Below are 248,003 nucleotides of genomic sequence, written 5' to 3'. Positions count from 1 at the left end.
AAATTTAACCTAAAGATTGAAGTTTTTTTTTTTTTTTTTTACAAAGTCCAAAGTTTTTCCACTTTAATGTTACTTTTAAATTAGGCAAAAAGTGGTGATAATTAGTGGGAGAAAAATCTACTTTTGAGGTAATTAGTGTATATATTATTTTTTACGTTAAAATATCTTTCAAGTTTTTATATTTTTATTAAATTTTGTTATATTTTTCGTATATTTAAAATTAATTTTTTATTTCTTTTAATTTAAAAATTCAAGTTTAATTCTTAATATTATTAAATTTATTCTTAAAATTATTGATGGGTTATTTTAAAATATAAAAAAACTCACTTAGTAGTCATATAATCAACAAAATGACATTTTAAGAATTTAATAAAAGAATTTTATCAATGTTAATAATTAGACTCGAGTTTCTAAATCTGAAAAAAATGCGAGGACTAAATTATTAAAAATAAAAATAAGAGAACTAAATTCTAAATGTATGAAGAGCACAATGACTTAAAACATATTTTAATTTTTTTATTATTATAACTAAACCTATTTAAGGGCCAAACTACTACTGGTCCAAGTTCAAATTTAGGAAAATTTAAATAAAAACATTACACCTGAAAAATAAGTTTAAACATCGACAAAGCTCAAACTCTAATATTCATAAACATAACAATATAATTTCAAAATGTATGATTATATACGATAAAACCACACTTTAACCTCCAAAAAAATTAAAAAAAATTATTCCTTCAAAATTTTATATTTTTATTTTACCTAAAATTAAAAATTCACCTAATTTCAAAATTATTGGAAATTCCTTTTTCAAATTATTGTTTTGGTAGGAATTTATATTTGAAATTCAAATAGAAGTAATGATTAGAAGGGCATGTGCCACAGTCCACATGATTCAATAACAAAGGCTGGCTTAGTTTGAACAATAATGGCGTAGTCTTAAAAGAATACAAAGGTGAATTTCTTCATCTTGTTTTACCTCTCTGTCTCCTTGTTTGTCCCCCAAAAAATCTTGTTGTTGTTTTTTTTTATTATAAATTTAGTTTTTTTTAGTTTAATTTGATAATTAAAATTTTTTAAATAATCAAATTGTTTTTTTAATAAAAATATTGATTAAAATATTAATTTTTTTAGTGATTTCGGCGTGACAACTTGTGTGACAATCTACATGTGCTTCATGTTGACATGATTTTATTTGTCTTATATGTCACATTAACAAATAATTTAAAATAATTATAAAAATATTCAAATAAAATATAACAAAATAACTCAATGTTCTTTAAAAAAAGCATGAAATATATATGGATTGATATGTAGTCTGTCATGTTTAAAATTAAAAAAAAAAAATATTGATGATCAAATTCCATTTCATCTCATTAATATAATGTCTAGAATTATCCATAACTTCTCCTCATCCCTTAAATAGGAGGATAATGCGCTTCAGTCACTTAAGCCCACATCCTCTTAGACTGACAATAATACTAATGTCAATCGAACTAAGACTCAGTTGATATAATTTCGTAATATTAAAAATTGAAAAATCTTACTAAAGAAAACATGAGTGGCTTGGAGCAGTGTGAAGCAATTACGGATATAATTAATATCCATTTAAGGGCATAAGCAATGGCAAGCAGGGGCCTTGATGTCTCTAATTAAGTGAATTAATAATAATTTTAGTCCCTCTTAATTATTAAATATTCAATTTAAACTTTTTAAGATAAAATTTTTATTTTTACCCCTCTAAATTTTAAAGTTTTATTTCAGCTCCCTCAATACTGAATTCTTAGCTTCGCCCCTACATCCATCACCTCTTAACTCACCCTACTCTCCGTAGCTTTGATGCGTTAAGACAAACTTGTCGTTTCACATATGTCTTGGCTATGAAAAGAGGGTCTGTTTCCCACTACTGTATCTTTTGTCCCTTTTAGCAATGGTGTTGTAATAATATTTTAATTATCCATTATTGATGGCATCATAATATTATGCCAATTTATTACAATCAATCATTTGAACTCAAGAAAACATTATATCTTAATAAAATAAAAATTGTTATGCTTGATAAATCTAGTAGAATTAAATAATTGTATCCAGTTGGATTGAATTTGGAATTAAATTTATGTGTACTGTTAATATCATTTTTAATAATAGAAAAAGTTAAAGTGATGATAAATATTTTATTTATTTAATTTTGAATTTTAAAATATATATTAAAATTATTATTTGATACATAGATTTTATTTCTATTTTATTTTTTAAAAGTATAGTTGTTAAAACTGGATCAATCCATTAAAGAATTAACCGGTACATTGATATGGAGTAGAGGAGAGAAATTGGAAAAACATAGTTGTTGAAATTGGATCAATCGATCCAAAAATCTGCTAGTACACCAATATGGACTAAATGAGAGAATCAATTGAATTGTAAACTGATATGAATCAAGATAATAAATAAATAAATAACCCAGTTGAGCTTACATTTGAACCAATTTATATATATATTTAAAATTTTACTACTTTTTTAATAACTTAATTAGTTAAAATTGAATAGGTGATCAAATCAATCGAAACAAGAATCAATTACTTAACCAATTTGATCATCAATCCAATTCTAAAAACCGGAATTGTATTTGAATCAAATAATAATAAAAGTAGTAAACTAATGAATAAAATAAATGGTAAACTATGCCTAAGGTTACTAAACTATTAGTAAGTTTACGTTTTGTTCACTCAACTTAAAAAAGGTACAAAATGGTCACTGAATTATTTAAAAGTTTTCATTGAAGTCACTAGGTTATTAAAATCACTGTTGTATGGCTTTCTCTACTCGCACCATTTATACCAATTGAAAGTTCTCCTTCCCCTTCTCTTCTATAGTTCAATTTTCTTTTCATAAAACAACTTTGAACGCCACGAATCTGCGAACCAAAATCTAAACAACTTTTTTTCTCTAATCTTTGACAGTGATCATCAAACCAACTTGAATCTAAAGTATGTTCTTCTACTTGTCAATGGGTATCGATCCATCTTATTGATTATCAAATTATTGCTTGAAACCCGTTAGCCAGACTTTTTCTTTAAAAAAAATACTTAAAACCTAGTAACTTAGGTAAAAACTTTCGAATAACTTAGGGACTTAAATGAAAATTTTCAAATAATTCAGTATCTATTTTGTAACTTTTTTAAGTTAAATGACTAAAACATAAATTTACTAATAACTTAGATTTAATTTACCTTAAAATAGAAAAGAAAAGAGAAAGAAATAAACACAGAAAAAATTTAAAAAAGAAAGAAAGAAAGAAATAATATATCTAGCTTTGGCCCTTTCGTCTACTTCTTTAATAATGCTTAAAAAAAAGCTTCCAGTTTTGAATATATGCTCTCCAAGCTTAACATTTCGTCTTTTTGTGAACAATCTTTCTTCTTCTTTTGATTTTTTCACCCTAAAAAGAAAAATGAAGCCTTTTGTTCAATGCAAGCTCGCTTCGATTCTTTAATGGCGAATTTTCTCTTCATTGGGTCACTGCTTAATGGCCTTTTTTTCTTCTCTAAATCTGTAAGCTCTCTTCCTCTCTCATTTCCCATTCTTTTCTTTTTTCCTTTAAAAAAAGATGCATTTTTCTTTATGGGATTATTGATTAAAGTTCTGGGTTTAAATCTGTTTGATCTATTAACACTGTTAATATTTTTGTTTAATTTAATTTCTTTTTTTTCTCAACATTTTAGTAGATCTGAAGTGAAATTCCTTCTTTATATGCAATTGATTCTTTTTAATTATTATGTTGAAAAGATTAGTGTTTTTGTTCAATGAAATTGTAGAATGTAGGACTTGATAGTTAAATTTACTGCTACAAAAAAAGAGAGTTGCCATTTTTGTTTATATTATGGATCATGCTTTATTCGGTTTCTTTTTCTTTCTTTTTTTTTTTTCCCTTTTAGTTTCCCCTTAATCTCCATTATCTGTGTAGTTTCATATAAAATTTAGGGTTTAATTAGCTAGCAATGATGTTAGTATGATGGATTTTATTAGGTTAAAATGTGCCTATAATCATCTTTTCAAAATTAGAAATTTAGCATCTTTACTTATAGGATTTTAAAATTCAGGTGTAATTATTAAGTTGTTAACTTTTTTAACATATTGAAAAAAAATTCCTAAAATACAAGTACAAGGACTAAATTTCAAATTTTTGAAAAGTAGAGGGACTATAGGCATATGTTAACCATTTTATTATATATATTTTAGTTTGGTTTTGACTACTTAAATGATTGGAATTTAGGGTGGTTGGTGTTCATTATCTTTTAAGTTTGTATAAATATATATTGTAAAATTAATTCAATACGTTGATGATAAAGAATTAAAGATAGTTGCTAACCATTATGGAAGTCTAGCAAAATTAATCATTTTTTTATGTCATATTACTTGTTCAATTACTTCCTTGTAGAGCAAAATGGGTAAAATTGCCATGGAGACCCCTATATTAAGTGTCAGATTACCTTTTGGTCCCTCTACTTAAAAAATGGGCAAATTAATTATTATCTGTTAGATTAAAGAGTAAATTGGTCTTTTTTGTTAAAAGTTTCATCCATTTTTACTGTTGAAAAATGACATAGTTGACAAAATAATCAAACAGTGACAAGTGGTGTGCCATACGTACCTCATGCTAACGTACATAAACCAATTTTTAACAATTAAAATGGATGTAATTTTTAACAAGAAGATCAATTTACTCTTTAATTTAACGTACAATGACAAATTTGTCTTTTTTTTTTAGTAGAAGGAGCGAAATGCAATACGAACTCCTAGTATAAAGGCCTCCATGGTACTTTTACTAGCAAAATTCATACCTTCGGACTCTTGAAAGGATAAATAAACCCTTAGGCAATGAGCTTTTTTTCGGTGTTTCAAACCGGTTCCGATCCTTGATATTTGTTGTTGAATGAGGGATTTCATATGCAGCTTTTTTTTTTTTTTAAGGCTGAGAGTTTGAGACCTCCATTGTATTGTTATGGTGCATTAACTCAATGAGTTGTCTTAGGTAAAAAATTACTTTTTCGAAGATGGTAGTTGTTGCAAAACTTCATTACGAGGACGATGAACGTGTTCGAATGCCAACACGGAACGATTGTGGTTGCTATGTTTTTGGTGCCCATTGTTGTCTTGTTTTTGTTTCTGTGATGATTATGAGATAGTTTTACTTCGAATTATATAGCTAATATCGGGTAATTTACTCCAGGTTGTATAAGCATTAATCAGAGTCTGGTTTTATCTCTGAAGAACATATGGATTTCGAGAAAAAGAAGGGATGGAAACTGGTGGTGCCACGTATTTTGAAAAACAAATCAGCATCTCGTTGTTTTTTCCAAAAGGTGAAACCAACTAATTTTGACCCGGGCTGTGCACCAGTGTATCTCAACGTCTATGACTTAACCCCTATGAATGGCTACTTTTTTTGGGCAGGCCTCGGTATCTTTCATTCCGGTGTGGAAGGTAAGCTTTGTTTCTGTCCTTATCTCGTTTCCATCCAATGCAAGCTGGTTTAGCTTTCTCTGATATCCGAACCGGATTCTTATATAGTTCACGGTGTGGAGTATGCATTTGGAGCTCATGACTACCCAACAAGTGGTGTTTTCGAGGTTGAACCACGACAGTGCCCGGGTTTCCAGTTCCGAAAATCGATATTCATTGGGACAACATCGTTGGATCCTATCAAAGTACGGGAATTCATGGAGCGTAATTCGACAAGGTATCATGGAGATACATATCACTTGATCGTCAAGAACTGCAACCATTTCTGTAAGGATATTTGTCACAGGTTGACAGGGAAACACATCCCGAAATGGGTAAATCGGCTTGCAAGAATAGGTTCAATGTGCAGTTGCATTCTTCCCGAAGCCCTTAAGACTTCGGTCGTGCGGCACGATCCGAATTATCAACCTTTCGATAGTGAGAAAAGGAGGCTGAGATGCGCATTTAGTTGCCTATCTTCAGTTTCCATGCGGCAAAAGTCCTCATTACTCCTACAATCACCCTTAAGAGGCTGCTTCCCACCTTGGGATTCGAAGAAATCAAACAATGTATCATATTGAAACGGTAAGACAACCAATCGGGTTTAAACATTCACGGCAATTAGAGATTTTTTTTTCGGTGTTTGTCGTCTTAGCTTGTGGGATGTATGTTCTCATGTAACACTAATGTGTTGTTAAAATCTTGTTTCAAAGTGTTCTTTTGGTCTCTAAGACAATGTAATTGATTTAATTCGTTGATTCGAGCGGAAGATAAAAGGGGAAGGACGATATGTATCAGCTCGAATTGGTGGTCGGAAACTTGCAGAGCCATAGAATCAACAAAAGTGTTAAGCAATTAATGGATTTCTCTAATATGGTATTGGCAGGACAATGTTAATAATAATACAAACGTTTCTGATACATTGATCTCGTAGCATCATACCTACCTGAAAATCATACATGCAATGTTATATGTTGTGGATATAACGCCCAAAGACCAGAATAATACAGTTGACAGATGATTCAAACCGATGAAAGCCCCCATTGACTTATAAAATCTCAGCTCCTCGACTGCAAAGGCGATTAAATGGCGAAGCACTATAGCTTCCTCTACTGAACATAATTAACTCCCTGGATTTATAGCAGCTGAAAATGAATAGACATCAAAATTCAAAGACATGATTTAAAGAGATGCATGCATGCATACATGCATACATATTAAGACAAATGTAAAAAGAGTGGCATGCGTGTATACATATTAAGACAAAAATGTAAAAAAGTGGCATGCATGCATATATATATACACACACATACACATAGATACGTGAATATTAAGACAAAAATGTAAAAGAGTAGCATATATGAATTCAGTTCTATAAGCAAATTTGAATCTGTATTTATAATCTTTATCTAATGGCATCAAGTACCAAGAATAAAGTTTACAATATAACAGCAAATGGTGACGAGAAACAAGCCCTACGGTTTAGTCAGTGTGTTCATGGAAAATACCGGTGTAAACTAAGGAACTTAACTGAGACTCGATATTTGTTTGGGAGCAAGGCCAAGAAATTATCAATCGTCTTTCTGATGCAAAACACTAGGCAGGCGATTATTACCATTGAGAGCAGAATGATATATTCGCTTCTCGGCCAGTCCTATATCTGACATTATCAAATTACCCTGCAACCATAAAGTTAAACTGAGAGTTAAAGACTGGCATCAACATGATTGATGATTCGACTAATTGTGTGCCATGTTACCATAAGATTTTATGGTCATTTTACTGCATATTGGTGACTACAAGGCACAAGAAATATCAAATGTGGCTCAACGGACTTACATCTATCATTAGTTGGTTAAGATAGATATTTTCTCAAGGGCCAGTTTAGCTTTAATGGTAACTGTGCAGAGTGATGGTAAGAGAAGTATCTAAGAGGGCCTACAATCAATCAATATGACCAAATATTTGATGATCCGATCAGACGGGTCGATATATGCATACCTCGGTTGCCATCAATCTTCGGACATTATTAGCATATAGTTTCGGATCGTCCTTCTCTTGCTGTGAGGGGTAGTAGGTCGGTAAGTGCGTCACTTCCATGTGATTTACGAATTGGCATAGAAGAAAAACAACATGACGCACCTACGGAGAACCATACAGAACATTAGCAGCAGCACGGAAAAAACTGGTAAACTTATTCACTATGATTTCATTGTTTTCTTGCATGAAGAAATAAATCATGCTATATATTTTCCCTATAATCTTCCATCTTAATTACAATTTCAATGTATTACATAGCTACTTAATCAAAGGAACAAATAAATTTTGCTCTATTTATGAATTTCATCCCTCTATGAAAATTAAGAACTTGATCCTTGTATTTTGAGAAAACTGAGTAGTTCAATTGGATAACATCGTTAAACCTTCCCATTGAATCACTAAGTTGAAAATCAGCAGTTCAAAAATTTACATGCAAGGAATTAAAGCAGAGGGACTTAACTTATCAATTTTAGTGAAATAGAGGGATGAAATTCACAATTAGACCAATAGATTTATTATCAAAATTTATAAAATCTATATTGAATTTGCTTGAGAAATACTCACCCCTGTTATTGAATCCCAGGCTGGACTAAACCGTTGGTATGGATACCTTAATATAACAGGCACCACAGGTGCTCCGGCCAAAAATGCACCGGTCTTGAACGAGAGAAGGTAATCCCCATTGGTTGTAGTTCCTTCTGTTGTCAAAAGAAATACGAATCAAACAACTATGAAATATCACCTACGGGCATACATAAATACGTACATACATACAAATGTACATAGCAGATCAAAAACGACAGTTAACCTGGAAAGAGCAACATCATTGGAGCAGATCCATTATGATGAGCTTCACGAACTCTGTCAGTCACAACACCTGAAAGAAATACGGTTTATGAATTGTACTTTTGATCAATAGTATGTGACGAAGAGCACGTTTCGAAGTTGATATTTGTTCTACCTGCAACACCTTTGAAGTCTGAGGATTTTGACTCTCGCTGAACGTAGACACAACCAAGGCATTTGCTGTAACAAACAAGCCAAAATATCATTCACTATTCTAACAGAACCAAATAAATACGTAACCATAAAAAAAATTGCAAGAATGCAACTCTTTCCGAAACAAAGGCATGTATTCGGATAATAACCATAAAAGACTAAATTGTAACAGAGTTAACATTTAATCTCTGTACTATTAAAAATAATCAAATAAGGAGGGGATCAAATTAGTCCCTCTACTACTAAATGCATCAATTTAATCTCTATACTATTAAAAATAATCAAATAAGGCTAAATTGTAACAGAGTTAACAGTTATTGTTAAGAAATGAAATGAATTTTTTTTTTTTCCATTTGCAGTTCAACTCCAAACAAAAGATTCCATTTGTAAATCCATAAAAAAACTTTCAAAATATTAACTTTGTTAATAGCAAATGACATTTTTAAAACATTAAATAATATCTGTTGAAATCTGAACTTATTTGATTCTTTTTAATAGTATGGGACTAATTTGACCCGATCCCTATAATAGAGAGATCTGCCAGGTACATCAACCTAAGGTATTGTATTCACGATGTGTCTCTGCTCGGTTTTAGCCCTAAGATTTTGTTGAACGGGGTGACTCGCATGGTCACGCCAAGAGCTTAGCAAGTTCACATGACCATGCCGAGAACCAAAAGTAGCTCAAGTGGTACCTAGACACCACGAGAATATAATACCTGACATATTGAGAGGGTCTCCAACCTCTCATCAAGTTCAATAATGAAAAAAACTACAACCGAATCACAAACTCACCTGATGAGACCAACTAGAGGAATTTTAGCCACAGATCTCTTCAGAAATAAAATCCAAGGGTTCCAATTGAAAAACAAACAAATAAACCAGAAACATATCAGTTTAAAACAGCAAAATTTAAATTTGAACTTTTTATAACATAATCAAAACTATAAAAGAATGACTGATAAGTTAAACAAACCTTAGCAACAAAGCTTGGAAAAGAAGAGGACATATGATATAAGATATCTAAATATGAAACATGATTAGATACAATTGCCCCAGGTCTTTCTTGCTCTTCTAATTGATGGGTACCCTATAAAAAATCACACAAAAAATCATTAAAAATTTGAAGTTTTTTTCATTTAAATCCTCCTTAAAGCTATCAAATTGAACTTGGTATTACCTCAGTTTTTGAGTTTTCTTTGGTATTAGCTGAATCTTTATGAGTTTCAGTAATCCAATAAAATCCTACCACAAATAGCAAAGACCTAGAGAGAAACCGGCCCGACCGGACAATCACGGCCCGCCGCCACCCACCCAAGTGAGCATAACCCTCTTCTTCCTCCTCCTGGTTCGGGGCAGAGAACATAGTACAAATTCTACAAATCAAATAATATACAACCACAAGGGACATCCCAAAAACGATTCGAAGGGGAAGCAACGTAACGAGGGAGATCCCAAGCATGATTTTCTCCTTCAATGGGAGCTCTCCACGTCCCATGGTACCGTACACGTCGTTACGAACGTAAGCAGCGAATTTCTTCTCGAGCTCGTGGATGTTGGCGGCGGCGGCGGCGGTGGATGAGGAGTCGGCTTTGAGTAAGGGGCGGTCGTCTTTGGAGGAAGTGTCGTCATGTGTCGGATCGGGTTGTTGGATCTTCGCCGGTTTCGAATTCAAATCCTTGAGTTCGGATTCCATGCTGCTTTCAAAAAAAAAGGTACAAATTTGGATCAAATTTTGTGCAAGGAAATTTGGGTTTTGATTATTTGAAGATATAATCAATGGGTTGGATTTAGAATTTGAATTTGACTAGAGAAGTGAAGTGGATTAAAAGAGAGTTTATGAATGGAAAGGAAAGGTTTACTTGGATCTGAGGAAATCGCCATGGATTCTCTTTTTTTTTTTTTTTTTTCTAAACACTAAAATTTCGCTATATTCTATCCTAAACCAAGGTTTATGACTGCGGAAAATGGCGAATCAAATGCCCACAAAATAATGGATTTTTTTTTCTCAATATAAAAATATGAAAGAATTCGAGTTCATGAAGGTTCCCCATCTTGGGTTGGTGAGACTAGACAATGAGCCGGTTCATCGGTTCGATTAGGGTAAATTACAGCGAAACTAATTAAATTATTAGTAAATTTACGTTTTAATTATTTAATTTTAAAAAATTATAAAATGACTATTGAGCTGTTCAAAAATTTTCATATAAGTCATTGGGCTGCTAAAATCATCATTGTATCTCTTTCTCTATTTACATCGTCTACACTACTTAAAACCTTTTCTTTCCCTTCACTTCTACAACTTAAATTCTTTTCATAAAATAACTTTAAATATCATGAATTTATGAACCAAAATTTAAACAACTTTCTTTTTCGATCTCTAATATTAACTGTCAGATCAACTTTTATCAAAAGTATGTTCTTTCACTTGTTGACGAGTACTAATACACCAATCGAGCTTTTTCTTAAAAAAAAACTTAACAACCCAATTATTTAAATAAAAACTTACGAATAGTTCAACGATTTAAATCAAAACTTTTAAATAGTTCAATGATTATTTTGTAACTTTTTTAAATTGAATAATCAAAATGTGAACTTACTAATAATTTAGGGACCTTAATTATAGTTTACCAATTGAATTAATGGATAAAGCAACATTTAATCACTGAACTTGATAATTTTTTTTAATTTAGACCTAAATATTATTTTTCCAAATTAGTCCTATAAATTGATAATTTTTTCTCAATTTTGACAATAAGACGACATGGCACTTTGATGTTGTACAATCTCAATGTACCACGGTTTCGTACCATTGAGGTTTAGACTTTAACCTAGCAAATAGCGGGGCATTAGGCACTGGCTTCGTTTGTGCGTGGCCGGTGACAATCACATGAACCAATTCTAAAAAAATTTGTCAAATGTTCAGGGACCGAGTTTAAAATATTACCTTATCCCTTAAATTAGTTAAATTTAAAAATTTTCTTTTCTTTCCAATTTAAATATCACTCATAACTAGAAGTTGACCTATTTTCATTGCTTATCAAATTAAATTAATCATCATAATCAACTTTGATCAAATCTAGTGAATTGAAAATTAAAGAAATGGTTGGTCCGATTAAAAATAAAAATGAAGTTTTGATTAATATTACAATTTAACCCAAACCCTTTTTTTTCTATTGTTTCTCAAAGTACTAGAAATAAAGCACAAATAAAACTCAAATTAGATTGTGATTAAATTTTTATATATTATAAAAATTAAAAATAATGTATATATTAAAATTCGCTAAGTAGTATACTCCAACTTTATATAATTAACTTAACCAAATCGATTAAATAAAGTATTAAGAGTCAAATTACATTTTATCTCTCTATTTAAAATAGATAAATTAGTTCCTATATATTATATCAAAAACAAATTAGTTATTTTATTAAAAACTTTATCTATGATATAATGGGCCACATGTATATCGGTATGATGTACAAAGATTAATTTTAGCGAGAAGAACTAATTTTTATTTTGATTTAATGTACAATGATTAATTTGCTTATTTTTTAATAAATAGTTCAAAACATAATCTGGCTCCTACTACAGGAATTTTATGGTACTTTTACCACTAAATTAAATATATCATTGATTAAACCCGGTTCGAACCGAGTTTTAGGATGCAGCTATCAAGTAATTCGTTGAGACCAGTTTATAGGATTTGTTTTTTTGCGTATTATATTTTTATTGGATAATCCCAGTACTAAAACCGTCGACATTACGCCACGTACTTTTAATGAGCTGGCCCATTTGTCCGAATAAGACCCGGCTTGGAGCCGTAACTAATTCGGCTTCCATTTCACAGCATTTTATTTTAATTTTCCAAAAATTATCATATTTATCAAATAGTAAATCATATTAAGGATAATAAGTCGAAGTTATCAAAAATATTACGAAAGTTTTCAAAGTGATAAAATATGATAAAAAGTTTTATCTAGCGTATCAATTAACTACAAAAATCATTACAAAAGTCACCCAAATAATTAAAACTAGTGTGGTGATACACCCCTTATGCCGGGAAAAATAAAGAATAGAAAATATTATTTAAGTAATGATTTTTTAATTTTAATAATTAGTAAAAATGCAAACAATTTGATAAGAAAGAAAATAATACTAAATTCTAATACATTCACGATATGTTAAAATGATTAAAAATATATTTATAAAAAATTATGTAAAAATCAAATAATTTTTATTGAAATAATAAAATTGATGATTTAAGAAACTTGATGTCTTAAGTTCAAATGTGTGAATTTATTTTGAATTTAAATTATTTTTATAAATTTTATATAAAGTTATAATAAAAAAACATCATAATAATATTCATTATTTTTAAACAAAAAATATTTTTAATTATTTTCAATTAAATTTGTGTTGGTTAGCTTGTAAGCAATAGACTAATTATTGAACATACAAAATTTAAGATGGTGATTTTAAATTAAAATTTTTGGGTCAAGTATAGATAAAATTCATCATGTTCATTCTGCTAAAATATTCTTTTTAATTTTTAACTATTTATATACATTCTAAAACATAATTTTAAATAATATAAAACATATAATCTAATTTTAAAAATACTTTCTTTTATATATTTTATTATTTTTAAATTTCATAATATATATTTGGCTTAGATTTGTAGCAAAAGAAAATATATCAGGTAGGTTGAGACAAAATCAAAAGTATTATGTCAAGGTCAATTTCTTCCTATAATTAATCCATATATTTTAAATATAATCTACATTAAATCCGAATTGCCCAAACTAATGACTAAACTGTCAGAAAAACTTAATTAATCTGATATTAATGCTTCAAAGACAATTAAATCATGTTTTGAAATTTAAAAATCAATTTAGAATCTGTCAATAATTTGAGAATATCTAATGCAATTAATTCAAAAACTAAATTTACACGTGTTAGACATCATGCTTATATCCAACACTTGAATATCAGTAGCATATGCTTATCATAATTATGCCCCGGAATAAGGTATCTACATCTTAGTATAGTTTCAACTTCCATGCATTCCTATTTTATAATTATGCATCATCAGCCTTTTTTTTTTTTATGATGAGAACTAACAAATGTTCTACAAAGCTCACCTTGCAGACAAAGGACGATATCAAACAAGCTTGGAATGCTCTTTCCCACTGAAGAAAAACAAGAACTGCAAAACCAAATGAGTCTGGGAATAAAATCTCACTATCTTCTTGATTTTTTCTCGTACTCCTATCGAGAGTTTTGTCTTACCTAATTGCATCACATAAACGGAGGAGGACAAAATCTCAATGTCCATGGCCATAAATTCACACGAGACTCGAAGATGCAAAATGGATACCGGGTCTACCACCAAAAGGAGCTGATTTAGTTACCTGTGGCTCACCAAAAGATGCACACAACGTTAGAAAGAAGTACAATCTTCCTAAAATAATAAAAGTTGCAGTGGTTAGAACAAGAACTAGGAAGATTAGACAAAGGGGACAACTTCAGGGCAAAGTTTGTACTATATGCATTGAGAATAGGGGTCTAAATGAGACAATGGTACTCACAAGCTACTCGAGTTCACTCGAAAAAACTTCAAGCTCGATTCAATAATAGCCGAGCCAAGCTCGAGCTATCAATCAAGCCAAATTTCAGCATAGTAATAATCGACTCGAATACTAGCAAGCCTTATCGAGCTTTTCATATTTTTATATTATTATTTACATTATCACCCTTAATATATATTATTAACCCTAAGCTTAAGTATTGAACCGAGCTATAGCTCGAGTAGCTTGATTATATCTCGAGCCAAGCTCAAATTTAAAGTTCAATTGAGCTTGAGCTGAGTCTCAAACTCTGAACTTCAAGCTTGAGCTTGACAGTATTCAGGCTCGGCTCGACTCCATTACATCCCCTAATTGGAAAGATACTATCCCTGTTTTCCATCCGAGACCTTTCAAAACTAAAAGAGATGTACAGAGAGCAGTGGCTACTTATCAACTTCTCAATAAGTTAGATGTAAAAGATTGATTAAATGTTATCGTAAGCTTTATTAGATAGAAGAGATTAACATTGCATCAGCTTTACTTTCAGCCACATTATGTCTCTTTCTTTCGGTATAAACAACCATCACGTGATGTTGCAAAAAAAATATATCATACAAACTTCTCTAGTTTTTTCGGATGAGCCAAATTATAGAATCGAGAATCAGGGTGTAACCTTGCCATAGTGAAGACAATTCTGCAACTTACAAATAAACCACAAAATGTCATAAAACAGAAGTGAATTTAACTAACCAAATATACACAGAGCATGACTTACAGGATCATCGGCAATGCTTCTAATTCCGTGTAACCGTCCTGGAATATCACCGGCTATTCTTTAAAATTTTGTGTACTAGATACAGAAGCCCAAGGAATCTGCTGTTCCTTTCTTGCCTAACATAGTAAATCATAGCAGTCCAACTCAAAGCAAACTGGAGAGGAGAGCAATCACTATCTGCCCCTCAACCTTTTACAAGGCCCAATTAAATTCAGTGTCCCAATCGCCAACATGCCTCCGAAATCTGGATATAAAAAAATTCAAAGTTCTCTAATGACAACTAAAAGAAACATATGAGTTCCAGTTTCTGCTTCTTACAGCTTCTGTCTTCAATTGAAAGGCTCCATTTGCTCATTGTATCTGCCAACCTGTTAATAACAGCCATCCAAGCTAGAATAGTGAGCTTTGGGATTTGACATTAGAACCAAAGCAATCTATATGCCAGGTGACCTTAGTTTGTAGTTTCCAACAAGATGGCATTCCCCTGGAAAATCTATGTATTCACTGTCTCAAAATATCTCGAGTCCTGAAAGTGAAGTGGTTCATTTCCCCAAGAAACCCACCCACCTAACATTTCTCTAGCAAAGAGTTCAATACATCGAGCAGGTTTAACTCCAGGAACATGGTCCAACAGTAATTCTATAAAGGGAAAGAAAGAAAAGAGTTAATATGAGTGAGAATTCAAGCACTGAGTTGCATGTAAAAGTTGGTTATCATAATAACAGAGGCATTTACTTCATAAGCATAAAAAAAATGAATTAACTCCTTCTCAGATGATATATACGAAAGAAGAAAATAGGTAAAAGATCTCTTCAGTCCCTCTCAATTTCAATATTGAGCAAATTAATCCCTCTCAAAAAGGTCGAAGCAATTTAATCCCTATCAATTTTGAAAGTGAGCAATTAAGGACAATTAATCATAGTGTTAATTTCTTCCGTCAATTGTACATAATTTTGATTGATATAATAACAAATTTAGCCCTTAATGTTTACATATTTTGTCAATTTAGTTTTGGTTCTAAAAGTTTCAACAAATTTAGTCTCAAGTCTCAACATTTGCAAATTTACACAAATTTTGTGGGCTAATCAAAACCAAATTGAAAGAATGTGTAAACTTTGAGGGGTATATTTGATATTATGCCAATAAAAATAATATAAAATTGACATTAACGTAATTGTTAGTCTTTAGTTGCTCAATTTAGAAATTGACAGAGATTAAATTGCTCCACTTTTTTTTAGAGGGACTAATTTGCTCAATATCAATATATTGAGGGCCAGAAAAGATATATTTTACCAAGAAAATATTAAGAAAATAGTTCATTTTTGGTCAAGAAAATCTCCCATGGCATGGTGAAAGAATAAAAATGCTTGCAACCATATATTATGGCAACTATTTAAGTAGTCCATCAATAAAATAATACCTCCAATTAGGGGTTTCCTCGAGTAACCTCCAGGAATGCTTATGATAATATGTTCATCTTTTATCGACCTAAATACTGAAGGGCAATTTGAATCCATTTCCTGCAAAAGTTCCACAGTGTAAGCAACAAAAATAATCTAGTCAAGAGCAACCAGCAATTAAAAGCATGTATAATGCATAGCTTATGTTTATTACTTTTCCTTGACAGTATCCCAGGAGAAGACATTCATATGGCCGATGATGAAAGAGGTCAAGATCACTGATCAATGAACCGTCCCCTTTCACCTGAAAATCTCAAGCAAAACCCAATTTAAATGATAATTTGCAAATCAGCATTGTTTCAACTTCGTGCAAAACACACACAAAGACAAAAAAGGTGAGAGAGTAACCTTCAACCAGTAAAAAGTAGACACATATCTAACTCCCCATGCAGGGAATAGCTCTTTCTCAATGAAGGTACGCAATTTCTCTCTATTTGTCACCCATAAGGCCACAAGTGCACCCCCTCTGTGTGTAAGTTGCTTAATTGGAAGGGATAAGAAATACCGGTTTGGTAATGTTGGGTACCTGAAGCAATCGGGAAATAAAAACACAGGTGAAAATATATTGACAAGAAGAAACTCACAAAAATATGATCAGGAAGGTATAAACTGTCAAAAGCAGTAGTGATGTGTTTGATACATTGAAATATGTGATTACATACACTGATTTCTGACGAGCACTTCCGTTTTCCCATGGAGGATCAATAACTATAAGGTTGAAACCACTATCAGATTCAGCTGCATAAGCACAAAAAAAGGAAGTCGATGTTCATCTTAATTCTATGTGTCAGTGGTTCTTAGGGCAGCTAAAGAAAAATTTGGCAAATGTAAGGGTAAAAGTACCATAGAGACCCCTATACTAAGAGTCAAATTGTATTTTGCCCTCACTACTCAAAAAATGAGCAAATTAGTCCTTGTACATTAGACCAAAGAGCAAATTGGTCCTTCATGTTAAAAATTGCATCCATTTGTACTATTAAAATTAGCATGGTCGACAGAATAACTAGACAGTGACGTAAGCTGTGCCATATGTACCTCATTCTTATGTACAAGGACCAGTTTTAACAGCAGAAATGGATGAAATTTTTAACAAAAATATCATTTTGCTCTTTGATCTAAAGTACAAGGACTAATTTGCCTTTTTCTTAGTAGAAGCAAAATGCAATCTGACTCCTAATACAAAGGCCTCTATGTTACTTTTACCCAATAATGATGCATGATATCAAATAGAATAAAATATAAACGCAGAACCAGATAACATGTTGGAATCTCTCAACATGAATTAAAGCAATATGATACATATATATATATATATGTGTGTGTGTGTGTGTGTAAAGTTGCAGCCTAAAGAGAATGGACTTGATGTGCAATATTTACCGGGTATTATATTGCGAATCTGCCCCAAATCCGACTTCAACATGATCAAGGACACAACATATAAGAACATATCAGACATTATAAGAAAGAATCTGAGACAATTTGGAATATGAAATCTATTTTCAACAGAATCAAAACGATATAACAGTTAAACCATTCTCGTGAATTCTAAGTTTCAAATATCTTAATCTTAAGCATTTTAAGAAAGAAAATCAACACACCATGTAGAAACGACTCATGCTGGGTAATACATAACGCCTGTTCAGAAATTCAGCCTCCACTTCTTCTGGCGTGTCGTTAACCACTAAATTATTAAAAACTGGAAGCACTCTCCGTTCATTGATTCCATTTTCTGAAACAGATATGAAACTAATAACAAAAAAATTCATAAAAAATACAGAACGTTAATCACTAAACCAGTGAACAAGGACTTTTAAACAAACCTCCATTATCAGTCTCGCTTTTCAGTCTACTAAACTTAAAATCAAGAGTTATATCATACAGAGGAGCTTGCCAAACTCTTCCAAGCTCAACGAAAGAATGCTCTTCATCACCGCCGCTTAGCTCCGTTGAAGAACAAAAATCACTCCTTATTTTGCTCATAATCGCTGGAAAATCAGCTGATACGAGTAAAGATTCATGCGCCTTTAACAATAAAGGCCTCACCTCCTAAACCGATCATAAAACAAATTAACCGAATGGCAAAAAGAAATTAAAAACAAATTTTAAAAAATTTTACCTGGTGACGCTTATCTGCGGCTTGTTCTTTTTCATTGAGTGAATGAGTTTGTTTCTTCGGTTTTCGTTTTCGCTTCTTAGGATTGGAGGAGAGATTAGGTTCTTGAGCGGAGTGTTTGGATTCAAAGAAACGGGAATAATAGGACGAAGGAGATACGCGAAAACGAGTGTAGGATCGGTTAAGTATTCGAACCGGGTCGATGAAGACGGCATTGGAATTCGGTAGTTCATAAATGCCGGAATCTAAGAATCTGGATAGCTCGTCACTTGGTTTCGATTTGATCTCCATTTCCAGAGCTCTCAACTGAGTCAAGTCAGCTATATGCCTAGGCGCCTTTGTTTAGCTGCTTGCTCGTCGACTCACAGAAGTAGTTCATTGTGGTTAGTTGAGATTGGACTGGACCTGAATAATTGGCTGGTTCGCCATTTGTCGGCCTAGTCATACCCTAAATTCTTACCTGAATCTAATGTAAAAGTAACATAAAAAGGATTTATTCTGAACGTTACATTATATTTTGCTCTTTTGTTTAAAAATACGTAAATTAGGTCATGAATATTAGATAAAAATATACTGATTACTCTGTTAAAATTTTATCTTTTTATTATTAAAATTAGTCTTTATATGTTAGCATGAGATATAAATGACATATAATATTTAATTATTTGATTTTTGTCAGTTACGCCAGTTTTTAATAGTAGAGATGGATGAAAATTTTAATAGAAAATAACCAATTTTTTTTTATCTAACGTATGGGAACTAATTTACTCATTTAAGAAAATAGACAAATTATAATTTGACTCCCAGTATATGGGGCTTTCATGGTAATTTTAACATCTGATAATGGTAGTTGATATTGTATTAGTACTGTCCTTACTAGTTGGTATATATTGTTTTAGTCCTCAATCGATATCAATTAATTTAAGCTCCGTTTTTTGTCAAGATTCCAATGTGTTTCTCTCATTTTGGCATATACCAACATGTATCGGCCTATACGATTGGTAGGAGAGAGCAATCAATCGGTTTAATTGGTCAATTGTGTCATTTTTTTCAAACCAACTTTAATATGAGAAAATCAACTTGAATGACTTTAACTGAGAAAACCGACCAAACTAAAGCAATTTTGATTCAACTGGTTTTGTCAATTTTTTTCGATTTACTCTATCTTTGGTTTATGGTTATTAGGTTAAGTTTACGAGGTTGTATATCTATTATATTTTATAAAATAAAAATATTTTAAATAAAATTTAAATAATATAAAATAAGTTAAAATTTCCAGTCAGTTCGGTTTTGAGATTCAAAATATATTGATACCCGAAACGATACATCGAAACACGTCTATGTTGGTACATTCTAGACCCATTCACGAGTACGATTGTTCGTACAAAATTTAAAAAGATTTAGACAAAATATTAAACAAAAATAGGTTCGAGATAAACTTAAGTTATTTAAAATATGGATTAGAATTGGCTTCAATATTTAAGTTTCAAGTCACCTGAATTTTTAATTTAGTAATATATTATGTTAAATTATTTTTATATATTGTTTAATTTATAACATTAAAAAAAAGGCCCTACATACGTAAAACCATTAGGTGTAAAAGAAAAAATATATATTTTATGATTTTACCGTGAATGAAAAAATTGAAAGAAAGGGAAAGTAGCGTGGGGTTGAGAAAGATAAAAGGAAAGTTATAATTTAATCTCAACGACATATTTTTTTATATTTAAAATTTTAATAAATGAAAAAATATAAATTATTAAATATTAAGTTAGAAATAATATAAATAATTTTCAACAATATTATAAAAATAATATGAGTCTGTTTAAAATAGATTTGGGTTAACTATTTATAAATACGAGTAAATTTAGATAAAATTTTAAACCCATATTTCTAACCAAACAAAGCTTAGACAAGTATGAAATGTTTTAATGTCATATTTAAACTGAATTAATGGACAAATGAATACCTCTAATACATATCAATATCAATGAAAGAACGGGTAAAAGCACTATGAAGTTTATTGTACTATAAATTAGATTACATTTTACCTTCTATACTAAAAAAAAAGAATAAATCGGTTCTTTCTATTAAAAATTCTTTCATTTCATTGTTAAAAACTGTCGTGATCTATAAAATGTAATATCCTGATTTTGGGCTTAGTCGGAATAGTGGTTTCGTGACCATAAAATTCGAGATAGAAATAATTATTTTATTATTATTTTAAGGTCTATGATATGATTGCATGGTTGTGTGAAAATTTCGTGAAGAAATTTTATGCATAAAGTGCTTAAATTGAAATTATGGACTAAATCGAATAATTTGCAAAACTTGCATTCTAGAAGTTCTAGTATGAAATTGTTTTGAAATATTAATTAGGAGGGCTTAAATAGAAATTTTACCAATTTCTAAGTCTATGGACAAAAATTGGACATGGATGGAATTTTTGGAAAGTTTAGTAGTAAGGGCATTTTGGTCATTTAGGGGTAAAATGAATTAAAATACAAAATTAAAAGCCAATTTTGCTCATCTTCAACCCCATGGCCGAATATAGCAAGGAGAAACCATGGCTAGGGTTTTTCAAGCTTCCAAGCTCGATTTGTTGACAAGCCAGCTCGGAAATCGGGAACGGTCGAAGGCACGCTCACACTATCCGTATACCATCTTGGCATAATGGCTTGTATATTTTGAGTATGGCATGTATAGCATTATAACCATTTTGTATATATGGTCTTGTGATATGGTTATTGAGTAGTATGGAAATGCTTGGTAATGATTAGTCATTGGAATGGCTAATCATGATCATATTCGGTGTTATGTATGTCAAATTACTAGCTAATCCATGGAAACCATGAAATAGGTAAAATTTACCATAAAAATAGATTCAGACAGCAGTAGTGATGTGAATTTGAAAAATCACTAAAAATAGTAGAAATGGAATTAAATAATGAATAAGTTATGGAATCGAAGCTTGATGAGTCTATTTTCATATGGAAAAAGAGAAACAGGTATATGAGTTATATTTTATGAGATGTTTAAATTTTTGTGAAACAGGGCCAGAGCAATTTCTGGATCCCCTGTTCTGACTTTGGAAATTCACTATAAATTTTACAAAGATAATTAAAAGTCATGCTTTATATGTACAGATTCATTATTGAGTCTAGTTTTATTAGAGACAAACGGAATAGTCATTGAAGCTCTGTACAGGGAGATATCTGATTCGTAATACACAGAGGTCAGAGTAGTCAAACCCTGAAACAGGGGAGACTTTAACTAATAAACTGTACTAATTTGCCCGACCAAAAATTCTAGAAAAAAATTACTAGATAGATATATGAGTCTAGTTTCAGGAAAAATTTACGGAATTGGATTTCGAGTTTCGAACTCGAGATATGAATTTTTAAGCGACTGTGACGCAGATTGCTAGCTTGACTGGAAATTTTAAAAATAAATTGTTTGTGCTGTTTAAGTAATGAATTAAGTCTGTTAACACCTCGTGTTCGACTCCGGCGAGGGTCTCGGGTACGGGGCGTTACATAAAATAACCAAACAATTACATGTGATGTGCCACGTGCACCTTATGCGGACATTTAGGGACCAATTTTTAGCAGTAAAATAAATAAAACTTTTAATAGGATGACTAATTTGTTCTTTGGTCAAACGTATAATAACTAATTTATCTATTTTTTAAATAAAAATAAAATACAATTCGACTTTTAATACAAATTTTTCATAATACCTTTTATGGATAAAAATATTGGTTTAACTCAATTTAATATTAAAAACAATAACTTGTACCCGAATATGTTAATCGGCATTTTCGTTATAGAATCTCGAGTAATCATATAGTCGGTATATTGATTAATGATTAGAGACCGTATATTGCAAAAGATTACAAAATCGTGCAATGATTATGTCTTAATTTTAAAATTAAAGGGTAAAAATTAAAATTATATATTAATTTTGATTTAATATATAATTTGATACGTGAATTTTAATTTAATATAACTATTAAGGAAAATTTTGATTGTGACTAAAATTTATGCATGAAACTTTAATTTTGATTTAATCATACTCATTTAAAAAATAAATATATTAATTTATTTTTTATTGGATAAATATAATTATTCAGTATATACAATATATAAACATAAAATGTTACTATATCAATAATTATATTAATAATTTATGAGAATTGAATCAAATCAAATTTTTATGTATAAAATTACACATTAAATTAAAATTAATGTATAATTTTGATATTTATTCCTAAAATTAAAAAAGAAAAACTCGAGGGCAAATTACAACTAAGGTCACTAAATTATTAGTAAATTTACGTTTTGATCATTTAAGTTCAAAATATTACAATGTGGCCACTGAACTATTTGATTTTCAGTTATAACTCACTAAACTATTTGAAATTTTTATTTAAGTCACTAAACTATTAATTTTTTTTTTTATAAAAAGTTTAGCTGATGAGCTCCAAGCAACAATTCGACGCTTGGTAAGATGGATCAGTACCCATTGATGAGTAAAAGAACATACATTAGATCCAATTTGATTTGATGATTAGTGTCAAACATCGAAGAAGAAACCTATTTGAGTTTTAAGTCACAAATTCATGATGTTTAAAGTTATTTCATAAAAAAAAAATTGAACTATAAAAAAAGAAAGTAAATGAGAGCTTTCAGTTGGTGTAGATGATGCGAATATTGAATACCATACAATAATGATTTTAATAGCATGTGAATTTAAATTAAAACCTTTGGATAATTAAGTGACTATTTTGTATTTTTTTTAAATTGAGTGACTAAAATATAAATTTATTAATAGTTTAGTTAGTGAGGTGTAGGTTATAGATACATGTGCTCATTAAAGTCAGCTCAATCAGGTAAAATTGGAGATTGACGAAGTCAAAAAGACATTTAACGAAGAAGGAAGCTTCGAGGAAATTGATGGCCTAAGCTATTGGAATTTGTTGGGATAAAGTATCATTCAGTCCTTGAAATTGATAGTTTTCTCACATTAGTCATTGAATCTTTTTAGTCCACATTAACCAATTTCTCAATTTGAATTTTGAACTTAAATTTTGTTAAGGGTTTTTGATGTGGTGCTTTTATATTGCGCCATATCATCACTTAATCTTTAAATTTTTTAAAATTTTATGTACTTTTAGATTTTATATAAAACTTTTAAAATTATCAAATAATTATTTGATACAATTTTAAAATGTTACATCATTAGAACTTAATTGAATCTAATTTCATGATCAAATTTTCAAATTTTGTGAAGTTTCAGAGACACTTTAAAATTGTGCCACATCATCCTTGAATTTTTAAAAAAAAAAAATTCTTTTTAATATTTTTTGATATTAGATTTTATATAAAATTTTAATCATTTCCAAGTAATGATGTAATGCAATATCAAAATGCCACATTATCATACCTTAATGAAATCTAAGTTCAAGTACTAAATTGAGAAATTTTTCCAAGTTTCAAGACTAATGTGGAAAAAAAGTTTAGGGACCAAGTTAAAAATATTACCAAAGTTAGGGACTAAATGTTGCTATGTCCCTTTTTTTTCAGTAAAAATCCCTCTTCTTCTCTTGAGGCTTGCATGAGCAGGGCCAACGACCGACAGCCACGTCACATCTCCCGCTTAATTTTTCCTTTTATATAAAAATGATGACGATCATCCTTGTCAACTGTGGGCGGGGTAACTAGTAACCATGGTTAATTTACGGTTAAAAGCAGAGCCCCTCATCTATAAATTAACTCCCAAAGCTCCACTGTTTCCTCATGTCGTAGATCAAGCGAATTCTCAGATTCACTGAGTCAATCTCTTCTTTCTCCTGTTGTTTCAAGGTTAGAGATTCCCTCTTCTTCTTCCTTTTGTTTATTTCATCTGATTATAAATCTTACTTTAATTTGTTGAACACACTATTTTGATTCGTAAATATATTGTGATTCTTCTTTCTTTCTTTTTTTTTCAAGTAAATGACCGATCGATGATGAAAAACGTGAGCAAATTGTTGTTTCATTTACCTTTTTTTTGGAGTTTTTTTTCAGTGATGCAAATAAATTTAAGCTAATCCGTCATGATCTTAGATTAGAATTAGTTCTATGTTCTTCTTTGAGTCTGTTATATTTTATTTATCCTTTCATGCATTTCTTCAAGATAATGCTTAGTTAAGCTCTCCAAATTCTGCTCTGTGATTCTTATTTGTTTTCGTTTTTGAAGTTCGTCATTGACGAAACCAGCTTTAGTTTTTTTTTTTTTTTCAAGTAAATGACTGATCGGATTATAAGAAACGTGAAGAATTTGTTGTTTCGTTTACCTTTGTTTTTGCGTTTTCTTTCCGGTGATGCAAAAAAATTTAAACTAATCCGTCATGTTCTTAGATTAGAAATAGCTTTCTGTTCTTCTTTGAGCCTGTTATGTTTGATTTATCGTTTCATGCATTTTTCTCTTTGTGTTCGTCTTTGACGAAACCAGCTTTAGTTTTTCTTTCTTTTTTTTAAATGAATGACTGATCGGAAAACGTGAGCAAATTGTTATTTCTTTTACCTGTGTTTAAGGTTTTCTTTTTCGGTCATGCAAATTAATTTAAGCTAATCTGCCATGATCTTGGATTAGAAATAGTTTTGTAATCTGTTCTTCTTTGAGCTTGTTATATTTGATTTATCGTTTCATGCTTTTCTTGGAAACAAGACGAGATTTGTGCTTTCCTTTTAACTTGATTTTCGATTTTTTTGGGTTTTTGCCAAACAGATTGAATGCTGGAAAAAGCAGGCTTTTCTTCAAGGTAATAATATTTAATTAAGCTCTTGAAATTCAGCTCTGTTTTGCTCTTTGTTTTCGTTTTCGAATTTCGTTGTTGACGCAACCAGCTTTAGTTTTTTTTTTTTTCATTTTATTTTTCCTGTTTGGATCCTCTCTTTCAAAAGTGTTAATTTTGGTTACGGTGACACCCGCAACTCTCCTTGGTTGGTATCTGCCCTCGCGCAAAAGACGGTTGTTATTTAGAATTGGCTTAAATACAAAATTGGTCCTCAAAAATATTTATTTTTTAGTTAAGTACCTAACATTAAAAAAAAAACTGGTATCTAATATCTAAACTATTAATTCGGCCTTATTTTAGTGTGATAAATGTAAAAACTACATATGAACTTTAGTTTATTGTGCAATACTATATATGAACTTTGATTTTGTATAATTTTATACATGAAATTTTAATTTAATTTAATTTTCACAAATTACTAATATAATTATCGATATAGCATCATTTTAAGTATACATATAGCAATACAAAAATTATATATATTTAATATGGAAATATATTGATGTATTTATTCCTTTAAATATGTATAATTAAACCAAAATTAAATGGTTTTTTATACTTTTGATAAAAAAACTTTTAGGTACGTAAATGAAAAATGATAGTTTAAGGATCGATTTTATAAACCTTTAGAATTTGATAAGCTTAAATTTTAGGACAAATCTCAAAATTATACATAAAGATTGTTTCAATATGCAATTATACAAGTGAAATTTTATTTTGATTCAATCATGTACATTTAAAACAATACATCAATTTATTTTATATTAGATAAATATAAATATATGTGTATGTGTATGTAATATATAAATATAAAATGATGCTATATAATAATTGTGTTAATAATTTGAGGAATTAAATTAAATCAAAGTTTCATATCTACAATTACATATTAGACCAAACCAGAATTAATTTATAATTTATCTTTTAATATTTTATTTATAATTAGTAAAATTTCTCTGTCGTAATAAAACTTTTATTATTCTTGATGTAGTTGCCATTGGTTGTGGGTTGGATGTCCTTAACCAAATCAGAATTTTGGAATCCGGAAATCCTTCCCAATGCTTATGGCACCAAAATCCGTTTACTATTACACTCTTTGACCTCGGAGTTTTTTAATTTTGATTTAAAAAATCAGGTTTTTTCATTTATATTTTAAAATAAAATAAAATACATGACTGTTTCCCCAACGTTGATTATATTGTAACATTCCAACCACTTATATTATACTAAACTTGTCGGTCCAAATATGAATGTGAACAGAAATAAGATCTTACTATTTAATTAAATTTTAAAAAAGGATCTTACTATATAATTAGCGATCCCAAACAATCAAAGAACTACTTTTTTGGAATCAATAACCAAATTTTCATTTGGATGCCTTATGAGGTACGCTTTTATGATTGAACTCTTAAGTCTTAATCATAAAATTCAATACATTTAAACAAAGGCATAATTTTTATTCTATTGGGGTTATAAAATTTAAGTTGAGTTTCAAGCATAATAATCAATATTATTTAAAAATGATTATATGAAACAATTAAGTTAAAATTTGAGATTTGAAGAATAAAATTTGATAAAATAAGTATTAAATGTAATTATAAAATACATTACATTTTAAAAAGAAAATGCATCTTTAAATATATACCATAAAACTAAAGAAAAATTCAAAAATTAATCTATATTCTAAGGTTATCTAAGTATAAATTAAAATTAAGTATTTTTTGATGTGAATTAAAAATAATTATTTATTCATTATAAAAATTATTTATTTAGATGTGGTAAAAGACGTAAAGATGTACTTTATTGTTTTTTAATTAAAGATGTACTTTATTGTTATCATTCGTTAAATAATAATTGTCTTATATATTTATCAATAATAATAATTGTCTTCATACGGGGCAAAGAATCTTTTGTAGGATGAGCCATCGATACACGTAGATATGAAAATTAATCCAATCAAATTCACAAAACATGAAATTTAACCTTTTGAAGTAGAGTTAGAACCTAGTGGACTATTCTAGAATTTTTCAAGACTAAGGACTTGGTCTTTTGTAAACACTTTAATGACCCTTAATCTCACTTTCTGGGTGAAATAATGTTGTCAATTCCTTTTTCCCTTTGAAAAACAGACACAAGTAAAACCATAAAGCCAACTAGGATAAACCCATGGTTAGTTTCATCCAACAAGAACTTCCCACGTGCTGGCATGTTGTTGCTTAATGCTTAACTAGGGGTTTGTTCTGGTTTTTGCTTGTAAAAATTGAAGGATTTAACATCGTTGGATGGTGGGTGGATAGTAGCACTATTAGAAGAGAGTGGGTGATTAAGGAAACAAAGCCAAGCGGGCCGGCTCTCAACTCTCTCTTCCTGTTGCTTGTCTTAGAAGCTGGTATAAGGATTTTCCAATTTTCTTCTCCTTTCTTCATTATTGATCACTGATCAGTGTTTCAACTGAATATATAATTTGTACATGTAAAATCAGCTGAAATGATAAAAATGAGTTAGCTCTGTTTGGTTGGTCAGAAAAGGAAGGAAAAGAAAAGAAAGTGGAAGACTTTTCTTTTCAATATGTTCTGGGTGTTCTTTTTTTCAGTAGTGTACGTTAAGTCAACCAAAGTCGCTGAGTTATGGAACTCGGAAGCTAAAATATACTGATCTTTTTTTTCTCCCCCCTCCCCCTTCACTTTGTTGAAAAACCAAACAAAGTAATCAATCATAGCTTGCAGCTGATCAATTTTGTTCCTTTGATTTTTCTTTTAGCTGATTGAACGCAGGCATCCAGCCGCCCAACTCCTTCATACAGTGAGGTAAGTTTATGTCCTTGGTTCCCCTCCTTAATAAAGAGTTATATATGTGCAATTGTTTGATTGTGTTTATGCTGAAAAAAAATTTCCCCTCATTATTTTTGAGAAATAATTCTATCTGAATCAGAATATATCAAACGGGGGAAGAAAGAAGCTCCCCATGATTAAGATATATTGATTAAATCTAAAAGTTTTGCCTTAAAATAATTAGTCCATTTTTATCTTTTTCTTTGTCAATATTATCTGGATAAATTTTGGTGTTCCATTGCGCCCTTGTGAGTTAAAAGAAAAAATAATTTAATTGGTTGCTTGGTCTTGGTCTATTCAGAGATGTTTATTATCAATCAACAAAATGGATAGCTTTGAAGGATTCTACATGATTTTATATGTGCATATAATGTATCATCTACTAGTCCTTTTTGCGAATTTTCAGTTTAATGTTGATTAGTAGTACAAGCTTTGATATCCACTAGCTTCAAAAGCCTTCCTTTTTATAGTTGCACCCCATAGGCTATAAACTCCTTGGTGATGTGTTTTTTATTTTGTCTGAAATCAGAATCAGATCATCATGATCGCTTCAGCAGCTTCCCTATCTGCGTGTATTGCTATCACCAGCACCAATGAAGAGCTCTTTATCGGTCTCGACAAATTGACTAGTGGTTCTCCTCTACCGTGCAATGTTATCGAAGTAAATCCTTACAGCGTCGAGCCCCAATACTTACCAGGTAAGGACCATTGTTTTTGCCATAACTTACCAATAAATTTGCTATAATCTAACAAATTGCATCATTAGGAACAAATAAGCATTTCTCTTTCTGACCCTTTGTTTCAATTAATGTCTCTTTCGGAAAATGAATAAGGTTTTGTTTCTATTATGCCATCAGTGGACTATCACTTTGTCTGCCACTTGTAGATGTATGTTCAATATATGTGTTATGCATTAAACATATCCTCATGCATGCCAACTATGATGCAAGAGGATCAATCTCTGATCTTACTTAATTACTGTATGCAGATGGTATTTGGTTTTTGATTAGCTCAAATGATAAGACTGATATGGAACATGGCCTCTGGAAGGTCAAAGAGCAGGCCCGTGAAGTCTTCTCAAACTCTGATATTATCGGTTGGAGAACCACTTTTGTGTACGACAAGGATCAAGTCCCTCATGAACATAAAACTAACTGGGTAATGCAAGTTTTCAGCACAACTCAGAAGAGATTGTGCGACGAAAATGCAAACAAGGTACTTTTACTAAAACAGAATGTCCTACAAGCTTAAAGTTTAATACATTTGTCCTATTTCAGTTATCAACTCAACCTGCCAGTCATTAGCCGGTCTGGTTGGATAATATGCAGGAAACCATCTCTATGTGTAGAGTTTTTCTTGTTCCAAGTGATGAAATGCAGCAGAAAGTGTCTAGTGCTCGTATTGGCACTGAAAATCATTTACCACAACCTCCTATTCTGGATGCTAACTGCAGTACAGGAATAGGTTCCTCGAGCAACCGTCAGGTATCTCATTGTCTGCACACTTACTTTTCTTTGGTCAGTTTACACAAGTCTTTCAAGTTGACGGCTTATTCCACCAAACTATCAATTTGGACATTTTGCTTTAACGTTGAATATATCAAAATCACCAAAAACATCATGAAGGTGCCCCTAAGACATGAATTATTTATAGCTTCTTAAGTTGTGAATTGTTCATAGTCTGGCTGAAGTTCAACCGTGTTTGATTACAATGTAAATTTTTGTGTTAAGGTTAAAAAAACTGGACCGAATTACTTTCAGAAACTAAAAATCGAATAGTTTGAGTCTTAGGATGTCATCTAAGATCGATTAGATACCACTAGACAACTAAATGCATCTCGTCAACATCTTTGAATAATTAAGTTCTGTTGCTGTTCTGTTTGTCTATTTGAGGTGTAGCCATTACTTGTAGGTGAACAAGCATGATGAGAAAGAAGGATTGGCTGTTGCAGGGACAATTCCCGTTCCAGAGCATCAAGATGAAAATGATGTTGAAATGGATTGTTTCACAGAAGCTCATATTGATTCTTTTTCACGTGGTGACTTTCTGGAAATGAACGATCTCATCAACCATGTATCTTCTTCGAGTTCCGGTAATTCAAGCGCTCCGAGCATGTCGTCAGATGAATGTTTTGACTCAATGGCTTTCTTACAAGATCTAGATCAAGACCTAGTTTTGGAACAGAATGACATAGGCAAAAAGCTTGATGTCTCTGCATCCAACAGGTTGGACGAGGTGGTTTTGGTTCCGGCTACTTTAGGTATGTCAACTTTTCTGACTTCTTTCATTTCTTTTATCCATATTCATAGTTTAGTTCCGTAGAAAATATTTACTAATCCTAGCATGCCATTTTATGTCCTATTATATGCCTTTATCTGGTGAGATATGGTATCATGATATAGCCATGCATGAAAACTACTAGGGGAGGGCAAAGGTTTCGATGGTATAAAAGGAATTATTTCTTTAGATCCTTCAAATTTTATTTTGTATGATCGTATAGAGACCCCTTAAATTGCCTAGTTAAGACTAATAAATAGACCCTTAAATTTTATTTTTGGTCAGTTAATCTTCTATTGATTTGGGTGGTATTTATTTAAAGATCCCATTATACTGGGATCCCATATAAGGGCAAAGCCAGAAAATTACTTTAGGGGGCCAAAAATGAATAATAAACTTTTGGAGGTCAAAGTATAATTTTTTCATTATACAAACTTACGATTTGACAAAATTTAAAGGGCTTCTATAACAAATTTACCTTGGGGAGGCAAGGCAACTCCCTGCACTATCCTCGCCTCTGATACAATAGAATCCTTTTAAATCAACGGTTAAAATAGAAAGATAGAAAAAGAAAATCAATCCAGTGTTGATCATTCCAAGTACAATTTGCATTGGGATTGGGAAATGTGAGTTTATCTTCTAACCAATTCAACCAGTTTCAACGTTGATTTCCAAAGAAAAACAACTTTTGCTAACACAATTTTCTATTTTTTGACGGGACTTGATCAAACGGCTACAGTTTTCTTAGTTCTGTCTTATAACCACAGTCGTTGATTTAAAAAGGATCTCACAAGATCCCATTATAATAAGATCTCATCTTAGATGTTACCATCAATTTGAGTTATAAAAAATTACAGATTGTTGTCATTACAAGTCGAGATCATTTCGGGTTTTTAGTCACTTCAAACTTTGAATCATTTCGAGTTATTTGTTCAAGTAATTTCGAATTGCTTTTTCAGACCATTTGAAGCTGGTCAGTTAACTTGTGTATACGTTATTGGTTTCTTGCAGTATCTGTTGTTAGTATTGAAGGCAATGATTCGTCTAGTAATGAATTGTTAAAAACCACTAGCTCTGTACCTAATTCAGCTAATAACAATGAGATCTCAAAGCATGCTACGGGGAACCAAAGGGATGAAGGTCCATCATCATCATCATCATCATCATCTGTTAAACCGAAATCTAGTAGAAGGAAGAGAGATGCTTTGGGTAGAATGAAAGAGCTTCGAAAGAAGTACTTATGCTTTATGCCATTTTAGATCTCAGAGGTATGTGCTTTTTTTGTAAGATATCCAAATTATGAGTATCACAAAGTGTAGATTAAATTATAACTCTCACCTAGCTCTTAACAAGCTAAGCGAATTATTGCACTATTATCATATTCAGTGTGTAGATTTTTACTGTTATGTGTTAAAGCCTTATTCAATATCAGGGCCTAAACAAAAATGAATGAAACTTAGCATTGGTCCCCGTCTTCAATTATCTTATTACATTTTCTAGAGACCACTAGATTTTATATATTTACAGTTTACTCTCATAAACCTAGTTGGAGTGAATTACTGTTAACTCAGACATCACAGATCGGACTGCCTCGGTAATTTGAACCCCTAAAGTGAATGTTAGAATAAACACTTAGTAGTTAGTACCACTCAGCCAGTTGAGGTTCTCAGCATTCCTAAATTGACTCGATTGAGATTTTGACATGTTAAATAGAAGATCTTTGAATTTAAATATCATCATATGTGGGTTAAGTTTAGATTTATTTTGATGAGCTAATTTATAAGTTAATTATTCAATTTAATGTTTGTAAAATGTATTCTAATTGTAATTGATTTTTTAATGTGTTACTAAATATTAGTATAGTGAAATTGTATCATTTAAGAAATAAGTTGAACTAATATGCAATCTCCAAGAGCTTGCCATAGTTTTGATGTCAACTAAGATAGGTCCTCAGTTGGAGTCTCAATTATGATTCGAATTTGAAAATTAATCCACTAGTTTAAATACAAATCCTACTCAATTTGATTTTATAAAAAAATAACTTGAATTCATTTAATTTAAACTCAGAACAATTTGAACATAAAATAATTTGAATTTAAAGTGATCAAATTCAAAATAATTTCAATTCGTAATGGTTTAACTTGAAAATTTTGAACCTCAAATTTGAATATTTTGAACTTAAAAGAACTTAAATTTAAAATCGATATGAGTTAAAATTTAATTTTTCCTAATAATCATATAATTCACTTCATAATCAACATTCGTTGATGTTGAAATCCACGCATGATAACCGCACATGATTGGACTCGAAAATCTATGTATATAAGTGTGCATGGTAAGTTTTGAACTTGGGTATTGAAGACCTTTGGCCTTTGTCTTTAATAATTGAGCCAATACCTCATTGACTATTGTAATGATCTAAAAGATACAGGTTTAAACATATTTAAATACGTAATATCTTTCATTTTAAGGATTAAAGGTTATACCTTATAGTAATATAAAATATTAGTTTGAAAATATTTATCTTTTATATTTTAATATGTGTGTAATAATACATAGTCACGAAGAAGATGATAATATTTAAACTCGAGATAACATTATTTTCACTATCTTAACAAAAATCATATTTAATTTTTATATTAACCTTTTATAAATTTATTACATAATTTTTTCTTCTAAATTATAAATGTGTCATAATCTTTAATTAAAGAAAAGGCATAATAATAAATATAACCTTAAATATTTACATCTTTTATCAATTTAAATTATTATTTTTTTAGTTAAATTTGATCATCGAGATTTTAAAAAGAATTATATTTGACCATCAAACTTAAAAAAAAAGTCTAATTGTTGTTTTTAACAAAAATATTGATTAAAACATTAAATTTTCGAGCATGATAATTTACGTGTATTTTATAATATTTTATTAGAACTTTTTAATTTTATTTTATTTTTAAATATTTTTGTAACTTTTAAAATATTTATTGACGTGATATATAACATCGTTAATATTTTATTTTAAAAAATTAACATCAAATTTAATTCAAAAACAAAATAAAGATAAAATTAATTAAAATATATATTAAAGAATAAATTTTATTTTTATTTTAAAAACCCTCAATACCCAACAACCGCTTTAATTAAAAAAAATCTTTGCGCCTACTAAAGCTAGCTATTATGTTTTCAAAGCTTACCCAAAATAAAAATCCCCAATAAACAACAGCCTACCGACAAGAAAATACTAGCGAAGGCGAAGCTCATTTTATCTACTACGACCACATGTCTGCGTTCTCAATTTTTCCTTAATAATCGTAAAGTTTAAAACTAAATGCTCCCTCAATCCACGTCCATGTTGGGTCCACCTGCCAAAATTATTCTGAATTTTATACCTCTAAATCTCAACAAATATCAAATACCTATTCCCGTTTATATCCCTCAATTTTGACTTAATTTGCGAGTTCAGTTCCACCAATTTCAAATCATATTTATTCAAATCTTAAATTATTCAAATTTAAAATAATGAAAAAAAATATAACCACTTGAAATGATTAGAATAAATGAATTTGGAAATTATTTTTACACTGAGATTTGAATTTTTTTATCAAAGTCAAACCCAGAACTTTGTAATTATTTTTACATTGAGGTTTGAATTTTTTTCAAATTAATCTTTGATATTTCCTTCAAAATCTTAAAGTTCAGGAACAACTTGAAATGATCCGAATAAATGAACTTGGTAACTATTCTTATTTCGGGATCTAAATTTTTTTTATCCAAATTAGAACCTGAACTTTGCAATTATTTCTATGTTGAGGCTTAAATTTTTTTCCAAAATAATCTTTGATATTTCCTTCAAAATCTTAAAGTTTAGGGCTTAATATAGAAATAATTGTCAAGTTCAGGAACTAATTTAGACAGAAAAGTGTAAGCCTCGATTTGGGAACGAATACCTAGTTCAAGCCCCAACGTGAGAATAATTGTCAAGTTTAAGACTTAACTTAGATAATAATAAAAAATTCAGGCGTCAAATAATAATTTAACCCAATAAATAACCCCAAGTCGATATTAATTAAAATGATTCAAAAAATTTATGGCCTAAATTGAGTTGATCCAAATTAATCCCAACCTATATAAAAATAGAACTCTAATTTAAGGTCAATCATGACACTGGCTCGATGACAAAATTGTATGGATTTCAAATTGATTGTGATAAAATTTAAGATTCAATCTCTATATTTATAAACCTCTTTTCATTTTATTATTGTAATGTAATCGCTTACTTGTATAAAAAATCCGATTAAAGCATAAAAGAAAGAGATGATCCACATGAAAATAATCTGGGTTAGTGGGCAGAGTAGTGTTGTAGTAGTTACACAGTGTGGAGCCCCAATGTCCTGTCTGCTTTTCCTAGCATGCCTTGTCATTTGCGCTTTTGCTTCCATTTCACATTTTGCTTTGCTCTCCGCATTCATTCATATTAAACGTGAGATAATATCACGTTTGATATCTGTATTTTTATAGAATGTTCAATGTGGTACATAGACTATCAACATGTGCTTTGGAGTTAATTTCAACATACATCCCTGAAGTATGGCCGTCGTTTTATATTGGTTCCTAAACTTTAAAATGTTCTATTTGAATCCCCAAATTATAAATGTTATATCAATCAGGTTATTTCATCATTAAAGCTGTTGATTTAACTGTTAAATGACATGTCAAATATTATGTAGCTAAATTTAAAATGAAAAATTAAAAATAGAATGTTGTCGTATAACTTTTAAAAGTAAAAAAAAGTAAAATTGGAAAAAAAAGTGAATAATAAAGCATTAGTAAAAATTTGAAAACCTCAACACTAATATTTTTAAAGCATTCATTTTACAATACTCTTTTTTTTCTTACAATTTTCATTTTAAATTATGATAAATAATATTTGACATGTCATTTAATGATTAAATTAGCGGTTCTAGTAATGGAAGGACCTAATTGATATAGCCTCAATAGTTTGGGGATGTAATTAGATTGATTTGAAGTTTAGGGACTAATTTAGAATAAGGCTAATAGTTTGGGTGTTTGATGAAATTAACTCTTTGTTTTATTATGGTACTTGTATTTTTGTAAATTGTCCAATGTGATATATGTAATTTAAAAAAGTCCGATATAATACCTAAACTATTAATATGTGTTTTATAATATGGAAGAAGGAAAAGAGAAGATAACAAAAATAGAAAGGAAAGCGGACAAAGATCGGCAACAACCGGCACGAGGTCGGTCACACTATTTGTTGAAGGAGACTTAAGGTTTGAAAAGAGAAGAGAAAAAAGAGTTTTTTTGATAAATTTGATAACTATTTGAACTATTAACTATTACAAGTCCTAATGATCAATACCAGTCGTTTCTTGTATTTTTTTTTGGTTACTTATGCTTCATAAAAATTAAGATTTTCAAAATTAAATTGATGGTCAAATTGGTTAAGCCACTAATTCGTCAATCCAACTAGTTTATCTGGTTCAATTAAATAAATTATAAAAATAAAAATATTAAACATCGGATTCAATCGCGTGGTTCAATCAGTTTTTGTTTAGTTCATACCAATTTTCAAATTAATTGATTCCCAGCAATTCTTCAAACCGATATCTCGATCCAATCCAATTCAAACAACCCTGATGAAAACTCACCATCTTTTCTACATGCACTAAAAATGAAGACAAAAAAAAAAAAAAAAGAGGCAAAAAAAGTCCTTTGCCCGCACATAGCCATACCACTGTACTACAAAATTTGTGTTTAGTCAAAAAGATTATGCCACTGCTAATCTCTCCCGCCAAAAAAAAAAAAAAAAAAGCCTTTAGCTTTGTTTGATTAAACTCCATTATTATTAGGTCACTATTAATTTAATTAAATTTAGGTTAAACTATAAAAATAGTTACTTTTATTTGCCCTATATTACATTTTAGTCACTTTTGTTTGAAATGTTATATTTTAGTCACTTACGTTATCGTTTTACTACGAAGTAGTCACTCTACCGTTAAACCTCGTTACCTCCCTAGCGACAGTCAACTTGGATATCCAGTTGCAGGGATGAAAATAGGTTTTTAATTAAATAAATTTAATTCAAATTGCCATGTAGGACAGCCAAGTTGGCATTTAAAACCCATTTGGACTGCCACTATGACCGTTGTTAAGGAGGTAACAAAGCTTAATGGTAGAGTGACCACTTCGTAACAAAACGATAGCGTAAGTGATTAAAACGTAACATGTCAAACATAAGTGACTAAAATGTAATCGAAGGCAAACAAAAGTGACTATTTTTGTAGTTGACCCTTTAATTTAATATTTTTTTATTTATTCTTCACTTATTCGAACAATTCGGTGCTCCCATGCTTATAATAATCACTGTCGGATCAAATCCATACAATCAATTTCTTATCCAATTAATCAACGGCTCTCATAAATGCTCGAGGGCATATAATAATAATGGGTTAATTTCGTAAGACATCTCCTCGGACCAGATTCTAAAAATGCAAAATCAAATCTGTTCAAAACACAATAAACCGATAAGATAATTGGGTAAATTTGATAAAAAGACCTCTTTGTTTTTTTCTTAATTCTGATATTGAGCAAATTGATTTCCTTCTAAAAAAACCAGAGCAATTTACTCTCTATCAATTTCAAAAGCAAGCAACTAAAGACAATTAATCGCAAGATTAATGATTTTTCGTCAATTGTACATGTTTTTTTATTGGTATAATAATAAATTTGGCCCTTAACATTTATACATTCTATCAAATTGGTCTTGATTTAATGAATTTAACATGCAACATTTACGCATTCTGTCAACATTGACACAAAACATATAAATATCAATGGCTAAATTTGTTATTATACCATTACAAATTATTTATAGTTGAGGAAAAACATTAATGTCATGATTAATTGTCTTTATTTGCTCACTTTCGAGATTAATATGGATTAAATAGCTTTCATTTTCTTTTAGAGTGACTAATTTGCTTAATATCGAAATTGAAAGGGACTAAGGAGGTTTTTTACCAACAAAGTTCATACATGACATTTGTTCATGATGAAACTCAAACCTGGGTGTTTAAGCCTTAACTATCAATGCTAAGGCCTTACTAGTAATATTATAATTGAATATTCAAAGTACCAATATAATATAAATTATGTTTTTTTCGTCAATTTAGTCACTAGCTCTGGTATTAAGTGTTAGTTTAAATATAAACACACGTAATTAGATTTTAAATGGGTTTTTTAAAAATTACCTAAAATATTAACAATTCGGTCTATTTTTTAAAATGTCATATATAAATTTGTCCATATACTACGTAAACATGAGTTGCAATTCTTAAATATGTCATCTCTAGTGTTTAAACACAAAATTTTTCAGGATTAATATATACGAAGATATTGAACTTAATAATTTGTACTTACTCGATACCTAAACTTTTAATTTGACCCGATTGATACCTAAACTTGAAAATCATAATCAAATTTAATACTTTTCTTAAATATATATGAATAACACCATTAAACAAAGTGTAATCATCAGCATCTCCTTTCCCATTCTTCAATATTATAATGATAAAAAAATCATAGGCGAAAATGGATTGACGGTAGCTAGAGTCCCACGTCTCATGTGGAATGGACGGATGTGATCCACCCATTGTGGCGGGAAATAAAGTGAAAGAAGAAAGGTTTATTCAAACTAGCATTTTTTAATAAAAAATAATATACATATAATACAAATATCTTAAATATATTGAAACTTTGGATTAATTGTAATAAATATCCTCCGATTATGACTCATATTTTAAATTAATTATAAATTTCCAAATATTTTAATTGAATATTATATTATTCATTTAGGCGTTAAATATTAGCTCAAATTTAATGTCGACCATGCTTAAAACACAGAACCAATGATGCCATGGTGGTATTGGCAATATCAAGACCATGAGACTTTAATGGCCTATATTTGACTCCCACCTTGTGGAAATCATACATGGATTCTATTTAGATTTATCCCGGCTTCAATCATATCATGTATGGATCCTAAATTTGGGTTATTTAGTTCGTGTGCTTCTATCTATACGATATTTATACTTTAAAAACTTAATTAAAATATTTTTTTAAGTTTTGAGATCAATTTAGAATTTGAATGATGCTTCGGGGCTATATAATGAAATTGACCCTAAAAATGATTAATCACATCATTATTATTCTTATCCCATGCCCCAACAAAGACAAACGCTGACGGCAGGTAGCGCCTTCCACGGGAAGTGGGACCGGCCTCCGTTGTGAACTCCCGCTTTCCGTTACGTTTCTCTCTTGTCGTTACATGTATAGTCAATTTACCGAACGAACCGACATGAATTAAATTGGTCAATTTTTGCTTTTAAGTCTCTGTTTTTTTGTACATTTAAAGTTTAGTCCTTTTTATTTTAGGCATAATAATAAATTTAGCCTTTAACGTTTACATATTTTGTCAAATTGACTCCCATTCATTTTTTTAAAGCTAAATTTGGCCTCCAACCTTCCAAAAAAAGTCAATTTACTTTTTTTAATGAAAACGTTGACTAAAACATTACGTTTTTTTAACAATATTGGCATGACAACCTACACGACACTTCATGTTAACATGACACTATTTGTCCTATATACTACGTCAATAGGACAAAGCCAAAAGCTTATCTCTGGGAGGCCAAAAATTAAATTATAAAATTTTAAAGGGTTCAAAGTGCAATTTTATCTCTATATATACGTGTTATTTTAGAATTTTAAAGGGATTTTTTTTTCATCTTTAAGGGCAATAGTATATTTTTATCATTAAAATGGTTTATAACTTCAAAAACTTAAAGTGACTAGAATAATATTTTACTATTTTGGGGTAGGGGCAGAGCCCTTACCTGCCCCTTTGGATTTATCCCTACACGTCAACAAAAAATTTAAAATTTATAGAATTAAAAAATATATAAAAAGTTCATGAAATAAAAAAAAAAACATAGCATAAAGTACATGTTGGACTGCCATACGAGCTTTCATTTTAAAAGTTTAACATTTTAGTCTGTATTCCCTTTAAAAAAACAACTCGATTCTTTTAAAAATGTTTATGGTCAACTTTGACATTTTTTAAAAAGGTTGAGGATCGATTTTAGCTCAAAAAAATGAATAATAACAAAATTGACAAAAATGTAAATGTTAAGAGCTTTATTTGTCATTATGCCTTTATTTTATTTCCATATATTTATTTATTCTACTTTTCACATTTCAAAATTCAAATTCAATTGAACCCCGCATGATGATCTAATGGTCAAGGTGTTCATTGTTCCAAGTATGGTCTAGATTCGAGTCATGCTAGTCGCATTTTTTGATTCGGGCTTTACCATGTTCTTGTAATTCACCAAAGAAAAAAAAATCAAATTCAATTGTTTACATCATCAAAATTATTTCATTAAATTCACAAATGTAATAGTTTAAAATAATAATAAAAACTCATTTAAAAACATGAATAATTTGATAACGAACATAATAATTTGATTTGTATTTTTAACTTTAAAAATAAAAAGGATTAAATTGATTAAAATAAAAATAGTGATACTAAATTTCAAATATACCAATAATGCAAGGGTTTGAAGCATTTTTGATCAATAAAATTAAAATTAAAATTTTTTAAATCAAGCAATAATACAATCTGTCATAGTTTTACTTTAATAATGTTTCATGCTATTGCTAGCTTCTTTAATTTCTACAAAATTATTCACATTTTTCATTAAATGTGCTTTAATGCATTACTTAACATTTTGTTTGAACACTAAGAGAAGAGAATGAAAGAAAGATAAAAAAACTAAAGATAATTTGTTTTAAAGATTTCTTTAAAAATTATAAAACAAAAAAAATTATATGTTTATGTATTATTCAGAATTTGTAATTTAGTCTTTATACTTTTTATGAATTTAATCCTCTACTTTTCAAATTTCAAAATTTAGGTCTAATTGTTAAAAATGTTAAAATTTTTTATTAAATTCAAGTTCATTATAATGTCATTTTTAATTTCATTGCTACCAAATGAGTATTTTTTTATTCCAAATTGTCACACCTAACAAATTTAATAAAAAAATAACTGTGTTAATAATTGGACTTGAATTTTGAAATCTGAAAAGTAGAGGATTAGATTCTTAAAAATAAAAGTATAGGGACTAAGTTCTAAATTTGCAAAGAGCAAAAGGACCTAAGGCATATTTTAACCAATTATAAAGTAGTGTAATGATAAAATTTCCTTTTGACCATTCAACAGTTCATAAATCAATTATGACTCTCCTAATTTTTTCTACCTTCGTCCCCGACCGAAACGATAGCAGTTAAATCTATTTAGTTAAATTTTGCTATTATTTATGTACTAAGTATAAAGTTATAGATTTAGTCTATGCTCTCCAATTGGATCATTTTAAATTTTGAAATTTTAATTTTGACGCAAATAACAGCCTTTTAAATCTATTATTTGACTCTCTTTTTTTATGAGAAATATATGAAAATAACAAGCTAATATAACATTAACATGCGATAAAATGTTTGTGGAATCAGATTTTAGAAATAACATAATTTAATAATTTAACAATTATTATTTGTTTGAGACTGAAATTTTAAAATTCAAAAAGCACAAAAATTAAAAATAACCAAATTAAATTGTAAGGACTAAATTCGTAACTTATGTATAGTATAGAGACTGATAACCAATTTAACTAAAAAAAAGCAAATGTTTGAAATGTGAAAATAGGGGCAATAGCGTCGTTTCAAGAATCCCACAAACTCCGATCTTTTACAGCAAGTCAAACAGTCAACCCCCTTAAAAGACAAAACCGCTATCTAATCAAAAAGCAAACCGCTAGTGGTATTGGAAACCTGCTGCAAACAAACCGGCATCTTTTATCTAATTTTGAATTTCATCCTTATAGTTTACAAAATTAAGAAATGAAATCCTTTATTTTAATTTATTAAAATTTGATCCTCATATTTTATGCATAAATTTAGTAGAAATAAGCAATTTTATGCAATTAAATAAGGAATTTCATTATTCAAATAATGAATAAAAATTCAAATATCTAAATCCACCTTATAAATTTGATTTTATATATAAATAAAAAGAATTTTAGCATATTTGAATTTAAATTTTACATATTTAGAGATCCGAGAAATAATTAGAAAAGTTGACATCGGTTTTGCAAATTCGAATATCTGGGATAATATTATTTAATTTGAATTCATATTTGGATACTAATACTTGAATAGTTAACGAGTTCAAATTTCCAAGATGATTTGCATATTCAAATAACTCAGAAAATACAGATATACGACCAACTGTGGATCAAATTCTGACAAATTAAATAAAGAGATTAATTTCTTATTTTTTATAAATTATAGGGACGAATTTATAAATTATTCCTTTTATCTCCCATTCGTTTCCTTGATTAAGCAAACGAAAACACTGAAACGATTACGTGTCGTTCTCTTATTGTTCAATTTCATGTCGTCGGGATCAATAGCCAAAAAAATGAAACCAACCAATAATCAAGTACCAATATTCACACCCTCTCTCACATATTTGGTTTTTTTTTTCTCTCACTAAGGAAAAAAACACCTTATTTCTCTTTCAAAAGGACAGCTTTTTTTTCTTACACACACAACAAAATTCCAATAAATTCCCTTAATTTCTCTTAGTTTTTGCTTACGAAAATACTTTATACGTATTAACCAATGCATGATCTTTCGATCCAATGTAATTTCGACCCATAAAACACGCTTGATTTGACTCAGTGAGTTGGAGAAAAAATTATGATGGAAGCAATGGAGAGTTCCGTCGTCAATGGCGGTGGTTTCACTCAGTTACAACAGAGCTATGGAGATAGTAGTGAAGAAGAGCTATCGGTGTTGCCACGTCACACTAAAGTGGTTGTCACTGGGAATAACCGTACCAAATCGGTTCTTGTTGGTCTTCAAGGTGTGGTTAAGAAAGCTGTTGGACTTGGTGGATGGCATTGGCTGGTAAATTCTTTTTTGAATTCTTCATGGAAATGGGGGATTTTGGGTGTGTTTTTTTTTTTGGGGGGTTTATAATGTGAATTCAAATTTGAATTTGAATTTTGCATGTCCTGTTGTATAAGATTTATTTTGAATAGAATTGCAAATTTAGCTTTTTATTATCTAAATCTGCTTGAATTTTGAGGTTTTGGATTTGGGATTTTGATTGCATGTAAGTGTGCATCGATGGATCTGGTGTTTTTGAAGTGTTTATAGCTAATGTATGATGTTATCATTGCATTTGTACAATGAATCTTAAATTTTTTTTTTGGGGGGTTTGCTTTACTTTTTAATCTTCTTCAAAGCATTTCTATTTCATCTCTTTTTAAAAAAATTAAATTAAATTTTGAGGAATTTATTTTCATATTTACATTACTTTTTATTTTTCAATTGCATGTTTAGGGTATTATTGAGATCTTGTTGGAATTGATTTGGTAAATGTTTAAGAACCCCATATTTTATGTTCTTAATTCTGATCTTGGTTCTGCTTGGATATCAATCTCCCAAGGGCTGTATATGTGTGTGTTTGTGTGTGTGTGTGTGTGTGTATTTGCTTATCTTCAACCATTCAAACTTGCAATCCATGATACTGAGTGTAATTGCTGAATGTATCTGGTCCATTCGAAAACTTAAAGAATTTCCGAGCAACCTAGCTTGCAATCATTTCTAAACTTGACCTTTGTTAACTTAGTTTTCAAGAAAATCTGCCCCAAATTTTCTATCATAATCATACAATTTTCTATCTTATTTTGGTTTGGTAGTTTCCAAATGTTGATGTTTAATTGATTTGTTAATGGGACCATATTAGTATATTAATCATTTTACTTTATAGCTTAAAGTGATTAGTGATATTTGTTTATCTAATCAATAAAATCCCAGGTTCTTACAAATGGCATTGAAGTAAAGCTACAACGAAATGCCCTCAGCGTAATCGAAGCTCCCACCGGTAACGAAGAAGATGATGACCTTGAGTTTGGGAACATGCAATGGAACGGATCAGACTTGGGTGAGCCTTTTTTTTGCCTCTCTTTATGCCCTTTTGTCGTTTGAGTCTAAATTTACTTGTTTTTATGTTTTTTTTCGAGCATTATGCTATGTCTAATGATGCTTAACGTTGTGATATAAGATAACCAGTATTTTAGCACTTAAAAATGCTTTTTACATTGTGATTTTTGGATGATAATATTCTCTAGTGAAAAGTAGTTGAGGTTGGTGCATAGGATCCATTGTGTCTTTCACCTTTAACTTTCACTATTTTTTCAAAAAGCTCCATTGTCTCATTTCTTTATCTTCTTTTTATCGGCCCCACCATTCTTACCTTTTTTTTTTTTTTTGCTCTTATCTCTTGATTTCCAGCATCGGATGACACTCAAAAGTCCCATAGATCAAGACATAAGTCGCATAAATCGACGGGGTCTTCTCACAAAACTACGAGCAGGTCTCTTTCCTGTGACTCGCAGTCTAAGAGTTCTGTTTCGACACCCCAGGGGTCTATGGTATATATAATTTATAAAACTCGGTTTTTGGCTTTCTATCGGTTTTGCAAAAATATGTTAGTTATATATATATTTGCCTATAGAAAGTTGACCTCAGCAAACTAGAGATGGCTGCTTTATGGAGATATTGGCGACACTTCAATCTTGTAAGTCCGTCCTTCTTGTTTTTAACGGCACCGCCTTTTAGCTCTTGTATAATGAATCCTTTCTCTTTGCTATTTTCTAGGTGGATGCCATTCCCAATCCATCGAAAGAACAACTAGTCGATATTGTTCAAAGGCATTTCATGTCACAGGTAATTGAACTGTATTTTGGGATTTAACGGTTTTCGGGACAATGTTGGATTACCTAACAAAAATTTACTTTTTCTCGGTATAGCAAATGGATGAGCTGCAGGTGATTGTGGGATTCGTTCAGGCTGCTAAGAGGTTGAAGACCGTTTGCAAATGAACCTCAGACGATCCAATGCTAACAGATACTCAGTATCGTAATATCCTCTTCCCCCCCCCCGGGGGTACATTCGTTAGTGATATCTGTAACATATGTATTCGTGGATCATTTATCCTTCTCGTTCTTAATTAAGTAGGTTTAGTATTCGAGTTCAAGTTAATAGAGAGGTTCAGTTCCATTTTGGTAGAATGGTTTAATGTAGATATAATCCAAAACCTGTTTTACAGAGACCCTCTAAAGAAGTCTCCTTTGTGGCTTCTTTTCTAAAAGCTTTTGCTTGAATGTATCTCTGACTTGGGGAAGTGGATTTCTTGAATTGTATATATTCTTATTTATTATTCCTTTGTCTACTTCTTATATATTATATATATATACATATATTATATACACTTGGCCAGAGGGTCGGGTTGGTTTTGAATCGGATTAATTTGGGTCAATTACACTTAGGGTCTAACTTTACATTTTGGTCACTCATATTTAAATAAAAAATTAATAAAATGAGCAATGAATTTCTAAAATTAACTAATCAAAACATAAAATTTTCTAAGTAGTTAAGATATCAATATCAACTTGTGGCCCTGCCTTTGTCTTTTCTTATTTTTTCCCCTTTTGATAAAACTTTAGAGGGTTATGAGTAACAGTAATCAAAACACGGTATAAATGAACGAGAACAAGAAGTACTCGAGTAACACAAGAAGATTCAACAACAGTTAAGAGTTGAATTACATTTTGTCCTTTTTATTATATAAAATAAGCAAATCAGTCCTTTAAATTAGACTTAGGAGCAAACAGATTATTTTGTTAAAATTTCATCTATTTTTATTGTTTAAAATTGATTTATGTATGTCAACATGAGATGTACGTGTAATTATCTAATTATAAGCTTAATTTCCACTTTGAAGTAAAAGAGAATTCAAGCCAATACATTGATAGCCATACCATCAAAGTGAATAAAATCACCTTAATACGAAGAAATTTTTTTCAAGCCCTTGCTCTCGTAATGATGGAAACGTCATTATTAGCCTACAATAATAAAAATATTTTTAAAAAAAATTCTTTTAAATATAAAAATATCAAAATTCGTATTTCAGATAAATCAAAAATTTTAATTTTAATTATTTAGCTAATGATTTTTTAAAAAAAAGAAAATTCAATGCAATTAGGATTGTAGGAGGGTCCAACATATTTATCCATAGCCCTCAATTATAGTTGCCCCTTTTGGTTCATTACAGCTACCAATACAATAATTTTTTTTATAGCCTTTTCTCAAAGTCTAATAAAAGCACTCAATATGTAGCTATTATCAAGAGATGGCAATGGGACAGGATTGGACGATTTTTTATTTGATTCGAATTTGATTTAATTAGTATATTTTTAGTTTTGATTTGATTTCAAACTCGATTTTATTTTAAAACTAATTATAAGTTAATATAAGATATTTTGATAAATATTTCGAGATAATGCAGTGTAGGTTTGATTAAAATCGAATCAAAATAAAATCTGTCGTTATCAAATCAAGTCGAATTGGAACTCATCGAGTTCAATGCTCTAATCTATATTTACTAATCTCTAAAAAATATACTAAGAATTAAGAAGAAAAAAAAGAGTTTGGTATCTTTTTTTTCCATTTTGATCCACATTAGTTATAGAATTTGGCTGTTTTTTTTTTAATTTAGTCCCTAAATTTGAATTTCATTAAAATATTATATCGTGATACTCTAGTAATGTGCCCCGTTTTAAAATTTTCTTTATCATTACTTTGTATTTTTTAGATTCTATATAATTTTATTTTAGAAAAAAGGTAATGATGCGATATAATATCATGTTATCAATGGAATCAAAATTCAAGGACTAAATTGAAAAAAAAAGTTAAAACAAAGTCATGAAGTTTGAAAGTTGAGTGTCCCCACCACCACCAACAGTACATTTAAGGGCAAGAAAATTCAGACATTGTAATAAAGATGGGTGAATTTGTGCACTTGTAGGATAGTTGTGTGGCTGATAATTTGTCTACTTTTCCCTATTTGTAAACAAAAGGAAACTACTAACATTACTAAATGTACTAACCTTAATTTAAAATAATTAAATGGTCCCATGCCCCCATGTGCCAATCTACTTTTTATTCGAGCTGGACCCCGGACCCCGGTTGCCTCGTTCATTTTTGCTCGACAGTGATAAGTGATTATCTACTTACTTATTTTATAATTTTTTATTAAAATTTTATATTAAGTAAAAAATATATGATTATTAGACACATTTATAATATTAACATCAGAAATTTTCATTTTCAATGAAATAAAAATTCAATAGTTTATCAAACATATCCTTAGTATAAATAAAATATTTTAGGATAAATCTCAAAACTATACATGAACTTTGATTTTTTGCTATTTTATACATGTAATTTTTATTTGATTCAGTTCTCGTAAATTATTAATATAATTATTGATATAGCATCATTTTATGTTGATATACTGCATACACATATAATTATATTTATTCAACATAAAATTGATTTGATTTCTTGATTTATTTAAACATATAGAATCGAACTAAAGTTTCATGTGTCTAATTGTACTAAATCAAAATATATGCGTCAAATTATACATTAAATCGAAATTCATGTTTTAAGGGATAAAATAGTAATTTTATTACAATTGTCCCACTTTGTCACATAGATCCATTTAAAAAAAAAAAAAAAACCTCATCATTTAGATTGAATTAATACAAAATCACGAAAGCGATTCAGATTTTACCATCCAATAAGCTTGAATTGCTATAAATCGACAATGTGCCCACACAACAACAACCTGAAGACCCATTGCCCCAACTGAAAATTGAAAGCATTACCCCATTTTTACACAAAATTGGTCTATTTTTTTTTTAGCTTGTTTTGTTTTTGTTTTAATCCTTCAAACACTTTTAAAGATTTTCATAAATTATTGTGTTTTTTTAACTAAAAAAATTTGCTCCGAGTTTATATACTTTTCGTATTTCAAGATTCGAGTCTAATTGTGAACATTATTGTAATTATTTAGTTAAATTCACTATTGTAACATTTTGAAATGAAAAAAATACACACTTAGTAGCCATGTACCAAAAAAATGTTGTAATGAATCTGAATTTAACATAAGAATTTTAACGATGTTAAAAATTGGACTTGAATTTTTAAATCTTAAAAGTAGAGGGACTAAATTCTAAATATGCAAAGAGCACTTGAGCTTAGAGCATATTTTAACATAAAAAACTTAAATGCATCACTTTTACTGGGCTGTATAGCCCAATTATCCTGTAAAACTATTTTGGTCCAAAAGATGTATTTGGATATAGGATTATAATGAGAGTTAGATCAAAATAATTGGGCTCATTTATTTCATTAAATATAGTGGAGAGAGGGCTCAAAGTCCCTCTTCGGACTGGAATCTCGACTGATTCTCGATTCAATTAATATGATCGTCTGATTTACTCAAATTTTTGAAGTTTTTTGTTCTTTACAATTATATCAACAATCATAATCAAAACTAACATCAAAAGTACTTAGTTGATTTGAATTCAACTAAATTTAAAGGAAAATCCTCATATTTATAAGGGTAGGACTCGAAACTAAAATCTTGAAATTCCCATAACCTCGATTTTATCATTTTAGCCAATACTTTATCGACTAAAATTTCATTTTTTTTAAATAATTATTTGAATTGGATTAAATTTAAAATTAGGTATAATCATAAATTTTGTTATTAAAGGTTCTGGGAGCAAATCTAATACCCACTCCAGTTTCATTTGTATGTATATATATATATATATATATATATATATACAAAAATTAAAAAAATCCAAAAGCAAATATTATCCCACTAATTTGCCCAACAAAATTCCTAAATTTAGTAAACTTTATTAGTGGAGTATTAGAACAAAACATCAAAATAATTCCTCTATTTGCATGCTTTTTATTGATTTTTAATTATTTCTCAAAGTGGATTTTTCAGCCACATGTCACGACATTTTCAAACTTGAAAGTATTTTATCAATATAATTATTTGAGGGTTATCTTCTATTTTAAATTATTTTAATTACATCTCTATATCTTAGTTATATCAATTAGGTCTTTCTATTATTAAAATCGTTAATTCATCTCGTTAAATGACACATCAAATCATATTTTATTTTTAGCAATTAAATTAACGGTTTTAATAACGAAAGAACTTGTTTGATATAACATTAATAGTTTGAGAATATAATTAGAACATTTTAAATTTTGAAGGCTGATTTAAAATATGGATCATAGTTTAGGGATGCTTGGTGCAACCAACTCTTATTTGAGAGTTTTCAGTGTCTGATAGTTATAATAGATTTCGATTAAAGCTTTTTCAATGTTGTTTTTTTTCTATTCACAATACTTAAACTTAAAATCTTATTTAATCTAACAAATGTTCAATCAGTACCGATTTTGAAAATATTAATAATTATATATTTTTAACATTATTCATACATCAATCGATATAGAGACCAAAATTTTCACCAATATAAAAAATTTTGAAAAAAGGAAAAAGAAACAGATGTGAAACAGGCTAAATTATTTAATATCTCTTAATTATGCATAAAATAAATTTATTTGGATTCTTGTAACCTAATAATTTTGTTTTATTAACATCATTTCAACAGCCATTTATAACCATTGGATGATTTGACCACTTGATTAGATTATTCTAATCTAATGGCAGCTAGATGGCATCCATGTTCTCTTGTAATGTGAGAATTTCCACATTACAATATAATGAATTAACCTTTATTTTATTTATTTATTTTTTATGTAGGACCTGGAATCCAAATTGTCTATGTCTTGTATAGCCAAGAAAGAAAATTTTTTACATTTATAACAACACAAAAATGTAACTTTGCTGTAATAATGTCGGCAAAGAGCTTCTTTTTGTATTTTCTTTTATGTTTTTTCTTTTATCTTTTTTTTTTGTAAGAAATACCCATTTGGTTTCTGGGTTTAAAGCATTGTCTCCAATTATAAATCCAATTATAAATAGAAGATCGAGTATTTAGTATATTGATAGTGTATTTTTATTTTACTTAATAATTTTAAAAATTAATATTTATCTTTTAATTTTTAAATATATATTTTAAATATTTTATTATATTCCTATAAAATACGTGTAACTCTCTAATATTATTTGTGGAGTTTAAAATGTTACTAGTAGTGTACAAATAATTTCCATAAATAGATTCTTTGATTTTGTGTTTTTGAGTTACCCTTTTTTTAAATGAAATGTATTTGAATTTTTGGGTAAATTGTACCTAAGGTTACTAAATTATTAGTAAGTTACGTTTTAGTCACTTAATTTAAAAAGTTACAAAATAGTCACTAAACTATTCGAATATTTTAATTTAAGTCATTGGGTTGTTAAAATCATTATTGTATAGTTTTCTTTTTTCAGACCGCCTGCACTAATCGAAAGCTCTCCTCCTCCTCTTCTATAGTTTAGTTTTTTTTTTCATGAAATAGCTTTGAACGTCACAAATCTGCAAATCAAAATCCAAACACCTTTCTTCTCTAATCTCCAACATTGATCGTCAAATTGACTCGTATCTAAGGTATGTTCTTTTACTCGTTGGTGGGTACTGATTGTCTAATCATTGCTTGGAAATCGATAGCCAAATTAAAAATAAAAATAAAAACTCAATGACTTAAATAAAAAAACTTTTAAATAATTCAATGATTTAAATAAAAACTTTTAAATAGTTCAATGACCATTTTTTAACTTTTTAAAGTAAAATGACAAAAATGTAAACTGATTAATAATTTAGTTACCTTTTGAATTTCTTGCAAGGGATGAAAAAGGCTAATTTATGAGCCTAGTGGACCAAAAAAATACAGCATTAAACTCTTTTAAATCTGTAGGTTGCATGAATCGGCTTTATTTGGTAAAATAGGATATTGGCCATGCAAAGTTTGAAAGGATGCAATTACACTAATTTAATTTTGATATTCATGTAATTAAAGGAAATGGTTAAATTCACTATTAATCCTTGAATTATTGCTCAGATTTTAAATTGATCTAAAATTTCATTTGTTCATTAAAAACCGAATAGAGCGTCAAAGAAGTATTACAAGAGGGCTTTTCTATCAAGATGATAAGTACTATTTTAGTGGACATATTGTTTTTGTCTTGATATTGGTACATACCAGTACTGGCATGGTGAGAAGAAATTGGAGTAGTTCATGGTCCCATACTAGTGAAATATGTTTGATTAAGTCTTTCACAAGATTGGGTTTATTCTCCAAAGGTGGTTAAGAAGGGTGATTGTAGTCCCTTTATTAAAGGGACTAATCAAATCGGCCCATCTATTATTAAATAGATCGATTTAACTTTGTACTATAAAAAAAATTAAATATGACTAAATTGTAATAAAGTTAACATTTATTATTTAAAAATGACTTGAAAATTATTTTTTTCATTTCTCGTTCAATTTCAAATAAAAGATTTTATTTGCAAAATTATAAGAACTTTTAAAATATTAAACCTGTTAAACAATAAATGACATTTTTAAGCAATAGGAGATAAACTGTGCCAGAAGTAGGTCATTGGCCTTCCAAAATGGTTAAAAAAATTGTGGTTTAGTCCTTCTAGAAATCATAAAGTTATAAGTTAATGCCATGATAAATTTGCATCTAGCCCCCTTAAAAATTGTAGGGTAAATTACACCAAAGGTCACTAAATTATTAGTAAGTTTACATTTTGGCCACTCAAACTCAAAAAGTCACAAAATTGTCACTAATCTATTTGAAAGATTGCTTTTAAGTCACCAAGTTGTTAAAATCACTATTGTATGACCTTCTTTATTCGCACTGCCTACACCAATTGAAAGCTCTACTTCCCTTTCTCTTCTACAATTTAGTATTTTTTTTAATGAAATAGCTTTGAAAATCATGAATCTACAAACCAATATCGACTTGGATCAAAGGTATGCTCTTCTATTCATCAATTAGTATTGATCTATCGTATTAATCCATCGAATTATCGCTTAGAGCTCGCTAGTTTGACCTAAAAAAAAAACTTAACAGTCCAATGACTTAAAACAAAAACTTTCAAATAGTTCAGTGACCTAAATGAAAACTTTCGAATAGCTCAGTGATCATTTTGTAACTTTTTAAAATTGAGTGACCAAAACGTAAACTTATTAATAATCTAATGACCAATTTACCTAAAATTATAATTCAATATTGGCTCAAATTGAAAAGATATGAAAAATGACACTTGGGGTTGTCAAGAATTGCAAGAAAAAATGAAACGAATTTGGAAAAAGCTATCTCAAAAGTGAGAATTGTCATCCCATCACAATTGGGACCACCCGTTTTCCATGTGGGCCAAGACTAGAAATATATGGCAGCATCCAGGTTAGGTTAGACCCACTTGTATCCCTCTTAAGTTCACTAGCCAATGTGGTGCTGCTCCTTTGTAAAAATGGTGAGGTTTCATAAATGTTTGTGATTTATTTAGGTTAAAATATACTATAGGTCCCTGTTCTCTTCACAAATTTGGAATTTAATCTTTATATTTTTCAAATTCCAAAATTCAAGTCCAAGTGCTATCGCTGTTAAGTTTTTTTTTGTTAATGTGGTTGGTATGACCTTTTTTTTTTTAAAAAAAAAGCTCATTTAGTAACAATGTAATTTAAAAAAATAACCTTGTAATGAGCTTATATTTAAGAAAATAATTTTAACAGCGTTAACAGTTCGACTTGAATTCTAAAATATGAAAATTAGAGTAACTAAATTCCTAGAAATAAAAGTACAATGACTTAATTCCAAATTTACGACGAGTACAAGAATTTGTGGCATGTTTTAACCATTTTATTTTCTTTTTTTATTTGGGTTTGGTGGGGAATGTATATAAAACTTAAATAAGTATGGGGTACAGTAAGCGAGGTACATTGCATTTTAAGGGGAAAACACTTGAATTTAGATTATGGAGACAATATTATTAAAAGGAATGGTAACGAATCCTAGAAGGATTAATTTTCATAATCTGTAAAATTTTATGGACCAAAAAATAAATAGGAAACAATCAGGTACAGCACCATGTTGAATTTATTGGATGGCCCTATCTTGCTTTTAAATAATTTCATGCAGCTTTTTTTCGGTTTTAGTTTGGCTTGTAGCATTGTGGGTGTGGTACCCCATCCACCATTATCTATTTCTAAAGGCTCAATCCCAATCCCTCATAAAATTTTTCCTCGTATTAATAATATATAGGTTAAATTCTGTGATTAGTTCCTATACTTTACGTAAAGTCCGGATTTAGTCTCTATACTTAATTTTAGTCATTTTTAGTTTATATACTTTTTGAATTTTAAAATTTTAGTCCTGATCAAATGATTGTTGTTAAATTTTAGTCCCGAATCTCGTCATTTGTCAAATAAATAAAATAGAGAGGCAAAATAGGAGGACCTATGGGGGCAAAGGATTGAGAATCCGTATTTGACTAAACATTGATTATAACAGGGTTGCTTAACCCTTAAATAGATGTAGTCGAACTTCTCTTGTAGCGTGTGTTTTTCAACATAATGAATTTCTCCTCCTCTGCTCGTGGTTTTTTTCAATAAAGATTTTTCACATAAAATCTGTGTATTCTTATCTTTCTTTTTTGTTGCTTTGCGGTGATTCTACTGTCATTATCGACGTTTATTGTAACAATTGTTTTATGGTATTTCCAATTGTGTGTGTAATGCCAGGTCAACTTGCTTGAAAAAACCTATTAATTGATTCAATGGTTGTTATTTGTGTTGATATTGAAAATTTGAAATCTGAAAATCTTATTGGAGAACATGGACTAAATATACAACTGTATGCATATTGTCAGACTAATAGCAAAATTTAACCAAACAGATTTAACAATTACCGTTTGAATTAAGACTGAAATTTCATAACTCAAAAAGTACATTGACTGATTGACCAAATTAAAATACAAAGACTAAATTCACAACTTACGTAGACACAAAAACCAACAATAGGATTTGAATATATAATTAAAAGGTCAAATTCTACTATGAATTTTCCAATCTAATTTGGTCTTACTTTAATCCTTGTTAGAAAATTGAATTATGGAATTCTAAATATGGATCCTATGAACCAATTATGAAGCTATGTTTAGACCATTGGCTTTGCTATTTCACTTGTTAGCCGAAAAGATCCGTAGGCAAATCTCAAATGGTGATAGGTAACCTAACACATTCAAAGCTAAAAAGTACAAAGAAAAAAAGCACATTATCAAAGAGAAACTTAAAAAAAGGAGAAAAGCAGAGCATAAAAATGGCTCAAATCTGGGGAACTTTTTTGGCATGATACAACTTTTTTAAGGCATACCAAACATTTTAAAGGAAATGACAAATTGCAAGTGCTACCCATGGTAATCAAAGCAGCCCCATTTGAATAGAATTTCAATAGGGAAGATTGAAAAGAGATTTTTACATTTGCTTAATGTGATCTCTTGGGTAGTGAGTGAAGAAACGAGTACGATATTTTTTTAAGCAAAATTTCGAGTTTGAATTCTATGAGTAGAGAAAATATTGTTGAGAGAGTTTTGCTTAATGCTTAGGGGTTTGACCCAACTCGATTTTGAATTTAGTGGAACTCTAACTTAGTGGCGAAACGTGCCATTAAGTTTGGGATGGGGCCTACTTAAAAAATTTAAAAATATTAAGGGTTTAATTAAAATTTAAACTTTTTTGAGAATATTAATGAAGATTTTTAAAAAATTTGGAGGATCTAATTAACGTTTAAACCTTTTGAATGGCTTAATTAGAATTTCTAAAAATTTTGAGGGGTTTAATTAAAATTTTAATTTTTTCTAAAGCTTTGGGTGTTCCTTAGGCTCTATCTTGCCTATCATTGGGGTCTAACTTGCCTCGATTCTAAATTTAGTTAAATCATGAGCGCTATTAAATACCAAAATGTCTTTAAAATTAAAATATAATAATAAATTTAGCCTTTTAACTTTTGTCACTTTTACAGACCTTCAGAATTTAGTCAAATTTTTTTTTTTAGATGTAAGAGTTAATTGAACCATTAAAATTTTAACGCCGCTGACATGGCACTCGCGTGGCAATTTACATATATATCTTAAAAAATTAAATTGGTTACAATATTAAATTTTTTTAAAAAAAATCACAAAATCTATGTCATTAATAAAATACACGTAAATTGTCATATAGATTGCCACGTTAGTGCCATTAAAATTTTAATAATTTCAATTTTACGTTGAAAAAAGAGACAATTTAATTGGAATTTAAAATTGAAGGCTAAAGTAATAAAAAGGAATTGGGGCGAAAATAATAAATATATAAATATTAGGATTAAATATATATTGTTATTTAAAAAACAATATTCTTACTTTAATCAATTTTTTTAATTTATAACAAACCGAACCACAAAGATCTTGATTTCAATGCTTTTAGGCCTGATTTGCCTTTGTTAATAAAGCATGGGGTTGATGGATTATGACATATGATCATGTTAATGATATTTAATTTGCATCAAAAGCATAGTAAACTTTTATTTTTCAATATAAGGTTTATATTTATGAATTCTCGATGTATAATTTTATTCGACCCGTGTTAGCTTGATAGTTAGGATGTTCATTGCCCTAAATGTGGTTTGAGTTTGAGTTACTTTAGTCGTGTTACTGTGTAGGGGCAACAGCTAGAAAGTTTTGTTGGGGGATCGAAATTAAGTGATAAATTTTGATAAGGGTTAAAATACAATTTCACCATTGTATTAGCTAATTTCTTTTTAAATTTTTAAATGTCTAAATTAAGACCTTATCATTTTTGGGTGCCAAAGTACAATTTTACTTTTATTAATATATAACATTATACATATTTAAAGGGTAAAAAAGTAAATTTTTAATTTGAGCCCTCTCCCGCCTTTCCTCTTGATGTGTGACAACTCGCATGGGAGCCTATTCATATTTCAAAATTTTCAAAAAAAATTATAAAGTTCATAAATTAAAAGAATTTTAGTGTCAATAATAAAGTACACGCTTAAAGTTGGACTTACCTAATAGAACATGAAATATAATTGTTAGCCGATTAAGTTTTAGCTCGATTAGTATGAATATTGTTGTTAATGTAGAAAAGACGTGAGTTCAAGTGCGTTAAAGCGTATTATCGGCTCATCTATTTATTGAAGAGAGATTTAGATAATTACTAGGTAGCAAGTCAAAATTGAAATACCCCCAATAAAATATTATTTAAAAGAAACTATATTATTTTGTCAACACCGAAAGATGTTGACTTATATGTTTTGACCTTCAACAAACATGTTCTCCCTACCTATTTCATATTATAATTCAACTTGTTTGGTGTTCTTAAGGTAATAGAAGAAAAAAAAAAGTTTAAGGAATCATGATTACATTAATAAAATATTTGTATTTAAATTTTTAATTTAATTTTGGATATAAAAAAGTATAGTTATAAATTTAACCCTTAATATTTATTTATTTGGTCATTTTAACTCTTTTATGTTTAACCGTGACTCTCAACCTTTAAATTTTAGTTAATTTTTTTTTGGATAGAATAGCATAATGAAATGTTAAAGTTTTAACAATACTTATATGACTGTTTATGTGGTAATTCACGTGTACTTTATTACTTGATGATGATTGTTTTTATTATTATGATTTTTAAGGAATTTTAATAATTATATATTTGTAATTAATTTTTAATTAATATTGGGTTATGATTTTAATTTTGGGTAATCCTCTCTTGTTGTATAAAAGGAATAATCTAATTTAATTTTGAGTTTAAAAACATAAAATGTTAATTTTTTTATAATTTAAATTAGATTGGATCAATTTGGATTCAATTTTTTTAATTGCTTTGTTATAATAAACGTCGATAATGATGGTAAAATGATACAATAGGAGTTTCGACTACATTTATTTAAGGGTTAAAAATCTCTATTCTAATCAAAGTCAAATAGTAGAAGTACTGCCATTGACCTCTCACCCCTACAGATCCTTTTATTTTATTACAATATTTATTTCTTCAACAAATTACGAAATTTAGGTCAGGTAATCTCTATCATACTGAATAATTAAATGCCAATAAAGGTCAATCGTCCCCAGTTCAAAACTGCCTGTGAAGTTTGCATATTCAATAGTTTTTTACTTATGGGTTTTATCTATAAATTTCATTGTCGTTTGTTTGTAAGTTTGTAACTCAAATCATTTAATCAACAATTATTTTTCAAAATTGGGGTTTTTTTTTTAATGAATTAAACAACTGGACAGTTTCTTGAAGTTATAGTTAGGTTGATGACCAAATAAACAAAATTTAAAAGGTTGAATTTTTTAGAATTTTTTGTTATTCCAATCAAAATTTAAATAACAGAATCTTTTAGGATTATGATCAAATCGATAGAATGTGTAAATGTTGAGAGCTAAATTTATTATTATACAATCAAAAGTATGATAAATTGTTGGAAAAAACTTAGCTGCTCACTTTCGAAATTGATAGGGATTAATTTGCTCATTTGTTTTTTATACAAGTCGGGTTGGTTTTTAAGTTAGGTTTATTTGGATTATGTCAATTCGTGTTTTAAAATTTTCTAATCATTTTGGTTTGGGATATTCCGAGTTCGGAGTTGAGTCATTTCTCATTTATGTCAATTTGGGTTTTGGTTAATCTAAATTCGAGTTATCAATAAGGCCTTGGCACTGTTGGTAATGACTGAGGCCTCGAGGCCTTAATGTCCTATGTTCGACTCTCACTTTGCAAAAACCAAGTGTGAGTTATCATTCTCACTTTCCAAAATTTATTCTAATTTGGCTTTGGCTATATTTAATATGTATTAATTGAAGTTATAAACTAAAAAAAAACGAATTTAACATAACTTTTATAATAAAAATATTAAAATACACCACAAGTCTCTTTATTCTTTATAAATTTAGAATTGAGTTCCTCTACTTTTTAGATTTTAAATTTGAGTCCAATTATTAATACTGTTGAAATTATTTTGTTAATTTCAGATTCATTACAACGCCATTTTTTTAGTTACATAGCTACCAAGTGAGTATTTTTTATTTTAAAATATCACACCAACAAATTTAATTAAAAAAAACAATGTTAACTCCTAGACTTGGATTTTGAAATTTAAAACTAAGATTAAATTCTAAATTTGTAAAGAGTACAAGGACTTATTATATATTAAATCTAATAGAAAATGCGTCGGTTGAATTTAAGTCTAGATTTTTAATTAATTAATATAATTTTTACATTTTTTCTACATTAATTAATTGTCCATGTTATGGATATGGCCCAATTAGATTTTTTTAATTACAATTTCATCCCCAGCTCAAAACTGCCTGTGAAGTTCGCATATTCAAATAGTTTTTTAGACATGGGTTTGTATCTACAAATTTTAGTGTTATTTTTTATTAGTTTGTTACTCAATCATTTAATTAAAATTTGTTTTTCAAATTAGGGATTTTTTAATGAGACTGAAATAAAAAAAATTGGGCAATTTCTTAAACTTATAGTTAGGTAAATCACCAAATAAACAAAATTTAAAAGCTTAATTATTATTATTATTATTATTATTATTTGTTGATAAGGTGGATGAACTGTATTCTAACAAAAGTTGGTGAGCAAACACATTAGAAAAGACAATGATATGATTGATTTGAGAAATATTTTTTGGATATTTCTTACTACATCATTCATGATTTTTTAATTATTTAATAATATTTTAATAATTTTTTATGTCATTAACACATAATATTGATAATTTTTTATCTTAAACCCTGAACAGTGCAAGATTTAGGGTTCGAGTTCATAATTTAGGTTTGAGAAAAAACTAAAATTATGTGTGAAAGATATGAAAAATTACTAAAATGTTATTAAAGTGATAGAAAGGGTTAATAAAATAATTTCTCTATTGTTTTTATGTTGTAATAAACCCTAAACTAATAACTATTTTTTTTTAATTTCAATTTTTTAACAATTGGTTAGGGAAACACCGCAATCTAACGAACTTTTTTTTCATTAATTATCATATTATTGTGTCATCCAAATATTTATACTTGAGATATTTATTTGATAGATATTTGGATATAATTAAAAAATATGATTTTTAATATATAAAAGGAAAATTTACATTTTAGGTCTTTTAATTTAGCATCAACTTTCATGTCTTTAAATTATATCATTGAATTATTATTATTATTATTATTATTATTATCAATTAAGTCATTTGTGCTAGTAATTCTTAACAAGGTTGATATATATGGCCTCTTATGAAAAATTTAAAAAATATAAACTAATTTAATGATAAAATTATTTATTGGCCTCTTTGAAATTTTATAATTTAAATTTTGGTACTTAAATTTTTTCCTACCTTCACCCCTAGGCTATTGATTGCAAATACTTAAACGAAAGATGGCATAAGTAATTTTGTTCAGTGATAACAATAAAAGAAGTTCGATGATATAATTTAATAATAAAAAATAAAAAATTGGAATTTGTTCTACTCGAATTAGAAATTGACTCAAATCTGGAATGATTTGAATTAGAAATCAATATGATCCGAACAAGTTACGTGAAATATGACTCAAACCTAAAGTGACCAAAACCCAAAATGATACGAACCTTAATACCTAGACTTGAAAAAAAAAACTGACCCTGAAACCCAATTGACTCAAATCTAAAACAACTCAAAATCTAACATTACCCAAACCCGAATTTGATTTGAACTAGAGGCGAATTCAAATGGAGTAAGCAAGGGTCTTAGCACCTCGAAATGGAAAAATTACCTTTTAAACCCCTAGTAAATGAAATTTTTAAAAATTAATGTATGATAAAATTACATCTTGACCTCTAGAAAAATAAAAAGATTTAGTCCCTTAAAAAAATGAAATTATAAGTTAATACAAAATAAAATTAGACATTGACCTCACAAAAAAATTATAATTCAGTTTCACCCTTTTTAAACAAATTCCCCCCTTTACCGCTTTACTGGTAATTCGAACCAAAATGATCCAAAACCACTATATATCAATGATGTTTGAATTTGATCAAATTAACTGAGATATTGATCTGGAGAATGGCTTTGAACTAGTTAAATTGGGTCTTTTTATTTTTTAATAAATTTTTAATCGAATCGATCAGACCACTAAATCGGTGTCTTAATCAGTTCGACCACCTATTTGAATATATATATGCCTTAGTTTAGTATATCTTTGGGGGGAGATATTCTTGGATCTTTAGTCTTTTTTTTCTTGATTGAGATTTTGTTGGGGTTACCTTTTTGACAAACAAAAATAGGAATCGTTTTTGAAACCAAAATTGTAGTTCACGTAATGTCCAAACAAAACCTCTTAAAATCAAATTTGTTTCAATTTTATGTGACATGAGAACTAAGGTACTCAAAAAGTTGCCCTTTTCATTGTTGAAAACCAAATGAAACCTAAAATGTTTGCTTTGCTTTTGCTTCCTACTTAATTAATCATTCTTTCTTTTTTTTTAATGTTCAATTTCACTCCTCCAAGTTATCCCAAATCCTCCCTCATTTATAATCCATTTTGCCCAATCTTATATATGGGTTAAATATGCTTTAAGCCCCCCTACTTTTTGTTTATTTAAAATTTACTCCTCTTATTTTTTATTTCGAAGAATTTTGTCCATCTATTTTTTCGGATTAAAAAATATAAGTCCAATTGCTTTAAAATATACCATAAGTTCATGTACCTTTTGAAGATTTAGAATTTAGTTCATTTATGTTTTAAATTTCAAAATCCAGGTCCAACTGTTAAGGCAGTTAAATTTGTTGGTGTGCCATTTTAAAATATAAAAAAATACTCACTTGGTAATCATATAATTAAAATCAACGTTGTAATTAATTGGAATTTAATAAAAAGTTAACAATGCTAACAGTTGAACTGAACTTTAAAATCTAAAAAGTAGAAGGATTAAATTTTAAATTTTAGATGAGTATAGGGACTTATTATATATTTTAACCTTAAATTTATTATGTTAAATTTATGTTCACTACAAAATCAACTTTTTTTTGTTACATAGTTATCGAGTAAGTGTTTTTATTACAAAATGTCAACCCAATTAATTTAACAAAAAATTTTAACGATGTTAGTAATTAAATCTAAATTTTAAAATATGAAAAGTAAAGAGTATAATGCCTTTGAGCATATTTTAATCATATATATTATAAGGGAAAAAGGATAATGATTGTTTAAAAATCGATCCGAGACTTATATCAAATAAAAATATAATAAATCTTTTATCATAAATCTCTAAAACAACTCTCGATATAACACATTTTACGTTTACACATTATATATACTAATAATTATATTTATTCAATATAAAATAAATAAATAAATATTAAAATTTAAATTCCATTCATATAATTACATCAAATTAACCAAAATTTGTGTATCCGAATTACATATTTAATAAAAAGTTTATGTTAAATTTGACTTTAATCGTGGGACCAAAGTGTCCTATGAATAAGTGACATCGCAGTCGTTGATTACAGTAGGGTCCACTGACATTAATTTCGATCGGACCGTCTTATAAAATTCAATATAAATTAATAATGTTCAATTTAACGTTTTATCATTTATTAATATAAAAGCTATTATTATAAAAAGTAAAATTTTGAGGATTAAAGTGTAATTTTATCATTATTAATTTTTGCTCTTTTAAATAATTATTTGATATATTAATGATGATTTTTAAAATTTTATAAATGAATTTAAAAATGGCAACTTAATTGATATGTAAAAAAAGTAAAAATATTTGATTATTTTTAATTTTATTTGTGAAATTCAAATAAAAATTTTAAATTGTTTTGAAAGATTCCATGCAAGCTTTTGGATTTTAATAAAGATTTCTACTAACCTCTGTTTGACAATATATTTTTAATTATTGAATGAAAACGATTTTAATAATTTATCCTATTTGAATTTTTTAATGAAATAATATTTTGATTCTTTCTTTATGTTTGAATTTATACACTAGGAATAATGGAATATAGTTAATTTATTATTTTAATTTTAAAAATAACATTGATGAATTATTATTCATAAAATATATGTACCAAAAAATTCCATAAAATACAAATATATATATATATATGTTAAAACTCATCTTCAATTAATAAATAATTAAAACAAAGAATTAATTGTATTAGACATCTCCTAACTACGTTTTTCGTTCTAAACTGGTCATTGAACTTCAAAACATTTTAAGTACATCCTCAAAGTATCAACCTTGTATAAATCGAGTCCTTCTTAGGGGTGTAGTTGGGGGGCCTGACAGGGGTCCCACCCCTCCTTAAAATGAAAAAAAAATTATTTAAACCTTTTAAATTTTTTAAAAATTTAAGTTAATAAAGGTAAAATTACACTTTAACTCACTAAAAATAATAAATATTTTATCTAATCATTTAAAAATTATAAATATATAAGCTATTAAAATGGTGAAATTACATTTTCACTATCGTAAAAATTTCAATTTAATTTCGACCACTCTAAAAATTTTTTTTGACTTCGTCACTAGTCCTTCTGTTATTAAAATTATTAACTTAACCGTTAAATAACATGTCAAAAATTTAAAGAAAAATAAGTGTTGTAAATAATTTGGTTTTGAGATTTTCAAAGATTTTACATAAAATTTTCAAAAGTTACGTGACAATATTCTACTTTTATTTAAAATTTTCTTTTAAATTATGCCATCTAAAATCTGGCATGTCGTTTAGCAGTTAAATTAATGATTTTAGTGACAGAATGACTTGATTAATATATAACCTCGATAGTTTAGATATATAATTAGAAGGAGCGTTTCTATAAAATGCCTTACTCAAATCATGCACATCTAATTTAAAATTTTATTTAAAAGTTAAAAAATATTTCTTTATTTAAAAATTTTAATTTCTGTTAAAATTTATCAATTTAATATATTTAATTTTCTTCATATGTCATGTCAAAATTAATAAATTTTGACGAAATTTAAAATGCAAAAAAAAAGAAGACACATAACATATTCTTATAAAAATTAAATATATAGGATAAGGACCTTTGAAAAAAATAAATGTTGAATAGGGATCTAAAAAAAACTACAAATTGTACGTGATTCACATAAATTCATGTTATATAAATTAAAGTTGAATTAAATATATTGATATGTAAAATTATGGAATTAATTATTATATATTCCAATTGTAAGTGATCATCAATACAGATCTGAGGAGGAAGATTTTTTTAGGATTCACCTAAATCTAAAATTTATTTTATGTAAATAAAATTGTAGCATTTATTTTTATTTATTTTGCATTAATTTATAATATAGTACGATACAGATATAAATAAATAATTTAGTTTTTTTTAACTTTTAATTTAATATTAAAATATCATATACATATATATATGTTCAAATTTAATGAACAATACATTAATGGGATTTTAATTTTCAAACCAAAGAAATTAAGAGACTAAATTATGAAAAATTAAGGTTTAATATATTTTTGGTACTTTCGAGTTTGACATTTTTTAATGTGGTATTTGTGCTATTTTTGGTCTAATATGATACTTATATTTGATAAAAGTTATATATTTTGGTACCTAAAGGTAACGATGCTAACTTTTTAATATTAAATTTGGGTTTTAGGGTTGATTTGATGAAAGTTAATTGCTGATATTATAAAGTTTAAATTTTTCATGGTTTTTTAATTGAATAACTGAATGTGACTTAATTTTGTTTTTAGTTTTAATTCGATGAAAGTTAATTGTTAATATTATTAATTAATTATAAATTTTATCAAATTAACTCTAAAACCAGAATTTAACCCTAAAATGTACTAAAATATATAACTATTGTCAAATACAAGTACCATACCAAGGGCGTAGCTAGAAGGGCTGGCAGGGCCTCACCACTCTTGAAATGAAAAAAATTGATTTAATCATTTAAAAATTATAAAAATATAGACTATTAAAATGGTGAAATTATTTTTTTATTATTGTAAAAATTACAATTTAATTTTGGGCCCCTTAAAAAAAATTTCTGGCTTCGCCCCTGTACCATTCAGGATAAAAAAATAACATAGGTACCACACTAGAAAAATGTGTCAAACTCATATACCAAATTAAGCATTAAACCAAAATTTAAGTTAAAAACTACATTTCAATAAATATTAAAAGAACAGGGAGTAATAGTAGAATTAAACCATTTTTACCTCGATTATCACCTTCTTCTCTGGGAGAAAAAGTAAGCAATATATAATACATATATACATATTTAAATATTATATATATATATATAGTTTTACCCACCCCACCAGTCTTTGGATTTTATGTTGTTTATTATTATTATTAGTATTATTTTGCTATAATCTCCTCTGTATACCCATTTAATCTCTCTTTCAATTTTGTTCACTGTCACTGTTTCTCATCTCTCTCTTTGAGAAAACCCAGAAAAAAAAAAGATAAAAGGAAAAAGCTTTAGAAAATTTCGTCCTTTTTAGCAGTGGTAATTAATTTACTGTTTGAAGAAAAAAAACCCAATTTTCTATTTAGAAAAAACAAGCTTGAAGATATTTAGATCCCATTATATTTTCCCCCATATATATTTGCTTGGGCTTCTTCAAATCGAAAGAAGCTCTGCAAATTTTGGAATTTTTAAAAAAAAAGTCATTTTGGGCTTTTAATTTTGGGAGTAGAAATGTGGAGCAAAGAGCTGTTTTTCTGGATTTTAGAACCGATTGGAGAATCGAAAGAGATTTGATGGGAATTATTATTATGAGAGTTTAATGCTTTACTTTTTGAACGGTTCATGGAGGTTATAATCCGGTTTGGTTTAAGAACCATAACCAGATTTGATTTTAAGCTTCGATTTGCTGCTGTTTTATTACAGGTAAAGCTTCGATTCACTGTAAATTGTATAAAAATTGCTAGCATGATTTATGGGTTTTTAATTGTAAAAATAAAAACAAGTTGTGGAATTCTTGGGGTTACTGAGAAAATTAGAAATTTGCTGTTTTTTTAAAAAAAAATTTCATTTAAGGATGTGATTGATTGGGGGTTCTTTATAGTTCTGTTTATATTTATTGCTTTTTTTTATACTTTTTGTAACCTTTTTTTTGGGGGGATTTCTTTCCTTTTTGGAAGCTGTTCATTAAGGGTTTTCGTTTTGGACTTTTAGTCGAATTAGTATTTAGAAATTTGAAAATTATTGCTTTTGAATTATTTGAATTTGAAACTTTTTAGGGGGTGAAGGCCATGATTTGCAAAAATTTAATCAAAGTATTTGCTACTTTTAGTTTGGTTTTTATTAGATCCATTGTTGCATATAGTTTTCTTTCTTCTTTTGCCTTTTTGGTCTTAGTTTTACGGGGTTTCTTGTTTGAGCTTTATTTTAATCTGTACTGCAGATTTTATTGATATTGTTATGGTTCGAAGCTGCTACCGGTAAGCTTCGGGAGCGAAACGATCTGCAATGGGAAAGCCGAGGACGAGGAAGTAGTGAAAACATTGTTTCACATTCATGTATTCATGACCAGATAGTTGAAGAGAGGAGGCGACCGGGTCGAAAGGTTTATTCGGTTACCCCTCAAGTTTATGAGCACCCTGGTATTGGACATCACAAAGGAAGGTCTTTGCTTGGGATTCCTGAGTTGCTCAAGCATTCAAAGGATGTTAAACAACCGATAAGAATATTTTTAAATTACGATGCTGTTGGTCACTCGCAAGATAGAGATTGTCGAGGAGTTGGTGACATTGTGAAGGTCGGTGTTATTGTGTCCTTGTGATGTCTTTAGCATTGTAGTTATGGTTATGATTGTGGGTCTAATTTCGGGTTTTTTGTTGTTTACCAGCTTGGGGAGCCGCCTTTGAGTTCTCCAACTGGGACACCCTCATGTAATCCTCATGGTGATCCTCCAATCTATGGTGATTGTTGGTATAATTGTACTTTGGATGATATATCTGGGGAGGACAAACGTCGACGCCTTCGCAAGGTTTGAGTTTATACATTCTATAAATGAATTTGCTTTTTTTGTGTTAGGGTTGGGCTGAAGCTAACTTTCGAAAGAAATTTAATGAAGGCTTTAGGGCAGACAGCTGACTGGTTCAAGAGAGCCTTGGCTGTAGAGCCTGTGAGAGGGAACTTGAGATTGAGTGGATATTCTGCGTGTGGACAAGACGGGGGCGTACAGCTTCCTCGTGAATATGTTGAAGGTGTCTGTTTGCAGTTCCATAACTTGATATTAAGTTAAAAGTATCATGGAGGACTCTGTACTAGGAGTGAGATTGTATTTTGCCCTTTATACTCACAAAATGGGCAAATTAGTCCCTATATGTTAGATCAAAGATCAAACTGGTTATTTCTGTTAAAAATTTCATCCAATAACCAGATAGTTACACGTTCATTCTGACATACAGGACCAGTTTTTAATAGTGGAAACGGATGAAATTTTCAACAGAGAACTAGTTTGCTCTTTGATCTAATGTACAGTGACTAATTTGCCCATTTTTTAGTAGAGGGGGCAAAATGCAATTTGACTTCCATTACAAGGGCCTCTATGGTACTTTTACATGATATTGGCCTCCATGAGCATTTTCCTATCGGGTTCATTCTTTTGTTACTGTTATCTTTCCCTGCAGATGGTGTTGCCGGTGCAGACTTGGTCCTTCTTGTTACTACGAGACCTACCACTGGCAACACTTTAGCATGGGCTGTAGCATGTGAGCGTGACCAATGGGGCCGTGCAATTGCTGGTAATTTCTTGTTGGCCCTTCATATGTTGCTGTTGTGTGCAGTAGAAATCTAAAATCAAAAGCAATGGTGTACTTCTGTTTTGTAGGTCATGTGAATGTAGCTCCTCGACATTTAACAGCTGAAGCAGAGACTTTACTTTCAGCTACACTTATCCACGAGGTTTGATGGTGTTAAATTTATGAATTTGGAAGAGTATAGAAGGAAATTGTGTGTCCTAAACACCACGGTTGTTTTAATCCAGGTTATGCATGTTCTTGGCTTTGACCCGCATGCTTTTGCTCATTTTAGGGATGAGAGAAAACGGAGGCGAAGTCAGGTAATTGCATGGAATGTACTGTGAACTTGTTCATTGCCTTTGAAATCGGACTTCTGTAACACGCTTAGTATTTTGTAATTTGTATGTATACGTCATCTCTGTATTTTATGAAAAGTTTTAGAGCCTCACTATCACATGGTTATCTCTTTGTGCATTTGCAGGTTACTGTACAAACCATGGATGAAAAGCTTGGTAGGATGGTAACTCGTGTAGTGCTTCCACGTGTTGTCATGCATTCACGACATCACTATGGGGTATTGTTAACTTCTTTGTTGACCGGAGTTTCATGGCTTTAGATTATTGATAAAAGCACAACGAAAAAGATTGAACAAATAGTTGATGATAGTTTAATTGACAGGCATTCTCGGAAAATTTTACTGGCTTAGAGCTAGAAGATGGGGGAGGACGTGGCACATCAGGTATTTGATTCTGTCTCCGTTATTGTTGCCTCTCCCTTGTCTTTCAAGGCATTGGTCCGTAGTAGTTTGGTCCTTAATGTTTCGAGTGATGACTTGGCTGCAGGATCTCATTGGGAAAAAAGGCTTTTGATGAATGAGATAATGACAGGATCAGTGGATACAAGATCAGTAGTTTCAAAAATGACTCTGGCGTTGTTGGAGGATAGTGGATGGTATCAAGCTAACTATAGCATGGCGGATCGTCTCGATTGGGGTCGTAACCAAGGAACGGATTTCGTTACTTCTCCTTGCAATCTCTGGAAGGGAGCATATCATTGCAATACAACCAATTTATCTGGCTGTACATATAACCGGGAAGCCGAGGGTTACTGCCCTATTGTAAATTATAGTGGTGACCTACCTCAATGGGCTCGGTATTTTCCTCAAGCTAACAAGGGTATGTTCTTTGTTTGCAACTTGGATTCCTTATCTACAGGGATTGAAAAATTGGTGTATTTTCGGTTTTTCTGCATGCAACTTGTCCCTGTGAGTCCATGAACTTTGTTAGTGACTTTTGCAGGTGGTCAATCTTCGTTGGCTGATTATTGCACTTACTTTGTGGCTTATTCTGATGGATCTTGTACCGATACTAATAGTGCAAGGGCCCCTGATAGAATGTTAGGTGAAGTGAGAGGGAGTAACTCCAGGTGAGTTTTAACCCCAAAAAAGCTTAAGTGGGGGCTCCATTTAAACTTTTCCGTTTTATCTTCGATATAGTTAGAACTTTTGAAACAATGGCTGATGAGTATTCTTTTCGTGATTATGTAGGTGCATGGCTTCATCATTAGTACGTACTGGTTTTGTGCGGGGTTCCGTGACCCAAGGAAACGGTTGTTACCAGCACAGATGTGTAAATAACTCATTAGAGGTAAGTATTGGTGCTTGTGAAGCAAAGACTTCGATTTCTAACAGTAAAAGTTAAGGCTGGTGTTAATAAATTGTTCTTTTAGGTTGCTGTGGATGGTATTTGGAAAGTGTGTCCTAAATCAGGTGGACCAGTTCAGTTCCCTGGTTTTAATGGTAAATTCGATGATCCTACTTTTCAGTCAGTAGGATCTAATATATATACACTAATAATTTCGTTCGATGTTTCTATCTATAGGTGAACTGATTTGTCCTGCTTACCACGAACTCTGTAGCACTGGCACTGTTTCCATGTCCGGGCAATGTCCAAGTTCTTGTAACTTTAACGGTGACTGTGTCAACGGAAAATGTCATTGCTTTTTGGGGTTTCATGGTCATGATTGCAGTAAAAGTGAGCTCCACGATCCTTATTGGTTTTATTATTTGGTTATGTATAAGATAAAACACGGTATGTCCAATCTCTTCCAAGCTAATTCTTTTAAATAAACTGATGTTATTTTTCTGGTCTTTGTGTTATATAATATTCAGGGTCTTGCCCCAGCAATTGTAATGGGCGTGGAAAGTGCCTGCCAAATGGGGTATGCGAATGTGAAAACAGTCGTACTGGCATTGACTGCTCCACAGGTAATATGTTTACTTGTTTTGACTATAGATACTCGCCATTTTTCTTCTAGTTTCTTTGCACCGACTCCTTTTGAAGCATCTTTTCCCGCATACTTAAGCATGCATATATGAGATCTGTTCTTTCTATTATTTCCTCCTCTTTCAAGAAAAACGAAATGAAGCTTCGAGTGCTGTTTCAATATGCTTAAGACACTCATAGACTCCTCTCGAGGTTTTCATTTCATTATAAAAAATGTTGGGATAAATGCAGTTAATTAATGCCATATTTCCCTTTCATGTTTCCGTTTTCTTACCATTTTACTTTGGAATTATACACCAGCCGTTTGCAATGAACAATGCAGTCTCCACGGTGGTGTCTGTGACAATGGAGTTTGTGAGTTCCGCTGCTCTGACTACGCAGGCTACACGTGCCAGAACAGCTCGACTCTTCTCTCGAGTCTTTCGGTATGCAAAGATGTATTAGAGAGGGAGTTATCCGGGCAACATTGCGCCCCAAGCGAGGCAAGTATATTACAACAGCTAGAAGAAGTTGTTGTCATGCCTAATTACCACCGTTTATTCCCTAGCGGTGCTCGCAAGTTGTTTAATAATGTCTTTGGGAGCAGCTACTGCGATGCAGCTGCCAAGCGACTGGCCTGCTGGGTAAAGTAGCTCACCCCCTAGCTTTTCTATTTCCAAGCATTTGCTTTTTTCACTAGTTGTTATTGGTAAAAGTACCGTGGAGTCTCTTATACTAGAAATCAGATTGCATTTTGTTTCCTCTAGACAAATTAGCTCATATACGTTAGATCAAAAAACAAATTAATTTTTCTGTTAAAAATTTCATCTATTTTTATAAAAATTGGCTCTAATTTTTAATAGTGGAAATGGATGAAATTTTTAACAGAAACTAATTTGACCTAATTTTTTAGTAGAGGGAGCAAAATGCAATTTGACTTTTAATACGGAGGCCTACATGATACCTTTAGGATTGTTATCTTATCTCCATTTCAGTTTCAGGTTCTCATCTCTTATTTGTTTTCCTTAACCAGATCTCGATCCAAAAATGCGATAACGATTGGGACAACAGACTACGTGTATGCCATTCGGCATGTCAATCGTATAATTTAGCATGCGGAGCATCACTAGACTGCTCGGACCAAACTCTCTTTAGTAGCGAAGAGGAAGGTGACGGCCAATGTACCGGCTTCGGCGAGACCAAGGTTTCGTGGTATAATCGGTTTCGAACTAGTTTCTTTTCAAGAAATACGGGTTTGAAAGGATTGTCTGTAAAATATAAGCAGTTTTAGCATATCCAAAGCTACCCCTTTTTTTAGGGTTTTTCAGTGTAGGAAAAGTGGCACTTAATGGTATGTGCCCTAGGCATAGAATTTCATTGTGTTCGGCCCCAAATTCAATTAGAAAAATAGGGCTTGATTTGATGTAGAGAAAATTGAAAAATGTATTAGAAAGCACCAAAAAGAAAGGAAAAAAAAAATGCTCTGTTGAGCCAATGATCCATGTATGGCCGAAGGCCTTTGAAAGGAAATTAAAAAAAAAAATTCCCATATTTTTCTGTATATTTGTTCATGCTTTTATCTTATATATATATATATATATATATATATATATATATATATATATATCACTTGTTCATGTTTGTATGGTTTAAGATGGACGAGGTTTTTATAAATTTTCGTCTCTTGAAAACACGTGTTAGTAGATATTTGTAGCCATTTTACATAGTTCCTTGTCGTTTCGTTTTATTATTGTGTTGGATAAATATTCAAAAATTTCACAAATATCATTTTGGTAAATATAATTTATATTTTTTAATTTTTTGATATGTTGGTTTTACTACTAGTTGGATCGAAAACCGGTTAGAATATCGGTTAACAAAATGGAATTGGATTAAAAAAAAGATCATGTCAACATGTTACTTTCAAATATTATGAAAAAAATCATGTTACCATAGTTATGGATTTAACGACTACGGTTTAAGTCGGGATTTAAATTTTAAATTTGACAAATATAAAAATTGGAGAAAAAATTAAATTCATAGTATATCTATTAATATCAAAATTTAACTCAACATATTTAACTATTATTGTTTAAGTAGGATTGAAATTTTGAAATTCAAAAATATAAAGAATTAAAATTAACCAAATAAGAGAATAAGAACTAAATTTACATATAATACAAGGACTAATACTAAAATTAGACCAAAAACAACTAAACCAAAACATAAATTCAAGGCAATGCATTTATATTCAAACTTCAAAGGCAATTTTTTTTCTTTTTTTATTGTAACTTGCAATTAAAAATGTCTAGTAATAATCCCCCCCAAAAAATTAATCATCTTTTTTTCCCTTAACAAAAGGCAAAAATTCAAGAGGCATAGGGAAAATTTTACAACGAGTAATGTAAGCAAGATATAGACAAGCTAAGCTTACATATACCATACACAGCTTGTAAGAAAATGTTAGGTAAGTGAATATGGTTGTTAAGGCAATGATCACTGTAAAATTTAGCAAGGATTGCAATGTAGAGAGTTGTTCTTCGGGTTTTTGATCCGGGAATTGGCCCTGAGATTTGAAATCCGAGAGCAGTTCGTCTTTCACTTTGAACCTATTGGTTAACCACGCGGCGGCCTCGGCATCGGAGGTTGGGATGTTGTTGATGGGGATACGTTGTATGTGGATGTGAACCTCCGATGGATCGACGCCGAATACGTTGTCGAGGAAGAAGGGGCATTGGCGCTTGTATGCGATAGTCAAATCGTAAACTGCAAATCAATCAAGGGTATATCAAGATATATTATGTACAAACAAAGGCCAAAAATGTTTACTTGAGTTTTAAAATGATGTGGAAAAAAAATCCGAAATTCGGTATTTTTAAAACACGATAAGAACTAAATTGTTCGCTTTTATAAGGAATAATTTGCTTCAAAATTAAATGTACAAGGACTAATTTTCTAAGAAGCTTTATGTTGCTCGAGTTCTTCATTTTTCTTGAAGTACTCGTATCCAACACAGATATAAAAGGACATGACCTCCAAGGTTCTCTAAATACAGGAAAAAAAACTTTGAAAAGTCTAGCTATACCCATGTCAGATATAGAACTATGCCCGAAAAAAACGAATCCGAGTAACAGAGCCTAAAGTCTATAGTACAGGGACTAATTTGCTCCTAAGCATTATATTGCTCGAACTCTTCATTTTTCTTGAAGTACCCGTTTCTGACACATGGATATAAGGATATAACCTCCAAGGATCTCTAAATACAAGAAAAAACTTAGAAAAGTCTAACTATACCCGTGTCAGATATTTAACTACGCCCGGCAAAAAACAAATCCAGAATAACATAGCTTAAAGCCTATAGTAAAGGGACTGCCAGTAATTTAACCCATTAATCATACAACATACTAACCTGCATCAAAAGAGCCCCTAAGTGTTTCTAAGCAAAGGCAGAAACCCCTTGTTTTCGGTAGCAGCACATTTGTCAACACCGGCAATCCGACTTCAGCTGCAAATTTTTTACTCTTCTCGCATTTTTCTTCACTGCAACAAATGACAAAACGAAATGTTAGTACTTGTAGTAAAGAATTCGTTTCAAGAATCATATGCATGAACCGATGTAAGATGCAAGCAATGTTCTTCAGGCAAGTATTTGCAAACTTGGAACCTAAGAAATTAAAAAAGGAATGTACTGAGAAAGTTTACGTAAAATCAGTTCCTTCGGGGAAAAGAGCAAGCCATAAAGGATCTCGAGGATTCTTAAAAGTCGAAAGCATTTGATGGAGGATAGTTTCATCGGTTTCCCACTTCCTATCTACCGAAATGAACTCCAAGACATGAAATCCCCAACCAAGAACAGGTAGTTTCATCAAGCTGCTTTTAAGGATATACTTGATGTAGCCCAAGCAGCCTTTTCGCATCGCGAGATCCCATAGGTACATCCAATCAACTTCGGTTCTGTGATTAACGATGATTAGAATACGTTCCTTATGAGGAACATCGTCCCCAGAGAAAACCACTTTGGTGCCGTTTATTTTTTCGAAAAGAAAAGGCCACATGGATAGCCATAGGCCAAAGAAGAAGGATGTTGCTTTTCTAGAGTAGTGTATGCTGAGATATCGGAATAGGACGGCCCCGGGTCCTAAATATGCTAACAACATAAAGGCGGTAGAGAGGAACACCACTAAACATATCATACCCCTAAAAAACCGATATGGATTCAAAGGGCGGTGCTTTAATTTATCATCTGTTTTCAAAGGTCTGCATACTTCCATATCTTTGTTTTGGGCAGCTGTTCAAAGAATTCAACCCCGTCTCAGCTGCCTGCAGTAATGGTCTCGAGAGTCACTTAATGTCCCTAGAGTTTTAAGAGAAAAAAAAAATGAACAAATAGCAAGTGAATTTCGTATCCATAACAAGTCTAAACAACAAGAAAACCATCAACCAATCACTTATAGTACTCGATTCAGAGTGTCAAATACGGGTATGTGTGAAACAGGGGTAATGTTAGATCTTTCCAAATATTTCAAGGAACCTTGGAGGTTATATCGCTTTATTCATACGCCCGAAATGAGTGCAGAATATGATTATTTCAAGAAAAATGAAGAGTTTTAGCCCATCAAAGAGCAGAATCGAGGTAACTCACATCCTCAAAGGAATGAGTCAATGCTGCACAAGAGTTACAGCTCGGTACAGCTAATAGCGCTTCCATGGTTACAACCAGAAAGACAAAGTGTATCACTCAAATACCATAAAGGACTGACAAGAAAAGGAAACGAAAAACCAAATTCTTGAATAAATATATACGTACACATATTTTATATGCAAAAGATTTTCACCAGCAATAGTGTCAGGAGCAGTCATTGAAAGAAAAGGAGATCTACAATGAAATTGGAACTTTAAAACCTGGGTTTGTACTCAAAGTCATTGGCATTATATGCAAGAACCCTCATATTCCATCAATTCTATGGCAAATTATAAATAAGCAACAATGAGTCAACTAATCATTCATTGACATAACTGCAACATACATACATACATCCATGCATGTAAACATACAAATATATATAGTATTTACAGCATTTAGGTGCAAGCAATCTCATATTCTATCAATTGAAAGGCAAATCATACATAAGCAACTATGGGTCAACTAATTATTCATTGACATAACTGCAGTGTATACATATACGTCTAGTATTTACAGCATGTAGATGCAAAAAACCTCATATTTTATCAATTCTAAGGCAAATCATAAATCAGCAACTAGGGTCAACTTGTCATTCATTGGCATAACAGCAACATACATACATACAGATAGTATTTGCAGTATTTAGATGCAATAAAACTCATATTCTATCAATTCTGAGGCAAAAAATAAATAAGCATCTATGGGTCAATTAATCATTCAGTGACATAACTGCAATATACATATACATGCATACATATCTACATATCTACATCCATACATATAGTATTTACAGCATTTATATGCGAGAGAACTCATATTCTGTCAGTTCTAAGGCAAATCATAAAAAACCAACTATGGGTCAACTGGTCATTCATTAACATAATTGCAATATACATATACTATACATGCATACATACACATATATAGTATTTACAGCATTTAGATGCAAGAAATCTCATATTCTATCAATTCTAAGGCATATTATAAAGAAACCAACTATGGGTCAAATAATAATTGATTGACATAACCTACATACATACATACATACATACATACATACATACATACATACATACATACATACATATATATATACGGTATCCAAAGTATTTAGATGCAATAAAACTCATATTTTATCAATTCTAAGGCTAATTATTGAAAAACCAACTATGGGTCAAGTAACCAGCAACTGACATAACTACATATATAGAGAATCTACAGCATTTACACCCTGTCTTGGTACATTAATTATCATGTTCTTTTAATGTATTTATTACAAACTAGTCCATTTTCATAAAAAAATAAAATAAAAAACAAAGAAATTTTCAAGAATTGGAGAAATCAACACAGGCAAAGAACGACCCAAGATTAAAACATAACCAAAAAATAAAAATTCTCATCCAATAACTGGATTCAAAATAAAACATGGGAAATTGAGAACAAAGAAAAAGGAATTAAAAAAATCGCATTAATTCAATAGTACCTTGTGTAATTGAAAATGAAGAAACGAGACGATAAACGAAGGAGAGTTTCTTGTATTGATAATGGAATTAAAAAAAAGAAGAAGATAATTTATTGGATTTCGATTTCTTTTCTTTAAAGTCAATCAAAGATGGGATTTATGAATATGCAGAATTTTTTTTTATTTTTTTGGAGAAAACGACTACAAATCTTTTGAAAGGCAGACGAAGGGAAGAGGCATTGACTTTTTTAAGGCTTCTATTGGTTCTATTTTTAGTGGAAGAAGTTTGCCAGATTGGAACACCTTCAATTTGTGGCTTAATTCTTATTTTAGTCCCTCGACTATGTTAAATTTTAATATTTAATCATTTATTTTTAATTTGACACAATTTAATCTCAAGTGGTAAAGTGGTAAATTTATTATTGGTTGAACATGGTTGACCGATTTTTAAATCTTACTGTGTTATTAATTTAGACCTATCAATAACATTATAAAAGTAGAAAAATTAGATTACGAGACAGAAGTTGATCGATTTAGTTTTAAAAAATTGAAAAATTAATTTAATTATCAATCCTATACTTTAACCAACTTAACCATCGGCTTACATTTTAGTCAACCTAATCAAACCGACTTAACATTGGTTGGTCATTTGATCGATTAAGCCCATTCAAGTATGGGAAATAAAACAGAAATAGAAATTAATTTGGGTTTCGATTAAAATTTTATATATTATATACATTTATTGTATATTATAAATATATTTTAAAATTAAAAAATATACACACAATATAAATCAATTAAGTCAGCTAGTTCAATTATAAAAACACTCATAACCGATTTAACAAATTTTAATTACATATAAGCCGAATTAACGACCACATCCGACTTAATCAAAAGCTATCGATTAAGCCGGTCTAAACAGACTCACCCTTATGCATTGTGTCGGCTATATAGAGGGATGAATCTCAACTTTCAACATATTAGAGGGTGTTAAAGAGAAATAAACCTCAATTTATCTAAGTTGGTGGGCTTCCAGTGTTGAAAAATGATAAGATGCTTACTAAAGCCGCAAACATTCTCCTTGGAAAATAGAAAAAAAACATTTATAATTTGTGATCCGATGTGGACTGCTTTCCTTATTCTTAAAATCTTATTTATTAAGCCCATGCAAATTAAATATGTTCCTCCTGCCCTACTTCATTTAAAGCCCATTTCATTTTATAGGATAAATTATACTCAAAGTCATTAAATTATTAGTAAATTTATTTTTGGTTATTTAATTTCTAAAAGTTACAAGATGGTCACGAATTATTCGAAAGTTTTCATTTAAGTCATTGGATTGTTAAAATCATTGTTGTATGGCCTTTTGTGTTTGCATCACCTGCACCAATCGGAAGCTCTCATTCCTCTTCAATTCTATAGTTCAATTTTTTTCATGAAATAGCTTTGAATGTTATAAATCTGCGAATTAAAATCCAAATGGTTTTCTTTTCTGATCTTTGATATTGGCTTTCAGATCAACTTGGATATAAAGTATGTTTTTTTTTTTACTTTTTGATGGGCATTAATCCACTGTATTGATCGTTGAAAAAAAGAATTAACAGCCCAGTGACTTAAAATATAAACTTTCGAATAATTTAGTGACCATTTTGTAAAATTTTGAAGTCGAGTGATCAAAACATAAACTTACTAATAGTTTAGTGACTTTGAGTGTAGTTTGCCCATGCATATATTTATACAATGCCTAAACTATCTACAAATCCCCTACCCGTAAATCAGAGGGGAAAACACGTTTAAATGCTCTCGAACTTAAATTTTCATTGCTGTTGCAACAACAAGGATGTCGATTGAGCTAAAATTTAATTGATGTATCATATATATATACTATTGTTTAAAAGTTTGACTAAGTTAGTGTCACCTATTAACTGTATCTTAACTCAATTGTGAAATTATTAAAAACCCATTATTTTTATAAAGTAATAAATGTTATTTTTGTCTTTTATATATTTTTTATAAGATCTAGAAGAAATAAAAATCTACATAAGATTTGAACCTAAATCTCATTTAATAAAAGGGTATATTAGTCATTTTCTAATTAAGTTGGCACACGGATTAATCCATAACACCCATTCAGTATAAGATTGACCAATACTGGGATTGATACTAAGTAACTCGGTTGTTGTTTATAAGTAAAGTACTCAATATTGAATATATTAATCATTTTCTAATTAAATTAACACACAGATTAATCCGTAACTCTACAGAAAATAAAAAAGTTTCTTTAAAATTTAATTAGCACATTTGTTTTAAAAAATTGTTGTTGAATGGAAAAGAAAAAGCAATGGGTCAAGGTTGGCTATCTGTATAAGATTAACCTCTTAAATGGAGCATGGAAAACATGTGTGGGAAAAAAATAATTTGTGTTTAAAAATATATTTTTTGAAAAATATTATTATCAATGTATCAAATAATTATATTTATAATAATAGTTATACACGACAGTGTAATATCGCCAATAATCTTATAATAGTTAAATAATAATGTATAATTATGAACAACCTTTTGATCTAATCATAAAATTTTTATATTGGGTAAGTTGAGAGATTAAACTTTAATCATAATATATTAAAGTGTCTCGAATCTCTTCAATTCAATATTGTTAGGGTATCACGATTTTCAAGCTTTGATGTCACAATACCCCCCTTCTAGGCAATGTTTTCCTCACAATCGGGCTTCCGATAACTCCCTATAACACTCAATCAACCATTAGGTCATTGATGGCATATTTGGTCATTTCGAGTCTCAAAAGTAGTAAAAAGACGACATTTTATTTATTAAATCCAAAAACGAAAATTAAATAAAAACATGGCAAAAATATATAAATTGTTCAGAGACAAGCTCGTAAAGTATAATGAGAAGTCTAATTTAGCACGTCAAATTACGACAGATCAAACCCAAAGTACGTGAGTTTTAGCATATACCTTAAAAAAAGACTGTAAATCTTTGACTAAATTTGATAACTCAATAACTTAATTTATTAAAAATTTATTAAATTATAAAATAAAATATATATAACTAAGACAACACTCATCTCTTTTACTATTTTTAAATTAAAATTAAAATAAATCTTTTTCAAAAAGGAAAAACAAAACTATCATATTTTCCTAAATTGTGTCAAGTTTTTAGTATAGTTGTAATCATTTGTCTACTTAAAAGATCTAGTTTGAAGCATTGGGTAAAGTTTTCTTCTACATTAAAATCACATTAAAATATTCAATTTAATCCCTTTGACTCTCTTAGAAAATGAAAAATTTTTGTTTAGTCCTTTTAAAAATATTTTGACTCTTTCTAAAAGAATTTCAAGCACATAAGTTCAATTCCAATTATACACAGCACGAGTTTTAACTTCAGAAAACGATGAGTTTATAAAACTAAAATATCTCATTAAATACATGATAAGACAAAAATGACTCATAAAGTGCATGGTTAGACTCGAACCTTTAAAGCACCTTTTAACGTGGACATTAGATTTTTTGAATCCCAAGAATCATAAATGATGATTGATTTTGGGAGATATAAATGAGAATATAAGTTAGGTAGCTACCAGTCTCTTCCAAAACCTATATTCAAACATTTTTCTTTGTACTACTATATTCTCCATTGCTAATTTTGACCGGCAAACACCGGTAGTCAAGGAATTTTAGTTGGGTTAAAAAAATCAATTTGCTTCTAGATAAATACATAAAAAATTAATATTGATTGAAAGGATTGAATCTTAATTCGATTGATATGTATTATCATCAACATAGAAGGACGTGGATTCGAGTACGATGAAGCGCATTATCCTCTTATTTATAAGATAGGGACAGGTTATGAGTAATTCTATACATTGTGTCAAAAAGAGTAGATATGATAAGAACCTATAATGAGATATATTTCTTAAGATTTCGGGGACCAACTCTCTAGGCATGAAGAGTTGAACACAAGCTCACTAGGTTGACTCTTTATGATTTTTGGGACAAATGTTCGATTGAATTGAGTGAAATTTTTTTGAGTTAATCAAGTTGACAAGTCTTATTTTATCATTCTAATTCGATTTGATATTTTTTAGAATTGAGTTAAATCAAAAGGAACTGTTTGAGCTAAATTAAAAAAATTAAACATGTCAAATTAAAATATTATTATAATATAATTAATTTTATGTTAGAGCATATAAATTTGAAACTATATATTTTCAAGACTCTTTCAAAGCAAAATAAGAGGAATTTACTTATTTACGCCCTACAATTATTATTTTAATTTTAATTTTTATATATTCTTTAGATTTTAAATTTTTTAAAATACAAATTTTTAAAATTTTAATTTTTTTAATTTTAATTTACTCATTTTCAAAATTAACAGAACCAAAGATGTATTTACACCAATATGTTATTTAAGTTATTCGAATTGTAAAATTTAACTCGATTCGAACACGAATTACTTATTTGAATTACTCGAAAAAATTGAATAACTCGAAATTTGATTTTTTTGCTTTCCAATTATTTCTAATTGAATCGAGTTTTGCTGGTACTTATCTAATTTTGGTCAAAGTTTTAAGATTGTCATCTATAAATTAGAATTAAATCTTCCCTTGAAAATGTAATGCTCCTTACTGTTGCTTTTGAACACTTGTTAGTTTTGATCCTACTTAGCAGTAGGGGAGAGCATAAGTTGGTTTTAGTTTATACGGTTTTAGTGATTAAATTGATTGTAGGGTCAGTTTATTTGATTATATCGATTGATTATCGGTCATTAAAATTTATAATTGAACTAAACGATTTCATGTTTAATATTTTTAAATTATTTTAAATATATTTATATATAATATGTATTAAATATATTTTCATTTTCATTATTTTATATAGTTTTATAATATATTTATTTTAAATATATATTTTAATAAGTCTAATTAATTAGGTCAGTATATTATAAAAATTTATCGTGTTGATTATTTTAAATTAGTTAAGTTGAAAAGATCCATGGAATTAAATTAAAAATATTATTTGGACGATTGATCCGATTGAAATTCTGATATAATTATTTGGACGGTTGTTGTTGCAATAACCTAAATGGTGTAAAATTGAATATGTTTAAACATGTATTGTCTTTCGATTTAAGAGTTCGAATATTATAATTGATAATAAGATTCATATGAAAAATTATTATCAATATTTGATTGGCAAGATCTGAATCGAACAAAGAATCAAATATAATATATTGAAATAAACCAGTGAAGTTATGCGTGAAATTTTAAATTAATTTAAAAACAAGATTCTTCTGTCAATCTAGCAATTAGTTTATACGAGCTAAATAATAGTTTAGATATGATATAAATATATTTTAAAACACAATTTAACCATTAATTTATACGAGTTAAATACCAATTTAAATTAGATAAGAAATATATCTAAAACACATAAATCTAACCATTAGTTTGTACGAGCTAAATACCAATTCTTATTAATTCATTTAAAATAAATTTAAAAATACAATATACCATTAGTTTAAACTAATTTTAAAATTGGAGTTTTTCGGTCAATCTAGACATTAGTTTATACTGAGCTAAATATTTATCTAAATCTGATAAGAAAAATATTTAAAACACGTAAATTAAATTATAAATAAGAATATAAAATTTACAATAAAATAATGTTATTGTTAATCTTTCTTCTTTGTACAGACATGAAGCATATCTAAAACATCGAACTAGGGGCGGACTTAAGGGTAGCCCTGTCCTCAAAATTGAAAAATTGCAATTATAAATATTTATAAATGATCAAATTATAAATTAGTACAAGGAAAAATTATATTTTAACTTAAAGAAATAAACATATATCTATTTAATCTTTTAAAATTATAAAATTTGTGGATTCATCCATAAGAAATGAAAAAGAGACAGAAAATCAATGAAAACACAAATATAATTACAAAGTAATGTGAACAAAAATATATGAAACACAAATATAATTAATTCTCCTAACTCTTATTAATTCGTTTATAAACAATTTTCTAGTGTATACTGTATACACGTACAAATTCTTTTTTCAGAAGAAAGCAAGAAAAACGCCAAAAAAAAGAAGAAAAAGAAAGAGAACTTTTTGCTTGTTAATCTCCCTCAAACTAAATGATTTATATAACAAAAATCATTAAAAAAAAGGTGGGTTTAATTTATAATTTTACTAAAAGTCAATCAAATTTTATATCAGACCTGGAACATCCATGAGCTGAAGAAGAAGAAGAAGATGATGATGATGATGTAGAATTGCTGTTTCCATCAATGTCTTCAACGTTCTTCTTTCTCAAATGCATTTTGACGTAGAAATTAAGGAACAGTATTAAAATGACGCCGTTTAGAACGGAGTTGAATCCCCAAGCTCCCATGCCGTTACATCCACCTTTGAGAAAATGGAGGAAAAGGACACCAAAATGGGAGATTAGGTTACAGGCTAAAAGGACGACTTGACAATTGACGACGAAAGGGAAACAGGCACTCGGAAGACCAATCGCCGTCCAAAAACGGTAGCCGTATACGACGGAGTATAAGAGAGTGGCTAAGAGAATGGCGAGGACTTGGAATGATTGAGAGAATTCGAGCCATAAAAAGGACATCCATAAGAGGATTGATTGGTTGAATAAGTGGAAGAAGGTTAATTTCCGGTGACGGAGAATGGTGAAGAATGTACGGAAGAGGTGGAGGAAGCGGGAGAGATAAAAGACGTATGACCAGAAGAATACACGGCCGGAAGGACGAGTACCGAGTGGGAAACAAAGGAACCATTGAAATGGTGTGGAGATTGTTTTTGTACGGCGCCAGAACCAGCGTGTGTCGCGGATCTCAGCGGCGGCGGAGTAAAGGATTCCGACGAAAATGGCGGCGGAGATTAATGAAACACAGAGGCTGTGGATGGCTGGGATTGGTCCGAGAGGGATACGTCGGCTTTTGGAGAGGATAAGGGAAAGGAAACTGTGGAGGGTTATAACGGCGACGATGTAAACGGCGATGGCGGCGAAAAGGAATGACCACGTTGAACCAAATGATTGGGTGTGACTCCACCGGAAATTCACGATTGATGGATGCTCTGCTAACCAGTATTTCAGACTTTGCATCATGATCGGAAAAGATATTCAAAAAAAATCCCCAAAAAATATAAAAAATATAGAATTTCGATTTTCTCGGTTCTGTTTGGTTGCCAAGAAATTTAAGCAAATGACGAAGAAAAAATTGAAGGGCGGCGCAGGGATATTTGTACCAATTAAAGAGACAGATACTGGGTTGAAGATTTTGGGAGGTTCTTTTTTGCCAGTTTAATTTGTTTTTTTTTTAATTTATATTTTAATTAATTGATTAATTTTCTTTTAACGCCGAAACAACGAAAAGGTGACCTAGGATTGAGTTTACATTGACTTTATTTTACTAACTAAATATTGGTTTGTCCCATAAATAAATAAAAAGAAGCAATTTTCAGGTCTTTTTATTTTTATTTACTTTATTTATAATAATTTGTTATAACATAATTAAAATTAGTAATAATATACATAAAAAGGATAAGTTAGTTAATTATATGAGTTGATTTGGTTTTAGTTCGGATTAATTTGAAATTTTTAAGGGATTTTTTATTTCTCGCAAGAAGTTTCGTTGGGTGTTTGAAGATGCACGTCGTGCTCTCACTTCTCTCACGATATTGGTAAGGTTGTTTGAATTGGATCGAGAATCGATTGGGGATTAGTTTTAGGACAGATCAACTTGTATTAGATTAATTTGAATTTTAAGGGATTTTTTGTTTTTTGAGAGACTTTGTAGGGTGCTTGAAAATATAGGTCGTGCTCTCGCTTTGTTGAACCTACTACCTCTTTAGGCACTCAAACTTTCACAGTATTGGCAAAGTTGTTTGAACCGAACCAGATCAGGCTGGCTAGTCCAATCGAGAACCAACCAAGATACTTGTCTAGAGAAGGGCATTGAACTGATTGTCTTAGAATTAGTATAGTCTGGTTGAATCGGGGAAAAAATTGGTTGAACTGGGCGGTTGAATCAATTGAACCGAAATTTTAATTTTTTATGAAATTTTAATAATTTATTTAATCGAACCGGACAAACCACATTTATAATACTTCTCTCGAATGAGTCAAAAACCCCTCAACATGAATTTTAATTTTTTTGTCGTTTTGTGTTGAGTCAAATTTTACATATGAATCTAACTCATTTCAACTTTTTCAATGTAAAACACTATGAGTTCGGGTTTGAAGTTCAATTTCGAGTCAATTTGAATTGAATAAATTAACTTTTTTAAAAGAGAAATTAAAGTTTAAATTGATTAAATCTGAATTTTGAATTATTATTATAATTAATAATATTTTGACCGACAATATCACTTGACTTAGAATTTAGTAGTGGGTTCAACATTGAATGGTTCAAAATTATAATTATAATTATTTTTTCTTAATTAAACTTTCTAGAAACTCTCTTTGCAATAATTAATATTATATTCAAGCTGCCATTTTAGACGTATTATATACCTCGAACCAACATTGCAAACTATTAGGATAATGTCACATTTGATACTTGTATTTTTATAAAATATTTAATGTGGTACCTATGCTTTGAAAATGTCCAATGTCGTATTTGAACTATCAATTGGAGGGTTATTTTATACCTGTACTTTTATAAAATGTCTAATGTAATATCTGAATTATCAATTTGTTATTATTTAAAATTTTCTAGAATTATACTAATTAAAAAGGTGATGTCATCATTTTTGTTAATGATTTAACGTAGAGTGACCAAAATCAGAAAAAACTGATAACATTAGTGACGAAAATAAATTTTTTTTCCTAATTTGGTAACCAATGCAAAAGCACACTAATAGTTGTGTCAGTAATTGTAAAATTTACCATTTTTCTAGTAAATATGGTAGTCCTTGAAATATCAATATTGCATCAATAGGGTAATTCCCTTGATTTAGCCGTTGGTCTAATTTGGACTATTTTGAAAAATTGACAAACCTTAGTGATTTTTTTAATAAGCAAAAATGGGCTTTGAACGTCAAACAAATTGGGCCCATTATCCCAAGGCAACGACTCCGTTTTCTTACTCGCTAATTTAACAAAAAGTCAACGGGATAACAGTCGAATTAAGGCGGGACCGTTTTAGGCATTCACATGATTCCCACGCGGGTTCCCCACTGATTTAATAACACTCGCCATCTCATTAAACGAGTTTTAGATACATAAACCACTAGGTCATCGCCACGTGGACAAGTACCCGTTTTCCACTATCAACGGACGAAGAGTCGGTTGATTTCCCTCCACGGTTAAATTTTGATATTATCCTTGTACTATGTATAATTTGTGGATTTAATCCTTATATATTAATTTGATTATATTTAGTCCCTGTATTTTCAAAATTAAAATTTTGATCCTAGTAAAATGATAACTATTAAATTTATTAAGTTATGCTATTTTTAAAATAGAAAACGGTAAACATATTATCATATATGTAATGCCATGTTAGCTTATTATTTTCAGACATTAATAAAAAAATCGATTAATGAATTTAACGGTAGTTGTTTGTATTAAGATTAAAATTTCAAAATTGAAAAATTATAAGGAAAAATAATGATTCAATTAGAGAATAAACATGAACTAAATCCACAAATTTATGCATAGTACAATACCATGGGCAAAGGTGAATCTAGGGGTGGCAGGGGCCCGACCCTTAAAATGAAAAAATACTATTTAGACCATTTAAAATTTTAAATTAATAAATATAAAATTACACTTTGTCCCCCTTAAAATTATAAAAAATTAATTAATCATTAAAAAATTATAAAGATATATACTATTAAAAATGAAAATTTCATTTCGGCTCTCTAAAAAAATTTTCTTGCTTCGCCCTTGACCACGGGTGAATCTAGAAATTTTTCAAGGGCTAAAATTTAATTGTAATTTTTCGAGAGATCATATTGTAATTTTATCATGTATTAACTCATGATTTCATCATTTTGAAGGGACTAAATTAAAATATTTTTATTTTGAAGGGGCAAAATGTAATTTAATCTTATATAAACTTCTAGAAAATGATTTTTCATTTTTTGAGGGCCAATGTCCCATGCTACTATTTGAGTATGGACTGAAAATTTTAAATTTAAAAACAACAAAGACTAAAATTAATTAAATTAAAATATAAATCTAAATCCAAAATTTATGTAAAGTACAGGGACTAATAGTAGAATTTAACCTTCACCCAAACGTAAGAAATGGAATAGTATGTTATTAGAAGGAAAATAATGGAACTGTGAAGGGTCGAAAGAAATTAAGGAAAAAAAATCCGTAGTTTCTTTAAGGCACCTCTGCTATCTTCGTTGATTTTGACTTTCTCGGGCGATTGCTTTATCGATTGGTAAATTTTTTATCTCTATTTTTTAAATTTTCTAGTATTTTATTTCTTTTTCTTAGTAATTTTTTCTTTATTTTTTCATTTGATTATGTTACAATTGAATCCCGATCTACGATAGTGAAATGTTCTCTTTGTTTAACCGTTATGAGTGATGTTTTTCTTGGAATTAGTGATGATGTTTTCTTGTATATGATATCTGGTAATATTTGAATTTGAGATTATTTAGTTTCTCAAAATCAAATTAATTGTGGAAGCTTTGATCTTTACATGAATCCGTCAATTTTTAGGGATTTTTTAATTTATTTTTTTCTTACATTGAATTAAAAATTTTCGGTGAAATTGATGTTTATAGCAAGTGAGCTTGGGGAATCAACTAGCCAGTTGCCCCCAAATTAAATTAATTATAGAGGCTTTGATCTTTACATAAATTCAGCCAATATTTAGGAAAGAATATGTAGTTCTTTTTAATTCTTACATTGAATTAAAGTTTTCTGTTGAAATTTATATTTAGTGGATTGTTTATTTCAATTCTGGTTTGATTTTTATAGGAACCTGGGTTTTGGAAGTCTTAAGTAATGGCAAGTGAGTTTGGGGAATCAGCGAGCCATTCGCCCCAAAATCCATCTTGCTCTAGTAACAATGGTAATGGTGATGCTGGTAACTTTGAGTGCAATATCTGCTTTGAATTAGCTCAAGATCCCATCGTTACTTTATGCGGGCATCTTTTCTGCTGGCCTTGTTTGTACAAATGGCTTCATATTCATTCCCGTTCTCGTGAATGTCCAATTTGCAAGGCTCTTATCGAGGAAGAACAATTGGTTCCTTTGTATGGAAGGGGGAAATCATCTACTGATCCTAGGTCTAAGTCTATGCCGGGTGTTAATATTCCGAATCGTCCAGCTGGACAGAGACCTGAGACGGCTCCTCCACCAGAACCAAATCAATTTCCCCAAAATGGTTTTGGATTCATGGGAGGGTTGGGAGGTTTTGCGCCAATGGCAATGGCTAGGTTTGGGAATTTCACGCTGTCTGCAGCCTTTGGTGGTCTTATTCCGTCATTGTTTAACCTTCAAGTGCATGGATTTCCTGATGCGGCTATGTTTGGTCATGCTGCTGGGTTTCCGCATGGATTTGCAAATTCATATCATGGTGGTCATGCTCATGGATATCATCACCACCATCACCACCACCATCATCATCATCGTACTGCACAAGGCCAGCAGGACCATTATCTGAAGATGCTGTTTCTGTTTATCATTGTTTGTGTTATCTTTGCAATGATCTATCAATAAACCAAATCTACAATCACAGCTTAAATTGCTAATCATGTCAGAGTGTCGATTTGATGTCATGTGTAAATCTAAGAATGCAATTTATTTTTTTTTTGGTGATTTGAGGAATTGTTTATATATTATTTTTGTTAATTTGATGGTTGCCATCTATACGTGGAAATGCATCATTGTTTTCTACGAGCTGCAATATCCTTTAGTTCACTAAACTTTACGCACCTTCCTTTTGCAATTTGAATAGATTTTATATTTAAGTTTCATGATCACAGGTTAGTTCTGCGTCCAAGAGAGGCTTAACTAGTGGGAGTGTAGGTAGACTTGTTTGTGTCTGCTTTAGTATATGCATTTGTCGTAAACATGCTGAAAGTTTTGTTTTCACTACCCTTGCCCTTCTCATTTGAGTCTTTACGAACAACATATTTTATTTATGCAGCAATAGTTAAATACCCCAATTCTGTTTATTTCTGTCCAGAACTGTTCGCATCTGGTTGTCTCTTTTCTTTTACTGATTATTGTCAACAGATGGTAGAGACTACAGAATGGAGTTTTTGCAGCCCAGGTTGCTCTTCCGATTTCTAGTTCTAATTATGGATTGTATACAAGTAATAGGAAGATAGTATGTTAGGGACACTTTTGTTAGCAACACTTATGGCAGGCACAAGAAGTAAATCAATAAGCAAAAAATAGATTAAATAGAATGTTTATTGAATAAGGAGAATCCCAATATATTAGCAGTATCCCCATGAATTAGGAGTCTTCCTTATTTATCATATTTTACTAGTTTCAAAGCTGTTAATCTATATTTAAGAGTGTTATTTTCTTATTAATGAAATAAGCAGAATTTATACTTAACCTATGATATTTGGATCTGTCACTAACGAGTACTAAGGTAACTCCCTTCGACGAGTTGAACTTTATACAGGATAGGTCGCTCAAGAAACAAGAACAAGGGGGAAAATCCCTCTTCTCAACATGTCTTAGTTGTAAATCGTCTGGTGATTCGATCCATATCTAGGGAACATAACATAGTATGGCATTTATTGCTGGTTTTGTTTGTTCCATTGAGAGTGCAACTTTAGTTGTTGATTCCCGCTTATTATTTGTTTACTTTTTAATGATTAAATTTGAAAGGAAGGGTAGTTTTCTTTTGAGTTTTTCCCTTAATGATGTATGTTAAACTGGTTCCTAGCTATATGGCATCACTAATCCCCATTATGGTTAGTCTTCATGTTGTCTTGTATTTTGTTGAAAGCTAATGTTCATTGTGCTAACATGTTGGCTTGGCTTGCTCCTTTTTTCCTCGTGTTTTGAACAAAGCTGTTCCCAAGAATTATTTAATTTAGAATCAGTAGTTAACATCAATTGATGGTGTTGCATGCATTTTCCCTGTCGTCACTTGCTGGTTGGAACATAGAACCCTGCCATTTTGAAGAGCCAACCACCTCCTTTTGTGCGTCCTCGGCTATCATGTGAAAAGACATGCTTGATACAGTTTTGTTCTAAGTTGGCTATGATCAAAATGATTGTGCTGTATATATTGTTTTTGTCTTGAAGCTCCTTCCAGACAGCCATCACATGTTTTTAGTATCCTGGATTGACAGATGCTGACATCAACTTTTATTTTGTTCCAATATACTTGTAGGTTTGAATTCTTGTTATTCTTTTATGGCATATTGTGTACTATAATGGCTCTATTTGATCAGCTTCCGTGGGTGTTTTTGATCCACCAGTTTCAAAATCTTATTGTTCATTGTGCCCCATATGGTTTGTACTTTGTCGGACTAAGCTTTTAAGCACATGGCTGGCTCGGCCTAGAGTTGGTGCATGGGGGGCCTAGTGAACGTGCAGATTGAAAGTTCTGGCCCCTTGTCAGGTACTTTCATTTTCCCTTCTAAATAATTTCTGGTTGAAGGTTATTTGTGAAATTGCTTGGATGGCTTAGTTGTAGGGTCATTAAATTTTTAGGTTATGTTTCTATTAAGGTTAAAATACCCTATAAGACCTTATACTTCATAAATTTGGAATTTAGTCCCTATATTTTTTTATTGGATTTTGTCTCTCTGCTTTTCAAATCTTAAACTTTATGTCCAATTGCTAGCATCGTTTAAGCATTTTGAAAAAAAAAAATACTCACATGCTAGCCATGTAACTGAAAAAATGTTGTAATGAACCTGAACTCAACAAAAGAATTTAAATAGTGTTAACGATTGAACTTGTATTTTTAAATCCGCAAATTAAAGGGATTAAATTCCGAATGCATGAAGAGTACATAGATTTAGAGCATATTCTGACCTTCTATTAATATAATCATAGCTTGGTGCCACTTTCTATGTAACCCCGAAGTAGCACTGGTATGGTTACGATTTATAATGGATTCTATCATAAGCCATTGCAGTAAAATATAGACACGGTAAAAAAGTCGAAATTATAGAGTAACTGCTATATTATGGTAAATTTTGTATCCGTATAAAAATCTCATAATTGGTAAATGAATTCCTGTAGAGTTGGTTGTTGACATTGTACCTCTTAGAGATCTTTGTCTTTCCCTGCTTGTTCCATGTATTGCTACTATAGAGTGGGTCGTCGGTCGTTTTGTATTTTTACGATGAATGAGCTGCGTCTGTTGCACGGACCTTGTACAGTTGTACGTGGTGGTGACAGCAGACATGCCCTTCTTAATTCTAATTCCTTGGCGTGATATGTCTCAGGGCTGTTCGTTTTGCCTTTGAGAGGCGAGACTTGGCATCTCATACGCTTGGTGGCCATGGGGAATTCAAGGTCAAGCACTTCGAGGCATGGAGTGGGTGAAGGGCAAGGATGTGTCTATGCCACCTTGTGGTGTTGGTTGATAATGTGGGTAGAAGCAAGGGCAAAACCAGGAGTTATGTCTAAATAAATAAGGGAGGGGGAGGGCAGAGCTAAAAAATTTGTATTAAAATGGCTTAAATTAAATTTTAAACTTTTGAAAAGGGTCAAAATTGCAATTGTTCTGGAGTAACTATAATCATAATTATACCATTGAGCCAAGGGGCTAAGTTCGTTGTCTGCCCTTGGCTCATTTTTAGGCAACAATAAAGAAGGGTCTAATTCAGGGACCAAAACGTGGTATAAGTTTAAAAGATTAATGAGTTGCCAACAGCCAAATATCAAATTTTTTGAGGGTAGATTATCTAGGTGGTTATCCGATCAAAATGAATGTGAACATGATGTAGTGTGTATAGTTAATCACTATTAAATATTTAACGGTTGGGTGATTAAAATGAAAATATTCTAAAAGTTAAGTGATGAACTTGCAAGAATTTTTATTTATAACCAACTTGTTTACTTTTTATATTTTCAAGGAGAGGAGCCTTGGGGACAAAGCATGACTGTTTTGCTGGTCGCTCCACCATGCTTTTCCGGGACGGTGATCGTCCAACATATATATCTCCAAGGGTTAATTTCTTAGTAAGAGAATTAATGATATAATTGACAAATAACAATTATATAAAGGTTAAAATATGTCATAACTTTTTATATAATTTGAAAATTTAAAATTTGGTGATTATATTTTGTTTCGGAAATTTAATCACTTTATTTTTCAGATTTTAAAATTTAAGTCTAATTATTAAAATTCGTTTGTTAAATTTAAGTTAATTACAATGTCATTTTTAATTACATGGCTACCAAGTGAGTATTTTTTTATTTCAAAATGTTGTGCCAATAAATTGAAAAAAAGAAAGATTATTAGTGTCAATAGTTAAAATTAAAATTTGAAATCTAAAAATAAATGGATTAAATTCTGAAAATAAAAATACAGAGATTAAATTTTAAATTTTTAAAAAGTATGGGGACTTATTACATATTTTAACCTTATATAACTCTATGCTTAATTTTTAACAATATAATAAACAATGAACAAAAATGTGATGAATTTGTTTATAAAAAAACTATGATCCACGTTTTATAGTCAAATTGACTTCGATTAAATTTATAGTTTAATTGAGTCATATTCTTAAACGGAAATAAAAGTTCTTCTAATGTTATTTTATTAGTACATAAAACTTGAAAAATACATCAAAATCGTTAAAATTTGTTTACTTGATCCCAAATTTTACCTTTGGGAAACTCTATTCTTCAAGAAAATGCATGCATTTCCTCATTGAGTGAAATGGAGGAGAATAACTTTATTGAGAATTGAGGGAAAAGGATATAGGACCAATATGTGGACCCTTTTGCATGTTTAAAATGATGATAATTCATGTATATACATACATATATACATATATATCGAGAGAATGAATGTGAATTCAACAACCCAAAATTTTCCTAATGCCTAAATCACAACTCTTACATTTCCTCCATGTGTTAGCCTTCAATGTGTTCGCCATTGCTGCCGTTATCGCCACCGTTACTGCCGCCACTGTAACGCTACAACTCAAGGAAGCCCCGCAATTCTATAATTCTCCGGATTGCCCTTCAATAACTAATATCGAAGACGACCCGAACGGTGAATCTTCCATTTTCTGCTCGGACCAAGCTGTTCATGTGGCGGTCACCCTTGACTCGGCTTACATTCGTGGCTCGATGGCCGTGATCCTTTCGGTCCTTCAACACTCCTCTTGCCCTCAGAACATTGTCTTCCACTTTGTCACCTCCGCTGCCGCGAACGTGTCGTTCCTACATGCAACCATCTCTTCCTCCTTCCCTTACCTAAACTTTCAAATCTACCCTTTCGACGACGCCTCCGTTTCACGCCTTATCTCTACGTCAATTCGTTCGGCTTTAGACTGTCCTTTGAATTACGCTCGAAGCTACTTAGCTAACCTTCTCCCTTTATGTGTCACCCGAGTCGTGTACCTCGACTCGGACTTAATCCTTGTCGACGACATAGCTAAACTCGCCGCGACACCACTCGGAGACAACTCGGTGTTAGCCGCACCACAATATTGCAATGCAAACTTCACTTCTTACTTCACCACGACATTCTGGTCGAACCCTTCGTTATCTTTAACGTTCGCGAACCGTAAACCATGCTATTTTAACACCGGTGTAATGGTAATGGACCTCGATCGATGGAGAAACGGAGATTACACAACGAAAATCGAAGAATGGATGGAAATTCAAAAGCAGATGAGGATCTATGAATTGGGTTCGTTGCCACCATTTTTATTGGTTTTTGCCGGGAACATAGTGCCGGTCGATCATCGGTGGAACCAACATGGCCTCGGCGGAGACAATTTCCGAGGCTTATGTCGGAATTTACATCCCGGTCCGGTTAGTCTTTTACATTGGAGTGGTAAAGGGAAGCCATGGGCAAGGCTTGATGCTAATAGGCCTTGTCCTTTGGATGCTTTATGGGCGCCTTATGATCTTTTGCAAACTCCATTTGTATTGGATTCTTGATGGGAATTGAACACTTGTTTTGTTGCTGAGAAAGTGAAAGAATCGGCGAGAAACGGTGTAGGAGCTCCGGCCCGGAGATTTAAGTTGTTTATTGTAAAATATACAGTGCATATTATATATATGATGTTTCATCTATTGTATGTACGATAATTGGAATCAAAATCTGTATAGCAAAAGAGCTGGGTTTTTTTGGGTGAGCTGTAATTTTCATGTATTTTTGTTGAATAAAAATAAATTCCCAATAGATTTTTTTTTTTGTAAATTTTTTCGGAATTTAGTCTATTTACTTTCTAATTTCGCAATTTAGTAATTTCATAGCTGTTAAAATTAAGAAATAACGTGTTTAAATATACTCAAACCCATATTCTCTTAATTGTTACAATAATAACGTGCCAACTATATTAAGGCTCAATCTATTTACATTAGTTCCGAAACTTGATAACTTTTCTTAATTTGATCCGTGAACTTGAATTTTATTAGGGTGTCGTAACACAACACTTGAGAATGTTGCATGTGATACTTGAAAATTTAAAAAAAATCTCAAATATAAAAAAATTATTTTAAAAAATTAGGTGATAATGTAGCACAATCTAGGTGTGTCATGTCATCATACCTTAAATGAAATTCAAGTTTATATATCAGATTGGGAAAAGTTACCAAGTTCCAAAACCAATAGGGATTAAAAAAGAGTACAAGGACCAAGGTGAAAAAATCATCAAATTTAGGACTAAGGGTGTGTTTGATAAATTGAAAATTTAAATGTTGAAAAATTAAGTACTAAATTTTTATTATTAAATTTTATAAGTGCTGAATTTATATTAAAATATTGTGTAGTAAATTAGTAAATATATGTACGGAATATAATTATGTTATTTGATAAAAATAAATACTAATTTTTGAATGACTATTTTTAATTTTAATATTATTAATATAATATTTTATATTATTTTGGATAGTTAGATAAAAGACATTTTTTAATGTAATTTATTTTAATTTTTAATACTTAATATTTTCGTGATAAATTAAAATGATTTAAAATATAAAAATAATATTTACTAAAATGAAATTATAAAATGAAAATTTTCATAAAATAAAAAATTAAAAATGATACGTTAAACATTTATTTTATAATTTTAATTATTAATAAATATAATTAAAATGACAAACAAGTTGAAAAAGAGAGGTAGTGAGGATAAGCATGTAGAAAATATGGTCTAATTTATTAAATAGTTAAAGATGATATTTTGCATCAACTCAAACATCATTTCATGCCTTTATATAATAATTAATATAATATAATTTAAAAATAAGTACCGTTAATTGAGTCTTAATTCAATTACTATTGATATTATTGTTAATGTAAGATGACATGTGTCCGAATCGTGTTGAAATACGTTTATCTTCCTATTTAAGGGTTGTGATGAATTATGAATAATTTTAAGTATTATATAAATTTTAAAAAAATTAAATGCTTTACTTTAAATTTTATATTATTTAAAAAATTAAATAAAATTAATAAAGAGTGTCGGTGGGTTTTACATTAAGGAGATGGGAACATGAATATCATCGGGGCTTCAGTGAATGCCACGTGGCATGACTTTGAAAAGGTACGGCTGTGATTAGGGATAAAAGTCCAAGCGTGTGGGGTCAAATATTCTCCTTTATTATTAATTAGTTTATAGGGGCTGAGATAAAATTTTAAAATTTTGAGGGGCTAAAGATAAAATATTTAATTTTAAAAGGATTTAGATTATATAATTATTTTTTAGGAGAGGCAAATATTATAAATATTCCATTTATTTGAATGATTAAAGGATTTAAAACGAATGATTAATACTTGAGAGGAACTACTAATGATATTTTTCCATTTGACCAGGAAGGTCTAAGTCCCTTGCCTGCCCCCTAATTTGTGAGGCGAGTCTAATTCTCCAATTGCTTGAGTCGGGTTAGGTCGGTTAAAGATAAAACTCATCCTGTCCTGCTCCAAGATAATTACTAAAGTACCCTTATATAATATTCTTGTGAGAGGTCACTTAATCATTATTCTATTAATAAAATACACAAAATTTTAAATTGTGGCATTTTCGATTCAATCGGATTGAAATTAGGTACAACTTTGATTTATTGAATCGGGTTTGAAATGAGTAAAATAATCTTAGTTTTGAGTGGAGAAAAAAATACCCTGCCCCACCTGATTACCATCTCTAAGGTGAGATTGAATGAGCAATATATTTATCTGCGGTTAATGTAAAAATAACAGTGACAATAAAACAATACCGTACTAGACCGTACCACACTGCCCAGTCCATTCCATCCCGAGTCAATAATCCTATATATGAAACTAGTGTTCAAAGTCATTGATTCATATTCACCATTATTATAATTATTATATGTAAAAATGCAAATTGGTCCAAGAGTCGTATAATTGGGTCCCTCTTCTATATGGGAAGAAGCTACGTATCAATTTCTTCGTGCCTTCTTTTAATTAATTTTCCCAATCACGCAACTTCCTATGCATCAATCGCCCTTCTAATATGCTTACACATTAATTTATTTGCATAGCAATGTGAAAACTAGGCTAAGTTTTTCACCAAATAATTCCTTTTTCCTTTATTATATCATATATCAGTTCGGATTTTCATTTTCGGACTTGAATATCGTGAATTCAAATTTTAAAATTACTATTCATAACAGATTTAAAACAAATGCAGATAGATATCATAAATATCTATTATTTAAATTTGTATTACTTATTCAAATAATAGATACGGATTCGATTTGAATATCTCAATCTATTGGTTACAATGATTATAGATTTTGTTATATATATATATATATATATATATATATATAAAGAATTTTAGTAGATTTAGATATCCAAAAAAAATGATTGGAAATTTGAAATGGTTTTTTGTTTAGATTTAGAGACTTGATGAATAGAAAACTCGGATAATTTGTGGAAAATAAATAGATTCGAATTTTTAGGTGGATTTATAATTTTAGATTCAGATAATTAAAAGAAATAAAATACCTAATCCGTTGCTATTCGTAAGATAACTTGAATATAAAATGACTCAAATCGATAACCCTAAATAACCAAAACTCTAATTGATCCAAACATAAAATGATTGACCTAGAAACTCAAATAAAATTCAAGTCATTTATAAAAGCTATTGATTCGAATGCATTTAATTGAAATCTTGAACTTAAAAACGACTTAAACTTAAAATGATTGAAACTCAAAATAATTTGAATAAAAAACCTAAAATTATTAGAAGGAATAATCCAAAAATAAAATAACATGAATGTGAAATCACTTAAACAAGTCTTTGCTTAGCAATGTGAAAATTAGACCAAAAGATTTCCTTCTTAGCATCTCTCTCTCTCTCTATATATATATATAAGTTGGCTCAAGTTAATTACCTTAATGAAGATGGTTTTCATGGGAATTGTTACAATTTCAAAGCCTACCAAATGGTTTTCCAACAAGGGTTTAAGCTTAAATTTCCCTCCCTTTCTCTCAAAATCCAAGTCCTCAACCTCGTTACCGTTGTTACCGCCGACTGTCCCTCTACCGCCACTAAATAAAACAACTAAAAAAGAAGAGCTTCGACAAGTTTTCCATCGTTTCGACCACGACGGGGATGGGAAAATTTCGAGTGAGGAACTCAGTGCTTACTTTGCTTCTATAGGAGACAACGTGTCAAGCAACGTGGTACGAAGGGTCATTAAAGATTTCGATAACGACGGAGATGAACTGTTGGGGTTTGAGGACTTCGTCGAGTTGATGGAAGGAGGTGACGATGGCGATGATATTAAGAGGGCGTTCGAGATGTACGAAGGGGACAAAGGGTGTGGGTGCATAACTCCGGTGGGGTTGCAACAAATGCTTGGTAGATTAGGGGACGTGAGATCATATGAAGAGTGTAAGGCCATGATTGGGGTGTTTGATCTTGATGGTAATGGAGTGCTTGATTTCAATGAATTTCAACATATGATGAAAGGTGTTGAACCAAATAGAAATGAAATAGTGAGTGTAAAGTAGAGTTGCATAAGTGAATGCATTATTGTGTAGTGATAAATGATTTGTGTTGTCGGGGCAATTCATTTCCCTTTTTTGGTCGATTTTGTTAAGATAATTGTTGATCGTATAGATTCTTTTATGAAAAAGAACACATCTATACGACCAACTATCAACAAGAAATATCGGTTGAGTCTTAACTCAATGAATATAATTGTTGTTGCAATAATTAGAAGGATCGATGTGAAATTCAAGCACGTTTAAGTATATATTATTTTTCTATTTAAGGGTTTGGGAAGTTATATGTAATAAATATTGAATCATATTTATATTGTATGAAATGTATCAATAATATATGAAATTATACATAAGAAATTATTGACAAAGTGGAATTATGTTTTATTAAATAAGATTTATTTTAATAAAAAGTTATAATTCACATAAAAAATCTATTAACATTGTAATTTTATATCTGTAAATTTGATCTAAAACATCAATTCAATAAACTGTTTAAGTTCCATAAGTTGAATATTCTGCTATGAAAATGATCATATTTACTTATAATAATAAAATATAATGAATAACTTCTTTCCTTCCCATATATATATATATATATATATATATATATATATATGGTAAATTACACTTAATATTATTAAATTATTAGTAAGTTTAAGTTTTGGTCACTTAATTTTAAAAATTACAAAATAATTATTGAATTATTCTAAAGTTTTCATTTAAATCATTGAAATATTAAAAATATTTATTTAAGCTATTAGACTATTAAGTTTTTTTTTTAAAGTTAGACTAGTAAGCTCTAAGCGGCAATTTGGCCATTAGTATGGTGGTTCAATACCCATCGACAAGTCGATTTAATGATCAGTGTTAGAGATCGGAGAAGAAAGCTGTTTGGATTTTGGTTTGCAATTTCGTAATATTCAAAGCTGTTTCATGATAAAAAAACTAAATTGTAGAAGAGAAAGGGTAGGAGAGTTTTCGAAAGGTACAAGGGGTACGAATAGAGAAAGCCATATAACAACGATTTTAACAATCCATGATAATTTTGTATTTGGGTCCGAGTAATGAAAGAAGAAGTCATTCTATGTTTTTGAATTTTTGTTTTTATATTTGAAAAAAAATCTGAGTCATGGGCAAGAAAATAATACTTCGAATAAAGAATAATGTCAAAAAAAGTACAGAGAAAAAAACCCCAATAAGAAGGAACTCGTTTGAATGTATTGATATTTAAGCAATTGAGTCATAAAGTCATATGCAGACACCTGATTTAGGCAAGAAATTTGAGGGTTGATGATGTCAAAGCTTTGAATAAATTTTTACGATGTTGGCGTGAAAACTTGTATGATAATTTACGTGTGATTCATGTTGATATGACAACTATTTATCTTATATGCTATGTTCATAAATAATTTAATAATTTTAATAATATTAAAAAATTAAAAATCTCAAAATTAAAAAAGTTCATAAAAATTCAAAAAAAAAAAGAGCTTGTAAGTACACTTGAATTGCCATGTTTAAAAACTTAATGTTTTTGTTAGTATTTTCGTTTAAAAATAATAATTCGACTCTTTTTAAAATATTAATGGTCACATTCGACTTCTTTTTGGTCTAAATTTAATTTCAAAATAAATAAAAATTTAAAGGCAAAAACCTAATTGGACATACTAAAAGCTATGAATAAGGACCTAATCACGTAAACAAAGAATATGAGGGACAAAAATTGTAATTACCATGACATTCTTTTTACATATTTATGTTGCTCATAGGGGTAAAAAGTCTAGCTTGGAAGTTAAATATACATTTGATTTTTATGCAATGGTAATTGTGTGTTTTACAATTAATTTCAAGAGGAACAGAGATATGTTTTGGTCAAATACTTTGACCAAATGCTATTTGTGGACTTTGAGACAAAGGTGGGCCCTTACTGGCTTATGGTCCGAACTATAAATGTCATCAACCGACTCGTAACAGTGCAAATTTGCTGTAATTTTATTTGGATCTTCGATCTTGAACAAGATTCGATCTGTCCATGCTGGAACTCGAACCTATAAAATGTAATAAAATAAATGTAAAGTGAGAATTCATAGTTTAAAGATCAGATTAACTATACAATACTTCTCTAAATTATGTTTCAAATTTTAAATTAGTATCGAAACTTTAAAATTTTTAATTGAGTCCTTAATGCATCAATATTATATAAATTAGTACCTTCTATAGGATAAATCTAAAAGTTTTGTTTAGGAGAACCGAGATAAATTATTTTTTTGGGAGCTAAAATTTTGTTCTAAAGACTTAAATTAAATTATTAATCATTCATAGAGGTCAAAATTACAAATTTTTAACTAAAAAGGTTAAAAAGGTTTAGATTGAATGTTTTGATTTTTTGGAGGAGCTTAAAAGAAGTTTCCCAATTTAACCAAGGGGTGGCTAAGGCCCTTGGCTTTGCCCTATTCACAAACTTAAGTGTTAAATACTAGTTCGGATTTAATATGGAGCATATTTAAAATATGTGGATCAAATGTTAAGCACGTGTGAATTTATTGCATGGACAACTTGAACGTGATATGTTAATCAATAAGAAATAGCCTTCATAAGTTTTAATAATATTGGTTATTTTCTAACTTGTTAGATCTAAACTATCCATACAATATGTACACATGCTTAAAATTTTGTCTATATATTTTAAATATATTTATGGTAGATCCAAATTGATATTTAAACGATAAGCTAACATCTCGGGATGACCTAAACCCAAAACCATTCGAACCTAAAAATAATTTAAAATTTGAACCTAATTCAGGATAACAAATAAAAAGAGGATTGTAGTTTATATATCACCTTGTAACTTGTATCATAATTGTTGCTGCCTATATTGTATTTATAAGTTGGTTTGAAGGCGAGTGTTCCCTCACAATATCCACTGAAAATCTGCCCTCTTTCAGCCTCTTGAAGGAGCTGATCTTTGCTTCTCAGCAGCTGAAAACAGCAACAAAGCAAAGTTGATGCAAATTAGGCAAATGATTGCTGAAAAGTTGAAAACTAGTGAAAGCTCGGTAGAGAAGTCTGTGAAGTATTGTTCGCTAAACTGATAGTACACATGTCCATTGATGCCATTTAGGGCCTGGGTTCAAACCTTAATAATGGCAAATGGTCACCATTTCCTTGGTAGGTGATTGTGCACCTTACAGGACCTAATCCAACGAATTTATTGACGTTAGGCGAACAACACTTCAAATACTTCTCTCTAATGAGTCAGAAATCCCTCAGCAAGATTTTTTTTTTAAAAAAAAGAAAGAAAGATGGACTGACTTTGTGAAGGTTTCTGTGTATTAAGTTCCGGGCGGGGTCGGTGTTGATGCCTTGGAGCCTGTAATTGAGGTCGCCCAACCATACGGTGATGTGTGCGGGGTTGGTGTAAGAGTTGTTGCAGTACTTGGAAAACAGAGAGTGCGATATGTGCCGGCACTGTGAATTTCTCTCTTCTACGTTCCGAGCATGAGCTGTTTAAGGACCAAATTATGAATCAAATCAAGGGGCATTTTGAATGAATGAAAATCTTAATTATTATATAATTATACCTATCAATTCTCACTATTCGAATAATTTCTATCCAAATGTGATCCAATTAGCTTTGATAATAAAAAGTTAATAACTTCAATTTTCAACATGAAATTTCTCGAATCCAAAATTATTCAAATCCAAAATGATTTAAATTTATCTATACTCTAAATGACTCCAACCTAAAATGATCTGAATCCGAAATGATCTAAATTCATGTGTCAAACCTAAATAATAATAAAAACCCGAAATGACTCATCTAACAAACTCGAATGACCCGAAGCTTAAAACAATTTGAACTCAAAATGACTCGGAACTTGAAATGACCAAAATCCAAAATGATCATAAAATTTAAAAACTTAAATTGATTTGATTCAAATTGACTCAACCCATAACTAGTTCAATTTGTCCGATTATGACTTGGAATTTTAAAGCTTGAATAGATTTATCTATATTCAAATATGATCCAACTCAAACATGAAATGATTTGAACCCAAAATGATCTAAATTTAAAATGACTTAGACTCAAAATGTTTCGAATAAGTAGCTTGAAATGATTCAAACTTAAGTGTCAAAATTGAATGAACATACCCAAAATGACTTGCCTAACAAACTTCAATGATCTGAACCCAAAATAATCTAAATTTTACATGCCTCAGAACACAAAATGACCTGAATATGAAATTATCCAAAAATTTTAAATTCCAAGCTAATTCGACTCAAATTGATTCAACCACAACTAATCCAGATGCATCCAGTTGATATGAGGGTGGTAATAGTAGCTCTGGTTTATTTGTGGGGGGCACTAAATGTAGCTATAAATCCCATTAATGATATGAACTCAAATTTGTTTGGTTAAGGATGCCTTATAATGATGCTGGTAATTGAAACAAAACGGGGCTTACCAGAGAGATGACAAGTGATAAACACCAACTTGAGTCCTTTGTAATTGATACTGATTGCCACTGCCCCTTTCTTTCTTCTCCTCATTCCTCCACACCCTCCTACACCATGCTTATCCACCTTCATTTCTACATTTTGTAATTGCCCCCACATAAAAACACCAAAAATCAATCACCCCATCTAAGCTTAAAAAAAGTATAATGATAAATTTATCTCTTAATCAATCACCACAAACCAACTACCATGGAAAATAATGAATAAAGATCAAATTGACAAAAAATATGAACATTGAGGACTAAATTTATCATTATGTCAAAAAAATGTATCTTAATTTACCTTCGACGAACATGTATGAATCCTTCGTTCCAAACACATATAGTTGCAGAGACTGCATAGTTGCCTCCCCCAACAATCTGATATTCATATACATACATGTACATAGAGAGATTAAATGCAAGTCTTAGCACAATAAAGACCACAAGAGAGAGAAACTTACTCGTGAGTATCAACTAGAGCATCCTGCAATAATCTTGCAAGGTCCTTTCTAGGCACTTCTTGCAAGCCAACCACAAGTAAATCGAACCCACGGTTGTTCCCAAACAGCTCCACCAGATCTTCATACGAGACCTTAATATATATATATGTTATTATACTGCAAGATGATGAATGATTTGATTAAGATTATTACAAGAACTTGGATTTGATTCAAACCTGTCCATTCATGTTCCAAGTGACCATGCAAATGCAAAGGTCGGAATTTGTGGAGAAATTGCAGAGATTATCAGCCATTACAGACTTTATTCCATCATGGGTTGGAACTGGTTTGTTGAGAGAATAATCAATGGCTAGTTTCTTCCTCTTTGATCTTTTCACGTACCCTTTACCACCCTGTATTGTGTTGTAATTTCCCATAGCTTTTTAGCTTGTTGATTGATTAACCTTACGAGCAAGAGGTGTGATTTTAATATAAATACGAAAGCTTTTTTTGGTTTTTGCCTTTGGCGGTGAAGATTTTGAAAGAAAATTAGGGGTTAATATACCATTTGGTACTTAAATTTTGTCACAATTTTCACTTTATTACTTGATCTTTTTTGTTCCAATTAAATACTTGAGTTTGATTTTCATGTTCAATTTAGTACTTGAGATTTTTTATAAGGGGGGTTGGCTCTCTTTCTAGAGAAGACACTCCAGCTAAGACCCTTTAAAGGTATGGGTTCGAGCCTATTTAATGCCAAATGCTAAACATTGTTTTGGTGGACTTGGCGCTTCTGTCAAACTCCGTGAACCCCTTTGGGCTCCTTTTAGAGTCGGAATACAAAAACTCAAGGCTAAAATTGAGAATAAACACCCTGAGAACAATACTTTCATTGAGGGTTCGAGACTGGCCTAGAGACCAACCCCTTAACAGTGCTTTTGTATTTTTTTTTTCTATAACACATATCAAATATTCATTAGGCCATATGATGTTATTTAGTTTCCATATCAAATTGAATATTGATGCCAAACTTAAGTATCAAATTGAATTAAAAAAAACTTAAGTATCAAATTAAATATTAAAACTAAAATGAAGTACTAAATGATATATTAACCCAAAGATAAAAGTCAAATAGTTTGAAATCTTCTGTTAAATGATAAAATCTTATTGGAAAACTATGATTGGACTGTCTTTTTTGGTCTACGAGTTAGGTTTGGGAAATTTGACAATATTAAAGGTTATATAATAAAAGTTGAAAACGACAATGTTTAGCCATTTCTAACAAGCAAACCCTTGCAAGGATATGCATCCATTGAACAACATATTTAATCGTATTATGAGCAATGATTAGCTAAACTAGAAAATGTCGATGGGGCTTCAAGATTTTGTTTGAAGTATTTATGTCGCAACTAGTATCCGAATTGCATTTTGTTTCCTCTATTAAAAGAATAGCTAAGTTAATTCATTTACGTTAAATCATATTTCTGTTAAAAGTTCTATTTATTTCAATTGTTAAAAATCAATCCCTATATATTAACATAAGTCACTTGTACCTATTTAGTTCTTTCGTCAGTTACGCCAATTTTTAGCCGTATATGTAAAAGATCCGTTTGCTCTTTGATCTAATATACAATGACTAATTTGTCTATTTTTTGAATAAAATGGGCAAAATGTAATCTGACTCTTAGTGCAGAACATATACTTTCATGATAATTTTACTTGTTTATGATATTTTATTCATGCTTTTAAATATATGAAATTTTTAATGAAAAATTTAAATATATTTATGTCATATATATATTGAAATTGGAAGTCTCTACATTGTTTGAAAGTTGAAACCATCAACGAGAACCATAATTTTTCTTTTTGTTTGAACCATAGAAAGTGTTGTCAAAAATAAATATATGATCCATTTGGTTTGCTTGTAAGTTGATCTAACTTGCAATATCGTACCAAGGTTCTATTATTGATAAAGATGGAGGCTTACTAGGTGCGATGTATAGACTAAATTTACCATCTTAAATATTTTTAGTTTTACGGGTTAAGTGATAATGAGTTCGATGTATATTAAATAAAATGGTAAATTATATTAATAGTTACTCAATTGGTAAGTGTTTTTTTATCACTCAAATATAAAAAATTATAAAATGATCAATTACTAGCTGATAAATAGCTAACAAAAACATGATATAGCACCTTTTGAAGTTGACATAATAATGACTTTAACCTTCAACCTTTATTCGTTATGTTAGTTTAGTTTTGATTCTATAAAAAATTATAATTTATAATATATGGGTTAGGCTCAAGCTTGAGCCCGGACTGACCTATTCCACTTTCTAATTTTGTAATATATTATATTTGTCATTTTAATATATTATATAATTTTTAATATATTCGAGGTATGAGCACATGTAGGAGATTATCTAAAAGACTTTGGAAGTGCAAGATAATACGATGACGTTTTAGTAAGTAAAATGCGTAGGACATTATCGTCTATTCCTTGTACGTTATCCTCTCCCAGTCTCGCAGCTGAACTCTGCTACACTCTTTAACACCATCACAAAAAGGCTACTGTTTTTAGCTAATCACAAATCCATATTTTCCCTTTCACAAAATAAAAAATGGCTCTTTCAATTTCTTCCTTAACATCATCCCTTTCTTCCCTTTCATTTTCCTCTCAGATTTCCCGGAATCCAAGCAGTATCTCAATTGCCCAACCACCGAAAAACTTGCACATTTCCCTGTCCTCTAAACCCACTCGTTCCCTTTCAATTTCCGCTACGGTGGCTGCTCCGGTTGAGACTGAACCGGTTGAGAACCTGAAGAAGTTCGTTAAGTCTAGGCTCCCTGGTGGGTTTGCTGCTCAGACTATTATAGGGACGGGACGAAGGAAATGTGCCATTGCTCGTGTGGTTCTTCAGGAAGGAACTGGGAAGTTCATTATCAATTACCGTGACGCTAAGGTAAAAAATTGAACTATTCAGTTTCTGGGTGTTTTTGTAACAGTTAAATTAGCTGTCTTTAAGATGTTTGATAAAATGTTTGTGTTGGGCCAAATCGAGTTGTAGAAGAAATATTAGTGACCCAAAGTCAAATTAGTTGCCTTTCAGATGTTTGATAATATGTTGTGTTAGACTAATTCAAGTTTTAGCAGAAAAATTAATGACCCAAAGACAAATTAGTTGTCTTTCAGATGTTTGATAATATCTTTGTGCGGATAAATATGAAGTTTACATTTAATTGTAGTTAATATGAATATATAAATTTTGATTTTGATTTAATTATTTTTATTTAAAGAAATGAACAAGTACATTTATTTTCGTATCGGATTAATTGTTTAAATGCAATATAACTAATTTGATAATGTTGTTAGAGATTTTTAAAAATTGAATCAAATTAAATTTTCATGTCCGACTTTATAGATTGGATCAAACTTATGTATGATTTTTGATATTTATCCTTATGTTTGTCTTAGCCTAATAGGCTAATTCAAGTTTTAGAAGAAAAGAAATATGACCCAAAGACAGGCTAAGAAGTATGATTAGCAAATGCCATATAATGCTTTGAAATTTTTGGTTCAGGAGTATCTTCAAGGGAACCCATTATGGTTGCAGTACATAAAAGTTCCATTGGTGACTTTGGGGTATGAAACGAGTTACGATGTATTCGTGAAAGCTCATGGAGGTGGGCTTTCGGGACAGGCACAGGCAATCTCACTTGGCATTGCTCGTGCATTGCTGAAGGTGAGTGCCAATCATAGGAGCCCGTTGAAGAAAGGAGGACTTTTGACCAGAGATTCAAGGGTGGTGGAGAGGAAGAAAGTTGGTCTCAAGAAGGCTCGTAAAGCTCCACAGTTTTCCAAACGTTAAATGGATGCAAAACTGGGGATATATATACATCACTTTCATGGTTGGTTTGTAGAAAATCAGTAACATTTGCTGATGAATTTTTTTTACAAAAATTCTAAATTGTAGAAGAACCCCTTTTGATAATGTAGATCTTGTTCTTGATTGGTTGTGCTTATGAACATTTCTCTTGCATTTCATGTGAGGAATGTTGATCCGTAGTCTATTGTTACTTAAGGGTAAAAGTACCAATCTGAGATTACATTTTGTCTTTTTTACTACGTTAGATCAAAGAATAAAATAAATTTTTTAGTTAAAAATTTTATTCATTGCAATGGTTGAGTCAAATTTTCATCATTAAATGCATTTAAAATAGCTCCCACTACATGAAATTTGTGTAATGTAATTGACAAAATAATACCATCCAAAAGGCCCTTAAGTGATAGCATTTGGGAGCTAGGATTCTATAATATAGATTTGGATTTCAAAATAATATAAATTGAGCATCAAATTATTTAGAAATTTAACATTTATGATAAATTTTTAATAAATTTATTAGATGTCTATTTTTGTAATGAATATAAAATTCTCTACTAATTTGCTCATAATATATGTACCTTATTTTTACCATTTACCATTTACATAATAAATGGAATCCAAATTCAATTTTGAAAACCACAAAAAGAATTCGAAAAATCTAAAATATTAAAAAAGGTGATAAAATCAACAATGTTAGTATCATTAAAAATTATTTACCTTCTAATAAATATATCCACTAATCTAAAAATTACCAAAATTATAAGTAGAAGTATGACACAAATTACAAATAATACATATGTGATTAATTAAAATTAAAATCAAAATCAAAATCAATTTAATACAAAACACAGCAGATCGAAAATCAGGACATATTCGAATCTAGACTAGAATAAATTTGGATAAGACTCACATATAATGAAACTTAAGCCGAGAACAATCCAAAAAAGAAACCACACATAGTGTGACTCAAAACTCAACACATCAAAGCCCCAACAGCTCAACCTTTCTGAACGAAGCCACCAATAACATGCCTATGCACATATACATAATAGAGTTTAACAAAGTTACGTGTGATCAGCATAAGAAGTTAGAAACTAAAATTATTTGCCATCTATTTATTCTTACCTGCTCTTATGGGGGATAGAATGGGTCTTCGAATTTAATGCAATGTTGTCTTTTTTCTTCAAATTGCAAAATAGATCCTCGAATTTAACAGAAGTCGTCACTCACCAAACCTGAAAGTGTATTTAGACAATCATATCATAAATTCATCAAATGAAAACTATTAATAATAGATATGAATGAAATGATTCTGCAGATGTAGACATCCTTATTCACAAAAATGTAATGCTCAAATCCTTTTTACATAATTCTTGAATATGATTAAAATTAAGAATATTCTTATTTAAAATTAAAATTCAAAAGTAGAGAATCACCTGCTTATCGATTTGAATGAACGGAATGTGGGCTATATTGGGCCAATCCTCTCCACTCACTCTCTTACACCGTCTTTTCAGGTGGGGGCATTCTTTGATGCTTAGTGTTTCCAGAGCATTGAGGTTACGTACCCCTTGGGGCAATGACTTCAAATTAGAGCAATGCTTTATCTCCAGTTTTGAAAGCAAGGTGAGGTGTTGTATCTCATCTGGGAGAGAAATTAAACCCCTACAATCCCAAATCATCAAATTTCGAAGAGAAGAGAGGTGTTGGATACTCCTTGGCAATGATGTTAACTCTGGACATCCATTAATAAGTAAGTCTTCGAGTGAAGTCAGATATCGCACCCCCTCAGATAAAGAGGCTAATGTCTCGCAATGTTGGATATACAGTGAAGACAAGGAAGATAAGCCCTGCAATCCATTTACCGGAAGGGATACAAGGCTGCTACAACCAGATAAACGCAAAGCTCGCAAAGAGCTGAGGTTTTGTAGTCCTGCAGGCAAGGTTTCAATTGAGGGAACTTGAATATGCAAGTATTTAAGGGAGGATAGATTATCCAGCAGATCGGATGAAGACTTTAGACTACAAGACTGAACAAACAACCAATCAAGTTGCTTTTGATTTTGCAGTAGTCCACCCGGTAACTCATTGAAGTCACGAATCCAAAGAGAGGTAAGAACAGTGGCATTCATAATCAAAGCTGTGAGAAAATTAACATTAGTTCCTCCAATATCTAGCTTTTTTAGAGATTGAATCATTGGCATTTTAACCAACTTAGGACAATCATTGATAGTTAATGAACTCAGGACAGGAAAATGTTCTGTGCCATTCACTGTTGTCCATTCCTCCAAACATGGCGCCTCACGTATTTTGAGAACCTCGAGTGATGGAAAAGAACTTTCCATATCACCATAGAAGTTCTTGTCAATATACTTCAGAGCACCCATTCCACTAATATAAAGGAACTTAAGGAAGCGCAATTTCCCTAGAGGTGGTAGTTGATGGTATCTTTGACAGTTTTCTAATGAGATTTCAACAAGGTTTGGTAGAAGCAGATCCATCATCCAATATGGAAACATCAAACCTTGGTAACCAACAATGTGTAACGTCTTCAAGTTTAAATGAGGTTGGAGAGCACTAAGAATCTCTTCATCATTTTGATGATGACAGTTCTCTGTGCTGCGTAAACGCGAACATAAGTTGCTGCTTACTGGCCAAGATAAGCTAAGTGCTTTTAAATTGTGCTTCTTTATCAAATTTGCATTTTTAGCTTCCATCGAACTCTTCACGTTGTGAAGTCCTTTGATGCTTAATTCCCCCTCTAGGGCCAACTCTTTCAACTCATCAATGCCGCAACCATCTTCCTTTCCCACAATGAACATGCTAAGCTTGCGTAAAAAAGACAATTGTCCCAATGCAACAGGCGTGGAAGTTAGTGCATAGCAACGTCTGATGTCGAAGTACCTAAGATTTTTCAAGTTCTTCGTACCTTCGGGTAACTTTTTAAGACGCCAACAATTTATGAGGCTTAGTGTCTGCAAGTTATGAAGAGAGCCTGTTGATTCAGGTAAAGTTTTCAAAGGAGAATGGTGAAGGCGAAGATACCTCAAGTGTTTCGAAATTTTAAATGAAATATTGCCAAAATTATAACCCAAATCCAACACCTTGAGATACTTTTGTTTGCTGAAGAAACGGGAACGATTAGAGAGGTTACTGCAATCATTGCCCATGATCAAAGATTGCAGCGGTTGCAATGTGGTTAAGTCCACAACGCTTGTCGATAGACTGGTATTATTAACAAACAAGTGACGAGCAGTTTTTGGAATTTGTGACCCCTCATTTGGCTCAATCACACAGCACTCTTGTCCCATAATCAATGTTGCAAGATCATGGATGAGATCATGCATTTTACATGTAACAGTTCCATCGATATCCTCATCGATTTCTTGAAAAAAGGACCTCCAAGTTAATTCAGAGAATATTTCACAACCCATATCATGCAAATCCAATGCTCCTCGAGAAGGAATAAATCCATTTGCCATCCATAGTCCTATAAGCTCGTCCTTTGTCATGACAAAATCTTTGGGAAATATCGAGCAAAATGAAAAACATTGTCTCATATACGGTGGAAGATGTTCATAACTTAGCCTCAACGCAGCTAAGATTCTACTTCTCTCATCTTCCAAATCCCATATCTCACTATCTTTGACACGTAACCATTCACTTTCTTGACTTCTAAAACGCAATCTGCTTCCTATGGCCTTAATTGCCAATGGTACCCCTCCACATCTCTGCACTATTTGCCTCCCAATGGTTTCCAGGTTGGCGTTGCTTCCGTTCTTTTCCATCCCAAAGGCTCTTTGCTTGAACAAAGACCAAGACTCATGATCCGACAAACAACCCAGGCGACAGAAAGGAGTTGTAGCCATCATGACAGCAATGTCCTCGTCTCGAGTAGTGACAATCACTGTACTTCCTTTCAGTCCACACTGTAGAGCTTGTTTCAATCTATCCCACTTTTCATGGTTCTTATTCCACACATCATCTAGTACGAGCAAAAACCGTTTCCCAACAAGCTTCTCTGCTAAACACCGCTGCAGGGAATCTAGCTCTTGGATACCACACGAGTTCCCTCCAAAGGATTCCACAATCGCTTTAGTCAAACTTTTTATATCAAAATCATCTGATACACACACCCAACCTCTCAAATCGAAGACTTTGGCCACATTTTCGTCGTTGTAAACCAATTGAGCAATTGTTGTCTTACCAAGACCCCCCATTCCGCATATTGCATAAACAGAGAGGTCATCATGGTGACTCACATTACCAAGTAACAAACTAACTATCTTTTTCTTCTCATCAGCTCTGCCAACTACTTCCGATTCTTTCACAAGGGAGCTGGTTTGCCTATCCTCATTCCGCTCAATTTCAGCTTCTCCCACACCCTCTCTCAAGTGGAACTTACTTTTCTCCCCAGCAATGGCATCTAATTTCACCCTTACATTCTTAAACTTACGTGCCATATCTAAGCGAAACAAGAGCGGATTCCGCAAAGAAAAGAAGGTGGTTACCTGGCTTCTTGCATCCGCATGCAGGCTACGCCTTAGAGCTTCGGTGTTGAAATCATCAAGCACAACTTCTAAATCGTAAGCTGCTTGTTTGAGCTTCCCAAGCCAGTTCTTGATAGCTTCACTCTTCCATTGTTTCTCCTCTGCATCTTGGAGCACAGCTTGGATTGTAGTAAGAGTACTTTCAAGACTCTCAACTTCTGTTTTGGGGCTCCCAGCAAGTTCCAGCCCTTTCAAGGACCACGAATTCAGGCTGTCCAACATGGTACCGACAATGGGTGAAAGAAAAACCTCTGCCATGTCCAATCTCTCTTAAAATTTCACAGCCAGCAAAGTAGCAATTGGTAACTAAGGAACCAACTATGGGTATATTCAAAGACAAAGAAAGAAACAATTTCACATAAATTTGGATCAGCCTGAATGAGTAAACAAAGAAAAGCTACTGTTTCCAGTTAGGGTTAACAATGGATTGGACTGACTTGACCTTGTATGCATATGAACCAAACTTTTTATTATGGCAATAAATTATGTGGAAAAAGGGAAAGAAAGTAGAAAGCATTGAAAATAATGCAGATGTGTGCAGGAGTGTAGGACCAAGTGTCAAGAATTACATTGCACTTTCCTTGCAATTCCAAGGAAAGAAATAATGTACACTTAATCATACCAAATGCATATGCGTATGCATTGAAAATAATACACATGCGTGTAGGACCAGCCGCGAAGACAATAGAAAGAAATGCTAAAGAATATTATTCAATTATTTAAAAGTTTTTTATTTTAATTATTAGGTTATTAAAGTTGTTATCATATCATCTTTTTTTGTTAGTACAGTCTACACTAATTGAAAGTTCTTATTCTCTTTAAAAATTTAAAGATTTACGAATCAAAATTCATTCAACTTTATTTTTTAATTTTTAACACTGATCGTTAGATCGACATAAATTTAAGGTGTATTTCTTTACTCATTGATGTGTACTAATTTATCATATTGGTTGTTCAATCAATGCTTGAAGCTCACTAACTAGATTTTCTAAAAAAATTTAACTTAATGAATTAAATAAAAACTTTCAAAAATTCTGTAATAATTGTTTTCACATTTTTAAATAGTGATAAAAAATTAAATTTGCTAATAGTTTAATGATCTTGGTGTGATTTAACCTAATTTAATTTAAAAATCCAATAATAAAAAATATTAAGGTACAAAACAAGTTATAAATAATACATATCCTTATCTATTATAATTAAAATCAAGGATTATAAAATCATATCAAATTAATATTTGAAAAATATAAGGTAAACTAAAATTATTTGACACAAAATTTTAAATCAATTTAAAAACAACTTGCACTTGATTTCCTGTACCCTCATTTCTTCTCATTAGAGGCAAAATTAGGGGGTTGACAAGGGCTGGTTTCCTTCAAATGAAAATTTTTTATTTACGTGCTTTAAAGTTTTTAAAATTTTAAATTAATAAAAGTAAAATTACACTTTAGCCTCATATAACATAAAATTTTAATTTAATTCTTTAAAATTATAAATAATACATATCCGTATCTATTATAATTAAAATAAAGAATTATAAAACAAAATCAAATTAATATTTGAAAAATATCCAAAATCAAACTAAAATAATTGGACCGAAAATTTTCAACAAAATTAAATCTAAAAACAACTTGCACTTGATTTTCAAGGTACGGGTGAGCAAAATCCAATTCTATTAAAATAACTCGATAAATTTTTCAAATTTTGAATTAAATAGTTCGAGTTATTTGAGTTAGTCACGTTATTTGAATCAACTCGAATAAAAAAATTAAATTTTTCGGTTTAACTCGAATATAAATTACACAATTTGAATTATCCGAAAATCCAAATAAGAAAAAGTAAAACTACGCCGTTTTGATAAATGTTTACCTTTTATAAAGTTAAAAGTCAAAACTATTGAGTTAAAAGACAAAACTACGTTGTTTTGATAAATGTTTACTCATTAATTTAAAAGGTAAAACCATTATATTGTTTATGTAGTTAAATAATTTTGTACTTCGTTTACTAGTTAAATAATCGGTTCATGTAAATGCAACATTGAGTATAAATAATAAGATTCGTTAACTTGACTCGAAATTATTTAACTCGATTTGATCCGATTAAAAAAATTCATATTGAGTTCGGTTGTTAAAATATGATTCGTCAACTCGACTAAGTCATAATTTTTTGACTCGATTCGACTCGACTTAATCAAATACTCACCCCTATTTCAAGGCCCTCATTTTTGCAACTAGTATCAAAGTCTTATCAATGTATATAAATATAAATTTAATTTATATAATTCATGAAAGATTCTCCATATATATATATATATATATGATTTATAAATTAAAAAAAAATAATGGGATGAGAAAATAACGGACAGAAATTTAACAATTATTTCTGAAAAAAAAATCCCATAATTTAAAGCTTGTTTTCTAGTAAGAAAACGAAGAAAAAAAAAAACCGATAAGCACTGACATTTTTGGGACCACAATACAACCAAATTGGTCATAGAAAAAGACCGGCCACCGGCCATCACCTTTTCTCACCATATCTTTTTCTTAGATGTAATTTTTTGGTTACCAAACTTCGTAATTAGATTCGATTTAGTATTTGAATTTTCTTTTTAGTCTATACTAGTTTTGGAATTGAACATTTTTTTTTTTAATTTTGCCCTTAAATTTATATTTTGTTAAAGCGTGGTGATTATTTTGAAAAATTTTTAAGTTATTATATCTCTCAATAAAGTAGTTGATAAATTTGAATCTAAGATATGTTTTTCTACTCGTCGATGTGTATTAATTCACTATATGATCGTTGAATCGATGCTTGAAGCTCACTAACCGGACTTCTTAAAAAAACTTCACAGCTCAGTAACTTAAATAAGATGTTTCGAATTAAAATTTTCGAATAATTCAGTGATGATTTTATAACTTTTTAAAATAGTGACTGAAACGTAAATCTGCTAATAATTTAGTTGTCTTTTGGATGTTTGATAATATATTTGTGCGGATAAAGTGAAGTTTGGTCTAATATGTAATTCAATACATGAATTTTAATTTGGTGTAATTATACATATGAAATTTGAATTTGAATTTGATTTTATTGTTTACATTTAAAGAAATAAATACATATATTTATTTTCGTATTGGATTAATATAATTGTTTGCATGCAATATAACTTAAAATGATGTTAATGTTGTTAATGATTTGTAAAATTGAATCATTAAATTTTCATTGTAACAGCCTAATTTTTAGTGGTATCGGGAATAGAGATTTGAGATCACTAAATCTGACGGGTGAGTTGAAAATTTAATAAATTAATACCTATGAGTCAAATGTGAATATAAAAACATTTTTGAATTAGTGAATTTGGTGATTTAAAAGAATTAATTAGGTAAATTAGGTCGAGAATGAGGTATCGAGACCTCGACTTCATAAATCGAGTCATAAATATTTTTAGAAATATTTATGGAGTGTTGGTGAGGTAGTAATAAAATTTAATCAGAAAATTTTGACGTTTGGGTGGTTAATTAAATAGAAAGGACTAAATTGAAAAGGGTGTAAAAGTTGCTAAAAGGATTAAATAGCTCAATTGTCAAATGAGGAAGGACCTAAAGTGAAAATAAGCCCAAATGAGATATTTTGGGCGGCAATAGCTGAGAAAAATCAGGAAATGGGTGAAGTAAGGGCAAAATTGGAAAATTAACAAAATTGGCTAAACAAAAATGGGACTAAATTGGAATATCTAGAATTCTCTTCATTTCTCTTCATATTCATCAGCTGAAAAACAGCCATGGAGGAGGGTTCAAGCTGTTTTTCATAATCTAGCTTCATGTAAGTTTAATTCTTACTTTATCCTTGAAATTTTTATGTTTTTGGGCTTTTACAATTGGGTCCAACTTACTATTTCATTAGCTTTTGATTTCATGTCTAATTTTTGAAGTTGTTATGGATGAGTACTGGAAGTATATGATTATTTGGCATGGAATTAGAGCTTTAAATTGTTTATATTCTGATTTTATTGAAAGAATTGAATAGAAAGTGAATGTTTGGGACCTAATTGTAAAAGAGTTTGAAGTTAGAGTTTTATGTGGAAATTATGAATTTCAATAGTTATGAAATAACTTATAATGTCTAGAAAAAAGTATTAATTGAGAAAATTATCTTAATTAAGGAGTTAATTGAGTAAGGACTGAATTGTATGAATTGTGAAATTTGGGGTAAAATGGAAATCAACATTTTGCACTAAAACTGTTTTGGGCAGTAGCAGTAGTTTAACTTTGAAAAATCACAAAAAATTGTAGAAATTGAATTAGAGGATGAATAAAATATGAAATTAAAGCTTATTAAGTCTAGTTTCTTATAAAAGAAATTATGTAAGCAATGGAATTGTAAATCATGAGATACAATAACTTTTGTGAGACAAGGTCAGAATGATTTCGGGTTCCCCTGTTCTGAATTTGGAAAATCATAAAAAATTGGATAAAGATAATTAGAGGCTTAAATTTATATGTTTAGAATCCTGAATGAGTCTATTTTTAAGAGAAACAAACTAGGACATCATTCGAATCTTGTACGAGAAGATAATTAATTTTTAGTGAAGAAAGGTCGGAACTGTCAGACAGCAGAACAGGGGAGACTTCAATGAATAAACTGTATTAATTGGCCCAACCAAAAATTATGAAATTTTTATGGTAAGAAGATATGTGAATCTAGTTTTAGGTAAAATTAGTGGATCTAAATTTTGAGTTCCGTAGCTCTAGATATAAATAATTTAGTGACTACGACACGGGTGGATAGTCTGAATATTCACATAAGTAATTAGTGAAAATTATGGATAAGGTTACTTACAAGTGTGTTATTTATACCAGGGATGTGGATGGAGAGGAGGAGGAGTAAAAATATATGAATGACTCGTGTATAAATTGATCACATGCCCGATTATAATCGGTAAGTGTTGGATTAGAAATGATATAATGTTTTATTTGGTATATTTATTATGAAATTATGATTATCGTTATAATACAAAAATTGAACTTGTGAGTTTATATGGCTAAATTTTAGTGATTATTTGTTAATTTTATGAATTTCATGATGTGTTATTTCATATGTATTGATGATAAAATCGTGAATAATGTAAAAGCATGAAAATTGAATAAATGATCAAATTGAGCATTTCAGTTCAGTGACAAGATGAATTGAAGGAAAAGACCATGGTTGGACCATGGCAACAAGTGATAAGTGAGAGTTTCGGCTACACTTATCTGATCAATGACAAATGACAAGTGAAAAGTGGAAGCTTCAGCTACCTGATCAGTGAAAAGTGGTAGCTTCGGCTACCTGATCAGTGAAAAATGGTAGCTCCGGCTACCTGATCAGTGAATAGTGGTAGCTTCGGCTACAAGTGACAAGTGACAAGTGATTTCCGTATAAGACCATATCTGGGATATGGCATCGGTGTGATATATGCTACTATATAAGACCATATCTGGGATATGGCATCAGTGAGATATGTGATTCGTATAAGACCATAGCTGGGCTATGGCATCGATATATGAATATGTGTAAGACCATAGCCGGGCTATGGTATCATTATGTGAAGATGTGTAAGACCATAGTTGAACTATGGGATCGAGAAAACGAAATACTTAATTCCGTAAGGCGTTCACTAATTTGACAAAGTTTGGCAAGTGTTACATGGAATTATGTGATACAATGAAGTACGAGTTGATAAGATACGAGTATAGAACTTGGTTGATAAATGAATTCATTTGTGATTATATAATTGTTCATCTTGAATGTACTGTCCATATGTATTGATAATTCAAATATTTTAATGAATAAAATTTTGATATGGAATAAATTGAACACGAGACAAATAATTATGAAATTGAACTCGGAATTCATGAAAATGACTGTTATTGATATATGGAGACATGAGACATTGATATATGAATATGGAAAATGTTTGATAAATGTGTTTATTCATAATTATAGAATTATATACCTCATATGTACTATTTGCATAAAGATGATATTTTAAATACTTTGGTTATTTAAGCTTAAATATGAAATAGTTTGAAATCAAGATAAGTTGTTATGAAAATATATTTAGATTACAGAGATATGGCTGATATATGTTGTATGATTACATAACGTGAAATTGTGTATATATATGAGAAATTGAATGAGAATTAAGCCCATACACATTTCTTGTTATTTATATGAAGTGTACGACTGACAAGGGTGATGAAGTTATAAACAGAGAGTTACACGGGTTGAAAACACGAGCGTGTGACTCTCTAAAGTGTGAAAATTTTCTAAGTGTTGCAAAAGTTTCATATGTTTACTGTTTGGTCCCGAACCACCCTGAATGTATGTTTTGGGCCCCGTAGGCCCATATAAGGGACGTTAAACATATGTATGAAAGTTTTTAATTTAGAAAAAAATTTTATGACTGATTTTTTTACATGATTGATCATATTAAATTTGGTAATGCCTCGTACCCTATTCTAGGCTCGGAATACGGGTAAGGGGTGTTACATTCATGTACGACATTACAAATCATATCAAAGTTCATATATAAATTTGATATTTACGCATATGTTTGTTTAGGCTAATATGCCAATTTAAGTTTTGGGAAGAAAGATAGTTGCCTTTCAGCTGTTTGATAATATGTTTGTTAGGCTAATTCAAGTTTTAGAAGAAAAAATGTAAGACCCAAAGACAAGCTAAGAAGTATGATTAGCAATTTCCATATAATGCTTTGAAATTTTTGGTTGAGGAGTATCTTCAAGGGAACCCATTATGGTTGCAGTACATGAAAGTTTCATTGGTGACATTGGGGTATGAAAAGAGTTATGATGTATTCGTGAAAGCTCACGGAGGTGGGCTTTCGGGACAGGCACAGGCAATCTCACTCGGCATTGCTCGTGCATTGCTGATCATAGGAGTCCGTTGAAGAAAGAAGGACTTTTGACCAGAGATTCAAGGGTGGTGGAGAGGAAGAAAGTTGGTCTCAAGAATGCTCGTAAAGCTCCACAATTTTCCAAACGTTAAGTGGATGGGATGGAAAAGTGGGGAGATATATACATTGCTTTTATGGTTGGTTTTGTGGAAAATCTTTTCTTCTCAGTAACATTTGCTGATGATTTTTTTTTACAAAATTCTAAATTGAAGAAGAACCCTTTTTGATAATGTAGATCGTGTTCTTGATTGGTTGTGAATATGAATATTTCTCTTGCATTTCATGTGAGGAATGTTGATCCTTATTCTATTGTTACTTAAGGGTGAATGTACCATTGAGGTATCTATACTATGAGGTCAAATTGTATTTCGTTCTTTTTACTACATTAGATCAAAGGGGAAATTGGTTTTTTTTTGTTAAAATTTTGTTCATTTCAATTGTTAAAATCTATAAGCTCGAGTCAAATTTTCATCATTAAGTGCATTTATAGCTTTCACTGCATGGACTTTGTGTAATGCAATTGACAAAAGAATACCATTCAAAGGGTACTAGATGTGAATTTTAGAAATAGTTATGTGAATTATTTTTCTGAAAAAATTATTAGTTTTTGGTATTTAGATGAACTTAAGTAAAATATTTTTTGTTGTTTGATAAATTTTTAAAAATATTTCATAAAATTGTTTTCAATGAAAAACATGCATTTGAGAATTATGAAAAGTAGTGAAGTGATATTAAGATGAAATTATAAATTATAAACTGTGAAATTTATAATTGAAATAAGAAAAGAGATATGTCTGAAATTTTTATATGAAATAAAATATTATGATGAATTGTTTTATTAAAGTGCTTATATGGTGAAAAATAAATTATATAGCAATAGGGACTAATTTGAAAAACATACAAAAGTTTAAGTATGAAATAATTTAATATGTGAATAAGGAAATTATGATAAAAATTTAACCAATATGTTACGAGATAATGAAATATGCATAAAGTATTATAAAAGTGAAATTATGAAAAATATGAAATTTTTATCATGATAATGACTAAATTATTAAACTTGAGAAAATATATGGATTAAATAATAAAATGAAATACATAAAACTATAATACAAATTACAAATAATACATACCCGACCAACTAAAATTAATATTCAATTCAATACAAAACCATGCATAAACTTGGCACATCAAAATCCCACTACCAACGAAGCCACCAACAACGTTCCTAAGCATTGTAGTCTTTTTTCTTCAAATTGCAAAATAGGTCCTCGAATTTAACAAAAGTCGTCACTCATTCATCAAATGAGAACTATTAATAACAGATATGAATTAGAATAGACGGAATGTGGGCTATGTTGGGCCAATTCTCTCCTCTCAGTTTCTTACACCGTCTTTGCAGACGGGCATACACTAATCCTTACCGTTTGCAGCGCAGTGAGGTTACGTACCCCTAGGGGCAATGTCATCAAATTAGAGTACTATGATATGCGTGTAGGACCAAAATTAAAATCAATTCAATATAAAACATAACGGATCAAAAACTGAACATATTCAAATCTAGACTAGAATAAATCTAGATAAGACTCACATATAATGAAACTTAAGATTGACACAATTTAAAAAAGAAACCACGTATGATGCGACTCAAACTTGGCACATCAGACTCTCAGCACATCAACCTTTACCAACGAAGCCACCAATAACATCCCTGTACATAGATACATAATAGAGTTTAAGAAAGTTACGTGTGATGAGCATAAGAAGTTAGAAGCTAAAATTATTTGCCATCTATTTATTCTTACTCACTCTTGTGGGGGATAGAATTGGTTTGTTAACTTAATGCAATGTTCTATTTTTTCTTCAAATTGCAGAATAGATCCTCGAGTTTAACAAAATCCATCACTCACCAATGTTTCTTTGCCTGAAAATGTATTTAGACAATCATATTATAAATTCATCAAATGAAAACTAATAATAACAGATATGAATAAAACTGCAGATGTACAGATCCTTACTCACAAAATTGTAATGGTCAAATCCTTTTTACATAATTCTTGAATGTGACTAGAATTAAGAATATTCTTATTTAAAATTAAAATTCAAAAGTAGTGAATCACCTATTTGAATGGACGGAATGTGGGCTATGTTGGGCCAATCATCTCCACTCCCTTTTTCACACCGTCTTTGCAGATGGGGACATCCGCTGATCGATAGCGTTTGCAGTGCAGTGAGGTTACGTATCCCCTGGGGCAACGACTTCAAATTAGAGCATCTCTTTATATGCAATTGTGAAAGCAAGGTGAGGTGTTGTATCTCATCTGGGAGAGAAATTAAACCACTACAATTATAAATCCTCAGATATCGAAGAGAAGATAGGTGTTGAATACTCCTTGGCAATGAGGTTAACTTTGGACATCCATTAATAAATAAGTCTTGGAGTGAAGTCAGATATTGCAGCCCCTCAGATAAAGAGGCTAATGATTTACCACTTATAATATACAGTGAAGACAAGGAAGATAAGCCTTGCAATCCATTTACCGGAAGGGATACAAGGCTGTCACAATCTAAATCTAAAGTTTCTAAAGAGCTGAGGTTTTGTAGTCCTGCAGGCAAGCTTTCAATTGAGCGACAACAAATAGCCAAGTATTTAAGGGAGGATAGATTATCCAGCAGATCGGATGAAGGCTTTAGAGATTGAACAGTGGCATTCATAATCAAAGCTGCGAGTAAAGTAACATTAATTCCTCCAATATGTAGCTCTTTTAGAGATTGAATCATTGGCAGTTTAACCAACTTAGGACAATCATTGATAGTTAATGAACTCAGGAGAGGAAAATGTTCTCTACCATTCACTGTTGTCCATTCCTCCAAACATAGCGCCTTACGTATGCTGAGAACCTCGAGTGATGGAAAAGAACTTTCCATGTCACCATAGAAGGTGTCGTCAATATACTTCAGAGCAGTAATTCTACAAATATTAAGGACCTTAAGGAAGCGCAATTTCCCTAGAGCTGGTAGCTGATGGCATCTGTCACAGTTTTCTAGTGAGATTTCAACAAGGTTTGGTAGAAGCAGATCCATCATCCAATACGGAAACATCAAACCTTGGTAATCATTTATGCATAACTTCTTCAAGTTTGAATGAGGTTGGAGAGCACTAAGAATCTCTTCATCATTTTGATGATGAGAGTTCTCGTTGCGGTTTATTCGCCAAGATAAGCTAAGAGATCTTAAATTGTGCTTCTTTATCAAATTTGCCTTTTTAGCTTCCATCGAACTCTTCACGTTGTGAAGTCCTTTGATGCTTAATTCCCCCTCTAGGGCCAACTCTTCCAACTCATCAATGCCGCAACCTTCTTCCTTTCCCACAATGAACATGCTAAGCTTGCGCAAAAAAGACAATTGTCCCAATGCAACAGGCATGGAAGTTAGTGCATGGCAACCTCCGATGTCCAAGTACCTAAGATTTTTCAAGTGCTTCGTACCTTTGGGTAACATTTTAAGATCATGACAAGCTTTGAGATTTAGTGTCTGCAAGTTATGAAGAGAGCTTGTTGATTCAGGTAAAGTTTTCACATGAGCACCGCGAAGGCATAGATACCTCAAGTGTTTCGAACTTTTAAATGCAATATTGCTAAATTTAAAACCAAAATCCAACACCTTGAGATACTTTTGTTTACTGATGTAACGGAAAAGATTAGAGACGTTAATGTCATAGCCATGTAGGATCAAAGATTGCAGCGGTTGCAATGTGTTGAAGTCCATAACGTTTGTCGATGGACTGCTATTATAAACAAACAAGTGACGAGCAGTTTTTGGAATTTGTGACCCCTCATTTCCCTCAATCACACAGCACTCTTGTCTCATAACCGATGTTGCAAGATCATGGATGAGATCATGCATTTTACATGTAACAGTTCCATCGATATTCTCTTTGATTTCTTGAAAAAAGGACCTCCGAGTTAATTCAGAGAATATTTCACAACCCGTATCATGCAAATCCAATGCTCCTCGAGAAGGAATAAATCCATTTGCCATCCATAGTCCTATAAGCTCGTCCTTTATCATGAGAAAATCTTTGGGAAATATCGAGCAAAATGAAAAACATTGTCTCATATACGGTGGAAGATGTTCATAACTTAGCCTCAACGCAGCTAAGATTCTGCTTCCCTCATCTTCCAAATCCCATATCTCACTATCTTTGACACGTAACCATTCACTTTCTTGACTTCTAAAACGCAAGATGCTTCCTATGGCCTTAATTGCCAATGGTACCCCTCCACATCTCTGCACTATTCGCCTGCCAATGGTTTCCAGGTTCGCGTTGCTTCCATTCATTCCTATCCCAAAGGCTCTTTGCTTGAACAAAGACCAAGAATCATCATCCGACAAACATCCCAAGCGATAGAAAGGAGTTGTAGCCATCATAAGAGCAACTTTCTCGAGTCGAGTAGTGACAATCACTGTACTTCCTTTCTGTCCACACTGTAGAGCTTGTTTCAATCTATCCCACTTGTCATGGTACTCATTCCACACATCATCTAGTACGAGCAAAAACCGTTTCCCAACAAGCTTCTCTACTAAACACCGCTGCAGGGGATCTAGCTCTTGGACATCACCCGACTTCCCTCCAAAGGATTCCACAATCGCTTTAGTCAACCTTTTTATATCAAAATCATCAGATACACACACCCAACCTCTCAAATCGAAGACTTTGGCCACATTTTCGTCATTGTAAACCAATTGAGCAATTGTTGTCTTACCAAGACCCCCCATTCCGCATATTGCATAAACAGAGAGGTCATCATGGTGACTCACATTACTAAGTATCATACTAACTATCCTTTCCTTCTCATCAGCTCTACCAAGTACTTCCGATTCTTTCACAAGGGAGCTGGTTTGCCTATCCTCATTCCGTTCAATTTCAGCTTCTCCCACATCCTCTCTCAAGTGGAACTTACTTTTCTCCCCAGCAATGGCATCTAATTTCTCCCTTACATTCTTAAACTTACGTGCCATATCTAAGCGAAACAAGAGCGGGTTCCGCAAAGAAAAGAAGGTGGTTACCTGGCTTCTTGCATCCGTATGCAGGCTACGCCTTAGAGCTTCGGTGTTGAAATCATCAAGCACAACTTCTAGATCGTAAGCTGCTTGTTTGAGCTTCCCAAGCCAGTTCTTGATAGCTTCACTCTTCCATTGCTTCTCCTCTGCATCTTGGAGCACAGCTTGGATTGTAGTAAGCGTACTTTCAAGACTCGCAACTTCTGTTTTGAGGCTTCCAGCAAGTTCCAGCTCTTTCAAGGACCACGACTTCAAGCTGTCCAAGATGGTACCGACAAGGGGTGAAAGAACTACCTCTGCCATGTCCAATCTCTCTTAAAATTTCACAGCCAGCAAAGTAGCAATTGGTAACTAAGGAACCAACTATGGGTATATTCAAAGACAAAGAAAGAAACAATGTCACTTAAATTTGGATCAGCCTGAATGAGTAAACAAAGAAAAACTACTGTTTCCAGTTAGGGCTAACAATGGATTGGATTGACTTGACCTTGTCTGCATATGAACCAAACTTTTTATTATGGCAATAAATTATGTGGAAAAAAAAGGAAAGAAAGTAGAAAGCATTGAAAATAATGCACATGCGTGTAGGACCAAGTGTCAAGAATTACATTGCACTTTCCTTGCAATTCTTGCACTTTTCTTGCAATTCCAAGGAAAGAAAACTCTTACGGCAAATAATGCCCTCAAAAGATTTTTTTTTGATAGTGTTGTGAAAAAGTATTTTTAATAAATATTTTTAAAAGATTTAATTTAAAATTTAAGTGTTTAGTATTATTGTCAAAAATATTTTTAAAAATATAATAGTTATTTTAGATATGTTATTATAAAGTAACAAATATGAATTTAAATAATATTTAAATTAGTTAATATTATTATATTTTAGTAAGAATATAAAAACTTATTATAACTTCTTATTAATATTTTAATATATAAAATATAAATTTTAAATATTTTAAAGCAATAAATATTAATTATTTATAAAATTTAATTAGAATATATAAACTATATTTTAAATATTTAAATATAACTATTAAATATTTGTTATTAGTATTTTAAAAATATTTTTTATTTTTAATTAATGATTTTAATATATTTATAATTAAGTACCAACAAAAAAAAGGGAAAGTACTATGTTATTAGAGGAGTGAAAAAGTAATTAAGCACTAAAAGTGCTTTTGAGAGAGGAAAAGCTAAAAATTTTAGCTTCTCCTTTTCAGAAGTGTTTTTGGAAAGCACTTCTGAAAAGATAAATGTTTCAGCCAAAAACAGCTTGTTCTATACAGCTTTTCTTCCAGAAGTGCTTTTAGAGTCAGAAGTGCTTTTGAAAAGCAATGCAGAACTGACACTTAATCATACCAAATGCATATGCGTATGCATTGAAAATAATGCATATGCGTGTAGGACCAGCTATGAATAAAATAAAAAGAAATGCTAAAGAATATTATTCAATTATTTAAAAGTTTTTATTTAAATTATTAGGTTATTAAAGTTGTTATCGTATCATCTTTTTTGTTAGTACAGTCTACACTAATTGAAAGTTCTCATTCCCTTTAAAACTTCAAAGATTTGCGAATCAAAATTCATGCAGCTTTATTTTCTAATTTTTGACATTGATCGTTAGATCAACATAAATTTAAGGTGTATTTCTTTACTCATTGATGTGTATTAATCCATCATTTTGGTCGTTCAATTAATGTTTGAAGCTTGCTAACCAGACTTCTTAAAAAAACTTAATAACATATTGAATTAAATAAAAACTTTGGAAAAATTCTGTAATGATTTTTCTCACATTTTTTATGTAACACCCCCTACCCCTAAACCGTCGCCGGAACGAGGTTATGAGGCATTACCGGACATATCAGACAACTTACGAATAATTTACAATTAATATAACTTTCATAGTATAATATAATAATTAAGTCCCTATATTGGACTATTGAAGTTTAAACACGTATTAAAAGTAGAACGGGACTTGTTCGAGTATTCCGGAATTTTTTTTTTTATAAAAATTTCGGCAGCATTTCTGCTTATTTTTACCTAAAACCCCCTGCAAATTCAAACCAAAACAACCAACACCAATGTTTCACATTCATATAACTAATATTTATGTCATTAACATAATTTTTAACTTAATAACTATCATAGCATCATTCTAAATTGATTAAAAACTTCATTCATTTAACAACTTAATGTTCATGTATCAAAATATCATATACTTTCCTTACCATTTCATTTAACCATCTAAATCTTATAATTCATCTTTCACTACCCAAAGTAATATACATATTCAAGTGACTAAACAACACCTATGTACATGCCACCTTTACCCAAAAGAAAAATATACATCACCAAATTTGTGTTGGAGTCGGAAATGTTCTGGATGCTGAGCCAAGACAATTGACTTCTACTAATCACAAGACGAAACAACAAATGACGTTGAGTATGGATATACTCAGTGGTATTACCATAATTCAAAATATATCATCAATAATAAAAATATAAATATTAAAATACATAACAATTAATTTCTTAAATACTAATTCATACTTTATTTTTATTTTTATTTTCATCATTTCATAATAACAATTCAATTTAATTATTCGTTAATCAATGTATTTTTCACAAACTTGAATTTAAACCACTTATGAACATTTAGCTCATACTTTTCTCTTTCTATCACAATTCCAATTTCTATTCATAATTCAATTTCTTTTTCTCATTTCAATGCCTTAAATTCACATTTCAATTTTTCACCCTATTAACGTAACTCGGACTTTGGCGGATACACGGATCCAACCAAACATACCAATATGGCACCTAATGCCTCATCGGATAGTTCGAAGTAATAATTGACACCCAGTGTCTCATCAGCCTAGCCGAAGTAAAGTTGGTACCTAGTACCTCATCGAATCTATCCGAAGAAATATAGTGACACCCTGAACACTTCTAATTCTATGGCATGCCAACTATATCCGACTCAGCCTGACTAGTTAGTAGGGTATTCAATTCACTTTCTCAATTCTATATCACTTTCAATTCACAATTCAAATCACCATTCATTTTTCAATCAATACACTTTTCAAATAATCACATATTCCATAATTCACTTATTCTATTCAATTTGATTCAATTTGCATCACTTTCATTTTCACTCAATATTCATATCAATTTCACATACTTACCTCAAGTCTTACTTACCATACATAACAATTAAAAATTCAGCAATCAATAATAATTAAAATTCGAATTATAGTAATACACACCGTTATTCTCCCGTTTTAGTCCTCGATGACTTTCTCCTTTCCTTTCGATGTTGATGCTTCAGGTTCTTTGTTGGCTACGAAAATAATAGTAATTTACACTATTATTTACAGCATTAATTATAATAAATAATTAAATTTCTAAACAATTCCCACCTTATTCCCAATTTAATCCTAACTAAACTTAATTATTTTCTTAATCTAATTCACTCTCTTTTTCTATTCAAATTTTGTCTAAACTTATATTTAACTATAAAATTTCCAGCATATTTCCCTAATTTCGAAATTTCTTCAATTTAGTCCCTACAACATAAAACTTATCGCCTAGTTTACAATTTAATCCCTTAATCAATTCTAACTTAGAATTCATTCAATTAAATCCCTAATTCCATAATTTGTCCAACATGAACCATATTTGGAAACATATGAACTCTTGAACTATCAACTTAATTTCATCAAAATCTTGTTTTAAAGCTTCTAAAACATCAAAATTAACTAAAAAAGACTTAATTGACTTACCAAATTATCTCCAAGCTTCAAAACCCTATTTTCCTTTTTCTTTCTTTTTTCTTTTCTTTCCCTGTTTCGAATGCTCTCTGTAACTTTCTTTCCTTTTTTTTTCTTCTTTTCGTTTCATTTGTTTTATTTCTTTTATGTTATATTTTATATTTAATTAATTTAATAAATATCTATTTTAATAACAAATACTAATATTACAATTGGATACATATTTATTTTTACATTTGTACCAATAATTTTATTACTATTGTCATTATTTAATTTGTTTCTCAAACAAAAATCTCATAATTTTAATAATTTAATTATTTATTTAACAAATATCTTTTTACTTAAATTATAAATAATTAAGTATTTAAATTACAAATGTACCAATGTAATTTTTACACATGTATATTTTATTACCATACAATTATCTACTATTTAATTTATTTAATAATAATGCTAATAATAATAATCTAATATAAAACCATAATATTAATTAATAATTATAATAATTTAATATAAAACCATAATAATAATCATTATAATATATAAAACCTAAAAAATCTTTGATTTTATTTCACCAATATGCCAGCCTCATTTGTAGTCAATGGCTTAATTGCCATTTTAATCCTTTTTATTTTTATTGCTTTATAATTAAACTTTTATCCTTTATTCAATTTAATTCTTTTATTACTTACTCTAAATTAAGCTAAATTCACCTAATAAAATCCTAATTAGACACACCACTAGACTCATAAATATTTTTAATAATTATTTTCTAACTTATTTCACTAAGACGGAGGCCCTATAATTCACTTTTCCGGTGCCCGTGAATTTTGGGTCATTACATTTTAAATAGTGATCAGAACTTAAATATACTAATAGTTTAATGATCTTGGTGTAATTTAACCTAATTTGATTCAACAAAAGTCCAATAATAAAAATATTAAGGTACAAAAACAAGTTATAAATAATACATATCCTTATCTATTATAATTAAAATCAAGGATTATAAAATAAAATAACATTAATATTTGAAAAATATAAGGTAAACTGAAATTATTTGACACAAAATTTTAAATCAAAATAAATTTAAAAACAACTTGCACTTGATTTCCAGTACTCTTATTTCTTCCTGTTAGTGGCAAAATTTAGGGGTTGGCAGGGGCAGCTCTCCTTAAAATAAATTTTTTTATTTAAATCTTTTAAAATTTTTAAAATTTTAAATTAATATAAGTAAAATTATATTTTAAATCCTTATAACATAAAAATTTGATTTGATTCTTTAAAAGTTATAAAGATGTAAGCTATTAAAATGATAGAATTACATTTTTATTATCGTAAAAATTACAATTTAAATTTAATTCCACTTAGAAAAATTTTCTGATTTCGTGGCTGCTGCCTGTAGTATCAAAGTCTCATCAGTTTATATAATATAAATTTAATTTATACAATTCATGAAAGTTCATGGAGGTGGGCTTTCGGGACAGGCACAGGCAATCTCACTCGGCATTGCTCGTGCATTGCTGAAGGTAAGTGCCAATCATAGGAGCTCGTTAAAGAAAAGACTTTTGACTAGAAATTCAAGGGTGGTGGAGAGGAAGAAAGTTGGTCTCAAAAAGGCTCGTAAAGCTCCACAGTTTTCCAAACGTTAAGTGGATGCAAAACTGGGGATATATATACGTTGCTTTCATGGTTGGTTTGTAGAAAATCTTTTCTTCTCTGTAACATTTGCTGATGAATTTTTTTTACAAAATTTCTAAATTGTAGAAGAACCCCTTTTGATAATGCAAATCTTGTTCTTGATTGGTTGTGCTTAACATTTCTCTTGCATTTCATGTGAGGAATGTTGATCCTCAGTCTATTGTTACTTAAAAAGGGTAAAAGTACCATTGAGGCATATGTACTATGAATTAGATTGCATTTTATCCTCTTTATTAGGTTAGATTAATAAGTAAATTTATTTTCTTTTTGTTAAAAATGTATTCATTTCAACTGTCGAGTCAAAATTTCATCATTAAGTGCATTTAAAATAGCTTTCCCTACATGAAATTTGTGTAATGTAATTGAAAAAACAATACCATCCAAAGGGCCATTAATTAATATTCACATATAACGAAACTTGAGCCTAAAACAATCTATAAAGGAAACCACATATAGTGCGACTCAAACTTCGCACACTAAAACCCCAACAGCTCAACTTTTGCCAACAAAGCCACCAACAACATGCCTATGCACAGATACATAATAGAGTTTAACAAAGTTATGTGTGATGACCATAAGAAGTTAGAAGCTAAAATTAATGCAATGTTGTCATTTTTCTTCAAATTGCAAAATAGATCCTCGAATTTAACAAAAGTCGTCGCTCACCAAACCTGAAAATGTATTTAGACAGTCATATCATAAATTCATCAAATGAAAACTATTAATAATAGATATGAATGAAATGATACTGCAGATGTAGAGATCCTTATTCACAAAAATGTAAATGTCAAATCCTTTTTACATAATTCTTGAATATGATTAAAATTAAAATTCAAAAGTAGAGAATCACGTGGTTAAAGATTTCAATGGACGAAATGTGGGCTATGTTGGGTCAATCCTCTCCTCTCACTTTCTTACACCGTCTTTTCAGGTGGGGGCATCCTCTGATTCTTAGTGTTTCCAGAGCATTGAGGTTACGTACCCCTTGGGGCAATGACATCAAATTAGAGCAACTCTTTATGTCCAATAGTGAAAGCAAGGTGAGGTGTTGTATCTCATCTGGGAGAGAAATTAAACCTCCACAAAACCAAATCCGCAGATATTGAAGAGAAGAGAGGTGTTGAATACTCCTTGGCAATGAGGTTAACTCTGGACATCCATTAACAAGTAAGTCTTGGAGTGAAGTCAGATATCCCACACCCTCAGATAAAGAGGCTAATGTCTTGCAATTTTGAATCTGTAGTGAAGATAAGGAAGATAAGGCTTGCAATCCATTTACCGGAAGGGATACAAGGCTGTCACAACAATTTAAATGCAAAGTTTTTAAAGAGCTGAGGTTTTGTAGTCCTGCAGGCAAGCTTTCAATTGAGGGACCTTCAATATCCAAGTATTTGAGGGAGGCTAGATTATCCAGCAGATCGGATGAAGACTTTAGACTACAAGAAAGAACAGACAACCTATCAAGTTGCTTTTGACTTTGCAGTAGTCCACCCGGTAACTCATTGAAGTCACTAATCCGAAGAGAGGTAAGAACAGTGGCATTCATAATCAAAGGTGTGAGTAAATTAACATTAGTTCCTCCAATATGTAGCTCTTTTAGAGATTGAAGCATTGGCAGTTTAACCAACTTAGGACAAGAACCGATAGTTAATGAACTCAGGAGAAAAATGTTCTCTACCATTCACCGTTGTCCATTCCTCCAAACATGGCGCCCCGCATATGCTGAGAACCTCAAGTGATGGAAAAGAACTTTCCATATCACCATAGAAGGCGTCGTCAATATACTTCAGAGCACTAATTCACAGTTTTCTAGTGAGATTTCAACAAGGTTTGGTAGAAGCAGATCCATCATCCAATATGGAAACATCAAACCTTGGTAACCAATTATGCGTAACTTCTTCAAGTTTGAATGCGTAACTTTGGCCACATTTTCGTCATTGTAAACCAATTGAGCAATTGTTGTCTTACCAAGACCCCCCATTCCGCATATTGCATAAATAGAGAGGTCATCATGGTGACTCACATTACTAAGTATCATACTAACTATCCTTTCCTTCTCATCAGCTCTACCAAGTACTTCCGATTCTTTCACAAGGGAGCTGGTTTGCTTATCCTCATTCCGTTTAATTTCAGCTTCTCCCACACCCTCTCTCAAGTGGAACTTACTTTTCTCCCCAGCAATGGCATCTAATTTCACCCTTACATTCTTAAACTTACGTGCCATGTCTAAGCGAAACAAGAGAGGATTCCGCAAAGAAAAGAAGGTGGTCACCTGGCTTCTGGCATCCGTATGCAGGCTACGACTTAGAGCTTCGGTGTTGAAATCATCAAGCACAACTTCTAGAGTTCTTGATAGCTTCACTCTTCCATTGCTTCTCCTCTGCATCTTGGAGCACAGCTTGGATTGTAGTAAGAGTACTTTCAAGACTCTCAACTTCTGTTTTGAGGCTCCCAGCAAGTTCCGGCCCTTTCAAGGACCACGACTTCAAGCTGTCCAACATTGTACCTTCAAGGGGTGAAAGAAATACCTCCGCCATGTCCTCTCTCTCTTAAAATTTCACAACCAGGAAAGTAGCAATTGGTAACTAAGGAACCAACTATGTATATTCAAAGACTGTTAGAATTAAGTGACCCAAATTCTTATTTAAATAAAATACGATGGAAAATAAAATAAAAGTAAAATCCATATAGAACTAGACTTCTTTTATTTTATTTTAGAATAAGGTTTTTAAACCTTATTAAACTCCATCTATTTTATATTGATTAGGATAAGGTGTTTCAATCCTACTAGAATATGGCTTTGCAAGCCTATAAATGACATAGTCTATTCCTCTTGTATTTGAGTAAAAATTTTTGACATAGTGAATTTTCTTCTCCTCTGCCTGTGGTTTTTTCCGAAAGGGTTTCCACGTAAAATTTATGTGTTCTTTATTTTTATTTATTTTATTTTATTTTTTTTCACAAATTGGTATCGAGCTTCCGGGTTATTCATCTCGATCACGGTAATGGCGTCTTTGAAGTATGAAATTCACTGTTGGATCGCAACACCGATTTGCGTTGTGGCAAATTAAGATGCAAGCGCTTCTTGCAGATGGATCTAGAGGATGCCCCGCTAGGGATAGATAAGATGCATTCGACATTAATGATGAAGAGAAGAAGCGTAAGGATCGAAAGGCATTAACACAATTACATCTCGCATTTGTCCAACGAAATTTTGCGGGATGTGATGAAAGAGAAAACCGCCACGCATTATGGAAGAGGCTAGAACAAATATGTATGTCGAAAACTCTAACAAGCAAGTTGCATATGAAGCGGCGTCTTTATGCTCATCGTTTGGAGGAAGGTGCGTCAGTACCGAACACTTAACAAAGTGTTTAAAGAAATTCTCTCAAACTTGGAGGCCATGGAGGTTCAAGATGATAAGGAAGATCTAGGGTTGATTCTACTTTGTTCGTTGCCCTGCCTTATTCAACCTTTAGAGACACGATTTTATATAGCCGCGAGTCTCTCACAGTTGATGAGGTTTATGATTCTTTAACCTCGTATGATAAGATGAAGCATCTTGTGGTTAAACCCAACTCTCAGGGAGAGGGTCTCATTGTTCGTGGGAGACAAGACCGGAATGTTGATGATGATCGTGGTAGAACACAGGAACGGAATCCTCGTGGTAAATCTAAGGGTAGATCGAAATCTTCAAACAGAGGTAAAACTTGCAACTTCTGCAAGAAGAAAGGGCACATTAAATCTGAGTGCTATAAGCTACAAAATAAGATTAAAAGGGAGGTCTGCGAATCAAAAGGAAAAACAAATGAAAAATTCGGTGAAGTGATGTTGTAGAAGACTACAGCGATGGTGAACTTCTAGTTGCTTCATCAATGATTCTAAAGTGGCGAGGAGTGGATACTTGATTCAGGCTGCACCTTCCACATGAGTCCCAATCGGGATTGGTTTACAACTTATGAAACAGTATCTGAAGGTGTTGTTTTGATGGGAAATAATGCTTCATGTAAAATCGCAGGTGTTGGAACAATTAAAGTTAAGATGTTTGATGGAGTTGTCAGAACACTTAGTGACGTGCGGCATGTTCCAGAATTGAAAAGAAATTTAATTTCGTTGAGTACTCTTGATTCAAAAGGGTACAGATACACAACTGAAAGTGGGGTTTTAAAGATTTCCAAAGGGTCCCTTGTTGTGATGAAAGGGCAAAGAAAGATTGCCAAGTTATATGTTTTACAGGGTTCTACTGTTACTGGTGATGCAGCTGTCGCTTCCTCTTCCTTGTCAGATGATGATATTACTAAACTTTGGCATATGCGCCTAGGGCATATGAGTGAGAATGGCATGGCGAAATTAAGCAAAGAGGACTTCTTAATGGGCAAGGAATTTGCAAACCGAATTTCGTGAGCACCGTGTTTTGGGAAGCAAAGAGAGTTCGATTCACTAGAGGAATCCATAACACGAAGGAAACGTTGGAGTATATCCATTCGATCTGTGGGGCCGTCCGAGTGCCTTCGAGAGGTGGAGCTAATTATATGCTAACTTTTATTGATGATTTTTCCGAAAAAGTTTGGGCGTTCTTCCCAAGCGTAAAAGCGATGTGTTTTCCACATTTAAGTCTTGGAAAATTATGATTGAAAAACAGACGGAAAACAGATAAAATACCTCCGCATGCATAATGGCTTAGAGTTCGCTCGATGAGTTTAATAGATTGTGCAAGTCGAAGGATCATGAGACACTTGACGTTCATCATACTCCACAAAAAACGGCATTGCGAGCGGATGAACGAGCGATCATGGAGAAGGTTCGATGTATGTTGTCAAATGCCAACTTACCAAGTCATTTTGGGCGTAAGCGACCTCTCATCGCATGTTTTTGATCAACCGATCTCCATCCGCTTGCCATTGAGAAAAGACTCCACAAGAGGTATGGTCCGGTAATCCCGCTAATTATTCCGATTTAAAGATTTTTGGGTGTCTGCGTATGCTCATGTTGATAATGGAAAATTGGAACCGAGATCCATTAAATGCGTTTTCTTGGTTATAAAGTGGTGTAAAAGGCTATAAGTTATGGTGTCCTGAAAATAGAAAAGTTGTGATTAGCAGAGATGTTGTTTTTGATGAAACCGCTATGCTACCTAACTTATCTCTTAAAGACTCTTCCAATAAAGAAAACCAAAAGCGGTGGAGCATCGACAATCGTAATCAACTCCTCAAGCCAAGACAAAAATTGAGAATAGAGTTGCTTCTTCACCGCAATACTCTATCGCCAAAAACAGGACAAGAAGAGAAATTAAACCTCCAAAGAAGTATGCCGAGGTTGATCTAGTTGCTTATGCTTTAAATGTGGTGAAGATATAGATGCGAATCAAGAGCCATTTAATTATTCCGAGGCGATTAGTGTGAAGACTCGGAAAAGTGGATGTTTGCTATGCAAGAGGAGATGGAATCACTCCACAAAAATGTAACATGGGATCTTGTAAAACTTCCTAAAGGTAAAAAGGCATTCGTTGTAAATGGGTGTTTAAAAGAAAGAAGGACTCAGGAGTTGAAGAACCCGATATAAAGCAAGGCTTGTTGCAAAGGGTTACAATCAAATTCCGAGTGGACTTCACAGATGTGTTCTCTCCAGGTTGTTAAGCATAGTTCGATTCGAGCTTTGCTTGGTATTGTTGCCATGCATGATTTGGAGCTTGAGCAGTTAGATGTAAAACTGCATTTTGCATGGAGAACTTGAGGAAGATATTTACATGCAACAACCGAGGGTTTTATAGTCTCGAAAAAAGAGGACTATGTTTGCTTGTGAAAAAGTCCCTTTACGGTTTGAAACAATCACCAAGACAAGGGTACAAGAGGTTTGATTCCTTTATGACTTCTCATGATTTCAAAAGAAGTAGTTTTGACAGTTGTGTCTACTTTAAGAAAAATGTGATGGTTCTTTTGTGTATCTACTTCTTTATGTTGATGACATGTTGATAGCGAAAAGATAAAAGAGAGATAAGAAAGGTTAAAGCCCAACTAAGTGAAGAATTTGAGATGAAAGATTTAGGACCAAAGAAAGAAGATACTTGGTATGGAGATTCTCGAGATAGAAAAGCAAGTAAATTGTACCTAAGTCGGAAGGGTACATTGAGAAAGTTCTTTGCGGGTTCAATATGCAGAGTGCTAAGCTTTGTTAGTACTCCTTTAGCACCCATTTCGACTTTCATCGGCCTTATCTCCTCAATCGATAATGAGATTGAGTACATGTCACATGTTCCATACTCTAGTGCAAGAGGATCTCTCATGTATGCTATGGTTTGTTCACGTCCGATTTATCATATGCGATCGGTCAGCTTAGCGATACATGGCGAATCCTCGGTAAAGAACACCGGAAAGCGATTCGATGGATTTTAAGATACTTACGAGGCACTACTAATGTTTGCTTACGCTTTGGAAGAACTAAAGATGGAGTTATAGGGTATGTTGATGCTGATTTTGCTGGAGACCTTGATAGAAGAAGATCTCTCACAAGTTACGTCTTTACAATCGGAGGTTGTGCAATTAGTTGGAAAGCCACTTTGCAAACTACATACGCTTTGTCTACCACTGAAGCTGAGTACATGGCGATTCTCGAGGCTTGTAAAGAAGCTATTTGGTTGAAGGAACTATTTAGTGAACTCAATGAAGACCTTCAAATCAAGACAAGATTTTGTGACAATCAGTGCCATCTTTCTTACAAAAGATCAAATGTTTCATGAGAGAACAAAACACATTGATATTCGGTATCATTTTGTTCGTGATATTATTGCTCGTGGTGATATTGTTGTGAGCAAAATTAGCACTCATGAAAATCCTGCAGATATGATGACTAAGTCACTTCCTATAACCAAGTTTGAGCATTGCTTAGACTTGGTTGGTGTTCATTGTTGAAGTTAAACCCTTAAGGGTTTTTTGGAAGAGGTAAAGAACTTGTTTATTGAAAGTTCGCGATGAAGAACTTGTTCATTGAGAATTTGTGTCAAGGTGGAGATTGTTAGAATTAAGTGACCCAAATTCTTATTTAAATAAAATACGATGGAAAATAAAATAAAAGTAAAATCCATATAGAACTAGACTTCTTTTATTTTATTTTAGAATAAGGTTTTAAACCTTATTAAACTCCATCTATTTTATATTGATTAGATAAGGTGTTTCAATCCTACTAGAATATGGCTTTGCAAGCCTATAAATAGACATAGTCTATTCCTCTTGTATTTGAGTAAAAATTTTTCGACATAGTGAATTTTCTTCTCCTCCTCGTGGTTTTTTTCCGAAAGGGTTTCAACGTAAAATTTATGTGTTCTTTATTTTTATTTATTTTATTCTATTTTTTTTTTCACAAAGACAAAGAAAGAAACAATTTCAAATAAATTTGGATCAGCCTGAATGAGTAAACAAAGAAAAGCTACTGTTTTCCAGTTAGGGTTAACAATGGATTGGATTGACTTGACCTTGTATGCATATGAACCAAACTTTTTATTATGGCAATAAATTATGTGGAAAAAAAGGAAAGAAAGTAGAAAGCATTGAAAATAATGCACATGCGTGTAGGACAAAGTGTCAAGAATTACATTGCACTTTCCTTGCAATTCCAAGGAAAGAAATACACTTACTCATACCAAACGCATATGCGTATGCATCCAAAATACTGCATATGCCTGTAGGACCAGCTACGAAGAAAATAGAAAGAAATGCTAAAGAATATTATTCAATTATTTAAAAATTTTTATTTAAATTATTAGGTTATTAAAGTTGTTATCGCATTATCTTTTTTGTTAATATAGTCTACGCTAATTGAAAGTTCTTACTCTGTTTAAAACTTTAAAGATTTGCGAATCAAAATCCATGCAGTTTTATTTTCTAATTTTTGACATTAATTGTTAAATCGATATGAACTTAAGGTATATTTCTTTACTTATTAATGTGTACTAATCAAGGGCGAAGCTAGAATTTTTTTTAGGGAGGCCGGATGAAATTTTAATTTTTTATAATTTATCTCTTTATAATTTGTAAAGGATTAAATCAAATTTTTATAATTTTAGGGGGTCAAAGTACAATTTTACTTTTACTAATTTAAAATTTTTAAAAAATTTTAAAGGCCTAAAATACAATTTTACATTTTAAGGGGGCAGGGCCCATGCCAGTCCCCCTGACTACGTCCCCTGACTACGTCCCTGGTACTAATCCATCATATTGGTCGTTCAATTAATGCTTGAAGCTGACTAACAGACTTCTTAAAAAAAATTTAACAACTTAGTGAATTAGATAAAAACTTTGAAAAAATTCTGTAATGATTTTTTTACATTTTTAAATAGTGATCAAAACATAAATTTACTAATAATTTAATAATCTTGATGTGATTTAACCTAATTTAATTAAAAAAGTCCAATAATAAAAAATATTAAGGTACAAAAACAAGTTATAAATAATACATATCCTTATCTATTATAATTAAAATCAAGGATTGTAAAATAAAATAAAATTAATATTTGAAAAATATAAGGTAAACTAAAATTATTTGACACAAAATTTTAAATCAAAATAAATTAACTCCTTAAAAAGTTTATTTACATCCTTTAAAATTTTTAAAATTTTAAATTAATAAAAATAAAATTATATTTTAGCCCTTATAACATAAAAATTTGATTTAATTCTTTAAAATTATAAAGATATAAGCTATTAAAATAGTGAAATTATATTTTTACCATCGTAAAAATTACAACAATTTATTTTTGATGTATAAAGATTTTCTGATTTCGTGGCTATTGCCTGTAGTATCAAAGTCTCATCAGTATATATAATATAAATTTAATTTATATAATTCATGAAAGCTCACAGAGGTGGGCTTTCGGGACTGGCACAGGCAATCTCACTCGGCATTGCTCGTGCATTGCTGAAGGTGAGTGCCGATCATAGGAGCCCGTTGAAGAAAGGACTTTTGACCTAAGATTCAAGGGTGGTGGAGAGGAAGAAAGTTGATCTCAAGAAGGCTCGTAAAGCTCCACAGTTTTCCAAACGTTAAGTGGATGGAAAACTAGGGATATATATACATCGCTTTCATGGTTGGTTTGCAGAAAATCTTTTCTTCTCAGTAACATTTGCTGATGGTTTTTTTTTTTCTTTTACAAAATTTCTAAATTGTAGAAGAACCCCTTTTGATAATGCATATTTTGTTCTTGATTGGTTGTGCTTATGAACATTTCTCTTGCATTTCATGTGAGGAATTTTGATCCTCACTCTATTGTTACTTAAACAGGGTAAAACTACCATTATTAAGGCATATATACTATGAATTAGATTATATTTTGTCCTCTTTATTACGTTAGATCAATAAATAAATTGATTTTCTTTTTGTTAGAAATTTATTCATTTTAACTGTCGAGTCAAATTTTTATTATTAAGAATATTTAAAATAGCTTCCACTACATGAAATTTGTGTAATGTAATTGACAAAACAACGCCATCCGGAACATTAATCAAAACCCCAACAGCTCAACCTTTGCCAACAAAGCCACCAACAGCATGCCTATGCACAGATACATAATAGGGTTTAACAAAGTTATGTGTGATGAGCATAAGAAGTTAGAAGCTAAAATTATTTGCCATCTATTTATTCTTACCTGCTCTTATGGGGGACAGAACTGGTCTATGAACTTAATGCAATGTTTCTTTTTGAAATTGCAGAATAGATCCTCGAATTTAACAAAATTCCTCACTCACCAATGTTTCTTTGCCTGAAAATGTATTTAGACAATTATATCCCAGATTCATCAAATGAAAACTATTAATAACATATATGGATGAATGATACCGCAGATGTAAAGATCCTTATTCACAAATTTTACATAACTCTCGAGTGTGATTCAAACTAAGAATATTCTTATTTAAAATTAAAATTCAAGTAAAGAATCACCTAGTTAAGGATTTCAATGAATGGAATGTGGGCTATGTTGGGCCAATCTTCTCCTCTCACTTTCTTACACCGTCTTTGCAGATGGGGGCATCCATAGATCCTTAGCGCTTGTAGCGTAGTGAGGTTATGAACCCCTTGGGGCAATGACATCAAATTAGAGCAATTTATTATGGTCAATTCCGTAAGCAAGGTGAGGTGTTGTATCTCATCTGGGAGAGAAATTAAACCCCTACAACACCTAATCTGTAGACGTCGAAGAGAAGAGAGGTGTTGGATACTCCTTGGCAATGAGGTTAACTCTGGACATTCATTAATAAGTAAGTCTTGGAGTGAAGTCAGGTATCACACCCCCTCAGATATAGAGACTAATGTCTTACAATGTTGAACCCACAGTGAACACAAGGAAGATAAGCCTTGCAATCCATTTACCGGAAGGGATACAAGGCTGCTACAATTAAGTAAACTCAAAGTTTCTAAAGAGCTGAGGTTTTGTAGTCCTGCAGGCAAGCTTTCAATTGAGGGACCTTCAATATCCAAGTATTTAAGGGAGGATAGATTATCCAGAAGATCGGATGAAGACTTTAGACTACAAGAAAGAACAGAAAACCTAGCTGCTTTTGATTTTGCAATAGTCCGTCCGGTAACTCAGTGAAGCCACTAATCTTGAGAGAGGTAAGAACCGTGGCATTCATAATCAAAGGTGTGAGTAAATTAACATTAGTTCCTCCAATATGTAGCTCTTTTAGAGATTGAAGCATTGGCAGTTTAACCAACTTAGGACAAGAATAGATAGTTAATGAACTCAGGACAGGAAAATGTTCTGTACCATACACTGTTGTCCATTCCTCCAAACATGGCGCCTCATGTATTCCGAGAACCTCGAGTGATGGAAAAGAACTTTCCATATCACCATAGAAGTTGTTGTCAATATACTTCAGGGCACCCATTCCCCAAATATTAAGGACCTTAAGGAAGCGCAATTTCCCTAGAGGTGGTAGCTGATGGCATCTTTCACAGTTTTCTAGTGAGATTTCAACAAGGTTTGGTAGAAGCAGATCCATCATCCAATATGGAAACATCAAACCTTGGTAATCAATTATACATAACTTCTTCAAGTTTGAATGAGGTTGGAGAGCACTAAAAACCTCTTCATCATTTTGATGACAAGGGTTCTCGTTGCGGTTTACTCGCCAAGATAAGCTAAGTGATCTTAAATTGTGCTTCCTTATCAAATTTGCATTTTTAGCTTCCGTCAAACTCTTCACGTTGTGAAGTCCTTTGATGCTCAATTCCCTCTCAAGGGACAACTCTTTCAACTCATCAATGCCGCAACCATCTTCTTTTCCCACAATGAACACGCTAAGCTTGCGTAAAAAAGACAATTGTCCCAATGCAACAGGTGTGGAAGTTAGTGCACTGCAACCTCTGATGTCCAAGTGCCTAAGATTTTTCAAGTTCTTCGTACCTTTGGGTAACTTTTTAAGATTGTGACCATCTTTGAGGCTTAGTGTCTGCAAGTTATGAAGAGAGCTTGTTGATTCAGGTAAAGTTTTCAAAGGAGAATCGTTAAGGCGAAGATACCTCAAGTGTTTTCGAACTTTTAAATGCAATATTGCTAAAATTAAAATCCACATCCAACACCTTGAGATACTTTTGTTTACTGATGAAACGGGAAAGATTAGAGACGTTAATGCCATAGCCACGTAGGATCAAAGATTGCAGCGGTTGCAATGTCGTTAAGCCCATAATGCTTGTCGATGGACTGCAATTACGAACAAACAAGTGACGAGCAGTTTTTGGAATTTGTGACCCCTCATTTGCATCAATCACACAGCACTCTTGTCCCATAATCGATGTTGCAAGATCATGGATAAGATCATGCATTTTACATGTAACAGTTCCATCAACATCCTCTTTGATTTCTTGAAAAAAGGACCTCCAAGTTAATTCAGAGAATATTTCACAACCCATATCATGCAAATCCAATGCTCCTCGAGAAGGAATAAATCCATTTGCCATCCATAGTCCTATAAGCACGTCCTTTTTCATGACAAAATCTTTGGGAAATATCGAGCAAAATGAAAAACATTGTCTCATATACGGTGGAAGATGTTCATAACTTAGCCTCAGCACAGATAAGATTCTGCTTCCCTCATCTTCCAAATCCCATATCTCACTATCTTTGACACGTAACCATTCACTTTCTTGACTTCTAAAACGCAATATGCTTCCAATGGTCTTAATTGCCAATGGTACCCCTCCACATCTCTGCACTATTAGCCTGCCAATGGTTTCCAGGTTCGCGTTGCTTCCATTCATTCCCATCCCAAAGGCTCTTTGCTTGAACAAAGACCAAGAATCATCATCCGACAGACATCCCAAGGGATAGAAAGGAGTTGTAGCCATCATAAGAGCAACTTTCTCGAGTCGAGAAGTGACAATCACTGTACTTCCTTTCCGTCCACACTGCAGAGCTTGTTTCAATCTATCCCACTTGTCATGGTGCTCATTCCACACATCATCTAGTACGAGCAAAAACCGTTTCCCAACAAGCTTCTCTACTAAACACCGCTGCAGGGGATCTAGCTCTTGGATATCACCCGACTTCCCTCCAAAGGATTCCAAAATCGCTTTAGTCAACCTTTTTATATCAAAATCATCAGATACACACACCCAACCTCTCAAATCGAAGACTTTGGCCACATTTTTGTCATTGTAAACCAATTGAGCAATTGTTGTCTTACCAAGACCCCCCATTCCGCATATTGCATAAACAGAGAGGTCATCATGGTGACTCACATTACTAAGTAACATACTAACTATCTTTTCCTTCTCATCAGCTCTGCCAAGTACTTCCGGTTCTGTCACAAGGGAGCTGGTTTGCCTATCCTCATTCCGTTCAATTTCAGCTTCTCCCACATCCTCTCTCAAGTGGAACTTACTTTTCTCCCCAGCAATGGCATCTAATTTCACCCTTACATTCTTAAACTTACGTGCCATATCTAAGCGAAACAAGAGCGGATTCCGCGAAGAAAAGAAGCTGGTTACCTGGCTTCTTGCATCCGTATGCAGGCTACGCCTTAGAGCTTCAGTGTTGAAATCATCAAGCACAACTTCTAGACCGTAAGCTACTTGTTTAAGCTTCCCAAGCCAGTCCTTGATAGCTTTACTCTTCCATTGCTTCTCCTCTGCATCTTGGAGCACAGCTTGGATTGTAGTAAGAGTACTTTGAAGACTCTCAACTTCTGTTTTGAGGCTCCCAGCAAGTTCCAGCCCTTCCAAGGACCCCGACTTCAAGACGTCCAACATGGTACCGACAAGGGGTGAAAGAAATACCTCTGCCATGTCCTCTGTCTCTTAAAATTTCACAACCAGGAAAGTAGCAATTGGTAACTAACTATGGATATTCAAAGACAAAGAAAGAAACAATTTCACATAAATTTGGATCAGCCTGAATGAGTAAACAAAGAAAAGCTACTGTTTCCAGTTAGGGTTAACAATGGATTGGATTGACTCCACCTTGCATGAATATGAACCAAACTCTTGACAATCGCATGTGGAAAAAATGAAAGAAAGTAGAAAGCATTGAAAATAATGCATATGCTTGTAGGACCAAGTGTCAAGAAAATAATGCATATGCGTGTAGGACCAAGTGTCAATAAAAACTTTTTAACTGATGTTTGATGCTGGAAAATAGTAAAAGTTTTCATTTAAATTATTAGATAATTAAAGTGGTAAATGTATAATTTTTTATTGGTACAGCTTATATTAATTGAAATTTTTATTCTCTTATTTTTTAAGGTGTAGTTTTTTTATAGAACAGTTTTAAAACGTCAAAATTTATGAAATAAAATCTATAAGATTAAATTGTATTTCATTCTTTTTATTATGTTAGATTGAAGAGGAAATTAATTTTTTTCTTGTTAAAATTTTATTCATTTTAATTGTTAGAAGTTCAAGTCAAATTTTCATCATTAAGTGCATTATAGCATCCACCACATGGATTGTGTAATGCAATTGACAAAAGAATACCACCCAAAGGGTCCTAGAAGTGAATTTCAAATATAGTATAAGCTAATTTTTATGTGAATTAGTTTTCTGAAAAAGTTCATATTTTTTCTGGTATTTACTGAATTTAAGTAAAACATTTTTGTTGTTTGACAGATTTTTGAAAATATTTTATAAAATTATTTTCAATGCGAAAAAAACATATATTTAAAATTTATGATAAGTAGTGAATTATTAACATAGTGATATTATGATGAAATTATAGTAAATAATAAATCTTCATTATGTTAAATTTTATAATGAATTATTTTATTAAAGTGCTTATATGGTGAAAAATAAATTAGACTAAATTGAAAAATGTACAAAATTTTAAATGTGAAACAATTTAATACATGAATAAGGAAACTATGATAAAAATTTAACGAATGTGTTACGAGATGATAAAATATGCATAAAGTATTGTAAAAGTGAAATTGTGAAAAATATAAAATTTTTATCATGACAATGATTAAATTATTAAACTTGAGAAAATATATAGATTAAATAATAAAAATAAAATACATAGAACTACAATACAAATTACAAATAATACATATCCGACCAACTAAAATTAATATCAATTCATTACAAAACCACGCATAAACTTCGCACATCAAAATCCCAATACCAACGAAGCCACCAACATGATGCCTTTACACAAATACATAATAGAGTTTAACAAAGTTATGTGTGATGAGCTTAAGAAGTTAGAAGCTAAAATTATTTGTCATCTACTTATTCTTACCTGCTCTTATGGGGAATAGAATTCGTCTGTGAGTTTAATGCAATGTTGTCATTTTTTTTCAAATTGCAAAATAGGTCCTCGAATTTAACGAAAGTCGTCACTCACCAACGCTGAAAATGTATTTAGACATCATATCAGAAATTCATCAAATGAGAACTATTAATAACAGATATGAATGAATGATATTGTAGATGTAGAGATCCTTATTCACAATGATCTTGAATGTGATTAGAATTAAGAATATTGTTATTTAAAATTAAATTTCAAAAGTAGAGAATCACCTTGTTAAAGATTTCAATGGACGGAATGTGGGCTATGTTCGGCCAATCCTCTCCTCTCAATTTCTTACACCGTCTTTGCAGATGGGGGCATCCATTGATCGTTAGCTTTTGCAGCGCAGTGAGGTTACGTACCCCTTGAGGCAATGACATCAAATTATAGCAATGCTTTATCTCCAATTCTGAAAGCAAGGTGAGGTGTTGTATCTCATCTGGGAGAGAAATTAAATCCCTACAATGCCAAATCCGCAGATATCGAAGAGAAGAGAGGTGTTGGATACTCCTTGGCAATGAGGTTAACTCTGGACATCCATTAATAAGAAAGTCTTGGAGTGAAGTCAGATATCCCACACCCTCAGATAAAGAGGCTAATGCCTTACAATTTTGAATCTGTAGTGAAGATAAGGAAGATAAGTCTTGCAATCCATTTACCGGAAGGGATACAAGGCTGTTACAACAATTTAAATGCAAAGTTTTTAAAGAGCTGAGGTTTTGTAGTCCTGCAGGCAAGCTTTCAATTGAGCAAGCTTGAATATCCAAGTATTTAAGGGAGGATAGATTATCCAGCAGATCGGATGAAGACTTTAGACTACAACAAAGAACAGACAACCGATCAAGTTGCTTTTGATTTTGCAATAGTCCGTCCGGTAACTCAGTGAAGTCACTAATCTCGAGAGAGGTAAGAACCGTGGCATTCATAATCAAAGGTGTGAGCAAAGTAACATTAGTTCCTCCAATATGTAGATCTTTTAGAGATTGAAGCAATGGCAGTTTAACCAACTTAGGACAAGAATAAATAGTTAATGAACTCAGGACAGGAAAATGTTCTGTACCATACACTGTTGTCCATTCCTCCAAACATGGCGCCTCACGTATTCCGAGAACCTCGAGTGATGGAAAAGAACTTTCCATATCACCATAGAAGTTGTTGTCAATATACTTCAGGGCACCCATTCCCCAAATATTAAGGACCTTAAGGAAGCGCAATTTCCCTAGAGGTGGTAGCTGATGGCATCTTTCACAGTTTCCTAGTGAGATTTCAACAAGGTTTGGTAGAAGCAGATCCATCATCCAATATGGCAACGTCAAACCTTGGTAATCAATTATGCATAACTTCTTCAAGTTTGAATGAGGTTGGAGAGCACTAAGAACCTCTTCATCATTTTGATGAGGAGAGTTCTCGTTGCGGTTTATTCGCCAAGATAAGCTAAGTGATCTTAAATTGTGCTTCTTTATCAAATTTGCATTTTTAGCTTCCATCGAACTCTTCACGTTGTGAAGTCCTTTGATGCTCAACTCCCCCTCAAGGGCCAACTCTTTCAACTCATCAATGCCGCAACCTTCTTCCTTTCCCACAATGAACATGCTAAGCTTGCGCAAAAAAGACAACTGTCCCAATGCAACAGGCATGGAAGTTAGTGCATGGCAATCTCTGATGTCCAAGTACCTAAGATTTTTCAAGTTCTTCGTACCTTTGGGTAACATTCGAAGATTGCCACAATATCTGAGGCTTAGTGTCTGCAAGCTATGAAGAGAGCTTGTTGATTCAGGTAAAGTTTTCACATTAAAACCGTCAAGGCGAAGATACCTCAAGTGTTTCGAAATTTTAAATGCAATATTGCAAAAATTAGACTCCAGATCCAACACCTTGAGATACTTTTGTTTACTGATGAAATGAGAAGGATTAGAGAGGTTTAAGTGATAGCAGCCTAGGATCAAAGATTGCAGCGGTTGCAATGTGGTTAAGTCCACAACACTTGTCGATAGACTTCTATTATTAACAAACAAGTGACGAGCAGTTTTTGGAATTTGTGACCCCTCATTTGGCTTAATCACACAGCACTCTTGTCTCATAATCGATGTTGCAAGATCATGGATGAGATCATGCATTTTACATGTAACAGTTCCATCGATATCCTCATTGATTTCTTGAAAAAAGGACCTCCAAGTTAATTCAGAGAATATTTCACAACCCGTATCATGCAAATCCAATGCTCCTCCAGAAGGAATAAATCCATTTGCCATCCATAGTCCTATAAGCTTGTCCTTTATCATCACAAAATCTTTGGGAAATATCGAGCAAAATGAAAAACATTGTCTCATATACGGTGGAAGATGTTCATAACTTAGCCTCAACGCAGCTAAGATTCTTCTGCTTCCCTCATCTTCCAAATCCCATATCTCACTATCTTTGACACGTAACCATTCACTTTCTTGACTTCTAAAACGCAATATGCTTCCTATGGCCTTAATTGCCAATGGTACCCCTCCACATCTCCGCACTATTTGCCTCCCAATGGTTTCCAGGTTCGCGCTGCTTCCGCTCATTCCCATCCCAAAGGCTCTTTGCTTGAATAAAGACCAAGAATCATCATCCGACAAACATCCCAAGCGATGGAAAGAAGTTGTAGCCATCATAAGAGCAACTTTCTCGAGTCGAGTAGTGACAATCACTGTACTTCCTTTCCGTCCACACTGTAGAGCTTGTTTCAATCTATCCCACTTGTCATCGTACTCATTCCACACATCATCTAGTACGAGCAAAAACCGTTTCCCAACAAGCTTCTCTACTAAACACCGCTGCAGGGGATCTAGCTCTTGGATATCACGCGAGTTCCATCCAAAGGATTCCACAATCGCTTTAGTCAACCTTTTTATATCAAAATCATCAGATACACACACCCAACCTCTCAAATCGAAGACTTTGACCACATTTTCGTCATTGTAAACCAATTGAGCAATTGTTGTCTTACCAAGACCACCCATTCCGCATATTGCATAAACAGAGAGGTCATCATGGTGACTCACATTACTAAGTAACATACTAACTATCTTTTCCTTCTCATCAGCTCTACCAAGTACTTCTGATTCTGTCACGAGGGAGCTGGTTTGCCTATCCTCATTCCGCTCAATTTCAGCTTCTCCCACACCCTCTCTCAAGTGGAACTTACTTTTCTCCCCAGCAATGGCATCTAATTTCACCCTTACATTCTTAAACTTACGTGCCATATCTAAGCGAAACAAGAGGGGATTCCGCAAGGAAATGAAGGTGGTTACCTGGCTTCTTGCATCCGTATGAAGGCTACGCCTTAGAGCTTCGGTGTTGAAATCATCAAGCACAACTTCTAGATCGTAAGCTGCTTGTTTAAGCTTCCCAAGCCAGTCCCTGATAGCTTTACTCTTCCATTGCTTCTCCTCTGCATCTTGGAGCACAGCTTGGATTGTAGTAAGCGTACTTTCAAGACTCGCAACTTCTGTTTTGAGGCTCCCAGCAAGTTCCAGCCCTTTCAAGGACCACGAGTTCAAGCTGTCCAATATTGTACCTACAAGGGGTGAAAGAAATACCTCTGCCATGTAACTAAGGAACCAACTATGGATATATTCAAAGACAAAGAAAGAAACAATTTCACATAAATTTGGATCAGCCTGAATGAGTAAACAAAGAAAAGCTACTGTTTCCAGTTAGGGTTAACAATGGATTGGATTGACTTGACCTTGTATGCATATGAACCAAACTTTTTATTATGGCAATAAATTATGTGGAAAAAAGGAAAGAAAGTAGAAAGCATTGAAAATAATGCATATGCGTGTAGGGGCAAGTGTCAAGAACTACATTGCACTTTCCTTGCACTTCCAATGAAAGAAATATGATTCCAGCTTGAGAGTTACAACAAGTCAACAACTAATTTTCGTGAATGTAGACTAGCTATGAAGAAAATAGGAAGAGATTTTAAAAAAATTAGGTTCAATTATCCAAAATTTTTTATTCATTGGGTCGAGTTCGGGTTTCCCTCAGCTCGAAAATAGATTAAAATTTTACTAAACTTAGACCCTATCCGGACCGTATGAAATTTTTATTTATTTTATGTTTATATAAATATATATTATCAAAAATATTACAATAAATATTTTTTAATAAATAATAACAAAATAGTAACAAAATTAATGACAGTAAGATAATATAACTTAACAAATAAATACATCTGAAATAGTAATAATATTAATGAAAGCAAAATGGTGAGAAAACAGTTGCAAGACAACAATATCTTTTTTTTTTTGTAATTTTGGGTTGAGTCTATGCAAAAAACTTTACTTGAGACTTGATCCGTTATCTAAATGAATCTTATTTTTTTACTTAAGCTTATATGTTTTTCAGAATCCTCTCACTTTTCAGGTAAACCTTCGAGTTAGAATGTGTCACAAGTATAATTTAAATTATTGAACTATTAAAATTATTACTGTGTGACATTTTCTATTCGTACGATTCTGACAATTAAAAATTATTATTATTTTTTTTTAAGTTTAATTTTGTTTTTCCACAAAATAAGTTTGAAATATTACATATTTATGAACTAAATTCAAATAATTTTTTAATTTGTTTCAAATTAAATTAAATTAAAATATTTATTTTTGTTAATCGAGGCTTGAGGCTTGATAACCTCACTTCTTGAAAGAAAAACTTATCAGCCCAATTTAAATCAAGAAAAACCAATAATCAAAAGTGTTAAGGAAGACAAACAAGTTGGCAGCTGAGTTATACATTCAGAGAGCTTTAAAGTTCCCGACTTTCAGCGCCAGTGATTTTGATCTCAAAATCCATAGACCCCCCAAAATCCCAATTCCCAATTTAATTTCCTTTGTTCCAAATCAAATCTCTTGAATTTTTTTTTCAATTTTCAATCATCATTCCTCGTCAAATGTCCTCTTCAATCTTCAACAACAACAGCATTTCAATCTCGGTTTCAGATGACGATCCCGATGAACTGGGTCGAATGCGGGTTCGGGTCCGACGGAAACGAAAGAAACACGGTGACCAACGTGGCCGGAACGAGTGCACTCAACTACTCATTCGTTGGTTCGTCAAATATTGGATACTCCTCGTTTTCCTCCCGGCCGCCGCCCTTCTGATTTTCGAGGCCACCAGGATCGGTAAAAAGCCCGGTTTGGCTGTCAACTCGGGAGTTAATGAAGTGAAGAAACCCGGTTCGTTGGGTAACATAGAACCCATAAGTAAACTTAAGGAACTAAGCAATTTGAACCGGTTAGATCCAACCACTCATGTTGTCGGTGGTGTTAGAGAACGTAAGTAGAATATCAATCAAATGAAACCCCACTTTTTTTCAGCTTTGTTTATAATGAAATGTGAAATCTTTTCATTTTTTGTGTCCAAAATTGTTACCAAAGTAGGCTGTATGTATGTATGTATGTATGTATGTATATGTATGTCAGTGAATGAATGAATGGCAATGTTTTTGGAATCTATCAGGTTGCTTGAAGCTCCTACCAGCTGAGGAACTTGAGCATTTGGAGCTTCCTTTGAATGAAGAATCAAGTAGTAATCTTGTTAAGAGATTAGTGTACATATCGGATCAAGAAACTCCATACGGTGCTGGGGAGTCTACCGTCTCTTGGCAGCGTATTAATGACACGCGATTTAATCTATTCACCGGAAATCAAACAATGGATGAGAGAGAGAAAAGCTTTAAGGTTTTGATGTTAAACTTGCAAAAGTATGGCCTTTTTTTTATTTTTTATTTCCCAGTGTTTAGATTATGCTTATATCTGTATGGAAATTGTTTGGTCAGGTGAATGAGACTGCGGTTATACATTGCGGTTTTTATAGTGAAAATGGTGGTTTTAAAATATCTGATGAAGACAAAATTTATATGCAAAGTTGCAAAGTTGCGGTTTCTACTTGTGCGTTTGGTGGCGGAGATGATCTTTATCAACCTATAGGAATGTCAGAGGCATCGCTTAAAAAGGTGAGATCGTAAATGATGCTGAAGACTTACTTTCAAGATTAGATGTTCAAGGTTTTGAATCTTTGCTTAACTTGTGCTCTTTGTTGATGTAGGTTTGCTATGTTGCATTTTGGGATGAAATTACACTTGCGGCACAAGAATTACAGGGCAATAAGATTGGTGACGATGGATTTATAGGGAAATGGCGTATCGTGATTGTGAAAAACCTTCCTTTCGTAGACCAAAGGTTGAATGGGAAAATTCCCAAGGTATGATTCATATATAGTGTAGATAAACAGGGAAATAATAGATTTTTTTTTACATTTCAATATCTTCTGTTGGAAACTTTAGATCATTATATTCATATATCCATGCAGTCAGTAGTTTAAAATTAATTTTGACCTCAAATTTCCTAGATGTTCTTGGAGAAAGTATGATCATCCTACATCATGTAATGGCCGTTTTCTTCCCTCACCGTTGTTTACTTTGATCCTTCGCATCTTTTATCCATACATATGCCGAGAATTTTCATGAAGATCATATTAATGAGTTTTTGGCTATTAGATGTTGCCGCATCGGCTCTTTCCTCATGCAAAGTATTCTATATGGGTAGACTCAAAATCCCAATTCAGGAGGGATCCTTTAGGTGTGATAGAAGCACTTCTTTTGCGTACGAATTCTGTGCTTGCCATTTCAGAGCATGGAGCTCGTAGTAGTGTCTATGATGAGGCAAAGGCTGTTGTCAGGAAACACAAAGCCACACCAGAAGAAGTTGAGGTGCAAATTACTCAGTATCGTAAGGATGGTCTTCCTGCAGACAAGAGATTTAATGGAAAGAAAGGTATTCTTCCGTCTTCTCATTCTTAGTTGTGTAAAAGAAACCAGAACATCAAGTAACCATTAGTATATTAGATGTCAATGGTGGAGTGATGATGCACAACTGGTATTCGTTCATAATTTCAGTCCATAAGTAATATATGGTAAAAGTACCATGGATGCCCTTGTATTGGGAGACGAATTGCATTTTGCCCCCTTTATTAAGAAAGTGAGCAAATTAGTCTTTGTTCATTAGATAAAAAAGTGAATTGGTTCTTCTGTTAAAAATTTCATCCATTTTTACTATTAAAAATTGGTCTTTATATGTCAGTATGAGATATGCACGGCATGCATTATGTAACTGTTTGGTCAGTCCGTCTACTACACTTGTTTTTAATAGTAGAAATGGATGAAATTTTTAATAGAAAGTACCAATTAGCTCTTTGATCTAACATATAAGGGCTAATTTACCCCTTTTTGAGAAAATGAGGCAAAATGCGATTTGACTCCTAGTACGGGGGCTTCCATGTTATTTTTACCGCAATATAGCTTTCATTATTCAATCACCACTCTAGTTGACATTGTTGAGTCCACCACCACTCTTGGTGTTCAAGGGTTGCAAATTTGTTATGCATATTTAACTTTTATCCATGCTCCATTCCAAGGGTTGATAAAATTGGGTCTTGCCTAAGGCTCTGCACCCTGGTTGAGCATGGTGGGATTAGCTATGGACCGACCTCTAACATGAGTGAGGCCGGTAATTGGAAGGAAGCCACTGGACCATTAAGACCTTTTTCTTATCTGAAGAAATATAATTGCTTGGATCCCGACTAGATAACTGCAAATGATATGCCTTTTGCTGTATTTTGTTTCTTTCCGTATGCAGCTCTAAATGAAGCCTCTGTCATTGTGAGGGAGCATACAACTCTGACAAATATGCTAATGTGCCTATGGTTTAACGAGGTTGTTCGTTTCACTTCAAGGGATCAATTAAGCTTTCCATATGTTCTCTGGCGGCTGAAAGTGGTTAAGAACATCAATGCATTCCCCGTCTGCACACGCAAAGATCTTGTTAATAGCATGGGCCACATACGCAAAGCTAAGCCTTTGACAAATTGATGTTAGCTTTTGCTATTCTCTTAGCTTTGCTGATCACTGGTAGAATATCATTAGCAAACTTTAGCTAGACAAATTCTATATTTCATTTCAAATTTAATCAAGATAACTACTAATTGCTCTGAGATCTGGATATGCAGGTTAGTCATGGTCACTGCAGTCTGTTGGAACCATCAAAAAGCAAAAAAAGAGAGATAAGTTATGTACTTCGTACAGTATGATCAGCAATTCACTGACATCTAATCTGATTTTTATGATTATTTTTTCCCATTCTTTTTACTATTTTGACATTAATATTGTCATTTTCTTGGGATCCTTGAGCTCTATCTGTGCAAATATATATATATATTATATCTTTCGTCATATCTCATTTCAAGACAATATGATATAATCTTATATATGTTGTAGTATATATCAACTAGCCACTGATGTAATGACAAATGTCTTGTGTTGTAAGTTCTTGTTTACAATAGGTCTCAACTTCAAATCGGGACAACCCCTTACACCTTTATCAAAATAAATATATGCTACAGTGAATCAAAATCAAAGAAATATATAATCCATAAAATTGATTATTAAATAGAGTTTCCTGTACAATGAATCACATATTGTCCCCTACCCACGATTTTAATAGAAGGGGGTAAAAATCAACCACAAGTTGGTATTGGCTAACCATCTCTCTCTCTCTCTCTCTATATATATATATATATATATCACTTATAAAATGAATTATTGATCAAAAGAATGAAAGGTATATTTTTTTTCTTCTGTGAATGTATGATCAGTATATATAGTATATGTGGGGTGCCTATCTAATCTCGCATGCTGGTGCCAACTGAAAGCTTGGACAGAAGGAATACACAAGCTGAGGAAACAAAAAGTGAAGCAGCAAAGCAGGCAAGGTCCAAGCTTGTAACAATTGGTATGCCCTTGAATTTCTCCAAAACTCCAACTTGAAGTATCATCATGATGGCATGCCCAATTTTTGACTTTGCTTGTGAAATTGATTTCATTTCAACCCAAGCTGGGAGTGTCTGAAAAAAATATGATGTTAAAATGTTTGAAGGTTTTCTTCTTGGTACATGTGCAAAAAAGTAGGGTTAATTTTACTAGAAGTTCGCGAACAGTGGTCAAATCCCAAATAAGGTTCTCCGGTGGGAGGTGAAAATTGGGAAAGAGAGTTATTTTATTTGATCATTTGAGGGTATATAGGGGGTTCGCATAATGATAGCTTACTATGTATAGTGTTGTTATAAGTTATGAGGGATGATATAGAGTGTTGTTATAAGTTACGAGGGATGTGCGTAAAAGTATCATAGAGACACTTATATTAATAGTCAGATTGTATTTTGCCATTTCTACTGGAATAATGGACAAACTAATCCTTATATGTTAGACTAAGGAACAGATTGGCCCTTTTTATTAAAAATTTCATTCACTCGTATAGTTAAAAATTGACGTGCATAATGGAATAATCAGATAGTTACATGTGACGTGTCACGTGTACTTCATGCTAATGTACAATGATCAATTTAACAATAGAAATGGATGAAATTTTTAATAGAAGTATCGTTTTGTTCTTTGATCTAATTTATATGAACTAATTTGATCATTTTTTGAGTAAAGAGGGCAAAGTGTAATCTAATTTCTAGTATAGGGGTTTTCATGATAATTTTACCGAGGGATGTGATAGATGAGGCTTGTAGATATTTGTTTATAACATGTAGGCATCAACTTTAGCTTTAGATGTCAGTTTGGATTTGACACGGATTATTAAATTTGTTCTATAATTTGGGGGCGTGGTGCAATTAACCCGAAAAACTTATAAAAGAAAGTACCTTCAAATGGAAGAGACCAAACAAATTAGATCTTGGAAGTGGAGCACCTCCTTTCAAAGTCTTGGAACCCACAAACATGATGTAAAGCCCCATCCCAAACATAAGCATGGCGGTTCCAACCAAGAACATATCTGCAAAAAATTTCAACAAAAATGTATATAAATATTTCACTATATGTATATAGAGAGACAATATATGTATGTTATTGGTAAAAGAGAAATACCAATGGCTTCAATTAGAAGGTGGATGATATGTTCTTGATCCAACTTTTTTGATAATAAGCTATGGAAATATTGTAAATATGACTCCATAATGAGAAAGCTTCCCTGCAAAATTGATTCTGGCATAAAAGATTAATAATATGACACTTTGAGATTGTGGCATTTTATCAAACATTTACATTCGTCAAGTTCAAAAACTAAAATAGACTCAATTTTCAAATTCAAGCGTTAAATTAGACAAAAAAAAAAGCAAGTTCAATGACTCGGAATTATATTAACCCAAAAGTAAAAGATCCAAATCATATCAAACTATCAATATAGTAAAAGGACTAAGAGTATAATTAAACCCAAAGAGACCTTAAAACTTGAAAGCATGTAATGTAATAATTATTACCTCCATGAAACATAATATAGATCCAAGCAAAGATCCCACAACAGCAAATATGGTGAAGAATCTACAATTAAGGATACCATTTTCAATGACCATTTGAACATATAATCTCCAAGGTCTTAGTTTCAACACCGGCTTTATAACCATCTCACGCATGCCATTCATAGCCTTCACCATCAAAGAAGCCAACTCTCTCCCCCAATCAACTCTCTTTACGTCGGCTGCCGTTTCCACCGTCGTAGTTGCCCCCGGAGACTTGAAAACCGCCGGCGGTTTCCTCTCATTACTCCCACAATTTTTCTTATTATCAACTCTTCCCTTGCTTGTTGTGTACCTCACGGTTTTCAACGGCGATGAAGGCCATGAAGATGAAGAGAAAACATGACCCAATGGCTTGTTTGATGTACGGAACAATCTATTGGTGGCGGTAGCCATTGTTGGCTTTTGATGAAGGTATTATGTGTGGGAATGGTGGTGGTGGGTTATGCTCATTTTATATAGCATGTAATTTGAACAAGAAGATTCGTAGTATATTAGTTGCTATTTGTCGGTATTTGGGGAGGGGTGCCTTTTTGCACTTTTATTCTTGGAGAGGTGGGTTTTGAATAGCGTGTATCAAGAAGTTGGACGGAATGGGTCAAATTTTTATTTTGGTCCTTTTACTATGCTTAAATTTGGGTTTAGTTCAGTAAAAGTACTATGAATGCCTCTGTAGTAGAAGTCAGATTATAATTTACTCTCTTTACACAAAAAATAAGCAAATTAGTTATATCTGTTAAAAATTTCATCTGTTTTTACTGTTAAAACTAGTGTGGCTAATGGCATACAATGATTAGTTTTTAATAGGCAAAATAGATGAATTTTTTAATAGAAAGATCAATTTGCTCTTTAATTTAACGTATAGGGATGGATTTGCTTATTTTTTTAGTAAAGGGGGCAAAATGCAATCTCGCTCTTAGCATGAGGGACTCCATGATGCTTTTACCGATTTAGTTACTATATTTTAATTATCTATTTTTATAATGTCATAAGTTAGTTTTGATAGTTAATACAATGAATTGTTCTGATTGAAATGTTGGCATGTTAAAAGGGAACTTGCTCATAAAACACGAAGAATAACAAATTAGATTCATAGAAGTTTGTATGAAGCAACACTTATGATACTATAACTCGTCTTATCAAACATATTATCCCATTTTAAAATTGGTTTATTTTGTAATAGCAAATGCTCCTCACAATAAAGGTTTCAATGAAATAATTTTAGTCATTTGTTAAATCATAGTAAACGAGAGAACTACTCTAAAATAACTAAAACCTCGAGCGCTCAAAGATAAAATTATATAATAAAAGATCAACTTGTCATATAACTATTGCATCGAAAGATATTAAATTTGAATCAATTGGCATATATATATATATATATATATATTATACGCCCAAAACGGATGGCTAGGATGGCAACGAAGATGAGGTTGGTGTATAGGGCCGGAGCTAGGGGACAAGTAAGGAAATTGTCCCTCCTTCAAAACTTATGAAATATAGACCGATAATATGCCCTAAACGAAAATACTAATCTTGCTCAACCAAGAAAAGCAACACAAGGAACGAAGAAAAAAGCAAAATTTTAACTAGAATAGTTAACTGTATTAATTATTTGGACTAATTAATGATATTATAAAAGTAAAAAAAAATAAAATCAAATTATATAAATTAAAGCACAAAGACTAAATTCCAAATTTAAATAAAGTAGAAGGACCAAAATCAAATTTTGACCATAAGAAATTACGTCACGTGGCGATTTTCAATTTTCTCTTCCCGTGGGCTCAGCTTAACTGTGAGCCAAACACGTGTCAGCCCCTAAATTTTGGAGTATTTTATTTATTTATTTTATTTTTCATATGCATAGAACAAAAGGGCTGGCTGCTGACCATTGCCGAGGAAATTGGAGGTTCCATCAACGAAAAATAATCGGCGGTAACACGTGTTGATTAGTGATTGATTTTTTGACCATTTACTTCAACTTTGTCTGTAATGGAAATAGTGGGAATTAATTACCACCGTTGTTTAAAGAGGATATTTATTTATTTCAACAAAAAAAAAAAGAGATATTTATTTCTTATTTATAATACCAAAATAAAAAAAGAAAAGAAAAAGAAAAACAAGACAGGTGTTTTCTATGAAACATCTTAGATTCTGTCGTGATGTTAAAATTATTTTCCAAGATTCTTTTAAGGAAATTATTTCATTTTTATGCCCTTTTAACTTAAAAATTGAATAAATTAGTAGATGTATGTTAGATTAAAAAGTAAATTAATATTTTTGTTAAAAATTCTTTTATTTTATTGTTAAAAAACTAGCATGATTGATAAAATAACAAGACAATAACACGTGACACGTTTATTCGACGTATACAAACTAATTTTTAATAATATAAATTAATAAAATATTTTATAAAAAGACTAATTTATTCTTTAATTTAACATACATAAATTAATATGCCTATTTTTTTAAGTAAAAAGAGATAAAATATATTCTAACTCCACTATCGTTGAACACATCGGAATATAATTCGGATACATGGAAAGTTTGCACATAAGTGCCACATATGTAGCCAAGCTACCATGTAACCCGCCCATAAGTGAACTCGGACTCAACTCAACGAGCTCGGGCGTTCGCATCCATAAGTGAACTCGGACTCAACTCAACGAGTTCGGATGCCTAGTTACATCTCACGAACTCGGACTCAACTCAACGAGTTCGGACGCTCGCATCCATAAGTGAACTCGGACTCAACTCAACGAGCTCGGATGCCTAGTTACATCTCACGAACTCGGACTCAACTCAACGAGTTCGAACATTCGCATCCATAAGTGAACTCGGACTCAACTCAAGGAGTTCGGATGCTCAACCATCCTAGTGACATGTCACTTGTATCCTAATCTATTCCTAAGGTTCAAACGGGCTTTTTCCTCGAACACTTATCCTTGCCGTCTTCCGTAGAATGCCGAAATCAATACTCGGTAACAATTATATTTAACAAGTAGTTCACATAATTTACATATTATTTGAAATTAACCACAAAGTATACATTTCATAATAAAATTCAGCATAACACATAATTAATATCAATAACTTAAAAATAACAATTATGCTACATTATTTACACATGAACTTACCTCGTATGCGAAAATGGCTATTTTACCATTTCGTCCACCACTTGGTATTTTCCCCATTTTAGCCAATTTCAGTTTTCCTTGCTCTATCATTTAAAATATAGTCTAATTAGGACTCACATTATTCAAATTGACCCAAAATCATATTTTGGAAAAATTACAATTTTGCCCCTAAACTTTTGCATATTTACACTTTTGCCCCAAAGCTCGTAAATTAAAATTCAGCCTATTTTCTTATGTTTTATGACATGCTGATCATTTTTCCCTTCTATGGCAACATCAAATTCTAACATACATAAATTAATATGCCTATTTTTTTAAGTAAAAAGAGATAAAATATATTCTAACTCCACTATAAGAACATTACCTAAAGAAGACAATTTCATTTGTGAAAAATAGAAGTTTATTTCAGATCGATTTTATTTGTATTAATCTAAATATCCGTATTATTCATTGTTATCCTAAATATTTAAAAAGGTCGAAGGATTATTTAGGTTTTCAGATTTGTTATGAAGAAAGAAATAAAAGAAAATAGTGAAAATAGGGAAGAAAAGAACAAAAAAAAAGTATATTTGTATTATTCTTCTAACATGTTTAAAAAAATTGTAAAATTTCGACATATTTTTTTTGTAATAATGGTAAAATTGTGACATATTTATTTTTATGTTACATTTTCAATGATTTTTTAGACTTATACCAAAGCATCATTTGACTTAATTATCCGAAACATATGGAGGGCATATTCTACTTTGAGATTAAATTTCTTTGAAATACACAACAAAAAATCTATAAAATTACTATAATTTTTTTTTAGAAAAAAAAAACGAGATAATAGGATTATCGGAATATAATATTACTTAATATTGAGAGTACTTCTATGTTCCGGAATCTTAGCACTAAGATTATCGGCTCAAAGTAATCTTCGCAACCATGCGCCCCTAAAAGAATAAGTACTACAATAAAGGCCCTTGAAGAACTAGAGTAGTTCATTATGTTCAAAGCAAAAGCATTTCAAGAACATATTATATCATCTTTAGTCTTGATAGGACAAAATCGAATATTTAAGAAATATTCTTTCGTTTATGAAAAAAGAAAAAGAAATGAAAGGCTTCCATTACTAATGGTATCCTCATTTTCGAGGATGACCCCAAAATTTCTTGGTTATGTACTTCAAACGAACGTGCATTGATCGGAGTTTCATGGATATGCATGGAGCATAATTTGATGATTTATAACCAACAAAGAACCATGGATAATGTAAAACCAAACTTACAAATATCAATAGTTCTCTGCAACAGGTCTGGAAGGAAAAAGCCTTAGGAGAAATGTTATCAACGACCAAAGGCAAACCACGGCAAGGGCTTGGAAAGTTCCGATCATTCCAATCAGTGCACCACCTCTCTCGAACATCTCTGGGGTTCTTGGTGAATCTTTCATCAGCAACAAAAAATGTTGAATGAATTGAGTAGCTCTTGTCAACTGATACAATCTATACACCTGCAATATCAATTAGAAAGTCACCGATCATCTTATTTGATCTTTTAGAATGAATTTGAATGAGTGAATCCAGTGAAAAACCAAATACCTCGAAAATAATAGGAACAAGGGGCCAACAGGATGACTGTCGTTTTTCGAGAGCCATCTCAAATGCAAATTGAGCTGCGCAGCCTGCTAGGAAAGGAGCCACTGCAACCAATGTTGGGAAGCCGAGTACCGGCCAAGTTACGTAGACGGCAACGAGAGGAGCAATAACCTTGAAACCCATTGACAAGAATGCCGATGTTAGGTACCCCTTGAGTCCGGTAATGAGACCCCATCTCTTGGCGCTGAATTGTATATATGGTCTTTGAACATGATCAGTCACAAGTAGGAACATCCCAAGACCGAGATAGAACATCACTTCAAAGGAGAACGATGAGACAATTTCTGCAAAGACATAATCATGCAATACAACGAAATCAGTTCTTTATTCAAACAACACGCACTGAATTACCCGTACCAATCGAATTGGCTAAATGAACATTTAAACAAGCTCTAACTATCAGGTTTTTCATCCCGATGTGGAGCTCAAATAAAAACTTTAAAGCTAATAGCAATGGCGTGTTTTGTATTAACCCCCTTTTTTCTTTAATACTTATAGGCCAAAACGTCTACGGAAGATACTACTACTGCATAAAACAAGAAGGGGTAAAAAGGGTTGAAACTTGAAATCAAGCAACCTAATTACATCCATGAAACACTGTATCGAGCCAAGTAACGATCCCCTGACGGCAATGGCATGTTTTGTATTGACCCCCTTTTTCTCTAACACTTATAGGCCAAAACGTCTACGAAAGTTACTAATAACAAGGGAAAGAAAGGGTTGAAACTTGAAATCAAGCAATGCAATTACATCAATGAAACACCGTATCAATCCAAGTAAAGATCCTACGACAGGATAACATTTTCAATGGTTTATCTCAATGTGGAGCTCAAACAAAAACTTAGCTATAGCAATGACATGTTTTCATCTCAACCTTCCTTTTTTCACTAATAACTATAGGCAAAAACATGAACAGAACGCAAAGATGCCAAATACAAAAAACCACCTACATTAAAGCAAGCAAAAAAAAAGTATTTTAAGTTGAATTATAAAGTACCTATGAGTGTCTCATCCTTGAAGAAAGCTTCAATTGCATTGCTAAAGAAAAATTGAGGAACAATCAATGAACAAATCAATGCAACAGGTGCTAATACCCAAAGTAAAGATCCTTTTTCTTCTTGGAATGGAGCTGACATTAATTTGTTCTCTTCAACAAGCTGATGAGTTAACCCATGGAAGGAAACTGAACCGGATTTTCCACGAAACGGTTCAACCCCAACAGATATTGGGTTTGAATTAGAACCAGAAACACACACTATCTTTTTCACTTCACGTGTAAAAGACCCTGAATTTTAAAAAAATTAACATGGTTGAAACACTAAAAAGGTAAAAACCCAGAAATAAAAACAAAAAAAGATTACATTTTGATACATGTTGAAGCCTGGGATTTCGAGTTCTTAGTGTGGGGTTGGTGATAGGGGGCTTCAAATTCTGGAAATTGGAGACAAAGAGTTAGTTTCCGCCATTGATGAAACTAATTTAAGGGTAAAAAAAAATCCAAAAGGGGAAATTTGGGAGAGAATTTACTTACAGATTGAAACGAAAAGCGACGATGATTGCGGAATTTGAACCTTGGGGCATGAAAGCTATGGCAAACGGATTGAAGTTCCATTTTTTTAGGGTTTTAGGGGAGTTAGTTGATGATGATGATTTGTTTTTGTTCATTGCTTAAACCCTCCACAAGGTGGGTTTTGGGGTTTTAGCCCATTAGAATGTATAACATGTGGGAAATTGGGTTATTTATTATTAGGCCCAAAATTACAGGGCTTGACAACTTGTCATGTCTTAAATCTAGTTTTTTTTTTCTTGGATAAATATCAAATATATACATGAAATTTAGTCAATATACAATTATATACATGAAATTAGAATTACAATTTATATAATTTTGATTCAATTGTACACATTTCAAGAAATGAATACATATATTTATTTTCATATTAGATTAGTATAAATGTTTATGTATACAATATATCAACGTAAAATAGTGTTAGTTCGATAACGTTGTTAGTGATTCGTGAAAGTTGAATCAAATCAAAATTTTATGTATAAAATTAGACAAAATCAAAATTTATTTATGATATTGCATATTAGATCAAATTTCATGTATAATCTTTAAAAAAAAACCAAATTGAAAATTTTGAACTAAATTTTGGTTTCAAAGAGTGAAAACACTTATTTTTATGACGATTTCTAGATCGAGCTCCTTATTAATACAAAGTACATCAGATGAAGAACTAGATAAAACCCACACAAAACATATGCATATAATGAAAGGAAGACTCACACATCACAATTCTTAAAAGGGAGACTCAAACTCGAATCTTCAAAATTCAAGGCTTCAGTTTTTACCAATAATATCGAGATTTCATTATTATAAATAATACATAATTATAATTAAAATCAAGGTTTATAAAGTGGAGAGCCAAATCAAGACCCTTATTTCTGTCAGCAGTATCAAAGTCTCATCAATGTATATAATATAAACTAAATTTATATAATTAATGAAAGATTCTCTATGATTTATATACTAAAAATAATAGGATAAGAAAATAATGCACTGAATTTTAACAATTATTTCTGAAAAAGGCAATAATTTAAAGCATGTTTTGTAATAATAAAAAAAAGACAAAATACGAGTAAGCACTGGCATTTTTGGTACCACAATACAGCCAGATTTGTATTTAGATAGATACCCAAATGGTCCTAGAAAAAGACCCCCACAACCTTTTTATTCCATATCTTTCTTAAATTTAATAATTAAATTAAACAATTTTTTTAATTTGTTTCCTGATTTTGTGTTCTGTTAAAGCGAGATGATGTGATATTTTAAAATTGTTTCAGGTAATTACATAAAAATAAAATTATATATTTTTAATAAACTCATTATAAGTTTTGATTATTTTTTTTGTTTTTAACACTATGTCTAAAACTACTCATAGCCTCTCATCAACTCCTAAATAGAATGATAATGTGCTTTAACGCACTTGAACCCACGTCCTTCTTCAATGCATATGCCAATTAAATTAAAACTCAATTGACACATATTTTTAATTTTATATAATAACGTGACACAATGTTAAAATTCAATAACTAAATTAAAAAAATTAAGCTACTAAATTCAAAAGATAATAATTTCTCTCAACAATGTTGATAAGCTCAATGATAACGCAAGTTAAAATAAATTGACATAAATATTTATTTTATGTAATTTAACCACATTATGAAAATGATGGTGAAAGTAATGAAATCCTTTAAAATTTAAATATAAGATGCCAACAAAGTAGATAAGTTGAATGATATAACACATTAAAATAAACTTACATAAATATTTCTTTTAATGTAATTTACCCACATTTTGAAAATGATGGCGGAATAAATAAAATCCTTTCAAAGTAATTGTGGTAAAATTACTATGTAGGTCCTTGTTATATTTTGTTTTCCTATTAAAAGGATGGGTAAATTAATCATTATATGTTAGATTAAAGAGTAAATTAGTTCTTACATTAAAAATTTTATCTACTTCTACTAATTTTAAGATATATATGTGACATAGTATGTGTCACTATTTAATTATTTTATTAATTATATTAATTTTAATATAAAATATATATTTACTCTTTAATCTTTAATTTATTGGCAGTTTGTTGGTGTAACTGTCAAGTTAAATGTAATGTAATAATTGGGGGAATATTTTTCATATTACGTGCTTGTAAAACGTGCCATTTTAATTTATGAATGGAAATGACGAGAGAATGATGATTATGTCTCAGATTCGCAATCGGGGTAAGGGCTGGTTAGAATAAAGTATTTTAATTTTATTATATTATTTTATTTAATTTCGATTAGAATAAAGTTTTAAATTTATAAATAAATATAATCTGTTTTTTTATCATTAGAATTTGATATATATATATTTTTTTGCTCGTAAATTTTTTTCAAAAGAGTTTTTACGTAAAATATTTTGTGATACATTGTCATTATGAATGTTCTATTTTATATTTATTAATATAATTTTTAAATTTAATTTAATTGTGAAAGTATTGAAAAGTTTTTAAGTTGATACAATACTTAAAATAATTATAATTCATAAATAAGAAGATAAATATCTTTCAGCATGATCGAACCTAAATTCTATTATATTAATAATAATATTAACGTTAATTGAATTAAGATTCAACCGATAAAAAATTAATATAATCAATTAAAGTGAAGAAATTATTTTTTCCTTTAAATTAGGTCGGTCCAAAATAAAATTTATAATTTTGCTCTACGATTGAAGATTTGGAACACCCCCCACCCCCGGGTCCAAGATGATTAGTGAACAGACAAAAGCCTCGATTTGATCAATCATGGGAAAATGTGTTCCTCATTCATCAATAATATTAATATTTGAATTCGAATTTAATATTTATATTAAATTAATTAATTAATATTTGACATGTATACTGATAAAAATACAGGTATTTAATTGGAAATTTTTTTAAAATATTAAATTGTCATTGAAGTTAAATTTTGATACTTAAATGGGAGAAAGAAAATTTTAAAGCATCAAAATTAAAAATTTAAATACTAAAGTGAATCTTAAAATTGAATTAAGGTATCAAATTGAATATTAAAATTAAAATCGATAAGTGAATACTTTTAAGTCATATAGATATCATCAAACATTTTTGTAAATGATATCCAATGTTGTCGACTTTCTCGATGCAGGCAGCTATAAATACAATCGAATCAGGTCTTGATCACATTGATACCTGTACAACGTCATGTTGTCATGAATTACTCTTTCCATGTTCACGGTTTATTGTTGGGTTCTTCACATCTATCATTTGTGGAGGGTTATTACTTCATCTACAATTTACCTCGAGTGTTACTACTTTAATATTCGTTAGCTTGATTGATTCTTTTCTTACCGATATCGACACATGATATGTAAAATGTATATTGGTTTGTTTTTGAAATGACTGGTGATGGGTGTCGAGTAGACCTGTCCAAGAGTCAGGTTGTCTGTCCGACCTAACTATGATCAAGTTGAGCAAAAATTTTTACACTTTAGATTAACTCGGACCAAATTCAAATTAAATGATAAAATAATATTTTTAAGATTTAAATTTAATTATAAAGTATATGAAATATCAATTAAAAATATTTTTATTATTTTTTGAATAGTAAAATGAATTTTTTAGACGAGTTAAATAGGCTTGAAAGTTTTTTTAGAGCTGAGTCTCGGCCCGACCCATGAACATCTCTAGTATCGAGATACTTTCAACTAAAACTATATTAAAATATTTAAATATTTCTCGATATTAAAGTAAAAAAAAACCTTGTTGAGTTCAAACCTTGTAGTAAGTGAAATTTAAGTATATTATAATCGATAAATTCAGATTATCTACATATTATTTGAATCAAATCAGTATTAAAATTATGAATTCAAATATTTGAATATGTTATTTGAATAAGTAATACCGATTCAAATAATGGATATTCAAGGAATCTATATAAATTCACAACATTTCGTAATTTTAATATATTATATGAATGAACGTTAAGTGATATGATTTAAAATTATGACAAAATAATAATTTACGAGTAATTTAAAATTTAATATCAAAATGAAAAAAGAGTATAATTAGATCACAGATCATAATATACCCCTTTTAAAAATTCGTCGGTCGGAAAAATGAAATTTTAGCAGAAAAACTCCATAAATGAAGATGGGAACCAATACGGTGGCCAAGATGTTGCTATGATTCGTGGATCGAATAAAATCTTTATTGCATTTGCATTATTTTTCATGTATTTGTTTATGATAATTTATTTTATGCACCTCAAAAAATATAAAAATATAAAATAATATATTTTAAATTTTTTAAAATTATAATTTAATTCGAACGTAAATTTTTAAATTTATCATGAGAAACACACTGTAGGTACGATAAAATTTAAAAAAAAGAAAAGGTTTAATCAAATACGATTTCCGTAACTGTAAGAATTCAATTGGATGGGAAATAAGTTGAGTAAATTAAATTAATTTTTTAATTTTTCTTTAAAAATACCTTTTAGAGCTATAAATAAAAATAAATAGAAACTTGAGTATCATATAAATTAAACACAGTTTAGTTCAAACATATCAACAACTATTAACACGTGCATGTGGTGTAAAAGACCTTTGTTTTTTTCCTCATCAAGATAATCATGACACTAGTAAAATATGTTCAAAATAGAAACATATTTTCAAAAGCTTATCATAATTTTTGGGTAAATTATACTCAAAGTCACTAAATTATTAGTAAATTTAAATTTTAGTCTCAACTTCAAAAAATTATAAAATGATAAATAACCTTCTCTTTTACAATTCAATTTTTTTTATAAAACAACTTTAAACGTTGCAAATCTGTAAATTTGTTATGGTGTTCGCCATGATCGACCCACTACTTGATTACCCGACTGGGACCGACTCGTAGCTTGCATAGTTCTCATCTTGGGTTCCCACGTGATGAGTTCGAATCCTCCCATGAACTCGTATGAGGTAGGTTCGCATTACTATATTGGCGAACTTATATGTAGAAAACACATGTTAATTCTAGAATAGAGTATGTGTTGGCATGCATGGGGGCCAATCTACGACATCACATTTGGAAACCATATCATATAAATAAAGAAATTAACACCCTTTAAAGACAGACACACAAAAACACTCAACAAAACCAAAATCCAAACAACTTGCTTCTATGATCTCTGACACTAATTGTCAAATTGACTTAGATCTAAGGTACGTTCTTCTACTCATTGATAGGTACTAATCTACCGTATTAATCCTCGAATCGTTACTTGGAGTTTGTTAACTAGTCTTTTAGAAAAAAAAAACTTATAACTAAAATATAAATTTATTTATAATTTAATGATTTTAAGTATAATGTAACTTAAATTCTTTTAATAATCATATATATGTGGATTTCACGATCCACCATAATTTTAATTCCAAATAATGCACACATTTCACGAGTGATCAATGTTTTGGTCATTGCTATAGGCCATGCCACTACTATAAGTAGATACTAGATTTGGCTCTCTAATGGCAATTCACATCACCTTTCCAAAGCCATATTTGTTTCTTTAAACCCTAGCTAATTCCATACTTCTCTTTCAAGAAATCAGTAATTCTTTAAACCCTTCTAATGGCTTCACGTGATGCCATCGTTGAGCCAATTACAAGCTCGATTTCCGATACAACGCTCCCGTCTGAAACCGGAGAAACCAAGCTTCCGGTGAAGAAAATTCCAGGTGATTATGGGCTACCTTTCATAGGTCCAATCAAAGACCGGCTCGATTATTTCTACAACCAAGGTCGGGATAAGTTTTTCAAATCCAAAATTCAAAAATACCAATCGACAGTACTCCGAACCAACATGCCACCAGGTCCATTCATCGCTTCGAATCCTAAAGTTATCGCTTTACTCGATGGAAAGAGCTTTCCAATCCTTTTCGACGTATCGAAAGTTGAAAAGAAAAACCTTTTCACCGGTACTTACATGCCATCAACCAACCTCACCGGCGGGTATCGGATTTTATCCTATCTTGATCCGTCCGAACCCAAACACACTAAACTCAAACAACTACTTTTTTTTCTCTTGAAATCGAGTAGCAACCGAGTTTTCCCTGAGTTTGAAGCGTGTTACACTGAGTTATTCAAAACGGTCGAAAATGAACTCTATGAAAAGGGCCAAAGTAGTTTTGAGAAACCTAATGAACAAGCTGCATTTAATTTCTTAGGTAGAGCTTATTTCGGTTCAAACCCGGTTGATACTAAACTCGGAACCGGCGGTCCGAGTTTGATCGCTAAATGGGTATTATTTCAACTCGCTCCGGTTCTTTCCCTTGGTTTACCCAAATATATAGAAGATCTTTTAATTCATACGTTTCCATTGCCATCTTTTCTTGTGAAAAAAGACTACAAAAGATTATACGATTTTTTCTACGAATCGGCCGGTTCTGTTCTTGATGAAGCTGAAAAAATGGGTATTTCACGTGAAGAAGCTTGTCATAATCTTTTATTCGCTACGTGCTTTAATACCTTCGGCGGCATGAAAATCTTCTTCCCCAATATATTGAAATGGATCGGTAATGCCGGACCGGACCTACACCGTTCATTAGCAAAAGAGATCAGGTCGGTGATCAAATCCAATGGTGGAGAATTAAGTTTGGGTGCAATGGAACAAATGCCGTTGATGAAATCGGTGGTGTACGAAGCTTTCCGTATTGAACCACCGGTGCCGGCGCAATATGCAAAAGCGAAGGTGGATTTGTTGATTGAAAGTCACGACGCCGTTTTCGAAGTGAAAAAAGGGGAGATGTTATTCGGGTACCAACCGTTTGCGACCAAAGATCCGATAATATTTGAAAGAGCTGAAGAGTTTGTACCAGAGAGGTTTATGGGTGTTGAAGGGGAGAAATTGTTGAAACATGTGTTTTGGTCGAACGGACCGGAAACGGAGCATCCGACGGTGGAGAATAAACAGTGTGCCGGTAAGGAATTTGTGGTGTTGATTTCTAGGTTGTTTGTGGTGGAACTTTTCCGACGTTATGATACGTTTGAGATTGAAGTTGGGACATCGACGTTGGGGGCTGCCATTACCATAAAGTCGTTAAATAAAGCAAGCTTTTAAGTATACTGGAATATTCGTCAATGCAGGAGCTTTGTCAAATGTGTCATGTTTTTTCTTCAATAAATAATGTATTATCGAATGTTGAATTTCCGTTTATGCACCATATTTTATATAACTAAAATATGTAGCCAATTCTTGTATTATTTGAATAAAATTGGTTAAATTTTACTATTAGTTGATATATTCATTTATTTTAATTTAGTTATTTTAAGTTTCTATATATATATTTTTTAATTTTAAAATTTTGGGTAAATTACACTAGTAGTCATTCAATTATTAGTAAATTTTTATTGCCTAATTATAAAAAGTTATAAAATTATTACTCAATTATTCAATTTTATCTTTTCTAGTCATTCAATTTTTTTGGCACCACTGGGTTAATGGACTATCTTAGATATCTCCGAATTACTCTAGACTTCGTTAGAATATTGATAGTCTTGTTATTGGCTACTTTGGTGGGATTAATATTGTAAATAATTTGTATTTCAACAAGTGTGACAATACTTATATATCAGAGACTTAGCGAGTCACATGATTTTATAAGTTAATTTTTTAGAGGAAAAATTTAATGGAGAGTGATTTAAATTTTCAATGCATGCAAGTGTGAGGTTGTTACATCGACGAATGGTCGGATTTAAATTCTTCGTTGTACGAGATTAAAAAAATTGGTTTAACTTTTCAATTTTCTTTGATTTTGGTTAATTCAATAATTTTGACTAAATTGATATAAAGTTTAAGTTAAAATGATTAAATTGGTCGATTATTTGTAAACAAAATTCAAAACGGGATTAAACGACTAAATCGACTTTGGTATATATAATTTTATATATTTTAAATTATTTTTGTGTTTAAGTTAAATTTGGGGTGACCTAAGTTGAAATAATTGGCCAAATCTAAATTTAAATTAACTTTAAAAAACTAAAATTGAAAATCATAAAATTAATTTTACTACCAAAATATATATCTATAATTAAGAATTATCACAACAATAAAAAAAATTTAAGATATTATTTGGTATTTAAGTTTGGTTTCAATATTCAATTTGGTACCTAAGTTTTTATTTTTATGTTGATACTTGAACTTTTTGTCCCAATTAAATACCTAAGTTTGACTTCAATATTCAATTTAGTACATAAATTTTCTTTTATCTTAATTAAGTGTTTGTGCTTTTTATTATTAGGCATTAGCGTCAAACATTTATTGAACTACGTGATATTGTTTGAGCAGGATGTCAAATTGAACATTGAATTCAAGCTCAACTACTAAATTAAAAAAAAAGTATCAAATTAAACATTGAAATTAACCTCAAATACCAAATAGTAAATTACTCAAATAAATAAATGAATTGAATTTTATTATAACAACTAAAAATTAGTGCAAGAAATTGAAGAATTGGAATCCTTGTACAAATTGGGTTCTATGTTATTCTTATGTTACTTGTAAGACATTAAGACATGAGGGTTTTGTTTGGTTTGAGGCTGTCAAACTTGGACTTCGGGCAGACAATGTCAACTTATAAGTCTACCATTTTTTGGGTTAACAAATAAAAATCAATGTTGTCTACTACTGCTTTATCAAATAAATATTTTCATTTAAAATTAAAAATATTTATCAAAATAAAAAATCACAATATTAAATATTAATTAATTTTTATTTCTCAAACATCAAGATATCCGTCCAATCCATCAATTTTGTCAAAGGGGCGAATGTTAAGAGACCTTAACGGCTTTAAAAATTATCGATATTCAATTTTATATTCTTTTAAAATTTTTAAAATTTAATTTTCGTATTTATTGTAAATATTGCCAAATTTAAATATGCATGTAATTGGAATAAATTTGTGTATTAAAAATGGAATTAAATAACATCGTTTCTTATGCAAATGTTTTGATAATTATTGTTCTGCGACTGAATTGAGTGAGGAATGTTTTAATTAACCTAACCCGACCTATAAACAAGAAGATGTGTCCATTAACCCATCCATTAACAACACCTCTCCAAGTTCTTTCATTCCAGCTTTCAATAGACCTAATCGGTTGGTTCAATCAAGAAAGGTGGTCGTAATTTGAACTCCCACTAAATAAAAGATTATGATAAAACCAATTAAGAGTGATGTATAACCTCATGATTCTCTAAGAATATTTACTTTCCTTTTTATGATAACCCCATCATATTAAGATTCTCTAAGAATATTTAGTTTCCATATTATGATAAAACCAATTAAGAGTGATGTATGTCCCCATGATGTTAAGATTCTATTATGAATATTTAATTTCCTTCTACGATATAGATCAATAAGTGGTTTGGTGCAATGGTAAGATATATTGTACTCTTAAAAGGACTCAAATTTAAATATTTGGTAAGCTACACTAGTAGTCACCTAGCTATTAGTAAATCTATTTTTTGGTCATCCAACTATAAAAATTTATAAAATGATAACATGATTTTTCAATTGTCTTTTTTGGTTACCAGCTGGCTAATGGTGGGAACTTTGAAATTGACATAATAGTAACTTTAAGCCTCAAAATTTACACATTTTGTAATTTGGCTCTTTTGTAATTTTGTCTTTCTTTATGACCCTTTCACATAAAAAGCTAAAAATCAAAATTATCAACTAAATTTGGTTAAAAACATACAAAAAATATATAACACCAAAAAATCCAAGATAATAATTTGTAAATATCGAGGGTCAATTTTTTTAAAAAATTCAAGATTAATTTGGCGTAATTTATAAATGCTAATGGTTAATGTTGCTATTATTCCAATTTTAAAAGCTATCACCGTTAGTCAGGTAATTACAAAAAAAGATAAAATTGAATGGTTAAGTGACCATTTTGTAACTTTTCATAATTAGATGGCCAAAAAAGAAATTTATTAATAGTTGGATGAGTACTAATGTAATTTATCCTTAATTTTTTGAGGGATTAAATTGATGAAACGTATTGTGTGAAATATTCAACTTGATGCACTTTATTAATTGTTTAATTTTTTGTCATGGGTTCATTGTACCCTTTAGTGTTTACATTTTTAATTGGTGTATTTAACAATTATAACTACAAAATCTTGCAGGGACCAAAAACAAATAACTTATTCAATTTATAATCCTTACGAAATGGAAGGCTTGGAATCTTAATCCAAATTGGGTTCCAACTCATCCTAAATTATGTTTTGCTGAAATTGCGAGAAGATTATATGAGGAACGAAATAGCTTTTGCACTAGCAATAGCAAGGGTTAGGCGTTCGGATACCTTTAAAGCATGGTGGTAAAAGTGTTGGAGAGAACGAGAGTATTAGTCTTTGTTTGATTAATTGTTTTATTCATGCTGATATGTATTTAGTTTTACGTAAACAATATTCCGGTGAAAAGAGTTGGTCCTCAAGATAAGTACTATAAGACTTAATTAAAATAATATATAAATAAAGAAAACTTACGTAACATGATTGTGCTAATACTACTAATATTTTATTTATTATTATCAGACATGTGACTAATATCAACTTTAATCACAGCTCGAAATAAATAATTAATTATAATTATCATAAATAAATGTTAATAAATTTTTAAATTTAATGTGTTATGTTATTATTTATTGATATCGATGCATGAGTCATGGAATCATTTTTGTCGAGAGAGTTTTACTTGAATACAACTTCGGTCCGAATAGAATTAGGTTAAGATCATAAAATGGATGAGAGCGCTTGCTGTAATATAAAAAGTTTGGTTAAATTATTTATTTATCGTAATACTTTACAAAAGTTATAGATTTAGTCTTTATATTTTAATTTGGTCATTTTTAGTCCTCACCAATCGTTAATTATTAAATTCATTCATTCAGTTGCGTTATGTTATTTGTAAAATTTGATGCGGCAAACATATGATCATATGAGCTTGTTATTTCCACATATTACTTACTAAAAATTCAATTAATGGATTAATGATTGATATTTGCATCAAGATTAAAATTTTTAAATTCGAAAAGTATAAGAACTATAATGATCTAATTGCATACTATGGAATTAAAATTACAATTCTATGTAAAGTACAAAATTAGTAATTGAGTTTAACCAAATGGGTTTAACTGCGGTTGTTTAAATTAAGACTAAAATTTTAAAATTTGAAAAGTATAAGGACTAAAAGAAGAATTTAACCAATAAGTTTGTAATGAAGATAAAAATGACAGCAAATAGAATAAATTTCAAAAGCCAATATGTAAAATTCAACTCAAAGACATTGTACAACGTTGGCGTTTGAATAGTTTATTAGTTGTCGTCGGCTATGCCATTGTGCTATAAATAAAGAGACTTATGGCTCTCTTTCTGCAATCCAGTCCATCTTTTCAAACCTATATTTATCTTTTGAAAAAATTTTATCACTATTAAACCCTCCTAATGGCTTCTAGTGCTACATTGTCTTCTCGACGTACTAATGTTCAAGATCGGCCGTCAGCGACGGTTTCCTTGCTAGAAAAACCCGAGCTTCCTTTGAAGTCAATTCCCGGTGATTATGGACTTCCTTTCATCGGTGCAATCAAAGACCGGCTTGATTATTTTTACAACCAAGGTCGAGACGAATTTTTTAAATCCAAAATCCAAAAATACCAATCGACCGTACTTCGAACAAACATGCCACCAGGTCCATTCATCTCTTCAAACCCAAAAGTTGTCGCTTTACTCGACGGAAAGAGTTTTCCAATTCTTTTCGACGTATCGAAAGTCGAAAAGAAAGACCTTTTCACCGGCACTTACATGTCTTCAACCAACCTCACTGGCGGGTATCGGATTTTATCATATCTTGACCCATCAGAACCCAAACATGCCAAACTCAAACAACTTCTCTTTTTTCTCTTGAAATCAAGTAGAGACCGAGTGTTGCCGGAGTTCAAAGCATGTTACACCGAGTTATTCAAAACGGTGGAATATGAACTCGCAGAGAAAGGTAAATGTAGCTTCCAAACACCTAGTGAACAAGCTGCTTTTAATTTCTTAGCTCGGGCTTTCTTTGACTCGAATCCAGTTGATTCTGAACTCGGAACTGACGGTCCAACTTTGGCTAACAAATGGGTTTTGTTTCAACTCGGCCCGATTTTCACCCTTGGTTTACCCAAATATATAGAAGATCTTTTACTCCATACATTTCCATTACCATCTTTTCTCGTTAAAAAAGATTACAAAAAATTATACGATTTCTTCTACGAATCGGCCGGCTTAGTTCTTGATGAAGCTGAAAAAATGGGTATTTCACGTGACGAAGCTTGTCATAATCTTGTATTCGCTACGTGCTTTAATTCTTTCGGCGGCGTTAAAGTGTTCTTCCCGATTATGCTTAAATGGATTGGTTTAGCCGGAGAAAACCTACACCTTTCATTAGCAAAAGAGATCAGGTCGGTCATTAAATCAAACGGCGGAGAACTAAGCTTGTCCGCAATGGAACAAATGCCATTGATGAAATCCGTGGTGTATGAATCGTTTCGTATCGACCCGCCAGTTCAGTTTCAATACGGGAAGGCGAAGAAAGATCTTTTGATTGAAAGTCACCATGCCGTATACGAAGTGAAAGAAGGGGAGATGTTGTTCGGATACCAACCGTTTGCGACGAAGGATCCGAATATATTTGAGAGAGCCGAGGAGTTTGTACCCGACAGGTTCATGGGTGTCGACGGGGAGAAGTCGTTGAAGTATGTGCTTTGGTCTAATGGACCAGAGACCGAGCATCCTACGGTGGCGGATAAACAATGTGCCGGTAAAGATTTCGTGACGTTGGTGTCTAGGCTTTTTGTGGTGGAATTTTTCAGATGTTACGATACGTTCGAAGTCGAAGTCGGACCGGCACCGGTGGGGGTGGCCGTCACTATAACGTCGTTGAAAGCTGCAAGCTTTTAGAGACGACAAAATTTGTTCATGCAAATGCTAAAGTTTAAGATATTATTGTAACTTTTATTTTTATTTTTTTATTGTTCGTAAGATATTACTGCAATATGTCAAATCATTTCTAACGTACGAACTTTGATTAATTAAAAGTCAATATTATAACATAAGCTGGTTTGAGTTATTATCACATAAGTTATTTAATTCATTTTCAGGATAAATCTTAAAATTATATATAAATCTTAATTTATTGTACAATTTGAAACATGAATTTTGAGTAAGTTTAAAGAAAATAAAAATTACATTAACTTAAAACATATGAAATCGATCGAGGGTGAGCTGCAAGTAATACTAAGCCTTCCTCTCTATCAAAAGTCGTTTTTGTTATGTAATCAATATTGTTATTTCTTTCTCTAGGGATATGCTATAGTAGCCACTGACCAACCTTATTTAGGAGTAAATGAATCCACATAATTAAAGCAGAGTTCAAAGACGACAAGTAAATGCCACAACCACTACACTATTGGTCTGAATCAACACTCTCTCATAATTCCAACCCTCCAACATGTTCAAACCATCAAATAATTTCCATAGTTCAACATAAAAAACTGTGCACTTCCCCAAGCACCTGTTAAGGCGTAAAATCCACTTTCCTACATGATCTCGCAAAACTCCTCTTGAAGCAGTGATTCCAGTTTTTGTCTTGATAGCACTACCTGTATTTAATTGAACCCATCCATCTTTCTAAGGAATCGCCTCCCTTACTTGTTGCTAACATGAAATTTTAATTTTCATTCAATTATACACATTTAAAGAATAAATGCATTACTTTCTTTTCATATTAGATAAATATAATTATTTATGTATGCGGTATGTAAATGTAAAATGGTGTTATATTAATAATTTATTTTAATAATTTATGAAAATTGAATCAAATCAAAATTTCATGTATGAAATTACACAAAATCATAGTTCAATATATAAATTTGAGATTTATCTCCTTTCTAAGGTGGTAGGTAAATTTTTCAACTTCCAAACTCTTTAAATAATATAAATTTAACTTGCTGAGAAAGAAAAGTTATTTAATTTATATTCTTTGATTTAAGAGTTCTATCTTTGCTGAGAAATAAATTTAACTTGTCTAAATTGGGTTCTATCTACTTGCTTGAAATAGAAGTAAAAAGTATGACAAAATTTTTGTATTATATATTAAATTGTGTTTTAGTTTTTTTACTTAAAAATAAATAAACTCTAATATTTTAAAATCGAATTGATGGTTAAATCGTTTAGATTATTAATTTTTATTTTACTAGTTTGTTCAGTTTAATTAAATGAGTCATTAAAATTCATAAAATTTAAAAAAAATAGATTTAACCTATTCCGAGCGGTTTGTGAGTCAACTAGTCTAACTCCTCTCTTTAAACTGATACTTTAACTAATTTCCGATTCAACCAATCTAATCTAATTTAGACAATATTAATACACTGATCCTATAAATAACTTCAACGTGCAAAATAATAGTTCATTAAAATTTCACATAATAAGCAGGCATTTTTTTTACAAATTAGCTTTTTGTAATTAATGAGATTAATTTTTATTTTAAATTAGACCATACTTATCCGAATTATTATTGAATAATTTAAATATTATTCTTTTGAATTTAATTATATAATTTACAAATAAGAAAAGTATTTTAAAAACCTCTTAAATTTTATTATAAGTTCATATTATATATGTTTTTTTTGATATAATATCTAGAACTATTTAAAGTCCCTCCCCAACTCTTAAATAGGAAGATAATAAACGTACTGAAGCACATTCGAACCCACGTCCTTTTGCACTAATAACAATACCGATGTCAATCGAGTTAAGATTCAATCGGCAATATAGAGAAAATTTTAATTAGAAAGATAAATGGGTAAATATATATAATGGCAACTTCTCCTTCATTTAATTAAAAAAATTTAAAATTTCACATTATAACAAATGACCTTTCATTTTTCTTAAGACTGAAATGCAATTTGAGTATAACATAGGAATTATAAAACTTTTACCAACCCTGTAAACTTACCATTTATGGGTTTACCAATAAAATGAGGACAAATGAATACTTTATTAAATAAACTTATGTTTAAGCATGCTTGAACATGTATTTTTTAATTTAAAATTTTAATGGAAATTTATTACTAAAAGTAAACATTGTATTAAAAACTTGAAAATCTTTGTTAAAGATTGAATTGTTTAATGATAAAATTATTGATATTTTTAGAGTCGAATTGATTAGATCACTAATTCACTGGTTTGATCAGTTCGATTAAAAATTATTAAAATTTAAAAAAATATGATTTGATTTTTTAGTCGATCCATATCGATTCTAGATTTAATCGATTCAAAGTCATTTTCTAAATTGGTACCCAGTCGATTCCCAATCCAGTCCGATTCAAACGTCATTGCAAACTATTATATCAATTCAGTAGGTTTAGTTAATTTAGGTTAAACTCGAAAAATATAAATTTGATCAATGATGTTTAAACCAAACTCATTCGGAGAGAGGGATTAGACTAATTGAACCATGAACCACTCAAAACTGAATTAATCGGGTTAAAAATCGATTGAACTGGCTGATCTAATTTTCTTTATTTTTTAATATTTATGAATTTTAATATTTTATTTAATTAAACCATATGAACTTGTTGGATTGGAAACTAATCATCTGACTGTTTGACAATCGCTTTAATTTTTAAACTCTTAAATTTATATTGGATTAATTGAGGCTTATTTGATTCAATTATTATTTGAATATGATTTTTGAATCTAAGTATATAAATTATAATTGTTTAAGTAAAAATATATAATTTATAAATAAGAAAAGTATTTTTTGGGTTTGTATTTTCCTAGAAAAATTCTTCTATTAGAAACGAATTTTAACTTTTGAACAGTGACAAGTCGGATAAAGACAGAAAAAATTGAAAATCTCAAGCCGCCGCCGCCGCCGGCGTCTCATCTGAACTCACTCGTCGATATGGACTTGATGTAAAACAAAGTTAACAACTTTTCCCTAATTTAATGAGTACTAAATTCCAATATCATATTAGTATAATATTTATTTTTTTAATTAGGGATAGTCGAACTAAAAAATTGTTTGTTTGGATCCAACGGTAGGTTTACGAACAGTAATTGTCGTAACTATTTTTCGGTAAAAACGGTAGTCGACTTAAATTTTGAAAATGAAAGAACGAGAGTCGCCACCAATCATTTTTGACGAGGTGTGATCGGGTCACCTTAAATTAATCATTTTAATAAAAGTTAAGATTTACTAAAACGATAATTTTTAGTCTACGAAAACCAGAAAATAAGTTCGGGAGTCGGTTACGCACGAGGAAGGATTAGCATCCTCGATACGCCCAAAATTGGTACCTAGTTGATTAATTAGTGTCTTAGTGTCGAAGATTTTAAAAACTTGAAAGAATTTAAAATACGATCCCTCTTTGTATTGATGCTAATTTAAAAATGATCGAATAAATTAAAACAGACGTTAAGGACCCTCTCATCTCGAAGTAATAAAATGTCACGCCCAGTAAGTTAGGACGCTGCATCTCGAACTTCGGGAATGAGCTTGCCTTTATTTAAAAATTCGTGTATTTCGAAAGGATATTCGGTTAGTTAGGGTGAACGAGGAAAATCGAAACCCAGTAAGTTAGGGCACGTCTCCTCGAATTTCCAAACACCGAATATTGCCTTTACTTGCAAAAACAAATCTTATTTCGAGATAACAAAATGTCATACCCGGTGAGTTAGGGCACAACACCTCATATCTCCGAGAATAAGCATTTTTCAAAACTCGTATTGCGATTTAAAAGAGTAGTCCGTTATTTAGGTTAAATGAGAAAAACCGAAACCCAGTAAGTTAGGGCACGATTATCTCGAATTACCAAATACGGAATATCATTTTTATGAAAGAATTATTTTAAGGCATTGAGTAAAAACATAATGTAATTTATAGTAATACATAAAAGCAGATTATAATATTAATAATAACGTATAATAATGAGTGATAATAACGAGTAATTATGAAAAGATGACATAGAAGCAAGGTTAGTAATACGTAAATATAAACAAATGCGTGAGAAAAATGAAATGATCGAATACATAAGTAAATAAAGGAAATATAAAACATGATAGCACAAAAATGACAATAATGATGAAAACGATAATAATAATAATAATGTTGATAATGATAATAGTGGTGGTAAAACTATAATATTGATGATAATAAAATAATAATAAGAGTATTAATATTTGTATTAATAATAGTGATAATAATAATAGAAAATAATAAAGGAATGATATTAGTAATAGTAATAAAAATGAAAATAATAGTAATAATAATGGTAAATACAAATAGTAATAACAAAATACAAATAATAAATAACCTAAAGTTTAAAATTATTATTTAAAAAATATAAATAAAATAAATGATGAAATATTAATAACAGGGTAACGACATATAAGTAAAATAAATGTGCTAAATATATGTATTAAATTAGTTAATATAAAAATAATAATAACGTATAGGTAAATACAAAAGAGGAAAATATAATAACAATAATAGTAAAAATACACTAGTAATAATAGTAAAAGGTGTAACAATATAATAATATGATGGTAATAAAAATACAGTAATAATAATATATTAAATAACAAATAATAATAATAATAATGATAATAATATAGAAATATGAAAAGCAAATATATTAAATATTAAATTAAAATAATAAAAATTACTATATATATATATATCTATATACATATATATAAAACAAATACATGATAATATGTACATAATATATCTATATATGTATGTATGTATTAGAAAATATAATATATATGCATACATTGTATTTAGAAAAGAAGAAATATAGATGATATAATATTACTATACATGAGCATAATATGAAGTATAATATATAAATATATATTAAAAGGATGTATATATGACACAAATGTATTAACAAAACAATAACATCAAAAACTCATAATGATAATAATATATAAATATATACGTATATATGTTAAAGATATATAATAAATATTAATAATATAGAGGTAAAAATAGATATAACAAAATGTACATAATAGAATATTTGAATATGTATACATAAAACATATATTAGGAACAATAATAATATATAAAACAACTATAAGAATATATATAATATGTATATATATAGTATTAATTTAAAAGGGGCTAAATAATAATAAAATATGCTAAAAATAATAATACAAGAATGGTACAATAGAATAATGAATAATATTAAAATAATAAAGAGTAAAAATAATATAGAAACTGTATTAAATAGGAGAAAGGGACTAAATTTGAAATAAATATTAAGTTTTGGGGCCGATTTAAAAAAACTCATAAAGAGAAGGGACTAATTTGAAAGCGCAAATAACATACGAGGTCCAAAAGGGCAATTTACCTGAGCCCTTGAAACGGTGTCGCTGAAGGGAGGACCAACTTGCAAAATGCGATAAACCTTAGGGCTAATTTAAAAGAATTAAAAACTTGATTGCAAAACATGTAAAAACCGGAAGGACTGCGCAAGCAATTAGACAATGCTTGCAAAAACACACGGATCCTTCGGGCGGACGGGTCGGGTAGTGGATCGGCTCCCAAAACGACGTCGTTTTGGGCGTTTTGGGGGCTTGATGAAACGACATCGTTTGCAAGCCCTATATAAGTCAGTTTTTTTTTAAAAAAAATTCATTTCTCTATTCTGTTTTTAAAAAAAAGGAAAAAAAAAAGCTCCCTCTTCTCCCTTTTCTCTGTTGCCAGCCCAGAAACCGGCGAGGAGCCGACCGTCCGTCGCCGTGTCGTCCGCCTTGCCGGCCACCACTCTTTAGGTAAAATTTCTTTCTCTTTTTTTTGTTTTATATATTTATATATTTAAGGTGTGTTTGTTTTGTTTTTTTTGCTTATGTGATGTATTTATGCATATGTAAATATAGAGTATATTCGGCCATGAAATAGAAATTGAAGAGAAAAAAGGAAGAAGAAAAATGGTCACCTTAGCCTTCGATTTTGACTTCTGGGATTTTAGTGTTTGATTTGATTCTGTTTTTTTCTCTTTGATGTCACTAGAGTTGCTGTTTTTAGGGATTGAATGCTTGATTTGTATATATTAAGTTGCCGAGAGTTACAATGGTTTTGAACTTGGCCTTTTATAGCCATTTCTTTACAACTTGCTGTTTTTGACTAATCTGTCTCTTCTTCTTTTATTGCTGCAGGCAAACGGTGGTGGAGCAGAGGCCACTTGCATTGGCGATGTGACCGGGGGCGGTGGGATAGGTGATTTAGGCTAGGGTTTTTTTTTAATTTTTGTTTTGATTTTGGGGTTTGAATTGGGCTGATGTAATTGGGTTGTTTGGGGTTTGGGTAGGTTATTTAGTTTTGGGCCCAAAATTGGGCTTGTACAGTAATAATAGACTGTCGAGGGAATTTTTTTGCAACCGAGTCGATCTCACTCATTAATTATTGCGTTAGATATCTATCATTATGTTCCGTTCAAAGTGACATAAAACACGTCGTAACATTACCTTACCTAGATTAATATTATCAAATCACTTAATTATTCGACTCTAACCCACTAATAATAATTAGACATGTGGCATATTAAGTCAAGTAATTGATGTTATATAACACCAAAAACACATAGATAAGAGGGTATCCGTTTTCTTCTCCTATTCTCTCACTCTCTATCTGTAACATCCCGAAATAGGGCCTAAACGGAACAGTGGTTGCGAAACCACAAATCCGAGGTAGAATGTAACGGCCTAATTTTCAGTGATGTCAAAAATGGTGATTTGAGATCACTAAATCGGACAAATAAGATTGAACAAGATAGTAACTTAATATTTATGAGTCAAGTAAGAATTAAAAAGAATTTGTGAAATGGTGAAATTAGTGAATTAAAATAATTTATTAGGTCAGACGGGTCAAAAACGAGGTATCGAGACCTCGAATTTGATGGGTGAATTGAGCAGGGACTAAATTGTAAAAAACTGTAAATTTTGGGGTAAAAGTGAAATTTCGAATTTTGAACAGCATAAATTGTGAAGTAAAATAGAAATCAAATAAATGCTAATGAGTAGAAATATTATATATTATAGATCAAGAATCCAAAGAAGAACGAGGAAAAGAAAAAGTAAAGGACTAAATTGTAAGGTTTAGTCACATTTTGTATCAAGGTAAGTTTACAGTAAATAAATGCAATATTATTTTATTTTACATTATTATTGTCAATTTCAGCATTTATATATTATGTTATGAAAATATTTAAAGTCGAATTTAAGGTGAAGTGAGAGGAAAAGTGTTAGAAAGCCGGTTGAACCCTAGGAATGTTAGGATATTAGGGTTGACAGGACAGAACGAAATGAGCCATGTAAGTCCATATTAGAAATATGGCTTTGGAGACAGGATTGAGCCATGTAAGTCCATATTATATATGGCATTGGAGACAGGAATAATTCATGTAAGTCCATGTCAAAGACATGGCATTGGCAGGATATTGATAGACAGGAACGACCCTAGTATCCTTAGTATTCCGAGTGGTTCAACGGGTCAGGATACGAGTTAAATTACAGTGAATTAACAGTAAAGGAAAAGTAGATTATACTTATGAAAAAGGAAAGGTCAGGTAAGAAAGAAGGTAAGGGAATAAAGAAGAAGATAGAAATTAAGAAGTAAAGAAATTTATGATGTTAGATGATATTATGCATAATTATCCATTATGTTGAATGTTGTGATTTATTTGCTTGTAAGCTTACTAAGCCTAGTGCTTAATCTCTTTATTTTCTTCTTCTTATAGTACTTATCTAGTCACTCGGGGATCGAAGGAAATGTCGGAGGCCGATCACACTATCAAAGAAATAACTCGGTATAACTAGACGTTTTGTTTTGGGTATGGCATGTATAGAAACTTATCTACTTTTGGTATAATATGAATAATGAATGATGTGTAAATACTTGCTAGTGATTAGCTAAGAAAATAGCTGATGATATACATGTTTATTAATATGTATGATTGAATGATGATTATCACATGAAAATTATGAAAAATGTGAAAGTAACCTAAAAACAGATTCAAGTAACAGAAATGATGTAACTTTGAAAAATCACTAAAAATTGTAGAAACATAGTTTGAAGATGAATAATATATGAAATTAAAGCTTATTATGTATATTTTCTTATGGAATAAGAAAAACAGGTAAAAGTATTATATTTTATGATATATCTGAGTTTTAGTGAAACAGTGTCAGAGCGATTTCTGGATCCTCTGTTTCAACTTTGGAAATTCACCATAAATTGTACAAAACTAATTAGAAGGTATAATTTATATGGTTAGAATTATTGTTGAATCTAGTTTTGGGAGAAACAAACGACTTAGTCATATGAATTTTTTACAGGAAGAAAAATGGTTTGTAGTAAGAAGAGGTCAGTGCAGTCGAGTTTTGAAACAGGGGAAAATTTAACTAATAAACTGTACTAATTGGCTAAGTCAAAAATTCTAGAAAAAAATTAGTAGATATATATATGAGTCTAGTTTTATGAAAAATTTACGGATCTTAATTTCGAGTTTTGAAACTCAAGAAATGAATTTTTAAGTAACCATGACGCAGAAAAACAGTTTATTCTGAAAATTAAAATAAGTGATTTAGAGTTGTTTAAAAGGTAAGATAAGTTTAGTAACACCTCAAGCTTGACTCCGGTGATGGTTTTGGGCGTGGGGGCGTTACATTTATTGGTATCAGAGCAGGTTTAGTCGGTTCTCGGAACATCTAGTGTGAGAAAAAGTCTAGCTATACATGCCATACTTGTATTTTGATAGTGTGACGACTCGGCGATTTTTAAATATTTTGTTTTATTGTAATGGATCCCGAGTGAGCTGGTGATGATGATGTAGAAAGTAATCGCTTTGCTCCGTAGAAGGGTAGCGCCATCGAGAATAGGCGATGAATGTTAATCGGGGAGGAGTGACTCGAAGCTCTCTTCCAAGCTTTGAATGATTTGTTTGCCGAGTTCGTTAAATGCGAATCCGGCGATTAGACCTCCACCCCTCATGATTATCAGGCTACCCATGTAGCTCAAGCTCCCCAATCACGAGTGCAGTGATAAGAGAAAAGCCACCGATTGATAGAATCGAGAAACAAGGCGAGAAGAGTTCGAGCAACAAAAGATGATAATGCGAAAGAACTGAATTTTGGTTAGAAAATACTATCGAGTCTTTGATGAGTTATCTTGTACACTCGAGGAATGTATGGAATGTGTAGTATCACTTCTTAGAGACTCGACCTACTCTTGGTGGAAGACACTTGTATCGGTTGTACCAAAGGAGAGGTCACTTGGGATTTCTTTCGGGAGGAATTTCGTAAAAAGTACATCGATCGAGGTTTATTGACCGAGAGAAAGGAATTCCTGGAATTGAAACAAGGTAATATGACGGATCGATGAGATTCTGCTTAAATTATCGGCAACTTAATAAGGTAACACTAAAGAACAAGTATCCATTGCCTAGAATTGATGATCTGTTTGATCAATTGAAGGAGCTCTTGTGTTTTCAAGATAGATTTAAGATTCGGATATTATCAGTTGTGAGTTAAAGAGTCAGATGTCTTGAAGACTGCTTTCCGGACTAGGTATGGTCATTATGAGTTCCTTGTGATGCCATTTGACTTGACTAATGCTCCTGCCATTTTCATGGACTTAATGAACCGAATTTTCGAGACCGTACTTGGATAAGTTTGTAGTTTTGTTTATTGATGATATCTTGATTTATTCTCATGATGAGGCCGAGCATGCGAGCATTTGAGAACGATTTCTGATTCGAAAGATAATCGGTTGTATGTCAAGTTCAGCAAAAGTGAGTTCGTTACGAAGTTGGTTTTCTTGGACATATTGTTTCGGTGAAGGTATTAAGGTTGATCCGAGCAAGATTTCAGCCATTGTTGATTGGAAGCCTCCTAGAAATGTATCAAAAGTTAGAAGTTTTCTTGGTCTTGCCGGATATTATAGGCGATTTGTAGAGGATTTTCCATGATAGCTACCCACCGACAAGATTCTGCGAAAGGATGTCAAGTTTGAATGGATGAGAAATGTCAACGAGTTTTGACAAATTAAAAGCATTGTTGACTAAAGCTCTGTTTTAGTGCAACTAGAACCGGTAAAGAGTTTGTGATTCTGATGATCGTCCATGAATGGACTTGGTTGTATACTTATGCGAGGAAGGAAGGTAATTACTTATGCCTCTAGACAACTAAAGCCACATGAGAAGAACTATTCGACACATGATTTAGAGCTAGCGCCATTGTTTTTCTTGTTGAAGATTTGGAGACATCATTTGTATGCGGTGAGAAGTGCCACATATTCACGATCACAAAAGTTTGAAATATTTGATGACTCAAAAGATTTGAATTTGAGGCAAAGAAGATGGTTAGAGTTGATTAAAGATTATGAGCTAGTGATCGATTATCACCTGTAAGGCAAACGTTGTTCTTGATGCTTTGAGTAGAAATCTTTATTTGCATTAAGAGCTTTGAACACTAGTCTAGCCTTATCAGATGATGGTTTTATCTTAGCTGAGTTGAGAGCTAAACCGATGTTTCTTGAAGAAATTTGTGAAGCTCAAAAAAAAAAAATGACAGTGAGTTGTTAACCAAAAGAGATCAGTGCGAGTCGGATGTAGAGTCGATTTTCGGATCGATTCGGCGGTTGTTTGATGTTACGAGAGCAGGTATGCATCTAGAAGAATGATGAGCTTATTCGAAAGATTTTACAGGAAGCACATAGTAGTTCTTTGTCTATTCATCCAGGTAGTATAAAGATGTATAATGATTTAAAAAAAAAATGTACTGGTGGGTAGGAATGAAAAGGGACATTTCAGAGTTTGTTTTAGATGTTTGATCTGCTGCCAGTAAAGGCCAAACATCGGTACCTTCGAGTTTATTGCGACTGTGCTAGTCCACGAGTGGAAATGGGATCGAGTTACTATGGATTTTGTGACAGGATTGCCGTTTACAGAGAAAGAAAGATGCATTATAGGTTGTGATTGATAAGTTAACGAAGTCGGCTCATTTTATCCCGATTAGTATGGATTATTCACTTGACAAGTTGGCGAGTTGTATATGTCGAGATAGTCAAACTACAGGGTACCATTATCGATCATTTTAGACAGAGATCCAAGAGTTACTTCACGGTTTTGGAAGAAATTACGAAGGCTTTGGGCACAAAGTTGAGTTTTAGTCTGACTTTCCACCCTCAAACCGACGGTCGATCGAGAGAGTTATTCGTACTTGAAGATATGCTTAGATGTTGTGTCTTGGAATTTCAAGGCGGTTGGGAAAAATATTTACCATTAGTAGAGTTTGCCTACAATAATAGTTATCGATCGAGTTTGAAGATGGCACCTTATGAAGCTTTGTATGGACGTAAATGTCGCACACCTTTATATTGAATGAGCTTAAAGAAAGCCGGATTCTGAGGTTGATCTAGTTAAAGAAAGAAGAAAAGTGAAAGTTATCGAAATTGTTTAAAAGCGACTTGAGACGATGCATGAAGTCATATGCGGGTTTAAAAGAAAAGAGATCGAATATCAAGTTGGTGACAAAGTGTTTTTTTGAAAGTATCCCCGTGGAAGAAAGTTCTCAGATTTGGCAAGAAAGGAAAACTAAGTCCATGTTTTATTGGACCGTTTGAAGTGATTGAGAGAGTCGGACCATTAGCATATTGGTTAGCTTTCTCGATTGAGTTAGAGAAGATTCAAAATGTATTTCATGTGTCTATGCTACGTCGTTATCATTCGGATCCGTCACATGTGATTTCTTAGACAAAGGTTGAGATTCAACCGGACATGACTTACGGTGAAGAACCGTAAAGATTCTAGCTCGAGAGGTAAAGCAATCAAGGAACAAAAGTATTGCACTTGTGAAAATACTATGGAATAGACATGGGGTGACGAGGCTACATGGGAACCCAAGAGGCTATACAAAAATAGTACCAAAATCTCTTCACGGTAAGATTTTGGACGAAAATCCCTAAAGGGGGAGAAATGTAACATCCGAAATAGGGCCTAAACGAACAGTGGTTGCGAAACTACAAATCAGAGGTAGAATGTAACGGCCTAATTTTCAGTGGTGTCAAAAATGGTGATTTGAGATCACTAAATCGGACAAATAAGATTGAACAAGATAGTAACTTAATATTTATGAGTCAAGTAAGAATTAAAAAGAATTTGTGAAATGGTGAAATTAGTGAATTAAAATAATTTATTAGGTCAGACGGGTCAAAAACGAGGTATCGAGACCTCGAATTTGAAAATCGAGCTATAAATATTTTTATAAATATTTATGAAGTGTCATTGAGTTAGTATTAAAGTTTCGTTAGAAAATTTTGATGTTTGGATAGCTAATTAATTAAAAGGACTAAGCGAAAATAGCTCAAAATTTGTTAAATTGTGAGTAAATAGCTTAAGTATTTAAAAGATGGATTTAAAGAGCAATTAGACCCAAAGGTTAATGGCTGGACGGTTTGGGTATGAAATAAGCAAGAAAACAATGTGAACAAGGGACAAAATTGGAATTAGCATAAAAGTTAATAGTTAAAAAAGCTGATGTGATTGAAAATCTAGACATTTCTTCATCTTTCTCAGCCGAAACGCCGTAGCAAGTCTCCTATGCTGGTTTTTCATATTTTTGCACCATGTAAGTTCAATTTTTACTATTTCTTAGTAATTTTATGTTTTGTGACTTTTACAATTAGGTCCAATCATCTAATTCATTAGTTTTTGATTTGGTGGGTGAAATTGGAAGTTACCCTGGCTGAGTAAGGGTATTTTATGATGAATTATTATGAAATTGAAGTTCTAATTTCATATTAAGGTTGTTTTATTAAGTCATTTTGATAGAAAATGGTATTTAGGACCTAATTGTGAGCAAAATTGTGAATTAGATGTTGGTGTTGAAATTCAGAATATCAAAGGCTGTGAAATAGTTTATATTGATAAAATAAAAGTGTTAATTTAGAAAAAAATTAGTTCAATTGATGGGTGAATTGAGCAGGGACTAAATTGTAAAAAACTGTAAATTTTGGGGTAAAAGTGAAATTTCGAATTTTGAACAGCATAAATTGTGAAGTAAAATAGAAATCAAATAAATGCTAATGAGTAGAAATATTTTATATTATAGATCAAGAATCCAAAGAAGAACGAGGAAAAGAAAAAGTAAAGGACTAAATTGTAAGGTTTAGTCACATTTTGTATCAAGGTAAGTTTACAGTAAATAAATGCAATATTCTTTTATTTTACATTATTATTGTCAATTTCCAGCATTTATATATTATGTTATGAAAATATTTAAAGTCAATTTAAGGTGAAGTGACAGGAGGAAAAGTGTTAGAAAGCCCGGTTGAACCCTAGGAATGTTAGGATATTAGGGTTGACAGACGAACGAAATGAGCCATGTAAGTCCATATTAGAAATATGGCTTTGGAGACAGGATTGAGCCATGTAAGTCCATATTATATATGGCATTGGAGACAGGAATAATTCATGTAAGTCCATGTCAAAGACATGGCATTGGCAGGATATTGATAGACAGGAACGACCCTAGTATCCTTAGTATTCCGAGTGGTTCAACGGGTCAGGATCTGAGTTAAATTACAGTGAATTAACAGCAAAGGAAAAGTAGATTATACTTATGAAAAGGAAAGGTCGGGTAAGAAAGAAGGTAAGGGAATAAAGAAGAAGATAGAAATTAAGAAGTAAAGAAATTTATGATGTTAGATGATATTATGCATAATTATCCATTATGTTGAATGTTGTGATTTATTTGCTTGTAAGCTTACTAAGCCTAGTGCTTAATCTCTTTATTTTCTTCTTCTTATAGTACTTATCTAGTCACTCGGGATCGAAGGAAATGTCGGAGGCCGATCACACTATCAAAGAAATAACTTCGGTATAACTAGGCGTTTTGTTTTGGGTATGGCATGTATAGAAACTTAGCTACTTTTGGTATAATATGAATAATGAATGATGTGTAAATACTTGCTAGTGATTAGCTAAGAAAATAGCTGATGATATACATGTTTATTAATATGTATGATTGAATGATGATTATCACATGAAAATTATGAAAATGTGAAAGTAACCTAAAACAGATTCAAGTAACAGAAATGATGTAACTTTGAAAAATCACTAAAATTGTAGAAACATAGTTTGAAGATGAATAATATATGAAATTAAAGCTTATTATGTATATTTTCTTATGGAATAAGAAAAACAGGTAAAAGTATTATATTTTATGATATATCTGAGTTTTAGTGAAACAGTGTCAGAGCGATTTCTGGATCCTCTGTTTCAACTTTGAAATTCACCATAAATTGTACAAAACTAATTAGAAGGTATAATTTATATGGTTAGAATTATTGTTGAATCTAGTTTTGGGAGAAACAAACGACTTAGTCATATGAATTTTGTACAGGAAGAAAAATGGTTTGTAGTAAGAAGAGGTCAGTGCAGTTGAGTTTTGAAACAGGGGAAAATTTAACTAATAAACTGTACTAATTGGCTAAGTCAAAAATTCTAGAAAAAAATTAGTAGATATATATATGAGTCTAGTTTTATGAAAAATTTACGGATCTTAATTTCGAGTTTTGAAACTCAAGAAATGAATTTTTAAGTAACCATGACGCAGAAAAACAGTTTATTCTGAAAATTAAAATAAGTGATTTAGAGTTGTTTAAAAGGTAAGATAAGTTTAGTAACACCTCAAGCTTGACTCCGGTGATGGTTTTGGGCGTGGGGGCGTTACACTATCTCTCCTCCTCCTCACCCTTTTTTTCGGTCACTTTTCTCGATGACTCTTCGCCGTGTATTAAATCTATCATCAACAATAAGCCAACATTTTATAAAAAGTAAATTATTTTACGAATTTTAAATTCATCAATTTTAAATCATATGTAACGTAATAATCTTTTCTAAAATAGCATGCTAGATCTTAAAAGGAAAAAAAGAAAGAAAATTTCGTTTGTAAAAAACATTGAATGTTTGTATTAAAAAATGAGAGTTGTCATCAACTCTAAAATTATCTTTTGAAAGAAAATTTTAAGATTTACTAATGTTGAAAGATCTTTCATAACATTATCCCATATTTCTATATTTTACATATAACAAATCATCCTCATATATGTATATATAGTAACACAAAATATACTTTTATAATATTATAAATTAGAAAAGGTATCCATGAACTTAAATATTTTGAACATCCCATACAAAAATGGTGTAAATGAAAGGTTTGACTTTTCTAGTTAATGGGTTACATTATTCAACAGGTAGCTTGAAGAAGGTGAGCTTTGTTCACTCAACCATGGATCTTGCACTGATACTGGTGAATGATCCTTCACTTTCTCCATTAAATTCATAAACCCAGCATGACTCATTTGAAGCATAAACAAGCCATTTCTATTTTCAACTCCACCATTCTTATTAATTCCCTTGCTTAATGGTTGCTCACTTAGATTTGATGAAGAAGAACAAGGTGACACCTCTAATGAAGCACCTTCATAATTGATTTCTTCTCCAAGTACCCATTTACTTAGCTTAATTTGTTCCAATTCCATTGCTACTTCCATCATTGTAGGTCTCATGTCTCTATGAAATGATAAACATCTAAAGGCTAGCTCCGCAACCTTGTGGATTGATGATAATGTCCATGGATCATTACTGTTGGGGTTTAAAAATGGGTCTATGATCTCATCTAAACGTCCCTTGCTGATTCTATCAGTAGCAATGGATGCTAAGTTAGCTTCATTTGGTGGTCTTGAGAAGTCTATCACTTTCAGTGCTGTTATGATCTCGATTAGAACAACCCCGAAGCTATAAACATCGCTTTTATCGGAAAGATGGAAGTTTTGATGGTATTGAGGGTCAAGGTATCCTGGTGTTCCTTGTGGAGCTGTTGAAATGTGGGATGTCTCGGTTTTTCCGAGCCTAGAAAGACCGAAATCAGCTACTTTGGACTTGAAATTGTAGTCTAAAAGTATGTTGCTAGATTTGATGTCTCTATGGTATATAGGAGGGTCTATAGCAGAGTGTAAATGAGCAATGGCTTGTGCAGTTTCTGTAGCGATGGTAAGTCGAACAGGCCAAGGAAGTCCATCACCACGTTCTCGTTGTAAATGTTGGCATAATGTTCCATTAGGCATGAACTCGTAAACGAGTATTTGTTCACCGTTTTCCATGGAACAACCTAATAAACGAACTAGATTCGGGTGACTTACGGCTGATATTAGCTTGATCTCGTTCACGACTTGCTCGATACAATCGGTGTCTCTATGCTTGATCCTTTTAATAGCAACCCATGAATTGGTATGTAGTTTGCCTGCATAGACTGTCCCAAATGCTCCAGTTCCAAGCCTTTGTTTCTCTGAGAAACCATTTGTAGCTTTCTCTATTTCCTTGTATGTGTAAATCGGAATATTGATGCCCGATGCATCGGAAAACAGTCTTTTCATGCTGTGTTTGGTTCTCGAACTCGATTGCTTGCGCACTAAGCAACATTTGAGAACTACACAAATCATAAAAGAAGCTCCAACTGCAATGCCTATGAAAAATGAACACCAACAATTAGTGATGTGATGATCACTAGCATTAATAGGTTCAACATCAAATTAACATTACCTCCGATTAACATAATGACTCGAGCCGTTCCTCCGCATTCACCGGAAACGTACCTCGCGGGGTTACAATTGGAAGAGGCTGTTTAGTTTTACATATCAACAAACACAAAAACAAATTGTTAAAGACTATGGGTTATAATGCTTAATCATTATCTTGCATCACCTAATATGTAAAAGTACCATGTACGTTTACATTAAGAGTCGAATTGTATTTTGCTCATTTATTAAAAAAAATTGGCAAATTAGTCATTGTACATTAGATTAAAGAGTAAAATTGTCCTTTTGTTAAAAATTTCATCCATTTCTACTGTTAAAAACTAGTTCTTGTACGTCAAAATGAGGTACACATGGCACGCCCCATGTAACTGCCTAATTTTTCTGTCAACCACGTCAGATTTTAATAATAGAAATAGATTTAATTTTTAACATAAAGGACCAGTTTGTTCACTTTTTTAACAAAGGGAACAAAATAAAATCTGATTCTTAGTACAGATTCTCCATGGTACTTTTATCCACCTAATACCATATATGGATTTTATGTACTTATTTGATTGTTGTTTATAGATTAAGGTCTAATGGAGTCAAATTTGATGCAATTAGTAAAAAATTTACAATGGGGTCCCTTAATGATCCCACTTGCTAAATGATGAAAGAAAATTTGGTTCCTTGAGCTAAATGGTAAGGGTTTTACACATTGAAAAGCATTTTTGCCTTTACAAAAATGATGAGTGGCCCCATAATTGAGCAAAGTTTAAGCTACTTTTAGGCCTGAAAATCAGGGTACTAAGAATCATTTTTAGAGTGTAGTGTGCGGCATATGCTATCATTTTTGCTGCCACGCAAAGCAATTTACATTCTCCACTATCATTAGTTGTTTTGTTTCTAAGTCAATAATGCTTTGCAAGCTTTAATTTGTTAAAGTGAAGGTTGCATTTATTGGATTATTACAAAGATTAGGACAAAGTCAAAGAAAAAAATTCTAAGAAAGTCGAGATTAATTTATATATACAATTTCACTATTGAATCGACATATAATTTTATAGTTTTCAGAAGAGATAAATAAAAGAAATTATCATTTTGAGAGCTAAACTCAAGTTTTACAATTTATTAACTTGAAATTTTATAAAATTTGAAAGAAATAAAATTAAAACTTTCCATTTAAGGGCCATGCCCTGCTAGAGGCAAAATCCTCTTATGACTTATTATTATAGTCCAAACAAATTTCAATTAAAATTGAATTAATTAATTAAATTTGTATAATTTAATTGACTTAATTCAGTTAATTTAATTTTAATAAATTAAAATATGTTAAATTGGTTAACTAATATAATTTATATATTAAATCCATATATTTTAAAATACATTTCCTAAACTTAAATCCATTATAATATTCCTAAAATTCAAATAAATATATTCATTATTCAAAACTTAAATTATAAAATTTCTTAATATTAACCGATTGAGTATTAGTTAAATTGGCATGAATATTATTGCCAATGTAAGAGGACGCTGTTTCAAATGCGCTGAAACCCATTATCCTCCTATTTATGGGTTGGGGAGAGACTATGAATACTTTTAATTGTTGTCTTAAAAAAGAATAGATACAGATCAGGACCCTATAGTGAGCACTTTACCTCTAAGAAAATAAAATTATATTTTAACCCTATAAAATTTATAATTTAGTTTTAACTCTTCAAAAAAAATTCTTAATTCCTAAATCGATTTTTTTAAGTCAAAGTTATAATTTATAATTTTTTTCCTTTGAAAAATAAAATGACAATTTTAACTTTATTAATCATTTGCAGCATCAATACGAAGAAAAAACATAACATGAACAACGAAAGCAAAATTTCCAAAGAGATTCGGTGAAACAGAAGAACTAACCTTTCCGGCAACCATCGCCGGCACGATATCCATCACCAACAAACCCATTTCGACACCTACAATACGATCCCGGCCGTCGATTAACCGGCGAAACAATTTCATCACAAACAGCATTCTTAGAACATAACTCCGAGCACCGTCCTTCAATCCACCACCTTAGCTCCACCACTTGTACTTCCAAAACACCCGATTCATTAAAAGATTCCGTCGATATCGACGACAAAAACGACCCACAATTCGTCCCAATCACCTTATCATAATCAAGAAAACCATTACTTTTCTTTTCCGAATAGCAACTAATGTTACTATTATTAGGAGAACAAGTAAGGGACTCAAAATGAGTGTAAACCATGGTAGATGGTATCATGCATGGTGATGGTAAGGTGCAATTCTGTAATAAGATTGCGTTACGAGATGTTGGGGCATAGTTTTGGGTATAAAGACGGCGGAGAGCTTGAAGTGGACGATCACAAGTGGCTTCAATGCTGATTTTTATATGGTTTTGGTTTATGTTTAGGATTGGGAAACCGGCGATATGGCGGTGATGGTGGTGGGCGGTGATGGTGCAATTTAGTGGGATTTGGCAGGTAGTGGAGAAGCCAAATGGGTAAGGAACATGGTTGCCACCACATGATCGGTTGCAAATTGAGGATTGAATTATAAAAGGGAATGAAAGTATAAGGATTGATATGAAAATAAAATTGGGTTCTTTGGGTTGTTTGTGAATCATGGTTGGGATTGTTTTGTTGATGAGATCATTGAAAGGTTTCTTGTTTCTCAAGTGTATTGCACGTATTAAAGAAAAAAAAAAGGGACTTTATTGAATAATAGTAGGAATTTGAAGCTTGTGAGATTGAAATTTGGTGTGATCAACAGTTAAATTGATTGCAAAAGGAACACTAGTAACCGTCTTGGGTTTCAATATATATATAAACAATGGAGATAGTTAGAAATTTTATATTATGGGGTTTGATATCTAATTATAAATTTTTGAAAGGATTAAAATATAAATTTATTATTTTATTAATTAATAATAAGGGACCAAACCCTATCCAATAGAAGGAAATTACTTTTTTTAAGTAATTATATGAAAAATAAAAAAATTTGGAAAAAGAAATATATGATTCATTATTGAGTAGAGTGAGAAAAGAAATGCTAAATCTCTTTTTTTTTTCTTTGTTTTCACACTACTCTTTGTCTTATTGCTCTAAGCCCAACGTTGAAAATGACTTCTTTTTGCTTTATTTATTATGAGTGACCAAAGCATCATTTGAAAGTTAGCTTGACATGAAACAATGGACGAGACTAGAGATGCTTGCTACGGAATTTCTTTCCTTGGCATTTACTGCCTAATTTGATGATATATTGGTAATTAAGATTATGGTAAAAATACTATGGAAATCATTGTAGTAAGAGTTGAATTATATTTTATTCTCTTTATTAAAAAATAGGTAAATTAATTCCTATATGTTATGTTAGACAGTAAATTTGTCATTTTGTTAAAAATTTTATCTATTTCTACAATTAAAATTTAATCCATGTGAGTCAAAATGATGTATACATGGTATGGATGCATGATCTAATTGGTAAATAAACCATTTGCATTTTGTTTGTTACTAATATGTAATTTACTTTTAGGAAACTACAAAGTAAAATACTTACATGTTAAACTAATGAGGTTTAAGGGGTCTTACTGGGTCTTACTTTTTAAAACTTTTAAAAAGTGAAAGCAAAGTGCAATACTAGTGTTGGATTCACACCTTGGTACCGGCAAGCATCTCATGTTTGCCATAGTGCCTATTCAATAATGTTCTAAAATCATTGGAATATGTTTTTTTATATATAATTAAGATATTTTTAATGTTTATTTTATGATATATGAGAATTAAAATTTTTGAGTTTGTGATTACTGTTTTCAAAAATATTCTTTTTATGAATATAATATACCTAACCATTATACTCATTCACCCAATAATATGGATGCAATAAAAATAATATAAAATTTATAAAAAGTCTTGAAAAATAATTTCCATAAGGGTAAATGTACTAAGGAGGCCATTGTATTGGATGTCATATTGTATTTTGCCTTTCTATTAAAAAATAAGTAAAATAGTCCTCGTACGTTAGATCAAAGAGCAAACTGATCATTATGTTAAAATTTTCATCCATTTATATTATTAAAAATTGGTCCATGTACATCAGTATTAGGTACACATGGCACACCAAGTGTAACTGTCCAGTTATTTCGTCAGTTACACGAGTTTTTAACAGCATGAATGGATGAAATTTTTAATAAAATTAAAATGACTGGTTTGCTTTTTGATCTAATCTGTATGGATTAATTTGCCCATTTTTTTCAATAAATAGGACAAAATACAATCAAACTCTTTGTAAAAAAAACCTCCATGATATTTTTACTAATTTTTAAGCTAAAAAAGTTCCGGATAGACCAAAATCAACATCCTTTTATAGACCAAAATACAATCCGTATTATAGTATAAAACCCTTTGCAATATTTTTACCACCTAATTAAAAAATACTGTTGTGTAAAGTCAAAATTACTGAAATAATGTATAAAGTCCCCCATTGTCAAATAGAAACATATATATGTTCATACCATTGTCAAATATTAGCCAATAGGGGACCAGCCACTTGTATATATTTAAGGAGAAATGAAGTAACCCGTGATCATGATAATTGATCACACGTTTGGACCCATAATTTGCAGTATTATACACGGCAAACCAATCTCGTGATCATATATTTCAACATTTTCCTTTGCATATGAATACATATATATATTCAATTTGGACTATATCTATTTATTATTTAATTAATTAAAATTTTAAAATTTTGATTAAGTTTTAATTTAATTGACGTTGTTTGTTGTTGTAACAGTTAAAAAATATGGATTCGAGTTTATTTAAACGCTTATTATCTTCTCATTAAAGGGTTTAAGGTATGAGTAATAATAGGATAAAAAATCTTACAAAATTAAGAATATATGATTTAATTGATAGTTTGAACCTTTTCATTGAAAAGTTTAAATAAATGAATTCTAACAATGATATATCAAACATAAAAAGAAAAATGAAAAACATTGAATACTATTTCTTTTAATCATTATAAATTTGAACAAGGAGATGGAATTACTAGAATTTGGAGGAAAACAATGGGGTGTAGCCAGCATTTGTTTTTGGGGTCAAAATAATTTTTTTAAAATTTCGGGGGTTGAAAGTAAAAAGTTGGTTTAAAAGACTTAGAGCATCTATAGTCCCTCCCTAATCCATAAATAGGAAGATAATGCGTTTCAGTGCACTTGAACTCACATCCTCCTACATTGACAATAATATTTATGCCAGTCAAGTTAAGACTCAATTAATTTAATAACTCATAATTAAAAAAAGGCTAAAATTATTGACTTTGGGGGAAGACAAAGTCACTCTCAACCGTCTCTAACTACATCCAAGAACGTATTGAATCTGAATACGTGAATCTCTTAAAATTTCTTCAAAATTTAACCAACGAATAAAATTACTTTTCAAAGAAAATATTCTTTCATAAATACTCGTTTATTCAATGTTAAATAACCAATAAAAAATGTAGCAATTTTACTAAAATTTTCGATAATTCTTTTTAAATCTCAACTTAATTTAATTCATCTCAATAGAAATAATGCCAACATTTAAAAAAAAAAAGAAAAGCAAGAAAAGATTGCATAGGACACAAGCATGAAAACCGAGGAAAAAAGAGTCAATTCAACTCAACCTAAATAATGCATTTCAAGTCGTGTTGAATTCCCACCTTTCAAATTAAATAATGGTTGATTTGAGTAATCGTGAAAATGCATATTCAAATTTTGAATATAATATTATTAATAAGAGTAATTATAAATTTTAAATATAAATCGTAAATTAAAGATAGAGAACATTAAAAATGTCGCATTCTACTTTTAGTTAAGCTGTAGATTTAGTTTTTTTAAACTTTAATTTGATCAAATTCAATCTCTATATTCTTTGAATTGATCACTTTTATTATTTTTACTTCGAATTTTAAAATTTTAGTCTTGACTCAAACGGTAACAATTAAATTTAATTAGTTAGTGTAAAATTATAAATTTAGTTCATGTTCTACAATTGAATCATTCTTAATTCTTATACTTTTAAGATTAAAAATTTTCAATATTGATGCAAACGACAACTATTCAAAAATTAATTGACTTTTTATGAGAATGTATGAAAATAAAAATTGTTATGATATTATGTGGTAATATGTTTGTCGATCTAATTTTAGAAATAACAAAGTTTAATAAATTTAATAAATAAAATTTTAAAAATCAAAAATCACCTAATTAAAATATAAGCCAGAATTTAATCAAAAGTTAAATCATAATTAACATGAAGACAAAATCAATGCCAAGTAGTTATTTTGTTTCCCTTTTTCCTTTTACCGAGGAGTGGAGTTAATTTATTTGATTTAGATCACTTCCAACAAAACTTATACCATATACCCTCTATGGACCTCTTAATCATAATTAACTGTCCAAAGCTTAGTTATATCAAATCATGAATGGGTACATGATGCCATATTCTTTGGTTAAATCAGATTTTGAAGTGTGAATACATAATGTGAGACAAATATGTTGCTTCCAAATATGAAATACTAGAAATGTGATGCCACGTATTCATGTTATTTGGATTAATGGATACAAATCCATTACAAGATATCCCGACAAAGAAATGAACAAATCATGGAAATATATTAGTTGTATGATTTGGACATGCCACTTGGGTATGTACATGCAAAGAATCTTACGAGTTTACAATTAGTTATAAGTTTTATTAGACACGTAATTATCTAACAATTGACTATAAATAAGTAACACGTAAAAAGAATATTCTAATTGATTAAGATTATCGTGTTTATTGATCTAAACATAGAGAGTATCTTAAAGTATCAATCTTGGTACCTTGTTAACACGGACTTTAAATAATTTTATACTTAAGAATCCATCTAATGATGATATTGACACTAAAAAGAAATTTAAAAAGAAATTACCCAATCAAAAATCAAAAAAAGTTTAAAGAGAACCGGGTCAAATCAAAATTTTTTTGAAGGAATAAAATACAATCAAATCAAACACAAAGTTTCCAACAACAATAGTGTTAAATGTTGCATTCAAATGTCCCATATAAAGTTGAGAATCTAATGATGTTATCGTAGACATTTAAAAGGCTTAAAAAGTGAAACTATTCTTTGCTTTTAAACCCCATTATCATATTGGGTATTAAAGGCCCATATTCTACACCAACGTAACACGAGTGCTTAAACAGTACACTAAAACATCAACAACTATACAAAAAAAAAAATAATAATAATATTACAATCAAAGAGCTGCAAAAGCATCATCGACCCACTTTAGTTCATTGCTAGAACCTTTGCCATTCTTGGTCATTTTCGTCGATGATGATGAAGAAGAAGAAGAGCCAATGAAAGATTGAAATGCGGACCTGAAATTATTCATACGTTTACGGTGACGAATCCTTCTCAAAACCATATCTTTATCCAATGTTTGCTTCGAATGGCTTGGCTTAATGTAAAGATGGCTAGTGATGGCATCTAACTTGTCTTGCTCATCTTGGTTATCTTCACCACAATTGTTGCTGCTCTCGTCGTTGATGTCGATGACGACGTTGTTCTTGTCTGGTTTAGAGAGTGGCATTTTTTTTGAAGTAAATTACAAAGAGTATAAAAGAGATGATGCTTATCGGTTTATAAAAGTGAACGGGGGACAAGGAAAGTGTAGTATTTATAGAGGGGTAGAAAGAAAGATTCTTGAGGATTTTTATATAATTTTGGTCGGTTTTGTGGGTTCGAGATGGCACAGAATCCATAGATTCTGAGGTGGTCGGTTACTGAAAATAATATAGTAATTTATGATGTTTTTATGTCAGATCTGGGTTTTGAGATGAGTTTCATCTTGGATACGCATAATAACTTTTTCCCTCCATTTTTTAAAAATCATTTTATTTCTTCATCTAATATATTTTTCTTTCAATTATTGAATTTGTATTTTTATCAAATCACTTTAAAATAAATGAAAAAGTTAACGTTTGGTACCTTTGCTAATGTGACATACATGTGAAATTTTTATAATTTTTAAATAATTTTAATGATTTTTAGTTTTTATTTTTAAAATATCTTTTCATAGTTTTTGAATTTTAAAATTTTAAAAATTAGTTAAATACTAATGTGTCATCCACTTGACGATTTATTTGTATGCAACGTTAGGAAAATTAAAAAATGTTACTTCTTCATTTATTTGGAGTGATTTGAAAAAAAAACGTAAATTTAAAAGCTTAAATGACGAAAAATTAAATAAAAGACTAAAATGATCCTTTTATAGAATTGAAGAGCTAAATAAATCATTATACCTTTTGAATAATGGTTAGCCACGTGAATCATGGCAACATATGAACATGTTAGATGAGGTTATTTTGTTGATGAGCCTACGTTCTTTTTCTTTTTTCTTTTTTTAATATAAATTGAATTTTAAATATTTTAAAATATATATAAATTTAAATTTTAAAGATGATATAATTGGAAAGAATAATTACAAATATTAAACATAAATTACAAACAAATATAAAAGAAGATATTTTGATTTTCTTTATACAATGTTTAGAATTATTCGTAGTCCTTCCTATTTCTTTAAATAGGAGGATAATATATTTTAGTGCACTCGAATTCACATCCTCTTACACTGACAATAACACCAATCCCGATCAAACTAATGAAAAAAATATACTTGAATAAATATCAACAATAAAACTTTCATGTCTAAAGAATCAGATTCCAAACAATGAAACACGATTATTCTAAAATAAGGAAATTAATATAAAGGATGAGCATCAATCTACCGATAAGTAGGGTTATTATTCTTCCGGGTATCAGCTGATCAAGATTATAATATCTTTAGTAGTCGATTATCAAAATTCTTATAGGTGGTTTTAGGTTATAAGCAGACATGCCTAACTCTATCCCATAATTTTTTTTAAGTTTTAATTATATTATATCTTTTTATGACAATATCTAGATTAATTACTCATAACCCCTCCCCAACTCATAAATAGAAGAATAATTAGCTTCAACGTACTCGAACCCACGTGTTTCTGCATTGACAACAATTCTCATATCAATTGAGCTAAGACTCAGTCTGCTATCCTAATTCAAAAATTAAATCTCATTAGTTAAAATTAAAATTAAAATTCTAATAAAAAATTAATAACTCCAATTTGTTCAACCCATATGATTTAAATTCAAATGATCTGCATTGGTGACCCGAATTTAAAATAATCAAAACAAGTAACTTAAGTGACTTGAACTCAAATGTTAAAATCGAATAAAAAATCTAAAATAATCCAAACATAAATTGAAAAATCATTAGGAAAAAGAAACCTAATAAGTAAACCGAAACAACTTGAACACGAAATGATACAAAATCAAAACAACTCAACCTAACATCGACTTCAACATGAAATTATAATACTAAGATTTTTTTTTTTAATAAATGAATTCCTCTGACCCGTATTAACACAACTCAAAATCAACCCCACACATTTAATTGATGAATCCAAAGTAGAGTTATCAATGGGTAAGGTGATCTGTCCAGTTTGGTTCGACTAGCCCAAGGACAAAGCTTTTTTTGTGGTTGACTAGATTGGCTTGATTCGAATTCAAAAAACTATTTTTATTCAAATTTAAATATAAAATTATAAATATAAATAATATGTTTGATTTTTTAAATAGTAACATATGTTTTTTTTGGATGGAACGGGTTAGGCCCAGTCTTTAATTCTTTTTTTAAATCGAATTTTGACTCGGCCCAATTCATAATCCATAAAATGAATTGACTTTTGGATTTGGGCCCATGAATGCAAAAAACTCAAAATTAGAGCTTTTCCCTAATTGGCCCAATCTCAACTAAGGCTAGCTTTACTTTTGTCCAAAATTATGCAATGGAAAGTTACAAAAAGGCTTTACTTTCAAATGGAAACATTGCATTTCGTCAGCCAATACGTAAGAGAAAGCACATGGAAATGTAAAGTGGAAAAACAACTTGAAACGTAATTAATTGAATAATGAAAGGGAAACTGATAAAAGTGGATGCACAAAGCCATAAATATAACTAAGCATACATATTGAAGATTGTTTTTTAAGCTTTTATATAGTTTATGGAAACATGCGTCATCTCATATGAATAATACCATCTTCATTAATTATATATAAAAAAGAACATCATTATTAGGGTTGGGGTTAAGGTATAGAATCAAATGATGGTATATCCAAACTGATTTATTTATAGATTTGTTTAATGATTAGATTATCTGTATTAACCTGAAGTTTAACTCGTATTTGAAATGATTTAGATAACCATATTGAGTTTTATAAATGAGTTTGGACAAAAAAATCAAATAGTTCGAAATATTGATTTGGCATTCAAGACTTGACCCGACCTGTTATTAATATCATACTTGGGAAAGAATAAATTATGTTAATATTATATAATCATTTCATATTGAATGAGATGGCGGCAGGGGTAGGATAAAATTCGATGTGGCAGGGGTTGTTATGAATGAGATAACGGCTTGTGGAGGATTGTGGAGGAGTGTTGAGGGATGATAAGGGGGTGGTTTCGATTTTATTTTCTGGTAGATGCCCAGCAAGGGGCTTGGAAATGGCGGTTTTAATGGCAATTATAGAGGCTGTAGAGATGATTATAGAGTTGATTCGGAAGGAGCAGGTCCATTTATTCATATAATGCAATTCAATTACTGTTTTGGATTGATTGAAATATAGTTGTCTTCGACCATGGTCGTTTAGGAATTTGTTCAAAAATTTTGAAGGAAGTTTATGGCGAATGGCTGAAGTTCGGATTGAAGTCATTAATCAAGGTAAGAATGGAATGGCGAAAGCCTTAACTAAGGTAGGTTTGTCGAGAAATACCTTGTTTAGAGCATATTAGTAATCTGTTTTGGGGTTTGCTATTTTTCTGGTTGTTTGTGCTCTGTTTTGGCATAATTTAGCTGTTTTTTATCCTAACACATTTTTCTGTAATCAATTGACTGAGTAAAAAAAAAATACTGAAATCAAATTTGATTCGATCCAACTTCTATTCATCTTAAAAGACGTGTGGATATAAAATTATATAACTTAATATCATGTTTATATTTTAATTTTTGTCTTGTGAGTTGATTGATTTCTAAAATCTCTTTTTCACCATAAATTATCACATCAACTTTAAACGGAAAAAAACCAATGCCCAAACTTTGTTCTTGTTTACTATAAATAAGGCAAAACTCATTTGCTTTAACAAGGGGTGAAAGTGAGATTTTTTTTTTCTTTTTTTTTTTTTTTGAAATTACAACACAAGTATTGAATAATTCAATTTTAGCTAACTAATCAATTACTCGCAACAAATCACGAGGAAAATTCCAGCGCTAACATAGAATAAAACTTAAAGCTAACAAACGCTAAGTACAGTGATAATGCATTGTATTTTTAAAGAGTGAATTCGTGTTCAAACATTGAGATGACTTTATTAGGAGAGACAGTTACAAGTTTTAAATATACCATAAAATGATAAAATTGCCATGGATGCCCTTATACTAGAAGCTAGATTGTATTTTACCTCCTCTAATCAAGAGATAGGCAAATTAGTCTTGAATGTTAGATCAAAAAGCAAACTGGTTATTTTGTTAAAAATTTCTTTCATTTTTACCGTTAAAAACTAGTCTTTGTATGTTAACATGAGGTACATGTGGCACTACACGTGTAACAATTTGGTTATTTCGTCAACTAAGCTAAGTTTTAACAGAAGATATTGATAAATTTTTTAATAGAAATGACCAATTTACTATTTAATCTAACGTACTTAAACTAATTTATCCATTTTTTAAATCGAATTATATCTCTTTATTCTATACATGATTTTGCTTGGACTTTCTTGTTAATCAATAAACTTTCTCAAAAGCAGTAGTGTTTGGGCGGCAATAATGATTTATTAAATTAGGTTTTTACGTGTTGAATACTCGAGGATTTACTATTTATCCATCACTTCAAAGTTCTAATTTTAGTACTTAATTTACACCATTGAAATTGAAAGTTTCCAATTTTGGTAAAGTTCAAACCTTATTCATCTGAATCATAAAAAAGTGTACATCAACAATTCAACATGATGTTGTTAAATGGATGATCATATAAGTCCACTTTTTTGTCCAAAAAGTACATTTTCATTAAAACAACATCAACAATAAGTAGTACTTCATCTAAATTAATGTGAGACATGAGAATTTATTGGAATCACGTATTTATAATTTGCCCCATAAAACCTAATTCTTTGTATCTAGTTAAGAAAATTGTTATTTATATAGAAAAATATCTAATAGATTTGTGTTTGATGTATTATCAATCTATAAGTACTAATAGGGAATTCCACACTTTGAGGTATTCATGGAATGAATTGAACTCTGATTAAAAAAAAATTAAACTCGAGCTCGGCTTAATTCGTTCAAATGATTTGTTTTATTATTTTAAAATAATAAAATATTAAATAACATGATATTTTACGTTAATATTTGAAAAATTATCCTATATGTGATTTTAGGGTTTTTTAAGCTTAACAAATGAGTTGACGGTGTGATAAGTGTTCTATAAGTATAGTAAAAATAATTAAAAATTTTAATATATAAACAAATAAAACACTTGTTATGTATTTTTGGTGCAATAATGAACATTCGACAAGCCACAACTTAGGTTCATTCTTGTCACATTTTAAATCATGTTTGTGGAATCTAAAAATTTCATAAGATATGTATCAAATAATCACCCTTAATATTTATATATTTTTGTAAGGGTGGGTATTTGATACACTCGTAGTGTACTTTTTTATTCCATAAGTAACCTTAAAAAATTACCACGTATCTCTTTTTCTAAATATTTATTTTTTAATATTTTACTATACTCCTATTAGATATTTATCAACCTCCTAACTTTACTTATGGTGTTTAAAAACTCTACTGATAGTGTACTAAATATTTTCCGTTTATATAGAGCTAAATTGATCCAAAATAAAATAAATCCTTACTAAACCCGACCTGAACAAAATTACTGTATCTACGAATAGACCTAATTCACACCATTTAAAAAAATCGATGAGACCATAAATAGATACATGTTTGCCCTATACCAATTTTGAGAAATACGAAGGAAAAACTCTGTGTTCCTTTAGCTTGGGGATAATACCATTTATCAATTTAAAGCAAAGAATTCACGTGTCCAATGCTCACACTGTTTTGCCAAGAAAAGGAAAAAAAGAGAAAAACAATGAATCTATTTCGACAAAAATGTTATAAAATCTAGTCTTTGTGATTACATTATATCTCGGAATTGATATAATTACAAGTTAAGTTGATTTAGACGATTTAGAATTTCAACTCATTTCAAATAATTGATCTTCGATTAATTTGATTAATTTTAATTTTTATATTTGTTAAATTTAAAAATTTTAGTTCTAATCCAAAAAAATAACATTTAAATATGTTCAGTTAAAATGAGTATTAACTTTTTTAGTATCGATATTGTTGCCAGTTTAGATGATGCGGGTTCGAGTATGCTGAAGTGCGTTTATCCTCCTATTTAAGAACCGTGGAAGGGTTATGGATAGTTCTAAGCATTATATCAAAAAGATTTTGTTCGATTAATTTCAATTATTAGTCATGTATTATTTGTATAGTTGCAAATTTAGTTCATATTTTTTAATTGGATCTTTCTAAGTCTATACTTTTAGAATTTTAAATATCAATCTTAACGTAAATGATAGTCGTTAATCTATTAGTTGAATTTTTAATTAAAAATATGTGAAAATAACAAGTTGCTATAATATTACATATATGATAATATGTTTACCACGTTAAAATTTAAAAATAATAGAACTTAACTGGAAAATTTAATAATTATTATTTGACGAGGTTTAATATTTAAAATTTTAAAAAGTGTATAAATTAAAATACTAAAATTAATAGTAGAGATCTATTGACACTAATATCCTCGTTGGATGATAGACAAGTGTCCCAACTACCACAACAAACAACGAACACCATTTGCAAAACAAGACGTAATGTCACAACCATAGTGCCACCATGATTGATTACTACATTTAAACTCAAAAATTTCCTGGCTTTCGTTTGTTTCCATGGATAGTAGGCTATAGGGTTGTGTTAGACAAGGGAGCGACCCTAGTAGACAGGGTCTAAAAATGAACCATTTAATTCCCAGCCTTTTGTGTAGTGCCTGCCCCGGGGACATGTGGCCAACTAGTAGTGGCCTAGCGGTTGGTCCATAAGCCATTGGCTATATTGAACTGTAGTTAAAGGGCAGTGGACAGAAAGCAGGTGACTAGGTGAATGTACTATGAACATTGATATTCAGACAAACAATCATGCTTTTGTCCCTTCTACGTGGCGGTTTAACAGTTGGTGTTGGAATTTGTAGCAACACTTTTCGTAATGCGAGTGGGGTTTTTCCTTGTTTCGTCATTGTTTATTGCTTTGTACCTTTTGCTTTTTTTATAACATTTTAGGCAAAAGTTGTAACAGAATTGGTTGAAATTTATTTCAAATATATTTCATATATATTATTTTAATGATGAATAAAAATTAATTTGATTTAAAAAAATTAAAAAAAATTAAATATTGAGTTAATCAAATTGAATTATTTGAGTCAATTCAAATAAGTAATTTGAGTTTTGAGTTCGAGTCGAGTTGAATTTTACAATTCGAATAACAGATTGGTTAAATACATATTTGGCCTTTGTTAATTTTGAAAATGAGAAAACAGATCTATCTCTCAACAAAAATAAAAAATAATTAAAATAAATTTCAAAATTCAAAATAAATTTTAAAATTCAAAGTATTTATAAAATGTTAATTCATATTTTTTAAAATTATAAAATTTTAAAAAATTCTAAAGAATATATAAATTAATTAAAATTTTAATTTTTTCTAAAATTATAATGATTCAAGTTTATCATCTTGAGTATCTTATTTTTTATTATTTTGATTTGAAAAAGTTTTAAAATATATATAGTTTCAAATTTATATGCTCTAACATGTAATTAGTTATCTTTGAACGATATTTTAATTTTACATATTTAATTTTTAAGTTAACTCAACAAGTTCACTCGATTCGATTTGACTCAACTCGAATTTCATTTCACTCGATTCTATTTGAAAAAAATTTCAAATCGAGTTAGAATGATAAAATAAGACTCGTCAACTCGATTAACTCAAAAATTTTTCACTCGATTCAATTAAATGCTCCTATCTACCTTTTACTGAATTTAATTTCATAATAAGCAAATGTTTACCATGTTATCAACATAGCCCATTACGTTTATTTGGTTTAAATGGAGTTTTATTGAGTTAGAGCTATCGAAATTCGTAATCTGATTCTTTGTGCTGATTTATGTAAAGGTGTGGAAGAAGAAATTGAGAGCTTAAGTGCGAAGTTTGAGAGTCTAGAGAGAGAGAGAAAAAAAAGTGTATTTGGAGTTGATGATACGCTTCATAATATAGTTTCACATGTTCACACTTCTTTTTCTACTTTTTGATTATGGTCTATCTGCGAATATAAAGAGTTGGTTTGATATATTCGTTTATTCCATTTTTTTTTTTTACAATTTAAATTGTGAACATTCAATTAATAATTTACAATTTGAAGTTTAATTTATTTCGATTTATTTAAGCAGTAAAATTAAAATAAATTATCTGCCATCGTTAAAACTAATTAGTCTTGATCAATATAATATAAAATGATACTACACACTTGTTCTATTTGTACGAGGCACTAGAATTCAACAAGGTAGAAACACACTTTATCAATATTTCTTTGATTGATAATGTGATGGTTATTTCGGCTAAGTATTACTTAAAGATAATTATATCCCATAGTGTTGGTCTAGATAAAGCAATTTCGAATGGATACTACTTGAAGACTTATTTGATGATTTAAATTGTGAGAAACAGGAGATAATTGATCAAAGTTACTTGAGGCATTTCTTGAAGATAATTTTGGTGATAATGTGAAGATAATTTTAAACAATTTTAGTGATTTAATTTTATCATATATTGTGACATTTGGTGATAATATGAAGCAATGAACATTTATCAATTTAATTGAGAATTATCCCACTTAGAGATGAGGATGTGATGCTCTAAAAATGGAGTTTGACATCGGATTAGGGAGAGTTTAGTGTGCATAAATTCAATTACTTTGTAAGGAACATTTTATAAGCTTGTACTTTTCACCCTTTGAGTGATTTGTTTTTATTTTCAGTAGGGAAGACGAGTGGGAGAGAGTTTTTACCAAGTGTATTTGGGTGAGGATGCAATTATTCAAGAGTTAGTATTTGGGTGAGGATGCAATTATTCAAGAGTTAAGATAGATTAGGCTTCAAACATTGCTTGTATAGTGAGACTTAGTAGTAGAGTTCTTCTTAATTTGTGTAAAGTCCCGTAGACGTAGACGTAAGTTAAGTTCAAATTACATTAACAATTTATTGTGTCCATTCTTTTATTGGTTTATCATTTTGTATTCAATATACACTTTTTCTTTTTTTGCACACAGCACAATCAATTTCATATTTTCAATTAATATCAAAGCTATACACCTAAAGTATCTATAAAATTTTAGATCTGGTGGTTGTGCAATTGAAAGTATAAAGAAAAACGATTTAATTATACATTCACTACTCTTGAATGAATCTAATTATGTTGGTAGAAAGTAAAGATGATGGCTTTCATCATATCATCGATGAGAGAGCATGAAGATCAATTTTAAACAGATGAGAGTCTCTTTACACTAAGACAAATGGTGTACGTAAACCAAAGCTTGAAACTACTTGGACTTCTTTGAAGAAGATAAAGTAGTGAATTTCAGTTCAAAAGAATTGTAGGATACTTTTAATGGGGTAGACTAGCAAGAGTATATAAGGAATTCAAAATGTGTCTTATGAAGTGTGGACTATTCTAGAAGCCACCCATGAAGGAACTTATACGGTCAAGGTATCAAAGCTCCACATGTTTACATTTGAATCTTTACGATTTTAAATAATGAGACCATCTCTATATTTTATGCTAAAATTCGTGACATAACTATTAGAAAAATTAGTTTAAAAAATTATTATTTTAGATATAATAGAAGTTTTAAAATTTTTGAAAGTTGAGTCTGTTGTATTATTTATAGCAATTAACTTTAATCGAAATTTACACGTGCTTTGTGCCAGGTAGATTAAATTTGATCCTAACTTTCAACTTAATGACTTTCTCTGCTAACCTCGAACCATGATTTGCCTCAAGTGTTGGTTCGAGCAACATGGAAAAAAATCACAAAATGAAAACTTTTAATTAAATTTCAGTAGGAAAGTTAATTCTTTTTATAATCGGAAACTATACATTTTTCTCATAAAATAGAATTTATTCTTGAGAAGTGTAAAATTTTTGACCTGTAGTTTCTATTTATAAAGAAAAATACAAGAGTTTTTGTTTGAATAAGGCCTCATTAAATAATAATATTTTAATAGAAAATATCACTTCTACTCTGAGTAGAAGAGCTAGGGGCGATGACACCCTTGTATAATACCATAGGGTTGCCTCGTATATTACAATGTCATGTTGGACCTTTCTTGTATTGGTTTATTGGGTCCAATTATGTATACTTCATGAACTTTTATTCAATACTTATAATTTATCCAACTCAATATTTATTTTCTATTACCTAAAATATTATTTATTTAATCTATTAATTTCATTAATTAGATTTAGCAATTTCTCAACTAAATAATTTTCTCAATCCAATTCTAATTTTGCTAAAGTCATAGGAACATTACCATAATAGATTCTATGAAGAAATATATTTAATTTCTTTATTCAACAAATTCACAATGACTAATTAATTTAATTTCATCTTGAACTTCAATTATTTAATTTTAATTAATTAGATAATAATTGAAAAACTTAAATTAATTATCAAGTCATCTTTATACTTAGCAAGAAAATGTATTCTTAAACTAGTGGAGGGACCAATTGGATATATATAATTAGGGCTTAAAAATTTGTAATTATGTTTTGACTTTACACTTATTAATTAAAACATTATTTAGTCATGAAGTCATTCCACTAAAGTATCGCGATTGAACTCTCCCTTATTATATATCATTACGAAAGCTTATTAATAAGTACTCGTCTAATGACCTTGTTATAAGTGTATTACCCTTATATGATATCCTTAACCTATTGGAGATAAAACTGCTCTCTCAATGTGATCTTATTCTATCTCACGGTAACCATTAATCTTCCTTAATGAAAAATCAATTACTATCATATAGTAATCGAATCATTTATCATAAAGAAAAATGACTTGTGGCCAATTTTACTTTTCATATATAATGTAGTGTTGATGAGAGGATATCATTTACTTTTTATTGGGTTATGAGTTTCACTGTTGTAGAATGATACTCCACACTGCAGAAGTAGCATACCCAAAATACCAATTTTCAATTTCTTATCTATTTGAACTCAAGCTTCCATTTACATCAAAGTATATGAATTACATATACATAGTCCATTATCCATTCAGGATTTAGACATGCCACAATATAAACGTCACAAGTAAAAGAATTCATGAAGCAGGATAGATTTTGCTTCAATCATCGCTTGTATTGTGATATTTAGTAGTGAATTTTTTTCTCTTGAACAATGCCCCACAAACGTAAATTAAATCTGAATTGTGTTAACAACTTTTTATGTTTAATTTTTTATTCTTTTATTGTTGACTTATCAATGTAGTATTCGATGTACACACATCTCTCGGTCCACTTCACTACGAATTCTGCATTTTCGATACTTATATTCACTATTTGGTTACCCAAGAGGGTTGCTCGTTGATGTTTACTTGTCTGCTTGATTGGTCTCGGTAACCTGTTGGCCTAATTTGTACTAGTTTGTTGGTCTCGCTACTTTGGCTACTTTAGGTATGTTCTAACGAAGTAATTAATCCTTGACAACTACCTGTGACAGATGACTTGTTCTCTAATTGACAACTAAACATGTTGCATACTTAACCCTCTTTGGTTTGTATTTTACTTACTAAAATATTAATATAACAACTTGTATTCCCTTGTTTTTATTCTTCCTTTTCAAGAATTTGAATGATACTCGTTATTTGTATACAAAATAACCTTTGATTTTTGTGAAGGTGTGGCATGCACAGTGCCCCAACAGTTGGGGCAAAGCAATGGATATACCCTTCTTTCAATGTTGTTTGTGAAATGAACGCAACGTTTTTTATGTGGGTGTCGTTAATACAATATTACCTTATCAAAATCAAATATGGCTGCCGTTAGACTTCAACCATGTTCCAGCATAAAGACAGAAAAAAAAAAACCTTATTGTTACATCATGGTTAACAATATACAATAACCAAGCATATATAAACGCTGGAACTCCATCGTCCTCTACTAAATTATCAACAATTTTTTGTGTTAAATTACACCATTAGTCACTAAATTATGGATAAGTTTTCGTTTTAGTTACTTAACTAAAAAAGTTATAATTTAATCACTAAACTATTCAACAGTTTTCACTTAAATCACTAGGCTACTAAAATTGATGTTATATGGCTTTATTTGTTCGCACTACTTACGCCAATCTAAAGCTCTCTTTCTCCCTTCTCTTCTATAATTTAGTTTTTTTTTTTTACGAAACAACTTTAGATATCACGAATCTATGAACTAAAATTCAAACAATTTTTTCTCCAATATCCAAAATTGATTGTCAGATCAACTTAGATATAATGTATGTTATTCTATTCTTCGATGTGTACTGATCTACCATATCAATCATTGAATCATCACATGAAGCTCGCTGGTAGAACTTTTTTTGAAAAAAACTTAACTACCCAGTGATTTAAACAAAAACTTTTGAATAGTTCAGTGATTTAAATGAAAACTTTTAAATAATTCAGTGATCAAATTTTAATTTATTTTAGTTAAGTGGCTAAAACAAAAACTTACTCATAGTTTAGGAACTAATAATGTAGTTTACCCTTTTTTTTGGGTATCATTCGTTTTAGTTTTTTGGTTCATATTCACTCAATCTTCGTTTTATAATTATTGTTTGTGATTTGTGATTGTTGTATTATATCTTTAAGGGTGCAATGTGTCTTAACAATTTTTTCTCCAATATCCAAAATTGATTGTCAGATCAACTTAGATATAATGTATGTTATTCTATTCTTCGATGTGTACTGATCTACCATATCAATCATTGAATCATCACATGAAGCTCGCTGGTAGAACTTTTTTGAAAAAAACTTAACTACCCAGTGATTTAAATAAAAACTTTTGAATAGTTCAGTGATTTAAATGAAAACTTTTAAATAATTCAGTGATCAAATTTTAATTTTTTTTAGTTAAGTGACTAAAAAAAAACTTACTCATAGTTTAGGAACTAATAATGTAGTTTACCCTTTTTTTTGGGTATCATTCGTTTTAGTTTTTGGTTCATATTCACTCAATCTTCGTTTTATAATTATTTTTGTGATTTGTGATTGTTGTATTATATCTTTAAGGGTGTAATGTGTCTTAACATTACTTCTAATACTTATTGATAATTATCTTCACATTTACTTATATTTAAACAATCAAATTTTAGCAAGTAGCTAGCAAACCCAGTATTCTATGGTGGAGAAGAAGAGTTTATTTTTCTTTTAGAGTGTGTTAGGTGAAGAATTTACCAATTGTTTTGTTTGGATAAATAATTAATTTAGAAAAAATAGGTTATTGAAATTTTTAAAAGTAAAAATAATTATAAAAGAAGAATAATTATGTTAATTTTAAAAAAATATATAAAAATATTCAATAGGGATATCATTATATTTGTAAATATTTATAAATAGTTTTTAATGAAATAAAATTAAAAATATTAAAATTAAATAAAAATAATTTTTGAAATTTAAACTTTTTTATCTTAAAGTAGGACCATATGTATTAAATCAAATAAAATTATAAAGAATTAAAAAAATCTACCACTTTAGATGAAATTTGAAAAAAATTCAGCTATTGAAATTTCCTTTAGAAATTACTAATAAATTTTGAAATTGTATAATATATTTACCCAAACAATAAATTTATTATTCAATTTTAAAAGCCCGATACAAATGAAATCCTTCTTATAAATCCCTTACCTAAGCACACCCTTAATATTTTTTTGGCATGATAAGTTTAGTTTTTAATATTGACCCGTTTATCACTTTGGTCGAAATTCTTTGTTTGAACCATTTTGGCTTTCTACTTTTTTAAATTTAGTCAAAATGCTCCCTTTTTTTTTTTCGTTGGATGAAAAAGCTCACTAAGCTCTTAAAATTTTAATAATACTAACGTGATAGTCCGCGTGATTATCCATATATACTTTGTTGAGGGGATTGACTCCTTCAAGAGAAGTTTCCAAAGTGTTGTCTGTCGAGTAGTCGATATGGCCCCCAACAATTGTAGGTATTGTCTCCCAACTCTACAGAGAGCCCCAAAGATTCACGTAGTGAGAGCATATCGATTGGTGGAGAGAGTATACATTTAAAGGACATGTAAATAATTAATCAATGAAGCCTCACGCAATGTAGATCGAACCACCAACCAAAGCATAATTAGCCTTTGTTGGTGGTTCAATCCACATCTCATGCATCTTCATTGATTAATTATTTATGCATCCTTCAATTACGTACTTTCTTTACTAATCAAGGCACTCCCACTTTGTGAACCCTCGGGGCTCTCCGCGGAGTTGGGAGATAAAATCTAAGTATTTAAAACAATACCTTTGGTTGATGGGGACTGTATCATCTGTCCAACGGATGACGCTTTAGAGACTTCTCTTGAAAGAGTCTATCCTCCTCAATATGCTTTACTACTAACTTGTATATTCTTTTAAATTTTTATTATAAATTTTTATGAATTTTTTAAAATTTTATCAAGTACATTATGATTATTACATGGACTATCACATTACATTATGATTATTACATGGACTATCACATTACAAGTATTAAAATTTTAATAATTTAATTAATTTTTAACCAAAAACAATTTAATTAAATTTTGAAGATTTAGGGTCAAAATAATAATAAAATAATTAAAACCAAAATAACAAAAAATTTATTATTATGCTTATTATTATTATTTTCATTAATTTTCATTGTCTACACTTTAAACTTTGCAGGCCAGACAGGCTTGAACTTTAATTTTGCCTTTAAATGGTTTATTCAAAAATAGAAATATGGAATAATTGTAAATAATTGCATTTCATAATTTCAAGCCCTCCACTTATCAGTTAAATCCACAGTGTCATTTTTTTTTTCACCTTCAAAAATTGAACTTTTTCACTGTATAATAATTGATGCCATTGACATATATACACAAAAGAAGGAAATGAAAGGGACGAAGTGCTACAATTATTTTTCAGTGGACTCAAATGATTAAATATTGAGAAATGGAAACATGATGAACCCTTTTCCTTTACCCTTATATTTTAATATAAGTTTGAGTAAATCATATCTCAAATAAAAAATACCCACTTAATTATAAAGTATAGTATTAAATTATTGTAACATAAATTGATTAAGAAGTGAAAATTAAATAATTATAGGCACAAACAAATTAAGAATTGAAATAATCTAAACTAAAATTAACTAATAAAATTAAAATTCACACGTACCAATAGCATAGAGGAGAACTCGAAAACTCAATTTTATAATGAAACCCTTTTTTTTGTTTATTGAGCAAATCAGATCTCAAATAATGGGAAAGGAATACCCCATCCAAAGCCTTTTTTTTTGTTTTTGAAAAGATTATGTCTGATTACAAATACATTTTCGTGCAATTATAAAGCGTAGAATTAAACTATTATAGCACAAATAGATTAAAAAACGTAGAATCAAACAATTACAACATAAATAGACTAAGAATAAGAATAATGATCTAGGTTAGAATTGACTAGCTGAACTAAAATTCACATATGGTAACACACATATAATTGTGTATGGTGAATTTCGAACTTGGATACTTAAGACCTAAGGCCTTTATTTTTGTCAATCGTGTCAAGACCTCATTTGCCAAACAACGACGAATACAAGTGCCTTCTCCCCCCTAACCAAAATGGAAAAACTATAATTTAGTCTGAAATTATAAGTAAATATATGGAAAATTAAATTTTGACCCCTCAAAATGAAATGATTTTCTATTTAACCCCTTAAAAAATGATGAAATTATAAATTAATATATGATAAAATTATGTTTAGCCTCTAAAAAATTTATAATTTAATTCCAACCCTCCGTAAAAAAATTTCTAAATTTTGCCCATTGTCCCGAAAGTTATTTTTCTTTTTCTCAACTCATTTCTTGAATGGAAAAATATTTTGTACATTGTACAAGTATCTTATAAGAAAATAGTAAAATATAAAAAAACTGATATTAAGAAAAACACATATCAATTTTTTAAATGAAATAAGAAAAATACAAAATTCCGAAAACTATAATCCCCACGAAAACTCAAGCTTTGATTAGTGTCAAAATACTAATCAATGTTGATCCAACTAAATCAATCAATATTGGCTTATGCCAACATTGAAAATTGTTTTTACTAGATATATTAAATGAACCACTCATCATAAATACAAATATAAATAAATAAACAAAAACAACTCCCCAAATTGAAACTAATAAAACTACCAATCACCCTGATTCCTTGGACCCATTGTCAGTCTTTGTGAACCCATTTCTTTCATCCGAACACTTGTCGAATTTTGATAGCCACAAATATGCTGTACCATTCCTATCTTTCTTCTATAATTGCAATCCTCATTATATATAAATATATGAATCCATGCATTTCAATTGCAATTGCAAATGCAAATCCAATCCATTTCTATATACTCTTTTGATATTTGGGGTTTGGGGTTAGCTTGAATTTGCTATTTTCTTTGTTTTTCTTTCTTCATTTTCTTTTTGATAATTTTTCTTGGTAATGAGAGTGATAGGAGGCACAATGTTTGATGATCAAGCAGATGGCATTCGTAAGTCCAAGTTTGGGAAAACCATATATTCGGATCCCAACATGTCGATGACATCTCCGGTGAGCGAAGATGATTTATGTCTCCGACATAGCAGCGCGTCGGCTAATGGACCTTTGGAACCGAACCGATCGAGCGGGGAAGGTTCGCCGTTAACGATGTCGCCGTGGAACCAAACTACTCATTTCAACAAATCATTGTCTATGCCATTTGATGATGATAGTGTTCCGGCCAATAGTCTCATCATGTCACTTACACGTGAAGAAGGTCATATTTATTCATTAGCTGCTTCAGATGATTTGCTTTATACGGGTTCTGATAGTAAGAACATACGTGTATGGAAAAATCTTAAAGAATTTACAGGTTTCAAATCAAATAGTGGATTGGTTAAAACCATTGTTATAGCAGGTGCAAAGATTTTTACTGGTCATCAAGATGGTAAAATTCGTGTATGGAAAGTATCTGTTAAGAACCCTGGTGTTCATAAACGAGCTGGTACATTACCATCTTTGAAAGAAATCCTCAAAAGTTCAATTAAACCAAGTAATTACATTGAAGTGAAACGAAAAAGATCTTTATGGATCAAGCATTCAGATGCTGTGTCATGTTTGAGTTTAAATGAAGAACATGGTCTTCTTTATTCAGCTTCATGGGATAGAACATTTAAAGTATGGAGGATTTCTGATTATAAATGTCTCGAGTCGGTTAACGCGCACGACGACGCGGTGAATTCAGTAGTATCGAGGTCCGGCGGGGAGATGGTTTTCACCGGTTCGGCCGACGGGACGGTTAAAGTATGGAAAAGGGAACAACAACGTAAAGGGACAAAACATAGTTTGAACCAAACATTGTTACAACAAGAATGTGCTGTTACAGCATTAGCAATTGATGCACCTGGTTCGGTTTTATATTGTGGTTCCAGTGATGGCCTTGTTAATTTTTGGGAACTTGAGAAAGGGTTAGCACATGGTGGTGTACTTAAAGGACATAAATTAGCTGTTCTTTGTCTTGAAGCAGCTGGGAATCTGGTATTTAGTGGTTCAGCTGATAAAACTATATGTGTTTGGCGTAGGGATGGTAACATTCATACATGTCTTTCGGTTCTAACAGGACATACAGGACCGGTTAAGTGTTTGGCATCGGAAAAAGACCCGAATTCGACGAATGAACAGCGATGGACTTTGTATAGTGGCAGTTTGGACAAGTCGGTGAAAGTGTGGAGTGTGTCGGAATATGCTCAAATAGGGTCGACCATGCAACCAAATACTACCAGCTATGAAGAATCACCAGTTTCTGATGGGAGTTATTCGTCTGCAAGTAATAATGGGAGGTACTGAAATGCAAAAACTGATGTGAATTCTTTTGAAACAACAGGGATGGGTGTAGCTTTTTATTATGTTGTTGTGTTGGGATGGGATCAGTTTGGGGTTTTACTTTGGGGTATATATTATAAAGTAAATAAAAGAATGTTGTGGGGACTTTGATGAAATATGGGTAACCATGAAAATTGCAGACAGTTTTTTATGTATAAAGCTTTCTTTAATAAAATTTGCTTTGTTTTTGTTTTGTTTTTTAAGCCATTATCATGGAGATGCATGCATACGTATATGTATATATACCAGCAGGGATGAATTTAGAATTTTTTTTAAGGGCTGGAATCGAATTGTAAACTTTTAAGAGGTGAAAATATAATTTTATCATGTATTAATTTGTGATTTCACCATTTTTTATGAGACTAAACGTAATTTATTTTCATTTTTGAAGGGCCAAAACTTATAAATTTATTATTTACAAAAGGACTAAATTATAAAATTTTCTTTTTTGGAGGGCAACGCCCTGCTTGCTCTTCTTTATATTTGTCCTTGCAAACCAGTCACCCTCTGGTTCTTCCAAGGAAAGATCAAGGGCGGCATTACTGGCGTTTTTATATTTTATAAAATTATAAATTAATAAATGATTAAATTATATTTTAGTCCTCTTGAAATGATAAAATTTTAATTTAATCCTTTAAAATTATAAAGATATAAGTTAATATAATTATGAAATTACATTTTAGCTTTCATAAAATATACTCAATCTGACCTCCTAAAAATAATTTTTGGCTTTGTTCTTGGGAAAGGTTGCTTTTACAACGTCCATTTTGGTCCTTGTCTTCACAAATCATTCAAATCGAGTGACTTATTGAACTGGATCGAAATGGTTAAATTAGAATTCAATTAGAGCACCAATTCAATTAAAGAGGTTAGACCAATTGACCCACGAATATTGAACTAGTTTTCTTTATTTTTTTATTTTTAATGAATTTTTCAATGATTTATCATATTAAAAATCGATGATCTAACCGGTTCGACCGCTGATTCGGTTCTGAAAACCTGAATTAGTTAGTAAACAATTAAATAACAACAAGAACAATAAAAGTGATTATTATTATAGAATTTTTTTTTAGTACAAAATACTTGTGTATACTTTGGTATATATGGACAAATTTGAGCAAACAAATGAAATCATATTACAAGTATGCAAATTCCCAATATTACAGTTTCTTCAAATAAAAGCAAATAATGGTAGTAGATTGTAAAAAAGAAGAAGAAATTACATGAAAAGGAGAAGAAGGAATCAATGTGATGATACTCTCAAACTATACAAGCATCGGTTTCGGTCTTTCGAAACGATTCGGTCAATGCGAAAGTTTTCGAGAATGCCATCTCGTAGATTCTGGTTGTGTTTGAGTTTTCAATCCACGTAAATGGCCGCTTCGATTGCCGATCGAGTTCAGGTCTAAACTCAAAGGAACGTTGGTATCTCCTCCTTCAAGAATTCTAAGTATCTAATAAAGTTTGCAAATGACAAGCAAAGATTATGAAAAAGGATTACGAAATGAATTAGAAACTTGCAGGACAAGGTATGTACCTTTGACATCGGGGGTCGTGATTCTGGATCATGACTTAGGCACAAGAAAGTGGCTCGAGCCATGGCTTGGAGTTGATGAGTATAGTCCCGGACTTTGCCGGAGGCTAAACATGGATCAAGCAATTGATAAATATTTGTCATGATTTGATTCGAATCTAATGCGGCTAGAGGATGGAACCAGTCCGATAAGAAATTCCGGCCTTTGCAATATTGTAAGTCGCTGATTCTTTGACCTGTTAGTAACTCTAATAACACTACTCCGAATGCGTAAACATCAACTTTTTGCGTAATCCTTCCGCCATCTGAATATTCCGGGGCAAGGTACCTGGATTTAGTCATTGTTTGAGGTCCCTTTAGAATGATAGAAATGTTCACAAGTAGAGTAAATATTAGAGAACGAACTCAGAAAGTACCCTGAAGTTCCAACGGTTTGTTCTTCGTTTCCAACTGTCCATTGATCGGAATGCCATCTAGCGAGGCCAAAATCAGTAACCTGAGGCTCAAAATCGTGAGTCTATCGTAATGAATACACATAGAATCTAACACCCTCGGGAATGTCCAAAAATAAATTGAAAGTACCTGAGGCTCAAAATCGTGAGTTAGGAGAATGTTTTTAGGCCGCATATCTCTATGTACAATACAACCAACTCTACAATCTTCGTGTAGGTATCGTAAGCCTCGTGCTGCTCCGATTGCTATTCGTAATCTTGATTGCCAATCTAACGAGGCCCTGTTGCTTCCTGTCAACCAGATATGTAAACTGTAAGAGAGGAATACAAAAAATGATCTCGAGAGAAATAGAAACGAGAAAAAAGGATACCGTGTAAATGGAAATCTAAGGATCCATTGCAGATGTACTCATAAACCAAGACTCTCTTATTACCATCGATACAGAACCCGATTAGCAACACGACATTCCTATGTTGCGCGCAGCTCAAAACCTGTACCTCCCTACAGAAATCGATATCTGCTTGACAACCAACAAATTTTAACAACTTCACCGCTACAACTTGACCATCTCGTAAAATCCCTCTATAAACAACACCGAAACCACCTTCTGCCAAGAAATTCACTTCTGCAAATCCATCAGTAGCTTCCTCTAGCTCCTCGTAAGAAAACCGTCTCGGCGGCTTGCCAAAGACTGGTGCTTTGTGCTGACAAAACGAGCATAGCGGTGGAGGTACCGAGGATGCTCGACCTAATGCGACCGCATCTCTAATGTTTGAGTTAACCATGTAGTCTGTATTGACAAGTCTACCTTCCTTTGCATCTTGATCATATTGAGAAAACTTGTCGAGCAAGGTTCTTGAACTAGGAGGGATGACTATATTTCGACCACTTCGGGTTTTGCAAGGCTTTTCGTTATTGTGATTTTGGGGTATCCAAAATATACTCTTGTCGTTATTTTTCACAGAGGACGTCGAGTTTGCTGATAGATTTATAAGCTTTTCTCCAACTGAATCAAGAACGGTAAGTTGGTTATCCAACTCGTTCTTATCATCCACGAAAAGAGGGTTTTCTTGATAGACAAGGAAAAGTGATGCTGCTGAATACGAAGTACTCGGTTCTTCAGGGCTACTAACTGGAGTAGAATGCTTCATCCTATGTCCCAGGTGATCTCCAACATCCTTAACTGGTGAAGAAGCAGCCGAGTAATAAGGAGTTCGAGGTTCATTCGCGCATTGCAAATTAAGCCGAAGAACTTTTGCTTGAGAACCTTTCATTACTACAATGTTGCAATGAAGTTCATCCATGCAATGTTTCAGCTCTTGCTTTAGTTTTCTGATTCAAAACACAATGACAAGAAGTTCAAGATACTGAGTTTTGGCCACGGCAAATCGATTCCAACATATTACAGACCACAATGCATTCAACCAGATCATATTCCCATTTGTTTTTCCTTTGAATTGGTTAACAATGGTAGCATAGAGTAACATTCTATACATGAATAACAACAAAAGTAGCATTATAACAGACATAATCAGTGATATAGGAACATATTCTATAATAAACTAGTATAAAGCATGGATATGCAAAGGGGATAAACCACAATTATGACCAAACCAATTAAACTAATAGCTTAGAAACAAGAAATAATACTTTTTTTTTTTGTTTTGTATGGTTAAATTACTTGTCCAGTATGACCCAATTGGCACCATTGTTGTTTGCTTCAGCCACCACTGAACTGCCAGTTGTACAAGACACCACTTTAATCCTCACAGTAACCTGCCATTAAAAGAACTCATTATTTGTTTGGCATTTAGTCCCTATAAATAAATGAATCATTGCAAAATTCAGCTACCATTCATGAACATAAAAAGAGGGATGAAACAAGCAAAGAATTTTAAAGGACCCCACTTCATGTTCATGGGGGAGTTTATTAAAAATAGCTTTAATAATGTTGATTGGCAATAGTGGTCATCATGCACATGGCAATGCCATTCAAATTCAAACACCCCCTAAAGTCTAAATAAGCCCTCTAATCATTAATATATTTTTGTTTCCATTTGACAGTAAAGCTTAAGCTTTAAGTCCTCTTAGGTTTCCAAGAATCTTCTAAAGATTCTTTGCATGTTACTTTGGGAAAAGTTCGGTAAAAGTATCTTAAGAGATAAATTATTTGAAAAATTGAAAAAAATTAGTCCCTCTAGATTAAATTAAATAGTAAATTAAAATTTTCTATTAAAAATTTTATTCATTTTTACGGTTAAAACTGACGTGGTTAATAGAATAATTAGACCGCGGATATAATTTTATCATTTATTAATTTATGATTTCATCAATTTTAAATGGACTAAACAGATCGATCGGTTGGCTATTCGGTTGGCTATTTGATCTAATAGAAAGAGATTAATTTAGGAGCAAAATGCAATTACTTTTACCTGAAAAGTTCTTAGAAACAAATAGACCAAAGACCTCCATTAAAGCTAAACTCAACTGAGAAATTAAATAACTTTAATTACCTCAATTTGATTATGAAACTGAAGTACCATCTGAGAACATGACTCAGAGATCTGACAAATTTTTTCCGGCAACTCCTCCTTCATATTGCTACCACAATCACCCGTCAATATCGGGAAATTCCAAAATCTTTTACCTTTTCAACAAAAATTCAACAAAAAATCATGACTTGAACAACCCCATACAAGAAAATTAAGCAAAAAATTTACCTTTTTTTTCACCAGGGAAGATAGCAAGCAAGGAAACACAATCACCAGGACGAACAACATGAGTGAGTGCCCAAGCTAAAGCAGTTTTAGAGATGACCCTTTCTGCTTTAACAGCAACCACTACTTTTTCTAACCTGCTAGTGGTGGAGCGTTGCCTAAGGCTCAACTCCATGAAAAAAAAAATTTTAAGGACTAAAGCCAAATTCTAGCTCTGGGGGGAGGGCAAGAAAACAGAGAAAGTAAATGGGGTGTTTTGAGATTTTTGGGTGTATTTGATCAAGTGCTTTGATCGGGTTGGTTTTTCATAAAGAAAGGGAAGACAGGGAGGGACAGGTTTGGTTTTCGTTGACTGTTTATGAGCTAGCATGTTGGGGTCCCATAGAAAAAGATTGAAACTTTTTAACACTGTGATCATGTCGTTATCGACCCCCAAAAGAACATGGGTAAATTGCACTATTAGTCTCTAAATTATAGGTAAGTTTTCATTTTGTTCATTTAACTAAAATAAATTACAATTTGGTCAATAAATTTTTATTTTTTTTTGTCCGCCGGATTGTTAATAAGTATTTTTTAGTTGGTATAATAATAATTTTAGATATTAATATTTATTTTCTGTCAATTTAACTTTGATTATATATAAAATGATAAAAAAACTCAAAATAATTTAAAATAGGAAATATAATGAAAAACTATGTAAAGAAATAAAAGAGGTAAAAAACATAGAAATCAATAATTTTGATTAATGTTTTTACTTTTTTCCTTTTAAAAAAATGGGTATTGGGTATATATATTTATACAAATAATAAGTGAGAAAATTTGGAAGGTTTAAAAATTATTTTCTTTTATTTTAATTTTAATTTTAGAATTTTTAAATTTTTAAAAGAATATAAATTTTATCATTTTATATTTAATCAGGGTTAAATTGACAAAAAATAAAAATTAAAATTAAAATTGTTATTATATCAATTAAAAAGTACTTTAATTTTGAAAACTTTAATGATCAAATTGTAATTTTTAGTTAAGTGATTAAAATGTAAATTGATCTATAATTTAGTGATTAGTGATAAAATTTACCCAAAAACCAAATACATAGACAAAAATTATTCTTAATTTCAAAGTTAAGTTTTTTCTTCTACATAAATTGTTAATTAATCTATTTTTAATTATTAGGATCACTTTAACCAATATGGTTGCTTTGTAGACCACGGATTATTATTCTTGCATATAAAATAATAATTGGTATAAATATTATTATCAATATAAAAAAATGGATTTGAGTGCGTTAAAGATATTATCTTCTTATTTATAAGTCGATAAAGGACTATAAATAATTCTAAATATTATATCAAAAGATCGATACGATAATATCCTATAAAAAGTTATTAAAAAGACCATTGTTAGTTTCTAGCTTTAGCTCGAGGATAAGAAAACAAAACATTGAAACACACCTTTCAATGTTTTGGGTGAAAAAGACCAATGATGCAGAGAGGGTTTTTTCTCTACAAATTCAGTCTTAAGGGTGGATTTACACTTCAAGCTATTTCAAAAATTTAAAAATTATAAGTTAGTATAATGGTAAATTTATACTTTGGCTCTTAAAAATTTATGATTCATCACTGATCTCTTAAAGTAATTTTTTAGCTTTGTCCCTGTAGGAAAGGCAAAGAAGGGAGAATTTATACTAAGTGTACTCGTGTGAGATTGCAATTATCCAACGGTTAAAATATATTCGGCTTAAATCACTGCTGGTATTGTATAGTGAAATTTTCTCTAAGTAAGGCCTCGTAGATGTAGATTTAAACCCAATTTACACTATTTGTGTTTAATCTTTTATTCTTTTTGCATTTGGTTATTAATGTATCATTCAGTATATCCACATAATTTAATATACCTTACTACTAAACCTGTCTATGGGTCGAGCCGAGTTCAAGCTGGGCATTGTCAAAATTTTAAGCTTGGGTTCAGCCTAGCATAAAAAAATGGGTCTAAAATTTTGCCTAAACCTAACCTAGATAAAAATATTAAAACCTAGGCCCGACCGCCTTAATTAAATTTTTTATATTATTTTTATATAAAAATTGAAAATATAATACATAAAAATACTAAAATATTAAAATAAATATTTCTCAACAAATTGAAAATAAATTAAAAAATATTTATACTTAAATAACACTAAGATAGGTTTAACTTAACAAGCAAATGCCTCTAAAATAATAACAAAATTAATAATAAAACAAAAATTATATAATATCCAAACAAAAACAATAACAATAAAATAATAGTAATATAACAATGAAATGATAGTAAAACAGTGAGAAAACAACAAGAAAATAGCAAGAAAACAAAAAGAAACTATCAGATTTCTTTCTTTTTTTTTTTGCTAATTCAAGCCGGACCAAGTCTAAAAAAGATTACCTAAGGCCCGACTCATTTTTTTAGACAGACTTTATTTTTTTTAAATGTATTTTTCAAGTTTATAATTTTATTTAAACTCTTTCATTTATTTGGGCCCATGAACAAACCTACTTACTACTAATTTCAAAATTTCAGTTTGTATTCAAATTAATTCAATCAAAACAACAACTAGGGGTCAAAAAGGAGTAAAAACAAATGAAAATGACAAGAAATACCTGTCTGATCAATTTAAGAAAGCTTAAAGTTTTCCCCTGATTGTAGGGTGACCATCATCCATGGATACAGCCATCTTGAGCCTAAAGGGACAAAATTTTGAGATCCACTCAATGAAGCTACATCAAGATTGATGCATGGGCATGATTTCAAGGCTGAGATCTCGAGGAGATGATGACCTATTATGTAAGAACAACCAATGAAGTGTAAGAAGAGGTGACAGTAGAAGTCACCCATGTGATGATAGTAAATGAAAATTTGGGGTTTTAATGCGATCCCTTTTTGAAGGACCACGATTTTGATGATGATGATGATATATAGGTAAGTTGGGTAATGGTCCATTAGGACCATTTTAGGTTGATGTTACATCAAGTACTCACCATGGTTTCACGAATGAGTCACCCTTATTTGGGTGCTGTTTTCAAATTGCCTTTGTAATTGAAGATTTTCTAGGAAAATTCTATAATGTTTGGATTCTCATGGGTTTGGGGTTATTGTTTGTTTCACTTATATTACTAAAATGGTTAACTTTTAAATTCAATTTTGGAAGGTTTTAAAGAATATTTGATTGAGTAGAAAAGGAGAATCAACAAAGAAGATGAGAATATAAAAATAAAATCAGATTTTAATATAATATTTATTATTTTATTTTAGTTTCAATGTTTAATTTAGTATAGAATTTTTTTCCTTTAAATTTGGTGCTTGGGTTTAGTTTCGATTTTCAATTTGGTACTCATACCAAATGATATTATATGGCTCAATGAATATTTGACACGCATACTCCAATAAAAAAATATAAGTACCAAATTGAAACAAAAAAAATAGATACCAAATTATATATTAAAAACGAATTTAAGTCCTTAAGTAAGACAAAAAAAAACTCTTAAATATCAAATTAGAAAAAATTAAGTATCAAAATAAACATTAAAACAATTACATATTATTTAATAATCATGATTTCATTGTTCAAATGGCATGAGAAATTTTAGCTAGAAAATAGCCTGCAAAGCAAGGGTGTATAGCCCAATAGGTTTAAACTTATTGATTGATGGGCCTTATGATTTAGGGTCCACAAAATATAAAGGGCTCATCTCTTTTTTTCAGGCTGGAGTGGGATTAAGACAACAATCGAATTGACCCAAGTTCAAATAGTGAAAAACTCGAGTTTGATTCAAAATTTGTTATTTAAAATTCAGTTTAAGCTGGACTGAGTGCTTTATTTCAAAATAAATTTGGGTAAAATAATAAATTATAAATGTATTTATAAATAAAAGAATTCGATTAAACTGATGAACTATTCAACTTGAGCATTAAGATATTCAAATTATTTTTCTTCCATAGCTCAAGCTATAAGATCAATTAAAAATAATTAAATTAATTCTAAAAATCACAACAATTAAATCTTGCACAAAGAACTAACTCCTAGAGTTGAAAACTTTATTAATCAAGATAATTGTTTGTCTTTAATGAACAATGAAGAAACATTTAATTAATCTAAACAAGAAGTAGTTTTAAACTAAATTTTCTTATTTAACTAAGAAACATAAACTCTTAAACAACTTAAAAATGCTTAAACAATATCTAATATTCAAATAAGTGAACAATAAAATAATAAAACCTAATAAATACAATATTGGACATGATAAAATATGTTTAACTGAATGAAATCTTAGATCCAAATTGACTGACATGATGATTTTTTATTGTCCTAAGGATAATTGTTACAACCAAATTAGCTAGTGGAATTATAAACAAAGGTAGGAAGGCGAGGAGATATGTAAACTTCTAATGGAGTTGCTTTAGGACTTGTCAGTCCTGGTGCTTCACGCATATCGATTGCTTCGTCTGATGGGGTTGAAAACTCAAACCAATGCAACACATTAGCCAATGTAAGTTGTAAAACTTGAAGTGCAAATGAAACTCCGGGGCACATTCTTCTACCACTACCAAATGGAATCAATTCAAAATTTTGCCCTCTCACATCAAAGTCTTTGTGGGTGGCCATAAATCTTTCTGGTCGAAACTCATTTGGGTTTGTCCATATGTGGGGATCACGATGAATCTTGTGAAGATTGAAAATAAGCCAAGTACCAGCTGAAATATTGTATCCATTAACTGTACAGTCTTCAATGGCTTCATGGGTAACTGAGAGTGGAGCAGCAGGATATAAACGTAACGTTTCCTTAATGATGGCTTGAAGGTACACTAAATTCTTGGCATCTGATTCTGTTACTAATAGCTTATCCTTACCTACATGGCTGTCTAATTCTTGTTGGACCTTGTTCAATGCATCACGGTTATTTAGCAATAAAGCTAAAGCCCATGTCATTGTAATTGATGTGGTATCTTCCCCACCTAGTACAAGAGACTGTTACATCATGTATAATAAAAAAAAATCAGTACTGAGTGGTTTTAGAGCCAAAATAAATTTATTAAAAGAAGAAAGAATTATATATCTTTTTATGGTATATTTACTTTTTGGTATCTAAGTTAGATTTCAATGTTTAAATTGATACTTTGGTTTCTATCACACATTTTAGTCCATGTTTCTAACTCCGTTAAAATTGAATGATGTAGACTAATCATGTTGTTACACATAGTAAGTGCATCAGCTAATGATATGGCATATGTGTCGGTATCTAAACTTGATTGGTCCATATGACCTAATATTAATGAAATTAGAAAAAAAAATTAAAATGTGTAATAAAAACCAAACTCTAAGTGCTATTTTGAAAAAAACAAAAACACATTAAATTATCAATTTCAAAAATCCAATCCAAGTAACTAAAAGAATCTATCAAACAACAATTATATTGGATAAACTTAAAAATTGTCAAAAGAACCCCACTTAAACTATTTGAAAACACAAGCAATCATGAAACAAGGCAACAAGTGTTTAAAATTTATAGGAAACAGAAAAGTTGATCGGTTCAGAGTATACAAACAACATTAAAGAGGGCAGAAAGTGAACAAAAACTGCTGATGATATAAAGAAACCAAATCAAACAATTAGAAATGAGCACCAACGATTGACAACAAGGAGGGAATCATCAATTATGTGCAGGCAATAAAAAGATTAAATATGAATTATAGTTAAAAAATTTGGTTAAGAAATGAACATACGAGATTGGTAGCTTTGTTGATGGTATTTGCATCATGTTCCTCAACATCACGGAGCTTAGTTAGCATCACTCCCATGAAATCTTCCTCACTGTTTGCTTCATTTTCAGCTATCTTTTCCTTGTGTTCTCGTAGCCATCCCTCAACAAGTTGGTCCAATTCTTTGGATACCTTCTTCATGCGCTTCTCTTCTCCACCGATGTCTAACCATCTCAAAAACGGAAATGCATCTACCGTCACGAACTTCGCACCTAGTTCAAAGAATTCGTCCACCGACTTCTTCCATTCCACGGTTTCAACACCTTCGTATGAATTTGGTATTCTTTTCCTTACAACCATCATTAGTATGACGTTAAGAGTAACATCTCTGAACCATCTCTTCATCTCCACCAATACTTTGTCACTGTTACTACTTTTCTTCTTGTTCCATAGTTGATATAACTGTTGCAGTGATGTATTCACCTCGGATTCCCTTACATGTTTAAGCAAGTTGAGGCGATGATTTGAGAGGAGCTCAATAATGATGAACTTACGCATTTGACGCCAATAAGTCCCATAAGGTGCAGTGGCGATCATGGCGTGGTTGTAACTTAAGAGTTCCATGGCTACTGCCTTTGGACGAGTGGCGAGTGCTTTATCATGTATGGTGAGACATTCTTTAGCAATCTCCCAATTGCTCACCACCAAAACTCTACGCACACCCAACTTGATAGTGAACATTCTTCCATATTTGTCAGCCAAGTTAGCCAAGCTTATTTGAGGTGGCTGTGGCCCTCCTAAGAGGCGTAGATGACCAATAATAGGCCATGCTCCACCAGCTTCTGGTACTGTTTTCTTCGAGTTTGTGTTTCTTCTTGATAACCATGGAAAAGAGAAAAGAAATAGTAGTGGAAAAGCAATGATTGCAACAATTGAAGTTGCTGTGAGTGAATTGAAATAATCCATCGCCAAATTCCTACTTTCAATCTAAGATGCATACATACATACATATATATATATATATATATATGCAATGTGGTGGTGTTTACGTAATTATCGTATATTGATCTTTCATTAACTTACGTTACTGAAATTGGAATTTTGAAGCCATTAGAAAATCAACAATGTAATCAATTATCGTTGAACACTTTTTTCCGAATAAAAACAAGATGAAAAATGAAATTGGTTCACTTATTGTTTTCCATGAAATCAATACATTAGTCTGTTCATCATCATTTACATAAATGTAAAACTATAGTGATGTTATATTTTCCTTTTATAATTTTTTATGATTAATATTTTTATAATTTAATAGTTGACATTCATGTTTCATTTATGTAAATTATGAATGTTAAATTTAGCATAATTTATTTATAATTTTGTGAAAAAATTTAATCATTAAATATATATTAATATAGTAATATTTTAGATTAATATGATGAAAATATCAATATGTTTCATTTATGTAAATTATGAATGTTAAATTTAGCATAATTTAATTTATAATTTTGTGAAAAAATTTAATCATTAAATATATATTAATATAGTAATATTTTAGATTAATATGATGAAAATATCAAATCGATTTAAAAATTTATATGCATGTATAAATGTTTTCACAAATTCAATGGTTGGATTTCTAAAATATTAATAGTTTAAAAAGTTAGAGGAGGATATAAAATCATTTTAATTTTGGGTAAATATATATATATAGAATATGTTTTTGAGATTTCCCAAAGCTATTCTGAAATCAATATGAATGTTGAATTGAATTTTTAGGAGCATGCTTAAGAAACAATTGTTAAATTATTTAGGCTAAAATTTTCCTTTTTAACAGAAGCAAAGTCAAGAAATTTGTATTGGAAGGATCGAAATGAAATTAAAAAAATTTTCTCTTCATCTCCACCATTACTTTGTCACTGTTACTACTTTTCTTCTTGTTCCATAGTTGATATAACTGTTGCAGTGATGCTTTCACCTGGGATTCCTTACATGTTGAAGAAAGTTGAGGCGATGACTTGAGAGGAGCTCAATAGTGGCGAATGTACGCATTTGACGCCAATAAGGTCCATAAGGAGCAGTGGCGATCATGGCGTTGTTGTAACCTAAGAATTCCATGATTACGAACTTTGGACGAATGATTGAAGTTGCGGTGACTGAACGGAAATAATCCATTGCTGGATTTCTACTTTAATCTATGATCTATATGCAATAGCAGAGATGAGGGAGTTGGATTTATAGGGTTAATAAGGTTAAATTCTGCTATCCGGTGTTATACTTTGCTAAATTAAGTTGTGGCTTTAATTTGATTTCTATACTTTCCAAATTTTAAATTTTCAATTATCGCTAAATGATAATGTTAAATTCATTAAATTATGTTATTTCTAAAATCAGAAGCAGTAAATATATCATCATATATATAATGTTTTATCACTTGTTATTTTTACATATTACTCACAAAAATTTAATTAATTTATCAACGTGTGAAAATTAAAATTTCAAAACTTAAAAGTCTAATAACTTAACATATTCCAATATTCCAATTGAAAAATATTATGTATGGAATAAAATTAATGATTTAATTTAACCGTTATTGTTTGATTCAAACATTTTATTTTGTATTTTTCAATATATGGTTTGAAATCTATTAATTCTATCTTTGCCGTATTGTTGACCGAGAAAATTGAGGGAGGAAATTATTTTAGTGGGGTAGAATTGCAGCACCACTTGTTCTAATTCACATTATAGTTTACAAGTTTTAGGAACTGAGTTTCAATACTTCTAGAGAAATTTGATGATCGATAATAGAATGGTAGATTATATTTTAAAAAGGAGATATAAGTTTAAATTTTGAAAATGATATTGTTGAAAATCAAATAGATATAAATATATATTAATGAAATAACTAAGCAAGACAGGTTAGTAAATCAAAGATAAAATTAATTTATGTAGCTTTTATTTTTCTATTAATATCTAATTTAATTACTATCTGTTTTATTTTAAACATGTCCGTATTTATGTAATTTCATGTACTATAAAATTAAAAAAAATATGAAAAACTTTTATTTCAGATATGTGTTATTTTGGTTTTGAATCGTTTCTTGTTTAAGTTAGATAAGTTATAGTTATTGACTTTTTATTGTCAAATTGAATTAAGCTTAATTTATGTAGGTGCGAAGATTATGATATATCACCAAATTGATGTTTACACATATTAAATAGACCATGTCATAGTTGATTGATAGTTTTTTTTATTACGAATATACTTTATTTTTATTGAGATTGACAATGATATTTTGATGATAAAGTTTCAGTGGATACAGGGGCGAAGCCAGGGGGCTGGAATAGGCCCCGACCCCTCTAAAATATAAATTTATTTTTTGGCTCTTAAAATTTTTAAAAATTTTAAATTAGTAAAGATAAAATTGCACTTTACCCCCTAAAATTATAAAAATTCTATTTAATTTTTACAAATTATAAAGATATAAACTATAAAAATTAAAATTTTATCATGCCCCTTAAATATTTATTTTGGCTTCATCCTGAGTGGATAATATAATAACAAGGAGAGATAAGAATAAGTAATATTTAAAAATAATAGCTTATTAAATTAAGGTACTTTTTATTGGTATTGATTGAAAATTATTTAAGGATTTTGATAGTGACAGTATGGCGAAAATTCAATGTAATTTCGGTGATTATGTGAAGATCATTCAATGTAAGGGGCAAATGGTTACCTTAAATAAAAACATGGGCGTAGACTAATGGGGCCAATGGCAAAAATACCTTGTAATCTTTTTAAAATTTAAAATATTACAAATTAGTATAATGATAAATTTATGATTTAATCTTTAATTGGATGCTGTTTCAAATTGTCTTGGTAATTGAGGATTTTCTAGGAAAGTTGTATGATATTTGGATTCTCAAAGTGTTTGGGGTTGTTGTTTGTTTACTTATATTGCTAAATGCTAAAATGGGTAACTATTAATATAATATTTGTTATTTGATTTTAGTTTCAAATTTTAATTAATATAAGAGTTTTTTGTTTTAATTTGCTGTTTTAAGTTTGATTTTGATGTTCAATTTGGTACTCATACCAAATGACATAATGTGACTCAATGAATATTTGACACATGTGCTTTGGTAAAAAATATAAGTATTTAATTAGAACAAAGAAAATTTAAGTACCAAATTAAATAATAAAAATAAACTTAGGTACTTAAGTAGGATAAAAACTCTTAAATATCAAATTTAAAAAAAAAAAAAGGCTGAAATACAAAATAAACATTAAAACTTAACGCTGAAGGTTGTCGTTGTGATTGTGACAACCTTTACTAATACCTATAAAAAATTGTTAAGGTACTAATGTGTAATTTTATTTTTTAAAATTTAAATTATAAGGCCATGACAAATTCATAAAAAATAATTAATTTAATAATCACAATTGACGTAAGAAATTTTAGCTGAAAAAAATAGCTTGCAAAGTAAGCGTGTATGGCCCAATAGGTTTAAACTTATTAGTTGATACTACATCTGCTTCTGGGTTGGGTCGAATATTCGAAAAATAAGTTTGAGTAAAAATAAGGTTTGTTTAGAAAACAGATTAAGTTATGGGTAAGGTTTTTTTGATCTGAACCCAACCTGAATATGTAAAAAAAATCTGTTATTTTTTTTATTGTTTTATTGCTTTTTTTTTATTTTGTTGTTTTTTTTTCACTATTTTGCTATCATTTCATTATTATGTTGCTAGTAGCTTGTTGTTATTGTATAACTCTTGTTTCATTGTTAATTTTTTTATTACTTTAGAGGAATTTGCTTGTTAAATTGCACATATCTTAGTGTTATTTAAGTATACATATTTTTAAATTTATTTTTAATTTGTTGGGAAACATTTATTTTAATGTTTTTAGTATTTTTGATTTTTTAAAAAAATTATATAAAAATTTAATACTAGGCTAGCTAGGCCGAGCTCAAATTTTAACATTTTTATCCGGGCTGAACTTGGATAAAAAATTAGACCCATTTTTTGGGTCGGGCCAATCCTAACAAACGGGCCTAAACTTTTGATTGTGCCCGACTCAGCCCAAGAGCACATCAAGTTGACAGGCCTTGTGATTTGAGGTCTCTGAAATATAAATGATTTTATTTTTATTTAGGCTGGAGTGAGATTTAAGATTACAATCAAATCGACCCAAGTTCAAATAACAACGAACTTGAGTTTAATTCAAAAATTTTATTTAAAATTCAGTTTAAACTTAAAAGAACGTTTTATTTCAAAATAAAATCAAACTATTTGAGCTCGGTTTGGTTAAGCATATATATATATATATATATATATATATATATATATATATATATTCAAGTTCAAATTTAAGCTTGTTTCATATAAAATTTTCTTTTGGATAAAATAATAAATTACAAATACATTTATAAATATAAAAACTCGATTAAGCTTTATCAATTATTTGAATTGAGTATTAAGATATTTAAATTATTCTTATTCGATAGCTCGTGTAAGATTAATTAAAAATAATTCAATTCAATTCAATTTTTCTCAAATCAAAGTAGAATAATTTTCAAATACAATGTTTGATTTACACCTAGGGAAAATATTATAAATATATATTTTTATAAATGTTAATATAATGCTGGAAATTATCAAAATGAACGTCACTTATCGAACTTATGAAATTAGATATTATTGGCATTTAGCAAATTAAAAATTTTAAATCTTTTCATCGCCCAATACAATTTTTGATACAACAAAAATTAGATATTGTCATTGGCAATAATGTACTTGAACACACCTCCATGGAGATAGCAAAGTTGGGCAGCTTATTATGGTTATAAGGGGTGCGATGTGTCGCAAGGAAGGATGGTTTTTGAGGATCTCATAAGTTTTGAGATTTCTTGGGAGAGATTAGGTAGCGTTTCGGCATCATATGAAGCCTCTCTTTCTTCTTGTGATATGGAGAAAACTTTTATAGAGAAAGGGGAGGGAGCTTTCACGATTATATATAAGGTTGCTGTAAAGGCATGATGGGTTCATTAGAATATGATGGGATGATTTTATGGTAGTGTGTGAGAATGTGTATAACAAAATAAAATTTTAGAAGTTTATTAGAGTATAAGATAATATTATATTTTTCATTATTACAAGTCAAACTTAACAATTCAACTAGTTGTTGGAGTCATAAACAAAAGTAGGTAAGCGAGGAGTTATATGAACTTCTAATGGAGTTGCTTTAGGACTCGTCATTCCAGCTACTTCACGCATATCGACTGTTTCATTCAACGGGGTTTCAAACTTGAACCAATGCAACAAATTAGCTAATGTAAGTTGCATAATCTGAAGTGTAAATGAAATATCATGGCACATTCTTCTACCACTACCGAATGGAATTAGTTTAAAATTATATCCCCTCACATCAATGTTTTTATGGGTAGTCATGAATCTTTCAGGATGAAATTCAAAAGGATTTTCCCAAATAAATGGATCACGATGAATCTTTTGAAGATTGATAATAAGCCAAGTGCCGGTTGAAACATGATATCCATTAACAGTGCAATCTTCAATGGATTCATGCATCACAGAAAGCGGAGCAGCAGGGTATAGGCGAAGAGTTTCCTTAATGACTGATTGAAGGTACACTAAGTTTTTGATATCCGATTCTTTCACTAACAATCTATTGTTGCCAACATGGATGTCTAATTCTTGTTGAACCTTATTTAATGCATCACGATTATTGAGTAATAAAGATAAAGCCCATATCATTGTAATCGAGGTTGTATCTTCTGCCGCTAAAATAAGAGCCTATTTCATGTACCATAGATATTCAATAGCTTATCATACATCTTCAAATAAATATAAAAAAATTCAATAAAAATGTTAATAGAAGAAAAAATAATTATATAAAACTTTTAACTTATCATATTCAATAACTTTAAAGATTGTGAAAAGGCAAAACAACCTACTTTATATTATTTTAAAATAGAACAAAAATTTTTAGATTGAATATTAGTTCGATTAGTATGGATATTGTTATCAATGTAGGAGGATGTGTGTTCGAATGCGTTGAAACATATTATGCTTCTATTTATGGGTTAAGGAGAGATTATGAGTAATTCTAATTTTTGTATTACAAAGAGTTAAAACGATTAGAACCTATAATGGAATTATTAAAAAAAAATAGAAAACTTTAAGAGAAATGAACGTACGAGACTGGTGGCTTTGTTGATGGTATCAGCATCATGCTCCTCCGCATCACGAAGAATAGGTAGCATCACTCCCATGAAATCCTCCTCACTATTTGCCTCATCTTCACCTCTCTTGCACTTGTGCTCTCGTAGCCATCCCTCGACAATGCGGTCTAATTCTTTCGCTATCTTCTTCATCGACTTCTCGTATCCACCTATGTTCAACCATTTCAGGAACGGTAGCGTATCCGAAATTACAAACTTGGCCGCCATTTCAAAGAAATCTTCCAATAATTCCTTACACTTCATGGTTTCACCTCCTTCACTTGAACTCGATATTCGCTTGCCCACAATAATCCTCATACTCATGTTAAGAGTAACATCCCTAAACCATCTCTTCATCTCCACCAATACTTTGTCACAATTAGTACTTTTCTTCTTGTTCCATATCTGGTACAACTGTTCCAGTGATGTTTTCACCTCGGATTCCCTTACATGTTTAAACAAATCGAGTCGGTGAGTTGAGAGGAGCTCAATGGTGACACACTTGCGCACTTGACGCCAATAAGGTCCATATGGTGCAAAGACAATCATGGCATTGTTATAACCCAAAAGCTCCATGTTTACTACCTTTGGACGAGAGGCGAATGCTTTATCATTTATGGTGAGACATTCTTTAGCAATTTCCCAATTGTTCACCACCAAAGCTCTATGCACACCTAACTTGATAGTGAACATTCTTCCATATTTGTCAGCCATGTTAGCCAAGCTTATGTGAGGTGGTTGTGGCCCTGCTAGGAGGTGAAGATGGCCAATAATAGGCCATGCTCCACCAGCCTCTGGTGGTGTTTGCTTCTTGTTTGTGTCTGTTAGGGCATGTTTTGATATCCATAGGAAAGAGAAAAGAAATAGTAACAGTAATGGAAAAGCAATTATTGCGATGGTTGAAGTTGCTGGGGATGAATGAAATGAGTCCATAATTATTGCTAGTACAGGGTAGGATGTGCCGGCAATTGAAGATGAAGGTGTTGGATTTATAGTGGTTATTAAAGTGTTCTGGGATGTCATGTCATATTCATGGCTTTAAAGTACAATGGAGATCTTTCTTGCTTAGGGAAGTGTAATATTTTCCCAATCTATTATAATTTATTGGTTAAAATATACCCTTATACTTGTATAGAATTTGAAATTTAATCTTTATAATTTAAAATATTATATTTTTAATTTTAAAATTTTACTTCAATCAATATTATTATTGGTAATTTCTATCAAAATTTATCTATTTATTATATTTATTTTCTATCAATTATATACTACATCATATAAGAATAACTTTATAAAAAAATTATGTTGACAAATTTAAACAATAAAAATTACAATTTTGATAATTGAATTGAATTTTAAATAAAAATATAATTTTTAACTTTTAAGTAAATAAAATTTATAAAAAATATAATCACTGATATCATATTTTGTTGTGAACATATTTTTGTTGTGAAGAAAGATTCAATTTATTTTGAAATTAGGTGAACTAACTTTTCGTACTTGCATTAATCATACGTACCACTCCAATTTCATTATTAGTTTTCTTGTAAATATATTCTTGCATATAAAACAATAATTGGTATAAATATTATTGTAACGCCCCGTACCCGAGACCGTTGCCGGAGTCGAACACGAGGTGTTAACGGACTTAATTCATTACTTAAACAGCTCATACAATTCATTTTAAAATTTCCAGACAAGCTGGCTAACTGCATCACAGTCGCTTTAAAAATCATATCTCGAGTTACGAAACTCAAAATCCAATTCCGTAAATTTTTCCTGAAACTAGACTCATATATCTATCTACTAATTATTTTCTAGAATTTTTGGTCGGGCCAATTAGTTAAGTTTATTAGTTAAAGTCTCCCCTATTTCAGGGTTCGACTACTCTAACCTCTGTGTATTATGAATCAGATATCTCCCTGGACAGAGCTTCAATGACTATGCCGTTTGTCTCTAATAAAACTAGACTCAATAATGAATCTGTACATATAAAGCATGACTTCTAATTATCTTTGTAAAATTTATGGTGAATTTCCAAAGTCAGAACAGGGGATCCAGAAATCGCTCTGGCCCTGTTTCACAAAAATTTAAACATCTCATAAAATATAGCTCATATACCTATTTCGCTTCTTCCATATGAAAATAGACTCATCAAGCTTCGATTCCATAACTTATTCATTATTTAATTCCATTTCTACTATTTTTAGTGATTTTTCAAACTCACGTCACTGCTGCTGTCTGAATCTATTTTATGGTAAATTTTACCTATATCATGGTTTCCATGGATTAGCTAGCAATTTGACATACATAACACCAAATATGATCATGATTAGCCATTCCAATGGCTAATCATTACCAAGTATTTCTATTTCTATACCACTCAATAACCATATCATAAGACCATATATACAAAATGATTATAATGCTATACATGCCATACTCAAAATATACAAGCCATTATGCCAAGATGGTATACGGATAGTGTGAGCGTGCCTCCGACCGTTTCCGATTTTCGAGCTGGCTTGTCAAAACTACAAGGAATGAAAAGGAGGGAGTAAGCATAAATGCTTAATAAGTTCACATGCAAATAGCAAGTAATATAACCATATAAGCAAACATAAAACATCATTTGCATAATCATCACCAAGACATTCATATCATATTTTCATTTATCATCTTACCATATTGTTGTTATATCGATTTTTCAACCCGAGGGTTAAGTACATACCTGTTCAAAGTACCCATTTCACAACACTTATCAATACGTCCCTTTCATCTTGAGTATTCCTCCATTTCAGTAGAACTTTGCCCGTTGAACACATTGGAATATAATTCGGATACATGGAAAGTTTGCACATAAGTGTCACATATGTAGCCAAGCTACCATGTAACCCGCCCATAAGCGAACTCGGACTCAACTCAACGAGCTCGGGCGTTCGCATCCATAGGTGAACTCGGACTCAACTCAACAAGTTCGGATGCCTTGTTACATTTCACGAACTCGGACTCAACTCAACGAGTTCGGACATTCGCATCCATAAGTGAACTCAGACTCAACTCAACGAGTTCGGATGCCCAAATACCCCAGTGACATGTCACTTGTATCCTAATCCATTCCTAAGGTTCAACGGGACATTTTTCCCAATCATATGTCTCAACCATCTTCTATGGAATGTCGATACCGATACTCGGTAGTATTTCACATTTTCCAAGTATATCACATAATTTGACATATTATCAAACAATTGTCACAAGTATGATATTTCATAATAATTATCATATCATTTAAATAACATTAAAACATTTAAAACAATAACTATGTTACCAACATTTACATATGAACTTACCTCGTATGCTAAAATGGCTACTTTTACCATTTCGTCCACAACTTGGTATTTTCCCCATTTTAGCCCAATTTCAGTTTTCCTTGCTCTATCATTTAAAATATAGTCTAATTAGGACTCACATTATTCAAATTGACCCAAAATCATATTTTGGAAAAATTACAATTTTGCCCCTAAACTTTTGCATATTTACGCTTTTGCCTCAAAGCTCGTAAATCAAACTTCAGCCTATTTTCTTATGTTTTATGACATGCTGATCATTTTTCCCTTCTATGGCAACATCAAATTCTCACTCTAACATGTACTTATGACTATTAGGTATTTTTACCGATTAAGCTCTTTTGCTCGTTTTCACTTAAAACCGAGTAGCACAAGTTGTCTAACATAATTTAAAACCTCATATTCTATCATAAAACACCAAAATACACAAATTTCACCTATGGGTATTTTTCCAAATATAAACCCTAGGTTAAATTATTGCTAGCATAAGCTAAATCGAGCTAGGGACTCCAAAACATAAAAATCATTAAAACGAGGCTAGAATGGACTTACAATCGAGCTTGGAAGCTTGAAAAACCTAGCCATGGTTTCTCCTTGCTATATTCGCCATGGGGTTGAAGATGAGCAAAATTGGCTTTTAATTTTGTATTTTAATTCATTTTACCCTAAATGACCAAAATGCCCTTACTACTAAACTTTCCAAAATTCCATCCATGTCCAATTTTTGTCCATAGACTTAGAAATTGGTAAAATTTCTATTTAAGACCTCCTAATTAATATTTCAAAACAATTTCATACTAGAAACTTTTAGAATGCAAGTTTTGCAAATTATTTGATTTAGTCCCTAATTTCAATTTAAGCACTTTATGCATAAAATTTCTTCACGAAATTTTCACACAATCATGCAATCATATCATAGACCTTAAAATAATCATAAAATAATTATTTCTATCTCGGATTTTGTGGTCACGAAACCACTATTCCGACTAGGCCCAAAATCAGGATATTACAATTATTGTCAATGTAGGAAGAAGTGGGTTTGAGTGCGTTAAAGTATATTATCCTCTTATTTATGAGTTGAAAAGGGACTATAAATAATTCTAAATATTATATAAAAAGATCAGATACGATAATATCCTATAAAAAGTTATTAAAAAGACAATTGTTAGTTTCTAGCTTTAGCTCGAGGATAAGAAAACAAAACATTGAAACACACCTTTCAATGATTTGGGTGAAAAAGACCAATGATGCAGAGAGGGTTTTTTCTCTACAAATTCAGTCTTAAGAGTGGATTTACACTTGTAGCTATTTCAAAAATTTAAAAATTATAAGTTCATATAAAGGTAAATTTACACTTTGGCTCTTAAAAAATTTATGATTCATCACTCATTTCTTAAAGTAATCTTTTAGCTTTGTCCCTAGTAGGAAAGGCGAAGAAGGCAGAATTCATACTAAGTGTACTTGTGTGAGATTGCAATTATCCAAAGGTTAAAATATATTCGGCTTAAATCATTGCTGGTATTGTATAGTGAAATTTTCTCTCGGTAAAGCCTCGTAGATGTAGATTTAAACCCAATTTACACTTTTTGTGTTTAATCTTTTATTCTTTTTGCATTTGTTTATCAATGTATAATTCAGTGTACACATGTAATTTAATGTACCTTACTACTAAACCTGTCCATGGGTCGAGCCGGGTTCAAGCTTGGCATTGTCAAAATTTTAGGCTCGAGTTCAGCCTGGCATAAAAAATAGGCTTAAAATATTGCCCAAAACCAACCTGGATAAAAAATACTAAAACCTAGGCCTAACCTGCCCAAATTAAAATTTTTATATTATTTTCATATAAAAAATTTAAAAAATATAATACATAAAAAATACTAAAAATACTAAAATAAATATTTCTCAACAAATTGAAAATAAATTAAAAATTTATACTTAAATAACACTAAGATAGGTTTAACTTAACAAGTAAATGCCTCTAAAATAATAACAATAATAAAATAGTAGTAACATAACAATGAAATGATAGTAAAACAGTGAGAAAACAAAAAGATAATAGCAAGAAAACAACAAGAAAACAGAAAGAAAATATCTGATTTCTTTTGTCTTTTTGCTAATTTAAGCCGGGCCCAGGCCAAAAAAAGCGTTACCTAATGCCCGACCCTTTTTTTATTCAGGCCTTATTTTTTTCTAAACTCATTTTTCAAACTTATATTTTTATCCATACCTTCTATTTTTTAATCCCATCAAAAAAATCTACTTACTACTAATTTCAAAATTTCAGTTTGCATTCAAATTAATTCAATCAAAACAACCACTAGGGGTCAAAAAGGAGTAAAAACAAATGAAAATGATAAGAAATACCTGTCTGATCAATTTAAGAAAGCTTAAAGTTTTCCCCTGATTGTAGGGTGACCATCATCCATGGATACAGCCACCTTGAGCCTAAAGGGACAAAATTTTGAGATCCACTCAATGAAGCTACATCAAGATTGATGCATGGGCATGATTTCAAGGCTGAGATCTTGAGGAGATGATGACCTATTGTTTAAACCATCCTTTGATTTAAAAAAAATTAAATTTAAAAAAAAGGGGAATCGACTTTGGAAAAACAAATACGTGGAGTCGCCACCGATCTTTTTGTTTTAGTGTGATCGGATCACCTAAGAATTTGGTTATTTTAATAAAACATTTTTGGTTTACTAAAACAACGATTCTGGTCTACGAAAATATGAGAAAATGAGCTCGGGAGTCGGTTACGTATGAGGAAGGATTAGCACCCTCACTACGCCCAAAATTGGTACCAAATCGATTAAATACTGCCCTTATGTCTAAAATTAAAAATGTTTTTGAAATGTGGTTCTTTTTTAACAACATTTGAATAACCCGAGTTGGTTGCCAAAAATCTTCTTGTTTCGATGTCCGAAAATTTATAATTCGAAAATCACAAAAGGATATTCAACTATTTAGTCCAACAGAAAACCGAAACCCAGCACAGTAGAGTATGATTCCTCGAATTTCCAAACATTGACCATTGCCTTACCTTAGAAAATACGTGTGAAATTTCGAAGAGATATTCAATTATTTAAGACAAATGAAAAAGCGCAACCCAGCACGATAGGGCTCGATTCTCAAATCGCCAAACATCGAACATCGCCTTCGTTTTGAAAGATCTTTAATAAACATGAGTGAAAACCTAAAGGAATATTTGATTGTTTTGAGCAAACGAGGAATTATAACCCAGCACGATAGGGCATGATTCCCGAATTGTCAAGCGCCGAATATTGCCTTCGTTTTAAATGATTTTTAGAAGATATGCATGAAATTTTGAAGGGATATTTCATTATTTTAAGCAAACGAGAAATTGCAACCCAGCACGTTAGGGCACTATTTCGCAAATTGCCAAATATCGAATATCGTCTTCGTTTTAAAGAGTTTCTAATAATTGTGGAACTAGCTTAAAACGCATTAATTCTATTTGAAATAAGACAAAATTAATTATAAAATTTAGATTTTGTAAAACCACATTTCATAAAACAAGTGAAAAATGATGATATGGGGTAATAGGCGCATACACAAGACACAATCAATTAGCGAACTAAAAATTAAATACAATTAACCAAAAAAATATAATCCGATTACAATCATGCATAGGAAATAAATGATATCGTAATACAATGACGAAAATGATAATGTAACAATTCAACACAATCAAAACAATACACACAATAACATGCCACAAAATAAAATGATGCACAAATCAAAAGATATATATATATATATATATATATATATGAAACAAAATGGAATTAGAAACCAACATAAGACATTTTCAACATTATGATGAATTAGTAATCATATAATACGTATATAAGTTGACAAATTTGCATAAAACTTAGAATACATGTTTATTGAAATAGTTATTATAAAATACAAAGTTCAAATCAAATTATATATGAAACATTTAAAACACCAACTCATTTAAAATTGATAATTCACATGATAACTTAAGTAATGTATTAAATATGAAGGAATGAAAATAATATACAAAATAAATTTATGAAACATGTATATACAAGTAAAATTAGGTATAATTGTTTTTAAAAATGAAATTAATAAGATATGAAAGAAACAAAGTTAATATATAAATTATATAAGTAACAAAATATATATAAAAATATAATGCATAAGGATAATATGAGAGTGTATACAATAAATAAATTATAATATTTAAAATAGGGTTCTTAAAAGAAATATGTTATACATATAAATAACTTTAAAAGAGGATAGATACAAAGAAAAATATTTACATAAAGTTATATGAAAATAATAACATGTACCATAGTAAAAATAATTTAATATGGATTATATACATGTGAAGAAATGTTAGAAATAATTGTATGTCAAAATATTGTTTAATTAAAACAAGATTAACTTAATTTTATTATAAATTATATATATAATAAATTTAAAAAAACACAATTATATAAGATATATGTTTTTCTGTTAAAAAACTATATGTATAAAAGCATGGCTTTAATAATGTGTATAGGTCAAAGAACCAAGTATATGCTTAATAATAATTTAAACAACACATAAAGTAGGTGGATTTCCTTTAAATAACAAAAAGAATATATACATTAAAATAGGTTAATAGATTCAAAAGAAATTATAAAATAAGATAAAATTAAAAGTATACATAAATTAAAATAAATTTTATTACAAATTATACATACCAATTATTAAAATAATAGAATAAATAAAAGGATCATTATAATGTTTTTTTTAACGAAATTCAATTTACCCAAAGCAACAAAATATCACAATCAATACTCTAGCATGTAAAAGAAATTTTATGTGCAGTAAATAAAATAATGAGGATAAGACTTAATTGAAATAAAGTTAAAACAGGAGAAACAATTTACAAATAAATAATTGCAAAATAGAGTCAATGTGTTATGTGCACAAATATGCAGGGACTGGAATTGTAAATATCTCGCGCCCACACAATGCTGCAACGAACCGTGGATCAAAATGAAACAACACACAAATTAGAAGGTCGAATTTTAAAACATAGGGTAGGCAAATTGGGCGCAAATTGGATGTTGTGCGCAAGGGAAAGGACCCACCAAGAAAATTCCCCACTTTTGAGTGATAATGTGCAAATTGGGCCTGCCAAATGAGCTGACACGCGGGCCTTTATTTATGCTAACATCACTACTTTGTTAAAAGGTTATTTAAAACCTTTCTTTTCCCATTTTCCATCTCAAACGCAGCCCCATTTTTAAGTCGAAAATCACAGCCTTGGAAGCAAATTTCTAGGGTTTCTTTTGCTAGCAGCCGAACCACCATTGTTTTGATGATCAACAGCATGCAGATAGTACTCATCTTCCTCGTTGAAGGCGTTCGACCATGCCTAGAGAAATTTGGTAAGTATTTTCTTCCCTCCCTTTTTATTATTTTTTTTAAAAAAAAGCTTCAAACTTCACATTATTTTTTTTTTTAAAAAAAACGAAGATAGGTTCATAGAGCAAAGATTCAACACTATTTGTTCCCTCGCCTTTACCTCAGTATTTTTGAAGTATTCGGGCTTTCATTGGGATTGACTCACATACTAAAAAATTCGAACCAAATGAAAAAAAAAAAAAACTAAAAAAAGAAATCATAAGAGAGGATAAAAAACGGCTTGAAATCACCTTTGCTGATCTTAAATTCCTTTTCTCTATTCTCTGTGCGTGTATACAGATATCGTGGTCCTCCTTTACATTTGACTATCCTCAGCTTTATAGCCGAGAAAAGAAAAGAAAATCAAAAATACAAATTTTGCTGTTGTGTTTGTGCTGTTCCTTTTGTTTGTCTCTACTGCCGTTGCTTTTTGTTTTGCAGGTACGGGTCTGTTGGCATGCGCATGGGGTATGGGTCTAGGCTGGAGTGGCACGGGGGTACCGAGGTGGTACAGAGACCGAGGATGCTGAGGTGCAAACACGTGCTGCTAGGGCTTCAGTCTTGGTTTAGTGTTCTGGGTCTATCGGGCCTTATAAATTTGGGCCAAGTTTTAAAATTGGGTTTGGGTCTGATAGGGTTATTTAATAGGCTGAGGTTTATTTATTTATTTATTTATTGTATATTTGGGTTTCTAGTGGGCCCGGGCAAATTTGGCCCACTACACCTATTATGTAAGAACAACCAATGAAGTGTAAGAAGAGGTGACAGTAGAAGTCACCCATGTGATGATAGTAAATGAAGATGGGGGGTTTTAATGCGATCCCTTTTTGAAGGACCACGATTTTGATGATGATGATGATATATAGGGAAGTTGGGTAATGGTCCATTAGGACCATTTTAGGTTGATGTTACATCAAGTACTCACCATAGTTTCACGAACGAGTCACCCTTATTTGGGTGCTGTTTTCAAATTGCCTTTGTAATTGAAGATTTTCTAGGAAAATTCTATGATGTTTGGATTCTCAAGGGTTTGGGGTTATTGTTTGTTTCACTTATATTACTAAAATGGGTAACTTTTAAATTCAATTTTAGAAAGTTTTAAAGAATATTTGATTGAGTGGAAAAGAAGGATAAACAAAGAAAGTGAGAATATAAAAATAAAATCAAATTTTAATATAACATTTATTATTTGATTTTAGTTTCAATGTTTAATTTAGTATCTGAGTTTTTTTTTAAATTTGGTGCTTAAGTTTAGTTTTATATTCAATTTGGTATTTATGCCAAATGATATCATATGGCTCAATGAATATTTGACATGCATACTCTAGTAAAAAAATATAGGTACTAAATTGAAAAAAAAATTTCAAGTACTAAATTATATATTAAAAATGAATTTAAGTACTTGACAAAAAAATCCTTAAATATCAAATCAAACAATTAGAAATGAGCACCAACCATTGACAACAAGGAGGGAATCATCAATTATGTGCAGGCAATAAAAAGATTAAATATGAATTATAATTAAAAAATTTGGTTAAGAAATGAACATACGAGATCTTGGTAGCTTTGTTGATGGTATTTGCATCATGTTCCTCAACATCAGTTAGCATCACTCCCATGAAATCTTCCTCACTGTTTGCCTCATTTTCAGCTATCTTTTCCTTGTGTTCTCGTAGCCATCCCTCAACAAGTTGGTCCAATTCTTTGGATACCTTCTTCATGCGCTTCTCTTCTCCACCGATGTCTAACCATCTCAAAAACGGAAATGCATCTGCCGTCACGAACTTCGCACCTAGTTCAAAGAATTCGTCCACCGACTTCTTCCATTCCACGGTTTCAACACCTTCGTATGAATTTGGTATTCGTTTCCTACAACCATCATTAGTATCACGTTAAGAGTAACATCTGTGAACCATCTCTTCGCTTAATAATGAGAATATATTGAGTATTAATTAATGATGCATTCATTAATTTTAATTATACTTATAAAGGAGTTTTTTTTCACAATAAAATATTATTAGCGATTAGTGATTTTTAAAAGACTCGAAAAATGTAATTGTAATATGCAAATTATAAAATTAATATTTTGGCGTTTTAAATTTTATAAATTTTAATTAACGATTTTTAAGAATTTTTATCAAGTTGGATTTCCAATAGGATTTTGAGTATTTGGTTAGAAAATTATGTTTTTCATTAGGAATTTGAGTAAATAGTTGATGGATTTGGTAGTTAGAGAATATTGTTATTTAGACGGTAATTACTAGTACTTTTAGTATTTGTGTGAATGGTTTTTTTTACTTTCCGTAGCTATAATATTAATTGATAGGTGCACTTGTCTTAGTCAAAATTTTAGTTAGTTTCTTGACAAATCAGCTAATTTGAATAAATAGTTGATGGATATGGTAGCTAGAGAATATTGTTTTTTGTGAGATATAGAGTTATTTAGAGGATATTTTGTTATGTATCATATAAAGAGATTGTGAATTTATGATTTATTGGTCAATGGGTCATGTCATTGGTTCATGAAACTAACTAAAAATTTGACTAAGACAAATGTACCTACCAGTTAATAGTATAGTTACAGTGAGCAAAGATATGGTTCCCACAAAAATTAAAAGTACTAGTAATTATTGTCTTTCTATTATTTAACCGAATAAATAGAATGATTGATTAAAAACTAAAATTAACTAAATTAATTAACTAATGAAGACAACAAAGAATAAAATACGAAAATCATCGAGTAAGAACCAAGATGCAAAACAATACCCAAGAAAGAACTCACCTAGATTTCATTTTTTACTATCAATCTAAATTATACTAATATCTCTTTCGAGAGTAAGAGCAACAGACTCTAGGTTGATTAATTAGAATTTCTTTCTAATTAGAACTCTATTATCGCATTAACTCTATCTATAAATTCCTCTATTAGATTAACTCTAATCTGGTAGATTTATGTCGTTCTATTTCTAGGATTGCATGCAACTCCACTCAATTACGCTAGATTTACTCTTAAACTGGGTCTATTCCTCTTTTGATTTAAACACATCAAACATGGATCAATAACCTAGAAATATTAAACCAAGAATTAAGCACACATAATTAAGAAATTTAAGTATTTATTGTGTAAAATAAAAATCAAAATACAGAATCATCATAGGGTCCATCTCCCCTAGGTATTTAGAAAATTAGTTTATGCCTGCAAATAAAAACATCCAAGAGACAGTATAACCGAAAGAAATAAAGAAACTCATGATAATCTCCTAAGAAATCATTAATCTCCTAAGAAATCAATTGGGAATCTTCAATCTTGACGGAAATCTACTTTAGAATAAGCTTCAATAGTGTTTTTCGAGTTGTTTTCTTGAATATTCTATGACAGCCCACTCCTTTCTTCTTATTTTTATCATATATACGTCTTAGAATGCTCGAAAAATCTAAAAAAATACAAATTCCCGCAGTTTAGGATGTAAATTCATGAAATTAACACGACCTACCACATGACCATGTGATCGTTCGTGTGGATCACACGACCGTATGGAATCGGTCACCCGTGTGGCTCTTATGGCTTGCTTCGATTTTTCGATTTTTCACTCATTTTTTTCTCTCAAATGTTCTATTAAGCATAAAAACATGAATTTAAAAGATCAGGGGTATAAAACTCACAATTTACATCAAATAATCACCTAAAACCGAATTAAGAACGTGATTAAAATATGTTACTTTTGGTACTTATCAACAAACTTAAAATTTCAATAGGACTTTATGATAAAGAGTGAGAAGGATGAACGTGAAAGCGGATAGTAAAGTTTGTCCAAGTCGCGGATTTGACTTAGGGCTCTAGGCGTTCAGAAAGAAACTTGGATTTTTTATACAACTTGAAACCAAATTAAATCCAAGTTAGATAAAACAATTAAAACAAATAACTAAAATAAAATAATAAATCAAAGATTAAGGAAGAGAATAAAGAAGATAAATGGAAAGATAGAACGTGGCGTGTAGAAGTCTTAAGAAGCCTTGGAAACACGAAGAATCCACAACCCCTTTCAAGCAGCTCTAATTTCACCTCCAAAATAAAAACCTTGGCGAGAAAAAGTTTGAAGATGATCCCCACAATCTAAAAAGATTGTTAAAACTCTTCTAAAAGAAACTCAAGAGAAATTCTTGAAAAGAAAAATTCAGAGAGAATTTATTAACTCAAAAGAGAAATAGAATAATAATGAATTGTCTGTTTTGTGTACAATGCGAATGCCTATATATAGGTTAGCTAAATAAATATAAATAAAACTCCTAAGTATGCTAGAACTCTAATTTAATCTAAACAAAAAGTAGTTTTAAATTAAACTTTCTTGTTAACATAAAATTCCTAAATAACTTAGAATACTTAATAATTATCAAAAATTCGGAATAAAACAATAATAAAATAATAAGAGCTGATAAATAAAATATTGGGCTCATATATAATAAAAATTAAGCCTAAAACCCAAACCCAATATGATTTAAACTCGAATTAAAAGCCCGAAACTCGTAATTCCCGTCATAATCCCGTTCAGAAATTCTACTCACGCAGTCTTCACTAAAACGGTCATAACTTGAGCTCCCGAACTCAAAATCGAGTGATTCAAAATGCATTTTGAAGTTAAGAGATATATCTTCAAACGCCATGAGACATCTCAACTAAAAAATACCAGAATCCCATCCAAAAAGTCGTTGAAAGTCTGCTGACTTCCCAAGCCTAAAAATTGGCAATTTTGATGATTGAAATTTAATAAATTTCACCCTATCTATGTATGTATCACTTTAAGTATTTGATTAAAAATTATGTCACTTTAAGTATTTGATTAAAAAATTATGTCTTTTCATTAAGAATTTAAGTAAATAATTGATGATTTTAATAGTTGTTAGAAGTTTATAAAAATAACCTGTTAAAATTTATCTTTATCAAAGCTCATAAAATGTTGATATTAAGAAGCTCACCTAAAACTTTCAATAACTTTTGCGGTTGAAGTCAAACATGTTTCTTTTTGAAGTAAAGGCAAACATGTGAATTCATCTTTTTTTTTTTAATTATGTGACAATAAAAAGCAATTAAAAATTGCTGTATCAAAACCATATCATCCTAAGTCATAATATAAAGGAAATCTTCAAAACGGATATGTAATAATGCAGAAAATACAAAAGGAAAAGAGTGCTAACTGAATGAAAATTTATAATTTTTTTCTACAAAGGGTAATTTTTATATGATATAGAAATTTATAACAACCAAATTAGGTATTAAAATTATAAACAAAAGTAGGAAGGCGAGGAGATATATAAACTTCTAATGGAGTTGCTTTTGGACTCGTCAATCCTGGTGCTTCACGCATATCAACTGCTTCACCTGATGGGGTTTCAAACTCAAACCAATGCAACCCATTAGCCAACGTAAGCTGTAAAACTTGAAGTGCAAATAAATTTCCAGGGCACATTCTTCTACCACTACCAAATGGAATCAATTCAAAATTTTGTCCTCTCACATCAAAGTCTTTGTGGGTGGTCGTAAATCTTTCTGGTCGAAACTTAGATGAGTCTGTCCATATGTGGGGATCACGATGAATCTTGTGAAGATTGAAAATAAGCCAAGTGCCAGCTGAAACATTGTGTCCATCAATTGTACAATCTTCAATGGCTTCATGGGTCACTGAAAGTGGAGCAGGAGGATATAGACGTAGCGTTTCCTTAATGATAGATTGAAGGTACACTAAGTTTTTAGTGTCTGATTCTGATATTAACAATTTATCCTTGCCAACATGGATGTCTAATTCTTGTTGGACCTTGTTCAATGCATCACGATTATTAAGCAATAAAGCTAAAGCCCATGTCATTGTAATCGATGTCGTGTCTTCTGCAGCTAATACAAGAGTCTGTTACATCATGTATCATAAAAATATTAGTATTTAGTGGATTTAGAGCTAAAATAATTTTATTAAAAGAAGAAAAAATTATACAATTTTATGGTAAATATACACTACAGTATCTAAATTAAAATTTAATTTTTTAAATTCCTACTTTGATTTCCGTCACACATTTTAGTCCATTTTAACTCCATTAAAATTGTCAAAACAACCCCATTTAAACTATTTGAAAACACGAGAAATTTCTGTCAAAAAGGTTAAAAAAAAAGAAAAAAAAAAGAGAGAAATCATGTAACAAGGCAGCTAGTGTCCAATATTTTATAGGAAACAAAACTGGTAATCGGTTCAGAGCAGACAGACAACATTAAACAGAGCACAAAGTGATGAAAAACTGCTGACGATATAAAGAAACCAAATCAAACAATTAGAAATGAGCACCAAACATTGACAACAAAGAGGGAATCATCAATTATGTGCAGGCAATAGAAAGATTAAATATGAATTATAATTAAAAATTTTGGTTAAGAAATGAACATACGAGACTGTTGGCTTTGTTGATGGTATTGGCATCATGTTGCTCAACATCACGGAGCTTAGATAGCATCACTCCCATGAAATCTTCCTCACTATTTGCCTCATTTTCAGCTATCTTTTCCCTGTGTTCTCGTAGCCATCCCTCAACAAGTTGGTCCAATTCTTTGGATACCTTCTTCATGCGCTTCTCTTCTCCACCAATATCTAACCATCTCAAAAACGGCAATGCATCTGCCACCACGAACTTCCCAGCTAGTTCAAAGAATTCGTGCACCAAATTCTTCCACCAAATTCTTCCATTCCACGGTTTCAACTCCTTCGTATGAATTTGGTATTCGTTTCCCTACAACCATCATTAGTATCACGTTAAGTGTAACATCTCTGAACCATCTCCTCATCTCCACCAATACTTTGTCACCGCTACTACTTTTCTTCTTGTTCCATAGTTGATATAACTGTTGCAGTGATGTTTTCACCTCGGATTCCCTTACATGTTTAAGCAAGTTGAGGCGATGATTTGAGAGGAGCTCAATAGTGGCGAATTTACGCATTTGACTCCAATAAGGTCCATAAGGAGCAGTGGCGATCATGGCGTTATTGTAACCTAAAACTTCCATGGCTACTACCTTTGGACGAGTGGCGAATGCTTTATCATGTATGGTGAGACATTCTTTAGCAATATCCCAACTGCTCACCACCAAAGCTCTACGCACACCCAACTTGATAGTGAACATTCTTCCATATTTGTCAGCCATTTTACCCAAGCTTATATGAGGTGGTTGTGTTCCTCCTAAGACGCGGAGATGGCCAATAATAGGCCATGCTCCACCAGCTTCTGGTGCTGTTTTCTTCGAGTTTGTGTTTCTTCTTGATATCCATAGAAAAGGGAAAAGAAATAGTAGTGGAAGAGCAATGATTGCAACAATTGAAGTCGCTGTGACTGAATGGAAATAATCCATTGCTGGATTCCTACTTCAATCTAAGATCTATATGCAATAGTAAAGATGAGGAAGTTGGATTTATATGCATTAAACGAGGACTAATCAAATAGCTTTTCACAATGGTATGTCATTAAATTACATTTGTCATTAATAGTAACCCAAAGGAAAATGTTAAAATGTGGATGCAAATTAACTCCCAAACCCCTAATTTATGAGAATGAATGATGTAAGGCTAAAATGTTACTTCAATGAAGCTAATTGACTGCAAAAAGAATCTATAAAAAGAGCTTTTGATACATGCACAGATGAGGTGAAATTTATTAGATTCCAATCATCAAAATTGCCAATTTTCAGGCTTGGGAAATCAGCAGAATTTCGACGCCTTTTTGGATGAGATCCTGGCATTTCTAGGTTGAGATGTCTCATGGCGTTTGAAGATCTATCTCTTAGCTTCGAAACGCATTTTGAATCACTCAATTTTGAGTTCAGGAGTTCAAGTTATGACCATTTTAGTGAAGACTGCGCGAGCAGAATTTCTGAGACGGGAATTACGAGTTTCAGGCTTTTAATTCGAGTTTAAATCATATTGGGTTTGGGTTTTAGGCTTAATTTTTATTATATACGAGCTCAATATTTTATTTATCAGCTCTTATTATTTTAATATTGTTTTATTCCGAATTTTTGATAATTATTAAGCATTTTAAGTTATTTAGGAATTTTATGTTAATAAGAAAGTTTAATTTAAAACTACTTCTTGTTTAGATTAAAATTAGAGTCCTAGTATACTTAGAAGTTTTATTTAGATTTATTTAGCTAGTCTATATATAGGCTTTTGCATTGTACACAGAATAGACAATTCATTATTATTCTATTTCTCTTTTGAGTTAATAAATTCTC

At 30.9% G+C, this 248,003-nt stretch overlaps 27 protein-coding genes, 4 long non-coding RNA genes and 1 pseudogene across 45 annotated transcripts; 15 read left to right on the top strand and 17 right to left on the bottom strand.

The window, feature by feature from the left end:
• Window positions 1-3,278: 3,278 nt before the first annotated feature.
• LOC108483319 (deSI-like protein At4g17486) lies at window positions 3,279-6,284 on the top strand. The gene is made up of 3 exons (XM_017786654.2): window positions 3,279-3,552; window positions 5,231-5,484; window positions 5,572-6,284. Exons 2-3 carry the CDS (start codon window positions 5,277-5,279, stop codon window positions 6,081-6,083), a joined length of 720 nt encoding a protein of 239 aa, XP_017642143.1. The 5' UTR covers window positions 3,279-3,552; window positions 5,231-5,276; the 3' UTR covers window positions 6,084-6,284.
• A 65-nt stretch (window positions 6,285-6,349) lies between these two features.
• On the bottom strand, window positions 6,350-10,631 carry LOC108483318 (lysophospholipid acyltransferase LPEAT1). 2 transcript variants are annotated; one of them, XM_017786651.2, is made up of 9 exons: window positions 9,721-10,631; window positions 9,517-9,630; window positions 9,336-9,373; window positions 8,504-8,568; window positions 8,351-8,419; window positions 8,107-8,240; window positions 7,504-7,644; window positions 7,034-7,181; window positions 6,350-6,647 (listed from the first exon to the last, which is right to left on the bottom strand). In XM_017786651.2, the coding sequence occupies exons 1-8, from the start codon at window positions 10,234-10,236 to the stop codon at window positions 7,074-7,076; spliced, it is 1,185 nt and encodes a 394-aa protein (XP_017642140.1). In that variant the 5' UTR covers window positions 10,237-10,631; the 3' UTR covers window positions 6,350-6,647; window positions 7,034-7,073. The 2 variants fall into 2 exon arrangements, with proteins under 2 accessions (XP_017642140.1, XP_017642142.1); XM_017786653.2 differs by having other exon boundaries at window positions 7,118-7,181.
• A 2,818-nt stretch (window positions 10,632-13,449) lies between these two features.
• LOC108480805 (methyltransferase-like protein 2) lies at window positions 13,450-18,955 on the bottom strand. 4 transcript variants are annotated; one of them, XM_053029229.1, is made up of 13 exons: window positions 18,460-18,955; window positions 18,164-18,389; window positions 17,942-18,072; window positions 17,721-17,754; window positions 17,006-17,081; window positions 16,692-16,869; window positions 16,498-16,587; window positions 16,304-16,403; window positions 15,202-15,522; window positions 14,884-15,127; window positions 14,782-14,802; window positions 13,831-13,952; window positions 13,450-13,747 (listed from the first exon to the last, which is right to left on the bottom strand). In XM_053029229.1, the coding sequence occupies exons 1-9, from the start codon at window positions 18,745-18,747 to the stop codon at window positions 15,377-15,379; spliced, it is 1,269 nt and encodes a 422-aa protein (XP_052885189.1). In that variant the 5' UTR covers window positions 18,748-18,955; the 3' UTR covers window positions 13,450-13,747; window positions 13,831-13,952; window positions 14,782-14,802; window positions 14,884-15,127; window positions 15,202-15,376. The 4 variants fall into 4 exon arrangements, with proteins under 4 accessions (XP_052885189.1, XP_017639400.1, XP_017639399.1 ...); XM_017783911.2 differs by lacking the exon at window positions 14,782-14,802 and having other exon boundaries at window positions 15,202-15,251; window positions 15,334-15,522; XM_017783910.2 differs by lacking the exon at window positions 14,782-14,802.
• Window positions 18,956-24,175: 5,220 nt separating this feature from the next.
• On the top strand, window positions 24,176-31,884 carry LOC108480276 (NAC domain-containing protein 82-like). Of its 4 annotated transcripts, none has more exons than XM_053030000.1 (9): window positions 24,178-24,320; window positions 25,228-25,261; window positions 27,564-27,686; window positions 28,058-28,104; window positions 28,658-28,826; window positions 29,117-29,343; window positions 29,433-29,612; window positions 30,040-30,388; window positions 31,417-31,884. In XM_053030000.1, the coding sequence occupies exons 5-9, from the start codon at window positions 28,670-28,672 to the stop codon at window positions 31,662-31,664; spliced, it is 1,161 nt and encodes a 386-aa protein (XP_052885960.1). In that variant the 5' UTR covers window positions 24,178-24,320; window positions 25,228-25,261; window positions 27,564-27,686; window positions 28,058-28,104; window positions 28,658-28,669; the 3' UTR covers window positions 31,665-31,884. The 4 variants fall into 4 exon arrangements, with proteins under 4 accessions (XP_052885961.1, XP_052885960.1, XP_017638696.1 ...); XM_053030002.1 differs by having other exon boundaries at window positions 24,180-24,320; window positions 29,457-29,612; XM_053030001.1 differs by lacking the exon at window positions 27,564-27,686 and having other exon boundaries at window positions 24,176-24,320.
• Window positions 31,885-41,940: 10,056 nt separating this feature from the next.
• LOC108480697 (uncharacterized) lies at window positions 41,941-44,773 on the top strand. The gene is made up of 6 exons (XM_017783774.2): window positions 41,941-42,453; window positions 43,369-43,495; window positions 43,846-43,985; window positions 44,069-44,131; window positions 44,212-44,280; window positions 44,364-44,773. Exons 1-6 carry the CDS (start codon window positions 42,244-42,246, stop codon window positions 44,433-44,435), a joined length of 681 nt encoding a protein of 226 aa, XP_017639263.1. The 5' UTR covers window positions 41,941-42,243; the 3' UTR covers window positions 44,436-44,773.
• Window positions 44,774-63,761: 18,988 nt separating this feature from the next.
• Window positions 63,762-70,293, top strand: LOC108483520 (uncharacterized). Of its 4 annotated transcripts, none has more exons than XM_017786969.2 (17): window positions 63,762-64,367; window positions 64,885-65,238; window positions 65,329-65,469; window positions 65,557-65,689; window positions 66,116-66,229; window positions 66,316-66,389; window positions 66,472-66,546; window positions 66,708-66,800; window positions 66,905-66,965; window positions 67,069-67,401; window positions 67,525-67,651; window positions 67,773-67,872; window positions 67,955-68,024; window positions 68,107-68,259; window positions 68,397-68,492; window positions 68,812-69,134; window positions 69,524-70,293. In XM_017786969.2, exons 1-17 carry the CDS (start codon window positions 64,287-64,289, stop codon window positions 69,779-69,781), a joined length of 2,586 nt encoding a protein of 861 aa, XP_017642458.1. In that variant the 5' UTR covers window positions 63,762-64,286; the 3' UTR covers window positions 69,782-70,293. The 4 variants fall into 4 exon arrangements, with proteins under 4 accessions (XP_017642458.1, XP_017642459.1, XP_052885531.1 ...); XM_017786970.2 differs by having other exon boundaries at window positions 63,768-64,367; window positions 68,812-68,993; XM_053029571.1 differs by having other exon boundaries at window positions 63,768-64,367; window positions 68,834-68,993; window positions 69,524-69,664.
• Window positions 70,294-70,734: 441 nt separating this feature from the next.
• LOC108480859 (probable 1-acyl-sn-glycerol-3-phosphate acyltransferase 4) lies at window positions 70,735-74,897 on the bottom strand. Its single transcript, XM_017783983.2, has 4 exons — window positions 74,658-74,897; window positions 72,193-72,844; window positions 71,900-72,030; window positions 70,735-71,256 (listed from the first exon to the last, which is right to left on the bottom strand). Exons 2-4 carry the CDS (start codon window positions 72,759-72,761, stop codon window positions 70,823-70,825), a joined length of 1,134 nt encoding a protein of 377 aa, XP_017639472.1. The 5' UTR covers window positions 72,762-72,844; window positions 74,658-74,897; the 3' UTR covers window positions 70,735-70,822.
• Window positions 74,898-80,639: 5,742 nt separating this feature from the next.
• Window positions 80,640-82,039, bottom strand: LOC108482567 (elongation of fatty acids protein 3-like). Its single transcript, XM_017785697.2, has one exon. It carries the CDS (start codon window positions 81,783-81,785, stop codon window positions 80,862-80,864), a length of 924 nt encoding a protein of 307 aa, XP_017641186.1. The 5' UTR covers window positions 81,786-82,039; the 3' UTR covers window positions 80,640-80,861.
• Window positions 82,040-84,934: 2,895 nt separating this feature from the next.
• Window positions 84,935-86,540, top strand: LOC108480384 (uncharacterized). Its single transcript, XM_017783368.2, has 2 exons — window positions 84,935-85,074; window positions 85,620-86,540. Exon 2 carries the CDS (start codon window positions 85,647-85,649, stop codon window positions 86,361-86,363), a length of 717 nt encoding a protein of 238 aa, XP_017638857.1. The 5' UTR covers window positions 84,935-85,074; window positions 85,620-85,646; the 3' UTR covers window positions 86,364-86,540.
• A 4,061-nt stretch (window positions 86,541-90,601) lies between these two features.
• Window positions 90,602-92,007, top strand: LOC108480383 (probable galacturonosyltransferase-like 1). The gene has a single exon (XM_017783367.2). It carries the CDS (start codon window positions 90,672-90,674, stop codon window positions 91,743-91,745), a length of 1,074 nt encoding a protein of 357 aa, XP_017638856.1. The 5' UTR covers window positions 90,602-90,671; the 3' UTR covers window positions 91,746-92,007.
• A 3,089-nt stretch (window positions 92,008-95,096) lies between these two features.
• Window positions 95,097-96,152, top strand: LOC108481817 (probable calcium-binding protein CML41). The gene has a single exon (XM_017784895.2). It carries the CDS (start codon window positions 95,173-95,175, stop codon window positions 95,788-95,790), a length of 618 nt encoding a protein of 205 aa, XP_017640384.2. The 5' UTR covers window positions 95,097-95,172; the 3' UTR covers window positions 95,791-96,152.
• A 1,352-nt stretch (window positions 96,153-97,504) lies between these two features.
• On the bottom strand, window positions 97,505-101,240 carry LOC108481816 (type IV inositol polyphosphate 5-phosphatase 11). Its single transcript, XM_017784894.2, has 7 exons — window positions 100,957-101,240; window positions 100,742-100,872; window positions 100,582-100,658; window positions 100,248-100,373; window positions 99,094-99,284; window positions 98,623-98,760; window positions 97,505-97,829 (listed from the first exon to the last, which is right to left on the bottom strand). Exons 1-7 carry the CDS (start codon window positions 101,155-101,157, stop codon window positions 97,674-97,676), a joined length of 1,020 nt encoding a protein of 339 aa, XP_017640383.1. The 5' UTR covers window positions 101,158-101,240; the 3' UTR covers window positions 97,505-97,673.
• Window positions 101,241-103,178: 1,938 nt separating this feature from the next.
• Window positions 103,179-104,810, top strand: LOC108480776 (30S ribosomal protein S9, chloroplastic). Its single transcript, XM_017783872.2, has 2 exons — window positions 103,179-103,683; window positions 104,302-104,810. Exons 1-2 carry the CDS (start codon window positions 103,342-103,344, stop codon window positions 104,587-104,589), a joined length of 630 nt encoding a protein of 209 aa, XP_017639361.1. The 5' UTR covers window positions 103,179-103,341; the 3' UTR covers window positions 104,590-104,810.
• A 493-nt stretch (window positions 104,811-105,303) lies between these two features.
• Window positions 105,304-109,773, bottom strand: LOC108483070 (putative disease resistance protein RGA3). The gene is made up of 3 exons (XM_053029588.1): window positions 106,041-109,773; window positions 105,730-105,839; window positions 105,304-105,635 (listed from the first exon to the last, which is right to left on the bottom strand). The coding sequence occupies exons 1-2, from the start codon at window positions 109,410-109,412 to the stop codon at window positions 105,831-105,833; spliced, it is 3,381 nt and encodes a 1,126-aa protein (XP_052885548.1). The 5' UTR covers window positions 109,413-109,773; the 3' UTR covers window positions 105,304-105,635; window positions 105,730-105,830.
• Window positions 109,774-112,852: 3,079 nt separating this feature from the next.
• LOC128293737 (uncharacterized) lies at window positions 112,853-114,217 on the top strand. Its single transcript, XR_008283920.1, has 2 exons — window positions 112,853-112,973; window positions 114,011-114,217. It is a non-coding gene; the product is annotated as an uncharacterized LOC128293737 (long non-coding RNA).
• Window positions 114,218-117,157: 2,940 nt separating this feature from the next.
• On the bottom strand, window positions 117,158-121,726 carry LOC108483069 (putative disease resistance protein RGA3). Of its 2 annotated transcripts, XM_017786266.2 has the most exons (3): window positions 118,227-121,726; window positions 117,916-118,030; window positions 117,158-117,817 (listed from the first exon to the last, which is right to left on the bottom strand). In XM_017786266.2, the coding sequence occupies exons 1-2, from the start codon at window positions 121,471-121,473 to the stop codon at window positions 117,996-117,998; spliced, it is 3,282 nt and encodes a 1,093-aa protein (XP_017641755.1). In that variant the 5' UTR covers window positions 121,474-121,726; the 3' UTR covers window positions 117,158-117,817; window positions 117,916-117,995. The 2 variants fall into 2 exon arrangements, with proteins under 2 accessions (XP_017641755.1, XP_052885766.1); XM_053029806.1 differs by lacking the exons at window positions 117,158-117,817; window positions 117,916-118,030 and having other exon boundaries at window positions 118,269-118,353; window positions 118,956-121,725.
• A 14,287-nt stretch (window positions 121,727-136,013) lies between these two features.
• Window positions 136,014-136,388, bottom strand: LOC108480664 (uncharacterized). The gene is made up of 2 exons (XR_001870661.2): window positions 136,273-136,388; window positions 136,014-136,178 (listed from the first exon to the last, which is right to left on the bottom strand). It is a non-coding gene; the product is annotated as an uncharacterized LOC108480664 (long non-coding RNA).
• An 18-nt stretch (window positions 136,389-136,406) lies between these two features.
• LOC108481815 (putative disease resistance protein RGA3) lies at window positions 136,407-140,191 on the bottom strand. The gene has a single exon (XM_017784893.2). It carries the CDS (start codon window positions 139,908-139,910, stop codon window positions 138,132-138,134), a length of 1,779 nt encoding a protein of 592 aa, XP_017640382.2. The 5' UTR covers window positions 139,911-140,191; the 3' UTR covers window positions 136,407-138,131.
• Window positions 140,192-141,086: 895 nt separating this feature from the next.
• On the bottom strand, window positions 141,087-145,463 carry LOC128294206 (putative disease resistance protein RGA4). Of its 2 annotated transcripts, XR_008284517.1 has the most exons (3): window positions 141,639-145,463; window positions 141,358-141,467; window positions 141,087-141,263 (listed from the first exon to the last, which is right to left on the bottom strand). XR_008284517.1 is itself a non-coding variant. In XM_053030245.1 (2 exons), the coding sequence occupies exons 1-2, from the start codon at window positions 144,987-144,989 to the stop codon at window positions 141,459-141,461; spliced, it is 3,360 nt and encodes a 1,119-aa protein (XP_052886205.1). In that variant the 5' UTR covers window positions 144,990-145,463; the 3' UTR covers window positions 141,087-141,458. The 2 variants fall into 2 exon arrangements, 1 of the variants encoding a protein (XP_052886205.1); XM_053030245.1 differs by having other exon boundaries at window positions 141,087-141,467.
• A 604-nt stretch (window positions 145,464-146,067) lies between these two features.
• LOC108480205 (probable hexosyltransferase MUCI70) lies at window positions 146,068-149,671 on the top strand. Its single transcript, XM_017783112.2, has 7 exons — window positions 146,068-146,717; window positions 146,902-147,122; window positions 147,221-147,397; window positions 147,490-147,645; window positions 147,941-148,217; window positions 149,079-149,350; window positions 149,449-149,671. Exons 1-6 carry the CDS (start codon window positions 146,333-146,335, stop codon window positions 149,309-149,311), a joined length of 1,449 nt encoding a protein of 482 aa, XP_017638601.1. The 5' UTR covers window positions 146,068-146,332; the 3' UTR covers window positions 149,312-149,350; window positions 149,449-149,671.
• Window positions 149,672-149,739: 68 nt separating this feature from the next.
• LOC108481814 (uncharacterized) lies at window positions 149,740-152,340 on the bottom strand. The gene is made up of 4 exons (XM_017784892.2): window positions 151,762-152,340; window positions 151,370-151,472; window positions 151,147-151,277; window positions 149,740-150,342 (listed from the first exon to the last, which is right to left on the bottom strand). The coding sequence occupies exons 1-4, from the start codon at window positions 152,191-152,193 to the stop codon at window positions 150,121-150,123; spliced, it is 888 nt and encodes a 295-aa protein (XP_017640381.1). The 5' UTR covers window positions 152,194-152,340; the 3' UTR covers window positions 149,740-150,120.
• A 1,947-nt stretch (window positions 152,341-154,287) lies between these two features.
• LOC108480917 (uncharacterized) lies at window positions 154,288-158,253 on the bottom strand. 2 transcript variants are annotated; one of them, XM_017784053.2, is made up of 6 exons: window positions 158,105-158,253; window positions 157,935-158,004; window positions 157,571-157,858; window positions 156,517-156,857; window positions 156,205-156,428; window positions 154,288-155,017 (listed from the first exon to the last, which is right to left on the bottom strand). In XM_017784053.2, exons 1-5 carry the CDS (start codon window positions 158,183-158,185, stop codon window positions 156,210-156,212), a joined length of 999 nt encoding a protein of 332 aa, XP_017639542.1. In that variant the 5' UTR covers window positions 158,186-158,253; the 3' UTR covers window positions 154,288-155,017; window positions 156,205-156,209. The 2 variants fall into 2 exon arrangements, with proteins under 2 accessions (XP_017639542.1, XP_017639541.1); XM_017784052.2 differs by lacking the exon at window positions 154,288-155,017 and having other exon boundaries at window positions 155,921-156,428.
• A 5,344-nt stretch (window positions 158,254-163,597) lies between these two features.
• Window positions 163,598-165,416, top strand: LOC108480243 (allene oxide synthase 1, chloroplastic-like). The gene has a single exon (XM_017783157.2). It carries the CDS (start codon window positions 163,755-163,757, stop codon window positions 165,240-165,242), a length of 1,488 nt encoding a protein of 495 aa, XP_017638646.1. The 5' UTR covers window positions 163,598-163,754; the 3' UTR covers window positions 165,243-165,416.
• Window positions 165,417-169,467: 4,051 nt separating this feature from the next.
• Window positions 169,468-171,277, top strand: LOC108482642 (allene oxide synthase 1, chloroplastic-like). The gene has a single exon (XM_053029969.1). It carries the CDS (start codon window positions 169,632-169,634, stop codon window positions 171,120-171,122), a length of 1,491 nt encoding a protein of 496 aa, XP_052885929.1. The 5' UTR covers window positions 169,468-169,631; the 3' UTR covers window positions 171,123-171,277.
• A 7,005-nt stretch (window positions 171,278-178,282) lies between these two features.
• LOC128294216 (uncharacterized) lies at window positions 178,283-179,247 on the top strand. The gene is made up of 2 exons (XR_008284528.1): window positions 178,283-178,355; window positions 178,976-179,247. It is a non-coding gene; the product is annotated as an uncharacterized LOC128294216 (long non-coding RNA).
• Window positions 179,248-186,351: 7,104 nt separating this feature from the next.
• LOC108480962 (wall-associated receptor kinase-like 14) lies at window positions 186,352-190,652 on the bottom strand. The gene is made up of 3 exons (XM_017784119.2): window positions 189,724-190,652; window positions 187,841-187,918; window positions 186,352-187,763 (listed from the first exon to the last, which is right to left on the bottom strand). Exons 1-3 carry the CDS (start codon window positions 190,451-190,453, stop codon window positions 186,469-186,471), a joined length of 2,103 nt encoding a protein of 700 aa, XP_017639608.1. The 5' UTR covers window positions 190,454-190,652; the 3' UTR covers window positions 186,352-186,468.
• Window positions 190,653-211,553: 20,901 nt separating this feature from the next.
• Window positions 211,554-213,447, top strand: LOC108482213 (protein JINGUBANG-like). The gene has a single exon (XM_017785326.2). The coding sequence runs from the start codon at window positions 211,854-211,856 to the stop codon at window positions 213,234-213,236; it is 1,383 nt and encodes a 460-aa protein (XP_017640815.1). The 5' UTR covers window positions 211,554-211,853; the 3' UTR covers window positions 213,237-213,447.
• Window positions 213,448-214,384: 937 nt separating this feature from the next.
• On the bottom strand, window positions 214,385-218,351 carry LOC108480661 (inactive protein kinase SELMODRAFT_444075-like). 2 transcript variants are annotated; one of them, XM_017783726.2, is made up of 8 exons: window positions 217,980-218,351; window positions 217,773-217,906; window positions 216,941-217,035; window positions 215,630-216,591; window positions 215,389-215,549; window positions 215,223-215,302; window positions 214,810-215,134; window positions 214,385-214,726 (listed from the first exon to the last, which is right to left on the bottom strand). In XM_017783726.2, exons 1-8 carry the CDS (start codon window positions 218,149-218,151, stop codon window positions 214,577-214,579), a joined length of 2,079 nt encoding a protein of 692 aa, XP_017639215.1. In that variant the 5' UTR covers window positions 218,152-218,351; the 3' UTR covers window positions 214,385-214,576. The 2 variants fall into 2 exon arrangements, with proteins under 2 accessions (XP_017639215.1, XP_052886192.1); XM_053030232.1 differs by having other exon boundaries at window positions 214,385-214,707.
• A 3,765-nt stretch (window positions 218,352-222,116) lies between these two features.
• On the bottom strand, window positions 222,117-224,701 carry LOC108480930 (cytochrome P450 CYP82D47-like). Its single transcript, XM_017784072.2, has 2 exons — window positions 223,731-224,701; window positions 222,117-222,975 (listed from the first exon to the last, which is right to left on the bottom strand). Exons 1-2 carry the CDS (start codon window positions 224,670-224,672, stop codon window positions 222,340-222,342), a joined length of 1,578 nt encoding a protein of 525 aa, XP_017639561.1. The 5' UTR covers window positions 224,673-224,701; the 3' UTR covers window positions 222,117-222,339.
• A 5,168-nt stretch (window positions 224,702-229,869) lies between these two features.
• On the bottom strand, window positions 229,870-231,937 carry LOC108481813 (cytochrome P450 CYP82D47-like). The gene is made up of 2 exons (XM_017784891.2): window positions 230,925-231,937; window positions 229,870-230,520 (listed from the first exon to the last, which is right to left on the bottom strand). The coding sequence occupies exons 1-2, from the start codon at window positions 231,879-231,881 to the stop codon at window positions 229,885-229,887; spliced, it is 1,593 nt and encodes a 530-aa protein (XP_017640380.1). The 5' UTR covers window positions 231,882-231,937; the 3' UTR covers window positions 229,870-229,884.
• A 7,383-nt stretch (window positions 231,938-239,320) lies between these two features.
• On the top strand, window positions 239,321-240,572 carry LOC108480411 (uncharacterized). Its single transcript, XR_001870615.2, has 2 exons — window positions 239,321-239,724; window positions 240,182-240,572. It is a non-coding gene; the product is annotated as an uncharacterized LOC108480411 (long non-coding RNA).
• A 4,354-nt stretch (window positions 240,573-244,926) lies between these two features.
• On the bottom strand, window positions 244,927-247,331 carry LOC108482223 (cytochrome P450 CYP82D47-like; annotated as a pseudogene).
• Window positions 247,332-248,003: the final 672 nt, after the last annotated feature.

This window comes from Gossypium arboreum, chromosome 6 (genome assembly GCF_025698485.1).
Source record: "Gossypium arboreum isolate Shixiya-1 chromosome 6, ASM2569848v2, whole genome shotgun sequence".
Lineage (NCBI taxonomy): Eukaryota > Viridiplantae > Streptophyta > Magnoliopsida > Malvales > Malvaceae > Gossypium > Gossypium arboreum.
The sequence above is the reverse complement of the archived record's forward strand: the minus strand, read 5'-3'. Positions and strand labels throughout refer to the sequence as shown.

Bases quoted from the DNA above. Each gene is read 5' to 3' on its own strand.
- LOC108483319 (XM_017786654.2), top strand. From the start codon at position 5,277: ATGGATTTCGAGAAAAAGAAGGGATGGAAACTGGTGGTGCCACGTATT. The intron at 5,485-5,571 runs GTAAGCTTTGTT...ATTCTTATATAG, and splicing joins CTTTCATTCCGGTGTGGAAG to TTCACGGTGTGGAGTATGCA.
- LOC108483318 (XM_017786651.2), bottom strand. From the start codon at position 10,236: ATGGAATCCGAACTCAAGGATTTGAATTCGAAACCGGCGAAGATCCAA. The intron at 9,631-9,720 runs GTAATACCAAGT...GATTTTTTATAG, and splicing joins AAGAAAACTCAAAAACTGAG to GGTACCCATCAATTAGAAGA. The intron at 8,241-8,350 runs GTTAACTGTCGT...TTTTGACAACAG, and splicing joins AATGATGTTGCTCTTTCCAG to AAGGAACTACAACCAATGGG.
- LOC108480805 (XM_053029229.1), bottom strand. From the start codon at position 18,747: ATGGAGATCAAATCGAAACCAAGTGACGAGCTATCCAGATTCTTAGAT. The intron at 17,755-17,941 runs GTGTGTTGATTT...ATCATGTTGAAG, and splicing joins GCATGAGTCGTTTCTACATG to TCGGATTTGGGGCAGATTCG. The intron at 17,082-17,720 runs GTAAATATTGCA...GTGCTTATGCAG, and splicing joins GATTCGCAATATAATACCCG to CTGAATCTGATAGTGGTTTC.
- LOC108480276 (XM_053030001.1), top strand. From the start codon at position 28,670: ATGATCGCTTCAGCAGCTTCCCTATCTGCGTGTATTGCTATCACCAGC. The intron at 29,613-30,039 runs GTATCTCATTGT...CATTACTTGTAG, and splicing joins GTTCCTCGAGCAACCGTCAG to GTGAACAAGCATGATGAGAA. The intron at 30,389-31,416 runs GTATGTCAACTT...GGTTTCTTGCAG, and splicing joins TTTGGTTCCGGCTACTTTAG to TATCTGTTGTTAGTATTGAA.
- LOC108480697 (XM_017783774.2), top strand. From the start codon at position 42,244: ATGATGGAAGCAATGGAGAGTTCCGTCGTCAATGGCGGTGGTTTCACT. The intron at 42,454-43,368 runs GTAAATTCTTTT...ATAAAATCCCAG, and splicing joins TTGGTGGATGGCATTGGCTG to GTTCTTACAAATGGCATTGA. The intron at 44,132-44,211 runs GTAAGTCCGTCC...GCTATTTTCTAG, and splicing joins ATTGGCGACACTTCAATCTT to GTGGATGCCATTCCCAATCC.
- LOC108483520 (XM_017786969.2), top strand. From the start codon at position 64,287: ATGGAGGTTATAATCCGGTTTGGTTTAAGAACCATAACCAGATTTGAT. The intron at 66,966-67,068 runs GTATTTGATTCT...ACTTGGCTGCAG, and splicing joins GGGAGGACGTGGCACATCAG to GATCTCATTGGGAAAAAAGG. The intron at 68,025-68,106 runs GTAAATTCGATG...TTCTATCTATAG, and splicing joins TCAGTTCCCTGGTTTTAATG to GTGAACTGATTTGTCCTGCT.
- LOC108480859 (XM_017783983.2), bottom strand. From the start codon at position 72,761: ATGGAAGTATGCAGACCTTTGAAAACAGATGATAAATTAAAGCACCGC. The intron at 72,031-72,192 runs GTAAACTTTCTC...CATTTGTTGCAG, and splicing joins CCCGAAGGAACTGATTTTAC to TGAAGAAAAATGCGAGAAGA. The intron at 71,257-71,899 runs GTTAGTATGTTG...ATTGATTTGCAG, and splicing joins TAGGGGCTCTTTTGATGCAG to TTTACGATTTGACTATCGCA.
- LOC108482567 (XM_017785697.2), bottom strand. From the start codon at position 81,785: ATGATGCAAAGTCTGAAATACTGGTTAGCAGAGCATCCATCAATCGTG.
- LOC108480384 (XM_017783368.2), top strand. From the start codon at position 85,647: ATGGCAAGTGAGTTTGGGGAATCAGCGAGCCATTCGCCCCAAAATCCA.
- LOC108480383 (XM_017783367.2), top strand. From the start codon at position 90,672: ATGCCTAAATCACAACTCTTACATTTCCTCCATGTGTTAGCCTTCAAT.
- LOC108481817 (XM_017784895.2), top strand. From the start codon at position 95,173: ATGAAGATGGTTTTCATGGGAATTGTTACAATTTCAAAGCCTACCAAA.
- LOC108481816 (XM_017784894.2), bottom strand. From the start codon at position 101,157: ATGGGAAATTACAACACAATACAGGGTGGTAAAGGGTACGTGAAAAGA. The intron at 100,873-100,956 runs GTTTGAATCAAA...ATATATATTAAG, and splicing joins CTTGGAACATGAATGGACAG to GTCTCGTATGAAGATCTGGT. The intron at 99,285-100,247 runs GTAAGCCCCGTT...GTCCTTAAACAG, and splicing joins TATCACTTGTCATCTCTCTG to CTCATGCTCGGAACGTAGAA.
- LOC108480776 (XM_017783872.2), top strand. From the start codon at position 103,342: ATGGCTCTTTCAATTTCTTCCTTAACATCATCCCTTTCTTCCCTTTCA. The intron at 103,684-104,301 runs GTAAAAAATTGA...TTTTTGGTTCAG, and splicing joins TCAATTACCGTGACGCTAAG to GAGTATCTTCAAGGGAACCC.
- LOC108483070 (XM_053029588.1), bottom strand. From the start codon at position 109,412: ATGGCAGAGGTTTTTCTTTCACCCATTGTCGGTACCATGTTGGACAGC.
- LOC108483069 (XM_017786266.2), bottom strand. From the start codon at position 121,473: ATGGCAGAGGTAGTTCTTTCACCCCTTGTCGGTACCATCTTGGACAGC. The intron at 118,031-118,226 runs GTGATTCACTAC...ATACATTTTCAG, and splicing joins CATTCCGTCCATTCAAATAG to GCAAAGAAACATTGGTGAGT.
- LOC108481815 (XM_017784893.2), bottom strand. From the start codon at position 139,910: ATGGCAGAGGTATTTCTTTCACCCCTTGTCGGTACCATGTTGGACGTC.
- LOC128294206 (XM_053030245.1), bottom strand. From the start codon at position 144,989: ATGGCAGAGGTATTTCTTTCACCCCTTGTAGGTACAATATTGGACAGC.
- LOC108480205 (XM_017783112.2), top strand. From the start codon at position 146,333: ATGTCCTCTTCAATCTTCAACAACAACAGCATTTCAATCTCGGTTTCA. The intron at 146,718-146,901 runs GTAAGTAGAATA...GGAATCTATCAG, and splicing joins TGTCGGTGGTGTTAGAGAAC to GTTGCTTGAAGCTCCTACCA. The intron at 147,398-147,489 runs GTGAGATCGTAA...TTGTTGATGTAG, and splicing joins CAGAGGCATCGCTTAAAAAG to GTTTGCTATGTTGCATTTTG.
- LOC108481814 (XM_017784892.2), bottom strand. From the start codon at position 152,193: ATGGCTACCGCCACCAATAGATTGTTCCGTACATCAAACAAGCCATTG. The intron at 151,473-151,761 runs GTAATAATTATT...TCAATTTTGCAG, and splicing joins CTATATTATGTTTCATGGAG to GGAAGCTTTCTCATTATGGA. The intron at 150,343-151,146 runs GTACTTTCTTTT...TATTTTTTTCAG, and splicing joins TTGGTCTCTTCCATTTGAAG to ACACTCCCAGCTTGGGTTGA.
- LOC108480917 (XM_017784053.2), bottom strand. From the start codon at position 158,185: ATGGAACTTCAATCCGTTTGCCATAGCTTTCATGCCCCAAGGTTCAAA. The intron at 158,005-158,104 runs GTAAGTAAATTC...TCCAATTTCCAG, and splicing joins GTCGCTTTTCGTTTCAATCT to AATTTGAAGCCCCCTATCAC. The intron at 157,859-157,934 runs GTAATCTTTTTT...TTTAAAATTCAG, and splicing joins GCTTCAACATGTATCAAAAT to GGTCTTTTACACGTGAAGTG.
- LOC108480243 (XM_017783157.2), top strand. From the start codon at position 163,755: ATGGCTTCACGTGATGCCATCGTTGAGCCAATTACAAGCTCGATTTCC.
- LOC108482642 (XM_053029969.1), top strand. From the start codon at position 169,632: ATGGCTTCTAGTGCTACATTGTCTTCTCGACGTACTAATGTTCAAGAT.
- LOC108480962 (XM_017784119.2), bottom strand. From the start codon at position 190,453: ATGATTCACAAACAACCCAAAGAACCCAATTTTATTTTCATATCAATC. The intron at 187,919-189,723 runs GTTAGTTCTTCT...AAAACTAAACAG, and splicing joins CGGCGATGGTTGCCGGAAAG to CCTCTTCCAATTGTAACCCC. The intron at 187,764-187,840 runs GTAATGTTAATT...CATTTTTCATAG, and splicing joins AGTCATTATGTTAATCGGAG to GCATTGCAGTTGGAGCTTCT.
- LOC108482213 (XM_017785326.2), top strand. From the start codon at position 211,854: ATGAGAGTGATAGGAGGCACAATGTTTGATGATCAAGCAGATGGCATT.
- LOC108480661 (XM_017783726.2), bottom strand. From the start codon at position 218,151: ATGGAGTTGAGCCTTAGGCAACGCTCCACCACTAGCAGGTTAGAAAAA. The intron at 216,592-216,940 runs GTAATTTAACCA...GTTTTGAATCAG, and splicing joins AATTGGGTCATACTGGACAA to AAAACTAAAGCAAGAGCTGA. The intron at 215,135-215,222 runs GTACTTTCTGAG...GACTAAATCCAG, and splicing joins CAAACCGTTGGAACTTCAGG to GTACCTTGCCCCGGAATATT.
- LOC108480930 (XM_017784072.2), bottom strand. From the start codon at position 224,672: ATGGATTATTTCAATTCACTCACAGCAACTTCAATTGTTGCAATCATT. The intron at 222,976-223,730 runs GTATGTTCATTT...ATGATGTAACAG, and splicing joins TCAACAAAGCTACCAATCTC to TCTCTTGTACTAGGTGGGGA.
- LOC108481813 (XM_017784891.2), bottom strand. From the start codon at position 231,881: ATGGACTCATTTCATTCATCCCCAGCAACTTCAACCATCGCAATAATT. The intron at 230,521-230,924 runs GTACGTTCATTT...TACATGAAATAG, and splicing joins TCAACAAAGCCACCAGTCTC to GCTCTTATTTTAGCGGCAGA.